This window comes from Atractosteus spatula, chromosome 4 (assembly GCF_055471065.1).
Source record: "Atractosteus spatula isolate fAtrSpa1 chromosome 4, fAtrSpa1.hap1, whole genome shotgun sequence".
Classification (NCBI taxonomy): Eukaryota; Metazoa; Chordata; class Actinopteri; order Semionotiformes; family Lepisosteidae; genus Atractosteus; species Atractosteus spatula.
In genome coordinates this window covers 53,338,975-53,627,332 of record NC_142709.1, presented here as the reverse complement: position 1 = coordinate 53,627,332, position 288,358 = coordinate 53,338,975, and the positions used below count along the sequence as shown (strand labels likewise).

At 38.4% G+C, this 288,358-nt stretch overlaps 6 protein-coding genes across 11 annotated transcripts; 2 read left to right on the top strand and 4 right to left on the bottom strand.

Annotated features, from left to right (window-relative positions):
• Positions 1-601: 601 nt before the first annotated feature.
• LOC148836566 (somatostatin-1A-like) lies at positions 602-2,606 on the bottom strand. The gene is made up of 2 exons (XM_088912741.1): positions 2,384-2,606; positions 602-1,130 (listed from the first exon to the last, which is right to left on the bottom strand). Exons 1-2 carry the CDS (start codon positions 2,519-2,521, stop codon positions 924-926), a joined length of 345 nt encoding a protein of 114 aa, XP_088768867.1. The 5' UTR covers positions 2,522-2,606; the 3' UTR covers positions 602-923.
• Positions 2,607-39,520: 36,914 nt separating this feature from the next.
• On the bottom strand, positions 39,521-40,743 carry LOC148836565 (somatostatin-1A-like). The gene is made up of 2 exons (XM_088914300.1): positions 40,603-40,743; positions 39,521-39,730 (listed from the first exon to the last, which is right to left on the bottom strand). Exons 1-2 carry the CDS (start codon positions 40,741-40,743, stop codon positions 39,521-39,523), a joined length of 351 nt encoding a protein of 116 aa, XP_088770426.1.
• A 12,481-nt stretch (positions 40,744-53,224) lies between these two features.
• On the bottom strand, positions 53,225-121,485 carry LOC148836564 (uncharacterized). Its single transcript, XM_088912740.1, has 53 exons — positions 121,335-121,485; positions 107,750-107,806; positions 101,050-101,139; positions 98,890-98,934; positions 98,347-98,391; positions 97,346-97,408; positions 96,650-96,703; positions 95,413-95,430; positions 94,793-94,816; positions 92,925-92,987; positions 92,648-92,710; positions 92,511-92,546; positions 91,825-91,866; positions 91,312-91,386; positions 88,803-88,847; positions 88,566-88,628; positions 88,069-88,113; positions 87,247-87,300; positions 87,108-87,149; positions 85,930-86,011; positions 85,485-85,520; positions 85,199-85,375; positions 83,965-84,078; positions 83,384-83,467; positions 82,650-82,720; positions 81,358-81,546; positions 80,802-80,970; positions 80,100-80,192; positions 78,492-78,596; positions 78,052-78,146; positions 77,409-77,559; positions 76,728-76,841; positions 76,414-76,581; positions 74,801-74,890; positions 74,526-74,660; positions 73,983-74,081; positions 70,416-70,505; positions 69,548-69,687; positions 68,839-68,965; positions 68,425-68,505; positions 66,393-66,491; positions 66,202-66,249; positions 65,480-65,665; positions 63,505-63,635; positions 61,346-61,418; positions 60,919-60,990; positions 60,311-60,430; positions 59,387-59,485; positions 59,080-59,292; positions 57,456-57,633; positions 56,752-56,866; positions 54,863-55,035; positions 53,225-54,061 (listed from the first exon to the last, which is right to left on the bottom strand). Exons 1-53 carry the CDS (start codon positions 121,431-121,433, stop codon positions 53,974-53,976), a joined length of 5,028 nt encoding a protein of 1,675 aa, XP_088768866.1. The 5' UTR covers positions 121,434-121,485; the 3' UTR covers positions 53,225-53,973.
• Positions 121,486-122,115: 630 nt separating this feature from the next.
• LOC148836563 (uncharacterized) lies at positions 122,116-195,082 on the top strand. Of its 5 annotated transcripts, none has more exons than XM_088912734.1 (48): positions 122,116-122,187; positions 122,706-122,829; positions 123,754-123,924; positions 124,813-124,855; positions 138,320-138,397; positions 150,119-150,253; positions 152,426-152,470; positions 155,463-155,579; positions 156,622-156,690; positions 157,124-157,159; positions 157,570-157,632; positions 158,408-158,443; positions 158,601-158,642; positions 159,636-159,719; positions 160,543-160,587; positions 160,869-160,934; positions 161,104-161,148; positions 162,398-162,451; positions 162,653-162,710; positions 162,996-163,100; positions 163,433-163,582; positions 164,675-164,764; positions 165,223-165,374; positions 165,496-165,565; positions 166,445-166,551; positions 167,115-167,298; positions 169,720-169,782; positions 169,902-170,009; positions 170,269-170,487; positions 170,766-170,927; positions 171,718-171,888; positions 173,979-174,122; positions 175,598-175,705; positions 175,921-176,102; positions 176,311-176,374; positions 177,402-177,476; positions 178,766-178,873; positions 179,480-179,587; positions 180,680-180,751; positions 181,343-181,477; positions 182,446-182,553; positions 183,255-183,410; positions 183,958-184,065; positions 185,977-186,111; positions 188,774-188,890; positions 189,932-190,120; positions 190,632-190,915; positions 191,613-195,082. In XM_088912734.1, exons 3-48 carry the CDS (start codon positions 123,878-123,880, stop codon positions 191,892-191,894), a joined length of 5,019 nt encoding a protein of 1,672 aa, XP_088768860.1. In that variant the 5' UTR covers positions 122,116-122,187; positions 122,706-122,829; positions 123,754-123,877; the 3' UTR covers positions 191,895-195,082. The 5 variants fall into 5 exon arrangements, with proteins under 5 accessions (XP_088768860.1, XP_088768865.1, XP_088768862.1 ...); XM_088912735.1 differs by lacking the exon at positions 122,116-122,187 and adding an exon at positions 122,380-122,445; XM_088912739.1 differs by lacking the exon at positions 183,958-184,065.
• A 2,102-nt stretch (positions 195,083-197,184) lies between these two features.
• rhbdd1 (rhomboid domain containing 1) lies at positions 197,185-237,565 on the bottom strand. Of its 2 annotated transcripts, none has more exons than XM_088912732.1 (8): positions 237,477-237,565; positions 237,084-237,224; positions 224,898-225,386; positions 223,459-223,591; positions 214,801-214,889; positions 212,590-212,646; positions 204,585-204,743; positions 197,185-198,474 (listed from the first exon to the last, which is right to left on the bottom strand). In XM_088912732.1, the coding sequence occupies exons 3-8, from the start codon at positions 225,328-225,330 to the stop codon at positions 198,371-198,373; spliced, it is 975 nt and encodes a 324-aa protein (XP_088768858.1). In that variant the 5' UTR covers positions 225,331-225,386; positions 237,084-237,224; positions 237,477-237,565; the 3' UTR covers positions 197,185-198,370. The 2 variants fall into 2 exon arrangements, with proteins under 2 accessions (XP_088768858.1, XP_088768859.1); XM_088912733.1 differs by having other exon boundaries at positions 237,308-237,514.
• A 7,704-nt stretch (positions 237,566-245,269) lies between these two features.
• irs1 (insulin receptor substrate 1) lies at positions 245,270-272,931 on the top strand. The gene is made up of 2 exons (XM_088912731.1): positions 245,270-249,162; positions 270,705-272,931. Exons 1-2 carry the CDS (start codon positions 245,892-245,894, stop codon positions 270,707-270,709), a joined length of 3,276 nt encoding a protein of 1,091 aa, XP_088768857.1. The 5' UTR covers positions 245,270-245,891; the 3' UTR covers positions 270,710-272,931.
• The last annotated feature ends 15,427 nt before the right edge of the window (positions 272,932-288,358 follow it).

Sequence of the window (288,358 nt, the reverse complement as noted above, 5' to 3'; positions counted from 1 at the left end):
TTATTTATCATTTCAGTATCACTTTCAGAACTAGTTAAGGTAGTAGTGGAATCTAATGTCAAAATTCGACAAGTCAGGCACTTGTGCTGTGAAAGTAGGTGCTGTATTTTTATTATATTAGAAGCGAGTACATTTGAATTACTCCAGCCTCTGTATCAGCATTCAACAATACATTACTACAATTTATTTTGATATGTTCTTACATGTGTCTCTACTAGTGTGTCTGTTCTTTGACTACTTGTGAGGCGTCTAACAGAAAAGAAGGTGCTTTGAAGTCTTTTACTGAATATATTGTGGCAAATTACCGCAGAAAGAGCGACACGTAAAATGAATCCATTCTGGCTATTATACTTACAGTACTGTACACACAAATGTGAGATATACTCTATCACCCCTAACTGTACCTAATCTTAATGAGGATAACTTGGGGGGGGGGGGGGGGTAATCTGGATGCATTTTTATAGTTAGAGTATCTGTAGTACTTTCCAGGCTGTAATGTAGCTCTTATTCCAGATATCCTTTTTGATATGAATCATATTTTATTAACTGGGTTCTGTAAATATATACAATATGAGCTTCATAACAAGGAGCCATCAGCACATTGGAGTCTGAAACATATATTTTATTGAAACAATTAAAAATAGTATATCTGCCAGAATCAGATAGCGCTTATCAGGACCTATACATGAACCACAAAGCAGATTTCATACATTCGTAAAACTTCAGAAGACCCTTCTGTTAATTTTAAATTAAATGATTATTAGAATTATTTCAAATCACCATAATAACACTTTATATAGTATTTTATTTACAGTCTGCGGCTCTGAAGAGAGGAGTGGTCACTGGAGGCTGGTCAAAGGAGAAAAGGAAAAATCGTGGTGTTGAAAATGTAGTGAGGGAAGTCGCGGTAGCTTGGATCCAGGTTAGCACGATGTGAAAGTTTTCCAGAAGAAATTCTTGCAGCCCGCTTTGCGTTCTCTGGGGGCTAGAGCCGGGTTGGCAGATCTCTCCAGCTCGAGCCTGACTTCATCTTGCTCGGCTGCCCGGGATAAATCGTCGGATTCCAGCGCCTCGTTCTCCGACTGGGCGAGCTCCGACAACAGCTCTGCAAGAGTGTATCTCGCAAGCTCCTGAAAAAAAAAAATTACAAAAATAACCCGTGTTATAATTCTGATCATTGTGATTTCAGAAAACAATAAATGCTTCGCTCTTATTTAGATTTAACGTGGATTTTCTGAATAAAGCAGAGAAAAAAGTGCAATTATCCACTCGATCCATGGGTTATCAGAATGTTCTGTACCAAGACTTATTTAAAGATTTTTTGGTTAAATTGGGAATTCGCAGTCTGATGTTTTTGGCGCTAAAACCGTTACTAGTATGGGTTATCTGTTGTCTGAAGAATAGAATCATTTATACAATTATGTTTATTATGCTCTAAAGCACTTCCGTTCAAATGTGTTACCTGATGTGGTGGTTTATTAGGTTTATTATAAGGGTAATAAATCAATTTGAATAATTTACTGCGAGCTTTTTTGTAAACTAAACTTTTTAGCATGGTGCCGTTATTCAAATTGCTCCTTGCTGTTATCTTGTATAAATTATATATATATAAAGCATGAGATTTTAATCTTATCCAAAATAGCAAAAACTGCATGGCTCTATATTTTTTTATTTATAATTTAAAAGAGAATGTTTCAAATTTATTTTTTTAATATAGGTTGAATTTTATTTAAAATGTAATTTTAACAGTAAGACTGTGTGCGAATAGCACAGTTTACTTTAATTGAAAATACCAGCTGCCGAAGAATGCGTCGTTATTCTGTTACAAATAAAGTATTATACAGTAGTATCAACTAGAATACACAAATCACACAGCTGCCAATTCCGTCGCCACACTCAATTCAACAGACGTGTGCACATTATTTTGCCGGTGAACTGGACTTAGCACAAACCGGTACACTTAGATAATGACTTTTAAATTTGAATATTTAAAAATAATAGACCTACACCGGTTGTTAGTGTTATAGTTTCAGCACCATGGAGAGTACGATGAGCTAAACGAACAGCGGTGACGCTGTACGACCCCATAGACAGTTACACGAGCTTCTTTATTTTGCTTACTGTTTGACATTTACAACTGTGATTTTCTAAACTACAGTATATAACGTCTTGATGCGCAAATACGAAAATCCAACGAAAAAACTAGGTATAACGACTTTCTGCTAAGGAAAGAACGCCTGTATGGGTGCATGTGTTCCCGTTTTTCTTTTATTCGTTTTTGGTTTTTGTTCTTTTATTCGCGAAAAAGAACGACAATGCACTCAACCCTTTACGCACACTATGTCAATATTTTGCCAATAAAATAAATGGTCTCTAGTCTCACCTGCTTTCCTGCGGACGCAGCCAGCGATCTCTGGAGAAGTTGCCGGAGTCTCAAGTCTGAAGGTGCGGCGGAGACGCTGCTAACAGCCAAGGCAAGACACAGGAGAGCCAGCGCGCATTGGACGCGAGAGGACAGCATCTTTCCAAGCGAGGGAGAACACGACAGACTGTTGAAATGAGCTCTGTTGGATTGTCTCGGTGCTCAACAAATCGTTTCTTCTTCTGGAGAGAATCGCCAAACCTGCTTTTAAACAATTTGTTTGACGTCAAGCAGAGAGGGGGGTTCCACTCGTCAGTATTGCGCGTGGTCTCTCTTCCTGTCTAATAATGACAAAGTTTTCACAAACGAAGACTTTTTTTTCCTTTAGGACCTTTCGGGACACGTGCATGTCTGCACTACACCGTAAATCGTGTAAAACGTGTTATACGTGTTCATACAATATAAAACAATTATAATACGAGAAAAATACACCTTTGCCGTGTGTAATACCTATATATCGTTCGTAAATTTAAATATCTGTGATATTTTTCATATTAGCCGTATTAATAAGCATTGAATGACGACAAACTGACCTCTATGCTTCGTAATTTCACCATCTATTGGTTTTACAGCAAAAAGCTAATTATTCATCATGCAATGTCTGTGTTTTTGGAATCCATGACTGTCAAGTACAAAGCTGAAAATGACTAAATCAAAGATCTTTAAAGACAATGACAACCTCTAAAAACGATGTGATGTTTAGAGTCTAATTATTTTACTTCAATTTATTTGTTGGGAATGTTAAACGTATGAATGAAAAATCAGATTTCATACAGATTGACCTTGTTTTAATTTTTTCTCTAAGCAAATTTAAAGATAAAACTTCTAATATAAATATTTCAATACAGTACAGACATTTTTCACTTGGTGCTGAGTATTTTTGTATTGTATACATATTTAACGTGAATTGTATAACTGCGGAAAAGGTGAAATGTACAGTATACAGTTTATGCATTCAAATTCCAAAACCGAGTTTTATTCCTTGCATTGACTTGAAGTCAAACCATAAAAAATGTTTAATAAGATTGTAAAACAAGTGTTGGAGAAAGAGGATAAGTAAAGCTTTTTTATCTTTATAAATTGTATGTTTTTAATTGTTTCATTTTCAAATGTCAGCAGTTTTTAGGCTTACAGTATGTTGTGGCATTGACTTTTCAGTTAATTCACATGCTCGTAATACAAATACTAATACATCAATAATAATAACAACAACATCTAATACTTCAATAAAAATAACAACAACATTGAGAGATAATCCAGCTATTTCTAGTAAGTTGGATAAAATAAGAAATAGTGTTGCAGATAAACTGTATCTAAACTGTAGCTCAATTAATTAAAACTGCATGGGAACAGTTGAACAGGGGGGATTTTATTGAATTCAAATGAGTGTGTCTTTCCACGATGGTGACGTGGGAACTCCAGACAAGCTTCTGTGTCAGGTAGGAAACCAACAACAGTTCAATGCATAAGAGTTGCTTCAAAGTAAATACATGCATGTATATAAGAAACAGGAAAACATCACTTAAGACTAAAATTACAGTAATAGCATGTTTGTCTACCTGTCGTGAAACACACCTGAAATAAATAAATTGTCTTGACTTGTATAGATCAGTCATTGTCATCTATTAGGACTGTGTGGCACAGATTGTAACCTGAAGTGTGATTCCCTCACTCTGAAAAGAAGAGCCCACTCAGGCAATTTGACTGTGAGAAAATATCATCTCTGGTGACCTAATGTTTCCTCAGCTGTCTGCATGAACCCTTTCAAGAGCACAGAAGCTTTTTACTCTTTTAACTCCATGAATAACTACAATAATGAATTGAAATCTTTTATATCTTTACAATACAACTTTTAATGGTGAGCTAGTTGCCCATTGTACTGCTGTACTGAAAGTTACCATGCAAAAATCTTCCTGGTAAGATTATTATTACTTATTGTCATACATTGTTTATTTAGTATTTTTTCTTTCAGTGGGGTCTAATGACCTACATTACCATATGTTGGATCTAAAATATGGGAATGCATACTGTAGTAACATGCTAATCCTGGGTATTTTTTTGTGCAATATAATCTATATATTGAAGCATCCCGTAGATAGCTGAAAAGTCACAAATATGTGCCGTTTAAAATTTGGAAAGAGCTTTTTCTCTTTGTCCATGTAAAAAAACAAAGAAAGAGTTGTTTTCCTTTAGAAATAAAAGTCAAGAAGGGATAATTTATGTGAAGTCAAGTTAATATTCTTTCAAATAAGAAAGTATATATCCTTGTAGTTACTTTTCCACATTTCTACTAATGCTTAAAGCTTAGTTTGAACAATAGCTTGTTAATGATTTTTTGACAAGGTTTTTACCGTTGTAAGAGGAAAATACACTGGGAAAAATAAAAGAACTACAGTACAAGCCAAATTTAAAATAAAAACAAGGGTGAGATTGTCCCCAGTGAATCATCCAGTTTAATGTCCAGAGACTCCAGAGATATACTGAGAGGCAATAAGATGCAATAAATGGAAGTTGTTAACTGAAGTTTGGGAGGGATAACAACGACAAGTCAATCTCACCCAGCTCTTCCTTATCACCATCATTACAGACATTTACTGTATACTGTCCACTGTATATCGAACGCAAACATCTCCCTTCACATCTGTGTCAAGCATCCCTCCTCCACCTCATGTCCAGCTTGCAGCGCTCCATTGGTTAACTCCTTCTGAATGGGGTTCGAGTCTCCTCATCCTGTGGTCTGGAAAAACTATCCTACCTCCAGTAAAATCCTCAGATATTCATAAAGATGATTTTGTCCCTTGCGAAATAAATAGTGGGATCAATAGTACAGTATTTAATGACTCCCAGTACAGTTTGAGCCTGACCTGCTCTACAGTATGTCATTAAATGATTGTGACTAGGATTCTCAAAGCAACAGTGTACAGACAGCTAAACATTTGGAATTACTGTAGCTGGTCTTAAATCTGGCACAGCATCCTCACCTTGGTGGCCTTTGTTCTTGTAGTATTGTTAGTGATGGCTGTATGGGTCTAAGCTAATGGTAATCTCTTTTCAGCCCATAGTAAAAAATGTCAGACATTCTGTTTCTTTGAGAACTTCATGTGCTGTAGCCACTCTAGTCTGAAAACAATACAGATGTATGTGATAGCCCTGGGCAGGAGTGGTAACCAATGCCTTCCAGAACGTGACCTGTTCCTTACAGCACTTAATATCGTGTCTTTGTGGCCTGGAATGATGGTTGTTGAAGCAGAACATTTCATTCTCTAGAGACAGCTTTTCTTACAAACAGACTGCCTTCAGTCAAACCAGTAGAAACCAGACAATTATCATTACTCAGGGCATAGCTGTATCTTTCACTGTTCTTGCTAATATTAAAATCATGTGTTTTTGAATGATTGTACATCTATACTGTATGCAGATTCTTCCAAACTGAATTTTGGTAATTTTACTTATCAGATACCAAACACTGAGCGTAATATATTTTGTGAAATCACATGACTTGAGCTCAGTATTTTGTTATTCCAAAGAACAATACTACTCAAACTATCAAACATTTCTACTTAGAATTTAGCATAAACAAAATGTTAGGTAACAGTATGTGCTATTCTGTAACAGTACGAACTATTGATGTACTGTATAACATATTGTGATGCATTTTCATGGTGCATCACTATTTAAACTTTTGTTATCCTTGCACCTGTTTTGCAAATGTGTGAAAGCAAATAGCAATTTCCTAAAGCATAAGAATTACATAGAATTTTGCGAAATATCCATCTTATCAGTTTCATTCAAAGTCTTGCTTTATCCCGAATTGATAATTAGCCTGAGGGGTTAAACTATAGGTTCATTAGTATTTAAACAATTTATTGACATATAACATTGATCTTATTAACAGTTAGAAATACTGTATTGCATACCACTTACCTCAGGGATATGGTTCAGGCTATGGTCAGCATTAGGGTCGTGTTGCTGGCATCCAATTTATCTACAGTGGAGGAGGTTATTATCACATTTATGTCACTCTATTAATACTTAATACAGAAAGCCTCTCATCCTGGTGAGGGTCATGGCACCATCCAAACTATATATATAAAACATTCTTGTTCAGTGCAAAGAAGCACGAGACTATGTAGACTCCATTTGTTTTCCTCTGATACGTTTCATCTGAGGGAAACATGGTGCAAATTGAAAATGGGGATATTAATAAACAAAACACAGAAGAAAAGCAAGAGGACATAACCCACAGGGGCTGATAATTGAAGGCTTTGTGTTATATTTTGTTAAGGCATATGGTAAATAGCTTTTCTTTATTTAATCCATTTGCATTAGTTTAAAATGTGCCCAAAACAGAACAGAACAAGAGTGAAACAATGCAATATCCAAAGACAGAGCAGACATGTATGTAAGGGAAGTGGTAACAGAGCGCAACTGTTGCTCTGAGTATTTTTCTATTGTTGTTTTAGTCATCTGGAGGGCATCTTTAATGTAAAGGTTTGAGAGGATTATAGTTAAATTGGTGCTTGCCTACTGAGTGAAGTTATTTGGACAAGGATGCAGTGGAGCGGTCCATCAGGGATTTCTTTAAATGGGTAAAAGACCTCCTACAGGAATCCACTCAACTACCCTAGAACCCTGTAAATGTACAGCACCCCACAATTACACTAAGCCCATATAATTACACATCACCCCTTCACTTTTACATAGAATCCAATTATTGCAGTCGTCCATAAACCATTACTCCTTTATTGTAAATATGACCATTGATTGAGTAGTTTGAACATGGGATAAAATAATTCTTCCTTTGTCATGTCTGCATTGAGGGATTCTAAAATGTCTGTCTGTAAGCTTGAGTTGAAGCAGAACAAGTGAGAGGTCAGAGAAGATACTAACAGCTAGTCTCAACATACTCTTAGTGTAAGTTGTTGGAAATCTCTGCTTGAGTGGCTTCTCAAATGTTTTAGAACACATCCTTAAGAGTCTGGACTTTTGTTGCAAAGAAACATTGTTAATCGAAAGATGTGAGTTGGTAAAGAAGGGAGTTCTGAAATGGTCTCACCTTTCGGTTTAGAAATTGCAAGTTTCAGTTGTGGGTTATTGCAAAAAGGAAAAACTGAGTGGGGAGAAGGCCAGTTATCCACTAGTAAGGCAGCTATACTATTTTCCCAGAGGTTGGAAGAAACAGGGTTTTAGACACTATTGGCAGAGCATTAGATGTGTGAAGGAAGAAGCATGGTTAGCTCTCCCTACTGTTACATCCAGTGCCCTCCTGGAGATCACTTTCAGAGGATTCAATCTGCACTACTGTAGGAAGGGAAAACTGGTTTGGGAGGAGCTCTCCCTGATTTATATTCCACTGCTTAAGGAGTAACTTTTCATTCAAGAGGATTGAAAGGAAGTGGAAGTTCTTGGGTTGGAGAAGTTTCTGCATGTACCAGGCTAGGCTAAAGGAATCCTGTCACGGTTAGACAAACAGGGAAGTTGAGTAGTCAGTGTCTTCAGGTTTGAAAAGAAAGGGAAGAAGATTGTTATCAAGAGGTGTTTCAGGCCAAACAGGATCAGTCGGGCCAGTTAAGGTTGCAATGGATTATATTATGGGTTAAATAAGAATGAGGGAGTGAAGAGGCCAGGGCAGAGTTTTCTTTCCCACAGAAGATGAATTTTATGGTTTTACAACTTCCAGAGTGGTTTGGGGGTTTCGTTTTGGCACAAGGGAAGGAGAATGCACCTGTGAGGCATAAATACACTGCTTATGAAAGCAGTGTATCTCTCTGGTTCGTAAATACACTGGTTGAAAAGGAGATGGCAGTCAGGGATCCCAGGAACAAGAGCTGTTTAAGAGGGAACTACTGGAAGGAAGCCTGGGAAAGGAACCTTTAATTGTTCCTTTGCAGCCATCCCACACTGAGGCAGCTCTCCACATACCTGTCTGGAGAAAGGAAGCCCTATCACAGTATGAGAACTGAGAAATTTCCACCAGAAGGTAAATACAGTTATCAATAATCCATACAGTGTGGATTTTGCTTGCTTTTACAGTGGAGAGAGAGATAGGAAAGGTATAGGAAGGAGAAAAAACTAAAATGTTAGAGAGAATAAAAACATCCCTAGCATCAGTGATGCACAGGCTATTACTGAAGACTTGTTTTCTGGTTGTGGAGGTAGCATGACTCTATGTTTTTGACAATGGGCACTTTGAGTTGTATAATCCCCTGCACCAGTACGTCTCAGGAAAGTGGAAATAAAATCCAGTCACAGGTCAGTTAATATACAGTATAATACAAAAATGTGTGTAGCTGAGGAACCATGAGCTGCTGGCAGTGGGAGACAGGTGGATGGTTACTATGGAGTTCACACCTGCAATGAGCAGGACCCCTCGTGCAAGGGCTAGAGGCAAGTTTCATTTGTCAGCAACTGTGTGGGGTGAATTACACTCTTTGAAGCAGATTAAAAAATGTTTTAAAGAATGGTGATTATTTTTTTTGGAAGCCAAACTTATTGATGAAATCCATCCTGAAATCTATCATATTACCAAGAGCCAGATAGTACATATTGAGATTACAAGTCCTAGAACAAACAGAGCTAACGAGAACAAACAACGAAAAAGGAAATTCACCTGCAAGCAGTTTTTGATTATGAAAAACAGGAATGAGGGGTTACCTCATTTTCGAGTCTTCTGTGATTACATTAATCTTTTAACCAAAAACATTAATATTAAATTAAAGGTGTTAAGTAGATAAATATATGGAAAGCATTTTAAGGTGTACTGTATAAGATGTCCTTTTAAAAACGTAATAGTCTTGGTCCCCTCCATACCTGCGTAGGAGAGATAAAGACAACATATAGTACAGTATCCTTCAAAATGTGCACTGTCACCTTGTCCCTTAATTTTCTCCCTCTGCTCAGCTGGGAGTCCTGTGGTACCAGTTGGCTATTAATTACCAATTCCCCTTTTTCAAGGTGTCCAAAATCTTTAGTCAGGCTCAGCATTTAGGAAGAGGTACTGTCGCAGAGTAAACTTTTTAAAACTCTTTAAGAAAGGAGAAAAATAAAAATAAAAAATAGACATTAAATGAAAGCAATGGAAAAATTAATAAACCTAAGGAAAAATTAATGTACTTACTACAAAATATAATTTTGTGATGTTTGGAAATGAATTTCATAAAATTGAAACATTATTAAATAAACATTTCAGAAACTATTACATAGAAAAGTGATTTGTCATTAGCTGTAATGATCCCCAACAGTAAAAATAATCACAGAACTAATAGAGCTAAAAAATAAAAAAATGAAGTCTAATTTGCTTAATGGAAGGTGTAAGATGAAAATGTAATAAAGGAGTTTAGTCTACAACCCTCTGGCAGGAAAAAAAAATCATCCATCAATATTTAATGATGAAGTTTAGTCCTCTTTATTTAGTTAGGCTGTTTTGACTGGTTCTTACCTGCTTGTGAATATATTTTACATTTTAGAACTGCGTTCTGACTTCATTGTGTTGAGAACAGTAGGAATTCAGTAATGTACTGATAATTTTTCATCGTGAATCAGCATTATGTTTTGCGTTGGTCACAGTTATGTAACAGTATCAATGTATTTTACATACAGAAACTGTAATTACATGGAACACAAGACACTTTGTTTGACTTTTTTGTAGGAATTAGTTTCAGAATTACTCAGCTGAACCTGTGTAAAATGTGGGCTGATAACTGTAGCAGCAATGCTTGTTAATAAGACAGAATTAAGCATTGGTATGCTGTCCTAAAGGAGGCCCCATCTCATCCTCCATCTCTGTGGTGCAGCCACAGAGAAAGTATTCATGCAGGCTGATTTAGGATGTTTTCTTTTGATAAGGAACAAGCTCCCAAAGGGGGATGCACTTAGCTAAGCCTGGCTATCATGATCAATGGTCATCCATTGGCGCCTATCTGTCTAGGGAGTGCCAGATGGACATCTGGGCTGCATTCCTAAGTGTCAGGAGTAAGTGACTCATATCTCACCTTGATCAACCAATCAGGGACTGGTTGGGCCGAGTAACCCACGTGGGACTCTGATGCCCATGGAACTTTCAGCTAATGAACGAGCTGAAGTTCCTCCAGGTAAAAACAGGCAACACAGAGATTCAGTAAGATTCAGACTATTCTGTGAACTTCTGAGACAATTCTAAAGGGAATTCTAAAGGAGAATTCCAGGGCAGGACGGCCCAGGAACAGAAGGCTCCCAAGGGCAGGACATTCTCGCAGCGCGCCTCCTGACCATCCTGAGACTCAGCCCGGACAACCACGGAACGGCCAGTGTGTCCGAGTGCCAGAATTTTCCTTTGTTCTAAGAATCTAGAGCGGAGGTTGCCAGAGAGTAACCAGAGGATCCACCCGAGGTTAGCACCAGCAGCAAGCCTCGTGAACAGGTCGGAACTGTGGACAGCTGAATCACTATTCAGAACTAGCGCTTCATCAGGAACGAACCGGTCCTCTTCCTGACTTGCTGGGACCCACAGTCATCTTTTCTCCTGTGCGCAAACTTTGCTAGTTAAAGCCAACACTAACTAGCCGGTCAGTGAACATCAGCAGCGCACCGTCGCAAGCCGCACATCACAGCCTGGCACCGAGCCAGAGAGCGTGGATTGGACAGCAACAGCCTGCAACTGTTTCTTTGTGCCCGCAGGAGATCTGAATCCCCAGAAATTGGATGAGTATTCAACTTCAATGCATTACAGCTCGAGAATTCAATTGTTATCCCAACCAGTTGATATCAATTTAATTCCTAAGAGTTATGTACTTGTTTCAAGTATCTAATGTAGAAGTTATAACCAAGTTCATTTATGAAACGGTCTAAATGAATGATATACCGAACGTATGTCCTCTTGATATATGTAACTGATTGAATATATATCTTTTGTATTCTGATAACCCTCTCGATAAGATCTGTTAGGTTTATATGCATATTCTATGTATTAATAAATGTATCCTCGTGTATTAGTACCTGTGTGTGTGCGTTGTTTGAGTTATGTCGCATGGTTGGATTCTAAAGCCATCGCAAGAATCAACTTTGTGATTTACTGCTACAATTAATAATTGTCTCAGTAAATGCCCAAACCCTACAGAACTGGTGCCTTCAGAGAGCCACTACATTTACATTTTGGCTATGGCAACGTTACATAACACAATTGTTCGATGCGTACTTGTAATGCACTGTGTCACTGCTCAACAAGGAGAGTCTCTTGTTGCTGAACATCTTCTGGTGGCAAACAATGTTACTGTACATTCGGTATTCAGGAATGTCATGAAATAGTGCTGCAAATGCTGACGCAGCTGGTGGAGGAGGTTCTGGGATGTTTTGACAGAGCAAGCTCTAAAAGCACATGTGTCACATGAAAATGTCCTTTTTTAAAATGCCTCTTTATTGCTGCATAAAGACTGTACATACTACTACCCAGCATTCCGTATGCACCATTTGTCTAGCGGAGCTGTTGTGAATGGGAGGCAAAGTGAAGTAGTTGCCAACTCTGCTGCCTTACATTTCTTGTATCTTGGGCTCCATTTTGATTGTTGTAGTTTTCATGTTCTCCCAGTGTTTGCATATGAACTTCTCTGGGTGCTCCAGTTTTCTCCTCGCTTGTAGTCATGTGCTCTCTGTATCGACTCACACCCTGTGCGTCCAGGTGCCAAGGCCTTCCCCAGGAACAGAGGCCTTCTAATGATGAATGGATAGCAGCTGCAAGCGAACCCTAGTGCTGTTAATACTGCACCTACAGTAGATATTGTCTGTTTGGTGGTAACATCAACCATCTGGTTCAGAAATGGTTTATTTAAAGACAATTGATAACACAAGTCATTACTGAAATAATTATTTTGTAGGCAGATAAAAAGACAAACAGACAGCATCAAGCCTTTGTTTCTCAATTAATGGCACCTGGTGTGAGTCATGGCACATTAGATACACACAGTAAAGTTTATGACATTGAGTACCATTGGTTTCTCAGTCAGCCGTTTAAAATATAAAAAAATAAAATGCCATTGCTGAAGTACTTAATGTAGATTTGGTGTGCACTATTGTTTTACAGTCATCCTCTATATCCTATATCTATATCCTCTACAGCCATCCATATATAAAAAAGACAATACCAGGTTTTGCATTATTTATTTTTTACGAAATACATAATTATCAAAATAAATGTGCATGTTTTAGAATTTCAATCATTGTCCACATTCTTCAGAAGATTCATTTGAAAATGCAAACACCCAAAAGAATAGCAAGAAATGTTTTGATTTATTTAAAATATGACAATATGTAATGTTTCATTTGTATATACTGCCCCTCCAAAGAAACCGTGAATGGCAAAGTGGTGTGCTAGTAAGATACATGGATGTTTGGCCATTATGCCTTCAGGCATGTAGGGGCAGCAACATCTTGTTGTTGTTTCTGTAACATTCGGTTTTTACAGGACAGGGTTGTCAGCCTTGTGCTCAACCTCCAACATGGAGGACCTGGTGCACGACATGGGACACCCACTACCCTGAGATTATGAGTCTCATGATCTACCAACAGAGCTAGTTGGGGCCCTGGTAAGATATATGATGTGCAACAAAATTAATCAATCAACAATAGATAAAGCCTAAATAAAACAGGGTTTACAACTCAATTGTCCAAGTCTCCACTCTACATCACAGTCACCATACCATCCCTCAAAGTGTGTAAATGACGATCACAATGCCAATCAGTGACGAGTGCCATGTACCCTGTTGAACCTGTATTCTGACTTTTGGCAGATGGAGCCTGTGGTTGCTAGGCAGATGATTACAGAGGCACATGACCCTGATTTAAACACAGCTCCAGTGAAGCTGTATGCCTAAATCGTAATTATTCTGATGTCATTTCCTCCGTTAGAAAAAAATATAAATACAATCTATAAACCCCTTCTCTCCTTCACGTTTGTCTTTTGCATCCCTCCTCAACTCCATCTCTACCTTTGCAACTCCTCTTTGATCTCTCCTCTCTGCATGGGAGTCCCACCATCCTCGTCTTGAGGCCAGCGGGCTGGCCCTCATCCAAGCAAGTTAAGCCAAATTTATTGTGACTTAATAAACGTCTTTTCAATATATTTAATTTCCCAAGTGTTGTTTTTCCCAGCAAAACAGAGTTGAACTACTTTTCATTTCCTCTTCAAATTCAGGGTGAACCAAATGACATCTTAATTGTAACATTTAAAAGGATATGTTATACATACAGTATTTGGTGAAAAAGCTATTTTCTGTATTGCAAAGTGATTAAAAATGGGATTTTTAATCACTTTGTGGGTACTTACCCATTGTTTGTGGGTAATCCCATGCATACTGTATATTTGACCATATCTCTACCAGGCTTCACAGATTAGGTGTTCTTTGTTCTGTAGTTGCTTTTGTTCTCCACACTTTCATATCGTCATTTTGGTGAAGGTTTATCTTGGTCTCCTCTGTGTGTTCAACTTGATTTGAAAACTCTGTGACGCAGTGTTGAGAAAACACGAGGACAAACTGTTGTTCAGTCTTGACATGTCCACTGAGGAAGACCAACCATGCAAATCAGTCTTGACAATTGTGAAAGGAGAGAAAATAAGACATTCGAAGAATATCAGCAGACGGTTAAAAAGAAAAATGCTTTAAAAGTAATTAATGTTCTGCTTTTATTAATGTAATCCAAATTTTAGTAACTAATTATTGACAAAGCCATTCTCTTTCACCTTTCAAATGAACAGAATCTGGGAACCAGCTCACTGTGTTATGCATTTTATTGAAAGGTTATTTTTTCCAGTTTGGTACTCCAATGAAGTCTCAAAACATCAAGGGTGAATTAATGGAAGTAAAAGTCATTAAAAGGGTAGGACTGCTTGAAGGACTGGATACTGATTGAAACATATGCAAATAATTTCTTTATTATATAATATAATGTTTATATAATGCTATAGAAAAATCTTTCTACCTTTTAGATTTTTTAGCAAAATCATGAAGTGTTAAATGCACAATTAATTATCTTTGTCAGTGGGGAAATTAACTTACTGAAGCACATATTGTAAATGTCTTGATATAAGCAATGCTACAGGTATATGCATTATATATACTGTATACTGTATATTACTATATACAGTATTTCTATACTTTATATATGTGTGTACTGTATATAAAGTACAGTATATACTGAAAGAAATGACAAAAAAACTGTTGAATCTAATTGTAGTATACTGTATGCCCTCTGATATTATTGCTAGGCTGGGAAAGCTTTGCAAGTTCTACTGAATGAATTCTTTAATAATCTTTCCAACTAATTGTAAAAATTACCATCACTAAGGCTTAAGTGGAAATTGTGTGAGTGATGATATCACTTATACATTTTTCAAACAGAAATCAATCTTTCCATTATTTTAATTATGTTAAAGGTCAAGCATCTGTTTCAATAATGAGGGTTTATTACCAGAGAAGACAAATAATAAGCACACTCCTTCACATCCTGAAGAAGTGGGTAGTTCTGTTTGAAAACTGTCCTAAGTATTGCAAAAGTTAAGTAACGGTATAACTGTAAAGTTTCTTCATACATTTTAAACTCTAACTTGTATGTCAAACGCATTAAGAGTATGTTTCCCAAGTGACATGAAGTGATTTATTTTATATTAACTTAAAATATACTATATTAACAAAAACTTGTTGCAAGGTTAACATAATTTCTGGAAGGGTACTGTTTGGTTAAGTACAGTAGCATTATAGAAGCAGAAGAGATTTACTCTGTGTGTACCTATTTATGTTTAGGAGTCTTCAGGGGGGCTAACAACTGATCATCAGCAATACTGTATTGATGTAATATTGTTGCTTGAACAACATTCTGACATCATCAGGTGGAGTCTATAAATGTGCATTGCCATAACATTGTTCTTTAAAATTGCAAGATTCTGGATGCTCAGATCTAGATATTCTGATGTGAAGATCTGTGGCGCAATGAATGATTCATAGGGGTTAGGGTCCTGGATGCATTATCAAATGGACACTGCTGTTGTAACCTTGAGTTTATTTGCCCCGATTGCTTCAGTACTCATAGATGCATTCCTGGGACCAGACCCTCAATGGACCACTGTCATATCCAGGGGAGGTGCTTTCAATGTGTTTAATGCTACCGAAAGTAAATCTGAACTCTTGAAGAGCCAGGAGGCTCATAAAAGACTTTCACCTTTTAACATCAAAGGTCATGTTGAACATATTCTCAAAGCTCTAGATTGGCTCGCTCTTTGTTCACTGCTGAAGCAGAAATGAGCAAAAATGAGAGGCAATGTCTGGTAAGTTATTAGAACACCATGGATTGCATGTGATTCTGTAATAGAGAGAATGGAATGCAGTACGATTTTCTGGTAGTGAAGAGTTTCAACAGACAGCTTGAAACCTTTCTTTTTAACTGTGTTATAGACTGAATGAATTGGTGTAAAAATAACAAATCTGAAGCTATGAACTCAGAGAGAGGGATTTTGATCATTTCTGAGCACAAGTGAGGTGATGAAAAAGTTAAAAGGTGAGTAGTTACAGATTTAAAAGATTTATCTAATTACCCTTCGTAGAGCGATGCGTAGGAGAAAAAATCAATGGCCATTGAATTTGAGCTCAGGCAAGCGTTAAAAAAACTATAAAAAGAGCACCTGCTTTTCAATTGTGGTGTTGCGTTTTCAAAATTACAGTCTATTGATGTTTAAACACTTCTCTTAAGCATGCAATTTATTTAGCCTTACAGGAATAATGATTTCTAATTGCTTTAAGTGATTGCTTAATGATGACATCTCAAGAGATCAGAGCCAGAATGGAAGAGTGGTTGCTGTTATTTTAAGGGTATGATGGCATATCCTAGGGTTGTGGGTGGGGGAATGAAAGCAAGCTACGTTGCTAGAAAGTGTTCAAAAACCCATAAAAATGTCAGATAAGTGGCAGGACGTTGGTCCCTAAACTACTCCCGTGTCATTTATGGAAAAAAAAATAGGAATCTCATTTGTTGTTGCTGAATGGAGGTGTGTGGGTCAGTATCCAATTTTAAAAGAAAACTTGTCCGACCAAAAAACGTGGTGTATAGATGTGAGAACTTCCAAAATACCAACAGGGTTCATACTTGACGGCAGTGCCCATTGCTTGATACACACCATGCCTACATGTTGTATTAGATTCTAGGAGTCCTGGTCTGTCAGAATACATCCCACTCCTGGTGCAGTATCAATTTGAAAGACTTAGTGGAAGTGGATGCAGTTGGGATGCTTTCACAAGAGTCATTCAGGGTCAGCCCAAATGTGCATGGTATGGGTCTCGGCAGGAGAATATTCAGACCTGTTATCAACACATAGCGTTTTCATTATGTAACCAAAATAATAGAATATATAAGGAACACATGAATAAGGAAAACATAGACAAAAACAGTGCCCTTGTTTTTGGCCAAAGAACAAAGATTTTTTTAAATGGTCTTTTGGTTTTCACTTTTTCTGTGTTTTGCAGAGTTGATCTCGAAAGGACTCAATCCTGAAAGTACATGTTTTGCCAGTTGATGTTCCTTGAGTAAGCTGGATGCAGTTCTCCCATTTTGGAAGCATATCTGAAGTTTTTAAAGGTTCCTAAACTATCTCTGAGCACTCTATCCTGTGGAATACAGCAAGTAAGGTGTGTAACAGAGCTCCCAAATTGACACTTACATTCTGCATTTTAGGAGTCAAGATTTTCAGAGTTTCCAAGCTTCCAGCCAGAGTGGGTGTTGACTCTGCTATGGTAGAATCTATGAGTATTAATGACATTTGGAAAGAAAGAAAAGTCCTTAGTCCTTACAGAGACATTTTGGGGATCTTGTGGGTAGCTTGAAAATCAATACCAGATCAATGGATTTCTCAGGGAAAGGGGAAATTGCCTTCACCCTACAAAGGGACTACATATTGTATAGTATACAGAAAATAATCAAGGACTATAATGAATGGTTAAAGGCAGAGTGTTCCCAAGAAGGGTTTGGTTTCCTTGGCTAGTATAATTCAGTCTATAAATAGTCCTAGTCCAGCCAAGAAATATAATACCTACAGCATGTCAAGGGTCTGCTATGGGGTCTCTTCCCAGTGGTAAAGCCTGATATACCTGATATACCTCCACTGGGAGGCACCTGAGGGACATCCTCACCAGATGTCCTAATCACCTCAACAGGCTCGATCCAGAGGAACGGCAAATCCAAGGTGCTCTTGGACCACTGAGCTCCTCACCATGTAAGTGTAAGTGAGTGTAAGACCAGCAACCATACTAAGAATTCTCATTTCTGCTGCTTGTACTTGCAATCGTATTCTTCTGGTCACACCTAAAGCACATGACCATAGCTGAGGGTGGTGACATAGATCAACTGGCAGACCAAAAGCTTCTTCTGAACTCAGCTCTCGCTTCATCACCACAGTTCGCTACAGGGTCTGCATTACTGCAACTGCTGCACCAATCCATTGGTCAGTCTCATGATCACCTCTACCCTTACTTGTGACCATGACCCTGAGGAACTCCTCCACTTGGGGCAGCTGTTCCTCCCTCACCTGAAGGGAGCAATCCATTCTTTTCCAGGAGAAAACCATGTTCTTAGATTTAGAGGGGCTGTACACCTCCAAGACCATTTCGCGAACTTCTCCAGTCTCCAGTAATCACAGTTAGATGTCAAAACAGTACAACAGCATCGGCAAACAAGAAAGATGCAACCCTCAGATCTTCAAACTGTATACACTCCAAACCTTGACTGCACCTTGATATCCTGTCCATGAAGATCACAAACAGGAGAGAAGACAAGACACACCCTTGATGGAGTCTGCCCTCCACCTTGAATGGACCTTGACTTAATGCATAGAATGCGGACAACAATTTTCACTCCGCAAATTCAAGGACCAGATGGCATGCTGCAAGCAGCCCACCACTCCATACTCCCACAGCACCTCCCCCAGGACAACCTGAGGTACATGGTTACAACCGTGTTTGGGCCTCTTGGGTCTGTTCTGCCAATGTCTCGTGTATACTTATGAGCAACCCTGTCTTCAAAGATGGTGTTCATTGTGGACAGTTTTTTGAATAGCACAGAAGTCCTATAACAACTCACCACTCAATTTCAGATCAGGGAGGCTGTTCCTCCCAGTCACACCCCTCCAGGTCTCTCCATCATTGCTTTGATATCTCCCAGCAGGACTCTGTAGCCCATACAGATAGGCAACACCCTATCGAGCATAGCATTCACTCTCTCTAAGAAGGCTGAATCCTCTGAGCAGTTATGAGGTGCATGAACACGAACATAAGTCAGAATTTTCCTTTCTGTAACTCAAAGTCGCATTGACGAGACCCTCTCGTCTTCTGGGACAAACTCTAACCATACAAACTGGTGAAAATCCCCAGATCCAACCAGGGCCCATCACACAGGGAACTCCAGGTTGTGATCAAGAGGTCTGGTTCCAGAGCCAATGCTTTGAGCAGAGGTAAGAACAATTATATATTTCTATAATATACTTATTACATACAAATATATACATTTCAGCCTCCTACACCAGTAAAAGGAGATGAATAATAATTCCAGATCTAGAGGGAATATCAAATGCAAAAAGGAACTGAATGTATTCAGTCTTTAGTACATTACATTATGAAGACATGGTAGAATTAATCAAAATACTAAACGGTATTCTCAGAGTGAACCCAGTGGAATATGTAATGCTCAGTAGTGTAATGAGAACATGAGATAACATTAGAGCACAAGTAAAACTGGGTTTAGGATCAACAATAGGAGACATTTTCTATACAGAAATTGTGAAAGTCTGGAATAAAGCATATTGTTAAGCCAATTCCCTGGGAAAAGGCTGGATAAGATCCTTAGGACGTGGATACTAGGAAGAAAATGTTTACCTTTTGTATGTATCCTTCATATAAAATTGAGCTTTAGTTTTCAGTCTGCTTTTCTGCATTTGTTTGTTGGAAAGATCCTACTACTGTATGTATTTACATACAGCATAAGCTATGACTATTTCATTTCTGTGTTTTGTTATTATAATTAAATTTTAATTAAAAACTGAGAGGCAAAGAATGTTAATCAAAATCAGATTTAGATTGGTATAAATGACAAATGTTGATTTGGAACAATTATACCTGAAAAACATTTTATCCCCCCAGACATATAAATAAAAACAAAGGCATAACATTATTGAGAATGCAAAACATTTATAAGCCTTTTATATGCTTTCAGAGTTAATTTATTTCATTAACTGTAAACCCTGACAAATAAACATATTATGATTGAACAATGTTACTAGTGTTACATTTTTTGTGGAATACACATATTTATGTGTTTTTAAAGTTATGGATTCATTTCTATGAACACATATAAACTACTTTCTTTCTTCTAATATTAAGCATCACTTCTAATATTAAGCATCACCTTTAAAAAAATTAAGAATAGTGACTAGTATTGCTGCCTCACAGTGCTGGTGTCCTGTCTTAAATTCCAGACCTGGGGTGCTCTCTGCATGTGGTACTGTATGTACAGTACTGTATGTTCTCCTTGTTTCTGCGTGGGTTTCCTCCAGGAGCTCCAGTTTCCTTCCATAGTCCAAAGACATACTGCACTGGCAGGTAAACTGGCTTCTGAAAAATTGGCCCTAGGTGTGAATGTGAGTACTGTATGAGTATCTGTGTCTGTCCCTGCTGTGTGTCTGTTGCTTGTTGATGTCACGATGGTGCTCCGATCCTTTCATATTTTAGTTCATTACGTGCACCTGCCCCCTGTTTTGTCTGCCATTATTTAAGCCTGGCGCTCTCGCTATTCTGGGCTCAGCATTGGGAGATGGACGCCCTGAAGCCCACCTACCAGTGGGTCCAGGAGTGACCCGACGGCATAGGCTACATCACGGTGTCCTGACCATCTGAGTCCGGGGCTCGGAGCACCTGGCCTCATTACCCTGATTTTATTTCCTGTCCCTGTTCCGGATCCCGTTCCGGATTTTAACCTTGTTTGTCTCGCCTCGGATGGATCTCCCGGTTCCTGGACCCTGGACTGTGCCCCGGATTCCCCCTTGGACTGTTTGGACTTGTTTGCCTTTGCCACGTCCCCGGAGCACTGAATCACTGCTGTCACGCCCTCCCGTCTATCAACCCGTCCCGATCTTCTACATCTCTTCCCTGTTGTCCTTCTCCACTTACTTTCAGATTATACCATCTGTATAAGGTCCTGAACTACGCTTCATGGGAGCCTGGACCTGCTCCCGTTACAGTTGGGATAGAGTTTGTCTCCCCTGCGACCATGAATTGGAAGAAGCAGTTACAAAATAGATGGATGTATATCAATATATTTTTACCTCAAAGCCTATTGTCAGTTTTGTATTGGAGTTTATAACCCCACATTTGAATAAAATAAATATAACACTGATTTTGGAATAAGTAAATATGTTCATTCCATTCAGATTGCCAGTGAGTATGAATTTACGTGTGTGAGTGCCTTTTTTGTTTGCTCAACAGAATATATAAAAGGCAAGAGCAGTCTTCTGTTCTTTCTACCATAATAATTCATTACTTCAGTGCTTGAGCCTTGTTGTCATAAAAGTGCATCCACAAATAATTGGTATGAAGATTCTACAAGATGTGTTAAGTCGATGCATATTACAAGCCTACATTTCTCCCTGCTTTCCATTAGCATTATGGCAGCCCTTATCTGCATGTAAGGGACAATCTTCCCACACAAGTGATTAGAAGACAATGGACAATAGAACACAATCTCTGAGATACACCCACTTACCATTCTGGAAACATATCTACTTTTCATTTCAGCGAAGATAAAGATAGTGTCAAATGCCAGCTCTGACCGGCCACTTCGTTGATGGCATATCATTGTTCTTAGTGTTCTTTGTGCTGATGCTCCCTCATTTTATTTCCCATGCTATTTAACAACTTAACAATAAAAAGGGCTCAGAGAGCACTCACTGGCCTGGTTTGTTTTTTTTTAAGTATTTTTTTCTCTGCAAATATACAGTAAATCCTATTTTTGGCCATTTAAATTGTGGTGTAATACAGTTTACTAATTGCTCTGTGCCTCTGAATCAACTTACTAAAAGCTTTTGGTTTTAAAGCAGTATATACAGTAAGAGATGGAAAAGGAAGCTTGATATGGTGGCCCTGGAAGAATTTTGCAATGCATAAAAGATTTTAGAGATTACTTGGTATCATACTCCACGACAGTGTGAAAGGCAATAACCAGCTTTTTTAAAGATAAAGTCTGATAAGTAAATTATATGATATATCATTCAAGAGAGAATGCTAGACAACACAAATTTATAGATGTTGCAGACAATTACATAAACAGAAAACCAAAAACTGCATTTTTGTGGGTTGGAGAGTACAATGTTATATCAAAATACTGTATGTGGCCTGACATTTTTGTAATATTTTATATATCAGATTTCAAAGATACAAGTCAGTACTGGTAATACACTTAAGTCTTATAAAGTATCATGATTTATATCATGTATCATGCTATAGCTGAACAGCTAGTCATGCTTGCAGATGACCATAAAGAAGGATTATGAGTAAATACTGAATAATCTGTCAAAGAAATACAAAAATCCATAAACAGCACCTAACAGATGTTTATTGTAGGCAAATGGAGTTTAAGACAATAGTTCAAAAAAAAGAATGAGGTAAAACCATAATCATGCCCACTTCTACCTACCTATGTATAAATAGCGGTCTTCTTTCTAATTCTCTTGCACCTTTCATTTTGAGGGTGTGTCTTTTTGGCATTTGTGGATTGCTCGCTCAAGAGACAGACTGTATTGTCCTGCTCACCATAGCTCCTGTTTTTCCACATGCTCTTGTGGGGATTGAAGGAACCCCTTAATGCCAGTTTTTCAATGAGAGAGCTTAGCTTTTGAATTGGTTCAGTCCAGATACACCTGTAAGCAAAGTGGGATTCAGAGCTAGGAAGAGTTAGAGACAAGGATTAGGAAGATGCTAGGACCAACCTAGGAGAAGCAACCTGAAAAGCGTCAGTGCTGAAGCTGGCTTCGGCTAGCCCCATGCTCGGCTGGCGGACACAGCACCTGGTTTGACGTCAGTGGAGGGTGGGAACGGAGATGGAAGCGGTTTTCGTCACCACTGTCTGTGCACTCGGGGCAGCAAGGGATGTGACTGAACTAAGGCTTAGCTCAAAACCTAGGCTTAAAGACAACTAACCAACTGGGCAGAATGAGCACCGGTGACTAGGAGGGCTCCTACCAGGACATCAAGATAAGAGGACTGGAGAAGAGAAACAAAACAGCCAAGACAGACTGAGCCCAAAAGACCAGCAGTGATTCCCCTGCCCGAAGATGGAACAGTTTGGAAGAGGGAGAGAATGGACGAAGCAGGGCGTGTGAAAAAGGGAGGAGAGGAGGGACAGGAAGGGGACCCAGGGGTGCAATTCTAGCAGAGCTACTGGGAGGGAGAAGAGGAGAGCAGACATCATGGCATGCATTTAAAATGAGTATAAATCAATTCTAAATCAAAATCAGAGGAAGAGGATGAATATTTTTGCAAGGTTCTGTACCTTATAAAGAACACCAGTTGTACTTGTAAGCAGCTCTTTTTCAGATATGTTTATAAAGAAAACATCAAATTATTGTAAATACAACAATACCAGTGTCAAAGTCATCACATTAGGAAATGTAGCTGAAGATTTTATATTACACCTCTTATTATTTACCTTTCTGCATGAAGTATCTGCCCAAATTAAAGAAATAAAAAACAATGTAAAAGTTAATATTTGTTCAAGGTCTTTTATTGCATCTCTTTTATCAGGGAGAATATATTCTACTTATTGTCATCAAGAATGTGTTATGGAATAAGTTATGGATTTATTAATATTGTTTAGACATATATTGTACAGTACAATAGTAAAAAATGTAAGGTTTCCCTCATTATGCTCAAATAATGTGGCCAATGGCCAACACTTGCAGGTATAAGGAACGTCTGCATTCCCACCATTCTTTAGTTCAATTGGATCCTTTCTATGTGCTGTTTTTTTTTGGTTCTGCATGGTGTGGGTTGGAGACATGAAACATACAGTAGATCCATAGATCTGGTTGTGTAAAAAAATAGAAGGGAGGGGATTTTGTGTTTGTTCTTAATGGATGATGTTAAAATAGAAAAAAAATCTTCAAATATTTGCTCACAAAAAAAGACTTAAGAACACCGCTGGTTCAAAAGACAAATAGTCTTTATTTTGTTCCATTTGTTTATGTATGGGTAACAATGAGTAATTCACAGAAACATTATTTTCCCTTGACATGTAACTTGTTTTTCCTCTTCTGAGCAATTTATTTTCTGAAAAGACCCACAAAAGGTCTGTTTAAAAAAAATTAAACTCTCTAGATAAATTATGTGATGATGTGAAGTGCCTTTTCTTTATCATTAATCAGTGTAGTTATTTCTCTGCTGTACTGTATAGTAAGTACAGTGACCCTGGTTTGGAAAAAGACTGCATGCTTGTGGTCTAACAGGTGGAAGTAGGTGCGATGGTCAGATGCTGACCTCTGGTGTCAGCTGAAAGGGCAGACAAGAAGATTCTACAGTAGGAACCTTCTTCAAATCACTTTTCTGCATTCAACCTGTTGTGGTTACTGCATTCAGCTTAGCAAACCTTTCATTTTCCAAAGGAATACTTTCTTCTTATATTTAAAAAAAGTGTTCAAATTAATAAAAAAGCACAAAAGTAACCAAAACGTACAGTAATAAAGAAATACAATTTTCTTTGTCTTCACAGTTTTTAATTTTTAAATAGTTTTTTTTTACTTTTTAAAGTAACGGATACTCTTGACTAATATTGATTAAAAAGGCATGAATTGCTTCTTGCTTACGCACAGTAAGTTCTGTTCAGAGATATGATTGGATACTGGACAACTTGGTTTCTGTGTTATCATCACTTCCACATTTTTCTTTTGATTCACATTCACATTGGACTGTCAGAACTGTTTATATCACAGGAAACACAACCTGACCGAATCATACCATGTTTATTTCATTTATTTTAAGCCATTTTAAAAATGTGCCTCTTTATCTGATGCTTTGCATCACTATTTGTTTTGTGATGCCTTTATGTCTGTGATTCATAGTGTGACGTACATTAAACAGCAGCAGGTCTCTTGACAATTGAAAAATTCTGTTTGATAAATGTGTAATCAACAGTTTGGCAGCTGTCTTGAAACACTTTTAGACAAGAACAATTAGATCCAATTTTATTTCATTCTCAATCAATGATTCTTTTTTGCACTCGGAAAGCAGGTAAAACTGCAAATATCTTGATTTAATAATCTAGTTATTTCACATAGCTTTTTACAAAATGGTTGTGGGAAATTTAATTTCCTGGTTTCATATTGCCTATCCCTAGAGAGACAGTCTATTTATGCTGCAGAATGGAGCTCATTAGTCCTCTTTTCTTTGGTAGTGTTTCTTTTTCAATCACCAGATAAATATAAATGAATATGCACATAAATAACTGTTATTTCTTCTTATTCACACTATCAATCATCAGACTCGGTCTTCTTCAGATTCAATGAACAGATGTTAGCCTTAGCAAGCAACAGAGCATCAAAAAAATTCAGATACTGTACATTGGAGCCATTATTTAGTCTATTAGGCATTATTTTGTCAAAATGATAGTATCTTGAAACACTTTCAGACAAGAGCAAATCTATCCAATTTTATTTAATACCTTATCAATTAAGGTATTAAGGTATTGGCAAGAGTCAGAGTAGTTAACCAAGAAATACACTTCACCTGTACTGTTTTTTCTAAACTTATAATCAGTATCATTGTATAAATAATTTGAAAACATCTGAAAATATCTGATTTAAAAAAATTCAAACATGGTTTCCCCACTATCAGGGAAAACAGAGTGCAATAGAATTTGAACAAGTTTTTAAAATAATTGTGTTAAAGGATATCAATGGTTTGAAGTGTGTGGGACATACTGCATACTGTATTCAGAACTGCCTCTAAAGTTCCATTGGCCCTGCAAAGAACATCTGGACACATACTGTACACAGAAGAAGGTTTAGTTTCCTGGTCCTTTGAGCATAATAGTTATAAATAAGGGGAGGCCTGTCTAACCTGTTTGGTATATTATAGCTAATTCATTTGAGGATCTTGTTTAACTGTTTATTCGAGGAATCCAGGGTGTCAATATCAACAGGGTGGCTGGGCAGCATGTTGTATACTCCCACAACCATTTGCCTAAAGAATTCCCAGTTTGCAAATGCCATTCCACTTGTGAACTCAGGTTCAAGTTTTGATGTTTATAACTTAGGTATTAATAGCTTTATTATTGAATGATACCACAATACTGCAATGAAAGAGGATGCTGCAAAGGTCTGTTTCCCTTTCCCTCTCTTTACTGTGTGAGAGTTTGTTTGTTTTTCCTGACACTGTATAGAATTCAGGCCTAAGACAATTCCCTGTGAAAGTCTGTCACAAATATTCTGTCTTCCACAGATCAATCTGTGAATGAATAATGAATGGAGATGAAGATAATGCCAAACTGGTCTGTAAAAAGAAGGCAAATAAAAATACAGGATGAAGATGAGCAACTGACAGGCATAAGTAGATGTAATGCATATATTTTAAAATTTGAATTGAGAGACAGCCAATTATAGTGAGGATGGTAAACTAATAAAGGGCAATTTTTTTTCAGCAGTTTTAAATCTTGAATCCCCTGTACCCTGGAAAATTCAGCTTTTCCACGGTACAGGGGGCAGTTTATACTGCTTTGTCCAAGGTCTTGGAGAGAGCTGGCAAAGTCAGAGTGAAACTAAGTCAAGCCATTAACTTTCTTTGTGCGATTGTTTCAGACATTTACAGTATATGGAAGAGGCATTATGGTTTCATCAATTCCTCACAGATCTCAAAATTTGAAGACTAAATTTAGAGAGGACAGATAGGCAATTTGAAATGTCTCACTCTATGACAGGAGAAAATAAAAAGTATTTTGATACACTGCCCATTGACATTTCTGTGTGTATTTAAAGGAAATATATAAAAATGTTTGGCTCATCATGTATAACACTTTTAAGTGGCTTTAAGTGACTTTACACATTATACCCTGCTTGAATCTTAGTATTGCAACTTGTATGAGCGTCCATTAAAAGCAAATGTAGCATTTTTAGAATATGTTACAGCTGTATTACATTAAAATAAATTAAAGTGTTAATTAAAGTGTTAAAATAAGGGTCAGACTGCTAGAAGTGCCGGAGGAAGAATCTAAAACGTTCTTCACGAGGTTGTTAGAGAAATCTGCTTCAGCTAGGTAAGCTGATTTCCCTCTATGTAAGACATCAACAGACTGCAGTGATTCTCTACTCCCAAGTTTGGAATAGTCTGAAGGTAACGTTTTGAGGTGAGACAACTGATCAGTTAAATTGTGCAATCTTGAGTGTAAGACTGAAAGTGGGCAGGATTATACTAACAAAGTACTTTCTGTTACTTAAATGTTGTCAGGGGCATTATATTTCACTGATTTGACATACAGTATGCCCCTGACCTGATGTATCAGTCAGCTAGTTTAGAGGAAATGGAATGGATAGAAGGATACGGACCAAGCTAGGAAATAGGAAGGTTAGAAACATCAGGCTTGGTCAAACCACAGCCCCAGCTGTCAGTAGTTCAGTGGTAGCAATAATATTGAAGATTACAGCAGAGAACATACTTTTACAGGGAGTTTATGTATTCAGGTCCTCCACGCCACACTACCCAAGTTGGTGAATCTGATGTACACTTTGTTGGCCCAGCTGTAGATTAGTGCTGTCACTGTCCCTCTCATTTGCAAGGAATGAACCATGGAGTCAGCTGTAAAGGAGCAGTTAGGATGGAGGGAAGGGTGATAGAAAAGATACGCACAGAGTCCAGCCAAATAGTAATCATACATACTGTAGGAGAACAGAAGTGCAAAATTACAATTTGACATCCTCCAAAATTTCTGTTAAATAATATCAAAAAGAAACATTTCTTCTGAATCTGATATAAACACCAGATCAATTTTAATCACAATTTCTTTGCTACAAAATATGCCACTTGGAGGTTTTTATATTTTGTTGTTTATTTTTAAGGTTGAAACCAGTCATTTGTGTCCACACTGCCACACACCAACACATCCAAATGCAAACTGACACTTAGGAAAAGGTAGACATTAAAGCTGTTAAATGATTGCATTTTGATTTGTACAGACTACTGAAGTTGGCCCGCTAATGCAGGCATGTTTGAATAAGTAGATGCAAATTAAATATTTATTTTAGATTAACTGACTTGAGCAATTCATGGAGGACAGCAGCTGCTACCTTCAAAATGACCAGTTTCAGCAAGAGAAAATCTTTTTTCTCTTGAAAACCAACAATTCACTAATGAATATAAGTAAAAAAAGACATTCCTGACAGTCACTGTATTATTCCTGTTCTCAGGAACACTGTGAAACAGTTAGCAGAGACAGACAAACATGCCACCTAATGTCTCTTTACCTTTCAGTTTAAGCAAGAACACTAAATAAACTGCTCATTACTCTGTCAATAATTACTTAAGCTACACAGAGGAGTTGTTTGCCACTAATATCTGTTTGCAGTAATGCACAGTACTGTTGAAGCTTTCAGCAGGGGGGGATTTTTGAGCTGCTTTAGTTAATAGCAGTTAAAAGCTGAATATTCAGCCTCTATTAGTCATTGTGTGTGCATCTGTGTATCTGCACGGCATTAATTTCCAGGGCTCCGGTAATGTAGAAATGATAGAACCTATGCTTGTGAAATAGGCAATTCTTTACCTAAGTACAATAAAAGGGCACACAATGATGGGACTACTTATTTCTATGAGGGGAAAATAGACAATTACGGGCAAAGTAGGTTGTGAATATTCCCCCAGACAAAACAAAATGTAAATTGGACATTATTATTAAAGACATTGCATTTATAAGTGTATGCTGAGTACAACAGCACATGAAAAAAAAAAATTGTTCATTAACTTTGCACAATATGGGATGGCATTACAATTCAGTTTGCACATTGGTTTGTGTTACCAGCCAAAAAGCTGGATGCTTTTAAGGTGCACAAAACAAAGTTTGTATTAACACACAATATTTGCGGCAACATTAATATGGAACTAACTTCTTTCATCTAACCAATAGATTACACTAAAAGTGAAAAAATAAAATGATGCTCTGTATAGGTTGTTTGTACACTTTTATTAAATATAAGGGTTAAAAAAATCTAAGAAAATAGAAAATATCAGAAACAGAAATAACACAACACATATATTCATAAGCATAAATCTACTATTTTCACTGCTGTCATTATTTTATTGATGAGAATTAATAAAACATGAACAAAACAATAATTTATAGAGCTATAACTGAATGTTTTACAACAATGTTTTCATTACCTTTCTTCTGAATGTTCCATTTGATTTTAGTGAGACTTCATAGGACATCACTAAAAGATAGGGACAGACTTTTTGCAGTGTTGTTTTCTTGTGTGGTTAGGCACCTGCGTTCTTCCATTTCTTTGTAAATGGTCTCATATGTTGGACTTTTGGAGCCTTGCTTTCATATTGTAATGGTGAAGAACTGTGTATCTGGTCTTTCTCTAAGTTTTATTTAGAATCATTTTAAGCTATTGGTCTATGAAAGGTAGGAAAAACTCAAGGAACAAAGATAACACTAACAGCAGTCATTGGAGAAAAAATACTTTTTTTTTCAAAAAAGTTAATTTTCTTAAGGCCATCAGGTGGTAATTTGAGTACTTAAGTCACTAAGCCAGAACTTTACACCCTATGGTGAGGAGGATAATTTGTTCTCCACCAGCTCATGTCGTACAAGCCTTTGCATAATTAAAACCTGTCAAAGGACAGAGAATAGAAAGTGGCTTTCTAAAAAGAATTTCCTATACACGTCATTCCTCGCTCTTTCTTGCCTGCAACGGAATAATTTCCATTAACATCCCAGCCTGATTCATTTGTGCTCCACTCCTTTCCTAGTTTACCCCCCTGCAGTTTTGTTAACAAATACCAGGAACTGTGGTTGTTCTAATTGTCATAAAATATGCATGCAAAGAAAGAATGATGATTGTTAGAATGTCTTTGTGAGATCATAATTTCAAGCTTTCATGGCCATATAGTACAATAAAAAATAAACATAAGATTTATGAAGCTGATATTTACCAAATGGTGAGTACTATCTAAAAACAGGCACGGAGAATGCAAAACGTCTAGTAGATAAAAGGTCTCGAAGGTGAGTCCTGCTAAATTTGAATGCTGGATGTTTTTAATGAATAAAATTCTGGCTTTCAAACCATCCCTCTATTTTATCATTATTTCATTTTTCAAGTGCCTTTCAATATTTAAGGTTCCAGCCAGAGTGGCTCAATCAGTTACAGTGTTCACCTTGTGTGCTTTTTGGTATAGACAATCACCAGATTGAGCCAAGTCGTGGTAACACCTGGCTGAGCACAACCAAGAGTTGGGTAGGCTTCGTAACTTAAGCCTCTCAACCATTTTTTTAATTTAAAACTCACCAAACCCAAGCTCCATGATCAGTCAGATACTTCCTTCTCCTCTCTCTTTGTGATGCACACAAACCAGAGGATCTGATCTTTTTTGCCCAGGCAGAATTTTTTTTAAATCACCGAAGACAGTAGCACATTCCCCAAAGTAGTAGGGGTAAAGTGATTAAGACAAGGATCTCCACCTTGTCTGAACCTACCTCCCTCTTATAACTTGATAATACAGGGAACAGAGAAGGTTTGAAGTGGAGAGAGATTGATGACAAGGCAAATTTCTCCAGGGAACAGAGAAAGTTTGAAGTGGAGAGAGATTGATGACAAGGCAAATTTCTCCAGGGAACAGCGAAGGTTTGAAGTGGAGAGAGATTGATGACAAGGCAAATTTCCGATACAAGACAAAGTTTGTGGGTGGCTATAGCTATAGGACTAATCCTGAATTGAGGAGAGGAATGCATGTAAAAAGGGGGCAGGGAAAGCTGGTATTCAGTGGCCAGGAGGGCTTGTACAGAGGTGGATGTGCATGATGATTTCATTGATACAAGCAGGTGAAGTCCTTAGCTGAACTGGAAGTGGACAGATGGGCCACTGAAGGGAGGCAAGCATCCAAAAGGAAGCAGAAGGAAGCAAAAAGCACTGGGCAAGATGATCAGGGCCCCAGGCGCTTGGACCACCAGCACTGAGAGTGGAAAAGATTGAGTGAGAAAGACAGGGGCCACTGCTGCACCTAGTTGGAGACTTAGGATGAACGAGTGGGGGGGGGGACACAGCTGAAGTGTTGGGCCAGGAGTAGTGAGAACAATGAAGAAGAAGTCTAGGCACTGTGTTCTCAGAACCGCGGAGGGTGCAGGGTGAACGTCAGCAGACAGGAATGCTACTATGAGGACAATGGAAGGGGAAGGGGAAGGGAAAGAGGAGGGAATAATGAAGATGTTGCTGGGCCCAAATGTATGCAGGTTGTATTTCCAATTATGAAATGGTGCAGAAAAAGAAGAAAGTAGAAGGGAGAAAGCCGATTTAGGGATGGCAGACTGCAGAGAGAATAAGAGGAGAGTTGAGATGGTATGGGCAGAGAGGGAGAAACAGAGTCATGGGGACACAGTTGCACTGGAGCTCCAAAAGAGAAATTACATCAGGAGTAGCTGGAAGTGGAGGACAGACATCAGGGCATCTCCATCAAGCTGGTTGTTTTTGTCACAGATGTCGAGAGGGACAAACCGTGGAGAGGCAGGAGAGCGGAAAAAGACCCATATGGATAGCGGTGGAACGGGGGATTAGCCCGGGCTCAGCCGTTCAGGAGTCGAATAGAAACCAAAGCCCTCAGGCAGCGGACGTGGGGTGACCTGGATGGTAGACTGGTCTCAGGACATCCGAACGTCAATGCTGAGCGAAGGAGAATAAGTGATCCGGAAATATATAGCCCCAGAGAAAGAGACACCGGAAGGAGAGCAAAGCACAGGAAACTAGGGACAGGACAGAGTAGGAGCACCCTCTGGCTGCAGAGGGCATGAACGTTTTCTTTGAAATGTGAAGAGGCAGAGATTGAAGAGGTGCTTCTTCAGGTTGGCACAAGAAAAGCAGACTGCACACTTCTTTAGCTGTCCTCTGCAGACTCGCCACTGTCCAGTCTCTGATATCAGGATATTCTCTTTGTTTTTCTTCTTATTCTTTTTAGACAGTGCAGCAACATAGCCTTGTATGCCAAGGTCTGTATTTGGGAGGGGCAAATGCAGACTGGTATAATGTGAAACTAAATCTGATTTTATTTTTGTTAGGATTTTCTTCTCTTCTCATGCCTAGTCAACAGCAGGAGGGGTGGGAGAAAGAAAAAGTGGGAACAGAGATCAGGGTGAAGGGCAGGGTAGCACAGTTGAACTAGAGCTTCATGGAGGAGTGTCAAAAGGATGTGAGGAAGAAGGGAAGACCACTCAGTGACTCCAAGGAGGTCAGACTGGAGAGGCTTCTGTGGAAAAATACAAACTTGCAGAAGAGAATGCGTTTAGCTTCTAGAAAGATGTGAGTTTACTGCTGTGGAAGGATAGGAAAAGATCGAGACTGACCACTGGGAGACTTGCGAGCTGGAAGACCTGCCAGTTTTTTCCCCACACAGAAAGAGGAGTGAACCAAGGGACAGGTGAAAAAGCAGAGGAGTGGAGGAGAGATACATGATACAAATGTTTGCATATGATAAATAGCTTTCAAGAAATTACATCAGGAATGGTTATGATTTACAACAGCTGGGGTGAAAGTTGCTTGGTTGTCATCATCCCTCCCAGAGCTCAAATCCTGGAAGAGGTGTTTCTGTTGAATCCTTGGGCACTCTTTTTCACTCATTATTCCAGTAAATGCTCTATTGTATAAATGGGTACCCTCTATATTAAAGGAGAATTTGCTCGCATTTGATTTCTATGGTTAAATAAATAGATAAATTTAAGTTATCGAACCATGAACTTGAAAAGTACCTCTTTCTTTAAGGAAGGAAAGACTCCATCAAAATGATAATCTTATCAGAACTTTTACAGTATATCTAATTGCCTCAGCCCTTTGAGTATCTCTTTATCTGTATTCCCATCATGGAGAGTGGTAACTATTCACTAAATATTTCCCTCCACTTTATCAGTTGTAATAAAGATCAGCTATCACATTCAGCCACTGTGCAGCGTGAACCGGCTAAATGGCATTTCAATTCAGTTTTCCTTTCCTTCAAATTAATCGAAAATTGCTCTCTCCTGGCACTTGGAGGAATTTTATTCACCCATGTTGCTTCATCGATCAAGTTTGTACAAATTCCAATTTAAAAAATAATGCTTCATTTCTTTTAACTAACCCAGTCTTTGGCATTTAAAATTCAGTGTCATGCAAGAAAATACTAAAGATAAATATTAAAAAGGTGAAAATAAGACAAATAGCTTTTGTAATTCTGTTTATGCAGAAAGTGATATTTATTCCTATTTTAAAATTCTGTAGTTTGAAAAATAATGCTGTCTGGCTGCAGAAATATACAGTAGTAGAAATATTTTCTAGAATAATTAGTATGAGCGTTTCTATTAATCAATGCATTTTTGTTTCTATTCAATATCTATTTTTCCTCTCTTACCAACTGAAGTTTATAGAATAAAGAAGAGTGTAGAATAAAAGAAACATGTCCACAGAACTCACATAAAATAGTTAGCAGGATTTTTAATCCTTTCATTCAGTGTAAGGGAACACATCAGATAATTATGCTGTCAAACTGTCAGTTTTGCACCATTCTCTGTGTGCACTGGGATAATCCCAGAGAAACAGACTTACAGTATACACACTCCGGCAGACAGAACTGGCACCCAAAAATGACATATCATTTAAATTATTATTAATGTTGGATAGACAGCATTACCATGAGCAGGCATTTTTATTTCCCTTATTATTTCGAGGAACATTTTGAAGCACAGTTTCTATGTGTTTTGTACCATTATTATGTTCTCTCCTGCTTTCTGTTTGAGTGATGTATGCATCCCATATTGTGCTATTCTGGAAGCTGTCTACATGACTGAATTCTTAAATGAGTCCTACAGACTGTGTCTTGGACCCTGTTCTTACAACCATACTCAAAGCTAACTTTTCTTACTTACCTCACCACAGAGTCCATGAAATACTTTTCTACCAGAAAGCTTAAACCTGCTATTACACCAAAGCCTGCTGTGTAATAAAGAAGCCTGGCCTGGACTCTCCTAGTACTTAACCTTGTTTCATAAATACCATTCTGTTTCCAATTTGCCTTTTCTCTTACAAATTCTGGAATAGGCAGAGGCAGCTCAATTACCATCTCATCTTACACGAAATGAGCTCTTTGAACCTTTTCAGTCAGGGTTTAGACAGAGACACGATACTGACACAGCCCTTGTTAAGGTAGTTAATGAATTGTTGATGGCTTCTGACTCTGGGTCATGTAATACCCTTCTCCTTCTGGACTTGCAAGGGCAGCCATTGATGTGAAGTATCCTGATGCTATGGCACAATACTGAATAATATGGAATGGATCACTAGAATCAATTCAAAAGTCTTGGCTGCTTTAAAACTGATGTTTTGTCAGTTATGATGTTGTATCCTAATGATTCTGTTATGGGACCTTTACTGTTTATTATTTGCTGTACATGTTGCTTCTTGGCCACCATCGGTTAATAATTTTCTTAAATTAAATTGCAAGACTGAGGTTATGCTTGTGAGTATTATTGAAAGAACTAAAACCTAAACCTTAAGTACTTATTGAATGATTATTATCAGACTCTTATTCTGAGACTTGCTAATTCAGGCTTTCTTTCTCTGATGAAAGCCAGGCTTCACAGCAGCCTTCTCTTGTGCTGCACTACATCGGCAGTAGAGTAAATGAGAAATCTGTGATTTTTGGAGGAACACTAATGAAGAATGATGTGACTGTGAAGCATGTACTGTATGATGCTGCTGCTATCCTGAGACTGGAAGTTTGTGCTGTGCAATGGAAAAAACTGCGGTGACCAGGAAGAGTAGTACAATTACAAGTAGGATGGCACAGGTGTGAGTTATCACTTGCTGAAGTTTTTTAGAAATGAATGGATAAGGACATATTCCAAATAGGAACCACAACAGAAGAAGAAATCTCAGCTATTTTCTGTGGTGCAAGCTGTAGGGGAGGAGGTTGAGGGTCAACACCATACCAGTTGTACACCAACCAAGGGGGATGATTGGGGGAGTTTAAAGGGAGGGGAAAAACCTGTCACCATAGCAACCAGGGCAATGTTCAATATTCACCAGGGACACTGAGGGCTGTGAACAAGGAGGTCCGGACCCAATGCAGCCTGACATGTGAGTTTGCACCCACTGGCAGACAGTCAGTAACCAAGGGTGGCTCTTATGGTAACAGAGAAATGGAGCACTGGATGGAAAATGAGGAGATGAAACAATGAATATAAGCTGGAACTATAAACACAATGAGCTGAATACTTAACCAGAAATGGAGAGAAAACGGTGGGGAGTGAGTGAAGTGGGCAAGTTTGGATAAGGGGAAAAAAGAAGACCAAAGAGCAATGACTTTTCAGAGATCCACAGAGGGTTGACAACATCAGGAGAACTGAAAGATAGGAACACACCGCATGACAGGGGCAGAGCTGGTTGAGGTTTGCTTGTTTCAAAAGGGGTGAGAAAGTGAATCCATTCCTGACTTGGAGGATGCAATACAGATAAGATAAGAGCTTAGTATCACTAAATGTTAAGTACAGTGTGTCTGCTTCAAATGAGACTACAAAATCTAGTACTAGAAAATATTGTGGGTAGCCAGGGAGTATTTACTGTATACTTAGGGCAGCAAAAGTGAAGAAATTGAATTAGAATTTGACCACCCAATCTTCTGTTAAACACACACCATGAATCGCTTTAAGACCTGTATTTTTGTCAAATTAATGGAGTTTACTCTGCATATAAGTGTCTTTCCAACTGTTATTTATTTTTGCTGTTGCCAGAGACAGACCTTACATAACAATTCTCCATCACTTTTGTTCTTCATTGTTTCTACATGTTCGTTTTCGCATCCAGCTGAGACTGACCTCAGTCAGCCCCTGCGATCCCCAGTCGACACCCTCTACGACAGAGCAGGCAGCAAGATTCAGCAACTGCAGTCGTGTCGAGTCATGTAGTGTGACACCGGTTTTACCTCAACCAGGCAAGTGTTAACATATACAGTACACTTTCAATGTGTTTAGTTTCTAGGTCACATCATTAGGATTTGACAATCTACAAAATTTGAGTTTTTAAATAGATGTTTAGGAAGAGGTCAATTTGTAATTTTGCACTCTGACCACTCTCACACTCCACCCTGTGTCATTGTAGCTGTAGACCAGCCAGGCAGGAGGACCCTATGCGTAGTGGCAGGAATGGAGCAAACACTAGGGTTCGGTTTGGGCTCAAGGTATCGGGCGGAGTCGGAACAAAACATTAGCCCTCAGGTAGCAGACGTGGGGCGACCTGGTCGGGTGAGTCTCTCAACAACTGATCCCAATGCCGAGCGAGAAGGATAGGGAGACCCAGAAATATAAAGCCCCAGACAACAAGACACACCAGAAGAACAAGTTAAAGCACAGGAAAACTAAGAACAGGACAGAGCAAGAGCGCCCTCTAGATGTAGAGGGCGTGACACCCTCAACCTTATCATCAGCCTGCTCCCTGGTTCATTCCTTGCGAACCAAAAGCCAGCCTCATCCTTACAATAAGATTGGTGCTCTTTAAACCAGTCAAATTATTACAAATAATCTTTAAGTATGTAGAATGGGTCTCTAAATCACATTGATTAGGATATGTTTGAACTATTAAAGTATTACTATAATCAAATAAGTAATCATACATACAGTTTCAATTACAAACTCTTTCATTTCTGCAGAACAAATATTATAAAGTCCCAAATAATAGTACCAACCTACCTAGCACTGCTGATTAAGCTGAATTGTTTCCAGTGCCCAGTTCTGCAGAGAATCAATTTGAAAAAGGGCATGTTCCAAAAAAGGTTTGAAGGAATTCAGTATTTCTTAGGTTGGAGAAAAAATCCTTTTGATGTTGTTAAGAATTGCTGAAAATATGACAGTTTCATTCTGATTGACATCATATAACCCATGGAGACCTTTAGTAACCCAGCGAGCATTTACATTTTTTTGTTTCTGCAAATAATTACCATTAACTTACAAAGCAAATATTTGCAAAGGACTTTGTATATTAAACTTCAGAAAAGAATAGGCTTAGGATCTGTGCCTGTGGCCAGAAGGTTCCTGGTTCAAATCCCACAGCCAGCAGAGGAATCCTACTCTGTTGGGACCCTGAGCAAGGCCCTTAGCCCTTACTGCTCCAGGGGTGCTGTACAATGCTCTGACCCCAGACTTCTCTCCCTGTCTGTGTGTCTCATGGAGAGCAAGTTGGGAATGTGAAAAGACGAATTCCTAATGCAAGAAATTGTACTGTATATGGCTAATAAAGTGATCTTAAAAACCCAGAGAGCATTTACATTTTTTTTGTTTCTGCAAATAATTATCATTAATTTACAAAGCAAATATTTGCAAAGGACTTTGTATATTAAACTTCAGATTAGAATAGAATATTATATATATTGAAGTGAATCTAGATACAATGGGTAACGCCTGGCCTTTGTCAACATTTCCAGCTTCAAAGCAAGGGAATATTTTCTGAGATATATTGTAGGGAAATATCCAGTGATAAAAACATGTGTAAAGATTACTTTGGTTTATCTTAGTTAATGAAGTTCTGGATAAATGATTAAGTGGCCATTGTTGATTAACAATCAGAAAGACTCCATAAATAAGGCAGGTACAGAAAAAGGGTGGAGAGAGTGAAGGGGAGGAGGACAAGAGGCAGAGAGAAGACAAGAGCTCCTTGTTCCAGTTCACTCAGGAAGACCAGATTGGAGTTAAGTATTTGAACCTTGCTAGAGAGCTTGCTATTCCGTGGTTTTTAGGGAACTCTGATTTCCTGTGTAAAGAATCCGTCAGTTAAAAATGTCCTCTCCTGGTTCATTGGAGCATTTGTAGAATAGGAGATAGATTTAACCACAGGTTGTATTCTTTTAAGTTTAGAAGGCAGCTTACAGCATATCTTCTTTTGGCCTTTGTAGGTCCCAATGAAGAGTTGAATACTTGATAGCAGTCTGGAATTTTTTATGAATGGTTAGAACATGTGCCTGCGGGATGTGTTGTTCTATGTTTATGTTGTGTGTAGTTTACTGTGTGTATTGTCATTTCAATAAATATTTGTAAGTAAAAGTAAAAGAATGTGCTGTAAGTAAAATAATTATTACTCTTTTCACCAAATCTGTACCAGAGAACAAAGCTCATGTGCCATTAATTAAAGCAACCGCCTAGGTATATTTTTGGCAAAAGTACAGTATTTACAAGTTGGGGTTATAATTATTTAATTTACTTATTGATTACTCTGTCGTTTCCCGAATTTCTCCATTTTTGTAACCCCCTATTTGTAACAAACCCCCTATTTGTTAATATATATGGAATATAGTATGTATTTCCATATTCTATAGCCCATAGTTATGATGGCATTTTATGCTGCATATTTTTTTAAAAATTTCAGTTAAGATCAGCTTTATTCCTCAAATTGAAAAAAATATTTTTTTCATTTTCATTTTTAAAGCTTGATTAAGTTATGTTTCAGCTGAAGTAATAAAGCTTGTAAAAAAGTATCCAAATATTTTCTCTCTTTCAAAAGCATAATTAAATAGCAATCACCACTGGCAAAATGCTTTTTTTTGCATTTATTATGTCAGTGAATGACTTCTAAAATAAATATAAAATGCTTTTTTTCTCCTTCTTTTCAAGAGGAGAAAAATGCTAATGAAAAATGCATCAAATGCCACATTAGACTTCACTTAGAAGAAAAACTTAATTAACCTAAATGTTATGAGCAGGATGTTCTTTTTAATGCCCGTTTGTTCTGATTTGCAACTCCATTAAAATGTTGAGTTTTTTTTTTCTTTTGCATGTTCCTATTATCACATTGAAATGTTTCATTAAGCAGTAAGCTTCCTTGGTGTAAAAAATTAACTACTAAAAGTGAGCCTTTGTTAAGGACAATTATTCTTAATCATGTAAATGTGACATAGAGAACTAATAGATTCTTAATGTACTGCTCCTTTCATGTCATGTTTGTTTCAACCCATCTCTGGTTCAGTAGAAGTTTACACCTAAAGCTCTTTAACAAGGAAATACTTTTCCTCTCCTTGATAGGTCCTTATTTCCCTTTACATTAGGGATCAGTTCTGAATTTTGATAATATTTTTTCATCTTCATTTTTGTAGTTTTCAATAAACCAGCTACACTGTACTACCTGACCTAGTAGTTGCTTTGGAGTCTTAGACTTTAAACCACAGGAGTGCAAGTAGACCACTGCCTGTTCTAATATACAGGTTAATATACTGTTATTATCAAAGTTATACATTTGCAGAAATCTGAAATTTAGAAATATGGTGAAAGAATCAAGACATTGCACCTTTTTCACAACAAGCCCAGTCAATGGACTTAACCTAATGGATAGCAAGTTAGAGTGACTCCTAATTGAATTATTGCTGTTAAAAGTCTAGTAAACCCAATTGCTGAAATCACTGAAAAAATTCGATGGCAGAAACGTCTGAACTCATCCACACAATTTCTAAACATTGGGAAAAGCCCCATAACACCCCACTCATTGTGTTTGTATTCTTATGTGTGTGGTTCTAAAATAGATATTGTTCCAAACTGGAAAAGGAAAAAGGAAAAGTCACAGAAGACCATTTAAATCTGTATCACTGTTTGAATTATAGTGTACTAATTGTACTAAAGAATGTATTACTGAATACTAAAATTCAAAAAAAGTTGCAGTAAATGGCAAAATGCATGGCAAAGCTTGAAAAAAAAGTATTGATACAAATAATGCAGTGTTTTGTTTAATGAAATTAAAAGATTTTTAATTTAATTAGTTCAGTACACATGTTATATTTCAGAATTTGCTGAAAGGCTGGAGCATCTCAGTAGAGAAAATGGGGTGCCAGGCCATGTAGTTGAGGATCAACATGATGTGAAGGTTTTCCAGTAGAAATTTCTGCATCCTGCTTTACGTTCTCTGGGAGGGATTTCCTTCCCTATCTCAGTAGATCTCTCCAGCTCAAGTCGGGCATCACTGTTCTCATCCAACACAGACATTTCATTCTCCAGGGCTTCACTGTCAGACTGAACAAGCTGGGAGATAAGGTCCTCTATTGCATATTTAGAGGAGTCCTGCAACAAAGAATCAAATGTTAACTGATATGAAATACAATTGCAGGGTTTTATGTTGGTTCCACAAAAAACTTTCACCAGAATTATACAAGAGGAGTTTGGGATGAGTATAAAATGCATCAGTAAACCCTTCAGGCTGTAGAGATTAAATAAATACATATTTCAGTGAAGGATTTTTATTTCAACTAACCTTCCTTTCGAAAGTGTGATTTCAAAGTTGTATTTTCTCTCCGAGAAAATATGTGATTCTTATTAATAGTACTTTAAAGATTAAGTGTTTGATCTATGGTGTAGGGCACCAAAGTAGAACTGTGGTTAGCATTGCTGCCTTACAGCACTGGTGCCCTGGATTCATTTCTGGACCTTGGGTGCTATCTGCATGGAGTTTGTATGTTCTCCCTGTGCTTGCCTGGGATTCCTTCCACAGTCCAAAGGCATAATGACAAAGATTAATTGGCTTCTGGGACAATTTGGCTCTGGTGTGAGCGTGTGTGTCTGTGTTTGTGTCTATGTACGCCCTGTGATGTCCCATCCAGGGTGTATCCTACCATGCGCCTGTTGCTTGCCCGAATAGGCTCCAGTTCCACCTGACCCTGCATTGGATAAAGTGTTAAGAAAATGGATGGATGGAACAGTGGGTCATCTTTAACATTACAACAACATGGAAGACAATATTTTACAATGTATTTTAACCCAACTTTTAGGATTTACTGTAACTGAAACACATCAGACTCAGAGTCAGCAAAGTGAGTCAGGCAGTCAGGTAGAGAGTCTTCTGTCAGGCTGCCATAACAGTTAAATTAGATGTGTGAAGCTCAGAGTGTCTTGAATTTACTGCTGTTTCTATTAACTGTAAAATTAATTTAACTTACCTGTGTATTTAGGCCTGCAGCTTTTGCCTTCTGTAGAAACCTCCTGAATCGAAGGTCTGAGTGCGATACAGCGCTGACACAGCAAAAAGCAAGAACCAACCCAAAGAGAGCCAAGGTGCAATGAACACGATAGGACAGCATCTTGCCTTGAAGGGAAGTAACGGTACAGGTGAAAACTGTGTCAGGAGTCCTTTCCTTGACTTACAAATGGGTCTGGCAAGCCTCTTTTTAAACTGTCAGAACGGTATGGTTTGCATGGCATTTGGCTTATAGAAGCATAATCTCCACCCACTGTATCCCAAGAGATGGTGGCATTTTGTGCTTTAAACATCTTAGAGGTTCCTCTTGTTTCTTTGTTTAGTCATTTACTCACAAAAGGAGTTTACAGCATTCAGATTGAGTTGAATGGAAGCTTACAATAAAACAATTAGCTTCAATGGGTCTAACTCTTTCTGTTATTCCAGAACAAACACAACCAAGCAATGCACTCATTATAAACTATTTGCTAAAGAATGACAAACTAGAATTTGTCAGAATAGTGATGTCAAATGGTAAACTGCAATCATTTAATGCATTTTAGTAATTTTTTCCTCTTGGTTATATTCACAACATTATTTAAAAGATGTTAAATAAACTGTTCTTTATCACTTCAAGTAAAGCAAAACAAAAAGAAATTAGTGAAGTGGACTAAAGGCAAAGAAAACCCAACTGTTTTTTTTCTTCAGTTAACATTTTTAACATAAGTTATTTATACCAAACAGAATAATTAAAATTCAGATTTCTAAAACTGAATTTGTCCTTCTTTCAGTAGAAATCAACTATTATTAATTAGTAATTTATGTATATTGTTTTCAAAGAACAAAATGCACCACAATATTTCTCACATTAATACATGAATAAATAAATTTAATATTTTTAATACAAATCTCCAAACATCTGTTATTGTTGTGTATAGAAATTTTATATTAGCGTAGGAATATATATACAGTATAAGAGATAACATCTAACGTAGGTAATAATAGGTAATGATTTAGGCTGATAAAAAAAACTGATTTTTCAGCTAAAAATGCTACATGGGAGCATGCTAATGCTGTCTTTAATTTTGCCAGCTGAAATATTTCCAAATTTTCCAAGAGGTTCTCTAAGCCATCATTGTCTTCTGCTTTTCTTTGTGTCACGACCACCAGCCAGCGGAGATCAACTCACAAAAGAACTAACCAGTACCAGCAGCAGGTTAATAATAACAAGCGCGGCCGCACGTGTTAATCCATCAGCACACGCTCTACCATGTGGCACGCATCACTATTTAAACCATCCTAACCCGCTTCCCGCTGCTCGGTGTTAAGTCTTCTCTTTGAGAGCTCTACTTTACATTAACTCTGAACCTCGCTTACTGGATACTGAACTCCCTTTTGCCTCTCGGCCTTGGACATCGCCTTCTGTTTCGGATTGTTTGCTTCTCTCTGTACTTCCTGGTTATTGATCTACCCTTCGCCTATCAACTACAATCTCGCCTGACGTTCTAGATTGTTAGCCTGTCTCAAAATCTACTTGCTCCTGCATCTGCACGGGATCTGCAAACCTTTTCATTGAGGATTGCTGACACTTTCCAGGAGAGCTCCTATTAATATCTGCTAAAACACAGCAAACTGCCAATTAAGTACCAGAGCTGATATGAATAAAAAATCAGATGACACAGTCTTCCAGATCACTATTGTTAATAAAAACATCAACATGAGAGCATGGATGGAGTGATTCACAGTACCTCAGAATACTGGACACACACAAGTTTCATGGGGCATGCCTCCATTGACAGAGACTTACGAAACATACAAATGTACATGAAATTTAAAATTTGGAGGAGCCCATGCACCTTCCTTCATTTCAGTAGCAGACATTACATAAATATAACATTTGATGGGCATAACTTAACATAAATTAGAAATATCAGCTTTTGTGTGCCAAGCATTTCTGATCACTTTGATCAAATGGATAGCAGGATAATAGTTATATAGAGGGCTTAATGTTAGGAACAACTGGTGGGGAGATACTAGGATCCTGTGCGGACGCAGGCACGGGTAGTAGATGAGGCAGGCGAACAATCCAAAACGATAAGCGAGTACGTGGTCTAAAGGAGAAGGGTGAACAGCAACCAGGAAGAGAGTAGAAAGCGTACAATCCGAAGCAAGAGGCAAGGCCGTGGTCAAAAGGCGTAAGGTAAGTCTTAATCCGGGGAGAACACAGGTGGCAAACAGTCCGAGGCGAGAGGCGAGGTCCAAAGTCGAAAAGGCCGAAGGGGAGTCCAATATCCAGAATAAACGAGGTGCGGGGAAAAACGCCAGGTAGAGCTCTCAAGGAGTAGACTCAATACCTAGCAGCGGGAAGCAGGTGAAGATGGTATAAATAGCACTGCGTACCGCACGGTGGAGCGTGTGCAGGTGGGTTAACTCGTGCAGCGGCGTTTGTTAATAATCACCCGCTGCTGGTGCTGATTAGATCGCTTAAGAGATGGTCTTAGTTGGCTGGCGGTCGTGACACTTAAGTTATTGATGGGGATTACAGTAAATTATTGATGTAGGACTGAGCAGTTATGAGGAGCTGAGAGATCAAGATGGCTATACCAAGAGGGTTAATATGGTATTGGGCAAAAGGGTGAATGGAGAATGGACCTATTGTGAAATACTGCTTAACTAAGTCCACAGTCACAGGATCATCGAGTGCTTCTGCATCCAGTGGAGTTGAAATTTTTGCTTACTTCTCTTCCTCTTGAGAAAGAAGATAATAATGTGGCACCTAGCATTTTCAATCTTGGGTAAAAGAATCGGAGATGGGTAAGGGATGATGGGTGAAGTTGGCGAGGCTGAAAGTAGGGGAGATTTAGAGTGAGTTCTGTAGGAATGAATGTGAATGAGAGCCACAAATGATGGTACACAACTAGTAAACAGGCAGCAGTAGAGCTTGGTATGGAGCCCTGATAGACAAGATGATTAAGATGTCTCAGACAAAGCTAACAGCAATTCAAGTCTTTGGACGGTTATCTGGATATCAATCACTGTTGAAATTAAGGCTATGGCTCCTGCTTCTGAAGCAATGAAAGAGACTCACTTTTCTAAAAGGACTACATTCTGTCTCCTGAAGACCTCTAAGGTGTCCCCAGTGTCATACTGTCCATAGAGTTTATTGTCTTCCAGACAAAAACAGTTGCTCACATTGTTCTGCAATTGAGTTCTACTTTGGTTTTATTCAGTCATGCTACTGTACATCCTCACTCTCACTCAAACATTACTCACCATAATTTGGAAATTTTAATTAAATATCTTTAAACCTTTTCTTTTCCATCCTATGTGTTCCACCTCCTAATTGTATCCTCAGTCATATTCTAACTAAATTCTCTTGTGCCCTGTTCTTCTCAGCCAAGAGACTCATTCCATTAAATCTCTATTTATATCACTCCGTCATGTAGTGTATAAGAGTCTCTACAAATCCTGTTTATGAAGTGCTGATGCCTTTGGGAATATCTTACCGTGTTCATGTGGGGAGCTGTGTCTGTGTGCTTTAAATGCAGAGGATTAAGTAATGGTCAGTTCAATTCTGAAAAATAGAAAGAAGGAAAACAATGTTTCAACTGTTGAGCCTCCTCAGATATGAGTGAGAGAGAGAGTAAAACAGTGGGAATATAAAGCTCAGGAGAACAAAGAACAGAGTACATAAGACTGATAATACAGGTGAGAAAGAGTGTTCATGTGAAGATGAATGAGAGGGATGTGTAAAAAGCTGAAATCTGTGAATGAATAGAGAGGGTGTAAAAAAGACATTAGTCTGTCGTTGGCAGAAGGGTACAACTGATCCAAGTTTTTGGATAATCTTGCCTTCGGATATTTTTCTGGAGTAAGTCTGGAAATCCCTGTGTTACTAGGCAGACAGCGGTGGAGGAGTACAGGCCGAAAGCAGAGATCAGGACTGTGAAGCGACTGTGTGCTGCGGGAAGCTGTGAAGCAAAAAGCTTCTGAGTGTCTAGAAGTGCTCCAAGGTGGTTTCCCAGGGCAACCGGGAGCTGTGAGCTACCGCCCCCCTGGGCTTAACACCCTGTAAAAGGACGCAGACAGAAAGGTCAGTGAAATCATGGCCAGGAGAGGTGAAATCGCTTAGAGAGATCCTTGATCCTCCCTGCTCTCACATGTTCCCAGAAACAGTCAGCCAGCCTTCTTGCTGTCTCATCAAAGTTAATAAGGCATTTTATACAAAATACCTTACCGGATACTCATGATATTCTCTGGGTGATTTTAAAATAGCCCAAGGGGCCATGTGTGTGCCTGATATTAGATGCATGCAGTATTTGCAGGTGATGCAGTGGCTTCTGTTAAAGGAAACGGTGCCTGGTGTAGTGTTTGCTGTGGGTTGTTTAAGGGAACTGTGGACAAGAATGTTGCACAGATTAGTTGGCAATATGAGATAAAAGGGGGCGCTGGGGAAAGGTTTCCAGTTGAGGAATCCTCCTGTAAAATGGAGGATGTTATTTTTGATGATCCTAGGAAGAGGAAGTATTTAGGAGCGATCATCACTGTAGACAATAAGATCAGCACGGAGGTGAGCGCCAGACTGGCTGCCAACAATAGGAGCTATGAGGCATTATACTGTATAACCAACTTAAGAGCCGTAGCCTATCGCGAGATCTCAAGAAGGTTCTGTACCAAACTGTTATTAGACCTGTGGTAACATATGGTGCAGAAACCCTAACTAAAGCTGACGAACGCTGTCTAAACACCTGGGAGAGCCAAGTTCTTAGAAAGATATATATATATATATTAGCCCGTGAGGATAAGAGAAACATGGAGAATAAGAACAAACAATGAACTGAGGAGACTGTACCAGGACCAAGATCTGGTTGTGACGATTAAGGCAGGCGACTACGATGGCCTGGGCATGTCCAAAGGATGGAGTGGTATAGAGGTCCCTGAAGAGTGGTGTAGAGGGACATCCAGGAGGAAGGAGGAGAAGAGAATGGCTGAGATTGAAATGAAGCGGAGGCCAAGGTCCTTCAAGGACCATAGAGCCATGGAGGAAGGAAGGAAGGAATAGAAAGGATTCTGGAGTGAATAAACGAATAGTGGAATACAATTCTTGGTCTGGAAGTTTCTTGCTGGATTGAAAAAAGAAAGCATTTTAAAGGCTTGTTTTGGTAGTCTGTGTCATCACAGCATAACTAATAAAGCAAATATGAGAAAGGGACAGTGTGTTTGTGGTGGAAGGAGATGTACAGGGGGTGTTGTACTGCACAGTACTTGACAGTCTCTGGTAGTTGACGAGGAGGCTTTCTGAAAAAGAAAAGAGGCGGAGTATACATGAAAGGTGAATTGTAAAGAAAGAGCCCTGTGACAGGACTAGCCCTCATCCAGAGTGTATCCTAACTTCTGTGACACCATCATCATGGTGTAAAGGGATGTGATGTCCATGGTGAAAATGAAACATTCTGGTCCCTAAATTTGAAAATTGTTAAAAAGCTAAAGAGCACGGATGTTGTCAATGATTTATGAAGGAGCATTTCAACCTGTGGTCTCAAAAGGCTGTCCAAAAATCTGAGATGTGTGTAGCGGGGCAGTTGCATAACAAGACAATTGGAGATCCTGAGGTATCAGCTTTGAGGATCTTTGGCCTGTGGTAGGATCCTGTGGAAGAAGGTGGTATGAAGAGATGTTATTTAGTTAACTTGCAGGGCCTCTTATGTATTAGGAACCAGTACAAAACATGCTGAGCAGGGATCTAATAATAAAGTAAATATATTGTAGAGCTGCTGGTCACAAACGTACTTTGTTTTTCTGATGTTATTGTTAGTGTGGGCAATGTCTTTTTTTAAGGGAATGATACTAGAAATCATTAGTTTTGTGAAAAATTGGTCAAGAAGTCTTTGAGTGTTGATCTGGATGATATCAGAAACAAACAAAAATATGTTGAATGGGAGGTGGTTGGAGAATATCTTATTATGGCAGGAATCATACTAAAGCGAAAAGCTCTGTTGCATGACCATATGCCATCTAAAGAGCAAGCTTAGGCCTGAAGGTAATGTGGTCGCTCACTGATAATGCTGTGTTAGAATTTGATCATCTGGAATTGTGGGGGGATTATGATCTGGTGTATTTATACTGTTGCATTCTACAGGTCATCAAGTACCACATCTATTTTAGATCCTGTTTCTCTTCTCTCTGTCCCATTATCCGCAATATTATAAATGAATCCTTGAGCACTGGCGTTGTACCAATGGTCCTCAAAACTGCTGTCAAAAAAGCCCAATACCATATTTTGCCCCATCTCCAACTTACCCTTTCTTGCAAAAATTCTAGACCGTGCTGTCACATTTCAGTTACATAACCACCTCATGGCAAGTAATATTTTTGAACCCCTCCAATCTGGCTTCTGTCAACTTTACAGCACAGAAACTGCTCTGGTCAAAGTCACTAACGATCTTCTAATAGCTTCTGATTCTGGTTCTCTTTCTATACTCATCCTTCTTGAGCTCAGTGCTGCTTTTGACACTGTTTACCATGATATCTTACTTTCTCATCTTGAGACTGTGTTTGGAGTTTCTGACACTGCTCTCTAATGGTTCAAGTCTCACCTCACTGATCGCTGTCACTTTGTCTCTTAATTGGTATACCTGTAGGTCTGAAATTGGTCTTAAGTTAAGTCTGGTGTTCCTCAGGGCTTAATACTGGGCTCCTTGCTTTTCAGCATTTACATGTTTCCACTTGGTCAGCTTTTAAGATCACATGGCCTCAGCTATCATTTCTATGTTGATGATACTCAAATATACATCCATACCAAACCTGACAGTGATGTGGCTGTCTCTATTCTATCTAATTGTATCTCTGACATAAAACTTGGATGACTCAAAATTTCCTTCATACTAACTGTGACAAGACTGAAGTCATGCTTATTGGCACTCTCCATCAACTTTGTAAAGCCAATCCTGTAACCCTTTCTGTAGATGGTTCTGTACTTGAGCTTCAGTCTAAATTGAAAAGCCTTGGAGTGACATTCGATTCTGGCTTCATTCAATCCACAAGTGCAGCATATTGTCAAACATCTTTTTTCACCTCAGAAATATTGCTAGACTACGCCCTATGTCATAATTAACTGTGGCTGAAAAGCTGATCAACACATTTGTGTTCTCCCGAATTGACTACTGTAATGCTCTACTCGCTGGGGTATCTAAATCTACATTGAACAAACTGCAGTACAGTATGTCCAAAATTCAGCAGCGAGAATCCTCACCAGGTCAAGAACAAGTGATCACATTACTCTTATCCTGGAGTCCTTGCACTGGCTTCCTATCAAATTCCGTGTGGACTTTAAAATTCTCATGCTCACCTAAAGATCCAGCCATTCAAAATGTGCAAGGTATGCTATTGTACAGCAATTGAGCTGTCACCAGAAAACGCCCGGTTTCTAATCCCGGTCACTGCTGAGGGACAATCTTTTTCCAATTAAGAATTGAAGTTGTAAACTCTTAAGACTTTTAATAATTTTAAACTGTGTATTACAGCTAATCATTAATTATTAGACATTAAAAAGTCAGTATATTTTCTAAAAGCAAGATTGCTCAGTTGGACAAAAGTACACAACCTTCCATCTTCATCATAAATATTTTAATCATGCATAAATATTTTATGCATCAAAGTCTTTAACTTGGTAACTTACAGTATGAAGCTCTGCATGGCTTGGCACCTCTGTACCTGTCCGAACTATTATCGCCCTACTACCCACCTCGCAACCTTCGCTCTTCTAATTTTGGTCTCTTAACTGTCCTCCAAGCCCATCTACATTCTATGGCTGACAGGGCCTTCTTTAGTTATGCCCCCAAGCTCTGGAACTCTCTCCCCAAGGATATCAGAGCGTCACCTTCTCTAAACTCCTTCAGATGCAGACTCAAAACCTTCTTTAGAAGAGCCTTTACTTAACTGGTTCCATTCTTTACCCCTCTGCTCCTACTATACTTACTGTAGTACCACTGTCCACGGTCTCCTCTGTGTATTGTAATTGTGTTTCATCTTGTGTAGTCTTCTTATTTATTGTTGTTTTCATTCTGTAAAGTTCTTTGAGAAGACACCTTTAAAGGCACTATATAAAATAAAGTGTATTATTATTATTGTAAGTAGCTTGTCCTTCAGGTAAGATCTGAATAGAAGAAGAGTTGTTCAACACATGCTCTGCTGAGATGGAAGATAAAGTTATTTCACCTACAGAAAACACTTTTGCTTTGAAGAAGTTATTAGTTTTCTGGCTTAGTTAGAATTACATTTAGATCAAGATATCAATAGAAATCTTGAAATAGGTGGGTATTTTGTAATATTTCTATTTTTTCCCTTTAAATTGTTTCTACACGGAGACAAGAAATTGGTAAATATCAACAGGATTAAGCTTCATTTCTTTCATACAATTTGCACATTGATTCTTATTTAGTGATCTAGCAACAGTCCTATCAACAATTCTGGCAATGTAACTACAGTATAGGGTTTTAAGCTCAATAGTATGCTGTATCCCCAGGGTAAATTTCAATAATACTTTTACACCTTAAAACAATTAATTTTAAGAAATATTATCCTATTATATCATAATAATATTATATCATCCTTTATACTTAAAATAGAAAATTAAATATGTTTTTTTCTGTTCTACATAACTATTAGTTTACTTCTTAATAGTTACTTGCACTTCCTATTAATATTTCTTGTGAAGAAAAAACACAAGAATGTTGAGGAACATATTAGAAGTCTACATTGTAGCATATTGGTTTTGCAATGTATAGTAAACTGATCTGACACAGTATCTATTTAGCTCATTTATCAAATGTGCTTCAGTGTACATTTTAATTAAACCAACTTTTATAAGAATGCACAAACATATTCATGCTTCACAATCTTAGGTATGCTTTCAAGATAGGCTACCCTATTTAATGTACTAAAACAGCAGCATTTGAAAAGACAGAGGAAGATTATAAAATTGGTTTCATAATTTAAGGAAATGGTTACAATCGCGTCTCTGATCTCAGATTATAGAAAATTGTCTGCAGCAATGCTCCCTCAATTGAAGTGCTGTAATCATGTTATTTGTGTGAAGGTTAGCACAGCTAGTTTCTTTATTAGCAGCACATAATTCTGAATTGGCTGCACTGGGGAAGTGTTTCAATTTCCTTTGATTGAAGGCATCATTCCATTTCATAGATACATCTGAAAATGATGGCAAGTTTCACTTTGCAGTGTGGATAAAACCAAAGGAAGATTCATTAAATTGCTAGGTATAATTCCCTCATTTAAAATAGGTATCGTGTTTTCATTTTAAATTCTTGTAAAACATTATGATTATGATTCCAGTCAAAGTTGGTTAAATGGATCGTCTAACTTAATCATGAAAGAAGGGAAACATTGATTATCGATTTCTATGAATATACTGTATATAGCATGAATAGAAAAAACTACAAACTTTTCCTGACTCAATGTGGTCATTATAAATCCCAGGGCATTTCTCAAAAAGACTAGGGGTGTTACCTGGCATCCTGGCCAAATTTCCCATTGGCCTTTACCAATCATGGGCTCCTAATAATCCCCATCTATGAACTGGCTTCATCACTCTGTTCTCCTCCCCACTGATAGCTGATGTGTGGTGAGTGTACTGGTGCAGTATGGCTGCCGTCGCATCATCCAGGTGAGTGCAGCATGTTGGTGGTGGTGGAGGGGAGTCTATAAAGTGCTTTGAGTGGAGTGTTCAGAAAAGTGTTACATAAGTGTAAAGAATTATTTATCTATCATCATCATCGGACTATGGAAGGAAACTCACATGAACATGAGGAGAACATGAAACTCATGGATTGCTGGTCAAGAATTGAACTCTTGACCCCAGAACTACAAGGCAACAATACTGACCACAGTGCCACTCGGCTGGCCTCAATGCAATACCTCTTTTGTAATATTATATTACAATATTATATATATATATATTATAGAATATGGGGAAAATAGCAAAATAAAGTTTACAGTTTTCAGAAAATAACAAACACATTCATTAAACACAAATGTCTATTATTTTCTTAATTTGCAATAAGAGAAAAGATTGAGGTTGTTACTTGTTTTTAAACCTAAAACTGCATGGTCATATTTCTAATGTACCATTTTACAAAAGTACCCGTGCTCGTTAGAGTACTCAAAGCAAATTGTGTAAACTGCTTTCTGAATGGCCTTTTTTTTGTTACTCCATAAAAAAAAACACTTGAATATGAAAATGGTCATTAAGGAGATGCTGCAGAAAGATTACACAGCATGGGATTTGGAAACAGCACGCGACTGCTGGAACATAAGAAATAATGGTAGGGGGTCTTTCAAGTGTGGATGTGCGTATATTCTGCCTCATTTGATCAAAACAAGGATTTTGTTTTTTAAATCCCAGATTCACTGACATCTGCCACTAATCTTGCACTCACAGGCCTGTGGCATTGTGGGATAGGGGACAGTGAACGATGTCTGTCCCTTGAGGTGAGGGTCATGCAGTCTGAGTTCCAAAGTCAAGCAAAAATGCGAAGCTTGACAACACATGGGTATGGGAACCCTTAAATGTTGCCTGGCCTTACCAAAGCAGATGTCAAAACTGAAGTGATTAGTAGACTACTGTATATCGTTAATACAGTATCACACATCTTGCTGGTTCATTAAAAGCAGGAGGTTACACTTTTAATAAGCTAAGCTAATGTCTGACAAGTGCAGGTCTGTCCCCACTAGGATTTGAAGAGGGAAACCTGTAGTTCCAGAGCCACTCAGCAACATACTGTACCCCAGACTGTGCACATTCAGGTTCCAATGGCAGATGAGACCTGTTACATATAGTACTATACAGTACATATTTGATGACATAGTTAATACACTATAATTTTTGGAAGATATAAATATATATATATATAAATCAAAAATATTATGTATTTTAATTTGAAAAATTCTGTGTAGTGCAAATTTAGGCAAACAAAAAAGTTATTGTGCATTGCATTTTTAATACTTTATCAAACATACTATTAAAAACCATGTTAAAGTGTACAGCTGTACTGTTTTGCCTCTTGGTAGGTTTTGGAAAAAAAAACTTTGCACTTTTTAATGCTATAGCCTCTGTCGGGATTTGTAAAGGCACTCATAACAAAATAATCATTTATCAGGAGGAATTTTTTATCATAAATGCAAAGTGCCAGAGATTCTGTTAAAGATCAATTAAGATCATCTGCACGTGAAGGCAAGCACGTTTTTTAAGAAAGTGGTTTAGAGCACTATTTGTATTTTTCACCCCAATTGACAGAGCTATGCTGCCACCATATGGTAGCTTCTGCATATTGTTATGCGTAGTGAAACCAAATGAGACTTGGAAATTAAATTTGTAATGAATCTGTAAATCTACTCAAATGCAGTTAGTGCTGTTGGTGTCACAAGATGGAATTTAACAATGATGTACCATAGGGAAGAAATTAGTGAAGTCTATTCATAAAACAAAACATAAAAAACATCATTTAGAGGTTGAATAGTTTTTTTGGCATATTTTTCTTTACCTAATGTTGAAATTCAAAATCACTTATCTCATTGTCTGACTTACCTCATTTTCTGATTATTTGAAAACAAACAACAGCCATACTTTCAACAAATTGCACATAATTTAACTTTATTGTAAGATTTCTAAGCATAAGTATGCTTCATTCTTACTGTATTTGAAATCTACAGAATGGGTCTCCTTCACTAAAGAAATAAGGTGTTAGTCCAATAATATGTGCCTTCTAAGCTAAAAGCTCCTTATTAGGATATGAGCAAAGTAGGACATCAGCAGCACTCTTGTGATAAATTGTGTCTTGCCAAACTTTGTACAAATATAGTAAGCATGTAATAATCTGATGTACAGTATGACTCAATAGCTCTTATGAATATCTCAATAGCTTTGTACTTGGAAATCAAATACTCTGTCTGGTTCTATGACAAATCAGTCCTTAGCCCAGATCTCTCATTTTACAGTGGGTTTGCTAGATTGTTTATTCTTTTATGTATTCTTGCTGTCTGGTTCTTCAGAAACATGTTTGCTAGACAGGTTTAAGTGAATATGGCCCAAAACACACATTTAAAGATATGTGTAAGGATGTTTTGATTTTCAAATGGACCATGTTGTCCGAAGATAGTTTTATAACATATTTAGTTGTCTTGCTGTCTGCTAGTTTGTAACTGGATGTTCTGGGAGGTTTTGTCAGGAATGAGCTACCCAGCCATGTGGTTAAAGATGATACTTGTTTTTTTTTTTTCAGGAAACACCTGGTTGTATTACTTGTACTAATTAGCTACTATTTATTAAAAACTCTAAATGGGCCAAATGGCTTCCTCTCATTTGTTATCCTTCTTATGGCCTTAACTGGAGCCTATTTATTACTGCTGTGTGGATATGTACAGTATGTGTGCTCTGTTAGCATCCCGTTATGGCCTAAACTCCTGTGATAAGATCATGCTTGCTGCCACCCTTTACATTACCTTTCTGATAATGATTTTTAATAATAATTTTAGTGATAATAGATTTTTTTACAATTAAATTAAATAGAAAGCACTCTGTGTACAAAAACAGAGAAGTATAAACTTGGCATGTTTAATATACAGGAATACATTCATAATATTTTCATACATGAAATTTGTACATAAAATATTTTGTGCAGTACATGTAGATTTCAAACTTTTTATCAGCAGTGAAAAGGCCTGTGGGATTAAGTTTCACTGATTAAAACTCAGTTGCCTTGATGGCGAAAGAAATTGTACACTAATACTGTCTCACATAAGTTCTGAGTACCAATGATATACTGTAGTAATAAATTAATATTGCAGAACCAATTCAGTAGTAACCAGTCAGTAGTTACATTATTTATATCAAGTGCAAAAACACAGTATGCTTGTACATCTGAAATATAATAAACTACATTTTCAAATGATATACATAAAATGAAGATTTCATGTTGGAGGAACCTTTTTTGATTTTCTTATTTAGTACAGCAGGTTGACAAGAAGGATGACTAATGTTATTTCAGCAACGAAAGTACTTTCCTTCATGTAAATACTTCCTGCTTAATTAAATATACACAAATGCAAACCTCCAGGACATCAAACAGTAGCACCGCCTTGTGTATTATATTTGATACAATAACCTGGTTGCCTATGTATATACAGTACATATTGTTGCAGATAAATATGAAACATAGAAATGCTTGAAGCATGTCAAGCAACTTGGAGAATCCTGAGTCTTCAGTGAGCTTATCCATTTTATTCCTCAGTGTATCCTTTTGGCATAAGTACCAACAGAATTTCACTGTGAACAGAACTTTTAACAACAGCTCTTCTTCATGCAGACTTGGCAACGACTGATGATACTTTTAAAGCGATCTGCTTTCAATGTTGAAGGCCTTGGCTTCCTGTGGAACAAAATGAAGTACACTTTTAGTTTTACATCACAGTGTGTTATGGCAAATTATACAAAATATCAAAATATTAGGTTAATTGGTTACCCTTACTGGTAATCATTTTAAGCAAATTAATTTGGCATGATTTGAGAATAAAACAATTTTTTTTATCATCATCAGGCACCAAATACTTCCAATACAAAAAAATCTGATTTAATTCCAGAGAGAAACACAATAAGAGTTACATTGACAGTTTGATCAAGCACATTTCCAGAGTTAGTTTTTTCAGCAAATTTACAATCACCTCTTTTTTACTTTTAGAAATTTAGAATCACCCACATTTATTTATACTCACCCACTTTAGACTAGACAGTTGTAGTGTGTCACTTTTTGGCTCATGATCCCATTAACCCCCCAACCTCACACAGGGGAGAAAGAGGAAGTGTAGGCAGGCTCCTCTGGCCTGCCCATCTTTGAGCCAATCATCTTTTGACACATCACAGGGAGCACAGCCTCATTCAGGAGGCTCAGCACCAATTGGAGAAGAAGCATGTCCTTTGGAGACTGCACCTCAGCCAATGGTGTGTCAGTACTTGTGGAATTCTGGCCCAGCTCCACGACTCAGGCTTGAATCTCACGATCTCCATGATCATAGAGCTAGGCCTGTGCTCGGGTGAGCATGTTTACCAGTTGAGCAAATTCAGAAGCCCCAAACATTTTATCACTTTGGATTGTACTTCAAATGAAATTCTACTGAAGAATGTCTTATCTAACCATGTTTCTAATACATTAAAAGGCATACTGTGGACTCACCTGAACATTTCATAGCGATTCAGAGTTGCCAGCCAGTAGCTGTAGGAGTCAGTGTAGTAGTTGCAGGTTCCTCTGCCATGGCACTCAATGAAGGGGACAGTGCGGAACTCCTCCAGACAGGAGCCGGGAGAAGACAATGCCTGTCCTGAGCCTTCAGCTCCTGCCCCTGTGTGCTACAGCACATTAGCACAAAAGGTAAGGAAAAGGTATGGTTGGTGGAAAGCTTGTCAATACTTTAGATTTTTCTTTCACCAATTTTGGAAATACCTGGGCATTATTCAAGGTGTGAAGATGTGGATTGTTTCTTCTATGAAGCAAAAACCTTTTGCAACAGCCTGCACTGAGACATCCATATAATGATCATGTCTGCAACAGCCCAAATGACTGAAGCCCATTCATTCCTTTAGCAGTTGCTACACAAATAATTAAGATGATGTAATGATGACTGCAACCTGGGTGCCAGTGGATTTGATTAGATTATTAGAGGTAATCTGAAGTTCAAGGAGGGATGATGACAGCCAAGACAATTTTCCTCAGCTGTTCCAAATCACTATTAATCCTGATTTCATTTCTCAATAGCTAATGTATATACAGTTTACTCTGAGTGAGCATCTCTTAGTTGCAAGCACCAGTTGTACAGTATGTATCATCAGTAAAGGGTGGTCAGCCCCCCAGATGTTCTTGAGATTCCCCCACTGTCTCAAATGACTATTACTAATCAATTTCTAATCATGGACAGTCACATCCCAGGATATCTCATAAAAAGAGCATTATCAAAATCTGGATTCTGCACAAAGCAATTCACTGGCCACTTATTTCAGAAAGGATCTCCTCCTCAGCAATCCATCCAGGCATTCCTAACTTCTTAATTAAGCAACTTGGTCACTGGTCATCAGAGGCGTACCATGTATACATCAGTGTCAATTGTAATATCTTGAAAATACAGTACGTTCTATCAGTTTTTTTTCCATTTTTCCAGTTCTTCTCATCTTTCCTTTTTTGCATTGGTGGAGTGGGGTTCCTCTTGGTTCAATTGGGGGTCCTAGCCCCCCTTTCCAATGGCCAGTGAGGTGTCCCTCAGCCAAGCAGATTAAATCAAATCACACAATACCAAAGCATTTTATAACCATCCCTTAACAAACACATGTAATTATTTGGGTTATCTTGGGTTATCAGGGTTACCTGAAAGGATGGGAATGGATTTTTGTTGTTATTCCTCATACTGTAATGGGGATTATGAGAGCACTCTGTGTATTTGGGAGTCCCTCATCCTGGACTGGCTGGAGGGGTAGAAAGTGTCAGAGGGACCTGAGAGATTCTCTTCTACAAGTCTGGTTCTTCCTTTTATGTTATGTCCTGCTAACTGCTAGAGCTGTGAGCATCCTAATAAAGAGCTTTATTTAAGATGGAAAGATGTCTCCCAGAGAACTCTTTATAAGACTGCTGCTTCCTTTCATGTAGTCAAATATACATGAATGACACTGAAGTAGGCCTTTACAAAAACAACAAAACAGCAGAAGTGTGTTTTAAGCAAATTGTAGATGTGCAGAAATATTTTTCCAATAATACACTGAGAGCAAAACTGCATATGACATAATTCTTGAATAAAGCAAAACAGTGAGCAAGCAGTGATAGAAAGTATTTAAACGTTTGAATATAAAAAGTTAACCATATATCATTTTTACTATACAAAAAACACATCACAGTACCATTCAAATAATACTGTATTTTAATGTATAGTCCATTACATTTTCAGAAACTACCAGCAATCTTTAGACTATAACATTAGTACAAGTAGATCAAATTCCTTTACAAATTTCACCACAAAGGGATTAAGCAATCATTTTGTGAAACTATTAAATAGTTTTTAAGATTTTATGATTTCTTACCATCACAAATGAGTATCCCATCCACACTGATTCCCAGCCATTTGGGCACTTTGGGATTTCAAATGTTTGACTGTGAACTGCTATTAGATTTGCTTGAGTTTCACATACTGTGCACCTGTTTAAAAAAACATTTACACAGCTGTCATCATGCACTGCTGTACAGTACCTTCATTTAAATAATAGAAATTCTGAAAAGAGAGCATCTCCCTCCTGGATGGGACACCAGTTCATCAAAGAGCCCAAACAGTGGTCCCCATTTATATACTGTGGCTGGGTGGACTGGACCAAATGGGGTTAGGTACATAACCTCCCTCAAGGTACAACAGCAGGGTCTGCATTAGGACTGAACCAACAACCAATCATGTCAGGAGACTTATCCATCCATGATACACCACCCTCTAGTGAAAGACTACTGGAAAATAATTCACATACAACAGAATTGCAGTTAAATAGTTCTGCTTATGAATTAACTACCCAATCTACAAAGTAGCAAACATGTCCACCTTGCACAAACAGCTCTGATGTACTGCATATTACTTGTACTGTATATCAAACCTTACAAGGATTAAGGAAATCTGTATTACTGTTTCCCCACCAATTATATAAAGATGCAAAGCACACAAGAGGTTTCACAATGCGCTCATCAAACATACTCTTGTCTTCCACAGCACTATGATCCACAATAGAACACTTTAAGGTCGTACCTGCTGATGAATTTTTCAGCTCCTTCAGCCATGATTGGAGCATTGTCTTCTGACATTTGCTCATCAGTGGAAAGCCAGTAGGAATAGTCATTCCTTGAGGCATAATTACATGTGTTATTGGTGCTGCAAAATAAAAAGGGCATTGTCGAGAACCGCTGCAGGCAGCTTCCAAGAGTACCTGCAAGACATGACATCTGCACTGAACTGAAGCAGTTACAAGTTAACTCCAGTAGTTAAGCAGGACAAGGCAGTGTGGAAAAGTCTTTTCAGTGATCCTTGGTTTGTTTTCTCCCTCAGTGAGATTCACTTTCCAACAGATGTTTTGCTGCTGGGGTTTCCACAGTTTAGAAAGTCTATTGTGATTCTTATTCTTCCTGATTATTAGTTTTGTAGCTTACTATATCATATTTGAATGCGCAGTACTGTACACAGGAAAACACAATGCACAATTAAATCAAATTAAGCATCAAAATAGTGCAAAAAAACATGTTTTTAATCTTGCTAGAACAATATGATATCCACAATCAAAGTGCTCAGTGTCACATCCCGCACTCGCCCTTGCAAACCCCACTTAATTCCCAAACCCACTGTTTCACGCTCTCATTCTTAACTGAACCCATCACATTCTCACAGGCACCGGATTCCACAGATTCTCACTCCTGAACCAATTATCCAACCACGTTCCTCTCCCTTCAGTATTTAAGGCTCCCTCACACACCCTACCCTGCTCACTATTGAGAAGTCTCCTGGTGTTTTCTAGTGTTTTCTAGTGTTTTCTAGTGTTTTCTAGTGTTTTCTAGTGTGTGTTCGTTCTTTCCTTGTTGACTTTCCTGGTTTTTGGACTTGACTTTTTCCCTTTTTGATCTCGTCTTTGGATTACGATTTTGGATTGTTTGCCTCTGCTTCCTGCAGAGTTCTCGGCTACGCACAGGATTCTCAGAGAACTATCTACCGGACTCCTGACACTCGGCAGTGGAAAGTGAAACAATTGAAGGGAGAATTGGAAAAGTCTGTAGATTCTAGATTATAGTGTGGATGCTGGTTGCAAGCACTTGAGAAATAAAGTTACCAGGCAATGTAAAGCTCTTGAAGTCAACAGAAATTGTTAAATGTACCAAGGTACTTTAGCTACTTTATAGAGAAATGATTGTCCAAGTGCACTACTTCCAGTTAAATCTGAGCCAATAATAGTGCTTTAGCCTTTGAAGGAGATTTGTGAAAACACCAGCAAGCTTTTATAGTAGCTTATTCTGGGCAAGATAAAGACTTATTATTATTCCTTGCATTTAATAATTGAATTAAGGTTGAAATTGAGGTCAGCCAGATTACACAATTTAAGCAGGGAAATCCCTCAGGACACTGGTGTTGTTTCAGACAAACAGAAAAGATATTTGCTAAGTGACAAGTTGTAAACAAAACAGAGGAGTTGTACTGAGAATTCCAACAGTAGCATTCAAAGCCTGGAGTGAATAAAACATTCTTGGCCTTCTCACAGCTGAGGTGCAGAACCAAGAAATATAAACTTTGCCTAATTAGATATGTACATGTAATTAAATTTGTTACAAGACAGAGACAGCAAAGCAAACATTGGCAAAATACAGGAAAATACAAATACAATATGTACCTAGATCCTGTCCATATGCTCTGCTGTTTCCATTCACAAAAAGGAGCGAGTAGCCCTCGTAGAGCCTCTCACTTCGCTCAGGGCAGGGAGGAATGTGTTTGCTCTGGCTGTGACGAGTGAATATAAAACTCTGACTATCTTCCTTACAGACTATTGCACCTTTGAGTCCTAAAGCCCCTTTACGACCTGGAGGACCTGGATTACCTCTTGACCCTGACAGGAAACAAAAAAAAATCTTGTCTGTAAAACAAATAAGAATTAAGATAAGCAGAGAATATCACCATAGGTGGCTATATGACATTCAAACCTCTGAGTCCGGGAAAACCTTGATCTCCTTTGTCACCAGCAGGCCCTGGGTTCCCTGGACAACCCATACGGCCTGGCAATCCTTCATCCCCTTTGAGTCCTGTCAGTTGGAGTACATACAGTTTAGAATGAAGTTAAATGGAGCAATAGAAACACCAAATCCAAAACGTTCTTCATGCAGAAGGCGAGTTTGTCAACTCCTATTCTCCAGGATCCTGGGTTTTCCGGTTTCCTTGACCAGACTGAACTGTTATACATGATGGACAGGGGGACTCTGCAGACCACAGCTGGGGACCTCCTGGTTTTTCCAATGTAGAGCGACTGCAGGGGCTGCCTGTCACATACAAACTGTAAAGCGCTAACAAGTCTAGAGTCTTAAATCAGTCTCCTGAACAATGTGTCAGATTACACACACATAACACAGCTGTTTTTGATTGCTTGATGGATCCAGGGGTTCTGAAGAAAGGAAAAGTTGATTAATTAATATAGTCAGGTGACCATTATCAATTGATGGACAACTTTTCAACCTACCACCGCTACCTCTTTGTTTTCGCTTCTCTCATCCCCTGAAAGATGGCACCTAAGTTTGAAAACTCGCCAGTGTTCAGAAGGTTGATGCAACAGCCTCAATCGACGGCCTCTGGCAGTACAGTAACATGCTGGTGGTGTAGTTGTTGGAATTTGAAGTGTTGAACAGGGGAAAATACAGAGCTGTGATATAGCCCAGTAAGTGGTACCAGGTGATTTACTTGGTTTAGGAATTACCTTTGCGTTTTGAAAAGTCTCTTGTTCAATATTGATTCTATACTGTATGTATCATATTTTTATATATATGTTCAATATTGGAAGAGTTGAACATATTTTTCAAAGTTGTATGAACTGTAGTTACTGTAGCTGTAGTTATAGCCAGGAGAAGTACTCTTACCTTGGAGGCCCTTGAGCCCTGGTTTCCCCTGTGAACCTTGCTTCCCGAAATTTCCGGGTGGGCCTCTATCTCCTTGGTCACCCAGCAACAGAACAAGTTCTCCAGGGAGACCGGGGTCGCCTTGAGTTACACGGAAAAAGCACCAGGTGATATTTTATCCCAGTTTATGTTTGCTTACTTGAATGTAACTTTTAAATGAAATTTGCAATTGAGGAAAATGAATGAAACTAAAGAAAAAGAAACTGATTTAAGCAACCTTTTCACTATTGAAAAAATATGAAAATGCCTCTGATGTCGTGGACATAAAGTGATGAATCCCATGTGATATTCTTTTGCATTTTTTCTTTTACTTTCTATTCGAATGACTACAAACAACAAAAATTCACTTGCAAGATATACTTTGCCCTCTGTAAATCAATCATTTACAGCTTTTTGCACACACCCAGATTACTACTAATATTGGAGCTGCCTAGCATGAAGAATTTAAGAAATATAACCTAGAACTAATGCAAACCAGCCCACAGTGTCACTTTATTAAAGGGATAAACAGAGCATAGTAGATGTTCACACCTTAAAACTTCTTTAAATATCAAAAAGACATTACACACCGGGCAGTCCAGGTGGCCCTTTCATTCCTTTGCATCCCTTTGGACCGGGCACAAGACAGACACCTTTCTCACCTAAAACAGTCCAGTTCACAGTATTAAGCTTTCATTTCTTTTCTGAGACAGAAATAACCTCTCATTACTTTCTCTTCGGGGATTAGATCAAAAGAGTACATATAGTATTCTTCTTGTTCCTTGTCTATCATTAATAGTGATGCTTTAATAGAACTTGTAAGGGTATGATGGTGATGCAGCTGATGATGATAATGCAAATTATAATTACATGAACAGTAGTAAGAGTGACAAAGAACTTATTAATAGCATTAATACTACTACAGATAACTTTAAAATAATACAGAATGTTCTTGTGGAAGTAGTTTCTAAATAATTCATAAAGATCACAAGAAAAATAAGGACCAGAATTTCTTACCATCTCTGCCCGGTGTCCCTGGAAGGCCAGGATTTCCTCTTGGACCTGGCCTTCCTGGGCTGCCTTGACCACCCTGTGAGAAAGCAGTGTTTCAACCTATCAGCCAAACCATCATCAGTCAAGAAAACAAAGTGTTTTAACCTTTAAATAATAATAATATCTTTATTTTTGTTGTTATTATTTTATATTGTGGTGGATATTTTGTTGTAACTATGCACAAATAACTTGGAACTTACACAAAGCTTTCAGATTTCTCTCATCTCCTCTACTATATATATAGGAAAACTGCAAAGTTCTGTCTGATGTAGAAAACTTTAAGAGCTGATATAACTATTAACTAATAGTTAAAAATAGTAACATAACATTATTAAATAACGAAAAGGATTTCCATTACAGAGGATACGTTGAAGGTTTGAGATTACTAGATGTAACAGAGCTGCTAGATCTGAAGCATTGACACTGGGTTGAGAGATGAAGCAGATTTCTCTCCTTGAAAGAGGTTAACTCACAACAGAGGTTGCATGTTATTCTATTCTGGTTGTTATTCTGATTTCGGGGTAGACATGTAAAGTCTGTGATGAGGCAATATGGAAAACTACAAGTTCAATCTTCAGGTGTGACTTTAGTAATAATATCAAACTGTCTGCTGTTGTGTCAGGAGCACAAGTTCGGCATGTTTGAGAAGTTTCCCTGGCCAAACAGGATCAGTTGGTTAACTTACAGCATGATTGACAAGGGGAAAAGTAAAGGCGAGAACGGTATGAATTTTACGACAGATGGGAAGATGAAAAACATCATGGTTGGTCCCAGGGCCGTCTCAAGGAGTGGGCGGGGCCCAGGGCTGGATTGGTGTTGTGGGGCCCAGGGTGGGGGGGGTTCTTGTGTGTAGTGGTGGCGGCAGGGAGAGGTGTTCAGGTGATGAAATAGCTACCTAACTGGCCTGCGCAAACAGACATACAGAACCGAACATAACTACTAATCGCCGCTGTTGCTAATGCTATCGGTACCTTCAGGTGTCTCAATCTAGCATCCCTGTCATCGTCGAGATCACCACCCGTGTCCGTTACTTCTTCACTCACGGTTTTTACAACAAACCTTTCCAAAGACGCTTTGGGTGCCACATTTACATTCTCCCTCTTCTGCTTCCTTTTTCTTTTCTCGCACCCACAGTAGTATTTTCGAAATTTGTCCCTATCTCTGCTTGTGCTCGCCATTTTTCCACCGGCTGACTTTTTTCCAAGCTAGTTCAGTTATGGCGCAATAGCTTTTAGCTTGCAACTGATGGCCATGACGCGTGGAGGCATGCCTCCAGTTCTGAATAAAGCATCTGCTCTCCCACTAACTTTAGATTTTATCTTGAGTTAAAATAAGAGTTTTGTGTGTCACTTTATTAAAATATTTAAACATGTATTTATATTTTTATGCATGTGTGAAGTTGGACTGGGGATTGGGGGGGGGGTTGGGCTGGCCAGCGGAGGGCCCCCCAAAGCACGGGGCCCTGGGCAGCCACCCCCTTCACCCCCCCCTAGAGACGGCCCTAGTTGGTCCGGCCCAAGCCCACTTCCACACTTCTCCAGCTTAACAAGGCGGTTTGTGCTCATACAGTAGCTCCTCCACACCATGCAATCTGATTAGGAGGACCTGCTACTCCTATGCAAATTCCAGGATTAATTTTTTTTCATTTTATGTTGAAGTAGTGGCTTTCTTTCCTGTTGTATCCTTGCTCTTCAAATTCTGCTCTCCTTACTGTCCTCCAAGCCCGTCTACATTGTATAGGTGACAGGGCCTTTTCCTGTTATGCCCCCAAGCTCTGGAACTCTCTCCCCAAGGATATCAGAGAGTCACCTTCTCTAAACTCCTTCAAATGCAGACTCAAAACCATCTTCTTCAGAAAAGCCTTTACTTAACTGGTTCCATTCTTCACCCCTCTGCTTTTCTTAGTACCACCATCCATGTATCCTCTGTATATTGTAATTGTGTTTTATCTTGTGTATTCTTTTTATTTATTGTTGTTGTCATCCTGTAAAGCGCTTTGAGAAGCTACCTTTAAAGGCGCTATATAAAATAAAGTTTATTATTATTATATAAATGAATGTTGGGTGAAAGATGGAGGGTATAGATGGAGCTACTACTGTAATTGCAGTGATGTTGTGACTCACTGGTAGGCCTAGAACTCCCTGATTTCCCTCCATTCCTCTACAGCCAGGAGGTCCAGGGTAGCCAGGGTCCCCCTTGTCTCCTTTAGGGCCATGTGTCATTGGCCCTGGAGGCCCCGGAAGTCCTTGAAATCCTACGCAAATGGCAAGACAATAAGGAGATTCATGTTCACCACAGTATTTGTAGTCACCTTTGAGCATCTTGTCATTAAGTTATATACATCTAGTGGTACAAACCCTCATTCTAGCCCAGCTCAATAAATGTCTACAGGCAGAAGGAGAGCCCTAAACTAACACTAATGTCCACTAATCATTGAGTGGACACAATGAATGGAAGTGTGTTACTGGTAGCAGGCACACTGGAACAGCACACAGAATCAGGATTTTACAGATGAGGGAGGACTCACCGCAGATCACTAGCACTGCTTTTATCGTTTCCACATGTAAAAGACAGACAATACATGTCCAAAATGAAATAAAAGAAACTATTTTGGAATTTCCCAGAAAAAGTATGTACATGTATAATGTGGAAACAGAGAGAGGAATAAGAAACTGTGTCCCAACGGCAAGGGTTCTTCTGCAGGTCCATGTGGATATCTTCATTACTCCTTGTGAAAGCCAGGTTATAAAGACACTCAGCCTAAAAAATTACATTGATTCCACCCCTTGCGTCCCTGTAACTGTGATACCACTCCTCGGTCTGTCTTCAACCAAGCATTTCATTATTTCTAAACAAACAAATTTTGAAACAATTCAAATTTTGACTAATTTCTGAGTTCTTCCAGGTTTGGTCATCCTGTCATTTTATCTCTGCTGCCATTTCCAGCCTTACATTTCGACACCATTCCAGAGCAAAGGTATGGAGATTGAAGAAAGATATAAGATGTGAAAAAAGGGTTAACTGATTTCTTTCTGCACAAAGACTTCTCTTTTGGTACAAAACATTCCATGCTTAAGCACTTTTGAGTTATGGCAGGGATGGGAGATAACTGATACGAGATTCCAAGTGTGAGATAGAGACTCCCTAACTATGGGAAGATAAGACTGGCCATTCAAAGTGTTCAAGATCTTGTCCGAACACAGGTGACCTCCCCCCATTACCATGGTAACAATTTGCGTCAGAAACAGCTGTTTGCTATATAAACTGGAGCTTTGTACCTATAATTTTTGAACAATTCCGATCGTTCCTTGTATGCAATAAAACTCACTTGTTCAGCTCATCTCGGGGTCCACTCTTAATGGTCAGTTTTAGGTTTCCTTCCTTGGGGGGGGGTTTCTAGCTGGCATCTGGAATACTTATCAGTTATCCCCTTTCCTGCCATAACTCTAAGCCTGGAATGTCTTGTGTCACAAGAAGTCCAGTCCTTGTGCAGAAAGGAATCAGTTAACCCCTTCTTCACTTCTTCTTCATCTTATATCTTTCTTCAATATAAAGCAGAAAAATGTCTGAATGAATATGCTGCATCAGGTAGTTAAAGCTTGAATTTTAGAAGAAAAACAGAGATCTGTGGCTGTGATTTATAAGATGGTAACGAGGCAAGTACAGTATAGTTTATCCTTTGATCACTGTTTTTCAGTTATCTACCAGCCTTAAGCTACAAAGTCCTCACTAACAATAGTGGATTCTGCTACACCAAATGCTGGCATCCCTCTGCAGAAGACCTGACCACTATTGAGAGTCCTAGAAATTAACACCCTCTCCTTCCAAACTGCGAGACCTGTTAACATTCTCTTCCTCTGGATTATCCAAGTCATGGCATTGTGACATATGCATCTTGTTCCCAGATATAATATGATTGCCATCGCTTGCCAGTCACCTGAGGCTTACTGCCACCACCAACAATAGTGAATCTGTTACAGTATATCAAAAGCCTTGCTTGTTGCTGCTGGGGATTTTGATGCACTTGGGCATGTGACCTGCTGTAGTAAGGAAAGGAATCCTATTCGCTGCATAGTCTAGCAGACCTTCTCTTCTTACCGTCTGGTCCTGGAGGCCCCTCAGGCCCCTTCTCTCCTTTTGTCCCATCAATGCACAGCCCAGGAGAACCAGGGGACCCAGGCATCCCAGGATTCCCAGGGGGCCCAGGCAGCCCTCTTTCTCCTATACTTCCAAATGGACCTGATGATCCAGCACAACCAGGAGGACCCACTTCCCCTTTCACACCTCAGGAGACAACAAAAGCAAGGGAACTCGAGAACAGTTCAAGGTTAAAAAACATAACTGAGGCCTTAGATTTCGACTACAATTCAAGATTTTTAAAATAGGATAAAATGATGAAAAACATGTTAGATTAATGCCCTTAAAATCAGCACATATTGTACAGTACTCTTAAAATACTTTATTACTTTTGAGGCTGGGGTTGACCTATCAATCTACACACTGTACGCAATTAAAGTAAAATAGCACAATGAGCTGTTTTATAAATATTTTGACTGGAGAGTGTTGTATGAATTATAATTGATTGTAATTGATTATAATTTTATGATCAATCTATGAATGGAAACTACCTGTTTTTCTTTGTTACAGTGGTGTAGACAATGGCCAGAAATCCTGGTTTCTTAACCATAGAGGCTGAAATGAATGACCTTCTATTGATCTTTGTGCTCTTTTGCAGTACCTCAGGGAGTTACAACCCACTGGGAAACAGAATATTATTGACTGATGTGGAAATATAGAGGGAATTACAATATTAAACTCACCTTTTTGGCCTTTTGAACCTCGGAGGCCTGGTTGGGCTTCTGCAACACCTATCCAGAAAACATGTAAAAGGTTAATTATTGCTTATGGTAATCCAATGATATTTGATTAAGAATTATATTTCTCACCACCAGAAGTTCATCACTTCAATATCATTGCTGTTAGTACAATTAAGACATTTAAAATTCCGAACCTGCTTCTCCTTTTTTTCCTGGTCGGCCAGGAATTCCATCAATCCCTTGGTTACCCTTGCATCCTGGTGGGCCTGGCTTCCCCGGTGGTCCTTGTTCACCTGTCACATCACAACATTTAAAGAGCACAGATCCAATCATGTCTGTGTGATCAGAACCTATTCAAGGAATTTGTACTGGAGCATGATTTTATTACATCTCAGCATTTAAGAGAGGCGGGACCTGGTCAGAACTGGGATGGGAGACCTCTAAGGAAAATCAGATTGGAGTAACTGGTGTAGATCAGTTCAGTTCAGATAGAACAGTAAACTGATTTTTTCCCTTTGAATAAGAAATTCCAAGATGAAACCCACACATGGTAACAGGTGCTCTCTGTTAGAGCAAATGTTAAACTGAGGTCCTGACTACCGGTGTGCATTAAAGATCCCATGTCAGCAGTATTATAGTCCTGTCATTGACAGTAGAGACTTCCATAATGACAGTAGTCACTGACAGTAGTAAGCTCTTCAAGAGGTTCTCCTTTTAGACAAATTCCTTTTAAAATAACAAGAGAAATACAAATGACACTACAATGAAGTTAAAGCTGCATTGTTTTCACTACAATTCCAGTGCTGACTGAAGTGGAAGAGTAACCTTAAAATGTGAGTCTCAGATGGTTTGATCATATTTGATCAGGTGGATGCTGCACATTGGTGGTGGTGGAGGGGAGTCCCCATTACCTGTAAAGCGCTTGAGTGGAGTGTCCAGAAAAGTGCTATATAAGTGTAAGCAATTAAAATTATTATTATATTTACAGTATATTGGTTCTATTACATGATGATTGTTTAAAAGTGTTTATCCAACAGTACATGCAATGTGTTTATACTGTGAATGTAAGTAAATTTAGTGTAGAAGAACTACATAGCCCACAGACATAAACAACAGCCAAACCAGTGTTGGCTATGCTGCAACATACAGTAATGAGATGACAAATTCATGTGGTTAGTAAATAAATGTGATTTAGTCAATTATATTCATTCATAATTCCGGCTCAAAGCTCAAAAACTGAAGCCATGAGTGGAACAAGTAATAGGCTTATTCCATGCTGAAAAGAAAGAAAACAAAACCTTTTGGCTGTGGCTGTGTCTTTGGGTGTAGCCGAAACGTTGTGTTTTCGTTCTTCTCTTTTCAGCATGGAATAAACCTATTACTAGTTTCTTTGCAGCCTACGCATGCTGACACAGCTACCCACCTGAACTACTGAAGCCTTGAGTGATGTCTTTAGGATTTTAATACAACTTCTTTTTAAATGCCCTTTTTTGAAATCACTTCAGAAATTGAAAGGAAGGGAAAGGCCATTAAAAAGCCATGTTTCATACACTTCACATACAGTATTTCCACTCCCTTTCCATTTACATGACAGGACACACACAGACAGGCACGTACACATTCACACCAGAGTCAATTATCCAACAAGCCAGCTAACCTACCACTATGTCTTTATACTGTGGGAGGATAGCAGAGCACTTAGAGGAATTTCACACAAACATGGGGAGATCATACAAACTCCATGCAGATTGCACCACAGGTCCAGAATTGAACCCAATGCTAACCACTGCCCCACTGTGCTGCCCGTTTCTAAGTTTCATTGTAAAAAAATGAAAGTAGTTGAATACAAAAACAACTTTGGTCATGTGTTTAACCAACTATATGGTTGAAAAAGAAGCCTAAAACATGCTACTCAATTAGAGTGCCTATTAAAGTATTTGATGATGGCTGGTTTGTCAGCAGGATTTCCTGGTCTCTTTAAAACATACTGTATGCACCTGAGGAACTTGGAGATACTAAACTAGTGCAATTAAACTCCTCATGAACTGATAGTGATTAAGTACCCAGCTGGACCAAAAACCCCAGGATACACTAACACTCATGGACCAGGACTAAGATCACCTCCAGTTCATGAGCTAAGTGAACTAGTGCCTCGAAAATGCACAGGAGAAAAGAGATAGTGTAATGTAAAGGTATCAGGATTAAACACTGTCACTCTCTGCTTACCTGTAGGGCCTTCTGTCCCTGCAGGACCTGGAGGACCAGGACATCCATCTGGTCCTGGTTCCCCAGGCAGGCCTTGAGGCCCTGAAACAGACAATAAAGAGGAGTTTGATAAAAAAGTGCATTCAGTGTAAATGAGAAAGAGCCAAAATACATCGGCAAAATAAAAGTAATTGTACTTAAGGATACAAAAGATCAGAATTTTGTTTATTGTAGACAAACTGAGCATTTCAGTTAATAAGCACCCTTTGTAGCACCAAGCGGGGCAGAGAGAAATACTAGAGGAATCCTCTAAGTGCACCCGTGGTGACACTAGTGCTGTCTTCTAATCTGCAAAAGAAGTGGTTCTAACCTATGACACCCACTTTATTCTTCATTAGCAAAACAAGAAGCCCAATGTGAATGAAAGAAGAAAACCTTGATGTCCTGGTAAACCACAGGTTCCTTTTGGTCCTGGCAAACCGTCATGTCCAATGGTTCCCTGGCATCCAGGCTGCCCTTTCTCCCCCTTCTCTCCCTTTATGCCTGGGAGACCATCACTTCCCTGTTCAAACACAGTGCAGAAAGAAACACTGCAAGATCAGAACTTTAATGAGATTCCCACTGCCTGAGTGTTGAATTTCAGTTAGCAGTAATTATTCCATATAACTTTATACACTGTAGGAAGCAAGATTATTTTCCTTTATCCACTGTTCTTGTAGAGCTTACAGTCTCTTCCTCCCCTTGGCTTTTAGAAAGTAAATATATTTCTTAGTGCTTTATAGACATGGTTTTTAATATTATTCTAATGAAGATGTATTATTCTTAACTAAAGATAATCACTGCAAACTGAATTTACTACTGTAAATAATATCTCAACAAAGAAGAAACAATGTAGAATTTCTACAGAACTGCAAACTTGGAATGAAAATATTCATCGGACAGCAAAAGGTTTGATCTATTCTGATGTCCAACAAACAATCCTTACAAACAATCAGATACTGTAATAAAAACATGGATGCCTTTTACACTGCAATGGAAAGAAGTGAAGACAAAAATATGTACTGTATTTCCACTGCTGGAAATGGAAATCTGGATCATTACTAGATTCTAAACAACAGAGCTAAAAAACAATGGTCTACAATACCTTTGGTCCACAGGGGCCTGGAAAGCCAAAACTTGGGAAACTGGGATCTCCTTTCTCTCCTTTTGACCCTTGCAAACCAGGATCCCCTGTTTGTCCCATAATACCGGGATTTCCCTTTTGTCCCTTCTCTCCTTTACATCCTGATGAGGGAAAACCAACAGGTATAATGACACCAATCCCATCATTGTAGCTCATATCATTACAGTTACAAGTTTAATCTTGTTTGATCTGCCACTACTGTACATATTGATGTCAATGACGTGTTTTAGTACCTAGAAAAAAACTGGAATTGAAATATTGCTGTGATGATTTTTCTTCTTAACTAAAAATAATCACTGCAAACTGAATTAACTTCTGTAAATAATATCTCAACAAAGAAGAAACAAGGTAGAAATACTACACAACTGCAAACTTGAAATGAAGATAGTCATCATACAGCAAAAGGTTTGGTCTATTTTGTAACAGACCAACAATTTCGGTGTCAATTTTCTCATTTGCCAATATTTATGACAAGGAGCATTTGAGTTTTCCATTCTGTTGCTCAAAGACTATGGATTTTTCAGCTCATATCAGATTTTGAAAGTCAGTCAGCACTTTATAATATTAAAATTTACTTTATATTGTAAATTAACTTTACAATAATGAACTCATACACTTTAATAACTGGCATTTCATTATGAATAAATAAGGACTCAAAAACACATGTTGCAATGGAAAAGTATTTCAATACATTAATACTGTTTTGCAATACTTGTTCTAATGGTTTCCATTTTTACACCTCATAACAATTCTGTTTTTATTTAAAGATGTAAGGGTAACTGGCTGAAAGGCTAGGTGATGTGTTTTGTAAACAACATGCATTATCAACCTGGTAACCCTGGAGGCCCAGGAATTCCTGGTGATCCTGGCATTCCTGGCATTCCTGGAATTCCATGTGAACCTTGATCTCCAGGAGGACCTAAGGATAGAAGCAATATTTTAAATTATTGATTCCTTTTCTCTGGTTTTAGTTCCTTATTTGTTTTCCTCAAGACTGAACGCCTGGCAGAAACTTTAGTGACACTGTTATTACACTGAATAGTATGTGTTTTTGAGCATCATTAGATGAGTCAGTGGTAGTCATTATGATTCTCATGATCTGTAAAATAAAGAATGATGTTATTTGTTATTTAATGATTCAGAAGTAATACTAGATTGCTTTTTTTAAAATAAATGCAACAGCAGAAATAAACATGGTTTGTTTTTACAAATGTTTGTCTTGTTTTCTTCTCATATAAACTAAATTAAGATTAGGTGTTAGTTTGTCATATTAGTTGTTTGTAACAGAGTTCTAAGAGGAATGGAGCTAGTACAGTACTTTTTGACCAAGGTCATCTAGAAGTCACATTTGGATAGCTAACTTAGAAGAATCTTAAAACAAGATTTTTGCCATATAAGGGATGATTGGTTTTCAATGTATGGAATTTTATATGGAATTTTACCACTGAAGGGAAATCTTAGTAGCTGAGCATAAAAAGAATAGGAGCATACTGTAATGCGTGTGAAGGCCATAAACGATATTAATTTTGGAACATAAACATACAGTATATGGCTGGTCTCGGTACTTTAAAGAAAACATACACACCAGTATTCCATTTCTCCCTAAACATTTTAAGCATCGAAGTCTTTAACTAACGTGATACCGGAGTCAACAAGCATACTTTTAGAATTTGATTAAAAGGGAATATAATATGGAATCGTGTATCTAAAGAAATTAATAACTATATAATTATATTCATGTACCGCAACACAAGAATAGTACACGCTGTACATTGTCTGTGTTGATAATGTTTCTGTAGGGCTTTTTCAGCACTCCTCATGTGACTTTTCCAGTGGCATTGTGGGTTAGCTTCCTGACTCACACATCACATGGTGGGTGTTCAAATCCAGCCGGAACCATGACTTTTTTTTTTTAAACAAACATTTCTTTGAAAAAATAAAACTTTTCCCTGAGATTAAATAAAACTTCACTCGCACCAAACAAATTTATATTTCTAAATATCACAACATGATCGAATTTAAGTCATGTTAATAACAATGAATAGTCACCTATACGTTACAATATAAACATTTATATTGATTTAAATCACGTTTTGATTTAAATCGCAAACGCGTGTTTAAATATATGTGTTTTTTGATTCACAATCAGACAAATGCAACATAAATTGATATCTTTGTCTTCTAAGTATCTTAATAAACTTTCAGCATAGCTTTCTCCCCATTTAGATTTATTTTTCTTGGGATCTTGGGATCAAACGTGGAAAGATTAGATTGTAATCGTTTTTATTTTTTAAATACATTTTAGAAAAGTGTAATCTATACTAAAAAGCTGTACACCACCTTCTATAAAGATACATATTGTAATACTTTCGGGTTCAGATAGGAAGGACACAAGAACTCAGACCTGCGGAGTTAAAGCAAGTTAAAGCCTTGATTTTATATATCACCTTTAAAAGTGGCATCTCAAAGCATCTCAAAGTAGATGTAAAAACAGTTAAAAGGAACACAGATTACAAAGTAAATACCCAACACTGATTGCACCCATCTGTCATGCTAATAAAGCACCTTGAATTGAATTGAATTGAGAGAGGGGGGGAGGGCGAGCGAGAGAGCACAGCCAGGACAGGCAAATAAGATACACTCCACAGACATTCACAACAGCGACATATCATAAAACTTTTGCACATATTGTTAAATTATTAATTGTTTTTCAGGAAGTTAAAAAAACACTTGAATTACTTATCCAGTCTCTCGAAATAAAATTATTTTTCAAGCAATGCAACTAACGTCGGGCAACGTGTTTTTTTTAATCCAACATTGACAGCCACATCTTAAATCTTGTCAGTCAGCTCTTTTTTCTCTATTTGAATTGTGGCGATTCAAACAACTTGGGATAACAAGTGGTCTCAAAGTCACCGAGCTCACAGAGCTTCAACAACAGATGACAATTTCCTTAGTCCTTCCTTAGTCTTCCTGAAATTGTCAGATTATGAGTGAATAAAAGCATTTTATTAAAAACACGTTTGCGTTTGTTTGGGAGCTATATTATGTATTTTTCATATGTAAGATATGGTCATAATATCTGGTATATGGAAAAGAAAGTGTTGATAAAAAAGCCTGGATTCTCATGTATCTGATACAAGTATCTTTTAATACAGTCTTTGATGTGCTCTTGAGGATCCTTGTGATATTTTGAGCTCTGGTTGAATGATAAGTGTCGCAGTTTAAATAATTTTCGTAGTTAGAAATTATGAAACGCTCTGTTAAAAGCAAGGGAGAGTTTTTATGTCTGTTGCAGTAAAAGAAAATGCCTGACAAAGTAGGGCTTGGACAGATTCCAAGTGCTTGTACAAATGTGCTAAAGAAATTAGCAAAAAAAGTCATTCCTTTATCGTATTGGCTAGCTAATGTCCTGTCCTCGTTAGTTAGATCAACGAAATGCTATGGTGTTTGTCAAAGAAAAAACTAAAAGTATTTTCGTTTAAAATGACGGTTAGAAAGAATGTGGACCAGCGTAATACTTTGAGTTTACAGCTTGTCCAAAGTCATTCATTATTAATACTATTAGTAATATCTTCGGTAAAGGCTTTGATGCATAAATATTTCTGATAAAGGTAGGTTGTGTACTTTTGTCCAACTGAGCAATCTTGCTTTCATAAAATATACCAACTTTTTAATGACTGATGAATACACAGATTAAATTTAAAAGCTCAAATGCTGTACATGAGAGGTTAAGCTTTATTGGCTCCTCCTGGCAGTTTTACAAGGTGATTCCGGATACTTTCCGGCATGACATCAAATGACGCGATATATCGCGTGATACTGCGTTTTGATGCAACGCCCACTGGGGTATACCGCGAAATACCCCACCCATTTTGAATGGCTGCATCTGTACCTGTTTAAAAACACATACAGCACTGACTGAAAATGGCTTCTTTAGACATCAAATAAACTTTTTCTTGACAATATTTTCACCTTGAGTTAAAGTTTGGTTATTTCTGCTCTTCAAAAGGAACCTTTTCCTTTATTCAAGCCTTCTGGGGAATCAATGTATGTAAAGTGATGCAGACCCATAAATGAAAACCCCTTTTAAATGACATTACAAATGGTCAAGTGATATTCACCTGATCATCGCATGACAAAGCATCAGGCCTCAGAAAAGACAAGAAATTAGTGCACAAAACCCAAATGATTGTCAATTCAAAGTCTGTCTAAAGGTCTTAGTTATGCTCCCTTCTCTACAGATACAATAGCAAGGAATTAGGAATTCCTTAGAAAATCTGTTTGAATTCATGCTCTGTTTGCAATCTGTTTGAAAGTTTGAATTCATGCTCTAAGGACACTGGTGTAGCTGTTGCCACTGTTGCTTTATAGTACAGTTCTGACATAAACCTACCTTGTCTGCCTCTGGATCCAGGCACTCCATTTTTTCCGGAGGGTCCCCTTGTCCCAGGTAATCCTGGATTACCCTTTTCTCCAGTTAGACCACAAGATCCTGTGAGGGATTTTTACATAAAGCATAATCATTACACCAATAATACTCTGGACAATCTGTCATTCATTATAGTAAGTAGGTTTCTCCATCAGTTCATTTTCTAACCGCTTCTTCCAATTCAGGGTTGCAGGGGAACCTCATCCTATCCCAGCAAGCAATGGGCACAAGGTGTCATGCATGCTGGACTGGATACACTCACAACAGGGTTAACTTTCCTAGAAGCCAATTAAGCTACCAGTATGTCTTTGAACTGTGAGAGGAAACACGAGGAGAATATACTATATAAACGCAGATAAAATTCATAGCAGGATAGCAGGATAGCAGCCCAGGTCCAGAATTGAAGCCTAGGCCCCAGTGCTGCCAGGCAGCAATGCTAATGCCAGCATACCACCCAAAAGCAGGTTTATGATACCAGAAAATGTTCATATCGAAACATCTACTCACCCGGTGTACCCATGTCTCCTTTTGGGCCAGCACTATCAAACACTACTGGAGGTCCTGGGGGCCCAGGGTCACCTTGATCACCCGCATCCCCTTGTTCACCTTGGCATCCTTTTGGTCCATCCTGCCCCTGGTCACCTGAGGAAAATTAAAGCAAGCAGCTGAACACAACATTCAAAATATAAAAAAGCAGGATCTCAATGGAACTGACAGCCCTGTGGTTGATATGACAATGCTTTAACAATAATTTACGGAATACAAACATTATGTTTCTTTACCATTGCAGCCTGGTTCGCCTGCAAGACCACAAGTTCCATTTGGGCCTACTTGCCCCATGGGGCCCTGGGCTCCGGGTTCTCCCTCTGGACCTAAAAATATGAGGGAAAAATTGCGTGAGACAGGTAAGAAATTGCTTTCTGCCAAAGGTGGCAATAAAATGTCAAATATGTTGATGTCATAACAAAGTTGATTTGTAGACGACGTTTGAAGAGCAGGATGAATAATTCAGGAATATATCACCACTAGAAGAACTAAGGTACAATAAAATGAAAACCAACAAGTACTGAATATAAGCTGTCTGTACTCTGTTAAAATTCCAGGTCTAATTCTGAGTTTTGAGATGGGTGTCATTTCATGCAGTGGATACCAGTAGAGTCAGGTCTGTCAAACAACTTTGTCCTATAGCAGATAAACATGAATTAAAGATTAAATACAATGAAGGAGGAGAATCTTCCTTAAAGGTGGCCAGGCTTATCAAAACAGCAGAAAAGAACTTCTTATGTGTCAATTCTTAATATAGCTCACGTCTAAAACTCCATACTAGTGGACAAGAAAAAAAAAGGCTTTTACAAGATTGCTAAATTTTTTAGGACATTTTCTATGTGTATTTTATGAGACTATAATATGTTAGATGGCCATGGTTACTTACTATAAACCTTTGGATTTCAGGGGGGATCTTCTAATTCGATGACATTCTAGTGTGTCTGTGTTTGAACTATCTGACATTAGTGTCACACAACATCAGAAGAAGGTACAGTATTAGCATTTCAGGAGATAAAGTGATGATGGCACAAGCATAACTCTTCATATTTTCCTGTACCAATGGCACAGTACCATGGTCTAGCAACACTAACACTTTGAAATGGTGCATGGGCAGTACAAGTAAGGTCTAATGAAGGGAGCATTCTTAAAGTCATATATAAATAATTAAGCAGGGTTACACGCTTTGTTACAATTTATTCAACTGAGATAGAAATAAAAAGATACCCACTAGCTACAATGTAGACCTACTTTATGGTTTGTTATATTCTATGATTCATGGGTGCTGAACTATAAAGATTAAGCCTGAAGTTCCACCCAAAGAAGCGCATGCATTGTGTCTTCTACTGGCACCCAGTTATTACAGTATGAAGGCACAGATTTTGTGATATGGGGTAACAAGTGGGGTAAACATGACTATCAAAGATCATCACAAAATGGTAGAACAGTAAAGAATATCAGAATAAAAATAAAACTTAAATAAAGCAGCTACAGTATATGCAACAAATTAAAGTAGATTATTTTTCGTATTTTCACTCCCTTTTAGACTTTAAAGAGAAAATAATGGGAAGGGAGATGACACAATGGAATGCTGTGTGTTGTTTGTTAGGCACTTCCACTGGTACCAGAAGTGTATAAAATCTGGTAAATGTCCTCTGCTTGTGAGAGGATAAGAAGTTGCATTCTGACATGTCTACTTAAACTAGAAGAGACAATGGTCTTTGTCCTCATATCCACATGTTAAAGGATATTTGTACTAAAGGAAATGCACCTCGCTGTTCCAGCTTAAATGTTTTAGCTTTAATGTGACTAACAATGTTTCTTGGTCCAGCAATTAAATATTGTGAATTACCTCTCATCCCTGGAAAACCATCCAGACCTTTAAACCCTCTGTGCCCAGGCAGTCCTGGGCAACCTGGAAGCCCTCTGGGCCCTGGAAGTCCATTGAGTCCAGGCAATCCCAGGAGCCTGACTCCTGGCCTGCCTTTCTCCCCTGTAATTCCTGTCTGTCCTTGAACACCTGGAATAGCAACAGTAACATGTCACAAATGACCCGAAAGCTTGATATAAATATAAAGATATATGATAGCTTGATATAAAAACAGTCAGTGAAATTCTGAAGGGGTGCTGCCACATGTCAGAAGCACATGAGTGCTGTTTACACACCTGGGAAGCCAGGGGCCCCATCTGGCCCAGGAGAGCCTGGATTGCCTGGAGATCCAGCACGGCATACCCCCATGGGCCCCTCTTCACCAGGTCTTCCTCCACAACCTTTGTTCCCTAAAAAGGAGAGACATCATAATGGGTAGTGTATAGTGTATGTGTGAATATATTTTTATTATTCGTTCAAATAATACTGTATATTTCTAAGACGCCTTGAGTATAACACATAGAGTAAGCAGCCAGATAGCAGGAACAAGTGTTCTTGAGTATCAAGACATTAGTCATAGAACCAAGGTCAGAGAAGAAGGAGCATTACTGAATATGTGCCTCATCCTCTTATCTACCTGAGAAACATAACATTACTTATACTGTTATACTTATTACTTATATGTAAGACTCAGATGATTTGTATTCTGCATCAGTCTCCTGTTCTTGCTCCAACACCTTCTAAAAGTTTTAGGTTTGAAGACAATTCAACTGGGTGATACACTTTTAAATTCAAGCCAGGAAGGTGAAAGTTAATTGTGCTCACAATGTAGTTGAGCTGCAGTTCATCAATCCCAACATACATTTTTGTTTTTTATCCCTCTCAGGAGGTTCACACACCACTGAAGAGCCTTCAGCATCACATCTTGTTCTTAAGGACCAATGTAGACCATTTGCAAGCGTCACAGAAAGATCTACCTTTCTCTCCTAGAGAGCCAGCCTGCCCTGGGTATCCACGAGATCCAGGTTCTCCAGGCAGTCCAGCATCACCTGCAGGACCTGGAGGCCCACTGTCCCCTGGATGTCCTGGTCTGCCTTCTCGCCCTGGAGGACCATAGGCTGGATCACCCTGAACATGCACAGTATAAATAAAAACCCTAATGTCACCTCGTTTAGCTACTTTTTGGATGCCAGCAGCTGAGGGACCTCAATCCTACAGTAGGTACTATATCCAACAGTGAAAGCAGACAAAACATTTAAGTGTTTGTAATTGAAGGGGAACTCCAGTCCCAATTTCTCCGGACACACATAGACACTCACAGCAGAGCCAATTTTCCCAGAAGCCACTGCTATGTTTTTAGACTGTGAGAGGAAACTAAAAGGGGCAGAAATACTAACCCCTGCACCACTGTGCTGCCTTCATTAGTTCAATTCTAAAGTGTAAATGCCTGTGCAATAAATTCTCAGACATTAAAAACACAAGAAATGAGTAATGGAACCAGCAGTACTTGATGGTTACTCTATGTTAGTATAGGCAGGAAGACTTATATCTGCAGGTGCCTCTGTCTTTACGGTCCAGCTTGCATCACTGAGAAGGACAATCCTATTGGTTTTGTCTGACCTTTGGCCCTGGTGTGCCGGGGATTCCCGGAGTCCCTTGTCTTCCTGGAGGACCTGTTGTTGGAGAGCCTTTGCTTCCAGGCTGTCCTTTCAATCCTAGTAAAATCAGACCAGTTTTTGAATTACATACAGTACAGTATTACAAACCTGTGCAGAATCGTCTTCTGCTACAACACCACAGGGTGTGGCCTTTGTAATAGTTGTTACTTGAGTAAAAAAAAGGTCTCTTTACTGACTGGTTACATTCATTGTGACAAAATGCAGGAGCAAGAAAAAGATTGGTGCTTTGGGCATCGAGTACCCTGTCTGATGAGGAGCAGCAAGAATCTTAAAAGATCTGATCAAAAGACTGACTACTATTTGACTTGAACTTTATAAGATTGTAGAAAAAAACAGCTCCCTTTCAATGTATTAATTTTAATACAGTATTTTCATTATTACCTTTAATACCCTGAAGGCCAGAGGTTCCCATTGATGCTTCACCTTTTTTGCCTTTAGGGCCAGATTTACCAGGTTCACCTTTAAGACCCATTGATCCAGGATCTCCTGTAATTTCAAATACCAAATGCATTTAATAAGTACCCACGGGCATACATTTGTCTGTGTTAAATTTTACCTACATACAATTTAATCCTAATAATATAAACTGAGGGTAAATTTTCTCTTTATATTTCCTGATATGATATGCATAAAATAATGCTTAAAGAGAAACATAATTCAGTCTTGATAAAGTGTTCTTACAGAGCATACTTTCTTGTTTTCACTCTGAACATTCTTTTTATTTCATTACAATGATAGGATTAAAATTTAGAGTACTTGCTAAAATAAGCAGATGGATACATACTGTATAGTCACAGTGGACCAACGTATCTGGGGAGCATCTGATTAATTACCGTGTCTCAAGATTTATTCATAACTCCATTGAAACATATGTTCCATAGGAATATAAAACATTGTATGGCAGAATGAGTTATGGATTGGATCGTTTGTCTTGCTTCAAAAGGTCTAATAAGGTTATACTGTAATCATAATAGCCTTGCACAGATCTATGTAATTTATAGTCAATTATTGAATTCTAGAAAACAAAAGGGTCACGTTTCGCTTAGTATCCCATTAAATAAGGTCAGAGAGCCAGTTCAAGCTTGGCTATAATGGACATTCTAGCATGACAGCAATACAAAGCACACTTCCAAATCAAAAAACGAATGGTTAACTCCACACAAAATAAACATTCTTTAAGGGCCATCTCATTCTTTAAACCTCAATCTAATTGATTTTAGAATTTAGGCACAAACTATTTTGTACATACTGTATAAATCTTTCCGTTATATATTTGTTACTTCTGTTATGTCAGGATATGAATACATTTGGAAGGCACTGTAAAAAATTGGGCTGGGCATTTTGACAGCTTGTTTAGTAACATTGTAATTGAGCTTAGAACTTCTATTTTTCTGTACAGTTTCACTTATCTAAATAAAAATAAACTTTACAATAGTACTTGCATTGTTCACATCGTAAAGGTCAATATTGTTTAAAATTCATAAACGTATGCTGCACACTGATTTGTGATGTCCATACAATAAATTGATTATAGTGAATAGTTCAAAAAATGTTAACAAACTAAACACAACCTTTCAAAATCTTTCCCCAACAGAAAATAAACCTAAAGGATATTACAACACACCCATTTATGGATGTCTAAGTCAGTTCTCTTCTCCCACAGTACATTTGACCAAATTCACCTTCATGACTCCTGGGTGTTGATATAGAAGGATTCAATAATTACTGATATTATACAGTACCATTTTTAGTAGTACCTACAAAATATTTGTTAATTCCCTCCCTGTCTCTTTCATGCCTTACAATCTCTAGGTAAAATGTATGGCTATTTTTAAACCTTGACTTTAAGGCATCACGTCCTTCGCCTGTACGAAGCTAAGTTACACTGATGAACTCTTGAAAAGCTCCAGTGCCAGAACAGATCCACAGGCTGTTTTGTATGATTTCAAGGCCTCAGGTTCAGGAAAGCGGAATTCTACATTGACTTACCACGCAGACCTGGAAACCCGCTTTCTCCAGGAACACCCCTTTCCCCAGGATCCCCCGGGTTCAATCCGGGACCTGCTGGATCCCCTTTCTCTCCTGGGAATAAAAGATATTACCAGACATTCAAGGTGTGTAACAATGCACAGTGTAGCTTCATATTCTGTATCTTCATATTCTTGTATCTGATCCTGTACCTAATTATAGATATAACAGGATGAAATCTCAGTGGCCAAAACATTAAAAACACCCAGCCCTTAACGTTCAGAAGCTGCAGGGACACCTTTAGTAGGATGTGATATACATTTCACAAGGTTTTGAAATGCACATTTACAGGTTACGTTCTTCTAGTATAATAACTTCCAATCGAGGCTCTGATGAGGATATTGGTGTGAGGGAGTGAACTGCACATTCCAACAGTTTTAAATAGGATTGAAATCTGGGATTTTTTTTTTCCCGGCAAAGGAAGGTGATGGATTCCTGCCTCATGGTTTATAAGCCAACCATGAATTGCCTGTTCTGGAGTCCGTCCAATAAACAGGGGAGCTTCAGGTTTGGTCAGTGTGCAGCACCGCCATTCAACACATTCAACATCTTTTAATGACACTATTCTGGATCAAACCTTTACCTTTCCAATCACTGATGATCAGAAGTGTCTAAATGTCCCTTGCGTTCCTCAGTGAGGACCAGCCACATTCAGTGACTTACCTGGATCTCCAGGACTCCCTATCGGACCGGGCTCTCCAAGGCTGCCTTTGGGTCCCACTGCTCCTGGTAGTCCAATAGTCATTTCGCCACTCTCCCCTGGCCGTCCAGGGGAACCCCGGAGCCCACTGATTCCAGGGGGACCATGTTCACCTTTCGGGCCATAAGGCCCCTGCAAACAACAAAGAGGTAAAGAAGCTAAATAATGATGAAAAATACATTAAACACAGTCTGATTTGTGAACTTATGAAGTATTGATAAATGTCTTTCAGCTTCTGGAAAAAAAAACAAACAAACTTCCAAATATTACATTAAAAAACCATCACTCATGCCGTGTAACATAACACTAACCTGCCCAGGGACAGCTGTGTCAATCTAATAACAGGTCTTTTAACAGGAGTCTCTCTAAACCCACTCTTTCAGGAGCTAGCTTTTAAAACCATTCCAGGAAAATACATTTGTCTGTCCTCTTCTGTGTGTAAAATCCTAGACCTTGGAAATGGTCGCTACAGTAATCCACACTGGGAATGAAGGAGAATGCGACAGTGGAAGAACTGACTGGATCTCCTATCGGACCCGGGTCACCAGGGAGTCCAGGGTATCCGGATCTTCCCTGGATTCCTTCCTCTCCAGGGTCACCAGGAAGCCCACAGTCTCCCGTATCCCCCCTTTCGCAGGTCTCTTCAGAGTGGCCCTGGTCTCCTTTAGGTCCTTGCAGTCCCTTTTCTCCTGTTGGTCCTACAGGACCCTGGAAAAAGGATAGAATGAGTCACAGCAGCAGATAGGCAGTGGCATGAGCAAAGGTTACACCTGTGAGGTTGCAGGTTCAAATCCTGGATGTGACCCTACCCTTATATCCCAATGCAAGGTATGCAGAACAAAATTTGTTTAAAAAATCACAAAACAGTGCATCTTTTCATCATTCTTTAGTTAACTTCAAGTAGGTAGCTGGGTCATCATGCATACGCTACATAGGAAAAGGTAAAGGTTTGTTCCATGATGAAAGAAAAAAAAAGGAGGGACTTCTTCGGGTGTCATGTGGAGAAGCTCACCTGAAGAAGGTTCCACAGCTGTAACATTGTGTCTCGTTTCTTTTCCTTTCAGCATGGAATAAACCTGTACCTGATCATTCTTACATCTGAGAAAAACATACAGTATTCACACTGCCGGCCTACTATAGCCAAAGGGTTAACAGATCAAAATAGCTTAATTTGGCTAGACAACAGAAATTTGAAACAACAGGTCAGATCCAAACATGTCTTTTTTAACACTGTCATGCACCAGTTTAAAAGAATCAATTAAATTAATAGATAGAGAGATCCAGGAGTGTTCAAATAATGTTTTTACTTCTGGGTAAACTTAATCAAGAGTGAAAGGGTAAGGGTTCAAAACGTCTAGCTTTAAAGCTTTGTATTGTATATGAACAATACAATATAACAATACAATTTTAAGCATAAAAACCTGAACTTTAATTCAGCGATCCTTATCTATTCTGTGACTGATCATTTATAAAGTATAAACACCAAAGTCATACTGACAAGTACAGTATACCACATAGCAATGCACTTTGAAACAGCTACAGTACCTGCAGACCTATGATAAGACATAATTAAAAAAGAGAAAAATTCAGAAAAACTTCTACATAGAAAATTTCTTACGAAGGGCTCAGCCTGTAAAGGCAGGCACAATAAATGAAGAATTATTGCTACTTGTAATATTTTAGAAGCCTATTACAAGGTTTTGAAATTTCTAATTTCCTTGTAAAACCCACGTGAAGCCATTGTGCTCTCAATGCTTTTAAACTTTTTTTTGTAAATTTAATTCAACAATTAGTACAATTAGTAACTTTACCTGGGGTCCTTGAGGGCCTGCTGTTCCTGGTAAACCCTTTGTCCCTTTAGGCCCTGGCTTGCCTTGTTTTCCTGGTATAAGAGGACAGCTCAGTTATGGCCTTTAATCATCTATAATCATTATAGAAATGCCATTTATAGCAGGTATACAAGGTAAAGTATAGTATATTTGTTGTCTTAAGCAACAGTGCTGGACAGCTACTGGACCACCAATATCATTTACAGCAGCTAGTTGGCTTTCTTAGGAAATCTCCATTTATAGTATTGAACAGGCCCAGCCCTGGTTTGCTTCTGAGACTTGACAACTCAGGGTTGAACCTTTAAAGATGTGGGTAATAATCATCGGGGAAGTTACAGTATGTAGTTTACAAAGGTAATCAGATGTGGTGCATTTTTATGATGAGATTTTAATTGAAAAGTCCTTAAATTGTAACATTTATTGAACTGCTAATGGCTTTGACTAGAGTTCTCACTCGAAGTGTGGCAAAATGTTTTTTTATTCAACAAGTGTCTTGCTTCTTTTGTATTAAAATTGTGTTCCCTCAATCACCTTTTCACCTTATCTTTTGAGTTTGTGGCCTGAGCTTTTATAGTACAGTACATCAGATTTTTTATGTAGGGTCCTTGTACAGTACATAACAAATTTGTATTCACATTTTGATTAGAATATGATCACATTTGAGCCTGAATATTCAAATTACAGTATAATCATAGATTTTAAAATCAGCCCTTCACCTTGAGGTCCAGGAAGTCCCCTTAGACCTGGAATTCCTGGGCTGGGTGAGATATCACAAAACATGCATGTGTTTCCCTTTTCACCTGAGGAAACAAAAATTGACAGTGATACAATTTCAGAAAACTGAAATCCACGAATATTTTTCTAAGACTATCAGGCATTTGACACAACATACTGTATTCTCATTTGGTTTGGTGTTGTTACAGATTAAATATCCATCCATTTTCTAACCGCTTCTTTCAATTTTCACTCGAAGCAGAATACACCCTGGACTGGACACAAACACAGACACAGCAGGGGCAACCTTCCCAGAAGCCAATCAACCTACCACTTTGTCTTTGAACAGTGGGAGAAAAACCTTGCAAACATGGGGAGAAGATACAAACTCCACACAGACAGCACCCCAGGTCTGGAATTGTTCCCAATTGATCCCATCCCCATTTGATGCTGTGAGGCAGTAAAGATAACCACTTTCCTGCCCACAAATTAAATGCCAATTATCCTTATTCTCTGTAAACCATATCATATGCGCCCCTACTTCTCTGTGTAGTAGGTAATTTACTATTAAAGCAAACCAAACCTGGGAGACCAGGTTCCCCTTCTGCTCCAGGATCTCCAATGATTCCGGGAATTCCTGGATGTCCTGTCTGACCTCGTGGCACCTGAAGTCCATCTGAACCCTGCCTAGCACTGACTGAAAGAGGAAGAATATCTTAAAACAGGACCCGGATTTAAGGAGAAATAAAAGGACATCTATCGTCGGAGCCAGTGTACAGCAAATGAATCATCCTTACCTATTATTGCTCCTTGAAAATCAGGGATCACACTCTGCCATGAACCCAGTTCTATTTCTGAGCCTTGTATCGGTTAAAGCCACGTGTGCAACATGTATCCAAGATGTCTTTTTTACATTCTGTTTTGTCAATGTATGCTGTGAAGAAACTGCTTTCGGTCCATCTGAATTCAACTACTGCAATCCCCCTACTTGCACATTGGGCACAAAATACCTTATAAAATCCCCAAATAAAAAACACTTGCTTGAGTACTGACTAGGTCTCGTTCTACCAACCAAACAAGCTCTGTTTTCAAATCCTTGTACTGGCTTGTTGAATTTACATATAGATTTCAAAATACCGCTCTTAATGAAAGGAAAGCTCTTTATCCTACGCTTCTGATATCCTGACATGCCTCTAGCTGCACTTTCTGGTACTCTAGTGATGCTCTCCTGCTGGTCCCATTCGCAGGCCTGTAAACTGTACTGTAGCCTTCTGTGTTCCAAGGCTGTGGACCACCCTTCCCTAACAGATTGACCTGTTTTTAATCTCCCCTTAAAACATAATTGGTTCATCTTGCATTTCTATAGGTTTTATTATGTTAACTGTTTATCGCATGTTGCATTTTTCTGATTTTTCTATGAGGTACTGTCCTACTGGTTACCCCCATAGGTTAGATTTAAAGAGAACTCTTAACTGAAACCAGCTGCATTGGATTCCTCCAACCTTATGCAAATGTCTGCACCTATTCTCTCTCCTAGGTTCTGATATCGCCCTCTAGTGGATGAAACCAACACAGACATTTCTGTAACAGCTTCTCTTTTACAGTACTTTACTAAAAATATTATCACTGCCACCACTATTTACTGGGTTGCAGATCAAACCTCTGCCAATTTAAGGTCACATCTATAACTTTACAGTCCTAAGTAATCATATGACATACTGCCTGCTGGACCATTTCCTCTACTTTGGACTGATCATTCCTATGATTGATTTATAATTATCTTGCTGTGTTTAAAATGAGTGTAGGTGAGCAATTACCTAGACACTTGTGATGATACGGTGGAGGTCCTGGGTCACCTGGAGGGCCTTCAGGTCCTTGGCGCCCATCAAGACCAGGAGGACCCAAGACCGGGGACCCTGCATCACCCTTGTCTCCTTTGGCACCTTTCAAGCCATGAGGTCCAGGTGGCCCTTGTAGACCTGGTTCTGAGGGCCCTGAAACAGCAGAAAAGGTCTGTGTCAGTCTGTCGATCTGTTTGTAACAGCTAAGCATTTGTGAAGGAAATGTGTGACTGTTGACATTTCAGTCAATGACAGCGGTTACCTTGTGGTCCTGGGGGCCCAGGAAACCCTACATGTCCTGCAAAACACAATATAATGTGTTTTTTTCATGTTGCATTTACAGTACATCTTTGCTTTTTTTGCTAAAAATAAAAAAAAAAAAAATGTAGGGCTAAAAAATAAGATCACAAATATAAGTCACAATGATAAGACAAAAGTTATTTCAGAAATCTCCAGAGCGAAACTAATTAACAGGCAGCATGATGGAATATCATTGCTACCGTACCTCCCAGCTCTGGAGTCCTGGGTTAGATGCCTTTGGAGTGAAATTTGCAGACGTCTGTGCAAGTCTCTATGTCAAAAGCTTTTTGCAAAACCTTTCCTGCTGCTTAAATTTGCTACTGGTCTTTTTTTTAAGTCATTGTTCCTTGTGTAAATCCATGCCCTTTTTGTACTTTTAATCTTGAGCATTTACAGTAGATCTTTACCTCTAGAGCCAGGATCCCCTTTCAGACCGGGGCGGCCTGGATCACCACGGTCACCTTGCTCAGGGAAGCCATTTTGGATGACCTTTTCAGTGAAAAGCAGAATCAGGTATATGGTTAAGAACTTCTTGCTTGCACATAAGGAGGACAGTGCCTTCATATGCCTAAATTCAGTGCCTAAATAGATGATTGATAAATTATATCATCTCCCCTGATCACTCCGATCGGTTCCGATCACTCAAAGTTTGTGCAAAAATGAAGTTTTTTGCTGTTGAAACTAACTAGTACCAATTCAATCTAGTCCTGAAGGACCAAATACAAGATGATCCTCAGTTAGTGCACTTCTTTTGTTTGTTGCCATGTAACTATTATAATGTATTTGCAAGGAAGAGAGGGCAGTGTTAGCTAACTCATTACAACATCGTTTCAATGCCTTTTATTGCAATACAAATGCACAATTGCTAATTATGAATTATGTGTTGCGGCAATAAAAAATTTAAGGAATGATTTTACACAAACTTAATTGAACTACCTTGACATAAAACATAATGTTGCAATAGCATATAAATCTGGCACTGTATTTATTTATTTGTGCTTAAGTTAAAATGTCTAGGTTTAAAATGTTCAGAAATGCAGTGCCAGTCCTTTCCACTATTCTCCGAACATAAATAAAATGATGACAGTTCTATAAAAAAATACAGTATAATACATGAGTGAAAGATGTTGTAGCACAGTGAGTCACGTACTGTAGACCAGAGGTTACTACAGATAACATAACAGCCAACAGACCTTTACTCTTTAACCCTTCAGTGCATCGAACAAACATTTACTACAGCATCTTTCAGTGTGTAAGAAAAATATAGCATGTTTTATACTGTATACTGTATATTGTGTTTTCAGGAGACCTCTGCTAGATGAAATATTTTATCCACACAGATGTGTTATAAGCTTCACAAACATAGACCTTCAAATAAGAATGCAGCTAAAATACAACCAGAAAGACAATACACACACCTTCAAAAACATAATGGATATTTAATACAAATTAATACTATATGACTATGTTAGCTACTGTTGGACAGCACTTACTGTACTTTCATTTTCCCCCTTTTTATACAGATGCTTGAAGTGCTGAATATATTCTGTATTTTTACACTGATGTTATAAAAAAGCCTACTCACTTTACCAGGCAGACCAGGAGGGCCATAATCACCTTTTTCACCCTAAAAGGAATTCAAGTTGGATTATAAAACCAAGTACAATTTGGGATTGAGCGATTAAAGCAATGACAATAAAAAAAAAATCAATAGAAAAATTTACTTTTTGGCCAGGATCCCCAGGAGGCCCTTCAAAACCAAAATCACCTTTTAACCCCTAGAAAAGACAAGAAATTATACTACTAAACAGCTTAATGAGCTTAATGGCCTTATCTGGCCAGAAGACATGCAATGTACCCACCTCTAGTAGGCAACAGTGTCGTACAGTAGCTATAGTAGATCAGAAAATGCCTTTTATGTTCTATACAACAAACCGAACAGTTCACAGCTGCTGGGCAAGAATCACAGGTAGGCAAACAAGCTATATGCCACACAGCCCCACACACACTTTCCAGACACACATAAGGATGTACAGTAATAAGCATAATTAAGTGGTTGATTATAATGACATTAAAAAGAGACAGGAGCGTGTCAGATCCAGGAGTTATACCTATCAATTCTATTTTTCTTCTATTTTTTTTAGCAATTTAGAAATGTTTTAGAAAGGCTGAAACTCTTATGGACAAATCAAAAACATACAGTCAGAGAGGAAAGAAAATAGGTGACATTTTCCATTGGTTTAGTTCCAGTTGGAACAACGACAGTAAGCATTATGCCTTTTATTATCATGATTGTGGGGGATGTTGGTTGTATTATTATAAAACGACTGAGTGCCACCTGCCAGTCAGCCTCCAGATGTGGCAGGTGGATCTGATGATATTAGAAACAGACCAGCGAGAAAAGGTTTCCTCAATGCCACTTAGCCAAGAACAAAGCCCTGGCCATGGCACAGCGGTGCACATTTCAAGAGATGAGTGCACAGGAAACTTGAACAAATACTGCAATGGTATTTTTCATTAAAAAAACTTGAAGGATATATGGTTACCATTTGGCCTGGGATACCAATGTCTCCCTCTTTTCCAAGCTTCCCCTGAAAAGAAAATATCCATCAACAAAAATCTCTTTATAGCATGGATCTACAGTATAACATGATTAAAAAAAAACTCTGCAATAGTTTCATTACAGTTCAGAGCAGAGCTTGACTAACAAATCAATTATTAATATCTATACATATCTGTGGTTTTATTTATTAGGGACTATTGAGTTCCTAGTGATCCTACAGATCAGAAGAGGCAATAATGCAACAACATTATAATGTTATAAAAAACGGGTAAGTTCATGCACCATGACTGATATGCAAAGTCAAAAACATACGTTCTCTTTTCTTGGGATATTTTAAAATATTTATGTTTAAGACATGACTGACTAAAAGTCTGTTCTGAGAACAAAACCATGAAGTACACACTGAGTATGGTATTTAAACAGGGACAGAGCTACTCATTGGGAGTGAGACTATGCTGAGCTGGGTACTATCAATTGTACCTCAGATCCAGGATTTCCTCGGTCTCCCTTCTCACCCCTGGGACCCACACACCCACGATCTCCCTATAAAAAGAAAGAAATCTAAAGTGCTTACAGACAAATTAGAAAACGTGAAATAATATGTTGATACTATTTTAGAAAGTATTAATTGATATCATTATAAGAACACCATTTATTCAGAAAATCCATGCAATGATATAATCAATGAGTAGCAACTCTAATGCGATATGTGCTTACAGGAGAACCTTGACATCCAGGATCGCCTCTGTCACCCGGCTCCCCCTGAGTAGGAAATCCAGAGGAATGATTGGACACCAACAGCACCAATAAGAACAAGAATAAACAGCATCCTATAATAATGACAACTTGAGGTACTAAATGAAAGGTTAACATTACAGAAAGTAGGACACATTACCTAAGCAAGTGCGAGACTCAATCACAGATTATCATCATCACTTTCTAACCACTTACTCCTGGTGAGGGTTGCAGCGGTAACAGGCTGAGCAGAGAAGACCAGACTTCCCTTTCCCCAGCAACAGTCTCCAGCTCCTCCTGAGGGACTCCCAGATGTCCCCAGACAATCTGAGAGATATAATCTCTCCAATGTTTCCTGGGTCTGCCCTGGGGTCTATTCCCAGTAACAGATGCTTCCATTAATTCCATGTGATTCTAAAGATTGATGGGCAATTTTCCACTAAGAGGGCTGCAGTGTCTGAGGGAATCTCCGTTCAGGTATTGCAATGCCTGTGATCTAATCATACACGGTCAGAAGAAGTCCAATCACCTATTTATGTTTCTTTTGATAAACTAATCCTGAGTAGCAGTGGCCAAAAAGGCAAACTTTTGTCAGCCACAGAACCTTTAGAAGATTTGTCTGCTAAAGATTCAGTGGTTGAACTGCATTTAGCAATTTATTTTGCACTCAGTCCTGCTGTATGGCTAACCTGCAAAGCCCAGTATCGTCCAGAGTACAGGCAATCCTACATTGTAACATGACTGTTGAAGATAAAATTCAACAATCAGTTTGAGCGCAGACACAGAAATCTGTTCTGTAATGGCTACTAATATACTGTATGCAGTAAGTGACAGGATTAAATAATGCAGTTATACCTCTATGTTCTATACTCAGAACATACAGTATACGGTGCTCAAATTAGATTAGGCAATCAAATGTGTTAGACTAATCATTTAAAATGATGCAAATTAGATGTAACTGGAAGTACCTACTGTACATAACTGTTATTTAGTTATGATTGTTTGAAGACTCTGCACCATCGTGTCACCCATACTCTATAATGTCAAAAAAACCAAAAGTCTACAGATCCTCCTAAAATAATTACAAATAGAAAACAGATAATAATTGACTGGATAGGTATTCACCACCCTTGAGTTAATATTTAGTAGAGGAACCTTTGGCAGAAATTACAGCCATGAGCCTTCTTGTATAAGTCTCTAACAGATTTGTGAGATTTGTGAGGCACTCAGGCATTTGTTGTCATTTGCACAGTTTCTCCCACCTCAGCCATGGAAGACTATAATTCCATCAGAGTTGCTATAGGTCTCTTTGTAGACTCAATGAGTAGTGCTCTTCTAGGCTAGATACTGTAGGTAGGTCCCTTTTCAGGCCATAAAGGCCCATTGTTAAGGATTCGGTAAGAGGGACCGAAACCAGTGAGTGAACCCACTTGCAGGAGCGAACTAAGCCAAGCCGCAATCCAAAAGCAATCCATAATCGAAGGAACGAGCCGAGAGTCCAGGGGAAGCCAGATATTCGAAAGGGAACGAGTACGGAAGCCGAAGCGTGATCCGAAGTCGTAGACGGTAGAGCAATCCGATAATCCAGGGGTAGCCAGTGATCCGAAACAGAGCGTAAGTAACCAAGCCAAGCCGAGATCCGAAAAGCCGAAGTCCAAAGGGAAAAACCGAAAACCGAGAGCCAAGACGAACACAGGGTAGAAGTAGGAGTAGCGCAACCAGGAAGCTCGAAAGGAAAAACCAATACTGAGCAAAGAGGTAGGGAAAGACAGGTGTTTAAGTAGGAAGAGACGGGGGTGTGGTGGTGAATAGGAAAACTGATAGGTGAACTGATGGATAGGGGCTACGCCTACTTCTGCCTCCTCCGTTGCCGGGAGGCAGGGATCGTAACACCCATGGGGAATGGGGGGCAAGGGCCACCATTTTTCTTGACCATCTAACACTGGAGGTGGAGATGATATGGTCAGCATCATCTAGGCTAGATACTCAATTTTATTCAGCCCTGCTCTGGCACAGTTGTGCGATATTTTCTCCATTTCTTTATAATAAATTATAAATAAGGCTTTGGGGGATATACAATGCCTTGGAATTTTTTTAAAACAATTCCTCTGATTGGTACTTCTGAATAACCCTGTCCTGGATTTGCTTTGAATATTCCTTTGTTTTCATGAGGTAAAGTTTTTGGGAGTTGTACTAATCAACTGTGGGACCTCCCAGAGATAGGTGTATCTATCTTGAACTCATGTCAAACACGCTAATTGCACACAGATGGACTTCAGGCAATTAATTACAATAAACAACTGTTTACAACAGAGCCTATTTAAGTATTTCATATCAAAGGGGGTGAATTGTTATTTTCTGTTTGACTTTCTATTTATAAGTATTTGCCAAGACTTAACTTGTTCTTTGATACATGATTTTTAAGTGTATGTGGAAAGTAATTGTAAGTGATTCAGTGAAAAATCAAAGAGAGCAGAGAAAAACTTTTAACCTTTAGGTTTTTAGGTCTTTCTGCAGGTAACAATATTCCTGTTTCTCCAGGAAGTCCAGGCAGACCATGAAGACCCTAGAAAAACACACAAGCAGGTAAGGTGATTTTCAAGAGGTTGTTGAATTGGTGCATAAACTAATACTGACAAAGAATCTAGTCATTTACTTTATGCCAGTAGGTGGCACTGCAATAAAACAGAAATGCTAACAGCAGCAGCAGATATATTGAACTGTATATTAAGGTATGTTCCAAACACAAAAGAACATGAGAATGTCTGTAAATTAAACAACACTATTTGGTCTATTTAATACAGTATATTAGTTTATTAGTAGATAAATGAAAAGAGTACTTCATTAAGCTGTTTCTTAAAAGACGTTGTGATATTGGCTGGCAGCTTCTTCCAGATCGGAGCTTTGTAAAGCAGGGATTAGAAGATTTGTGTGCCAGTTTCAGTTAGAAGTGGCTGAACACCATTGCAGGGAAAGTGTTATTGACAACTTCTATACAATTTACCTTCTGTCCTTTAGTCCCTTGTGTATTCACTCCTTGAACTCCCTGTTGGGGGAAAGTAGCAGCATTAATGAATGCTCTAAAAAATGACATGTTGTATAGAATACAGAAATACACTGACAAATAAAAATCCTTAATTTACTGAGTGCTTTTCATGCAATTCCAAAATTATAAAAACTATAAAATTTGGAAAACACAATACAAAAATAGGTTGTAAAAACAAGTAACAACACAAATCATGCACCCTTTTTTTCCACTTCATTCAATTCAATTCAAGGTTGCAGGGGAGCCGGTATCTTGGCAAGATACATCCTGGACAGGACACCACCAGTCCATCTCAGGGCAGACAGACACACACACTCAGATCAGGGCCAATGTACACACCAGGAAACCAGAGCAACAGGAGGAAACCCACATGAAAATGGGGAGAACATACAAACTCCACACAGATAGCACTCCAATGATTGAACCCAGGGACCCTGCACTATGAGACAGCACTACTAGCCACTGCATCAGTTACAGCAGTAAATATTCAGCTTATCTGCACAAGACAGGGAAAGGCACAAATGAATGCAACCAATGCAGCAGACAGAAGATGAAACAGACAGCTTAGTAACAGAATGAATATCGGCTTCAGAAGCCAAACTGGAACAAAAAATAGCCCAATAAATCTTAATTCAATACATTACCTTTGGACCTTCCAAACCCGGAGCTCCATATAATCCCTGGATGTTTACAAAAATAAATTATTACTTGGTTTTTTTTAATCATTCCATCTTGTTTTAATTAAACATCGTGGTATTTCCAAATCAATGAGTTTAATTACCAGAAAGCCTGTTGGCCCGGGTGGACCAGGAAACCCAAGAAGTCCTGGTGGCCCTGGACACCCCTGAAACACAGGGCCCGGTCTGTCAAATTCAGACAGCAAAGGTGTGACTCTGGTTCATTAGGGCTGCCTATTTTCAGTGTTGATTTCAGTAAAGGTTACCTGCACACGTGTGATAGGTGCTGCACTCTTAGACTGCATCCGCTTCTTATTCAAGCCACAGCAATATAAAATGAGAACATTGTCACAGACAGTACATATGCGTGATCACACTTACATCACCTCCTTTGGGCCCTGGTGGTCCTGGCTGACCCGGTTGACATTGGCAGGGATATTGACACTGAAAAATGAAACAAGAATACACTAACTAACATGCTCGCTACCAGAAAATTGAACCAAATCCTTTAAATCAGTGGTTCTCAAACTTTTTGGACCAAGTACCACCCCTAATCCAACCAAAGCATCCAAGTACCACCTACAAGTCATGATCTCATAGGAACCCCAGAAATTCTCAGTGACCAACATGAGCGCGCGTGCACACACACTCACACATACATATAATAAATATTATAATAATAAACTTTATTTCATATAGCGCCTTTAAAGGTGGCTTCTCAAAGTGTTTTACAGAAAAAAAAAACAGTAACAACAACTAATAAAAAAGCACCATTTCAGTGAGATAGGTGAGACTGTTTAGTCGAGCAAAGCAGAGGTGAATTAATTTTTCGAGCCTTGACACAATTCACAACAGAGTCTAACAGATATTAAATCGTCAGGCATTTTCTTGACGGCAAAGGTCTCGCGGTGGATGTTGTAATGCGTACATTAATTTCTGGAGCAACCTCTCTAATTCGTGCAACTACACCGTTATGTCGGCTTGTCATTGCTCTAGCACCGTCTGTACAAACTCAGACCCATTTTATCCAGTCGAGGCCATTCTCTTCGATAAATTCATTCAGAAGCTGAAATATGTGCTCTCCTGTAGTTCCTGTTGGTAGCGGTTTACAGAACAGAAAGTCTTCATGGGACATGCCCTCAAACTCGTATCTAACGTAAACGAGCAAATTGGCCAAATCGACTACAGACTCGTCTAATTGCAGTGAAAAACATCTGCTCATCTTAACGCGCTCTATCAGTGTACTTTTGATATAATCCTTCATTTCAATAATTCTATGAATGACTGTGTCTTTCAGGGGGAGGGGGGCAGCAGGTCGAGCTGTTTAGCAGCTTTTTCTCTACACATAATACGTGTCAGCTCTTTTGCCAAGGTAAATAAGGTTCTTCAAAAATAGTGTAGCTTACCTGCTTTAGCAATACGCAAGCTTGCATTTTTCTGCGTTTCCGTTTTTATTTCCGTATTTATTTAAAGTTTTTATTTCATGCGCATGGGAGCGAAACACAGAGACGCTCGGTGTATTTTTCTCAAATTAGAACAGTTCTTAAATATTTTTCTGTTATCACGCTTTCGTGTGCTCACAAGATTACCTGCGTTTGTAGCACGTATTTCTATGCATTCCTGTGTTTAGAACGTTGGCATAGTTCCAAAATCACGCACATTCTCCTTTCTCCCTATTTGCTGGAGATACAGTAGCTTTTTTAAATAAAATTGGTCACTTGCATCCGTAGCACGCATTCCTATAGAGTGGTATAGAATTACAGAGTATCTCTTGTGTCCACTGAAGTATTAGCGCGCACTGTATCGTAGTACGTAGGCTGCGTATTCGACACGTATTAAAATACAAAATATGAAAACCCGTCCCGATTTTTCAGCGCACACGACACAGTTCCAGGGTCATTTGGCGTACCACTTGGCGGCACTCCACGTACCACTGCCGGTACGCGTACCACAGTTTGAGAACCACTGCTTTAAATCATTTGATTCCTTGATTCCTGTTGATTTATTTTACAAGTTGAACTAAAAAAGAAAAACTGAGGTGTTTAAAAAACACTCATGGAATCTGATACAATATTTCCATAATACTCCAAATGTGTGTTTTAAAATTTAAGCCACAACAGGCCACTGATCACAGCACGTCTGGACAATGATGACAAAATAAAAAGGCATTATTGGAGAATGCATTAAAATGTTAACATTCAATAAGACACACATTTTATGCCTGTGACAACTGAAAAAAAAAAACTTACTTGTACTGAATCTCCTTTCATACCCTAAAGAAAATGAGGACAACAACACACAACATGAGATACAAATCTTGTACGATACGTTAATGATATGGTATTGGAAGCCCCCGAACAACAGTGCATCACAAAATAGGGAGATTTCATATGTGGTAAAAAATAGAAAAAGTTGAAAGACAATAGGAAAAAGGGAATACTGATAAAAACATTGGTCCTAATTGGATAAAGTGTTAATAGTCAATTCTTCCATGATTCTGAGAAAACACATTGTAAGCAGGATGCTTAACTGACAAAAGGATGTGGATTTTAACTTTAGTTTAAGCTTGTGCATTTTTGTTGTATATACTGTATTCAATCCAGTTGGTTTGTATGCACAATGTAATGTAAATAAACACAATACAAAAACAAAACAAGGGAAGAAGTATCCAGTATTTACTAAATGACCCCAATAAAGGACACTTTCAGTATTTTAGTGTCCCCTAGATGCTACTTAATGTACCTCCACATTCTGCAAAAAATAAAATGAAAGCACAAAATTCTGGAAATCTCACAAAAACCATCTCTGAAAAGCTGATGTATTGCTTTGTTTTGTTTTTGTTCATTTTAGAAAAAAAATAGAAACATACCTGCATACCAGGGGAACCCTTAAAGAAAAAAAAAAGTATGTTTTAAATTCTTGTAGGAAATATGAAAAGTTACCTTTTCAACAAAGAACTTAATAGCCTTAAAATAATTATTAGGACATGCTGATATACAGTAGATGTTGTATACTTCGATTTATAATTAGATATTGCCTTCATGCAGAATGTCACTGAAAAAGAAACTGATGTACTGTAGAGTACCTGTATGTTTACAGTAAATTACCTGCAGGATCAACAAGAAAAGAACTGCCCATTTTATTTTATGCTAGTCTCAGAGCATCTTATCCAGGTTTGGTGCTATTCTAACAGAACATTTAGGACTGTTTGTATTTTTGCACCAGCTTTGGTTGATCGCATAGACTCCAAATGATTAAGTGATTTCAAAGAGCTACACAGCACACTTTGTTTCAAAGCTGTGTGGCAGACATACTCTCCAAACCCGGGGGCTCCCTCAGGACAGTGTTCTGGAATAGCCCATAAACAACAGGATGATCTGAGAACTGAAAAATCAATATCGGAAACTTTGGAATAAGACTGACACAAGACCTTAAAGTGCATACATGCACTGTAGTTTATAGATCGATATTGCTGTTACAGTTTTCACATGAATATGATCAAGTTTAACATTGCCTTGCAAAGGTTTTTCATGTTTTGTTGCTTTAAAGGTTGCAGTCAAGACACATTGAAGTAGCAAATAATACAGTACATTTGCCCAACCTACTCACATGTTCACAGCAAAAGACAAAAACAAAGTACATAAATGGAAGTAAATAATATGAAAAAAATGGAAAAGTCATGATTGCATAAGTATTCAAACTTTTTGCTGCAGCAAACCTTAATTAATGTGTACAAAATTATCTTCATAATCCACACAATTTGTTGAGTAGCCTCTATGTACAATATTAGTGGTTCTCTTGATTTGGGAATAAAAACATTGGTTTCTGTGAGGTTCCTTGAAGTGGCAGGGAATTTTGAGCAAACCCTCAACCATGAAGACTAAGGAGCTTTGTCAGGGATAAATGCACCAATCAGAGTGGTATAAAAATATTGAAGCTCGTGAAGAGCTTGGAGAGCTGTGTCATTAAGAAATGGAAGATACATCATACCACCCAGACAGAGCCAAGATTAGGCTGTCTCTCCAAACTGAGCAGCCAGGAGGAAATTGGTGTTAACTGGTTTTCAGTGCTGTGTAAATAGCTGAAAAATGGAAAAAAGAACATACATGTTGGCCTTTGCATCCTGTCGTGCCTGGAAGTCCAGGGTATCCTCTATCGCCCTAAAGACAATAAAGAAAATGACACACAAAATGGATTGCAATGACTATATACTAGTTCAGCTTTACATGCATGAATATTCTGTCTCCAACATGTCATGAGATGTTGTCTGTAGTATATTCACAGCTTATTTTTCCTAGTGCATAGAGACGCTCAAATTGTATCATATTGACAAAGTTCTTAACTAGCATTCACTTATGCAGACTTTATTTGCAAAAGGAGGTCATTACCAACAACAGTGTCAACTGCCAAAAAACACTTGTTGAGTTTTGATGCAAATAAAAAACTAAAAAAATATTGAAAAGATATATTTCAGTTCCAAACAGGGACAAAGCTGCTACAGCACATATGACGCTCATATATCACTTAAAACCACTGTGGGTAGTGGAAGCCGATCTAGCGACTAGACTAAAACAGCGCTTTCAATGACTATAATGTGAGCATCATTTAGAAGGATAAGGCTACATTACCCCTTTGATAAATCACAATACCATAATAATCCTAATATTTCTTTAAAAATACATACTGTAATAATCATACTCATCAACAGCCTAATTTCCATGAGGTGTCAGTATAGTCCTGTTGATATAGAGATGTAGAGGACAACCTTGCATGTCTGGTGTTTGTCCACCACTGTACTGTACCTTAGGTCCGTTGCATCCTGGCCACCCGGGAGGACCCATTGCACCCTCAATGCCTGGGAGGCCCTGAAAGGAAAGACGTTGTTCTCAGCTGAATTAACTTTATAAACTATGTAGGACAAGCCATAACTACCGAGTGCACACCAACCAAAGTGCATGGATTCGATCATTTTATGTTTTAAAGACCAGAAGCAGGAGCTTCTCTTTACCCCCCTTCCTCAACCCCCCCCTGAAATGTGGACCTGCCAGTTCTTGAGCATGTTAAGGGTGGCTGGGACCCCTAGTGGTCAGCACAAGAACACAAGAGAGAAGAAGATAACTTACGCCATCCTCGTTTGTATTATCTGCAAGTGTCACTCACAACTCCTCAAGGCTCCAAAGAGCATTCAGACCTACTGTACCTTGCCAGGAAGAAGCCTTTTTACTGGCTTCTCCATGGCACTTAGAGTTTCTTGAGACACAGTGGATTTAATCACAGTGCAGTGACCCGTATCAGTGACTACTATTAACTAGTGCCTCCTCCACTTCAGAGACTTGAAGAGAACACTGGATGATGCATGAATAATCTCTCTCCTGGACCCCCAGAAGTCTTCAAACCTCTTGTACCAGGAGGCCAGCCTTTTGGAATCTTGGCTTGTCTAGGCTGTGCTGAGGAATAATATTTTTTATCTGCATAGAACCTACACTTTGAACACAACAACTTCACCTGGAGCTGAGAAACCATAAGAATTTGCTGCTGCAAAGGGAAACTGACTAAACCCAAAAGTGCTTCACCATTTGTACACTTCCTCTTCATTTCTGTAGTCAACTCTTGACATTGGGGAAGCCCGGATTTAAATCATGGATCTCTAGACTATAGGGCCAAATCCACACTGTAAGGCCATTCCATGAACTGGCCAGGAGCCTCCTGTAGATGTGAGTATCGCTATCTTGAATTCAAAGTATTCAATGTTAATGACCTTGTGTAATTACAGGAGCTGTAAAAAGAAAATACAAATACTTACAGGAAGGCCAGGGGTACTTGTAAAACCGTGTTCTCCAGGGAAGCCCTAAGATGAATACAAGATGAAAATCATTTTGCTACATATACGTCATTTACTACCTCATCTCTGTCAACATTCATTTTAAATGAGAAACTTTATCTTTGACTTTATGTCCCTTTCAGAATATTGTCTGAAGTGTGGTGGGCAGCAGCCTTCAGGAAAACAGGGGGGACACAATTTTGCAATTACACAAAAGGTATTTTTATTCTGTCCATAACAGAACACCTTAGAAGTATAAGAGAACAAGAGCCAACATGTAGGCTCAATGCTCAGGTTAAAAAATTAAATAAATATATTTTATAAAATCATATCAAATTGTACAATGAGTACAGTTTTCATAAATATTGACAAACCAATGTCTGTAAAGTTGCGGATGAAAATGCCAAAGCACAGAGTATTAATTAGCGGCAAATGGAAAAAAGCAATACAGTATGTCACGGTTTTACGGTCCATTGTTCAAATTTTAAAATTTGACATATTTGAAGAAAAGAACAAATTGGTCACCATTGAGCCTTTCATTCCTGGTGGCCCTAGAAATCCTTTATCTCCCTGTAAAATAATAAAAACATACTTTTAAGCATCATTAGCACAAAATGCATTTCCAACAAATCCCAAAGTATGATTACATAAACAAACACTAATACACGTACTGTAGATCAATAATAGTGATAGCAACAGATTAACTTCAGAAAAACACAGTAGGAATACATTCCATAAACATGTTCTAAGCCCATAAAAGACGTTTCCCATTAAAAATAAAGAATAAGTCATGGGACTTAGTGTTACAGATCATGCCTATGAATGCATTTGCTGCCTAGTTGAGATGTACAGTAGTAACATCTTAGATTAAGAAAAACTATCAATGAACGGTTAAATGTTTTACTCAAATCCATAAAATGGAGACACATAAAATAAAACATCAGCAAAATAAGGTCAGTTCTTTTCTGGATTTTGTTTGTTGACATACTATAACTGGTTTTGAAATTACTGTTTTACCTCAGATAGCAGTCCTGCCCACGGCAGATTTTAATTACCTGAAAACTGAAGCAGGAATTAACACATGGTTGTGCTTTAAGTAATGATTTCTCTAGCTAGTATAATCACTGCTTGTGACAAACATTCCTTTTTCAATGAATCTATATGTGAACAAATAAATTAACTGTGTTTGCCAGTTAAAGGAAGATCTGATTTATTCTGAAATGTATTACTGTTGTATTTTTCTGAAGGGAATAAAGCAAATAACAAACAAACTGTTGCCAAACTGATTGATGGTTGATGCCAGGTATCATTTCAAATTAAGTAACTGACTAACAAGAAAGGTTCACAGACATAAGTGATAAGTTGCCATGCCAGTTTCACACTAAAATTGGAAAAAAAAAACTTTTACAGACTTTTTAAAACAAATGACCCATTTGTACTGTGTAGACAGAGATTGAAACTAAGGTATTGTAAATATACCTGAGACCTGAGACAGTCACTACTCAGTGTGTAAATCTACTGCATTTTGGGGATAAGGTTACTCAATAACAAAAGTGAGATCCATAAAAATGGGACATAAAAATGTTCTTTCTTATACAGACATGGACATCTAGAGATGGGCAGCTGCTTCAAGCTTTTTAAAAAGCTACAAAGGTGTGTATAGATCTCTTCCATCCAACCAGCTCCTTTTTTAAACTTCTCCCATCATGGAGAAGGCTTCAAAGCACTAAATGTAGTCCTGCTCCGCTCCAAAACAGCACCTTTCTAGAGGCCACTAGGAACCTTAATGTACTACAGTACTGTACATAGATCTTGGATGTTGCATTGATTAAATAATATGAATTGTGTATGTGTAAGCATAATATATGTTTTTGTTGTTTTTGTATCTCTGGAGGAAGTGAAAGATTTCAAACCCTGAGTATAGCCTATCTAGGAATGTGGAGAGATAAGATAATGTAGATAAAGTCTCCAATTTCTGATAGCATGAAGGCTTGTTTCCATCATCTCTTGATGAGCCTGGACAAGCACGTGTCTGCTCTCCAGTTTCCAAGCTCTACATGCCACATGTCTTCACAATTGAAGGAAGACATTGTTACACAAGCAGCATTAGGACATGACATACGTTTGTGTCTCATGAAGACAAGAGGGGACTTCAGGACCATCTAGACATTTCTGCCAAGTCCATCACACTTGGATATCTCCAAAAACTGGTCTATTGTTCGCAACAGTAAGCACATCTTTCTGAACGTAAGCACCATCCTCACTATACATTATACAAAACTTTGATTCATCATGGAAGAGGACTTAGCTCCACTGCTTGCCAGTCCACCAAAAGTGACCTTAGTCCACCCTCCACAAAACTGATGACAGAAAGGCATTGCTGTGTTGAGAAGCGGCGCATATCAGTTCTTACTTGTGCTTGTCTTTTGTTACTTTCACCAGGCTTGACCTACAAGTGAATTTGCTTCCTTACCCGTGCCTCACTAATAAAGTGATTAAGTGTTTATGCAAGAGTCAAAAACATTTAATGAATATCCCAATTTCATATTCTTTATTCTACCAAAAGCTACAGGACACGCACTAAGTGGTATCTTTCTTGCTCATAACAAGTCTGGTATTGTATCAAGACACTGAGCTAAAGAGAAGATAGTAATGAAAAGAGTGAAGAATTAAAACAATCGGCACCTTTGGACCTGGAGGGCCATGGGGACCTTCATGACCCCGAAATCCTTTCAATCCAGGGAGCCCTGGCGGACCTGGAACACCTTGTGCACCCTGCAGTGAGACGCAGTAAACAGTGTTATTTCTCATTGTCCAAACAATTACACTTCCATTTCTTTTTCATGTAATACTTATTGAGTGTGTAAAATGTATGGTATACACCAGCATTTCTACATGATATACCTACTGTAAAGTACCCCCTAAAATACTGGAACAGAAATGCCCAAACAGTATTTTTGACTGTTATTTAGTCAAGCAATTTGTATTTGTATTTTTGAAATTTGTATTGAAAGTAACATGAATGTTATGTACAATATGAAACATGTTTATTTTGGGTAATTTCAGGCATACACTTGTTACTATTGGAACAAAATCATACTGTGTGTTCAATGCGGTAATTCAAAATGACCATAAGTACTGAGTCCAGTTCTATACACTTCAAAATTCCATCTCCTGCTATCTTTGGCAACATCATCAGTAATGACGACTGAAACAGTTTCATAGACTGTTCATAGCCATGCAAGCTCAGACCATGACATTACCTCCACCGGGCTTCAGAATCTTAGAATTAACAAGACATAAATATATCCTCCTGTTATATAATTGAAATAAACGTCCATGTAGTTTTCACTTGTGACAAGTGGTTCATGTTCCATTGTTGATACTGAAGAAGTTCACTGGATTGACTTCATTAATGACTTTGAGGATTTTAAACACTAGTTCTAGGTCTTCTCTTTTCTAGACTAAAAGCACTAGAGAAGGAAATATTTAAACCTGTCAATGTACAGAAGTCTTAGAATGTATCCGGTTGCTCTTTTGTGATCTGATTGCAAAGCAGTTAAAGAATGAAGGAGACCCAGATTCTTTGTTCATAACAGACCATAATTTTGACCTTCAACGAACCTCAGTCCAAACTGGAATGTATATATTATTGTACTATATACAGTATACTGTATTAAGAAGGGTTATTTCACACTAAATCACCACCAATCCAGGATTGTCAGCATGTAAATTTCCCCCAAAAAAATGAAAGATAAAGAACATTCTGGTTCCTAAAATTTTATTTTTATGCATTCTATCTGGATACTTATAAAACCAACATAGCTGACTTCGCACAGCCAGTTGCAAAGTAAGGCTACTGTACCTTCACTAGCTAAGTTATCTTTGTGAGTGCAATCACCACATAATGCCAATAGAGGGCACTCCATAATTGGAAAGGTCTTTTTCTTCGTAGGAAATACACTTGGAAAAAGTTAAATTTTGCAACTACCCTTCTTGTCTTAAGAAATCCCTTTGCTCAACTATTCAGTATTGTATAACCCTGTATTTTAATACTAAGAACAACAGAAGAAAATACCTGTATATAATGCCACATGAAAATAGAATTTTTCAAAAACATACTTGACACATCAAAACGTAAGAATATATACCATACACCATGTACCATTTGTTATCCATAATGCGACAAATCAAGAAAATATTTTTAAATTCATGACGTTTCTTGTTTGTGACGGATAAAGTCTTTTTTGAAGAGCGATCAATATTTTATTTTCTCTGACAGAGTGATCTACCTATTAAACTCAGTACGCCACTGTGTTTTTGGCACACTTTATTTTCAAGTTCACTTTGAAATGAAGCAATGCCGCAGCGTGACAGTATGATAACTGTATGACTCCTCTTAACCTAGATGCACATGCTGTGCAATTCATAGTAAGAGCCTGAGACGGTTTCAATCAGATTCTTGGAAATAATCAGATTTACATTTGTAGTGTGGGTACTCCTGGGAGGTCTACAAGAATTTGTGAAGAACTTTAAACATAAAGGCTCAATTTCATTCATTTCAATTACACCAGGCATTGCTTCACATGACTAGTTTTCTAAGGTTCTGACACGAAACCACAGCTACAGGTAGTAAAACATTGGGAAATCATGACCAAGTGTAAAGAAGTATGGGATACCATGATACCATCCAACTACCATTAGAAAGCTGCTTACACTATATCTGGTGAGGGTTATGCCCATTGCAGGGCAAACACATGTATTGGGACCAGTTAACCTGATCAATAGGACCAAGACACCAGCTGTGGGGAATCATGGAAAAGCGGTTTTAAGAATATGAGAAACATAAAGGAATACTGTCAAAAGTGATATATACTTTAGATTTGTTATCATGAACATTCAGTTATCTCATTTAGTTGGTAGTACTTGTCCAGCCAATTTATAAAAGAGGCCAGGGTATCAACGTCTAAAACATGCCTGAGTAGTGCCTATTCTCCTTGGTTTTAAATGAATTTTATACAATCATTTCTACTTGTGTCCTTTGGTTTATTTCACAGGTGATTCTGAAGAGGTCCATTGTATTGACATTTGAGAACTTTAAATCAGATCCCTATTCTCTTTTCAAGGTTGAGAAGATTTAGTTATTTTAGTCTGTCAATTAAGGACATTCCTGCCCTGGAATGCAGCTGTAGACTGTACTGGACTGATTGCAAAGCAGTGATAACATCTTTGAAAACAAATTTTTACAAAACTATTTCATTTTCAAACAGTCTAAACAAGGTTTGGCTAATGCGTTGTACAATTTAAACATGATATTCGCTGATTTAAATTTTTCACATTTTCTTAAATATCTTGACATCCTGTTTGCATTTTTTACAGCTTCCTCATTTTGTCCAGACAGTATACATAAACAAAATTATTGTTCATAGTTAGCCTCTACAAGCTTATTGTGTCCAATCTCCATATTTATAGTGTGCTATTGCTACCTGCATATAACATTCTGTATGCGTCTCCACTAAATATCATCTTCTAAGTCTTGTCCAGGCTTGAATTTTGTCTAGGTCTGTTAGCTAAGGTCTGTATTTCCTTAACTACTGCTACAGTGTTTCTTCCTAGTTTGGTAACATCTGCAAAGTTGATTAGATTATTAACTACATCAGACTCTATAACATCAACATAAATAAGGAAATAAGGAAGAGCAGTGGAACTCACATACTATAGATTGCTGTAGTAATTCATTAATTATATCATCCCAATTGGAGCATTTACCCTTTACCTGTGCTCATATAAATATAAGAAATGCTCCAAACTAGAGGAGGTCATTCAGCCCATCTGATACATTTGGTAACTACTGTAGAAGCTTTTACATCCAAAGATCTCATCCAGTCATTTCACGAAGGAAGCCGGAGTACTGGCTTCAACCACATGGCTGGGTAGCTTGTTCCAGGCTTCCACAAAACTTATGGGTAAAAAAGTGCCTCCTATTTTTCATTCTAAATCTAAATGCACTTCCATTGTCATATGCTGGCTTGGTCAGTACCATCGAGGATTTTGAATACATGTACTGTATCGAGTCCCCTTGATATGAAAATAAAGCTTTTCCATACACCTTTCATCTGTGTTTGCCTGCAAAGCTCATCCTTCATTTTGGCCACATATTCATCTTTTGTAAATGTAGAGATTCCTCCTCTACTGTACAGAGTGCCTAGTGCAGTAATGAACAATCCTGAGCCAATCCTATCAGCTGGTTCTCTAGGTCTCTTAAAAACACCAGCACTAGAAGAGCTGTTTAATTGGTCCCATTAAGCCAATTCTGAGCTGATTTAGGTCATTAAGAGCTGGGTTGGAATTAAGGACCATGTCTGGCCTAGCGCCTTTTTAAAAGTAAAAACAAAACTTTACCTTGTTTATTGTTTGGGGTGGAAAGCTTAAAGAACATCTGGGACAAAACTGTGACCATCCTTCAGTGCTCCAGGACCAGACATTATTTTATTGAATAATTGATCAAGAACGTACAGGTGCTCCTAATCTTTGGAAACAGGTGACCTATAAGATGGACTGGGAATCTCCAATGACCAGAACTGGAGACTCCCAACACTACGCTTTACCAGGAAGTACATCTTGCAAGGAGAAACTATGGAAAAAGCAAAACAGATTGTTTTGAATAAGCTAGGCTGTAAGTGTACCCCACATATTGTATAAAATGTATAGACTGAAGAAGTCATATGTCAGTTCTGCAATTTTTAAAGAATTATTATTCAAGGTTATTTCCACCAAATTTCTAACTGTTTCTTCCAATGCTGGGCTGCAGGAGAACCAGAGCTTATCCTTGCAAGCTACTGTATGTGCGCAAGGCAGGATGCACCCTGGATAAGACACCAGTTTTTAAAAGGCAAAAGACATTTTACAATGTTTTCCAAACAAATTTTAAATTGCTAAAAGATTTTATATTTCGGTTCAGTATATGGTATGATATATATATATATCATATTTGAAACAGAGCGTGCTAATACTTTAAATTACTTGTAAGCAAAAGTCTATATATGAATGTACTTTTCTCCACATTTATATGCTTGTTTTCTGTATCAGCTTTTACTTGTACTCTAAAAAACCCCTTGCACGTGTGAAACAAATTGTGATAAAAATATTCATTTGTGTAGTTGTCCCCAGGAAACTGGATTTGTTGGAACCTGTATGAGATGTGACATTTTCTAAGCACATGTACCTGTATAACTGCTGAACAGTGTTTTTTATGAGGATGGTGAAGAGAGGGAGATTTTAAACTACATCACACATGAACAGCTGCTGCTAACACAATGGAACTCAAATGATGTGTTACAGAAAATATCTTGTCAGGCCTGGGACCAACACCATACAAAATTGATGGCATTATCACAATAAAACACGAATTGAATGTACCTACTCAGGTTAAATGCCCTTGTACTTCGCATGCAAGTGAAAGTGTCCTCTGTCTAACAGATAATCAAAAGTAAGTTCCAAACAACTGCCTTCCAGAGAGATTTAGATCCTTTACGACAATGCCAAATAGTGTCTCATTCATTTACCAAAAATGAGAGTAAATCTAGCATTTGCTATGAAAGACCATTTCAATGAGCATTATGTCAGGAAAAATGTTTTATCAGCTTTTATCAGATGAAGGCATGACTGAAGTTGGTTGAGTATTAAAAACATGAATGCATGGGTATCAACAAGATAAGACGAATGTGTTTAAAGAAAGTGATGATTTACAAATCTAATCTAAAAGATCATTTCTGGTCATTTAAGGTGATGTTTTCCAAACTACAGTATATGCCATGGCACACTGGTGTGTGTAAAATGGTCTCAGGTGTATACCGCAATCGGAAGCGATTGAGTAAAATTGGTAAATTGTGTAAAATTGGGATATTGAACCAAATATTAAGCATTTTACTGAAACCCTGTTCAGACTGTGCTTGTTGCTCACAGTAGTGCAGCCCCTTGTTTGACAGGGGTTCCTTATATGCCGTCCACTGGGTATATACAAACCGCATTGCTGAAAGGCCAATGTTATCTACAGTACAGTATGTTAGGATGTTTAAAAAATCAGAATGCTTAACAACAGCTGTTATACTATTCAGGACATTGATCAAAATGTACTGTTACTACACTTCCTGCACACCTCATTTTTTAAAGTAGTTTATTGAGGACCTCACACTGTTAAAGAGTTTCTACAGAAGAAAGGTTTATTGTTTTGGAAGTTGAGAAATACTAAAAAACTCCCTCAGGTGATGAAAACAATTGCACGACATTCAAGAGACTGTTGTAAGCAGTCATTTTCAATTACCACCCAGGAAATGACTAAATGTGGCAGCTTGGTGATCTTTTGCATTGCATTCCATCTCATTATAGTTGCCACACGTTTTCTGGTGTGATTCAAAAAACAGAACTGGAATTGTTTTAAAAGTATCTTCATGGCTGAACTTTATCATTCTTATAGTAAATTATTGTTTCATTAATTAATTCACAATACCTGATGGGATCATTTTGGAATCAGCATAGTGTAGTGGATAAGTGTCTGTTCTCAAAACTAAGGAGTTGGGGATTCAAGTCCATGCTGCAGATACTCTCTCTGTGCCTTGAGTGAGGTACCATTTTAATAGCACTTTTTAATTGAATGAAACACAGACTCAAGAAGGCACGGTATGAAAGAGGATACATTTTCTAAAGGTTTTATGCATGGATTTGCATGTTTAAGGCCCATATTTTGTGGTTTGAGAGACATTTTCAAATCTTATAAATGGGGGCTTTCAGAGACAGATTACAGAATTACTCCGTTTAAACCCCAGCTAGGGTTAGGGTTAGGATTCGTAATACAATACTTTTGTAGATGCTTTTTAGCTTCACTGCTGTATTTTGGGACTGAAGTGAACTTTTCTGAACTTTTTTGAAGTTAATTTTTTTGTTCGGAAATATTTGACTGCTCGTATTGCACTGTGCATTTTGAGAATGGTATTCCAAAACTGAGTCAAATTAAATGTGTTAAGACAACCCATTCCATTGTGTAAACCCTCTCAATCTTGTCAATTCAAATGGAACCAGAAGGAAAAATGGAGTCAAAATTTGAAGGTTCTTGTAACTCTAACCCTAGCCTGGCCTGAAAGCAGCATGCTCATGTACGGTACCTTACATCTCAAATGCTCCAGCCCAACCAGCTGGATGAATGGGGACCATGCTGGTTGTGGGCTCTGTGATGGACTGGCGCAGAGTCACGTGCTCTCTGATTGTTTTCTGCCTAGAAACCAGAATGGACTCTGGCTCGATGAGCCTTGTGTGGGGCCCCAAAGGAAAAACCTACCTACTCTTCTTTAACCAGATACTCAATGCATTAAAACATTATTACTCTTACCTTGTCACCTTTCATTCCATCACAGTAACAATTTGATTTGCCAGTGCACAAACAACCCTGAAAAGCAAGGACAAGTCAGTCAGACAGCAATATTCTCAGCGCTTTTTGGCACAAACTTTCCCACAGTAACCTGTCTACAGAATAACATCACAATTGCCTATGAGAGTTGTTTCTGGGAGTGTGAGGACATCTGAGGCAGATATCAAAAGGAATGTCTCGCTTTTCTGGATAACAAGATTCCTTTCCCCAAAATCCAAGCCTTTTTCCTCACTTGTTCTTTCAGTGTTGTTGCATGTGGTCACCTCTTCAAACCAAATTAGGAATGCTAACAGATATCTGTATTATAGTTTCATTCCTAAATGTTTATTTTGAAATAATTTCCCTGATTCCCTGAAAAGTTTGATTATTTAAAACTGGTGTGAAGATAACAACTCTTTTGTAGACCTCGATCCAGACATTTTGTTTTAAGGAGGTTTGTGTATATACAGATATCTTGTGTATGGAAAAAGACCCTTTCAAACGTCCTTGAAGACATTTCTCACTAGAACACCACATCTTTATGTTCATTATCTTCCCAGGACAAAAGTGAATTCTTCTTCAACAAGAAGAAGTCTGCTTAATCTCTTTAACAGCTTGTTCTTGTAATTCTTACATCAACAATACCTTGTTTAGTATTTCAAACAGTGAGAAAGTTAAGATCAGTATGGCATTGTCACGTATTTTAATCATTAATTTAAATCGCTATTATAAAAGAGAGAAATGGCATTTTTCATAAGAACAGTTACAAATGAGAGAAGGCCACTGTATTTTTCTAGTCCGTTTGGTAGATAGTAGTTAGTTAAATGATCCAAGGATCTCATGCAACAGTTACTCGAAAGACGCCAGGGTATCAACTTCAACAACATGGCTGGGTAGCTCGTTCCACACTCCCACCACTCTGAGTAAAGAAGTACACCCTGTACCTTCATGCACTTCCACAGAGTTTCCACTCTTGTTCTCTGATTCACGTGTCACTGTTCAGTTATTTTCAAAGTGTGTGACTGGGGTCATTTAAGGTTATGTGTTATATATTATTTCTTGAAATAATCAAGTTTAAAAAAATAGTGAACTAGATGGCACAGTGGTGCAGTGGTTAGCATTGCTGCCTCACAAGACTGGGGCCCTAGGTGAAATTCCAGTTTGTATGTTCTCCCCCTGTTTGCATGGGTTTCCTCTGGGTGCCCTAGTTTCCTCCCACAGACCAAAACCCACATACTGGTAGGTGAATTGGCTTCTGGGAAAATTGGCCCTGATGTGAGTGTATGCATGTCTGTGTGTGTCTGTGCACTGGACTGGTGTCCCATCCAGGGTGTATCCCGCCTTGATCCTGTTGCTGCAGGCATAAGGCTCTGGCTCCTCTGCGACTCTCAATTGGATGTTAGAAAAGGAATGGATGGAAAAACACTAAACTATAAAACTGTTGATTGATTTTATTATTTGTCTTACATAAAGCATGTTCTACAATGTAATCAATGACATTAAGTAAAATCTAAATACCAGTGTTTACCACAGGTTGCCAGAATTAGGTCATTACCTAGTATTTTTTTTGTTTAATTGAGAATAAAAATAATTCAAATTCATCTGTTCGATTGCACTCACCCCTATCACATATGTATAGAAGGCAGCAAGGTAGACTGTACAAGAATACCAGATAATCTTATATCAAGTTTAAAGGTCTTCACCCCAGTTTTTTTTCTTTTTTTCAATGTAGTAGAATATTTCTTTGTTAAATGATTGTTATGACTTCTAATGAGAGATATCATCTGCATTGCACTGAGACTCAGGTGAGAGATACTGATACAGTTCCTGCGTTGTTTGGGTTTTTGAAGGCATGCAGCAGGGAACAAATAACTCAGGATCTACTGAGAAATCAGAGACAACAGAAAGCCTGGCAGACCAGGTGACTCTATCCACACCTTACACACAGTCACCTCAGGCAGACAGCAGTATGAGATGCCCCATCAGCACTTTCAAGACAGTCGAAGACAGTTTGCAGTCACAAATGAAAAGCTTTCTGATTCCTTTAGTAAAGATCTTTTCAGTGTAATCAAGCCAGTTTACTGTGTAAAAAACTAAAACACTGGGACAACATATTTTCTCTTACTCTATATACTGTATGTGGTGAACTCAGAATTTCTATTTGAAATAAAAGCGTTTTGGATAATTTTATTTTTTTAAACTACCAAAGCTGTTTTCTTTGATTTAAAATATGTAAAAAAGTAGATTTACTACCCCACAGGCAACAGACTTTCATAAGAAAACAAAATCCAAATTAAAGAGTAATCTGTCTTTTTTTTACAAAACATCACGTAGCTGTATCATGAAAAAAGGTCTAATGTCTATTGCTATTGCATAATGTTAATGTCAAATTTGGTCATTTTCACACATTTTGTACATAACCACAAATTTAAATTTAATAACATAACAATTATTTCATAATGCACATTTGTAGCATCCACTAATCACAGTACAGTCATGCCAAGAATTCTCTTGACTTCTGATCCAGAAGCCTACAACACAAAAACCCACAGAAGAAGACGTTTTAAATCTGGAGCAGTCGCCAGGTACAGCACTAAACACTACACAGCCCTTAATCAAAGTATTAAGCCTCATTCCTCCAGAGACTCATCCCTCCAGAGTACAGTATATGGGTCTGTTTGTTTTCTAGTTTTGCAGTTTAATTTTTCCTCACTCATACACTATATATATAATTATATCAATAAATTAAAGAATTAAACATTCATTATATTTCATGAAACCTAAAATTCACAGTAATTGAAGAATAAGTACCTATCCAACTAAAAAAGATGTTTCAATCTGAACACTTGAAATTCCTTACAGCCATCTGCAGTGAATTGCCTATTGAGGTGTACTTGTGAATGCAATGACAAGGGTGTTGCCATTAGAGGACGCCAAAAAGGCAGTTACAAGTGTAATGTGAATAGCTGACACCTACAATATGGTGAATAGTTGACTGGCAATTGGTTGGAATGTAGGAATTTTCACAATTAGATTGGTGACCTAATGTATATACATTCTGTCAGTCGATCATTTAGTGTCAGTATTAGTAACTATTTTATCATTTTTAAAATAGAAGCCATATCACCCTGCAGCTCACAACTGGCAACCCACTGAAGCTAAGCAGGTGTGAGCCTGGATAAAAGACCTCCTGGGAAATACTAAGGTTGCTGCTGGAAGAGGTGTTAGTGGGGCCAGCAGGGGGTGCTAACCCTGCAGTCTATGTGGGCCCTAATGCCCCAGTATAGTGATGGGGACTGTAAAAAAGCCTCCGTCCTTTGGATGAGATGTAAAAGTAAGGTCCTGACTCTCTGTGGTTGTCAAAAATCCCAGGGTGTTTCTCGAAAAGAATAGGGGTGTAACTTCAGTGTCCATTGGCCCTTACCAATCATGGCCTCCTAATAATCCCCATCTATGAATTGGCTTCATCACTCTGTTCTCCTCCCCATTATTGGTGGTGGTGGAGGGGAGTCCCCATTACCTGTAAAGCTCTTTGAGTGGAATGTCCAAAAAAACACCATATAAGTGTAAGCTATTATTATTAAAACCCATCATTATAAAGACATGAGCTGCTCCCTGAACGTTTTTTATTAACATGGGAGTTAGAGTATCTTCATTTCTCCATTCTGAGGTGAGAATCCAGTGTACCTCTATTGGCCATTATGCAAGCAAAAGCACAAAAAAACATGCTGCACTGTCACAACCAGAACAAAGTAAAGCTGTATTCTTACCTTGGGGTGTTCACACCCCCCTGGGAGTGCAAGATGCTGGAGTTTTTTAGAATTGTTTACATATTCTTAATCTTATTGCAAAATTAACATATACATTTATAAAAAGTGTGTAATTTCTCGTGTACTCTTAATTTTAAATTAAGATCATTTAAATTATTGCAAAATTAAAATATGTAATTCTCTTTCATTCTCTAGTTATGATGTATGTTAGGTTTAAAGTAAAAACCTACTTCAACAATTTTCAAGAAGCACAGTGAAAACAGATTTTGAGAACCAAAGGGGTGCAGGCTGCAGTAAAGACTGAAAACCACTGATCTAAAGCATTCCTAAAGGAAATGTGAAATATATATATATATGACCAATAAAAACAATCAATAAAGGACGTTGTGTGCCTAATAAAATATGAAAAAACAATCAAATCTATGCATTTTCCAAGAACACACCAAACATGGAAGGATTCTAAAAATAACTCTGCAGTCACACACACCTACAAGGAAGAGGTTAAATTGCCTTTTAAGTAAAGGAACCTGACTATGCTGTTACAGTTTCTGTGCCATGGAACTTGTACATCTTTCTACAGGAACGCGTTTTTCAAATTAAAAATCACAAAGTGTGACTTATGGGCATCCCCGTCTCCACAGAGACACCTAGAACTAAGATTCAGAAAATATTTTACCTGTAGCTGAACTGGCAGCAAAAGTCAATTAATTAATGCCTATTCACTTCGGTGAATTATTGCTTGGGAGAATTGTGAAGTCATAGTCACAGTCCATGATCTACTGGCTCCAGTACAAAAAAGCAACATACCAGACACGAAGATAATAATCTCACAATTCATCTGATCGTGATCTGGAACACATACAGTAGGTGAATGCATTAATTTCAGGGCAGTACCTGCTGTGTTTGGGGTACATTATTGTACATCAATCTTATTATTCTTAATAACTCTTGAAAGCTGTGCTGCAATAAAGTCACACTGCCATTTTATTGGAAATGAAATGTAAATTGTATAACTACAAAAATTCAAAGCATGAAAACACCTCCTCTAAATATGCATCTAAGGGGAACAATGGTCTTATTATATTATATTAAAAATGTCTGAGAAGCAGATCCTCAAAATAAATTTGGAGTTAAATAAATACAATGGCTAAACTACTCATATTAATATTTTTGTGCCAAAGATATTACACACAGTAACAATAAACATGAAAAAGATTCACCCTAGTTTCAAGGAGCAATCAGAATCCGGTATTTCAATAATTCAGTAGATCCATCCTATAATAACAGCATAAATGTTGTGAATTTGGTGTTCACCACACACTTGGGGGAACAAATCATGCTCCTATCTAAGAAAATCTGTGAGTAACCTAGAAAAACAGGTACAGATGTTTATTAGTTCATAGAGGGTTACTAAACCCGGTTGGTTCACACATTTGTTATTAATTGGGACTATTTGTTATTCAGTGATCTTTAATTCACCTTGATCAGAGTTTTTAAAACCTGAGTACCAAGATCCAAGGCAAACTGTACATAATTGCAAAGTCAAAGTGTTGTAGGAGCTAATGCATCTCATGGTCAGGTGTTCCTTATCTTTAACATACTTTGCTCCTTCCTGCACATGCGTAAAGGGTGTTTTTTTTACAGAATACAGGTGTAGGGGGATTAATAGATATCTGAAAACAAAATGGCCAACAAAATAGCTTTGATTTCAATTAAATATAGTGTAGATAGAATTGCATTTCTGCATAAGGAAGGAAAAACTGTGAGTGACGAGAGCTCTTGCGAAGCAGAACGTGCCCCTGTGAAGTCAACGTAAGTTATGACTACGTCTCAGACATTGCTGAGAACAAGATAACTTCGTGTACTTTGCCACTGGAAACAACATATTTAGCTCCTTATATCTGCAAGAGAAAATATGTGCTGGTTGAACGTCTCAATCAGATCAAAGTTTTATGGCAAAGCAAAAATAATATACAGCATTTTTTGTTATGGGAGGTTAACAGACCTGTATAAGGGTAACATGTTTAAAAAAAAGAAGCATTTTTGCTTTAAAAAAAGTCCTCTTTTGTTTTTATCATCAAGAGCTGGGAGACACGGGTAGGAAGAAACCTCTTTAATGTGCCTGTAGTGTTTTACCTGTGTTATGACATGCCATTATGCTTGCAAGTCAGTACATATTCTGTTAATTTCTTCCTGCAATACACACTATATTTAAACTATAAAACATCAACTAAAAATCATTTAGTATTTTAGACTCTAATTATTGTTCTACAATTAAAGTGTAATTGTGTATTATTGTTAACAGGAGCTACTTAAAATTCAGACTGAATTTCAAATTGGAATTCTCAATGCCAAATAGTGCATTAATTTCAGTAGTCATACTTAAACACAAAAATGAACATTATAATGCACAAAAGCAAGCATACATTTATTGCATACAAGATTATATATATATTGCTTACCCTTTTCTTTTTAAAAAAGAGTCAGAAAACTTTAGGTGAGCTTTTTTTCCTTCCTCTCTTTTAAATGTGTTATTTGTCACTGATGTAATCTAACATTATATCACCAGAAGCTTTTAAAATCCTGTAGTTTTTAATGCCATAGATGTAGCAATGGCAACAGAAGCTAATGTTGAAACAGGACTTAACAGAGTCGCCAAGAATGATCAATTCCCTTCATGAAGATTATATTTGTAAAGAATTTCTGTTTAGAGCTCTCCATGGTGCTGATTTATTTAATATACACTAAGTATTGACTTTTGGAATAAACTGACATACAGTACTGTAGAAAACATAACAATAATCTATTTTAATGTACAGTAAATCCACATTACATTTGTAATTATTTAAAAAATTAGTTTGAATGTATTACATCAGAAATAAATCTTGTGGAAATTAGAAAAAGGAGATACTTCCCACATGTTTGTGGAAGTAAGGCATTAGGATAACTGCATACCATGATTGTCTTTTTCCTAATCATGAAGATGCTAGCAGACTTAAACCCTTATATTTCACATGCTGGTGACAGCACATAACTTACAAAATATACAAAAAATACCAGTTCAGACACTTACTGAGTGTGTTGAATTTTTGAAGTTACAGATTCAAGCTGTGTTTTATCAGTTATGGGCATCACCAGAACATGTGCTGAAGAATGTTCAGTTTATTCACATTCAGGACTCCTTTAAGTCTCCTTAATTCACCTTACATGAATCAAATCTGTCTGCACGATCTGATGTGTGTCTTTTACTAGACTAAACATGTCTTGCGTCTCAAAAATTTTGTTTTCGTGGGGTGCATGATGTAAAACAAATAACATGTTTACAGTACACACATTCTGCTGACTATAGGATCCACAGTAAATTAATGTTTTTACTTTTTGTGATCTAGGCTTATTTGTCAATTACAAAAATACGTATAAGATTAAATCAATATCTAGAACAAAAGATTACTTTAGAAAAAATATTAGTCAAAGAACGCTGTCAGTCTCTGGAAATTCAAAGAAACAGTATAACTGGTAATGGTTTACCTTTTTAGACTACAAGGTGCCTTGATACAAATATACAAAGTCAAATAAACAGTAAAACACAAAACAGAGGGCACAACTGGAAACTACTTGGGAGAGCATTTAAAACCAAATCAGGTGGCACTTGTTCATCCAAAGGATTGTGAAAGTATGGACAAGCTAAATAGCCATGTGGTTGAAACCGATACGCTGGTTTCTTTCAGGGAATGGCTGAATGACATCCTTTGATCAATTAACTACTAATTACCAAGTGGGCTAGATGAGCCAAAAGACTTCCTCTTGTTTGTCATCACATTCAAGGTCACAGGGGAGCTGGAGCCTATCCTGACAAGCAAATAGTGCAAGGCGGGATATACCCTTGCACTGTTTCTGCACTGTGACTGCACTGTGGACAGAAACAGACAAACCCGCATACACTCACACAAGGACCAACTTAACTGGAGGCCAAGTAACCTACCAGTACAGTATATCTTTGGACTGGAGAAAGAAATTGGACAACCCAGAGGAAAGCCACGTGAACACGAGGAGAACATACAAACTCCACACAGACAGCACACCAAGTCCAGAATTGAACACAGGGCCCCAGCTCTGCAAGGCAGCAATGCAACTACTGTGACACCATGCCTCCCCCTCATGATTTTACAGTATGTAAAGATCAAATAACATGTCTACAAGGTTTGTTTTCAATACTCATTTGTTGAATTTTAAAGCCTCTTTATATAGGTTGCCAGATAATATATGTATATATAATTCCATTATATGATGTTTCCCATTGTAGTAAGATATCATAGTGGAACTGCCACATGACAAAGTCAGAGTTTCTTCAACACATTTTCTCTGCTTGTATGAGTCCCATCCTTGGAGAATTTGAATGACTTTCTCTGTAGAGCAAAACTATGCAGAAATCACGCTCCCCAGCTTAAAACATAATAAACCATGTGATCAATACCAGTATAACGAAATACTGGTTGTGAACACCAAGCAGGCAATTTGCCACTTGTGACTCCACTTGTAGTTACATCAAAAGGCATTTTCTTATTATAATCTTGTCTTTATACATCACGGTTCTGGACACAGTGTAGTGGAGAAAAAATAACAGACAAGATTGATTTGTGTGTATAGTTTACTAATTAGGGTAAAATTAAAAAGTGTCTGTGCAATTTATTGTACATTAATCACAATATTTTTATCTTTGAGTTTTGACTTGCATCCTTAATTGTAAGTTAGCAAAGGACTCTAAAAACAACCCAAGAGCATTTAAAAATAAACACTGGGCACCTACCACACAAGTTGTAGGTAAAACTTGTCATTGTCGGTGCAGTACCTACTGCTGCACCTACCTTCCTGCCATTGAAAAAGTCCAGATTATTAACAGAACATTAGCTAAAGATACAAACATGTTCCGATTCAGCCATGAAGATCGGCTGGTTTCAATTGGCATGGCTGAAGGTGGCATTTTTGTTCTGTGAGAGAACGTGCCAGGAGAAAAAGACGATGGCTTCAACAATCAGCAGACTGGTTCGGATAAACCAGCTTTGATCCTGGAAGCATTTTTGTGCTGTTTTGTGCTGCTCAAGCCAAACTACAGGGTAACAGGAGTATATTAATATGTGGAGAAATCTTTTTTTAATGCAAGAAAATATTGGTGGCACCAACTCTCCAATGCTATCAGACAAGACCACTGACATCAACGTTGCACAGGATAATATCAATGTTCAGGGAAGTCATACTCAGAACTGTACTTCTGTTCATATTCTCTAAGATTATATTTGAATTTTAAAAATAAATGTAATTTACTTGTTTAAAACTATTAGACTTGAGTATGGCATTTTGTTTCTGTATTTCATGACCTAATACTACTATTAAAAATCGCTATCATGTTTAGTAATTCACAAAATGCATTGTACGCTTGACATGGCATTTTTTCATATTTTGAAAACATTTTCATGGCTTTCTAAATGAATGCTAAAAAAAGCTGGCAGGTTGCCTTTGCCAATGCAATGTTTCACGTACCTGTATATTTATTATATTCTTTCCATGGAATATACAGTAGCTGAAACCACATCTGGAAAAATTAGATCATTCCAGTCAAGTATAAGCACGATCAATCTTAGTCTGAAGCTTGGCATTACATTTACTCTGTTTACAAATTTGAAAACAAGGTGATTAGAAAGTACATTTGCCATGCTCGTCACACAATTTAGGACCTTAAGGGTGTTATTGACCAGGAGGTGGCCGTCATAACTCATGATACGTGTAGAGCTCAATAAATACTTGATAATCAAGTGTAAAATGTAATAGTGGCAGTGTTTAGCATTGCTGCTTCAAAGGGGCTATCTTAGGTGCTATCTGTGCGGGGTTTGTATGTTCTGCCTGTGTTTATGTGGGTTTCCTGGTTCTCTGGTTTCCTCCCTTTAAGACATACTAGTAGGTTAATTGGCTTCAGGGAAAACTGGCACTGGTGTGAGTGTGTGCGTGTCGGTTTCTGCGTGTGCCCTGTGACAGGTGCCCTATCCAGGTCGTATCCTGCCTTGTGCCCATTTCTTGCCAAAATAGGCTGCAGCTCCCTGCAATCCTGAATTGAATAAAGTGGTTAGAAAATGGTTGAACGAACGGATGAGTGTCATAAGGACACCCCTATGTGACAAAAATTGAACAGTTATTAACTTTGGCATTTTCTTTCCCTTGGTTCCTTTCACTATCATGTGCAATTTCACCTTTCTGTGCCTTAGTCAGCAGGAGGGAGAAATGGCACATTGATATGGTAAACACATTTTTCAATCACCCGTACACTTCTATAATAGAACAATTTAAACAAAAGTTGACAGACTGGAACATGTTAAGCGGTAAAATCGTTCCCTCTGAATTCTGAAAGACTTATTTAAAAATCTTTTTTCCTCCCTTCAAACATTGCATAATTCTCTACTGACAAACTTACTTTCCATTCTTATATATTTTGATAAAATGTAATATAGTAAAACAAGGCGTTGCATGGTTTATAAGCTGGTATACAGTTCCTCATTGATAACCTCAGTGCATACTGTTAAAACACACCCTAAGCTTCATTTTTCATCTTCTCTGCTTTATAAAAGCTGTTAGCCAGCTGATTTTGCCTGCTCAATAAAAACCTCAGATGCTTTATTCATACTGTATTTGTAAAAGACAGATATGCATCATCAAGGCAGAGCATAATTTACTCTAAGCTTGGCCTTTTTAAAACAAAAGTGACAATCTAAAAGTTACACACCTTACAATAGGTACCACTCATTGCGCCTAAAAACTAATAAAATATTTTCTTGCTTCTATATTAGCACTTAAAACTAAGATTTGCTAACAGTGTCCAACAAACATGTTTTCGATGACTTTTCCAAGTGTAAAAACACCTAAAATGTTTCTTTCTACTGCATTATACAGTAAGTGTGTTTTTTTACATATTACATGAAAGGAAAAAAAAACAGATACACTGTATTCCAAGCAGGACTGAACATGTTATAACCAGATGTCTGCTGTAGATAGCAACTTTGTCAAAGAATCTCTGCATAGCAATCATACTGCAACTATCAGCCTATTCACATCAGGACATCTTTTTTTTTTTAAATGACATTGGCTTCTACCTCAAAGTTTCAGTCTAAGAAGAATGATGGAATGTGACTAAAGTCACAATGTAGAAAAATACAGATACTGTAGGTTTTATTTTCATTTGATTGGTTTTGAAATTGGAAAAAGTAAATATTGTAGCGCTCTCGGGTTCACGTGGGTATGAGCCCTGAGGTTGGCACCCCACCGCTGGGCGCGTCACTTACCAGGGACCCAGCCCGCTGAGCTACAGGGAGATTTCCCTTCAGCTCAACGGCTGCGGTCCCTGCTATTCACAGGGAAGGGCGGTGACGTCACCGCACCGGTAAGCCGGCTCGCACAACCTGTAATGTCGGCCGTATGCGTTACAATATTCGTACATCCGTTTTCTAACCACTTGAGCCAATCCAGGATTGCAGGGGAGATGAAGCCTGTCTTTACAAGTAATGGGCACTAAGTTAGGTACACAGTGGATGGAACACCAGTTCATTGCAGGCCAAGGTACACATAGTGACAAAAAATGACAATTTTTTGAGAATTCAATTAACCTGAAAGCACTGTAAGTCTTTTTCGACTGTGGGAGGAAACTACAGTTACTGGGGAAAACCTACACGAACAAGCGGAGAACGTACAAATTCCATGTAGATAGCGCCGAAGGTCTGGAAAGGTACAGTACCCTGAGACACAGCGCTACGAGCCAGCAATCCTAATCACTGCTCCAACGTGCAGCCCGCTTGTGAAAATGAATAAAGTTAATTTCCTTTAAAGTGATTAGAGATTCATACGATGCTTTGTAAATCTAAAACAAAGATACCTCGTAGTACTGTATGCACATTATCTATAGAAAGCACGACTCGACAAAATATACACAATATGAAGTGTCTGAACAGAACGGGTTTCCGCTTTGTTACATTTTCTTACTGGACAAAACTGCATATCTCAGCACTGCAGTAACTTGTGACAAAACAAGATATTTAAATTAGCCCATATTAGGATTTTAAAGTTTTCCACGAAATGGCAATTTAAATAATTTAAGTTGCTATAACTTAAAAGTGGTCGAGAGGTGACAGATAAACCAGAACCCAACCTTTATATAACCTAAAAACGTAATCCTCTTTCAAACTGAAATACGTCGTAAATGAAAACGACTAAGGAAACGATCCGGAAACGTCTGTATTCGGCAGAGAACATATGACCCACATTGCCCCGACTCTTAGTTAACAGTATCCTGATCCACCCACTGTGATATTTAAAGGTTTCCGGCTGAACATATCAAGGGTATATCACTTTTGAACACCTGGAAATCAATACCAATGAAAATAGCCAACCGGATTTAAAATATTAATACTGACTAACGAAAACCACATTACTGCTCTGTGCGCCTAGCTAGTGATGTGACGGAACGTGATCTGGTTCTTCTGTAAAGGCAGCCAAAGAATTACTTCAAGTGGACCGATATTAGACTGATACACTGGGAAATTGCACCAACACTTCTCTTTAATCTGATACACTGTACTTGAGAAATCCGTGCACAAAGGAACATTTCCAACATCACCTACAGTATACTATACAACAGTGGTGGTAATAGTACATTAGTTATTAGCGGCTATAGGATATAGCCCTGATCCACCTGTTGTACCGCAGATAATACAAATACAGCACAACGTCGTCAGTCAAGACTTCCTAATTTTACGAGTTATTTTTTGTTTATTTGTGCTTTATTTATGAACTGCTCCATCGATTACAAGTTTGATCCGCACAAAGTTTTAAAATATAATTTTTAAAAATGAAAGGACATTTTTTATCAACATTTTCGCGTACAGTAAATAAAGTACAGCACACACATATACTGTATCAAAGCAGTCATTAAAGTTTGTCTTGCAGAATATATCCACCCATCAATTTTTTTTCATAGCTTTACCCAGTACAGGGTTTCAGGGGAGCAGCCTATCGAGGCAAGCAGCGGGCGCAAGGCGGGTGTACCCTGGACAAGACGACAGTCCATCACAGGGCAAACACAGACACCAGGGCCAATTTACCCAGAGCCCAATTAACCTAGCACTACAGTATGTCTCTGGATGGGGGAGGAAAACAGAGCACCGGGAGGAACCCCACGCGAACACGGGGAGGACATACAAACTCCACCCAGAGAGCGCCGCAGGTCTGCAATTGAACCCAGGGCCAAAGAGCTGCCAGGCAGCTACTGTATGCTCACCAGTGCGCCACTGTGCCTACCTTGCACAGTTTCTTGTCATGGCAAATATTTAATTATCCGAAAACGAATCAATTGCTAAAATTTGACATAGAGTAGTAAACCAAAGCTTTGTTAGGTACAGTACCACAATAATTTATAACATGCACTTTTTATCTAGCACAGGTGGGGAAGGGGAACATTAAGCATTCAGAGCGCCAAATGCCTAGACACCCAACACCCAGAAAAAAAAACGTATTTCTTTAGCTTTAAGCTTCGGTTAATAAAAAATGGAGAGTTTAATATATCTACTGTGTGTCACCCGCACCCCATGTGCTACAAGACTTGGGTACTCCTTGGAAATCCGGCTGTCAAGCGGGCAGCGCGTGTAGCCAGGCTTGTTGCGATCAAGCAGCAACATCACTGAAGAGGGTGAAGAGATGCAATCGCACTCCGTATCTCTGTGTTTGTGAAGAAAGACTTCAAATAAAAACCGAATACTTACTTCATTCGCCGTTATTCCTCGCAAGATCGCGCCCCACAAGGAAACCACTAGAAGGACAGTGTGAACCTGCTCAGATAGTGGTACATGAAAGCGGGCCATTTCAGCGTCACGCCGAGCATTCAACCTTTCTCGTGTCAGTCATCTCCTGCAACTTTTTCTGACCTCTGTAGCACCATGCAGAAAGGGAGTTCGAAACAGGTCAGTTGTAACTAGTACGTACTGTAGTAGAATTAGTGTTGCTATTATTATAGCCCTACTTTGCTGTACAGGAAAGTTGTTTTCTTGGAAAACACCTTTATTTTTCCTTCAGGTTTTAACATTCCCAGGTGAGCTTCAAAGTGCTCAGTCCATTGTCATCTCCAACAGCGGTTCATCTTTCAAAATCTAAAAAAATAACATTCACAGGGCGGTGAAGCTTGCCTTAACTGGTTGAAAATAAAAAAAAAATCTGCAAGGTTAAAGTAGTGTACAAAACTTGAGTCGCTTTTCATTATCCAATCAGAATTTATCTTTACCGTAAAATGACTAGAAGATCCTCATCTCGTTTGCTTACGAATTAGAGGCCACACCAAACTTGAAGTTGTACAATAATCTACAGAATAAAGTTCTTAAACATTTTTATTTAAATAAAATATTTGAAAATATAATAATAATTTGAAGAGACAGTTATAAGAAAATTAAGTATATTTTTCACAGAAAGAGAATGCCCTTGTTTTCTGGCTTGTACGGTAAAAGAAACTGCGTTCTTTGCGGTCATTTAAGAATCCTTCCAGCTTTAGTGGAAGTTATAGCCCGATTAGAGCTGATGCTATTTTAGAGTGTTGGAATTGGAAGAAAAGACAGATTCAATAAGGTAGGGTCATGTTCTTAATACAAATATTTGCAGAATTAAAACTCCTAAAACATCTATATAAATATATCACAAGGAATTAGCTGCTTGCTTAATTATTCTGTTTAACTGTTGCATTCACTAGATTCTGTAAAATAAAATGTGCTTAATTTTAAGTTTCTTTTATATTGCTAGTACAGTACTTGAGCTCGTTGCAGAAGAGGTGCGACAACACAGTGGACAGCAACTGGCTTTCAATGTGCGCGTTGTCTTTGGAGAGAGGTGTGTGCTCGCTCCTCGATTTCATTAATTGAGATCATTTCAGTAGTGTCAAAAATTGAAAGCCGATGTGCACTTTATAAATATAAAAACCAAAATACATGTATATACAGGTAGCTAAATGTATTTATGGTTCCCTAGAAATTATGAGAAATTTGGAGAAATTGGCCAATTTGAATGGTTTGCAGATGGTTGGGATTATTTCCTGACTGGGTTTCTAGAACAAGTGCAAAATGACAGAGACTTCATGTTATATTGTACAGAACACGCCTCTGCGCATAGCAGGGATCTTGGCCGCCCGCGCTGAGGAAGACTCAACCGGCAAGACACTTGTTGAGCGACGCCGGAGTCTCGGGTTCGCGCCCGTGAGGTGGAGAAACAAACTAGGTCGGTAGCGGAAAGGGCACAAGCCCTATAACCCGAATCCGTTACAATATATTACAAAATGCGGCCCTTGAAAGCGTTTTCTTGCTTTATAATGGGGTGTATTTGCTCTTCTAGCTGTGTTTTTCGCAATAATATCCTCTTCAATGTGTTTACACACCATGAGGCGATGATGAGCGATTAATTCGTGTGAACTACCTCGGTCACAATCGAACTTCAAACCGAGAGAACCGATACCGTAATAGGGAGAGAAAAGGCTATGTCTTCATGAAGACCGTTGATTCTGTTTTGCTGAAAATATTTTTAACTTTTTTTAATCATGTGCTCATATTGTCTTAGTGCAGTATGTTTGTTTTTATAAAATAAAAATACGATCTTGTCAGTTGATGCATATGGAATTCCGCATAGCACAGAAGGGTAAATAACACGCTCCTTCAAAACTATAGTCCTGGTAAATTATAATAATAAACACTGTCTTGAGCTTCCATCGGTACAGATTACGATTACAGTTTATAATACTTATAATTATACCGTTTGTGAATGCCATCATATTTTCTTAAACTTCAAAATCACAGTCTACCTTGTACCTAGGAACGTCTTCTGTGAATTGAAATTTTCTGTTATCACATTCCTCTGTTACTGTCCGAATTCGTGTATTTATACAATATTTTTCTAATGCCAGACTACCAGAAATGTTGATATGCAGTAAGGAAATTATTTGTGAAGACGTTTTATACAGTTAAATTAGTTTAAAGCACAATTCATTTGTTGTCATATGTATGCAGACTATCAAGCAATCAATAAGCAATACATATAAAGTTGGTGTATCCACCAATACATGTATCCAATAATTTAAAATCAGGCAGTACTGTGTTTCTTAGCAATCCTTTAATGAAACAGAGTGTAATTCCACATTACTGTCTACAGAAGCCGTGCTTTCACAGAGGACATTGAGACAACAGGATTCATGCAGCAGAGAAGAGAGACAACATTGAACTGGCACACAACGTGAACACATTTATGTGTCATTTGGAAACTTTACAGTGTGTGAATGGCGGTGCTAAAGTACTTTGCTGAATGGACTTCTGTTTTTCTTTGGTAAGTTGGCTTCATTTTACCATCTGAATTGTTAAAAACTTTCTGATGAGATTTCATTACTATTATCACATTATGGGTCAACCAAGTCAAGTTTGCCCTAATCCTTCCTTGTCACAGAAAGTGTGTGCATTATTAACAAATAAAATTATAATGTTTCCTTTCTTCCCAATCAGCTTTCTCTACATGGTGTTAATGGGAGCTTTTGTGCTATGTGTACCTGGATATAGCCCCTGAATATGAGTTTATATCATCTGGTTTTTCTTTTTATCTGTTGCAAACCTTTTGATTTGCGGCTGTGCTTTTTCTTCTTCTCATTTTTAGTAGTTGCAATGACTTTCATCAGTTTAATCAATGAATCACTGATCCATTCATCAGAACCAGTCTTGATGAGAGGAGAGTAACTAGGAGGCGTGTCCAGGTGTCCTGCTTCCTTCTTCTTGGAGTGAACAGTTTAAAAAAGCAACTTAATTAATTGATTTAATTAATTGTGCTTATGATTCAGTTCTAGAAAAATACCCATGGCTTCAGAATTCACCTGTTCTTCTATTTCTCCAAAATTTTAAGTATTATATTATTATTATTTCTAACAGTTGAAGACTTTTGCATCATGAAGGATCAAATTACATGTCTGTTTAGAGAGATTCACAGTATGCTTTAATTTCGAAAGAAGAACATAATAATTCTGTGCATTATGAATCTCTCAGTAAAATGTCAGAGTGCTTGTAAAAGTCAGGAAATAGAATAAAAAATGGTGTGCTTTTATCAATTTTTTAAAAATTATTTGTAAAATATAAAACAGGAAAAAAATCACAAAAAACATGCTCTGAGATTCATGTTAATTATATGAGAATATGTAAGATTAGTAATGTTTTTAAATTATTTTAACAGGTGGGCCTTGATCTTAATTATTGCAAGACAGAATGTGAATGGGGTGAGTATCTTGCTTGCTCTGTCATTTACTATACAGTTAGGTATGCCTGATGCACAACTTTCTAATTGAAGTGTCCAAATAATATGAACATTGATTGGAACAAACACATGATCGTTAGCATTTATTTAGTACTATGTAATTCTCCCAGGTACATTATAAGTGGCCCGAAAGGTCTTTTGATCACATGTGGAAATTAAAAGAAGAGACTCCACTTTGTTTGTCCTTTGACAAGCTTCTAGGCTAGGCAATTGTGTGACTTTTAACCAAAAATGAAGAGATTTCCTTGCAACAGCTTCCTTAGGATTAAAGGTTTCTCTAGTGTTTTCAGTAAAATGGGATATATTAATCCTGATTATTATTCAGAATACAATAAAATGATACAATAATAATAATACAATACATACAATACTCACTGTACTGATTGTATTGTATGTATTGTATTATAATTATTATTATTGTTGTATCATTCGTTACACTGTGGCTGTGTTGTCTGTGTAAACCTGCTGTTGCACTGCAGTTTCCCTCACGGGATCAATAAAGTATCTATCTATTCTCATTATATAATTGCTATCTGTAGCCAGTCTGAAATCAGTCTGTATTCCTTAAGTATTGTCTTTTCAGTTTTGTTGAATGCAGTCATTTCACAAAATTAGTCTGTTGCTCATCCTAAGCACCTAACTTAAATTGATTGCTTCAGAGAAGCAAGAGAGGAGAAGTAAGAAATTATGACTGTCTACGTCTTCTTAATAGAGGTGCTAATGAACAAACTATTATTCTGCATGTGCACAAAATCTTTTTAGAAGCATAGACAATGCATTCTAGGCTTTTCTACACTGGACAATGGGAATACCGAGGCTTATAGTATATTTGTAAAGTCTATTATAAATAGATTTATAATTAAAATGAATAATATTGTAATTACGTTAGTGGCGCAGTGGTTATCATTGCTGTCTAGTAACTAGGTTCAATTCCTGCTGTGCTATCTGTGCGGTGTTCATATGTTCTCCCTGTGCTTGTGTGAGTTTCCTCTGGGGGCTCCAGGTTCCTCCCACATTCCAAAGATATACTAGTAGTTAAATAGGCTTCTAGGAACATTGGCCCAGTGTGAATGCGAACATGTGTGTTTGTGTCTGCCTTGTGTCCCATCCAGTGTGTACCCTGCCTTGTGCCTTTTCCTAGAATAGGCTTTGGCTCCTCCACTACTCTGTATTGGGTAAAGTGTTTAGAAAATGGATGGCGGATATTATAAATGGAGTTTTTACTATCCTTGGGTACTTTTGATATTCCTCATGGCTTACTATGGTAAAGAACAGTGTAGACATAGAAAACTACAACAAAACTATTATAAAACTATACTAAATGCAGGAAAATCCTATTGAAGATTTACCTAGAGACTTCTATAAGGGGTAACATGATGCTCTGTGAAACATAATCATCAAGTAAGTGCTCCCATTCAATCACATAGTGAGATAACCATAATCTCTATACAGAGATGAAGATAGCAATTTTACACACTACAGAAACTCCAATAACTTGTAATTTATGGGGTGTAGATATGATGAGAACCCAATTTAGGAATCTAATAAAACATCAAATGCTCTGTTACTGTAATCAGCGTGGTTTACATCAGCACAGATAAGCACCTATCATTTTGAAATGAAAGAAGATTTTGTTCTTTGTTCCCTCACCCCAGTACTGCCCAGGCCCAGCCTTACTTAGCTTCTGAGAGCAGTCAGAAATCTTGACAAGATGACAAGATCAGTCTATGGGTGGGTAACACTGCTATCAGCAAATGCTAGGTGCATCTCTCAGGAATATTTTAGAATCAAATTCTTAATGGTAGTTCCTGGGATTTCCATGCGCTTGAAAAATCTCCTCCATAACAAGGGCTCAGTGCCACAGCCTACTGTATATCTCATATCTCATTCATATCTCTTACATTGCTCTCAGTAAGGGAATAGAACAGCATTTAGACAAGACAACTTAACAGGCAAGGTTAATCATGTTCTGCACTGTATATCCCCCCATATATTATAATATTGGACATCTCAGTTTCTAACACCAAAATAATTTTAAAATGTCATGTAAACCAGAACTGGACTTTTTTTACTCCATAACCCAGCAGCTGTATCAATGATAGTAGCATAATGGGACAGCATTCATTTTGTCATCAATTTTAACTACAGTATGTGTTGTGATAGTTTCTGGTGCCGAGTAACCCGGTGGCCAAAGTCTTTGGCATTAGATGAGAAACCAGCCCCCGAACAATTTCTTCCTAATGTTCCTAATGTAAAATTTCTGAAGACATTTTCCAGCACATGTCAGGTTCAAAAGCCTACTATTAAAACTTAACTACACCTGTGGAACCTGAGCTACACTTACATATTCTCAGGCTAATAGTTTGAATGATCGTCAGTTTTACACACCAGTAGAACTGGCCTTGTCACACTGTTATATCCTGAGAAGCATGGTAATCACTAACAGCCGAGGCTCATCACACAGGAAGTGAGCTAATCATCTTCCTCTTTGCCTTTCCTGAAATGTAGTTTCATCCTGGAAGCAGGACAGAAAAACTACAACTTTGGCAGGCAGAGTTATAGCTGCTACAGGCTTATCAAAACTCTTGGCCCAGAATATATTACCTCTATAACCCTGCCCACATTTTGTCAAGAGTATTACATAATGAGACTATGGCTTAATGAAAGACAAATGCATGTAAATTTGGAATGTAAGCTGACAACTACAGTACACTACCAGCATTGCTATGCATGAAGCATTTTTCAGAATATATAAAATCATTATTTTATAGTATCAGACACTAACATTTAAATATCTCCTCTCATATCTGATTTATTTAACATTAGTTACCTAAAGCAACCTAGTTTCCTAAAACAAAGTGAAACATTGAAAGATAGCAAGTAGTGACTTGGACAATCAAGTCTGCAGGATCTTTATTTTAGTGTCAATCCAATGCCAAACACATACTGCATGAGTGACACTGTACATACTGTATGACCATGTGAGTAGGGATTAAGGAAATACATTTTTCTGTTAATTTTACAGAAAATCTTCACTATTTAATGAAATAGTGTCTAAATTGTAACCAAATTAAAATTAACCAAATGAATAAATGGCAACATTAGTGAAAGTAGAACTGAACTTAGTGCTGAAGAAGAGGGATTTGGGTTAAAATCCCATGAGAAACACTCTTGTTTTACTACTGAGCACAATACTTCAATTGGATTGCTCCAGGTTTTGGGTACAAATGAGAATTTGTTCTCAATTTACTTCTCTGCATAAATAAAGTATCTAAATTAGTCATGCAGAAATAATCAAATTCTAATGTTGTGTGCAGTATTGAAGGGCTTATAAACTTCTATTTGTTTTTATGCCATAAACGTATAACAACGACCATTTAATGTTTCACCTTGCGAGTTGTGAATGCTAGAAATGCAGCAGGAGAATACACAGTTCTTCTGGTTAGTGTCCCACCAGAAAAGCAAATACAGTGAACCCTTGTTTCTCACTAGTTAAGAACCGCTCCCAGGTCTTTTTTATTTACACATTGTTTCTTTAATTATTAAGGATTTATTTTTAGAAAATGTCCACTGTTACTTTCATGGCAGAATAAACCAAAAACTGCACCGGATCAGCTATTAAAGTGAGTACACTATATCCTGATGGCTTAGGGCCTAAGGGAATGGGAAAACAGATCTGGGGTAGCAATGTAAACAATTCACTTTCACAAAACACTTTCCTGTGCATGCATGTGGTAGGCTGGCAATCTGAATGAGGCTGTAAGTTCAAATCCAAGATGTGAAGCTTTAAGAATAGGACAGTGGCAATTTTCCAGACCAAGTGCCTCAAGCAAGTCTGTCTGGGAGTATGTTGAGGGGCAGGGGGTGTCATTTTCTATGGCCATATAGTGAAATCGTTCCCTCTGGCAGCAAGAAGAAGATAAAAGTGAACACTGACCAGGTGTTTACAGTTTTGTTGGGATCTAAAAGACATCTCAAGCACGCATCCACACAAACCTGGTGAGGACCAGTATGCGTATACAGTATACAGCAGCAGCTGACAAAAGCCCCGACGCATTTGAAAGAAAAAGATGCACCGATTATTCACATTGTTAATATTATCATTTTGAAGTTTCTGGATTACAAATTCTTTCTTGGAGGTCGTCATAAAAGTTCTATATGAATTTCCTGAGGTAAGGCTGTCAGTGCCAATTCATACACAGTATCTGCAAAAGTCAAGATTTATTTAATCTTTACTGCTTTTGATAGTATGACTTTATAATATCAGAATATGTGCAACAACATTTTGTGCAGAATCAAAAATTAACAATAAAGTAAACTGCATTTATGCAGAATTCCCTGCCGCTATGTAAGTTCTCCTATGAATGGGTTTTATGTTCAAACAGATTCTCAACAAGACCTTAAACAGTTGTACTGCATTGCAGAGTACCTTAAACAAGAGTGAAAAGCTGTCATTCTCTGGTTCCCTGAATCCTGTTTACACATGACAGCAGTCTATGCTCTGTTCACTTTGTGGAACGACTGATTTTTGAGACATTAGTGCATTGGGTCCAAGTGCGAAATGGAGTAAAATACCACAAAATTATTGCCACAGATATTCTGTGTGTCTTCCATCTGACAAGGGCATATAGCTGGATTAATAATACTAAACTTAACTCCACCTGAGAAATTATTATAATCACGCCAAACAACTGTACTTTCTTGATATATTTTCTGCAGGAAGCTGGATTTCAGATTAAACCTTAATTCACCATAATTGTTTTTATGTAGAAAAGAAAGAAATCAACCAAAAAAATCCTGTGAGAAGCACAGATCCTATGTTTATGTGCATTAATCCCACAAAACATTATATTTATATAGCATTGAAAACACAATCAAAATAAAATATACACGTTGTTTCAATTACTTGTGGAGCAAAAAATCACTAAGGGTCATTTCATTACAATAGCCAAGATTGTGTTTAATAATAATAATTACTTACATTAATATAGCTCTTTTCTGGACACTCCACTCAAAGCACTTTACAGGTAATGGGGACTCCCCTCCACCACTGGGATGATGCTACAGCAGCTATCACACATCAGCTATCAGTGGGGAGGAGAACAGAGCAATGAAGCTAACTCATAGATGGGGATTATTAGGAGGTCATGATTGGTAAAAGCTCTGTGATTTTTAATGACAACAGAGCGTTTGTCCACAGAGAGGACCTCGGTTTTACATCTCATCTGAAGAACGGCGCCTTTTTATAGTATAGTGTCCCCATCACTATATTGGGGCATTAGGACCCAGATAGACTGCAGGGAGAGCACCCCCTACTGGCCCCACTAATACCTCTTCCAGCAGCAACCTTATATGGTCCAAATATACAGTATGAAGGAAGATAACTCAGAATGCAACCCTGCAAATCACTACAGTTTACAGTCTTTTACAGTAAAGCTTTTACCATGAACATAATGTGATGATGCTAGTAATTGAAGAAGTCTTCTCAAACTACTGTTTTTATTCAGCTAAGCTGATGATAATTGATGTTAGTGGTTTCAGTGTATCTTGAAATGCTGAGCTCAATGCTGTAATTTTATGAGTTAAATTATAGCAAAGTTGTACATGGTTAAATTCCAGCCTCACCTGCTCAGCAAGATCAGCCTGAAGGTGGTCTACTTTGGTTTCCTTCTGCACTATATTTTCACATCATATCTTGCACAAACCGGTGTTTAGAGTAACTCAGAATCTAATTGCTGCAACTTAAATAATAATGCATGGCTTGGCTCTGTTTATTTTTTCTCAAACAGACAATATATCAGAAAATTCACTTGGCAGTTATGTATTATTTAAACACTTACTGTATATTCTATGGCTTTAGCCATGAAATACAAATGTTATGGCTGTTATTGCTAAATTGTGGTTCAGAACAGTAGTTCTGATGCCTATCTTCACATACTGTAAGTGAGGACAATTACAAGGGGATTCTGCAGACTTTTATATCATTTTATATAATTCTCTGACTTCTTCAGCTGCCACATTAAGTTTTTAAAAGCAATTTTTCTTTCCTAGTAATGTAGTTTCATCAACTTGAAGTTAATTTATATTTACATGTTATCAAAAGACACTTATCTCTCTACTTATGGTATACATGTATGTGTTAGAAAAGGTATATGGAATTTGAATATTGATTAAATGCTTTTGGTGTCATTTGCACTAGTATTGGATAGTAAACATACATTAACCGCCTCTCTCAATATCTCTCAATGACCTCTTATTTGAGTCTCAACTGAGTTTTTCCATCTTGTAAATCTCAATAACAATAACAATCCAGTTTTCTTTGATTAGGGGATCTCTTTGGGGCCATTTACAGTATGTGTTTTAGGTTCATGCTTTCTGCCAAAAATACCTTAAGCCAGTATTTATCCCATCCCTCAACCTCAGGTAGAGTACTAATATACCGTACGCAAATGAACCTGATTTTGGATAAGAGACCACACTTCTTCCCAATAGGACTGAATTCTGGGAATATATACTGTACGGGAATCATCAGCTTCCCTTTACCACAATTTCTCCAGCATGGGTGTGGCAAACCAAGCTGAGATGATTTTATTTCAGGGATTGTAAAAAATCAAGTTATGTTTTTCCAGGAAAACTCCACTCCACACAACACAATTTTTTGAGTCTGAGGGACTGTGTTGTGTTTTGCATATATTCTTCCATTCCTCATTAGTGATGGCAATGTTCAGTTCCATTTCCCATTTTTTCTTAATATAGTCTGTCGTTTCTTTTCTACAGCTCATTATACCTTGATACAGTGCTGACACTGTGCTCTTATTGTATGCCAGGATAAAAATCTGTCTAATTTGATTCAGCTGGACATTTAGATCAGGTCCCTTGGTCTCTTTCTAAAAGTGCTGATACAATTGCAGATACTGAAAAAATAACCATTATGGTTTGGTCTGAAGGGTCTGAAGGCTTAATTAATTTATGTTTTCCATTATTGTACAGAATAAGGTAATTCCTTTGTGACACCATTGTTTAAATCTTTGGTCAAGTATGCCCAGCACAAATGTTGAGTCCTTACTACTTAATATCCTTAAGTACTTTGATCTATTTTTTTACATCCTTTATACTTTGATCTATTTTTTAACTTTATTTTTAACAAATTTTGAACCACATTTTTAATGTACGTTGTCATGGAAATATAACTATCAAGGAAGCCACAAGAGAGTAAGGTCTTTATTTCAATATTGGGAGCCCTGCTGCCACTTTACAAAGTGCAACCAGAGACTCAATTTGTTACAAGCAGTACAGGGTTTTTATAAGATGTTGCGCTGTCAGAGAAAGCTCAGCACTTTGTCCCTTCTAAACCTTCCCCTTTTTTTAAGACAAAACAGATTACATCATAAAACGAAAGAAGAAGCACCACTAGATTTGTTATTCAAAGCTCATCAGTTACTTTCGGCTAATCTAATGACCCAGACAGCATATATTGTTTTGGTACATTGTCTTCTAAAGTAACCTAAACAGTGTACTTTGTTGACGCACTGTTTTCTAAAAATCTGCACGTACTGTAGCACAGCAGTTACATCCTTGAAATATATTTTCTAAAAGCACCAATATATTTTTTGCATAGCTCTCTACATTTTAAGAATCAATTTACTTATTAGATTTCCATTTCAATGTGCAGCTAGTGAATTCAATTACTCATATTGACAGACTGTTCTATATATAACACAATCTGTGCAAATACTACATGCAGTGAAGTATATTACACTGTAGACCACTGTCGTTAATAAATTGCAATGCAGAGATCAAAGATCAGAAACACTACTCAGTTGCAGCTATACAACAGTTTGTTAGAATAGAGTACAGTACAGTATTGAGCACTATCAGTTTTGAATTACTGTAGATTTTCAGAACTCCTGAGTATTTCAGATCAGAATGTGTTATTTGTGTTGAAAGTCATACAAGCTGAACACCTACTGTACAATGCATGATTTGCACCAGATTGTAAAAACTATCTAGTAGTATTCTGTCCCCTTATAGAAAACATTTTCAATGGTATCTGAACCCTAGGTACCACATGATATCCTAGTTCATCCCACATATGTTCAGTGAAGCTCATGTTTCACAAGTAGGACATCCACAGCATACTGTATCTTTAATATTCTCATCCTGTTAGAATGAGCAGCATAAGCATGTTTGCTGTCCTGCTGAGATATTGTCACATCAGGTTGAGACCACAGGAAGTGCAGAAAGATAAATAATGTTCAATGTCATGTCCTGCAGTTGCCATCAAAGATGTCTTTAGATAATCAATACGAAGGAAAAAAATGGAAAGGTCATGGTTGCATAAGTATTTAAACTCATTCCTGTGACAAACTAAATTAATTTACGGCATGAGCACAGAATTACCTTAACAAGTGATGCAATTAGTTCAGTGGCCTCTGTCTGAGTACAATAATAGTGGTTCACATGATTTCATAACACAGCCATTTCTATGAGGTTCCTTGGTCATTTAAAGAATTTCAAGAAAAGAATCAACCATGAAGACTAAGCAGCTGTCAGAGCAAGTCAGGGATAAAGTTATTGAAAAGCACAGGTCAGGAAAAGGGCAAAATAACATACTGAAGTCTCTGAATATCTCTGTGAACACAGCAGCACAGACTCTTCAATCATCAAGAAAAAGAAGAGGCATCGTACCACTAAGACACTGCTTATATCAGGCTGTCCCTCCAAGCTGAGCAGCTGGGCAAGGAGGAAACTGGTGAGGGATACCAATAGTGACATTGAAATAATTCCAGTTCAATGGCTGATAACTCAAAAAAGGCCCATGGTTCAAAAATATCACATGTACTCCACACAGCTGACTTTTTTAACAGAGTTGAAAACACATCTCTAGTCAGCAGCAATATATTTACTTGATACTGCAATCATGTGGTACAAATAATTCTGATCAAAAAGGACAAGATTGTATTTTTTGGTGTAGCACTCTTCTCATTCCTACTGTCGTGCATGGCACCGGTAGCGTAATGGTTATGGGCTGCTTATCATCAGCAGGAACTTGTCAAGATTGAATTAGCCGAGAAAGTCGGAAATAAAAGAGCCAAACTTGTATGCAAGTTGGTGGAGACTTCTTGTACCCAAAAAGACTTTAATTCTGAAATTCTGAATCCCATGTCCTTTAAGATGATGGGCTGTTTGTTTGTTAACTAATTCTTGATCTATGTCCATACATTTCCTTAGATTCCTATGGCTTTTTTGGAGGACACTTTAATTTAAACCTTTTATGAGGGCCTGTCTTTTATGATTTGCCAATCTTGGAGAGCATGGTCTGTCATTGATTAACTGTGTTGGGCTATAATGTCTTACAGTTAGAAGTAAGTAGTTCAGAAGTTATAACTTACTATCTATTATCACCCCAGACAGCAAGTAACTGTGCACTACTTTAAATCAGCCTCCATTTTACTGATAACATGTAAATGCTGTTGTCTTGATAATATAGATTCCTTTCCATGTTAGTCTTTATTGATTTTCACCAGGCATGACCTTGAGCAAGTGAAATCACCTTGTCCCCTGTACCCAAACAACTCTCACTAATGAGGTCATTTACTGCTTAGACAACAGTCTATATCACTTACAGTAAGAGTCCTACAGTGATCAATTAACCAATCATCATAACTAACAATGGTGTTATAGTAACTAAAACGATGTCAAGAACATTTCATCAGTATCTCAAATCAGATGTTTATTTTTTTAATAAAGCCAAACTGTACATAAATGGAGTGTAAAGTTTTTTGTACATTTAACAGCTACGTTGTACTGTATTGCCATGTAAAGAACTCCTGACTTCATTAGGCATGTTTGAATACCTGTATAAATTATGAATAGGCGCAGCATGGGTAGAATAGGGTGGTGCAGTGGTTAGCATTGCTGCCTCATAGCACTGGGGCTTGGGTTGAATTCCAGACCAGGGGTGCTATCTATGTGGAGTTTGAAACACTTTTGCTAAATCAGTTGGTTTGTATGTAGACTTAGTATTAACTGTTTTTTTTTATTATTTGTGTAATTGTCTTAAGTGGTTTTTGCACTGCAGATTAGCCAAAACAAATTCCACAGTGATTTATGTGCTCAAATGAATTCCCCCAAAATAATGCAAATACAGTGATACATTAACATAACAGTGAACACAAGAGAAACATTCCTGTTCAAAGCGTGTTTTTATCTGTGGATAAAGAGAGTGTTATCAGCATTACTGTATAATTGTTGTTTGCAATCTGGCAGTTAGGTTTGGTTTTACTAGAATGTGCCTGAAGTGTTAGTTGGAAAAAAATATTTAGAAACAGTGAATAGATGAAGACACCTTTGAGGTACCACAGTTCATATAATTATTGTATCTATAGCTGTGAAGGGCTAAGTACCATGAATGTATATTTTAAGATGGTTTGAAATGGGAGGCAGGGAATCAGAGTTAATTGTAGTACACAACTACACATTCAGGTTCATAGGTAGTTAAATGGTATATAATAACAGCATCTTAAAGAATACAGCTACATTCCTGATTGTGTTGAAAGGATAATCACATGAACAGTGACTGGCGAGTGAGTGGAGACAGTTTGTCCAGACTTTCCATGGTTTGAACAGCATTATACTTATGTTGGCATGTCTGAAAATAAAAATTTGTCCGACTTGAAAATTACTTTTGACGTGCTTTGATTGCTATATGTATCTGGTGTACATCATAAGCATAATTAAATATAAAAAGATTACTAAATAATAATTGTGATTTGATTAATTGTTTGTGCTTACAGTTGGTAATAGTTTATTGCTTGATTATGTCAGTTCTATTGAACATCTCTTGTTTTTGACATCCTGCTGTTGTAGAAGTGCTTGGCTTTGGGTTACCCCAATGGCTTCCCCAGCAAAGGAGCCTGTACATTGCGCATATGGAGGTCTGTGGCCCTGATGCTCCAATTTGATCTGGATCAAATCAATCTGCACTTTGCAAAGGGTTTGGTAAATGCTCAGGGCTTCCTTGAAAAAAAATCGCATTGTTTTTTAATAGTGACATTCATTGTAAATAAAAGTTAATAATTAGGGCAATCCCTCATTAATTATTAATTAATGCTTATAAAACCATATCCTTGTGAAGGGTGAAGGAATGCCTGATCCCTGAAACAAGGTTTCTCAGTTAATGAGGTGTTCCCCCAGTGTGAACTGCTTCTCAAACCAAGTGATTTTGTTCAAGTAAACTTTGTGCATGGCCAATTCACTTTTACACCACGGATTCCAAAAGCAAGTATTCACTGACAGATGTGTGTGTGCACATTCAGTAGAATGTCCAGCTAAAGTATATCGTGGATTTGAAACAGACTGTAGATATAAATGACATACAGGTATAAACATTCTCGGTCTATGTTGTACAGGCAGGATTGCAGTTCCTGATCTGAGGGATTGTGGGTAATTTACCAGAACAGGATCAGTCAGAGAAAGTCCTAGGAAGTGGATCCCACTTGAGGAAAGCCCCCACACAGTGGGGTTAAAAAAAAGATGTAATGCTCCAGCTCTTGTTCTATCTCTGTGTTGCAGAAGCAAAGTGGATGAAACCGACAGTGAGAAGTCTCTCGGAAGGTGTCATGATTTAGAGTTGTCATGATTGTCTCTGATGTTTGATGTAATGTGGGCTTCTGGACAGTTAAAACAGGTGGTCCTGTAACTTCTGTTCATAAGACAAGCTGCTTACTGTTCTTTATATGTAACTCGTACTGACAAATCTTACACAAATATCTGAAAATGAACAGAGTGCCTCCACATATCAGATAAAATCATCTCATGATGAATTGTGGAATTGTGATTGAAGCTTCACCAGTTGTGTTGGTACAGTATTTTATGTATTATATGTTTTACACTTTATTAACTACCATTATGAAGTTTGTTTTACCTTTTATTACCTTTATATCACATTTTAAATCCTTTTATTAATTAATATCAGCGCTACATTGCTCCTTTAAAATGAACGTGTTATGGATAATTGCATCTATATGTGTCACTATGAGAAACTCCTGAGCCAAAAAATCATTTAGAAGACCAAGAGAAAACCCTTTAAAAATATGCACTTTCTTAAAAAAAAGTTACGATCTTTATCTTTCAAAAGCTCTCACCTTAAACCTCCCTGTGATCTGCATTCCAGTGCCAATATTTACATTCTTCTATCCTATGGAATGTAAAATCAAATGCTAAAAAGATATGTCTGTTGGTCTAACTGAAATCAGAGAATTAGAGGATTTCTAGAAAGCTTTGAAATGCAGTAAACCAATAGATGTATCACATGTTTTAATACAGAAGCAGATTAAAGTTAATAATGTAACATCATTAAATGAGGTATCTAGAGCCAAAACTGTGTATTTACAATATCAGTATATTTTAAGATGGGCACTCCTTCTTGTTTAACTGTATAAGAAAGTATTTGTCAGGCCAACAAATACTACAGTAGCCAAAGAGTGTTTTTTGTTGTACCTGTAAGTCACAATCAAATGGATAGTGTGCGCAAGCATTTTTCTTTTTTTTTTGCACGGGGCAATGGAGTTTGGAGTTTACAGTAGTTATTGTGAACTGGAATCCTATTTTCACCTCACATTGTTTTGAGTCGGCTTTTTCATTTCCTTTTTCCCTCAGGTGATGATAAGCGATTGCTGTTGTGGTAGGGTGTCCCGTGGAAGGGAAGAATTGGAAAAAAACACCATCACTCTATTCAATTTGAGTTTTCCAGTGTCTTGCGAAATTAGTTGTCTGTCAATATACCAGCATTATTCAGCAATATACCAATATTCCTCCTGATTGCTCTGAGAACTCTACTATGAGGAAATTTGATTTATACCATTTTACAGCTATATCACCTTCTGTTTTACACTCTCCCACTTCACTGCACAAGTATTCAGAGCCTTTTCTTTTATTCCTTTTGCTCACAGAACTTTGTGCAGTTTTTATACCAGTTTTTTACATCTCACCGTTAAAGTCTGCACCTATCGCAATGAGCTCACTGTTGCCATCTTGGCTTTTACAGGCTGCTACTGTTGCACTGCAGCAGGCCAATCACAACACTATAAAATCATGGAATAACAAACAAAATGAACTGAACTGTCTGTTGCCAACAGGACTCAGAGCATACCAGTCATGTGATCCCCCTGTTCCACATACAATATAAATAACTTGTATCAATAGGAATATACAAGGAAGAAGCTTCACTGTGATATATTTTTATAATTAATTACAACGAAGATGACCATGAACAGAAACGAGGTGACCTAAAGTACGTTGTATCATAATACGGTTTCCTTGAACTACAGTACACTCTGACAACATCCTTCTGAGTGGTATTCTTTATGGCAAAAACTCGTCTTATCTGTTTCAAATTAATGTTGCTTTGTCTTCTTACTTTCAGGGTAGTTTTGACCACGTTGGCCCCTGTGCTGGGAGAGACTGCTCTGTTTGCCAGTGCTTCCCAGAAAAAGGCTCTCGGGTAAGGAAACACTTGGCTCTGTCAATGATGCGTGTGATTTCAATTTAAAAGGCTCATCTTCTACAATATAATCATGATAAACACCCACTTACAACCTCACAAATGTGGCACTAATTATGCCAGACCTCTGTCAAGTTTGTGCTGTGCACAAGTGAGTGAGTAAAGTAATGCTGGCAGATTACAGATTTACTAGCCCAGGATGATAACAAAAATAAAGTTCAAAGTTTACAAAAGTTCTTATTTTTAAAAGAAGATGGTGTTGGGTAGTAGGTTATGAGATTAGTTAGATGTAATTTGGCATTTCTTGTTTTGCTTTGTTTTATCGTAACATTTACTGTAACTTAATTACTGCCACCACTCTTTCTTAGGCTTCTAAGTTAACCAATACAGATTGTAAGGAGTTTTTTCCACTTCTGAAACTACACATGTTCAAAGAGCAGGCAGCTAAGAAGATTTGTCATTACATATGAAACAATAATTGAGGTTGCAAGATAGTCTCCTAAACCCACATACGGTATTGGAAAATCTTTCAGACATCGTCTTCTTATCAGCTGCAGCATTGTTTGAATTGGCAAATTTAATTAACAAACAAAACTTTGCAAAACTTCTGTAAAGGTGTTACTATAATGTTTATACATACATGATGCAGGTTATAAACCAATTTCAGAAGCATGGAACTACTCCTGTTCAAAATTTGGTCTTTGGTCAAAACTTTATAAATGGGATTTTAGCGATAATAGGATATATGTGCGAATTCCAGTATGGATTCCAGTATGAGTTGATATGGTTGTCTGACCTCCATTTCTTTCTGATTTTGATATGTGGCCACAAAACTCTTGCTGTTTTAAAAAAGCATTTGGTGAATTAAGCCAAACAGTCCTATTGTAAACATATATAGTTTCTCAAACTCTGGGAAAACAGGAAGTTCGAGAAGCCAGTGCCATCACAGGAAAAAGTCCTTACTTAGCATTCATGGATAGTAAACATGGATATAGCTGTAAAGGGAAAATGTGCAGCTGCTTTGAAAATGTGCAACTGTACATTCTCTACAAGCAGTCTGCATTTGTTCTGAAAATTAAAGGAGAGGTCATTATTTACAGTAGAAAAGAAATGTGTATCAACGTGCTTCACTTTTGTCCATTGGTCATGCCTTTGCTTTTGCTGAAAGGAAAAGCTTTTCTTCATTGAAGTCTTAAACGATAACTCTATTGGAGTGGCTTTGCTGCCTCTTTGTTTGAAAATCATCGTATCAAGTACATAAAAATATTCACCCTTTAATTAGTGACGGCAACAGCCATCATCTGTATTTTTAAAGAATGCCACAGGATTTAGAAAAGTCTCTTGCTATTAATGAGAAAGACGCTCGTAAATCAATACCAATAATTTGCAGCTGTTATCTGGCTGCATTCTTATGTTTCCAGGCATGGTATTTATTATTTTTCTTAAACTTAAAGATCTTTTTGAATTATAGTTATAACTCTTAAGGTTCTTATTAGAGCTTCTGGTTTGGTTAATGTAAGCGAGGGTGGTTTTTCTATTTATTAATCAGGTCTCTGTGGGAAGCATTTGAACTGTTTGTGAAAAGTGAAATCTCCTGCAGTACTATGAAGCCACTGACTCATACTGTACTAATATGCTAAAACAATATTAATTTGCTTGCTATGACTAGACATTTTGGCGATCAGATAATTGAACTGCGCTATACATCTTGTATGTCATATTATAGCAAGACTTGCGTAATGCTTTTCCTCTTTTTTTGATTTTGACAGGAAGTCACACACCTGTGTTAGCTTCCTTCTGGATCACAGATCAGACAGAAAGACCTCATATTGAATACTCACAATGGATTTTTCAGGGATTGCATTTGGCAGTTTGCACATTGTATTGTACACTTTATATTTTCTTGCATGTCACTTGTTCTGTCAGACATGAGAGTCCTAGGGTCAGATAGTAAGTGCAACAATGTTTAAAAAAGAATTTTAAAGCTCTATGAAACCTTTTCACAGCTTAGACCATTTTCTTTAGTCAGATCTCATTAATTCCAATATTTCTCTATCGGTTATGCTGTTTGCCTTAATATAGAACCAGTTTACTGTTTGCATTCTATGATCTCGAGGTAATCAAATACAAGTCAGTTGGTGTTAATGAAAGGAGACGTTTCACATGACAAGCAATGGATTGGTCATCCACTGATAGGGAACATGAGCTGGATTTGGAACATTGTGAGACGGGTTAGTTTTACTCTGCTGATGATGTATTAAAGAAATAACAATTGATAACACTTACATAGCACCTTTCTGGACACTCCAATCAAAACACTTTGCAGGTAATGGGGACACCCCTCCATCACCAATGTGCAGCCCCACCTGGATGATGCGACAGCAGCCATAGTGCGCCAGTATGCTCACCACACATCAGCTCTTAGTGGGGAGGAGAACAGAGTGATGAAGCCAGTTCATAGATGGAGATTACTAGGTGGCCATGATTGGTAAAGGCCAATGAGAAATTTGGCCAGGACGCCCCCCAGGATGCCTTTTTACAGTATAGTGTTCCTGTCACTGTTCTTGCATTAGCAGTCATGCTCAGTACAAGAGGAACCGCAGATTCAGACATAGGGTGTCTGTGCTTGGCTTAGGAGCCAGTGGTGCGAAGCTGACATCTGTGGGATTATGGCTGAAGTCAGAATCATCCTTAAAAGATTCTCCCTACAACTGGAGAATACAGCAAGAGAGGAATCTGAATGGTTGGGTGATTTTCAGGCAGGCATACATTGATGCCAAAAGGTACAAGAAGGGGCTTGTGTCTAGTGAGGAGGAATTTGAAAAAATCTTCCTAACAATTCTGCAAACGTACCTTAACTATTCCTAAACAGAACTTCCAAAATTCTAGTACCTTAGGAACAAACATAATAATTATGTTAATAGAAGGCTAAGATTGACCTTTTAAACTTAGTTTAATAATGTTTTATAATACTTAGAGATGTAGTGAGATGTGCTATTTACTGACAAGAAAAATTTTTTTTTTTATATCCATAGAGCAGGGAGCATTGTTTTTATCTCTTTATCTGCTAGTTTCGTGTCTATATTCTGTATGGTACAGTACTTCGTAATTCAAAAAAGGCATGTCTCCCTCTGAAGCACGCCCATCTGAGATAAAACCCTTTTTTATTTGTTTCTTTTTGAAGATCTTACCTCACCTATGAAAAAAAACAAAACACACAATGGCTCACTTTGCACTCTTGATCTCAGAGAAACGATGCATGGACTTACAGGTACAACAAAAAACACTCTTTGGCTACTGTAGTATTTGTTGGCCTGACAATACAGTTCAACATATGCAATATTTGAATGATGACATACAGTATGTTTAACATTCCAATTAATTAAACCAAACACACTGTACTGTATGCATTGTGCATGAGATATTATGATATCACAAATCTCCTTTGATCCCAGACTTACTTAACTTATGTTGCCTTTGAATTCCAACAGGACTGAAGGTCAGAAGGCATCACAAAATCCTATATACAGTATTTACATAGATATTGAAGACTGCTAGGCATACCAGACTGTAGACATTTGATATGCAATTCAACAATATCCTCAGGCTAGATGAAAAACTTTTAAAAAATGCTCCATAATGCCATCATGTTATTTCACGCACTCTATGAGTCTGTTTTGCTCAGAGAGAGAAAAAATTCTTACAAAAAATGCCAATTCTGACTTTTATTAAAATGCCGTAAAAGAGACTAGCTTGATTCAGAAGGTCAGTACACCGGCAATTTTTAATTTGTTATTTGTACAAGTCCCAATTTGTAATTCCAATAATATTAATCATTAGTTCATACACTTTTTTAATTTTAATGCTTAAAAAGCTTAAATGGTACCTTCCTTAACAGTTGCCAGTAGGAGCATGTGTTCATGTACTGTATGTTTGAGGCAATAATTATGATTACAATTGTTTTCAAATCTAGGGCAATCCTAGGAGAGGTTAAAAGATGACCTCAGATCAACAGTATAAACAATATTTCCAAATATATGGCATATTCCTAGCTAAGGCTAAAGGAGGATTTTAGAATCAAGTAAAGACTAGAGTCTGAATTAAAGAAAGTTGAGTAAGTTATGACATTTGTCAGGGAATATTGAAATGTTTACAGATTTTCATAGAGGTGCTCATAATAAGAAACATGTAATTGATTTTTTGATCGTGGATGTATTGCCCGTGCATAAGATGCACTTGGATTTATGTTACTCAAAAATACCTTTGTCTGAGAGGGTGAATTGGAATTACCTGTAAAAATGGGCCATACTTAACTACTGTAGTCTCACTCTCAAGTGCACCTGGACAATAAACAGTAGACAGAATGGGTACCAGCTAGAGGCATTTCCTGTGAAAAAAAAACTAGAACTTCTTTGTTCTTGTATGAAACATTGTAGGAAATAGTGGTTATTGGTAGGTTCTGTGTATGCACCAAAACACAGATATTTCTTGAAAAACTGTTGAGCTTTCTCATATTTTATTTTCCATACATAGAATCTTGACAATAGACCTGCTAAGCTTTAGTGAAAGCTGGTACAGAATTTTGTTACAGGGCATACCAAACATTTTCTGGCTTTTAATGTCCCAACCTTTCTGTGACACACCAAATGACTTAAAAAAGAACCAGGACTGACATTTTTGTTCCCAACTGCAACATAGACTTCACCTTTATTGAGTAATATGTAACTTCACCTTGTTTACTTGAATTTCAGTTTGGAATCTGAGCTTGTTTCAATGAAGATAAATGAAAGTTATTAAACTAAAGTACAGGAGTGTTAACAGCACCTCAGTCTCACTCAGCTGTTCCTAAGCATAATCATAACTATGTAGAGTATAGATTTTGAACACCAACACCTCCCTTTACATTAATCTCAAGCATCCTTGGTGTACCCACCCCATCTCCAGCTTGCAGCTGGTTAGCTCTTCTCTCTGAAGAGTTCTACCCTCTTCGTCCTGTAGCCAGGAGGGTACCCCTTAACCAAGGGAGTAATACAACCGAGACAAAGAGAATACTGGGTCTTGTTTTATCCTGATATGATTTAAATGTAGGATTTGCCCATTGTCTCTAAAATCTGCCCTTTTGCAAGTTTTGTCATAGTCCCATGCTGTAAAAGCAAAGTACCATAACCTCGTAAACAAGTAAATACTCGCTTCTGCTGCCACAATATGAGCGCATTCTTCAGGTGAGACTCTTATCAGATCACTGTTATGACATGTTTGAAGTGTTTTGTGTGATTGCAGTGAAATGCGCTGTTGCAGAGAAAGGCTGAGTAGTAAACCTCCTTCATTCCTTGATATAAAGGAGCATTTCAGTCTCTTCTGTGTTGAGTAAATAGAATTGCAATTGGCAGGATATTTGTTTAATATGATTTCATTATACTAGAATGTGTCCCCTTTTTTAGTGGGGAGGTAGGGCAGCTACCGCTGACATTCTGGGTGGAGTTTGCTTGTCCTCTCTCTGTTTGCATGGGTTTTCTCTGGCCAGTGTGGTTTCCTCCCACTTCTAGGTTTCTACCGACCCAGTTACATTGACTTTTAGAAGATGGTCATTTTTACATAATCCCTCCAGACACTGTCAGCAGCCTAGGTGTTACAGGAGCCGGTCCAGGCTCCCACGAAGCGTAGTTCAGGACCCTATGCAGACGGTATAATCCGGAAGTACTGTAAGTGGAGAAGGACATCAGGGTTGGAGACGAAGAGGATCAGGACGGGTTGACAAAACAGGGGGGCATGACTATGGTGATCCAGTGCTCGGGGGGCATGGCGATGGCAAACAAGTTCAGGCAGTCAAAATCCGGGGGAATCTGGGGTGCAGTCCAAAGTCCAAAACCGGGGGATCCAACCAAGACGAAACAAAGTTAAAATAAGGAACAGGGACAGGGAACCAGGAAGATAAAAACAGGATAACGAGGCCAGGCGCTCCGAGCCCCGGATTTAGATGGTCAGGACGCCATGATGAAACCTATGCCGTTGGGTCGCACCTGGACCCGCTGGTAGGCGGGCTTCCGGGCGTCTATCTCCCAATGCTGAGCGAGAGGGCCAGGCTTAAATAGTTGGACAAAACAAGAGGCATGTGCACGCAATAAACAAAATACGAAAGGGCAGAGTGCCCTAGGTCAGACCTTGGTCTGATGTAGCCCTCAACAGGATAAGGAACGTAGTAAAAACAAATGGGTATACTTGTTACATTTGTATTACTGTATAAATAAACAAGAAATAGGATAAGAAATGAGAAAGTACTTTTTTACGAAGACCAAGCCCAATGGAAAAGATACAAGTGTTACAAAGGGTATCAACCTCTCTCATTTTTCATGTTTGTGTCTCTTTGGGTTTCAAACTTAATACAGGGTGTAGTTGGTCTGAGAAATAACTCAGTTGGCATGTGTTGTATGCTTTATATTTATGAGAGGAAGAGCTGACAGTCATTGGCAATGGCAGTTTGAATTCTAGGCTATTTTATTTTCTTTTTGTGATACTTTGAGGTGCCAGGTCACAGCCAAAGTGCTCTTTGAGTTTTATTCTCTACCATCAGGAATTAAGAGTGGACAGAGTTTTGTGTACTTTAGTTAAAAGAAGACAAGCACATTTGTAAAGCTGAGAACCATTTACATTTTTTCAAATGGTTTTCATGTTCACCATAAATATTTCTCAGAATGTTAACTGTCTTCACCTTGTCACATTCCAGAAGTTCCTCTCGTCAGGAACGTTCTAATGTGTCAACTACTCTAGTGGTGTGGCATCAGTGGTGTGAGTGTGGTAAGCGTTCAGAAACTTTGGGGCTCACTGTGTACTGTATGTGCTGCACAACCTGACCCCGCCCTTTATTTCCAGCAGTGATCACATCACATCACTGCTGTTTGCTTAGCATTTTGTTGGCATTCTTCTCCTCCTGCCTTAAAAAGGGACATGATCTGACAAAAAAAACCCAGCCCTTTTGTTTGAAGCTTAATTGGTACAATTCAGTTTTCCTCTTTCTTATCGCACAGCCCTTGAGATACACATCAGACTTTTCAAACCAAGAAACAAAAGCAAATACATTTCCACTTGCTGTTTGCACTCTAGAAATAGCATTACTGTATACTTACATGCCTTTAGAGTTAAATCTCTCTTAGCACCCTGCGATAAAAGATTGAAAGTATCAGAGTAGTGTGTCTAGAAGTCTCGTTCTCCTTCCAAGACGGAGCTTGTCGTCAGAGTGTTGTATCTTAAAAGCAACTGGGGATTCCAGATTAGGTGGGTGTAGAATTAAAAGGCATAATTTCCTGATTTAGCTGAATGCATTGTTGATAGTGAGCTGTACATATTGGGTAGGAAGGCATCTAATGTAGTTTTTCAAAAACAGAAAGTGAATGAACAGAGTAGATTTACATACAACCTTTTTGTCAGTGGATCTTGGCTACCCTAAGATTATTTCTGTATAACTCTAACTTTATTCTCAATTCAGATGCAACACATTGTGTGCTGCAAACAACTTGCAACCTGTCTTAAAATTGCAGTTTTCAGTTCAGCTGAGAATATTGGCAAGACTGCATCTCTGCACAAACAATGAAGCTGGCGCACAAACAGGCTCATCTGAAGAAAAAAAGTAAAAAAATTTTACTTTTGAATTTAAAAGTCATCACCAAACCACACAGTCACTTGAATGAAGGCATGGAAAGCCGTTGCACATGATATAAATGTGAGGTACAACAAGATATGGTGCCCTACAGATTTATCCATGGCCTGACGCCAGTCGATATGGAGTTGTCATGCTCTCCTAGTGTCCCTGTGGATTCATGCCAGGAGTTCCCATTTATTTCCACTTCACATGCAAGCTAGGTTTGATTGAATGCTGTAACCTGTCCCTTTCTGGTGCATGAGGGCCACTTGAGGGGGATTAATACTTGGGACTTTTTCCAAGTACAGCAAGTCTTGGCTGTGGGGCTGTATACTGTATAGAGAAATGGAAGTAAATGAGTCGAACAGGCCAAATAATGGCCTCCTCTCATTAATTTTCCTCCTGATGTTCTGTGAAGTTTGCTAAGGAACTTTGCTCAGATTGTATGTGCACTGTTAGCAACTTATGCTCGCCTCCTCCTTTCCTTAAGCATTTTAAAAACTGTAAATGTTGGAATGCCACATTTCTTTTTAACTGTTCTTAATAGTATTGGCTTTTTAAGTGAATATCATTAATGTTACTACATACGGTAGTTAAGATAATTGTGTAATTTAAATCAGTATATGTGTAAAGTAATTAGTCATGTTTAAAAGGAAAACAAATTTTAGTCAATAACTGTTCGAGATAACATTAATGACCTGAATTGGATTTTGCACTATTGTCAACAAATCTAAAATCATAGGTTAAAAGGTTGCTGTTCATCAGGCCATTTCTTTCAGAGAAGATCTACAATAAGACAGGAAGACACAGGTAGTTCTGCAGACAGACTGAAATGAAGATGCAGCTGGACCTGTCTCTCAGGGTGTATATGGATCTGGAAAAAAAACACACTTCACTGTCCCATCACTACTGAAAATTGGGCCCATATTTCGCATCACTTAGTATCAGCCCAGTCAATTAGTACAGCATTAGCATCAAATGGCCATGATACAGTATATTGTCCCTTTTAGGCTCTTTGACTTGCTCCCTTTCTCCCAGGTTTGACTTCGTTCGTTCCTCTTATCGGAACAGCTTGCTCTGTCGCTGCAATGTGCTACACTAATGACATCGGGCAGAGTACTGTAGATAATAACTGTTTTGACAGTATCGATAGGGTCTTTATGAGGCTCCAAATTACTTCAGGCATCCTAACTGAAAGAAAGACAGAGACGAAGTGGCATGCTACAGTTGGTTCTGTTAAATTCTTCTTCTCTTTGGTGTAATGGGTTTCTTTGCATCTCCTTGTATTTGCCAAAAAGGTAGAGATTTGGCAGAGAACTAAATAATGGGTCATAAAAAAGAGTGAAGAAAGCAGAATGAACTTTGATATGGCCTTTGTCTATTAAAAACAAAATTAGCAGACACAATAGTATCTATTTGCATGCATTGTTTCTTAAGTGCCAACTTCCACAAATGCACAAAATATTCTTTTCAGAATTTTAAAGAAATACAAGAGAATGTAATAGATATTTGTATTGGTTTGGTCCGATTGAGGTAAAGCCATGTAGACACTCTTCAAAGGCTGAAATTTTTAACAAAGGAAAAAAAAAACTACTGTCTATTGTACTCAAAGTCCACTCCCCATGAAGTCATATTACAGTATGTGTAGGACTATTTAGCCATTGTTAAGGATCAAAAGATAGAAACAGGAGTAACTTCCAAGTGTAAGCAAATATTGTTTTTTATATTAAGCTGTTTGCATTTGGGAAAAATAGCGTATTATGTACAATACAGTGCCTTACAGAAGTATTCAGTGATATCTCAGGCCCTATTGTGTTGAATTACAAATAGTGCATTCACATATTTTAAATCAAAACTGGATGGAAGAATTTAAATTTCAGCAACATCTGCAAAAGCTGGTTGCAAAAGTATTCACCCCCCGAGTCGATACTTGGTGAAACAGAGTGAATACTGTACTTTTTCAAGGCACTAATATATATGCATACAGTACTGTATGTTATATAGTATAACCATACATATTCATAGTATACAGTCATAGTAATTAATTTTCACATCCTCTGCATCTTGAACGGTAGGTGAATAGAATTCATCAGAATAATGTTTTAAGGCTAGCCAAGAGCAGTTGTACATTTCTTCAGAAGTTCATCCACTGTATTTCCTGCATGGTTTGGGTTTTTTCATGGTAGAATGTGCAATTCCAACCAGCCAGCTTAAGAATTTCAATAAAGCATCTCTAGAGCGAACGACTGTGAACCATTTTCGTTTCTGACAGTAAGCCCAGAAAAAGAAAGTTGTATGGATTTAGTCAAACCAAAGAATGAGTTCAAAAGGAGCTTTTGGTTTCCCAATATTTCTCTTGTGATTTTATGTTTTCAAGAAGGATTTTCTTGCAGTAAGGTTTTTAATGAGATCTGCAGTCACAGAATTGTTCAATATTGTTCAAGTATTGATTCTTGTGTGCCTCAGAATCACGCAGTTTATTCTTCCAGTTTATGCTGTCTTATCTGTTTTTCTGTTTGTTCTTCTGTTTTTTCAAAGAATTCTTTCAGCCTTTGGGGTATTCTACTTTGGTATTCTAATTTCCCTACATCGCATATGACCAAAGTGTTACGTCATTTTTCTGTAGCCTGTAGCTTGTATTCCTATAGAATGAGAGGAGGCTCTAATTCCTTTGTCTTCACAATAGGAACCCTTTTCTATGTTAACACTATATTAACAGCATTCCTTCATTCAGTGTGCTCTTCCTAGAAATTATTTCTTGTAGTCCTTTACAATTATTGAATGATTAAAAGTGCCAGTGTAATTTTTTAATTAATTCAAATCCTACTGAAGAATACAGTATGGATATTTTAATAAAAAATGTATAATTATAAAGTGATTTTGTGACATACTGTACAAGACCTTTGTTAAAATGACAAAATACCTGTGTTTGTAATAGCGTTAAAGTATTTTTGTTAAGCTCCAGTTGTTATGTAAGTTGTCTCTGTGTGTGAGCGATTATTTATTTCATGTTGAAAAAAAGAATTCTGGAACAAAGTGAAGAAGGAATGGAGATCACTGTCATCAGCATCTTTCCTGTGTCGGGCTGTTTTCATGGAAAAATGCATCTCCACAGTTTCTGCACCCCTAATTATATATTCACCTGTCATAGGTGTTAAGGTTAAGGAAAGCAACAGCTGAAAAAGAAAGAGACTGTGCAACCCAGACATCAGGTCAAATGGCAATAGCTCTTTTTTACAGTGAGTCTTGTTTGCTGAAATGATAAGCCCAGACTTGTTTAGGAAGCCACTGAAAACTGAGATATGATGCATTGCAATGTTATTGTCTTTCAGAAATGTGTTAAATCAGATGGGGGCAGCATGGTGCAGATGTGGGAGTGTAATTTTACTTTTGCTTGTTTTGGAAATGGAAATCTGCCACAAAAGAGCTGCACTTGATGTGACACTAAAATGGTTTTCATTCTCTTAATGTTTGGGGAAAGGTCTGTGGGCTCACATGTATTTTAAACTTTTCTTTCAATTAGATGCTTGAGTTGTTCTCTTTTCTATGAAGTGTGGTGAATAACATATTAACAGGAAAATATGTGGTTTGCATTGACCCATGCAGACATGTATGTGTACTGTATGTGTACAGTACATGCATTTGTAAGGAGAAAATGTTTACTTTTGGTAGTTCTGAGATATGTGTGATGTGATGCCCTCCTGTGGCCATAGTGAGGAATGATACTGTATAATTTAAGGTCATTCCAGATTAAGACTAATTTTGATTGGATTGTTTTCTTGAGGTCAGGCACTCAATACAGAGCCAGGCCTCCCACAGACCTTTTAAGCTGTAGAATAGAGAATTTAATACCTCATAGCTTCCCTTTCCATGTGAATTTCAAAACTCTAGAAGAGTATCTACCACAGGGTCCTAATTGATAGGAAATAAGAAAAAAAAACAGTAGATGAGCCCCGTTCAGCACGTTATTAAAATGTGACTAGAGTTCTGCACTACAATGAAGTGTGAAATAGAATTAATCTCAATACTGAGGCATCTAAAGTGCTTGAAATTATTCCTTGATAATTTTGTTGTTCTTCTCCTAGGGAAGACCAGGTGTGCTTGGGCCTCTGGGCCCTCTGGGACCCCCAGGTTTTCCAGGCCTCCCCGGACCCCCAGGGGAGAAGGGTCAGCGTGGCGACGAGGGGGAACCTGGCAAGGCAGGACCCAAAGGCGCCAAAGTGAGTATTGCATACTGTAGATAGCACTGCTTTGTCTCCCCGAAAGATCAAGCAAGACTGTACCAGGCAAGTACAGTAGTCTGGAACTTGGATAATGTGTAAAGAGTTTTGGAACAGGTTGAATAACGAAGAAGTCGAGAGCCGGATTGCTGGAGTCACAGCGCTTTAGCACCCTTCATTCTTTTAACAGTAAACTTGGTAGTTCTGAAGAAAAAAAAATCTTTAGTGTGAACCTTGTTAAGCTTCATAGCAGCCCCTTGTGGCTTATGGTCTGTTCTCCTCAGTTCTCCACAGTATCCCTGCCACTCTCTGACTCAACAGCTTGGACCTCCTGCTGGCTCAGGAGTTCTCAGGCTCTCTGGGGCTCTTCTTTAGAGCTCCCTGGCGTGCTGTATTCTCCCTGTCACAGGGCTACCTCACACATCTGAGGAGACGCCAGTATTAAACAAAGGAAAGCTCAGCTATCAAGGAGCATTAATGAGCTCTTCTTAGGCAGAAGGCATACTCACGCTTACTGTCTGTTACAACTATGGATAATAAAAATGGGTAAAGGTTAAAGAAATGTGCAAAGAAGAACTGTATTACCTGTCCAGATGCAAAACAGGATACATATTATAGATGTCTTCATACAAAGTTTGCAGGTAATTTACAGGTGTCATTGTGAATTCAAAATATTTTTCTTTGTTAGTACTGTATGTAGTCTAAGATTTATGCTGAACACATAGCCTACTCTCCCTGTACAAAGCAAGAAACAGTTCATTACATTTCCATGGGATCATTTTCAGTAAATTAATATACTGTACTGTCCCTGGATAGCTGTCTGGAAATTGAATTTCTGAAAAATGACACTTATGTGAATATGTGCAGTACATTAATTCCAAATAGACAAGCCCGTTATAGATCTGAGCAATTCAGAATGGATTTAATTTCTTTGACTGGTAAGAGAAAAGTATTTGTTTGGGGAGTAATGAGGAGGAAGGAAACACTCATAGCTCAAGCTGCTCTTCAGTAAAACCAAGGCCACAGTTTTCAGCTGCTGTTTGCCAAGGACCATCGCAATTATTTACACTGTGTTGAACAAACTGGTGTGCTGGATATCTCTCTTGCTATAATTCCACAAGATAATCAAGTTTTACAGTTTACGCTTGTTGCAGCCTTTGTGTTGGGTATTTATTTAGCTGAATTAATTTATTTCTCCGACAATGTGGGCCATTTCTAGGTGAACTCCTCCAACAATTCCACAGACAATGTTATAGACTGGAATGCCTGGTGTTTAGAGTGATCATGGGCATGTTCAGGTGTCTAGGATTCAATTCCTGACACGTCGAAATCAAGATCTGTGACCAGGATTCTCCAAGTGATGGTTCAGGACTGGCAGACCTCCATTGGAGTGCAGGGATTAGGATTAGCTGCCCAGTTTTATGAATCAGTGTCTCCTGGATCTTCCAGAATGGACCGTTGGCTTATAGTGATGTCGTGGTGAAAAGCACAGGTCCTACATTCAGCACTTGCTAACGTCTAAGAAACTATAGAACTTGCAGCATGTCCAAAGGAGAATTAAAGGAAACCCCGATGCTTTCTTGCTTGGAACTGGGGTTGATGGCTGTCTGTAACCAAACAGTATAGTTGGTAACTCTTTATTCCCACACTTAAAAAATAAGTAGCCAAGAAAATCCATTGAAAGTGGGTATTATGTAAAATGTGCTCAGTGTGCATTAGGTTTTCAGAAAAATGTATTTTTGACATGCATTGTGTTAATTCAGAATAATCAGAATAATATCAGTGACATTTCACAGAAACCCTCTTTCAGAAGTTTGAAACTGAATACAGAAAAACATATTTAGGTGATCCTTGATAACAGAAAGTCTATTACAAATAACACTATTTTTCCAAACAAAAATAATTGTGCTCTTCTGTTCACAAGTATGTATGTGTTCCATTGCTTTACAGTTACTCTCAAAGATTTCAGATGGAAATAATGTTACATTTATTTTTCAGCCAACACAAAGCTTAAAAATTGTAATGATAAATATTGATAAAATTATTAAAATGTTAATCAATACCCCCACTAAAACATGCTGGTATTTTCCTAAACTGAAAGCATAATCCAAATCTTTATAAATCTTTCACAAATAAGATTGTTTGTAGTGACATGATTCTGTATCATTGAAGGGTAGCATGGGATTCCGAGGATTTCCAGGATCAGATGGTGTCCCTGTAAGTATTTTTTATGTCTAATGTGCCAAATCTTTGTCTAATGTTGTTTGCTACTCGTTTTTTTTCTTTCTTTTTCTTTTTTTGCTTTCTTGAAAATTTGTATCTTTACTACGGAACCTAAAAATATATTAGGTGATGTATTGTATGAAAGATTATTCTCAGAATGTAAAGTGAAGCAGCCTTTTTAAAATGAAGGATATGTACATTCAGTGATGTTGTCAAAGTCTTTTGCAAACATGGAGAGATAAAGAAATGTGTAGATCTAACTCCCCCTGGTGGCCAGTCCTGAGAATGTTGCTCTACCTGGTTTCTTATTTCATGATTATCTGTGGGACTTCAGGTAATCTGGTAGAACACAGGTAATCTGTTTTGAATGCAGATGTTTTTTTTATTTATTATAATCCAAGAGGATTGATTAGATATAGATTATGGAAATGTTGTTGATACCAGGATGGTGGTTCTTATGCTTTTATTGTGTAGAAATCTGACCCTGGCTTGGGGTCATTCCTCCAGACCTGGTTTGAGTGCATTTTGACAGACACCTCTTGCATTGTGTTTCACATTTCAAAAATAACTGAGAGCTGAAGATAACATTATCAGGAGGAAGCACTATGCCATATGTGGACATTTTTTCTATAATTCCAATATGTAGGCAATGGTCACGTATGAACACCCATTTATGGTATAACATAGGTTGACCATAACTGTGCTCGCATTATACTCTTGTGTAACACTGATTGAAGGGAGGGCACATTGGGGGATACACCTTCATCACATATTAAAGCTCATCTCAAACGTTCAGTGAGCTGCACTGTGACTTCTTGCATCTCTATAATTGTTAAGCTATGAAGAATACTGTAAGTGATGACAAAGTGGCATGTGGAACTGAACAATTGTGGTGGCACTACATCTTCAGTCATGTCTCATCTAATACTTCAGTATCACCATAATACTGACACCTCAAAGCAAATCACACCCTGATGCAGTGCAATTATGCAGCTGATCTTCATACTACTAGTTGCAACCAGCTTGATCTCATCACCACCTCATCTTTTATAAACATTATTTTTTACTAACTTTAGAAGCACATGGGAATAGTTGCAAGCCAGAGAAGGCCATCTGTCCCATATAGGTCATTGGTGTAATAAGCTCTGCTGAGAGCAGAGTCCAAGGCAGTGAGGTGAACCCACGTGCAGGGTGGAACAGGCAGGCAAGCCAGCAGGCAGGTGTCAGTAATAAGTACTGTATAATCCAAGTGAGAAATCAAGCAGTTTGTCGCCAACAGCACTGCAAAAGAACACAGGAAAAATATAAGAGTGAAATAAGGGACCAGATGCAGAAACATAACAGAACAGAAACAGAAACAACTTAGTACAGCAGGGAAAATCCAAAGCAGGATCAAAAACACAAGCAAAGTCCAAAGCCGAGAAACACAAGAGTACAGTGGAAAATGAATGCTGAAACTGAAACAAAGACTCCCTAAAAACAGAGCAGAGAATACTGGGAAAACTGTGTCTTAAATATCCTGTGGAAACAAGGCAAGTGCTGTGTTAGTAGTGATCAGGGGTGACAGACTTCCTGCCATTTCACGTTGTCATGGTTACAGATTGATTGGCAGATGAAACAGCATGATTGTTGGTTGCTATGGTTGCCAGGACAGACCTTCTGGTAATCTGTCTAGAGTGAATATGAAAACTGGGTTTTACTATCTGGTTGTTCCAATGATCTCATCCAGTCTTTTCTTTTAAAAAAAGTCAGGGTTTCAGCTTCAACAATATGGCTGGGTAACCGGTTCCAAACTCCCTTTGCACAGAGACCTTTAAAAGAATGTCTTTTAAATGCAATCCCCCTTAGTTTCCAATTGTGTCCTCTGGTTCATTTTTCACTTTGATTCTGAAGAAGACCACTGAGTTGTCATTAACTTTTTTAATCTGATTTTGAATCGGGTCCCCTCGTTGTCTTTCTTGCTCAGGACTGAAAAGATTCTGTTTTTTTATCCCGTCATAAAAAGAATATTCCTGGCCTAGGAACTTATACAGTGCCTTGAAAAAGTATTCAGACCCTTTAGAAGTTTCAAATGTTGCTGGATTACAAATGATACACATCTTTTTCCAATATATTTCTTAGTATTTTTATTCAGACAGGAATTTGTTTAAGATTTAAAAGATCACCATGTATTTAAAAGTACATCAAAAACTGAAATATATGGCTTGCGTAACTATTCAGACCCTACACATTAATACATATGGTAGAGCCCCTTTGCCCCCTAAAAGTTTTCTGTTTGAGCTTGTGAGTTTATAATAAAAACACTGATTGGAAAAGAATGTGTATCAGTTGTAACCCAGCACCCTGTGAATACTTTAATAGGGTCAGAATACTTTGCAAGGCACTGTACATATATGTCTTTTTTGTATTGTAGCCAAAATGGTAGCCTAAATAAGGTCTTACAAGTGCATCATACAATTTTAACATAACATAACATCCCTTCATGTAATTTCTATGCTTCTACCTATATACAGTATATATGGTCAAAGATTCTTTCTTCAGTTATAACATTCTTTTTTTTTTCATTTCCTAATTCTTCTATTTTGATAACATCTGCGTACGTTTCTCTCTTCAGTCGGTGTCCACGGTCTTTGAACGTATTTTGAATGGAAAGTGTGATGCAGATGCCAGTGTCATTCGTTCTGAAACAAGGAACAACAGTTGGGCTCTCATCCACCTCAGCTGGGAGTCTGTCTGCCCCTCGGGTGGCACCAGCTATATAACAAACTGCTGTTGGCTCAGGGGTCACCTGCAACCACTGCTTGTCTTTTTCTTGTTTCTATTTTTACTACCATTCTTTGTTTACTATTTAAATGAGACAAATGGCATTATCACCTGACTGCCATATATCAGCCTTCAGGTTGCAGGTGAATGCCAAGCCTTTTACTACTATTAATTGCAGCTGTGTGTTTCTGTAACGTTGTCTGTGTCTGTAACATTCACACAGGGATTTCCAGGACCCACAGGTTCAAGAGGTCACCCGGGGGTAGATGGCTGTAATGGGTCAAGGGGTGACCCGGGGGAATTGGGAAGGCCTGGAAATTTCGGACCACCTGGGGATCAAGTAAGAGCAATAATACTTTCAAGTTTTATTTTATAAGACAAAACATAAGGCTCTGATGGATCAGTTCAAATGATCAAAAATGATACATACAGTACAGTGTTATCCACAATTTGTACAATTTATTTTTAATAAATGTTCATACACTTAAGATGTTTGCAGATGCTGACACATTAATATGCTAAAATAGTGACATTGGTCTAAACCTTGCAAACCCTCATGTTGTAAAGATTTATCATTTACTTGTGGGCTCTTTTAGTCATATAAACTCAGTTTGTTTCATACCTGGAAAACACAGAACTGATACTGTATGTACTACATTTTACTGAAATGCACAGTAAAGTTAAAACTGCTGTTTTAATTCTCACTGGCCATCCAGAGTATGTAATGTGTTTGTGTATGTACATACTGTATGTAATATGTAAATACAGTATGTGTAATTTACAATGTAAATATTGTAACAGTAATAACTATGTCACAGATAGTGTGGTAACTGAATGTACTTGAGACAACATGTGAATTTAAAGAAAATTATCCAAACAGAAATAATATTTTTGTCATGTGTTACAAAATGCTGTACTCATTGTGTTCCTTTAGTACCAAACCGTTTAAATGTGAAAAGTAATGATTAGGTTGGTTTTTATCATCTGTGTCTTCCTTCCTTAACACTTTTGACCTCACGCACTCTGTGTAACTTCACTCAAAGTGACCAGCAGCTGTCAGCAGAAGAGTCTCCAGTCAAATAGGAAGGTACAGGAAAAAAAGTATAAAGGAAAAAGAAACAAAGCCTTTTCTTTGTTTTAGATTTAAAGCACATAAGGAAGGTACATTTAAATAGTACAAAGTTAACAACAAAAATCATTTTAGGGTAAAAAAAGTATTTAACATAATAAAGTATACAAAGACTGGTTTGATACCTTTTTATGGTATATCAGAGGTACTGTATCTCTGACGTGCTTCATCTTTCAACTTTAATCACTTCTAAACTTGTAGTTTTTCCTTTACTTTATTCACAATATGCAGTAATGCTTCTTTGCATCCTCAGGGTTCTCCAGGGATAAATGGAGAGAAGGGAGACCCTTGTTTTCAAACCATTTGTATTCCAGGCAAACCTGTAAGCTTTTATTTTTCAGTTAACTTTGTCTCAGATTTAATAATGTATCAAGTTTAAACAAAATACAGTGCGGTTATACAATCATATCTACCATTTAGAATTAAGGTTCCAGAACACTTTATTTAATTTTTCTATGTGTGTGTTATCAGAAGTGTAGGGTCTTCACAATGAAGAAATTGTGGGTTCGTTGTGGATAGCAATTTTTCAAAATGTCAAAATTCATTCTTTCAAAGTTTCATGTACCATATCTTTCTTTATTGTTGAACATTTTAAAAGACATTGGACGATCAGGTGCAACTCTTAAATTATTGCTAGCTCCACACTGAAAGTAACTGTCTTCTCAGCACATTGCATCCAAAAGAAAAACAAATCTTCTGAACAAAATAAAATTAAATATTTAATTTGAGATTTTCTTTCTTTGGATTTATTTTAGGGTGATCCAGGTCTCCCAGGAATAGAAGGGTCTCCTGTAAGTCACATTCATTATAAAATATAAAACAAATATCTGATCATTTTCCCCACAGTATCCTATTCGCTAGGATGAATCCATGCTCAAGAAAACTAACAACTGATAAAAAACAAGAGCACTGTTATGCTTGCTTAATAAATTGGGTTGAACTAAATTAGTCAATTGCATCGTTTTGAATGAAGGATGCCAATACTTTTGTTTGAATCCTTAGGTAACTGCATGTGTGTGTTGCAAATTACATCCTTAGGAAAGTTTTGTTTTTGTGCACATGAATGCGATTTTAACATTCTTCCTGAAACTCAACAATAACCCCAGCAAGGTTTTGGCATTGACACGTTCTTTTGCACATCTTCCTGGAAAAGGCTCCCTGCCTTCAGAGGTTTGCAGTGTTTATATGTGTACATTTGCAGGGACCCAGGGGGAATATTGGTCCAAAGGGGCAGATGGGCCCAAGAGGGAAAGATGGAGTGAATGTAAGTGTTGTCTTGCGTTTGAGGTGCACTTCTGTTGTTACACACAAAGACTTTTCACCAACCTTTCAAGCTTCGTAAGTGTATTTCCAGTCACGTGCTGACTGCTTTGCTCTGTACAGTGTTATGTGCATTCTCAATGCATATTCTGATCCGGGCATAAAAAAGCCAGGTCAGCTTGCAAACTTCACACATAGTTTGACTGAAGTACTCATCTCTACATGCATGAGGGCAAGAAGAAACAGCCAGGTTTTAATCTGTGCAGATTGAACAGTCAGAAAGGGGAATGCCAGAGATTTGCTCTTACACTGAAAAAAAGCAGGTGTTCACAAAAACTGGTGACTTATAGAGGAAATAATGTCTGATTTAACAACCATTTTTGCACCATTAACCATTTAATTAGTAATTGGGGTGAGAAAACACTCTCTGTACACTCTTGAACTATAGTACTCTCAAATATAGGGTAAACTCTAAGCTTTGAAGCATATTAACTAACAGAACTCTTATTTCTAATTAATAGTGATTTCTAAGAAATGTTCTTTATATCTTTAGCATTTAACATTAATTTCATAACATTCATTTCAAATACTATTTTGATACAGCCTCACAATGTTTTATGATTTCAAACACTATGTTGTAGGCTGAGCTGAGGAAGGGTTTTAGCTTTGTATGCAGAGCACTTGTTGGTGTATTATTTTGCCTTGAATCTTTTCCCTATTTCCTTTATATTGTTATCATCTTATTTTTTTATTGTTATCATCATCCTTGTGACGTCTAGGGTCTATGTGGTTCTCCTGGTCTGAGAGGGCCTCCCGTAAGTAAACAGCCCTTTTATTTCTTTAAAACTATTCATTCCATCCATTGGCATGTGTATAGAATAGATATTTAGCTCTTATGTCACTAGCACTTTTTTATACTCAGTAGAAGTCATTGCTGTAAGTCTATGACTAACAGTTATCGTTTCCTTTAAGGGTGATAAAGGCAGAGAAGTGCAAGGAGAACATGGAGAAACTGTAAGTAATGAACAGCTTTCTGTGACAAGCATGGCAGATAATTGTGTCCTTATTCACCAAACAGCAGACATGTACATTGTTTGCATTGAAAACATTCAGTAATAAGTTTTGCTTTATATAGACATCTCATACAGCGTTGCATCAGAAAATGATTACACTAAACATTATAAAACAATAACAATGCAACTGATTGTCAATAAATTTACTCAGTAATCAACTGAGGTCCTCTGTGACCTGCCAAACATCTGTAGGAGTACAGGGACATCAGTGATGTGCTACCCTGTGGCAGGCACTGTGTAGTTTGCCACAAGTCAAGGGAGAAATGGCTCTGGCACATGACAAGGTTTGGTGGTGTCGTCTGCCTGTCCTTTTTATCGATTGGCAATTAGAAATAATAATAAATAAAATGCAAGGAATAATTTAAATGTTCTGATTCAGAGCCCCCTGCAGTTCATGCTCATTAGAATAACAGCAATGCTGAGCCCTAAGCATCATACTAAGCACAAGTTCAGCTGGTCTCCAGCTTTGTTCCACATGTTCTTTTCATTGCAGCTTATGGAGCTCAGAGCTGGAGATGATCTCCAGAAGTACCGTATTAACTACACCACTACTTAATACCCAGCTATGTGCTAAAATCGATTCAAACATAGACAATTCAATGCAATTGACCATCTGTAGTCCCTAAAATGAGTAATTAGATTAATTAGCAAACTCTGCCCTTGTTTTTTGGGTGGTAAGGATCTATTTTCTGTATCATTTTTGCATCTTTAGCTTTTGGTTTTTCTTTCAAAATATACACAGAATTTGGCCATAAAAATGATAAAATACACGGTCATTGTCGTTGTTCCTACTTTCTATTGGCTAAACATACTAGGCCCAGCAGGAAAGGGAAACAGCTTTAGATTCTCAGCAAGATGTGAAAGTGATAAAATGCAGAGATTATAATGCTCTTTCGATACCTTGTGTTCAGTGTTATATTTTCCTTTATCAAAGGGAGACCCGGGGCCAGTAGGTCCTCGCGGACCACCTACACCATTTAATGGAGATATTAGTGATTATTACATAAAAGGAGAGAAGGTAAGGATCTGTTCAATCTCTGCTCTTCACTGTATATTATGCTTTAGATTGGTGAGATTTCTCTACACAAACAATATTTCCTTTGTTCGGCATGTTCTTGTATATATTTAAATGCAAAAGAGAGAAATCGGTCATGTTTTATTAATAGAACCTCTCAAAACCCCAATTTCTGTATTGGTATTTTTTTTTATTCAGTTTGTTTCATTTCATCCATTAGAGTGTACTTTTAAATTTATATACTGTATGTATGTAAGTTTGGCATGGTGTTTTGTGAGAAACAGCAGTTATGATACATCCCACTTTGTCACTAAATATTAGAAATAGCACAGTTTTTAATGTAGAATCCTGGCGCCAATCTTAATATAACAAAAATTCAAGTCAATAACATTTCTAAACAGGTATTTTACAAAACATACACTGTAAGACACAAGAATGTTTATTTACAGTAATCACAAACTAAACATAAAGTTCTATGTAGACTTAATGTTACAATTTATTTACAAAGCCTTCCTAAGTCAGAGTCCTCAAAGATGGAACAAACATACTGCAAACAAAATGAGGCACAGTTGATCAGGAAAATATATATTTTTTTACATACTCTGGCTCTGAAAATGTCTCCTTTCATTTGAACCACACAGTCCTTGGGAGTGGTGCAATGTTTTTGGACAATTTTATCATTCTAAAAGACATGAAATTATTTGGGTATATATTGAATATTTCTGCAGGTCTTGTACACATCTTTTTTTAAGAAAAGAAATGAAGGGTTTAGTCCTGCACATTAAGGAAATGGCTGTGATTGTCCTATTTTTAAAATTATTTTTAGGGAGATAAAGGACAGCCGGGTTTAAATGGATTAAAGGGAGAGAACGTAAGTTATTTTTGTTCAAAGTTTGTAAAAGTATATTTTCTATAAACTGTATATAATACTAAGTCCCGAGAAAATCACCTTTACCAGTAAGTTTCACTTTTAATGCAGAGAAGAGCCGGTCTTTCTCTCAAAACAAAAATATTGTTCAGTATTTGGTGGTTTTGGCTTTTAAAACATTCCTCTTTGATATTATTTTCTTATTTTCATGACTTTTACAAAGTTCCACTGTAATAAATGCTAAAGTATAGCAGATGATCATAACTAAAGTAAGTATTTTGCAGGGCAAATGTGATCGCTACCCGGGTAAAAAGGGAGAGAAAGGCTTACCTGGATTCCCTGGACCACGAGTAAGACGAGTGTAATTTGTGTAATGAACTTTCTTTAAAGAATGTGGTTTGTCACATTAGAAGTTGACTGTAGACCTTTCTGTTCTGACAGTTTCAATGTGATTTTATAGCATACATTCTGTACCTTATGTAAATGCTAATTTAATTATATTTTTTTTATATATTTCAGGGTGAACCTGGGTATATAGGACCACCTGGCTTTCCTGGAGAAAAGGTTGGATTAGTTAACTCTGCAGCTAAGCTGGATTGAATTCATTTCTTACTGTATTTCATACTATGATTGCATCACAGATTCTATAGCAGCAGACTACACCCTATACCCTCTCTATCTGAGCCTTAAATGAACACAAAACTGGGAGAATAATGAAAAAAAAGTAGGTGTTAAGATAATAAGAGCTCTTTATCATCAGATGTTGCTTGTGAGCATTGGATAAATAACTTTAGAACTTTATCCTATAGTGGTTAGGGCCCTGGGATTAATTCCAGCCTGAACTGTTTCCCAATATACTGTATACCGATGGAAAAAAGAAACGCACACTCCTCCATACTCTGGATCTCTCGTCTGCGTGGAACAGGCTGAAGAGTGACTCATCTGTGAAGAGGACCTGATGCTACAGCTGATGAGTCCATCGCAGCCTCTCTCTGGCCCAAGCCAGTCGGGTGTGACGTCTAGGAGGTGTGAGCAGAGGGCCTCTGACAGGTCGCCTTGCTCTAAGGCCAGCAGCAGTAGGGGTGGCAAGTCTGAAACGATCTCTCAGTTTGACTAGTCTGATGTGTTGGTCCTGCTCTGGTGTGGTCTCTCGAGGGCAACCAGATCTTGTACGATCATCTATCCTGCTGGTCTGCTGAAACCTCCTCTGCAGTGGAATGGCTTACTCCATAGTATCTGGCAATTGCTGGCACATGACATGCCTGCCTGCAGCATGCCAATGCCCTCTCCCTTGCTTCTGGTGACATTAGAGGCATTATGGAATGCACAGAAAACTGACTAAGTGTGGCCTTTTTCTTGCAGTGACCTAAGCTTTGAATTAAGGCCTTTTTAAAGGTGACCTGATCAGGCATTGTTCCACCTGGACCTCGTTGGGTAAAAGTGCATCTAACGAGCTTTCGTGTGATTGGCAAGCTGCAATGCCTCACTGTACAAACTGTATTTCTGGTCAGGGGGCTTAAAACAAATTGACAACTTTTTGTGTAAGTAAGCTATAACTATAGTATCCTCATTCCAGAAAATGTTGTGTTTTTTTTCCATCAGTATATATTTACAAATATTATTAATCATGTACTATAAAATTATAACCTCGGTGCCAACATTTATTAGCTCCCATTGCCTCATTTCCCTATTTGCTAGTAATGTTTTGCGATTGTTTTCCTTCTTTTAGACAACATCTTTACTAGGGGACTGTGTTTTATCGAATTGAATACGTTGGTTATTCAAATACGTGTCTGTTTCTTGATTTCTATAGGGACCTAGAGGTAACCTTGGACTTCCTGGTTTGATTGGATATCCTGGACTCAAGGTGATTTGTGGAAGAGGCCACATTATGCTCTGTCCTGCAGACATCAAAAGAAATTTAATCCTAATATGTTTCTTAAATAATTGTCCCCCTGGGGATGAATAAAGTATTTTGAATTAAATTGAATTAAATCTCTCCTTAAATCTACAGTATATGTCCAGTTGTACTTAGGATTTAATTTGTTTTTCCTAAATCTTTTCAAAGGGGTTTACAGGTGATTCAGGCCTTCCAGGACAGCCAGTTTATTTTAATGGCATGAAAGGTAACTACTTCCATGTTCTGGTATTTTATTTTTATTTGTATATATGGTGTTGTTTTTCCTTTATTACATTATAGATTGCAATTCGTTGTTTACATACACTGGTGTAATGTGGATAGTAGAGAGCATATTTATTTTAAGTAGCCTTATCAGAGCTGTGCTCCATGTTTCAAGATGAGCCCAGGTCATATTGTTAGCTGACTCCTGCTGTGATTTCCCGAGTGGTTAGAAATTCAAGGTTAACAATATTAAGTGTAATTCCTCCTCTTTTTTGCCTTTTTGCTACAGGATGCAAAGGTGATCCTGGTTTCCCTGGCCTACAGGGTGCCATTGGAGATGATGGCCTCTTAGGGCTACCTGGTCATCCTGGTCTTAGAGGAAGTATTGTATTAGGTAAAAGACCACATTTAATGCAAAAGCATGCAGATGTCACACTTCAGTTTTATAGCACATTTTTTAATTAAATCATAGTCTTTTGAACCCATAATTACATTTTTAATAGTTAAAAGCTCTTCAAACTACAGCTCAATTTTGTGAATGGCCATCTTATTGATACATAAGTGACACGCTTCTGTTTTTACCTCATAGTAAGCCTATTGCTAGAATAACACAACAAACATTTCTGCACAATGCTAACACAACTTGGAAGTGCAAGTTGCAGAAATTGTATGGCACTGCTGTAGGTTCAGACACAGGAAACATTTGGGTACTGGATCTCCTTGTAGGTCCACCAGGTCCACCTGGAGAACCTGGAGTCCTCGGAGAGAAAGGCTTTAAGGGGAATGTTGGGGGACAAGGCTCTATGATTCCTGGAGAACCCGGCAAACCAGGATATTCAGGAAGAAAGGGATATCCTGGTCCCCGTGGGAAACCAGGTATGAGCATACTCCAAAAATCATGAAAAAAAAATGATATAGCCAGATAGCAAGATGATATATACTGTACAGATATTGAACATACAATGCTTCCATCTCTCCATTTTATATACAGTAACTGATTAGTCCAATAGATGGTCACAGTGAGCTCAAGCCCAGCCTGCCACACATTGGGTGCAAGGCAGAATAGTTTCGCCCAACCAGTCCATCACCGAACACATACTGTATGCACTTACACTGGAGACTAGAGCTTCTGATTAGCCTGGGCATGTTTTGCAGGATGACAATACACAGATCTCTGTTATCCATATGTCATGGCCTTCTATGTCATAAAATCTGAATCATATTGAGCATTTGTAAGATATTCTTGAACAAAAATGACACAGCGTTTTCCATCTCCATCAGCTAGGCATGAGTTGATTGATTATCTTGTGGAAGAATGGTGCTGCATCCTTCCTGCAGAATTCCAGACACTGGTAGACTCTCTGCCATATGTGCAGCCGTTCTGGCTGTACCTGGTGGCAAGGTGGCTTATTAAGTGACCTAACATTGGTACATAGTCCAAAGGAAATTCCAGAAACATAATCCAAGCACAAGCAAAGTTCAAAGTCAGGTAAACAAGGGAACAAAGTACCAGGAAATACCTCAAACAAGGTTGAAGAGACACGAGTGAGGTTGAAGCGAAACACAGTCTGAATAAAAGAGGTTGAAAGGGAACAAGGAACTCCAAGGCTTGAGATCAAACTCAGTGCACTAAACTCTTAAGACTGAACTCTCAATGACGTAGGTGAAGTAATTAACTATGCACAGGTGGATCAGATCTCCTGCTAAACTCCTGAACTACTGTAACTTCAGTTTATTAGAGAAGGCATAGGTATGATATCTTATGAAAACTTTTGTGTTCTTTCTTAACAATGGCCCATATGTCAATTCTCTGTATTTTCACTACTCAAGATCAGAGTTCTCTAGCTCTGAGTTTAAAGCGTCAACTGCAGAGACATAATATATGAGGACAATTCTTCTCCTGTGCTTCAACGAGGGATTTATTGGTATTTCATAAACTAAAGCTAAATATGTTGTCTTCTTTGGCAGCTTTGTGTTGTATTAAGGGAGAAAAGGGTCTACCAGGAAAAAATGGATCCTTGGGTCACCCTGGTTCCCCAGGAATTCGAGGAAGGAAAGGTCAGGTTTGATGGACAAGAAAACGTGTTCTGCATTGTACTGTATTTTAACACTTTAGAATTGTATTGGTGCAGCTGAAGTGATTGCTAAAAAAAATGTTTCAAAGTCCATGAAAGAAAAGCCCTTTTCACCTAGCGGGGTTCTTTTGGTAATAAAAGAAAAAGTGAAATTACCTAATTACACTTTCACAAGCTTTCTAAAGTAAAGCAAAATAACCAGATGGAATCAATTTGAAACGGACAGAACTGGCTCCCACAATCAAGAAGAATGTACCTTTAAGCTATTTTTGTTTCTATATGTGTTGATGCAAATTTGGGCTCACTGATCTATTTTTGTTGGCACATATCTGGGGGTTATTCTGGCTTCCCGTCTTTTGGCTGTATTGGAAAATAAAACAGGTTGGTAATCCATCTCCGCTAGTTTGATTGACCTACAGTTTGATGGGTTTTGTAATACAGGAGTTCCAGGTGATTGTTACTTGAATTGCACACCTGCGCACCCAGGACCTATGGGGTCTCAAGGGCCACCAGGGCAGACTGGCCCTCCTGGACGTATTGGTAAAATTGGGGACAATGGTGCACCTGGGGAAATGGGAAAATACGGATCATCTGTAAGTAATGCCTTAATTCAGCCTTGTCTCTATTGCAATTGTCAACCGTCTCCTTAACGTTTTATTATATATGTTGATCACTTAATATGTGTCCTATCTGCTCTTTCAAACACATACATAGGGAATTCCTGGGTTTCCTGGGATTCGAGGCGTGAAGGGGGAAAAAGGAGATGCCTACATGATGGAAAAAGGTAATGATGGTGTGATATCTGTGTTAGTGGAGTTTTGTACTCAAGAGCTCAGGGCTAACACCTTACCTTAACCAAATCAGTCACAAATATTCATTTTTCTTCTTGTATCCCTCTATCCCCCGATCACCTTTGCTTATTTCAGAGTAGATCAGACTATATACTGTAGATGACACGGTTCTGCATTGTTTCCCATATATTACTGTTATCAAAGCACATTGACAAGTCTTCTACTGAAAAGATGATAGATGATTACCATCAGTCTATCTACTCAATAATTAAACAACTGTTTCTTGACTCTAATAATAACAACCTATATTTTCTATAGTGCCCAGTCTGGTTGAATTCTGAGCGTGCAACACTAGAGTTTGGTATTCTTATGATGAACAATACTGATGAGTCTTCATGGGGAACTGCTAATTTGTTTCCCAAAAAGAAACAGCAGGTGGCTATACTGTTTCTGTTGATGTGGAAAAGTTTGTTGTGTATATTTCTCTGAGGAAGGTTCTTACATTCCAAAAATTCAGATTCTGCTTCTGAAATGTAGACTAAGTATATTTTAGTTTATTTTCATGAGAGAGGTTTTGCTTGTACAGAACGGTTCCCAAGGGGGTGGGGGTGGGGTTGGGGTTGGGATCTGCACCTTATTTTAATATTTGTTGGAAGAGCAACATTTACATCGTTTAGCAACCAATATTGTAGTCATCGCTGGGTAGACACTCCTAATATATCTTCTTTTCAAAAGTAAAAATATTTGATTGTAGCCATAATACGTACAGTATAACCTGTTCCATTTCCTATTGTCAGTCCTTGTAGGATGATTTCACAGTGACACAACTGGTATGTTTATGGTGCCTTTGGACACGGTCCTTGTTTTCAAAGGTATCAAAGGTAATAGAGGTTGTAGAGGATCTCCTGGACCTGAAGGCTCTCCTGGAAAACCTGGTGAAGACGGAAAACCTGGTGACTCTGGGGATCCTGGCTTTCCTGTTAGTAGTCAAATATTGTAGCTAGGTCCATGTAAGGGTTCTGAAATACTTCATCTGGTCCATTTCATGAATGCCTTGAACAACTCAACTGATGTTATTAGTGTTATATGATACTTATTGAGTTAGTTAATGCTAATAAAATATCTCATTTGTATTCAGTAATAACTGTCCTGAAATTTTTTTAGATGATTGTCAGTTCACCTGCCTGAAACATAATTGTGTTAGCTTTTGAGAAAATAAAAAGAAATTTCAGTTGTTTTCTGATCGTTCTGTTATTGACCGTCTGTATCGTGCTTACAGAAATAAGAATAACCAAGACTTTTATTGTGCAAGGCTCAAATCACATACACAGGCAAATACTAGAAATATCCAACAATCTAGTCTTTTACTGACATTTTAATGAGAAGGAATAATGAGTTCTAGTACTTTTAATGACATTATCTGGCATTATCTGTCGTTATGCTGACCAAATCATTGCTTAGCAAAGAACCTGCAGAGTTGAGTTGTGGAGTTTTTGAGAGAGGAGCTCTGCTGGTCTCATTTTTTTTACTTATTTCTTTCAGGGGGACAGTACGCCAGGACTCCGTGGTGACAAGGGCTTTCCTGGGCTGACAGGACCTCAGGGGCCTAAAGGTCATATGGGATCACCAGGATTAGGGATAATGGGTTCCAGAGGTCAACGTGGACCACCAGGAAGTGCGGGTCTCCCAGGAATTCAGGGCCTTCCTGGGCCCAGAGGCCAAGCGGGTAAATATTTAATTGTCATGGCAACATTTTATATAAATTGGTATTTCAACATATTACAATAAATAGTGCTTCAAGCCAGATATGATCCCCCCCCTTTTTATACTGTATATTGGTTAGTACAGGGGTTGGCAACCTATGGCATGCATGTCATTATTGGCACACAAAGGGATTTTTAATGTTACTTTCAATGGTACCGTAGAGATGCAAGTACAGTAATCATGCCTTAGCCAAGGGGTTTGAGATAAGTTTAATTAGTGATGAAGATGCCATTATTGGAGATTTTTGGGAGAAGACACACACAGCATGCATCCTGCACAATGTCTTGAATTACAGCCGTGTTATAGAGGGTTTTATAGTCAGTCTAGCTCTTGACACCCTACATTACTACTATAAATAGGGGTTTATGATTGACCATTCCAATTATGACCCAGTTGCTATTCCTGAGATGTCACCAAGAACAGCAAGTCTGTTTAAAATTCACTAAACCAGATTAGGAATAATGGCCCCAGGAGAATTTCTGTGGAAATCGACATTCTAGGATCTGTGAAACACACTTAAGGCTACTGAAAATGATCACAGTGTCTCAATCATGATCTGTTGGAAGTCCCTAACAGTGAAATCTGAAGAAAGTGGCATTTTCACTGCTCTCAGAATTTGGACCAACATACCTCTGTGAACAGGTATTTTCGCACATAAAGTTAGCTCTTTGTCCCTCCAGTTAACAAATGACCATTCAGAGGCATCATTTTATTTAAGGCAGCTTGGTGGATTTGAACACATAAAAAAGAAGCAATAATGACCCTGGACTGTCCAGTCTTTGTTTTAGAAATCTTCTGGCATATACAACAATAATCCAAATCAGTCTCCCAAGACTGCTATCAAACACTCAACCACAAACTAACACTATTATCCCCTTTATTTACCAAACACACCCTTCAAACCCATGTGAGAACAATCTAATTCATTATCACCCAGTGTGTCTATTTACAAATGATCATGGTCTTTTTGCAGCCTCTAGTGGCAGGTAGGCTGTCGTTACAGCCTCCTCCTATCCTGCCATATCATTGTAATTTAATCTTTAAGCTGTCTGTGAATGAGCTGGAGGTTTTAATAACACTTGCACAATCTAATGTTCCTTAGGCATTGTAGGAAATCATAAATTCCAAAGAAATTTCTTTCAAGGCTTGTAGGTCAAACACATACTTTATATTGGTAATGCACATTAAAATGCAAACTGGGAGATGCCAACAACTACTATTGCAGGGTCCTGAAAAAAGAACCAGAGCCACGAACAGACAGATTTAACAGTAGTTTTACTGCAGCTGGGTAAGAGGCTCCCAGTCATGTTTCTAATTTCCTCTTTGCATATTGTAAGAGGGCAGCAAGGACACAAAATACCCTTTCCTTTTTCATCCTAGGATTCACGTGCTTTTCCAACATTGCACTTTAAAAACGTGCATTCCAATTTTCTTAAAATATTGACATAATTGTGAGTGTCGGCAGCTTTAGAACAGGTTGTTTAAATGTCTGAAAAGCCCCATTTGCACAATCATCTCTCCATTGTTGCTGCTTCTCATGGGAAAACCCAGAATTACTTCTACAGCCCATTTTATAAACCCTCTCAAATGTAATTTTTAGTAATTAGGCTTGTTTAGTACACATCACTATAGCCTTGGTCTCAACGGGTTTATGGTTCATAAAAGGGATGTAATCTTTTATGATGTCTCTACTGTATTGCTTAATTGCTTACATAATAAAAGCTGCAGTTGATACAATGTGTGCCAACAACTAAACCAGCACTACACACAACAAATCCGTTTCACTCTATTGTTCATAGCACTATATCGAGATAATTATAGGTTAATACTACCTGTATTACTGTATATTTTGTGGAATAAAAAACATTAATGGTAAATAACATTGTACATTTCTTACTTTTTAGTTCCATTTTTTACATATGAACTAGGCTTTAACAACTGTTAACGATTTGCTAAATCATTGTCACTTATTTATCATATTAACAAAGAGAATCATGCTGTCTCCATCAATTCCTGCAGGTTTTTCTTTGTAATGATCTAATTGACTAATTACTAAGCAAAGCAGTTTACCAGACTGTCAGATTACCAGATTTAAAATGAACTTTGAAACATACAGGAGAGCATCTCTGGAACATAGGATTTGGGAACCCCTACAGACATAGTCCATAGTATGTTATAAAACTATGATTTATATAGAGCTGTTCTATGATTCCATATATATTGTTTTCAACTAATAATTGAATTTAAAAACTCATGGCTCTAACCCACCCAAAATGATGATGCCAGTTTAATTTATAACAAGTTCACATTTGTTTCTGTGTTTTCAATCATTAACAAAGTCTGAGCACTGCTTATCTGACTTACTGAACCTCCTTTTCTTAAGGTGACGGTTGTCTGCCCAGTCTGCCTGGCCTGCCTGGACCAAAAGGATTTCCTGGTCCAGAAGGTAAATCTACAGAAAATCACTAAAGCCATGATTTCTGATTTTTTATTTTGACCCTGCTGTCGCACTCTGTTTCAACATATTATTCTACTGGCAAAAAATATCCTTCTCATTGCATCTAGGATTGAAGGGGATGCCTGGAAATCAAGGTATTCCTGGTCCGTATGGTGCTGATGGTCCAAAAGGAAAGACAGGTGATCCAGCAGACCAGGGAACCGTTGGACCTGAAGGTATGCAGACAAGACTGCGCTATTTAGAAATCATCACCCTACACAGCAGTGCAGAGTGTTTCAATACCTAATACCCTTAATAGAGTGTGTAGATAGGCAAGAGAACATTAAACAAGCTGTTAAAATAATGGAAGGCCTTCACAGAGAGAAAAAGAAGGCAAGTCAAAGGAAGCAGCTTCTTTCTCTAGATCATAGACCCTTACTTTGTTTTTAAAAACAAGCATTGAGTTTTCATTTGTTCTCCACCTGTTTTATCCAGGCAGTAGAGGACAACTTGGAGATCCAGGAGACCCTGGCGAGCCTGGGCTTAGTATTGACGGTGGCCCTGGTCTTCCGGGTTTTCCAGCTCTGCCGGGAAACAGCGGTCCAAGAGGCGATTCCTTGTCCGGTGAGCCTGGTTTCCCAGGAGCTAGAGGACAGCAGGGGCTTCCAGGGACGAAAGGAATCCCTGGATCACGTGGTCCACCTGGGATGAAAGGTAACTTTTGTTTGGCAACTAAGTTTTACATAACAGCTACAGTGGTTGATATTCTACAAAATTGATATTTCAGTAGCAAAATTTACTGTATATCCCTCATTGCTTTTGTCTGATTTCCTTTGTTGGCTGAAGCATGCAATACAGAAAACACAGTACTGTAACACATTTCAAGAGATATTATATTGAGTGTCGTGCTTCATCCTAAAGTATGTATCATGGTCTGGGTGAGATACCTATCTATTTTACCTGAAGATCTTTACTGTTTACTGCTTTTTAAGGCTGCATAGGGTTCAATGGGACCTCAGGTCTAAAAGGAGAGCGAGGAGAGCCTGGTAGTCCTGGGCAACCTGGATCAATAGGCATTTATCCCAGGAAATGTAACCCAGGGCCAATTGGACAACCTGGTCCTCTGGGACCTCAAGGCTGTGTTGGCCGTTCAGGTAAGCGACAGTGTTAATGACCCTTTGAACATCATAATTCAAAAGCTGCCATTGATAGCAGGGAACTCCTTTATAATTCCACTAAATTGTTGCAGGATTAAGTTCAGTTACAGAAATTGCTTGGGTATTTCTTAGTCATAAAAAATAAAGATTCTGGTTGAACTACCAGTTAAAAAAACAAATCAAAGTCCCAAAGTTCATGCACGTGGATGCATGACAATCTAAAACTATGGTTTTCAATCATGGCTGATGCAGGAGCTAATCCCCTTAGTGCAGAGAAAGCACTGAAACAGAAGACAAAACCTAGCTGTCACGGAACATGAATTTAACTCCTTAGTCTCTCAAGAGAAGTGGATTAGCGCACCTAAGGTGCTTACAGGCACTATCAAATAAAGTTTCTTCCAAAACGCCGTTTGGTTTTTAACCCACAGATTAAAATCTGAGTAAATTGTTTCCTTCTCTTACTGGAGCACCACAGGCCAGCAGACCTGCTCTCTGACTCCAGCGTGAAGCACTGGAATCCTGTTTTTCCTGGCTTTTACCCAACCAAATGTGTTCCTCCGTGATCTTCATGAACAATCAGTCTACCTGAAGAATTGGAACACATTACTTGTCCATGAGACAGTACTAGACGATTTAAGAATTTTGGTCATGATGGGCAAGACCATGTTAATATTTGTGTGGTGTTTACCCTGTCAGTCTCTTGTATGTTCAGATAAACAAATGAAACAAAATACAGCACAGAAAGTACCATCCTCTTCTGAGACATGGCCATGTGTTTTGTTTTAAGGTCTTTCTGGTGAGAAAGGAGGAAAAGGTGAGCAAGGTTGCCCAGGTGAGCCCGGTATTAAGGGAATCACTGGAGAGCCTGGACCATGTGGACTACCAGGACCCCCTGGTTTTGATGGTGCATGTGGAGAACCAGGAGACGTTGGAGAAAATGGACCTCCAGGGGAAATAGGTAGGAGACAGCAGTGAGACTAATCTCTAATTGTGTCTGATCATCACAAGAAATAAAAAAAACTCAGTTCTATGTGCACTACAAGCAGAAAGTCAGAAGCTCTTGAAAAAAGATTGTTAATGCCAGACAGTTTTTTTTCAGTTCACGCACTACGTGGTCTTAATTTTAAAGAGCAATCAACCACGATGGCTACTGACATTTGCAGTTCTTTAACTGAGCTAAAACACCTTCCTGATTCAACAGTGATTCGGAGCAGAAGTAGTGAGAATTTACCCTTTTCAAGAAATAAGGTAGAAAGCATTCACTTTGTTGTGTAATTATTTGTACAAAGCTACAATTATAACCAACAACAAAGCTAAGAATACACATCACTGTTCCAAACAGTCTCCAAATGTGTTCAGGCATGTGTGCCACCTTGACCTGGGTCAAGCACATCCAAGAAAATCCAAGATGAGCATCTAGCTGTGTGTGAGTTACTTGCTGCACTGCATTTGCTGGAAGTCAAAGTGCTCCAGCATGTGATGTTAGGGTTCAGTATTTGACAAGGTTTGCTCAAGGACATCACATCTTTAAGATGATACTCAGTGTTATCACAGACTGGTTGCACATTCCTGTGGGCTCAGTCTGTGTATTCTATATTCAAATCCACTAGAGTAATGTCCTTTTGACTCTTAGAAGTTCTGTTGCTTTATGTATTGAATTACCTTTGTGCATTGTTGTAGGAAAGACATAATGTTAAATTGCAATGATTTTTTTTTGTATTTTGCCGACACTTTTATCCACAGAGACCTATCCAAAATAATCAAGGTTTGTTGAATGAAGCATCATGATTTCACAAATGACTAACATATTTACAGTGCAAAAAAGTAAAGTAATGTAATTAAACTAGTTGCCAGTGTTTTCTAGAAATTGATTAAATTAACTTTTTTTTTAATTAATGATGTGTAATATTGAAAATTGTTTTGTATTTCTTTTATAAATTGGAAATTATTTACTCTTCTCTAACTGGTGATGATAACTATAGCCATCCATCTATAGCCAAGCTTCGATCGCTTATTTTTAGGCTTATGATTGCTGGGGTCTTTCAATACTGTGTGGGAGTGGGATTGAAAAATTACTGCCACCCAGAGTTCTAATGCATACTATTATTTTTACTTATACATGTTGAATGTAGTTTCGATATTTGTCATCTGTAATGTTAACTCTGCATGGATGACAACATACAAAAAGCAGTGGGAATTAAACGAGTATATCACAGCATGCAATTTCTCTCTTCTCTGATAATACAGTAACAGATAGGTGACAAACATAATAAGGCAGGAAGTAGTTTATTTTTAGAATCAGACACAACATGAAAACACAGAATTTTTCACACCTGTTATTTGCAGAAATGTGCAAATACATGAGCTCCAAAGCCCTGCTTTCTACAGACATAGGAAAATACAGAATTATTTACCTTAAAAGGTAAATAGAGAACCTGCATCCTATTAAACAAAAGAGTTCTGCCAAGAACTACTGTAAATTTCTCTGAATGGATGCTTACAAATGAATAAGAAACAAATTTAAAATGACACAGCATACCAATAACCAAGGAGCAAGGGCTTTAGCTTTTCAGCCCCGTTTCCTATGTACAGAATGTCCCATCCCCCTGAAGGCTAGCTTAAAGACCTCACTAAGACTTGTCACTTTTAAAAAAATCATTTTCTGATATAACTGACATAATGATTTAACCACACCTAAAAATTAGTACTCTTTTTATTATTATTATTTAGGTCTTTCAGCATTATGACTGCCTCAAACACTAAGGTGCATAAACCCTTCAGACAATATCAATTTTTTGATCTTACAGAACAGGACAATTCTGATGTGAGGTACATTTGTGTGCCTAACTCTTAAAGATTCAACAATACATACTGTACCCTAGAAAGTGTCAGGAAAGAAGTACGCTGCAGTAAAGGCGCACAGTTATTGCTGGAATATTTTCCTAGGTTTGTGACCCGCAGTAATCAGGAGGAAGAACGCATTTACTGATTTTGTCTGATGTCCCAAGCGCCAGTTCAGTCTCCAGTGATGCAGTGTTACCTGTGTAGGCATCAGAGGCCTCCCTGGCATCGATGGATTCCCAGGGCCCTCAGGACTGCCGGGTGCGTGTGGCCCTGTAGGTGCGAACGGGGAGAAGGGCTCCGATGGACACCCAGGAGCCACTGGGGACAGAGGCTTGAAAGGGGAGAAGGGTAAGTTCCCCAATGGTGACATGCCACGCACAAAAAAGAAGAATGGTATGGGAATTGCTTTGCCAAATGTCAAGCAAGTGGCAAAAGCTATAAGACTAAATGTTTTTCAGAGTGCTTATTACGCCAAAAATGGAAAAAATAATACAGACTAGGTATACAAATGTGCTGAGCATAAAAAGAGACAAAAAACTGCAATAAATCTAGGAAAACTGCAAAATCATTTAACAATCATTATTAATCATTGGGCATTTTATTGAACTGACATGAGATAAGTAGTGTAAATGCATTATGCTGACTAACATTGGTCGAATTGATTAACACGGTGGTTTCAGTGAGACTTGTACTCACAAATAAGTAGCACCATTGAAAGCAAAACAGGCTATTCATCTGTGAGTTGTGCCTTGTGGGCTTCTGTCCTATTGCTCTTAGAGAGCCTGGACCAGCATGTGTCTGATCACTGGTCTCTGAGCCCTAGATGCCACAGGTGTGCCCAGATGTTAAATGGGGTTCAAATTTGCACGTAGCAGGGACCTCAGCTGCCTGCAGCTCCCCTAGATGAACCGGCAGGGTTGAGCAGCAAGGGTACGAGCCCGCGCGGAACCGTGACGGTCACGTTGGTGCCGTGACCTGGACAGGAGTGTCCTTCGCCGAGTTGAAGTCAGCAGGGGAGGGTGTAACGGAGCTAGTTCGGACACAGTGACGTTTTCGCCCTCCCTGCGCATAGCAGGGACCTCAGCAGCCTGGGCTGAGGGAGGTCTCCTTTAGCTCATGCGGCAGGTTCCCTGTTGCGTTACACCGGAGACCCGGTTTCGCCCCACAGGTGTTGTGGGACAAACCGGCGGGGTGGAGCGACAAGGGCACAAGCCCGGGCGGAACAGCGACGGTCACACAGTCACATTTCCATCAGTCATAACAAATGGATTTCTGTAAAGTCTAGACAGTCTTGTCCCATCAATTAGTATGCTAAGCACAACAAGAAAGTGTATCATTCTTCGTCCCAAGTGTAGGAAGTTGGGTTTTTCTTAATTTGCTGTAACAATCAGAAACAGTCAGAACAGTAAATTGCAAGAGTATTTGACTTTTAGGAATCAATCAAACATAATTATTTACAGTCTCACATGCATACTGTATAATGTACTTATAGCCCATTCGAAATAGCCCATTGAGCAAAATGACCTCAATATCCAACACTTGTCAAGTATCCAAAATCTGTGGGTATTGCTGTTTTCTTTTTTGTATTCTATTTTATCGTGTTTGGGAGAATAAAAAAAAATTGTAAAAGAAATATGCTAAATCTGTGCACAGTGCTTTAATGTTTGGAAAATGTGTGCGCAGGGTGATAAGAGTGTGATGTCCAGTATATATGGTGTTATTTTGTTTGTGTTATTTCAGTCTGAGATGTAATACCATTACTCTTCTTGAAGAAATTGGTAAAAAACAGTTGTTTATTTTTTTCCAATGATTTGTTTCTTTAGGTAGTAGAGGTCCACTAGGCTGCCTAGGTAAAGTCATTGTAAACCCAGTGAAAGGATCCCCTGGGGACCTTGGACCACCAGGATTGCCAGGATTTCCAGGGCCCCGGGGTGAGTGTTACACCACACCTGTACATACTGTATGACAAGCACCAGGTCTGGGCCAGAAGTCACCCTTGTTCCTTTAGTAGACTTTCTTGTCATTTCATTATCTTACTTAAGGAGCTGTCATCCTCCCATAATGGGCATTTCAAATGTGTTCAGGTCGAAAGAAACATGTTGCACTCTTTGTTGCACTAATCCTGTGTGCTGCACTTGCCCCACAGGAGAAAGGGGGGAGCTTGGTACTCAAGGGCTGCCTGGGATTGATGGAAAGCCTTGCACCCCAGGAACTGAGAAGGGACCTTGTGGATTTCCAGGGAAAGACGGACAAAATGGGATGCCTGGCATGCCGGGGACACCTGGTCTGGCGGGCGTCCCTGGATCCCGAGGAGAAACTGGTGCTAAAGTATGTGCGATTAAAGAAGAGAGCAAAGACCTGACTGTGTGTCGTGCTGCTCATAGCATAAAAGATTAGTTTAGCTCATACTGTTCTTTAAATATTCATATTTTCTTTTTCAGTGTGGTGGATTTTATCTGTTGAGTTTAGTCTTGAACTGTGTGTATTATTCTGTCAGCTAAGTGTCTTTGTGTCTCTGGTTGGTATTTGTGTATAGGGGGACTATGGAAATAAAGGCATTCCAGGTCCCAATGGGAGCTGTGGGCCTAAGGGCATAAAAGGTAAGACTGACTAGCAATATTCATTCTTGAATTTTTAGAGTTTGGGGTCATTTGTTTACTATGGAAATTATTTTTAATTTAGAATTTCCAGCTATTTTTTCAATTTATACCCACCCAATTTAGAATCATCAATTGTGACTGTACATCTGTGCTCAAAGTGACATCCCCATACCCCCAAGGGGAGAATGAGGAAGTGCAGGCAGGCTCCTCTGACTAGTCTACCCATCAAGCCATTTAGCAGCCTGCTACTCCTATACCTGCCCGTAGTGAGGTTGAAGGGCTCTGCTCTGGCTGACTAATTCCAGTGCAACCCACAGTGGAACTGAACCAATTGTGCTCTATGACCTGGAGATTCGTCAGCACAATTGTTAGGGATTCCTGTTAGCACTGTGTAGTTTTCACAGTGGCTTAGAACCCAGCAGTAAGGTTAAAATAACAAAACTTCATTTCTTTTACAATTACATTTCTGCATCAGGCCCCCTGGTTTCTTGTTCACTGTTGTTAACACCAGTCAGACTCTACAATTATTCTTTTGTCTTTGTCTTCTGATATTTTTGCTACAAAAATGCATCCCATGGTTCCATTTGCCCCTTCTTCCTTCTCTCTAATTACTCTACAAATAGAGAGTTCCTATTTCCATTTTTGTCCAGCCTTGGTCCTTAAGCCAGCTGCAGAAATATTCTCACGTGTACAGTAGCAGGGCATCCTATTTGTGTCTGAATTTTGGATTTGCACTGAAGGAACAACTAGATTTTTGGAATTCTTCTTTGGGATTCACTAATGTAAACATCGGCCAGAGACCACAGTTCTTCATTTTTCAACCCATTTTATTAAGCTTTCACCACTTATTCCCAGAAGGCATCTAGTGTCATTTCTGTGTATTGAAAGTATTGAAACAGTAATTGAGGCTTTTTTAAGCCAAAGAAAGATAGGGAAGGACTGATTTAAGAAAGGCTGACCTTTGAATGCTTGTTATGATAATAAATGGACTCATGAAAGAGGTAACAAAGTGTTTTTGAATGAACAGGTGAAATTGGAATTACAATTGTTTTACCTGGATTGCCCGGGGTAAAGGGACAAGCAGGAACACCAGCTCCTCTCGGTAAGATGTATATCTTCCATCTCACACAAGAGAAGAGAAATCAAAGGTAGCTCTTAAACCTGATCGGCTCTACAAAAACCTGGCCGTTTAAAAAGATAATGAAGATAAAAATGTTTTCTGTGGCCCATATAAAAGCTTGCCAGAGGATGTAAATGTAAGTCAATCAATAATATAAATGGGTGAATTTTCCACCAGTTAAATTTCACAGGGTTGAAATTTGTTATTTTCCAGCATACAGCACAGTCAGACTCTGCCCTTGCTCACATAGTTATGGTCAGCTCTCTGAGGTCAGAACTTCAGTGATGAGAATGATATGCAGGTGGCAGTACAGGAATAGCTCCCAGTCCAGCAACATCAGTTTATTAGAAGGGCACCCAAAACCTTGTGAAGCAGTAACAAAAGTGTGGGGATGTGTATGGAAGTTGTTTTTGATTAATAAAGAAGTTTTCCCACCTGTGAGGTGTATTTGACAAACAAAACACAAATTCACCTTAATGTCCTTTGTAATAAAGCAGCATGGTTTTAAAATGAAAGAAAGAGACATGGCTAACCCATTACTCTTGTACTTTTGCCAAATGTCATATGAATTACTACAAAAACAAAGACTGTACAAAACATCATCATCAGCACGGGTTCTGATTATCAATATGCTTTCTGCTTCAGTCTAAAATCAATGTCACACACTAACAAATTCTGTTGCTAACCTGCCTCTTGGGTTGCAAACTGAATGGACAAACACCCCTGCAGTTTGTGTGTCATCCTGGCCGTTTTGAGCATCACCGTTTGCATTCTTGTGTGAGTGTGACATCGTTTGATCTCTTTTACAGAGCTCCTGAATTGAATGCCCCATGTGACTTCTGAGCTCTTCTTCAGAAGTTTGTTTACACATGACAAAATTAAATGTCAAAATCACAGATTAGAATTAGAATAAACTGAACTTTTTGTCCTCTAATATTTTCCTAATTTTAGGATTGTATTTCTCAGATTTGCCATTCCGTATGGTTATATACTGTACTCTACTCCATCATAAATTATTATATGTAATAATGTCTTCTATACTATAAATATTTGGCAGTGTTATATGCTATACCTGTGACTTCAGTCTTCAATTGAAGATTTCAATAGGCATAAAGTTTGTTTCACTGATGTAAATATGAGACTGATATACAGTGAATATACTGAGTGCTCTGTGATACAGTTTTTATTGGTACAAATGTTTGACATGCTGTATGTATTTTGGGTGCTGTTTTGTACATTTCTCTCACAGTCCTGTATTTTTCCTGCTGTAGCTCCCAACGGTGTGCCGGGACATAAGGGCGATCCAGGATTTGCAGGGCATCCCGGAAATCGGGGAAAACCAGGCCTAAAAGGACAGCCAGGGAATCCTGGCGCTCCAGGTACAGAAGCTTCACTGGATTTATGCTTTGTGCAGTATGTGACAAAATAAGGAGTAAGGTTAGAGAGGATATCTGTTATGGGCCCAGTCTCTACCCTGTGTGACTACCCTCTGTGGAGCAGTCTCTACCCTACTCTATTATTTACTGATTAAATAATCAGTATCTTTTAATATGATATTAATAATTCTGATTAAAACTACCTTTTAATATTGATTCAAATTGTTTTTTATCTAAGAATAAAGGTCTGAAGACCTCCCAATGAATGGAGCTACAACAGCTTTTATATTTTAGTTTTAAAACAGTTCACAAAGAACAGAATTGAACTGTGTTAGGCAATTAAAATATTTTTGTATATGTTCATCATGAACTAGTGTTGAAATCAGAGCCATTACTAAGAGCAAATACAATCAGGTGAGATATGCAATTATTTTATGATCTAAGCCTTTTTCTTCTGACCTTGGCATATTACAGTACAGTATCATCTTGCTGTTTCTTCATGTGTTATGCAAAATTAGTTCAGCTAGCCATACAGTGAAGAAGTGTTGCATTCACACTCTTTAAATGCTCATCCTGGCTAATGGGAGTTTATGTTCTTCTTCCTTCAAGGTCCTGAAGGTCTGAAAGGTCTACAGGGTCAGCAGGGCCTGAATGGCTCTCCAGGTCTCCCTGGAGCCCCAGGCCCACAGGGATGCCCTGGACCACCAGGATTCAGAGGTAGAGCCAAGTCTGATCCATCCATTCTATCTATAGTATCTCTACAATATAGTTTTTATACTTAACCTCTCATTAAATGTACCCATTTAGCCCTGATGAGTCCTTGAGGAGGATTTTTGCTGTTGATTGAATTTAGAATTCTGTTGAGACCTTACATACAGTGAGTCAAGTACATGAATTCAAAGGTTAATGATATTTACTACCTACTGTTTTATTTGGCTGATGCTTTTATACAGAGCGACTTACATTTGCTCACATTTATACAGTTGGGTATTTTACAGGAGCGGTTCACGTGAAGGTTACAAAAAACCCAGTCTCTGACCTGGGATTTGAACCCACAACCTTCAAGTCCACTTATTATCCTAAATTAATAGGATTGAATCGCAATTGTATATGTCTCAAGTCTCCTTGGGATCAATGCAAATGTATATAGAATCTTCCGGTTTCAGTTTTTCAGTACGAGCTACTTCAGCAGTTCAGAAGAAATACTAGCAATGCAAAGCTGGTAATGTACTTCCCACTTTTTCATTACTTTGCGCATGCAAGGTAAACCATTTCTCTGATGACATCTACAACAAGAACAGTCACAGTTATTTATCCTGAAGGGAATGCCTTGTACACAAACAAGTTAAGGGCTTCGTACTTGAACAAACATGCAAGCAGACCGTTAATTGCAATCAAAAAATTGCAAGGTGAATTTATCATTAAAATGGTCAAAATCCTAAAGTGTTCTGACAATGTGAGTCCAGGCATGATCGGCCACAAACAAGGGTGTGATGCTGCAAGTGGAATCTAAGAGGACAGTGCCCAGGGTGCCAGTTAAAAAAACGACCAACTAATTTGTTGAAGCCAGCAGTGAAAAGGTGTGAATGTGATATAGAAAATTGAGAATCTTAATCTGTTGCAAGAGTTCATTTTTATTACTGGACTTTGATTACTTCAGTTTTTTTGTCCTGTTCATGGCAGGAAAGACCTCACTGTGTCTGCACTAGCTTCTAATCCACTTGATTTCCCCCTTCAACAGCATAGAAAGAGGTTGGGATTGATTGTCTACTGCCACACACTTTTTATTTCTATTCTTCCCACATTCAGGACCACCTGGTTCCCCGGGCTTGTACGGTCTTGATGGGCTGGATGGACAAAAGGGAGAAAAGGGTGCTCCAGGTCAGTCTTTAGGCCCACAGCAGGAGTCACTAACAGCACTGATAGCAATAGTTCAGGCCTCACAGGAACTGCAATTTGACAGAAGGCACCACATTTGCAAAGTACTGCAACCATCGTTCCACATTTTTAAAACAATTGGCCTATATGAAGTATTCCACTGATAATAGTTTTAAAAAACCCACCTTGGATAGTTCAGTTGTAGGTCATTCCAGACACATTTAGAATCTTTTGTTATTTAGAGAAAGGTTCCATTAAAATGTGTAAATGAATTCCTGACCATTAATAACCTGTTTGAAAAACATCAGTCAGGGTTCTGCTGCAATTATAGTTATTGCACTCGTTGGGTCATTGATAGGCCTAGGAAAGAGTCCTTCTGGTGTCCTTCACGGCTGTATTCATGTTCCAGTTTTTTTTTGTTTTGTGCAGGTTACATTTAATTGACATTATTGATAGACCTTCTTGGAAAATTCAAGTACCACTAATGTTTTGAGATGTGTACATGGAAATGGACTTAAAAGCACTTGATTATACTGTCTACAATCCATTGTTGTAAGTCATCAAATCTGATTTGGTTTTTTTTTCTGAACTCAGCTAAATGTGAAAATCAGATTGGTCCCCCTGGCCCCAGGGGGATTCCGGGCGATGAAGGTGATAACGGAGATCAAGGACATGAAGGGGTCTCTCTACCGGGCCCCAAAGGCCAGCAGGGGCCCGCTGGCCTCCCAGGTAGTATCTGAGACACCACACACTTCAAGATTTGTTCAGAGATATGTGCTGGCAGCCTTAATGGGCTGTCAACAATTGAGCAGGAAGAATAAAAAAAATACATTCACTGGACTAAATATTAAGAATCACACCAACAAGTGGATTTAATATTATGAATAATTACTTTCATTTACATAGCTCTTTTTTGGGCACCCAACTCTTTACAGGTAATGGGTTCTCTCTTCCACCACCACCAATGTGCAGCATCCACTTGGATGATGTGACAGCAGCCATAGTGCACCAGAACACTCACCACACATCAGCTATCAGTGGGGAGGAGAGCAGAGTAATGAAGCCAATTCATAGATGGGGATTATTAGGAGGCCAAGACTGGTAAAGACCAATGTGAAAATTGGCTAAGATGCCAGGGTAACACTCCTACTCTTTTTGAGAAAAGCCTTGGAATTTTTTTGTGATCACAAAGTGTCAGGACCTTGGTTTTACATCTCACCCGGAGGATGGCATCTTCACTATACTGGGACACTAGGACCCACACAGACCTCAGGGAGAGCACTCCCTACTGGTCCCACTAACACCTCTTTCAGGTACTGACCAGGCTCACACCTGCTTAGCTTCAGTGGGTTGCCAGTTGTGAGTAGCAGGGTGATATAGTTGCTGTCTGATTTCTTCTTTTGGATTTCTGTGAGCTGTAAGAAGAACAAATCATGGCATTTATCCCACAAGGATTTAATATTTGTAGATCATTTGTCTAGGATTTGCATCTGTATTTCCGGTTGTTATGAGGCAAAGTGGTATATTGCACTGAACTGCACCACTTCTTACAATTCTACTGATTTTCAGTAGCACAGAGATCTGGAGAGTTCAGTTGTGGAATGTAATTGAAGTCTGTCTTGTGCTCTTCATGCCAGCTTTGTCTCCTGTAAATCATCACATTGCTGATTTGTTTGTACTGACACTTATTTCCCCAGGTCTCCTGGGCCCACCTGGGCCTCCTGGCCGTCCAGGATCCTTCTGTGGGACATGTCCAAGTGGCCCCTGTGGTGAAATGGGGTGCCCTGGCAGAGATGGGTTACCAGGTAAGAATTATAACCTCCATTACCACCATGTTACAAACTTGAATACATTTTTTATTTCTGTGTTTATAGGGAATTTATATTTGCATTATGTGTTGTCTATTTTTCAGCAGCATGCCTCCTTCTTAAATGCAACTAGCCCCCTTGCATCCTCACTAGACCCCAATTTAGCAAAATGTATAACACTGAACGGCAGAAATAAATTTACAACCACATAAACACATACTGTATATGAGTAGATCACTGGCTGAAAATGTTTGCGAAATAGGCCCTGGGGTAAATGAGCAGAGTCACCTGCTGGAGGGATGTTAAATGAAAAGCAGCTGAACCTTTGGTTCATAATTAGAGGAGTTTTTGTGTTTTTAATTGAGAAACAGAATTGACCAGGCAGGTTAAATGGGATATCACATGATAACATTTTAACCACGTAATGGTGGAACATTAACTATATTGCCTGTCAGGTTCCTTCAGTATTGAACTCCTGCAATAGTGTGCAGTGTTCTTGTAATACTTGCAGCAACATATCATTTTTTGAGTGTTGCTTGTTTTGTGCTACCTGTATGCAATTTTGACTATTTGAAGTTTAGATGCTAGGTTTCACTTATAGCTTTATTTTGGGTTTAGCTGAGGAGAACATTATATGACATCAGACATCAGAAAGACTGTGCATCTACAGTATAAAAGGCTTTATCCTTAAATCTCAGGACCCCGAGGAATTCCTGGCTGCCCAGGACCATTATTACCAAATAATGGAGACGAAGGGGACAATGGTGGACTTGGACCACCTGGGGAACAAGGCCCTAGAGGCTATAAAGGCCCTCCTGGACCTCCAGGAAGTTGTGGTCCACCAGGGCTAAAAGGTAATATTAAGTCTTCAACTTGTTGTGATGAAGCACTCAGTGTCAAGCTAAGCAAGGGTTCAAAAACGCACTGTCTGATGTCAAAATTCTCAAAACAACTTTTGGCAAACCTAGGAGCGTAACCAGCTCCTGATTACTGTTCAGAAAAAGTTTTGTGTGGTCAAATGGTGAATATATGAAAGTATGAGGAGAAGAAGATATTACATTGAACATATCACAGGACCACAGCAAGGTCTCCTCTGGACTGTACACCTTTTTTACTTGGGTGGTGTGGTGGCTCTGTGGCTAAGGATCTGCACTTGTGGCTGGAAGGTTGCCGGTTTGTATCCTGGGACTGGCAGAGGAATCCTACTCCACTGGGCCCCTGAGCAAGGCCCTTAACCCCAACTGCTCCAGGGGCGCCATATAAATGGCTGACCCTGTACTCTGACCCCAAGCTTCTCTCCCTGTCTGTGTGTCTCATGGAGAGCAAGTTGTGATATGTGAAAAGACACATTCCTAATACAAGAGATTGTATATGGCCAAGAAAGTGATCTTATCTTATAAGGCGAAAGAGGACCAGATGGGTGTATGGGACGCAATGGCTCTGCTGGCCCTGCTGGCATCTGCGATATACCTGGACCTAAGGGAGACCCAGGATTCCCGGGAGACCCAGGTGTGTCTGCCCTCCCTCCTGCTGACACTGCTTTTTGATGGATATCAAGAAATTGATATCTGGTCAAATATATTTCTGTCTTATCAGCTGTTGAAACAATACAATATGACACAGCTGATGTGTTGCAAGAAAGCCCCTATGATGGATATTTAAATTGGCACCTGGAACAGTAACAGAATATATATGTATATATGTATTCTTTGCAGATTACATGCTGACACAGATCCCTGCTCTAACTTCTTTAGAAACCTTTTTTAAAGATAGCTTTGCTGGAAGCTACCATTGCTTCTACAAAAGCTTTCATCAGATCTCTTCACCATCCCTTCTCTTTCTCCCTGGTGTTTCTGTCCTCTTCCCTTTTTAAACTCTCACTTTGCCCTTTTATAAAAATGTGCTCCAAGACCATTTTATGACCTCTTCTTATTCTGCAGATGTCATCACCATAACATTATTCGAAAACTTTCTATTTGTAACATATTGTTACCAGGTTAGAAGTGTGAATAAAGGGAAGTTGGAAGTGGGAAAATGACACCAGCTTTTCTGTGCAAGCAGATTCTAAATTACAGTCCACCTTTTGTTAAGGAAAGCAGAGTGGAACACTAATAAGTACGTGTTGTGGTCCGGTACAGTGAGTCAACAACATAATAACCAGGCAGTAAACTTAAAAAAATAATATTTATTTATTTAGAGATTCAGAGCCCTTCTTTCTTAAAGTACCAAGAAAAACAGAACCCACTAACCCGTAACACCCTACAACAAAGGCACAAATACCATGTAGGAGAAAAGAGAACCTATTTCTTATCAATTAAAAAATGGCCCAGCTCAGGACTAAATTACTCCTTAAAATGAAAGCTAAATGAATGGTAACCTTTTTCACTATTCTAAACAGCCCATCATTAAACAAAAAAATATATATTTTAGCCTGATGGAAACCAGAGACAAACACAAACCACAGCATTTTGGAGGAACAGTGATTGAGAATAAAGTAAATGAGAATGTATGATGCAGATGATGGAACACAAGTCAGTGAACAAGTGGCAGCACTAGCAGCAACTAGCTTGAGAGTTGCGGGATGTCCCCACAGCAGTTGGACACCAACTGATGGAGGGGGGGTATATATAGGTAAGGAGAATCACCTGCTCCCAGGTTTCATGAGGGCACCAGGAATGGCAAGGCCTATAAATGAGGAGGCCCAGACCCAGTGCAGATTGATTCTGTCCACTTCCAGAGCAGAGTGAGTATAAGCGATGGGGGGAGGGGGGCACTCTTTCAGGGAAAGTGAAATAGAGAACTGTGGAAAGAGGAGAGATGAATCGATGAATAGAGACTAGGGACATAGGCGCAGTGGGTTGAATGTGCAACCAGAAATGGAAAGTGAAAATGAAATGATGAGGAAGGGCAGACTTTTTTGGCTGAAGAGGCGAAGAAGGGCCTTCAGTCCTGGCTTGTAAGAGATGACAAAGGTAAGGCCTCAGAAACTCAGAGTGGAAACTCACATTTGTTTCCATCAATATAAAAATTACATCTAAACATCTAGATTCATGCAGAATTGTCCCTATCATGGAGTTGAATCTTCTTATTGCATTCTGTCCCTCAGATTTCCATTCAACTATGTCCTTTTTTACTCACCCTTTAGCAACTATCACCTTGTATTCTTACTATCTCCATCTCTCCTATACTCACCTGAAGAGTCTCCACATCCATTAACATATATTGTACTCTTTCTTTCTAATTTTCAGTGTGGGATTAGTGTTTATTTGTTCCTTTGCAGATTGCATGAGAATGCAGCTCTCTGTTCTAAGCTGTGTCTACGGATTTATATACTGTATTTGGTCATAATTACACAATAGTTTCCTGCCTTCTTCATCTGATTGCACACATATATTTATAATTGTTAAACTTTTTCTAAAGGTCCCCCAGGTGCCTCAGCTCCTTCTTGTGACCCCAGGATCCCAGGGCCCCCTGGACCTCCTGGCCCCCCTGGTCCCTTTGGACCCCCTGGTCCCAAAGGACCCCCTGGCCTCTTAGGATCACTTGGAATGCAAGGTGAGGGCATCTGGCTTTCAAGAGATCAAAAGTGTACAAAAATAAAGAATGGCACCTAAAACTTCTATAAGTCAATATGGAAATAAATTTCTGAATTTTCTATCAATTATAATAATAATTACTTACACTTATATAGCCCTTTTCTGGACACTCCACTCAAAGCGGTTTACAGGTAATGGGGACTCCCCTCCACTACCACCAATGTGCAGCATCCACCTGGATGATGCGACGGCAGCCATAGTACGGCAGAACGCTCACCACACATCAGCTATCAGTGGGGAGGAGAGCAGAGTGATGAAGCCAATTCCTAGATGGAGATTATTAGGGGGCCGTGACTGGTAAGGGCCAATGGGAAATCTGGCCAGGACACCAGGATTACACCCAATTGTGCATCATCATGAAAAACATGTGAAAATCTAAACATCATCATTTGTAGCAGGAAAGTTCAAGGCATATCCAAGTCAAGAAAGTGATGATGACAATACTCTGGGACCAAAAGGCTTTACTTCCACCCACTTCAATGTGGAATGTGGAAAGAAGGGAACATAACCCAAACGTCTGAAAGTGGAATACACAGGAAGTGTTTCACAGGTTGTGTGTTTTGCGTTTTGTGCTTTGCTACATTCTGCAATCATGTACCACCACACATGCCCACATGAGACAAGAGTGTGGGAGCAGTGCATTATATTGAGGGGATTTCTTCCCATTCCTTTTCGAGTCCAGATCATAAACTGTGAATGAAATCTAAGTGCAGGGGCAGGAGACTGTAACAGGAGCCGGTCCTGACTCCCATGAAGTGTGTAATTTAGGACCCTGTGCAGACGGTAAAATCCGGAAGTGACTGGAGAAGGACTACGGGGAAAACGCGGTGAGGAATAGAAGGGATGGCGAACAGGGGGCAGTGCCGACAGTGATCCAGGTGCAAGGGGGGAGCACAGGCAAACATCCAAAATAGTCCAAAAGGGAAATCAGGGCGCAGTCCAAAATCCAAAATCCAGGTGATTAATCCAAGACAAGACATGAATAAAAACAGGAGGCACACGGTTTAAATAATAGATGGAACAAGGGGCAGGTGAAAGTGATAATAAAACTAAAATACAAAAAGTGTCGGAGCGCCCTCTAGTGGAGGGATGACAATCATGGCAGAGACCAGCCAGCATCATTTAGTTAAAAAGCCATCCAAAAACTCATGGAACAATTTCCAACTTCCTTGCATATTTCCTTGCAAAAGTATTCATCCCCTTCCACTGATGTCCCTTCCATTCATACATTCTTCCAATTCATGGTCATTGGAGAGCCGGAGCCTGTTCCAGTAAGCAACAGATACAAGGCAGGTTACACTCTGGATGGGACGCCAGTACCAATAATGCCCTATTTTGTTGTATTACAATTAATGTATAGATATTTTAAAGTGAGTATTTTAAATCAAATCTGAATGCTCAAACTGACCATTCTTACGTGTGAAAGAAGTTAAATATCAGCAAAAACTGCAAAGAAAAAACAAAAACTTGATTGCATAAGTACTCGCCTCCTTGAGCCAATGGCTGGGGGGGATGCACTTTTTGAAATGGATGTGCAAAGAGGCTATGTCAAAGATAACAACTTTTTCTACCTGTGAAGTGTATTTGGGGGATAATTCACAAATTTGCATGATGTATTGACTTACCATCATATTTTTTTTTGGACTCATGAACTGTGATCTCATAATTATGTTTTTTTTTTCAAATGCAGACTTTGCAGGCTCTCTTAATATAAGAAGGAGAAACAAAATATCAGATGTTACAGAAGAGACATACAGTAGCATACAAAGTGTGTAAGGTTGGGAGGATTTTTACATAAGGTTCTTCAGTATTTTATAAAGACTAATTATATTTTCAAACAATTTAATATTTTACTCTTAGTGTTCCATTGCATTGCTTAGAACATCCATTTTCATACCGCTTTATCCAATACAGGCTCAGGCAGGAGAACTAGAGCCTATCCCAGCAGGCAATGTGAGGAAGGCAGGCAGATGGAATGCCAGTCCATCATGGGGCACACACACAGACCAACACACTCACACCAAAGCCAATTTTCCCAGAAGCCAATTAACTTACCTGTATGTCTTTGGATTGTGGGAGGAAACCAGAGCACCTGGAGGAAACCCATGTGAACACAGGGAAAACATACAACTTCACACAGATAGCGCCTCAGGATTTGATCCCAGGACCCCAGCGCTACAAAGCTGCAATGCTGATTACTGCACCACCGTGTTGCTCTGGTTTACAACAGAGATTCCCGATCCTGATTCTGGAGGACCATACACCTGCTGAAGATTTTATTCAAGCTTTCAGTTACAGAGTCAGTTAAAACCTTATTTGATTTAATAATGGGATTATTTTGAACTGTTTGTCTGTTTTCAGCTCCTAAATATGTAAATGCTGCCTTTGAACTGCTGCATTCCATAAGTAACATGAAAACCCAAACATCTGAGTGAAAAAAAGTTGCATATATTACAATCAAGCAACTTGTTGGAGTAATTAAGGCTTCAGTTAAGATAAGCAATCCCAGTATATTTAGATGGAATGGAACCCTTCCCCCCACCCAAATAATGCAATTGTGCTGAATTTTTCTGTCACTTTCTTATCGTACAGGTCAAAGACTTTATTTTCTTGTGTTTCAGGACTGAAGGGTGACGTGGGCTTGCCTGGAGTTAGTGGAACAGTAGGAAAACCAGGACTTCCAGGACAAGAGGGAGACCCTGGCTTCCCTGGAGAACAAGGAGAGAAAGGTCGTCAAGGTACTAGGGGCGTTTTCCAGTCTTAGTTCAGAGTATGCCTAGAAATCTTCATTGATTTACATTCCTCACCTTAAAGCTTTACTAAATAATCTAGGAAAATTCTCAGTTACCACTGACACCTCATATAAAATCTTCATTGCACCTTGGGTTGCAGATGTGGATTTGTTGTTGGTTTTCATTTATGCAATTGATGTACTCCTGACATTGCAACTGGGAAAGAATTATCTTAAAAGATTGGTGTGAGATTTGCAGTAGAGTCATATATCCTAGGCCCTCTTGTGAGGGGATTGTGGCAGTGAGATGTAGTAATTCCTACTACATTGTTTATTTTTTCATTTAACCAGCAGATTTTCCCTCTTATGAGATGGGCTCTCGTAAAGCATTGCTGAGATTATTCTTCTTTCTCTTCAATTTCTCTGATGAGGAATTTATTATTTTAATTTTTTTATAATAAAGGATTGTGATTGTTCAATGCATATAATACTGTATAGTACCTAATGTTTATGCAGTTACTAATGACTGTAATGATATTATTACTGTTGTGTACTGTAAATGAGCATGAGTGTTACTGTTTTCCTACCCATAGTTTATGCATTGGCTAACGGCTTTAAGCATGTAACTGAATAATTAACTAGGAATGTTTTTGTTTTCATAATTCAGTACTGTTCTATATTGTATTAAGATGAAGTTCAGGTTGTTTGAGGCAACGTTTTTTAGTTCTGGAACCAAGCAGAGACTATGAAACGGGAAGTAATGGTAATGGTAATGGGAGTTTTTACTTTACGGGCAGTTTCCATGGATCGAATTAAGCTCATATAATGAGAGGATACTGTAGTTAGGTGGTTGCTGTTGACCTGCCTGGTTGAACAGCGTCTTGGCTGTAAAGACAAAGCAGTGGAAACCCACACTACCAGGTAGAATGAACCAAAGAACTGCTCAGCAGGTAGATACCGATATGATTATTTAAATGTATTACAGTTCTGCTTTGGCTGATGGATTGGAAGTATTGTGGTTCATTGTATTTAACACTTTTATTCATAGGTCCATCTGGAGAGCCAGGATCACCAGGAGAGCCAGGCTCTTTAAAAATGTGTAACCCTGGCTTCTTAATAGTTGTGCACAGTCAATCAGAAAAGACCCCTGAGTGTCCTATGGGTATGAACCAGATGTGGACTGGCTACAGTTTGGTGTACCTTGAAGGACAAGAGCAAGCACATAATCAAGACCTTGGTGAGTGTGATTTCCTAGTTTTAACAAGAAGGGAAGTTTGCAGTGAACATCTTACAGTTATTAAAATGTCTAGAAATCTGAAAGTAATGCAATTAGAATAAATAAGTTTATATAAGATCTGTGGGCATGTCCTAAGGTTTCTCAGAAAATGTAAGGAACCTTATAAACATCTTATTCTGACATGTGAACAGAAAGAATAGGCTTTAAAATTGGTCACTTACCAATTTTGAATATGGTCACCTAGAGGACAGTTCAAATGTTTACAACAACTTGGTGTTCTTCACCATGGAGGATTTTCTTTAAATCTGGAGGAACCTTCTCAAATATGAGACCTGATTTATTTGCAATTTTAAATGTAATGGCTTCCTGGACTGAATAAAGGGACAAGCTCATTTTGTCCAGGATTCAGGTTCACCAAAGGCAAATGTCCTTGCTTTTGGGATATTGTTTTTGGTCACACAGCTCGGTTGAAGAGCGGCTTGTTTGAAACTCATTTTGTTTTTCTCCTCAGGTCTGGCAGGGTCTTGCTTGAAGATATTTAACACCATGCCATTCGTTTATTGCGGCGATAAAGTCTGTCACTACTCCAGTCGGAATGACAAGTCTTACTGGTTGTCCACCACTGCTCCCATTCCGGCGAAGCCAGTGTCAGATCTGGAGATCCAGCAATATATAAGCAGATGTGCCGTGTGCGAGGCACCCTCTCTGGCTGCTGCCTTTCACAGCCAAACTAATAGCATCCCCCCTTGTCCTCAGGGGTGGCGCAGTCTGTGGACAGGCTACTCCTTTTTAATGGTAAATATCTGATATGTGAGCTGTTTCTGTGAAGCATTTTATTCATTTAAAACTCTTCAAAAACAATATAGTACAAAACCCCACCTCTGCAAAAATATAGAGCTTCATCTTAGCTTCATTCACAAAACCTCTTTACAATAAGAAACACCTGCAGTGTTTGTTTTCCTCTTTAATTATGGAAATAAATGAAAAATCAAGAGTAGTATGAAGAACTACTATAGAGGAGTTTAAAAAGCACCCAGAAAAGGAGAACAGGATCTCAAAACATTTTTGATAGTTTTTTGTATACCATAAACAATTACTATCTTGCAGTGCTGGAGCCCTGGGTTTAAGTCCTGGGGGTCTATCTGCGTGGAGTTTGTATGTTCTCTCCATGTTCACATGGGTTTCCTCTGGGTGCTCTGGTTTCCTCCCGCAGTCCAATGACATCATAGGTTAACTGGCTTCTGTTAAAACTGGACCTGGTCTGGGTATGTGTGTGACTGTGTCCGCGTCTGAGTGTGTTCTGCGATGGACTGGCGTCTTGTCCGGGGTGTATCCTGCCTTATTGCTTGCTGGGGTATGCTCCCACTTCCCCACAACACTACATTGGATAAAGCAGTTAGAAAATTGATGGATGGATACAAATACTGTTCACTTCTGGTCATCTAAAACTGTGCACACTCAGAGGTTTTAACACCTGCTGCCTCTTTCCCAGCAAACTGGAGCCGGAGACGAGGGAGGAGGACAGCCTTTGACTTCACCGGGAAGCTGTCTCAGGGACTTCCGCTCTACACCGTTCATCGAGTGCCAGGGAGCCCGAGGAACCTGCCATTACTTCAACACCAAGTACAGTTTCTGGATGACTAGGATCAACCCAGAGGAGGAGTTCGCCAGTAGCCCTAAGACTGAGGTTCTTAAAGAGGAAAAGGAGACCCGCGAAAGAACAAGCAAGTGTAATGTGTGCCTGAAGGAACAACAGCCGACCATCTCCTCCTAAGCGGCCAGTTCCCAGAAGCGACATACTGTAGTGTCCCCACTACAAGTGTGTAATGGAGCACTGAACAATTTTTTAAAAACCAAACAGCTCCTAACAGTTGTTGATGTGCAGTTTCATTTTATCTGAAACAAAAAATATTATTTGATCTTCACCTGGAAGACACAAGGATACAAAGAAGGTGTTTATTCGGTTTTCTGACCTGAAATCTACCCGTTATGTAAGTGATCGAAGATGCAGGTTGAATGAAAATGTTAAAGCACTGTTCCTTACTTCTACCCCTGGAGCACAGCATCATGGCCAGTTTCTAGGCGGGTGGTCTGCAGACCTAATCCCTAATACTCATTAAACCATGAGTTTCTAAAGACAATTCAATTCACAACTGATTTGCTCCAGGAAGTAACTGATCTTCACTCCTTGGCCTGCAGACCCACAAGAGCTCATATCCCTTTGCATATAAAGGCTGTAGTTTTGATCAATAACATAAGAATTAACAAGTCATTGAGACAATGCTGGCCCAACAATACCGCCTAAGGGGTCTGCCTCTGCTCTTCTGTACTTTTTCAGAACCCCTCTGGGACACTCACCGATCCACTCACTTCTCACACACCGATCCCCTCTTGAGATGGTATGAAAAGGTTCCCAAGCTGCTCTACAGTATCCATTCCCAACATCTTGGCATGATGCAACTTTGCCTCCTCGTTTTCTTTCCAAAGGAGTTCTCAATGACTTCATTAAATGCTTAAACTAAGCTATCTCCACCCGTTCAAGAGCGGAGATATTTGAAAAGTGCTAAATGAGCCAATGAAACCCAGAACACCTCCAGGTTATTAAAGCTATGTGGCTCTGCAGCAGTGACACACAGCTCCAGCCCCTGCAGGACTGCAGTGTCTCAGTTTCATTCATTCAGGGTTGGCACTCCATCTCAGCAGTTCATGGCCTAAATGAAGTTGTTGTTAGCTTATCAAATGCCTGCAAATGATTAAAAGAGACATGGGAAACTGTGTGTGGGAAGGCCTGCGATGCTTGAGGACTGGAGTTGTGCACCTGTATTCTATAGTCTGGGTCCCCACTTCTGGTTGCAGAGAGTCAGTTTGTCTGTGGGTTTGTGGGTTTTATAGTCTTTTCGGAGTACTAGCATATAAAGGGTGCTAATCAGTGCATTCATGTCAAAACCAAAAGATTTAAGTCATCTAGGAACTGACCTGGAATGAAAATCTGCAGGCGTACTGACCTTCAGGAGCTAAATTGGAGACACCTGCTTATAAAGACCCCACATATATGGCCTTGAAATTGCATGGGGTAAAAAGAGAGTGAAACTGTATAACAGAGTAGGTATTAATGGCTTTTGGTTACTGCTAAGCAATGGCCACCTAAGATTCAGATCTCTTAGAGGCTAAGCTCTGACAATGACAGCCTTCGTCTAGACCAAACACATTTAATGAAACTGCTGTCTGTGAATTAGTGTATTATTTTAGCTACAAACCTTACTACACATACTGTATTAAAGGAGTACAATATCACCTCTTTCCAAGCTCATTTAGTCTGGAAGGGCATATGCTCAAAGATGCAATCAAATTTGCTTATCTTGCTTCAGTTTGTTCCAGACTATTCGTCATGAAACCTAACAAAAATAGCGGTCATATAAACAAGCAGAATGCTGCAGAAGAGACATTCTGCACAGGTTCTTATGGTAGTTTATCAGTGCAGCAGAGAGCCAATATGGAGTTAATAATTGTGTATTTTCAAAACCTTGCTGCTTTATTACAAAGCAATACAGTGCTGTTTCACAATATTAATGAATTATTTCAAGGTAATGATGCCGTGGTTGTGAAACTCCTTAGACTGTACTTTTAGTAATGCACCCAGCAACGTTACAATGCAGATGCAATGTGGCTACAACACAAATGTAATATAAGAGAAACAGTTAATTCACAACTATATTGGGCCACCAGACTTTCAAAAAATGACTGGAGGATACCCCTTAATCAATTCACAACTAACAAGACTAAATGGACCAGAAGACAGCCTCCTCTCGTTTGTGACCTTGATAAATAATAAAATTCATGGCATGTTTGAGAAAGGTGCACATCCTTAATTTCTGTTCTAAAACATGTAAATAGACAACACAGAGAGATCAAGCTAGAAAAAAATGTTTTCTGTACAGATATAACATGAATCTATCCGTAAAAAGTAAGAAACCTAAACAGCTTCAACCCCCTAAAGCATACACTATTGTGTTTAAATACAGTATCACAAGCATTCAGGTTAGTACAGTAAAATGGAGTTTTACTGAGGTACTGAGAAACTCCCCAGTGCCAGCCAACAAAATGATGTTGTCAATAATCCAGTTTATGGTGGTGTTTTGGCAGCATTATCTTATAATGCAATTTTCATGCAAAATAGCACAATCATTATTGCAAAACAAGGTGATATTATCAGGCACTAATGCAGTGTCTCATACTAATGCCATATTTTCCTCTTAATAAGCTTACATATTTTTTAATGAGAGAAATTAAACTACTCACCCCTTATAGCTCCAAATGTTAATGTTTCAAAGGTAATGTCTCTGGCTTTCCTGCTTGTGTTTAAGATTATAATGATACTGTACCGTACATGACAATCTTCTTAGACTTATAATACCAGAAACCAAAAACAATTAGAATTTATATTTAAGCTTAACTCACCCAGACAGTTGTTTATACCCTTCAGAGTGGCCATTTTAACATTGTGGTTGTATTACGTGCATGGACATACTGTAAACACATAATTTTTAACTCGACTCTGAGGATAAAAGTAATCATTATACAGGTTAAACATTACGTACATGTACTGTACATTTAAAGACCACCAAAAGTCTTTTGTCCATTACCAAATGCAATATATTTTGTACTTGTATTTTGTGAATAAGTTTGCACTGGCTAAACCCAAGTAGTATTTTTATAATGCAAAGAATATTTATTTAGGTGGAGTTTATTTTAGGCTTCTTTGAAAAGGCAGTTGTACTTCATTTACCATATGGAAGAACACAACTAAAACATTATTTGTATAACCTGTGTGATTCTGAATCAGTGTATAGAATTTTGAGATGCTAGGCCTTAAACGTAAAATGATATAGGGATCGGTGTTCAAAAACTTTTGAAAGATATGTGGAGAAAACTCTTTAAAAAGTAAAATTGTAGACCTTATACTTATTTTGAGTATTAATGTCTTCTTTACATTTAAGCTTCTTGAATCCAACCTATACTGTTAATTAAAATTAACTCCCTATGCCATATATGCCCAAGGGACTTTATTGCAGAATCACTTGAGCTCCATTGGATATTTATGTGATGAGCTGGGATTGCATGGGGTATCCAGAGCCAGGAGACCAGGGAAAGGGCACATACTTGCCCAGGCTCTATAAGATAAACGGGACAGAATCCCAACATCTGGAACCTGGTGCATCTGAAGCCTGAGTACAGCTTGTATTGCTTCCAGCACTGGACATACATGCTAACAGCCTGTGACTTTAACAGTAATACCCTCTGTTGGTTGCAAGTCTTAACAAAAATAATGATTTCCTAGTTATGTCTGTTCAATAATATGTGTTACATAAAAAAGATTAATTTGTAATTTGTCGGATATTCCCATAATATGTGATAAGGCTGTTTTTGCATTCCTACCTACCATTTGTAGAACCTTAATCTTAATAAATAACTCAGTTTTTTCAGGTATTAATGATCCAAAAACAAAAGTGTTTAACATTGCAGAGATGGTGCAGGGAGGCACTAATGTGATGGTACGGACATGTGGAGAGGAAGGACAGAGGGGGTGTGGCAAGTTGGGCAGTGGCTTGGAGGTGAGAGATAAAAAACCATGAATGGAAGACAGAGGAGGCATAACTCCATCAACAAAGATCAAGGGCACCTGACCCTCACAACAGGCTGGCAGACTTGAAGAAGAGGGAAGGGGGAGAGGATCCTTATATAGGTCAACACTAAATGTATGTATGTACTAACCCAGTAACCCATCTTCAAGTCGTTTGCCTTCTTATGTCTCACAGGCGGCGCTATCCCCTACCACAGGTTTGGCTCTGATTGGACAAGAATAATTAATAATTCCTTCCACTTAGAGCTTTTCTGGACACTCCACTCAAAGCGCTTTACAGGTAACGGGGACTCCCCTCCACCACTACCAATGTGCAGCATCCACCTGGATGATGCGAGGGCAGCCATAGAGCGCTAGAACACTCACCACACATCAGCTATCAGTGGGGAGGAGAACAGAGTGATGAAGCCAGTTCATAGATGGGGATTAGTAGGAGGCCATTACTGGTGAATGTCAATGGGAAATTTGGCCAAAATGCCGGGGTTACACCCCTTCTCTTTTCCAGAAACATCCTGGGATTCTTAGTGACCACAGAGAGTCAGGACCTCAGTTTCACATCTCATCCGAAGGACAGCGCCATTTTACAGTATAGTGTCCCCATCACAATACTGGGGAATTAGGACCCACACAGACTGCAAGGTGAGCACTCTCAGCTGGCCCCTCTAATGCCTCTTCCAGCAGCAACCTTAGCTTTTCCCAGGAGGTCTCCCATCCAGGTATTGACCAGGCTCATAGCTGCTTAGCTTCAGTTGACTGCCAGCTGCGAGCTGCAGGGTGATAAAGCTGATGGCAAAGAAGCAGAAAAAGCACGTTCCTCACCGACCACAGGACCACTGAAAGAGCCCTGGCCGATAATCCACCCTAACCCCAGCGACATTCAACCATTTGTGTGTTACTGCTTCAGGGATCCCAGGTCACAGTCAGCTACTAACATGAACCAGGCTCTAAACTGGGATAATGAAGCTCAAACTGTGCTCATTTGAGTGCTAATATTGGTTGAGAAACTCAAGGGAAGCCCCAAAATATTCATAATCAGCATACTGGTAATTGCTTGAACTTTCAATAACCATCTAAACTGTTGAGCATACATAAACAAAAATTAAGCAGACAGCATTGAAGCATACATCAAGTGGATAATGTCAGGAAATTTTCCTGAGTTATTTCTCTGCAGAAAAGTTGAGAATATAGTGTAAATGCTACCATTGTATACTGTATTCATTATCATCATTATTGTACATGAAAAATAAACAAATGGCATTATCCAAACCCTTTCATCACTGATTGTTATAATGCAACACACTGTAAATGATATTATGCGTTTTCTTTAACAAGAAACATTCCTTCATCCACAAAGAACCGTTGTACATCTCACCACTTGGTCATGGATTTTAGGTCAGAAAATGTATTAAACCAACTCTTTATGTAAAATTAAAAAAATGTACATTTATTTTTTTTTACATTTTTAGTTACAAAGAATACCAAACTAGAATGGTTGACTGAAAACCCTATTATTAACTACTATTCTACATTTTAGTTTATGAACAGATTTTGACAGCATAAACAGTTTTTAGTAATACTTTTTGAGGTGGTGCAAATTCATGTATAAAGCCCTTATAACCCATAAGGCACAATAAGAAAACATTAATACAGTGTCTATATGTACACTATACAGTGTCCTTGCCAATTCGTTGTATGGTTATCGATTGGTGATGGAAATGTAATGGCTACTTCTGTGTTAACAATTCTTCCTACAGTATGTACTTAGAAAGTGTAAACTGCATGACCTCACACCCCAAAATAGTCTCCCATCTTTTAAAGAAAGAACTAACTACTTATAATGTAGTTATAAGTAGCAATTAACAGGTTTAGAAATCTGCCAATGTAAGCTATTTTCATAAATGTTGTAAAATTATACAACTCTGTCATGATCTATGTAGAGCGAACAACTTGATGATATATGTTTCCACTTTAGAATATGCGTTGTCTTCACCTTTTTGCACTAAGACCTGAAAGTAAAGGAGAGGCTCCTGGCTTTTTTAGAAAATTTAGTTTTTTTTTTTAACAGTGCTACTAAATAAAATTGAATTATTCATGCTGATTTGTTCTTCACACTTATCCAGTCACTACTGTTAAAAAACATGTACACTCAGGTTTAAACTGATGGCAGGCTTTGAACTTGTCTCTTTGAAATTCCACAGTTATCTGTACATCGCTGGCATGTTACAGGTCACACATACTGTACAATATACAGATATGTCCACAAACATCTTATTACTTGGTTGACTGGCATGAGCTCCAATAGAGTGCCGCCCACCTCCATCCACTGCCCAAATCGCAGCTACGTCTATTTATTGCAACTATCCCATATATCCCTCTCTCGCATAATAACATGCAAACTATTAGTTGGTATAGGCAGGCAACAGAGATCTGCAGAGATAAGTGTTTTTTTTTTGGTTCAATGCTTGGAAACACACTGTAATAACTGAAAGAAATACTCGAGCACACTTTTTACTCAACATTGTCAAGCAAACAAATTTGTCAGCTTGTAATTTATATAAAAAACACACACAACCCATTTATTGTTCATAGACACTTAAATGTCCTCTTCTTCACCTTGCAAATCTGTTCAGTCTTCTGTGTCTTATCTCTTCTGCAGTGGATGACTGTGGTGGGATATTAAAGCCATATGGAAGCCTTCCCTCTTGGTAGCCACCTAAACAAAAAGTAGAGAAAGACTTGTTATCCAGCTAAAGGTAGGAAAGAGAAAACATTACCCCTTGTCATAAAACAAAACATAACTTACAGAACAGTAACCAGACACAGACATTTTGAAACACACAATACTATTTCTAAAGCTACCACATGCAAATTGGTCAAAGAAAAACACTCTTAACACATAGCTTCAGAGAAGCTGATTTCAGCATCCATAATAAACAATACTGCAAATTTCATTCTGGATGATCTACAGCTGTCTTCCAACTGTGGCCAGTCAGACCTTCCAGAAGAGCCTGAATTCTAGTCCAAAACAAAAGGCATAACATTAACTTTAAGCACCTCATCCCCCTAAAATAACAACCTGTCAGAGTTATAATTAACATTACAAACACATTGAAAGGGAGCTAGTATAAATATTGGATTACCACAAGGAAAGATCCTAAGTGGCAATTTTTATTTTTTATGGCAGAACACGGAGAACGGGCACTGGAATTCAAAATAAGCATCAACATTACCAGATTTTTATTTAAAGAAAAAGTGTAAAGTTTTATTAAAATCAAGACTTCCTGACTTGATCTTGGAATTAAATTTCACATTTTATCCAAGTTAAATTCCAATTTTGAGCAAAATACTTTGAACTAAATAAGGGAGGACACTGCAATGGAAAAGTGGGGAATAAATCCAGCAGATGGCACCAACTCCAAATACAAACTCCAGCACAACTGGAGAAAAATATAGCCCAATTTTTCCAAACGCATCTGTCCAGTAAGCAGATTTTTGTTGTTATGAAACACATGTAAACTCAGCAGAAGCAGGCACACTGTGGAATATGTACTTTGGTATTGTCTGACTGGATTTGCAGTCAGGCAAGGGATTAGTTCCTAACTCTGGCAGTTTCTGTGTGACACTTTAGTCAGTATAAAATAGGCAGCAGAGTGAAAAAAGCCTTTGGAATGGTGTTAATCCATGGATGAAAACAGAAGCTCAACCTGATTTTGTTCAGCGTCCTGCATAACAATGAGGTACCACTCTCCCTGTTCGAGAGCTTGGTCTCATGTACCCAAAGCACTCTCACTGAACCTTCATTGTTTTCCAAAACTCTGATATGTATTGCATCACAAATGAAACACGTCCACTTTCAAAGCACTGTATGGTGATCCAAAAATGGATTAAAAATGTTCAATTACATACCCTCATGGAAAAATCTTACCACTTATGGTTACACAACATGTGTGCTGTGTGTTTGAATTGGCAATTTAAAAAGAATAAAACAAGTATATGGTATATATCACCTCAGCTGTGGCCTGCTCTGTCAGTGACCCATGGTGTACTTCTATGATAACACTCACTGGGACATTGCAAACCACAGTTGAACTGATAAACAGTCTTCAGCTGAAATGCAGTGGCAGAATCATTTCTATATTACAGTACTTCTTACACAGAATTTAAAAACACATGTTAACAAGTATATATTTACCAGCAGGATAATTTGACTGATCAATTAGAAATACCGTTTCTAGAGTGATGTGACCAAATATGACACTAGGTTTGAACTGAGGTATGGGGAAGACACAATTATTAATTAATTTGTTAATACGTGTATGGGTTGTACCCTCAGTTAAGTAGTATTGAGCCCAAGACTAACAAGTATAATAATGAAATCAATTCAAACTGAACCCAATGGAAGGACAATCTATAATTAGGGATAATAATGGATAGATTCTTGATTTTTATGGGGGGAAGGGATTAAATGTGTGGTCCAGCAAAAAAAAACTATTTTGTTACATACTTCACATGTTTACCAAATTGTCAAGCACAGCTTTTAAACAGAAGACTATCTCATGTACAGCAGTACTGAAATATAATAAGAGCCTTTTCTGTTAATTTAATTTTCCTGCTCATCAATAAAGCTGATGATGAAACACCTTTCCGCAATTAGATGGATTGGAAGGGTCCAACAGTGCCTGCAGAGGGAAGCATATCATCTTCTTTCTTAAATAATTGTGTGGTCACCACTGCCTTTGGAACAAATTACGATATTAAGTATTTGAGCTTAAAGAAAATGATAAGCTTTCTTCCCTTTGTTTCTGCACCAAACTCCCCATATGAACAGAATTTCCACTATGCAAGGGCTGAACAGAAAATACTCCCCATGTTAGTTTTTATTTATGTTCATTTTCTTTTGTATTCATTATTCTTGACAAAACATTTAAAAAAGCTCTATACTTTTTATTTGTATATATCATACGGTCAGTTTACCATTTCATTCCTAATGATGACAGATTTTGTTATTAAAATGTTTTCAGCCTACAGTACCGACTCAGACCTCGGCTTCTATCTTGATATAGCTACTGATATGGCTGTCAACTCCTAAATGAAGTGATAACATGTCAGTGATGGTACTGTAAGTGATCCTTCATGAAGGTAACAACACTTACAGTGGCTCTACTGTGCAATGGCTTCCTGTCAAGTTTTGTGTCGACTTCAAAATTCTCATGCTCACCTACTGTATAAGGCTCTGCAGGCCATGGCACTTCAACACCTTTCTGAGTCTCTATCATCCTACTCCTCACTTTGCAACCTTTGCTCCTCTAATTCAGGTCTCCTGTCTGTCCCCATAAGCCCGTCCACACTCTTTGGGTGACAGGGCCTACTCCTGCTATGCCCCAAAGCTCAGAAACTCTATCCCTAATGATATCAGAGAGTCACCTTCCCTGAGCTCTTTCAATTTAAGACTCAAAACCTTCTTTTTTAAAAAGGGCTTTTATTTAACTGGCTCTATGTGCCCCTCATTGTTCTGTTAAGCACACAGAAAAACACTTTTAAAGGTACTATACAAAGTAAGTTTATTTTATTACAGTGCATTCTGCTTATGTGACATCAATGCATTGCTCGATAATTACAGAATATTAATAAATTCTCTTTGGAATTCCTTATCCTCTATATTAAAATTAAACATTACAGATGGCAAAACAATACAGATGCTAAATCTGTCTCATCATCAGGAATCCACTAATTTGGTGTTCATAATTACAATTAATTGATGCACTACAAACTAATTGCCTCTACTGTTAATTCTTGATTCTTCCCTTTGTCTTCAGACATACTGTACAACATGTTATTGTCAAATAACTGGCCTGTGGATTATAAAGGAAACCACTGAGCTCCCTTGACCAAAAATTATTTTGAAAGCAGCATTACCACAATAAAATTGTTCACTATTGGAAAAAAAGACTTCAACATTGAGATTAAATAAAGGACTTTTCCTCATCAACAATAACCATATGCAAGCTTTTAATCAACAGACATCCCCAGAAATGGCTGTAGTTCATTTATCTCATTATGCAAGCTAAATGATTAGGAAGAACCAGCTAATTGCTTATTAGCACCGGAATCACCCCCAGTCATGTAGCTAGAAAAGACAAGCAGCTGCCCTGTGCCTTGAAGACTGTTTCTCTTGTGAAACAAAGGTGGGTAATAAATGCCATGTCTTTGGGTCCAGCTTTTAATGAAACTTTAAATATAGAGTTGGGTCCAAAGATGAGGGATCAAAACAAAGATTCTGAATAACACTTAATAAATAAATTTCTTTTCCGGAATCTTACCACATGTGCAGACTGCAGACAAAAGTGACTGACCAAAAAAAAGATTGTCTTTAAATATTCATTTTTACAGTGCCACAGTGATTATTTTCCCTTTATCTAGTTACTTTGCAAGGCACAGGAGTTAGCAAGGAAAAAAACTGCAAAAGAGTTTAGTCTAAAAGTAAACACTATATTAGATTGTGTCACAATATTCATTTTTATACAAGTTCCAAATTTTTTTTCATGTTGCAGCTGACGCCCCCCCAAATGAACAGGAGTCAGAATTAGAGCATATTTAGTAACAACTCAAAAACCTATTATCTGTTTAATTGCCATTACTTAATAATTAAATAGCACTTCTTAATAAGTTTCATATATGTTTAAGTATGCTAGGAAACAACAGAATGAAGACAATAGGCAATTAAAATAGCATGTTTAATGACCATATTCAGCACTGCAAAACAGCACTAAAAAGAAGGTCATATGGACTTTAAAACACAAGATCATGATATGTCCACTGGCTCCAATGGGACAGGCTCGCAGAAGGTAGGCTGGGCCCAGCAGAGCAGAGAGTACTGGTTCCAATATGGGCCATGTCAACAGCCAACAATGGCTGAGATTCTCCAACTGAGGGTGCAAAACTGGCCAAGTGCCACTAGGGCATCCCTCAGAACCAGGGTCTGAGATACAACCAGGTCCTGCAACACAACCAGGTTATCCCTCAGAACCAGGATCTGAGATACAACTTGGTCCTGCTACACAACCAGGTCATCCCTCACAACCAGGTCCTGTAACACAACCAGGGTCTGTGATACAACCAGGTCCTGCTACACAACCAGGTCCTGCAACACAACCAGGTTATCCCTCAGAACCAGGGTCTGAGATACAACCAGGTCCTGCAACACAACCAGGTTATCCCTCAGAACCAGGGTCTGAGATACAACCAGGTCCTGCAACACAACCAGGTTATCCCTCAGAACCAGGATCTGAGATACAACCAGGTCCTGCTACACAACCAGGTCATCCCTCACAACCAGGTCCTGCAACACAACCAGGTCCTGCTACACAACCACAGTATATATGTCAACACTTAGGCTTGCTGCACACATCTTTTATAAGCAAAAACTATCGAAAAATGTAACACCAACATTTGGTCTCTCTCTTTATCAGATTCCAGACCAGCATTATGATGGATATTTTGGAAAGTCAAGGTGTAATAGAATTGTGAATTATATGATATGTTTGCTGGTGCCAAAGCTGCCTGGGAGCCATACAGATAATCTTTGCCCTGACCTGGAGCACAGACCTTCTGCTTAGCCTAAATGTAATTTACTGTTAAAATTGAATTTGATGAGAACGCTGTAGTGCTGATACTTCAAAAGGCAGACAATGCACAAATTCTGGTGAGGTATTTGATTTATCAGCTGTGAAAGAAGTCCTTCAACATGAACTCTAACAGATCTGCTTCTACAGTAGCGTGGAGGATCAGGAACTGACACTATGCTTACAACTGCATAAACAACTTACACTGTATTGCTAAACACAGTCTTATTTAGTCAGTTACAATTGTCTGAAAATGAGTTGATCTGTGATTGCTTTGCTTTGTTCAATACCCTAATGTATTCTAATCTACATACCATAAATTTAGACATTGTAGACTAGAGTTTCGTTTCATTAATATGATCTTTTATACCAAAAATCTGACCGGGGCAGAAGGCAGGTGAAGAAATTTTAGGATTTTGAAGGATTAATATTTTTAATGGGTTTTCTTGTTTTGAGGGTTAAGTATTTGCAGATAATAACAATCTTCTCTCTTTGGCTTAATACAAGTATAAGGCCCTTACTACAAATTAACCTAATGTGTGGATTAACCTATTACAGCAGCACCAGTAGTCGAACTAGATTTGACTAAGTCAGCAATACATATTTTAAAAAAAGTTAAAAAAAACTTCCATGGGAAACAAAATCTAATAAATTCCATTGTTCTGCACAAAAAGGAAGCAATCAAAGGACCATAGGAAATGAACTTGGTAGCAAATATAAACAAAATGAGGCAGTTTCTGCCCTGAAGCACTGCTACTTTACAACAGGTCTGCTGTGAAACAAAGCCAAAACACTATTAAAGTCAACGAGCAGGCAGACTTATTAACTTTTCCTACAATTTTTAAACCAAAAGACAGGCGTAAGTGTGCCTGAGCCAAAAATCAGTCTCAGTAATTTAAGCCTGGGACTCATCGGACTATGATTTTGACTTTATCGAATTTTATTATTTCAGAAGGAGCCTTGCCCACCCATCTCCTTCATTTCCCCTTTACTTTACTGACTCTTACTTGTGAAAAGCACAGATGGGGCCAAACTGGAAAAGCACAGCTTCCGCATGAAGCTGATTAATTACAGTCCATGTCCCCAGGACTGTAAAATACTTTGAGAAGAATCGGTGGTTATTTAAAGCACCTAAAGGAGAGATGCAATTTCGTCGTGTTCCAATTTCTTGCCTTTGTGCTAGATTAAAGGAGACACTTACCCCTGTCGTGCACGCTTGCTCGGAGAGCGGCTTCATACTGCTCCTCTTCGCTCAGTCCTCCTGTATATGTGTCATACCATGAAGGATGGCCATAGGCCTGGGCAGAATTGTTGTTTCCGTAAGGCCTGGATTGATTCTGACCTCGGTAACCACTGTAACCTATAGGACAGAAGGAAAATAAAATGTTTTCCTGTTCATTTCTTTTTGGTAAATCAGAGACATTTCTCCTTCTGAAATATTTTAAGATACATGATCTCCACACTGTCCTGCAAGCAGTCTCGCCAAATCAACCCAATAATCCATGGTGCAGGTAGCAAAAACATAAACTAAACGAGAAACACTGCATTATTAAATGCTACTTTAGATCTATGTGTTTACGTTGACACATAATTTACATATTCTAGACAATCTGTCTTCACTCTTCCCCACTTTGCACTTCCTGAATGGGCTCTCTGGACCTCTTGCCTCCTCCCCTCTCCCAGCTTTTGTTCTTCTGTGCTCTTTAATCTTTGCTGCCTGCCCCGTCTTTCTCACACTTGAAGAAGGCTTCACACCCGAAACGTTGTGTTATCTCTCTTCTCTTTTCAGCATGGAATAAACCTATTACTTGTTCCTTTGCAGACTACGCATGCTGACGCAGCTAACCACCTGAACTATTCTAGACAATGTTGGGAAACAATAAAAATAAAAAATAATTGTAAAATATAGATTTAAAGTAAATTCCAAATCAAGGAATGCACAATTTTTGTAACCCGTTAAATATATATATATATTTTTCTTTAGAACCAATCTAAATGAGGAAAACCTACATTAGACTTAAGATACACAATTAGACTTAAACGAATGTCCTACACTGACAGACAAAAGGAACAAGACTAACAGAACAAGTTAACCAGCTGTTGTTGAAACCGATATAGTGGCTTCTTTGAATAAATGGCTGGATGAGCTCTTAGGATCAATTAACCACTAACAATTAGATACTTACTACTAAATGGGCAAAATGGGCTGATTGGCCTCCTCTGGTTTGTCACTTTTCTTGAGTTCATAACAAGCAGAATATTTCAAAACCTTCAGAAATATACTTTCCTGTATCCATCAGTCTAATGCAAAGTCATAAGGTGTCAGAGCTTAACAAACAACAAAAACCTTTTCTATGCACATTTAAATACAGATTTTTAATTTGCTTCTGAATTAATTGTTAAAAAAGCTCAGCTTTAAAACCCTGTGGAAGGTTGCACACAGCACAGAACTATAAAGCCCTGTGTGACAGACCAGGGCAGGAGCAAGGTACTGCTTTCACAAAATCTCACAATGGCAACAGGAAATACAGTCCAAGAGTCTGTCTTACAGGCCCAAAAATAAAACACCTACAGTAACACAATCATCAATATTTTTATACCAAATAAAAGCTTACTTGCACACAAGGGAAAATTCCTAAACATTTTACCAATCAACTAATAATTGCCAAATTAACCCCCCGCTATTTACAATAATTTAGAGGCTATACAGAGACCTCCAGTGGCAGGTCAGTTTGCATTACTTCCCTCTCTTTAACAAACCTGCCACATAAGTAATTAAAACCAAATACTGTTAATCACTAAGATTAATTTATATAAGATGAATAACTGACTGAAACTAAAGAGGCTGATCTGCATTGCTGTTTGAAACATAAGGTACAGTACATATAAATCCTACAAAACCCTATAAAACACAATCATACTGAACTGCAGTTGACTCTGTTTTTAGGATATATTATTATCAGATTAGTTCAAATATTAAGAATTCGCCAGTAGATGTTTTCACCCTGTGTGAAGTATTTTCCGCCCTTCAAATGAACTATACTTATGCTACAGTCTTGTCATTGATCAAGTCTTTCCTTATCACTTTAGCAACAGCAATTTTGACAAATGTTTATACCTGTGACATGCAACATTAGATGACCTTTTCATTAAAAACACTTCAAGATATATGTTTATGTGTATATATGTTTAACATACTGTATATGTATGTTTCGAATCATGAGGTCTTCGACAAATGCATCAATAAAAATTGTAAATTGTTAATATCAGTTATTGCACAGTAGAATGGTTATCATTACTGTCAGGAGAAGCACAAGCGCTTACAGAGTACTCAGTTTACACAAAGGAAAAAGGAAGTGGAACACTTTAAAGACTATGGACACAGAAAAACAAAACAGCCACATGTTATTTTTGTTAAACTTCTGGGTTCCATTAACAAATAAAACAGGGAGCAGTTTCCTGACTGAGGTTCATCACTTTTTATTGCTGAAATATTTTTCAAGCAGTAAAAGTCTTTTTACTGTCTTATCTACTGTGTTTGACCCTCACAACATTTTTACAGTACGTGTGAAGTATCTCTTTTTTCTGCGGGAAGGCTCGGGCTCAAGTGGATTTATGCAAACTGCTAAGAGTCTGTTTAATTAGAGCATAACATACAGATATTTATAAAGGATCAAGTTTCTTCAAGACATCGCCTTGTAACAGGTGTGAAAACAGTTTATTTTAGCTCATCAAATTCAAAGGCACAGACAAAGTCAACGCAGTGGACCTCTTCTGAATCAACAGTGAGAGACAAACCAGCGGACACCAGTAAAAACTAAGGGAGAGGTACATTTCATATTGAGAAAAAAGAGGCACTGCTCTACACAAAGGGTTGTAAGAGACTAGAAAAAGCTAACCAGCCATGTTTTTCAAGGCTGATACCATTGCTTCTTTCAAGAAATAGTCAGATGTATTATTGATGAATAATCAAGTATTCAAAATCTTCAAATGCATCAAGAAAGTCAATTTGTCATGTGCAAGCCTTCAGTTGTAAAGCATTACTTTTCCTTTTATCTATTCCCCGTATCCTTTTTCTAAACTCTTTAGCCTCATTGGCCACCTAATTATTTTTGTTAAACCCACTTTTTATTTATTTTAATTTTGCTCCATACACCGAACAAAAGACTACCACATTTTCCCACCACCTCCAAAAGTCACCCTCCATCAAGAGTGGTACCCTCCTTCGAGGTTCTACTGAAAGACCCCAAAAATGAAAGCAAGAAGCCTTGAGCACATCAAGAGTGCAGTAGCACTCTAATACTCCACTGCCCCACAACAGGATATGTGACAGTGAGGATCCTGACGCCAGGAGACATACATACTATTATCTGGAGTCATATCAGCCAATAATATCTGGAGCAAATTAACCAGATTAAATTATTTGGCTGAGGGGTTAAATACAGATCATATGCCGTGCCTTACAAAATTATTTGCCCGCTTACAACACCAGGAACATCTGTACCTGTGGTGCCCATAGCGTGTGGAACAGGAGCTCACGTGGCTATCCTGCCAATGACCACCCTTATACCAAGTGGCGGATAAAAATAATTAATAATTTCTTACACTTACATAGCACTTTTCTGGACACTCCACTCAAAGTGCTTTATAGGTAATGGGGATTCCCCTCCACCAATGTGCACCCCCCACTTGGATGATGCGACAGCAGCCATAGTGCACCAGTATGCTCAACACACATCAGCTATCAGTCGGGAAGAGAACAGAGTGATGAATTAGGGGGCCATGACTGGTAAAGGCCCATGGGAATTTTGGCCAGGATACCAGGGTAACACCCCTACTCTTTTTGAGAAACGCCCTGGGATTTTTAATGACCACAGAAAGTCAGGACCTCAGTTTTATAGTATGTCTCATCTCAAGGACAGCACCTTTTTGAAGTATAGTGTCCCATCACTATACTGGGGTATTGGGACCTACACAGACCACAGGCCGAGTGCTCCCTACTGGCCCCTCTAACACTTCTTGCAGCAACCTTAGCTTTCCCAGGAGGTCTTCCAGGTATTGCCCAGGCTCATTCCTGCTAAGCTTCAGTGGGTTGCAAGTTGTGGGTTGTAGGGTGATATAGCTGCTGGCATTTAAATGAATGTGGCTGTATGCTAAAATTGTCCTGTGCCACTGAGGGATGATGGCATTACTCAGGAGTAACAGAGCACATGGGCCCCATGTGCTGTGTTACTCCTGCGACCATGAGCGTCCAAGCCTGGATTGGATAAAGAAATTGTGAAGCACCTCCTCCTGTGCCTTTTCAGACCCCACCTTTAATTCTCCTGCCCAAGCAAAGAGCAGCTTCTTGTCACTGGCTGAAAAATGATGTTCCTTTTTGTTGAATTTCAAATAATTAAAAAATGATTTTTTTACTTAACTCTTTTTGCAAAAACTTTACTTTGACAAGCCACACCATTAATTGAGCAGCCTCTACATGTGTGCAATAATGGTGGATTACATGATTCAGAAAACATATGCCTGTCATTTTACAGGTCCCTCATTCAGTGAATTTCAAGCAAAGACTCAACGATTCAACCATGAAGACCAAGTAGCTTTCAAAATTCAGGGCTAATTTTAAGAAGAAGGGTCTTAAAATTACTGACACAGAATATTAATGTGATTTCATTTGAAGTCAATCATTAACAAGTGAAAGGTGTATTGTACCACCCAGACACTGCTTAGATCAGACTATTCATCCAAACTGAGCATCCAGGCAAGGAAGAAACTCGACAGGGATATCACCGTGAGGCTAGCAATGACTCTGTACTGTTATTCTCTACTGGAACGACTGCATTAAGTGTTTTCTAGAAGTTCTGCTGTTTGTTAAATATTACTGTATAGGATGTAAGAATAATTAAACTGAAATACTCTTCTAGTCATCCTCTACGGAGACATAAGCATTAGTACACTGAATTTTAGATTAGTCAATTCCCTGGAATATCTTGTTGTTAACTACTGCAGCTCTTGCTAAGATAAATGGGAATTTGAGAAGTGTAGAAGAGGTTTAATTGACAGATAAGTTTGGTTTGACAGTATGTATTACATTTAATAAAAATTACTGAAAACCCTCGGTTCAGGATGAAGCCATAAAAGTTGGAGTGCAATTCTATAAAATGATGCACTGAAAGGTTACAGTCATGACTAACAGGCCACAGAAGCTTTTCAAGGTACCAGCAGAGCCCAGTGACTCAAGCCTCCCAATGTGCCATTCATTTCATGTGGTTTGTGCGTATCAAAAAAAGAAGAATCAATCAAGGAAAGCTTAAAATAAGATTTGTTTTGTTTACCCACCGTGACCTAAGAAAGAAATGAAAAAAAGATTTTCTTTCTCTTTTATGTAATTCTTAACATCTGTCACTATCTGCTCTTAGCAACAGATTTAGATGCATTGGAAAAATGTGCATTTGTAAATGCTATTGTGTTGCCCCATCAGTTTCAATCCAAAGAATAGGGTGAGAATGAGTCCAGGCTCTCTCTCTCTCTTGCTGAATAATCCTGCTCTGTGACTGCTAGCTCTGCACTCTAATATGCTCAAGCTGTGACCTTCCAGTGTCCAAGATTAAACCTGGCTTCCAGTGTAGCTGGGCTGGTTGAAATCCAGAAATTCGGGAATGACATCACAGCTTTCAGACTTGATTAAGGCAAGTAAGGGTCACACCGCAGCACAGTAGAGCCAGAACTAACCCCCAGTGGAAACAGCATTTGCACCCTCCAGTTTTCATGATGACATCTTTGCAAACATTTATACAATACCTACTGCTACTAAGGTCTTAATGAAAAATATTCGCCAACATCTTGAATTTCTTCCTGCATATACTGGAATCGCCAGTGATATTTTTTTTAATCCTATACCATCTTAATTTGGAACGGACCGATTTTATGAAAGACTTTAAGGCCATAACTGCCGAGCTGTATGTAGAGAAAGAACACGCACGGACTTGCTGCAGAGCCTAACAGGAGAGTTGGCACCAACCACACGAGCCAGCATCTCTCATGTCAACTACTTTACAGGCTCCCAGAAAGTCTCGGAGATAACCCTTTTAGCAAAGTGCCCCTGTTTGTCGCACATCCGCTTTTCCCCCTGGAGGCAGTCTGTCGATTGTCCACTACTGTCTGGGACATCCCAGCTCTGAGCCGGTGGGGCTGCTCGGGAGTCCTGTAACTTTCCTCTCATCTTTAAGATCAGCGCTTTGGTTGGGTTTTTACTCCCAGAACGTCTTTTCCTTCACTTTCACATTTGTTGTGCAATGTTATCACCTGCTGCTGCTGTCAGGGCTGCCAGACCCTCAGTGTGATAGGAATGACTTTATAATTATTATTTCTAGGTTCAACAAGCTGTGCAGTCATTCTTTCTATTCACTTGCACACTGCACTATATAGGCAGGACTGCATTTTATCACCCCAAGTGATCCAAATGGCCATTCATTCGGATCCAAGGTTAAGTAAAAGCCAAAGATCAGGTCGGGGACATGGAAGAGTGATTTGAGCTGAAATAAAGGGAGGCAATCTGACAAGACTACAAGCTTGTGTTGCAAATTTCAAATTTTAGCCCTCCAGCACCTACGACCCTAAAGGTTTCAATTAAATTCCAAGTGACAAGATTTAATCCGCTCCGAATAAAAACATATTAAACAGAAGTCCCAATGCTAGAGCTTTCCCAGTTGTGCTGCACAGTTATGTGGGCACTTCGCCACGGAAAGTTCATGAGTCTTGTAAATGTACAGCCAGTTTTTTTTTTAACAGTGTATAATAAAAAAGTATTACATTAAAATGAATATGAACAAATAAAATGTAAGGCTCTGATAACTCAAAACCCTACTATTTTTGCTTGAGTTAACCATCACTGATTCCTTCTGCTGACTGGAAGCAAGACCCAGGCTTTAGTTGTACAAACTATATTTTGTTTTCGGTGCATCTTTATTTCATCTGTGTCTGTAACACCCTGATTCAATAATCTTTTATATTCATATGCGCAAAATCAATCAGTTTAATTTACTCTCATTTTTCACCAGTGTGACCGATTTGGGTATATTGGGTCCTCGATTTAGCCATATTTTGGAATTGTTTGAACCTCTTTCTGAAATTTCTATAGTCCCCAAATATCAGTATTGGGCATGACAGCTCCAGAGTCCTGGGTTCCCATTGTGGTCTTGGGTATCCAACTGTAGGGAGTCTAAAGGTTTTCCTTATGTTCACATGGGTTTGCTTCCAGACATTGCAGTGTCCTCCTGGCTTTCAGAGACACGTGTGACCAGTTTGACTCACTTCTTTAAATGGAAAGGTGATGGGAACAGCTCCTCATTAGTCGACCATGTCAGTCTGTTTAAAGTGGCATAAACAGATTGACCTCTTTCAGCAAAATCTGGCACAGTACCTGACGACAATTTCTCAGTCAAGCTCTATAGATTTTGAATTGGTTTTACCCTGTTGTCATCCCTTGGTAAATTGGAAGCAAGCTGAGAATCTATTCTGCCATTTTCCCCAGCATCCCACAGTCAATAAATTAGTCATCATTGTGGACCTAACACATTAGAAAACCAAGTGCACTCTTAGTGAGCCTATTGGTGTCAACTCTTTCCTCTTCTGCCAAATTGATTCACCATGCCTTTTTTGGATTTTTTTTTGCCTGCTACACTTAATTAAAACTCTTTGCATTCACCCAGCTCCTCCACCATCCCTTTTTTCAACTGTATATACCTGTACATGGGGGGGGGGGGTGTATAAAATCATACAGGATGTATATCCGCTTACCCAATTCAGGGTCACGATGGCCCAGAGCCTATCCTGGGAAGCACTGGGTGCAAGGCAGGGTACACCCTGGGTGGGACGCCAGTCCATCACAGGGTACACACAGACACAAACACAGACATGCACACTCACACCAGTATGCCTTTGGACTGTGGAAAGAAACTAGAGCACCCAGAGGAAACCCACTTGAACATGTAAAATCCATGCAGATAGCTCCCCACATAAAATCCATGCTCCCCAGGACCACAGCTCTGCAAGGCAGCAATGCATACCAGTAGTATCCACTTACAGTATATAGTGTTGAAAATATTATTTTTTAGTTTTCTTTGCTATTGTTGTAATTATGCATCTACTCATTAAAAAATAAATTACAAAGAAATTATACAGATATATATATAATATACAAAAACTATTACCTGAGGAGTTGTAGTAGTATCTTTGACCACCACTATATCCATTAGGTGAAAATAATCCTACAAAATAAAGCAAAAAAACATTTTAAAATGATTTTTTAAACTTTTTGAGTGGTATTATATATTTTAAAAAATGCTACCCAAATCAATCTCTTCCTGACACTACAGATTACTATCGAAACTGGTGCTGATGGCCTAGTAGGTGCAAAAGCCTCAGGAAATGTCAGGTATTGTGACAGGGGACACTGTGATATAGAAAAATACTGTCCCTCATATGAGATATTACTTCGGGGTCCTCATCACTTCCAGTTATTAAAGATACCAAGAAACTCTTCCAGAGAAGGGGTGATAATGCCCAATGTCCTGGCTAAATTCCAGATCAGTCTATACCAGTCAATACCAAAATTTCCCCATCACTTTAATTGGTGCAGTAACTTCCTTCTTCTTCATTCAATCTGCTGTGTAACTGACAAAATGGTGCAAAATGGCACAAAATGGAAGAGACATCTGTGCTTCATGTGCAAGTAAATGAAAAGTGCAATAGGAAAACCAAGAACTATCACCCTGCAACCCACTGAAGCTCAGCAGGTGTGAGCCTGGTCAGTTACCGGAATGGGAGACCTCCTGGGGAAAACTAAGGTTGCTGCTGGAAGAGGTGTTAGTGGGACTAGCAGGGGGCGCTCCCCCTGCAGTCTATGTGGATCCTAATGCCCCAGTATAGTGACAGGGACACTATACCAAAAAAAGGCGCCATCCTTCGAATGAGACATTAAACCGAGGTCCTGACTCTCTGTGGTCATTAAAAATCTCAGGGTGTTTTTCGAAAAGAGTAGGGGTGAAACCCTGGTGTCCTGGCCAGATTTCCTGTTGGCCTTCACCAATCATAGCTTCCTAATAATCCCTATCTGTGAATTGGCTTCATCACTCTGTTCTCCTCCCCACTGACAGCTGATGTGTGGTGAGCGGAGTTCCCATTACCTGTAAAGCGCTTTGAGTGTAGTGTCCAGAAAAGTGCTATGTAAGTGTAAGGAATCATTAAGTATTTTTTCTGATTTCTTTGAAAACCTTAGATGCTGGAAAGTGTTGAGGTGAATTCTGCTTGAGTGGACCTGGACCAGAGAGGACAACTCAGTCATATCTAAAAGATACCTACAGGTAGGAAAAGAGGAGTTGGCAACTGTGATATTTTCAAGTGTGCATTCAAAACTAAAAAAAAGGCAACAGGATAGGATAAAGACCAGCTCCCCACACAAATTATCATGCTTTTTAAGGCTACATAAACATTCATAAAACAGAACAAATTATTTTAACTGAAAGACAAATTTGTATTGTCCTCTTATGCCAAAACACATTGAATTTGTTAAGATGAGTTCAAAAGTGCAATTGAAAAAAGGATCACCCATGTCTTTTGCTGGCTGTGTACTCACACACTGATGTATTTAATTTCTCTAGACAGATTTTTTTTTATGTGAAGATAAATTAAGAGCTGGAATTATTTCCCAGTCCTGGATATGATCTGATTCTGTTAACAATTAAATGAGGTTTATTGTTTCTAATCAGAGAAATCAAATTGAGAAATGCAGCTCTAAAATTAGGAAAGGCAATCACTTGCAGTGCAGCACTAAAAGAGCTAATTTAATTTCAGTTTAAATCTAGAAATCCCTGCCATTGTTAGCAGGGTTTGTTGCTGACTTACGTGCAGAACTAATTTTGTTCTTTTGATAGCCCTTTGTCTGTCTACAAGCTTTACGTGGTTATAAATACAGTAGAAGACAATGGGCCATCTGGAAACAAATACTGCACTTTTAATATCCTTTCATAAAAAATACTCTTCTGTATTGGTCAGAAAGCATTGAATATACCAGTGTGATAATATCCAGATGCAGAACTGTGTAAATTAGATGATTTGTCTGGTTAAAAAAATATTAAAAAGTGCATTAACCAAAGGTTAATCACTTTTAAAGCTAAAACACAAGGCAGTTGTTTTCCAAAAGATCCAACAGAAGGGTGGATACTGTGCTCTGCAGGTTTTGTCTCAAACACAATCAAGTCTTTTTTTTAAGCTTTGCTGCCTACACATAAAAGAGCATTAAAAAGCATCAGATAAACTAGATCAACATAATATTATTGAATTATAATTGGTTTTACAAACAAAATAAACAAATAAAACACCTCTGTTTTCCAAATCCAACAAAAAGAAGACATTGAGAATACCTGCACATATTTTCATTACTCTCTTCAGCGGCCCCTTGGTGTACATCAGTCCAACAAGAATTCCTGCCAGATGTCCGACAAAGGAAGTCCTGGGAAGAGATGAGCTCTGCTTTGAGTGCTTGAATTCAGTTGATTTCATACCAACAAGACACTTAGTTTTGTTTAATTGAATTTCAATCAAACTTAAATTTCACTCCACTCTCATACTCTTCCATTTTGTTCCATGGGACACAGCTGTTGATCTTGGCTTACTCATCGAAGGACTTCGAAGTAAACTTGATTTAGAAGATGGAAAAAAAACAGCCATTCAAGAATATATTCTGAGGCACAATGCAAATGCAATAGCCTATGTTCTGCTTCAATATCTTACTGGGCACATGCATGTTACTTACATTTTAAATTGTCAGGATATGTTAATTGTCTGAAGAGTACTGTTCACTGTGATAACAAAATACCAATCTCAAGTCACGTGACTTCATAGAACTGCATGTGCTCTGTGTTTGGAACTAAAAGCATTTGATTAAAAAAATAGTCAAAATGAACAAAGAAGTATAAAAACATGTGGAAATATACATAATTTAAATAAATGTGATTAATCAAGATTGCCTGGCTGTGATCAGCATGACAGAAAGCAACAGAGAATCAGATATTCTGCATCAACCGCCTGCAGACGACTGTAGAGAAACCGGGAAACCTCAGGTCTGAGGATACATCTTCTGTGAAGGTCGTCTAAGGCTCAGGACTATCACACCTGTCTGGTCTGGCGCAACTTCTGAGGAGGGAGTAGAGAATGGTTGAGTGTTTTGTTGAGAGATTAATATTGTCTCGCCCATGACAGTCCTGACAGAAGTCAATAAGATCTCATGGCTTTCAGCTGCTTATGCCAAGAAGTGGGATGGTGAAAGAGGGACTGACTATTTGTCAAAACATCTGTCACAAGAACATCTTTGGTGAAGTCTGAGGGCAGTTTTAGTGCTCAAAGCTCCACTGACGACGTCCTGGAGCTAACACATTTTCCGATCCTGCGAGCTGATCTGGAAATGTTGATTATCCAGCAGGATAATGCAAGACCACACAACGCTGGAATTACGATGGCACGATTTCAAGAAAACAATGTTAAGGTCATGCCATGGCCAGTTTTTTCTTCTGACCTAATTCCAACAGAACATCCATGAGAGCAACTCGCCAATACCATCAACTGAAGAAAACTGATTGGCCAGACATCACCAGCTGGATGCAGCTGCACAGAAGGAGTGGAAGAACATCCCACAGCTGTCTGTCCAGAAGCTGAGCAGATTTATAATGATATACATCAGGATTCTTTGATTTTATCTGTTGCTCACATTTTCTGTGATGTAATTAAATGCATTAGCTCTATGTGTTGCCATTTCTTTTGTGCATTAATATAACTATTTTCTTGCCATAAATAAAATAGGCAAAGGCAAAGTTCTGATTGACAACATTATATGACATACATTCTAAAATAAAACATAAAACAAACAACTGCAGTAAAATGCTGAGAAAACTGGGAAGTACAAATGACCAGATCCTACAGAGAAGGAAAGAAAATAACTCCAATATACTTTTGTTTGACAAATGTACTCTCAATCTCAATTTGCAATTCCAAAAGGTTTACACACTCACTAGATGGAGCTAAATATCAAGTCAGAACCATCCCTTACTGGAGTATAGCAGCTCAGAAAGTCTGACAAACTATGAATGAAATGAAAGCTAAACTCAAATGTTTTTTTAATCATTTTCTTTACACAGGTTACTCAGAATGTTAAAGAAAACCAAAGAAAAAACACAATGGTTTCTTCTCTTGAAAATGTAGGTGAAAGAGAATTGGTTGAAATGATAGTTTCATGAAAATACCCATCTTCTTTATTTAACATATTCCACCTGAACACGTCTGCTACAGTGTCTTCCAACACTACCATGTTTAATATCTATTTATAAGAGCAGCTGGACATATCTGGACAGGTCTATAATCTGAGACATGATTGGCAGAGCTGCTCAATAATGTGAACAAATCTAAATCCAGCTGAAGCACTTAGCAGAACTCTTAGAAATGGAAGACAAATTCATCTAGGAGTATTTTTTTCTTTAAACATGAGTGAAATAAACACTTTGCTTTGTAAGCCAGAATAAGAGGTAGGATACCATGCATAACAAAGTTTCGTTTTCTCAACCAAGAACAACATGGCAATCTGTGGCTTCTCATTCAGAAGATCATTGCCATGGAAAGAAGGGCTCCCATTACAAATACTTACAGTAGTTAAATCAGTTTTTTTAGTATGACCGCAGTGCCAATCCAGTTATGCCCCTGCTTAATGCTACAAGTCAGCATGTCATCAGCAAAATTACACATTTTCTACACTGATTTACTACACTACTAAAAGCACTAATAAGATTCTTCCTTCTCCTCATTCACCCTAGCCATTGGCCATCTTCCCAAGATTTAAACTAGGAAAGTCTGCTTCATGTTTATGACTAAAATGCACCAATGAGAAAGTTAAACTGCATCAGAGAAAAGGTTTCAATTTAAAGATTCCATTTGCAGGAGTAATTAGCAACATCTCCTCAGGATGATTCATTGAAAAAGCCGCAAGATTAGAAAGGTCAGATGGCTTCCACATTGCATGGCAGTGAAATAAATGTGACTTGGCACGGGAGCAACCCTTTGCCATCTGCAACCACCACATGCAATCAGAGGGGCTTTTTGTAGATCACTTGTACGGCTTACAGCATGGTAACACCACAGATTCGACTGGAAATGGAATCACATCTGCCACACACAGACAAAAGGAGACCCTTAAATGAACGAACTCCATAAAAAAAACATTATGATGATGTCTTAGGTGTTTTTGTAGGAAAGAAAATAATGTTGTTTTTTTTTTACAAAAGCTGACCAGTTCAAATACGGAAACAACTTGTGTTTGTAGCTCTTTCTCTTTATTTAGGCTCCTTAAATCTGTGATATTTGCTCTTATACACACTCTGATTAAGAGACAGTGAGGTTAGATACTGTAGTTATTCAGGTGGGTAGAGTCGGATTCTAGAAGGAACACTGGCAAAATGTTTTTTTTTCTCACTCTGTCTAATTAAAAAAGCAGATTTCTGGTCTCTACATCGGCACTGTACTCTTCGAAGGTCGACAAAGTCTTCCATTGCCAGTTCTAATAAGCTGTCCTTTCCCCATCCAGCGCGTGAGCTGGGTTATTTAATGCATGCAAACACAAACCCCTGGTGGGCAGTGTATTGTGCATTAAGGGGGACATGGCAGCTGGCAGAGCACTCCACTAAATTACTAGATACTGTTGGTTTTCCCCATCGTGATGCTAAATGGGACAGTGCTCAATGGGTACTGCACTTATTCTGTGCATATGCGTATGGACCTTCTGTAGGAGCATGCCTCCTTACACACATTCCCTGCATTTCTTTGTGTTCCTGTACTAGGAGGCCTTCCTTTCCCAGATGATTAAGATTTATCAGCTTTTAAAAAACGTATCACTGCAGCTATAAAAAGAGTGTGTGCCATTGAAGGTGCTGGATTCTGTTAAAGGGTCATTTCTCCAAATTCAAAAACTTTCTTTCTTCTCCAAACAAAAAGCACTGCGTTATTAAAAGCTGAAGCATCCAAATAAAATGCAGAAATAATCCAAATCCAGCAAACAATGGATTAAGCTAAAATATTTTAAGCATATTAAAATCATGTACAGTATGAACATATACAATACCTAAAAATCTACTGTATTCATGGTAGAAAGGATTCATTTTTATTTTTTTCGAATGATGCACTTTCATCTGTGGACAGCACTCATTCCACCACAAACAATTTAAAAAAATCTTATTTACATTCTTTCCAATAACTTTGACTCATGGTGATTGAGAGACTTAAAATGAGACTGCATTCACTGCTTCTCAGGGCTATACCCCCACCTACTTGATTTCTGACTGTTCTCTGCACTAATTTCTAGGCTAAACTAAGCTATAAAAATACCATGCAGTTCAGCCAGTTCAGACCTAGATGTGGTTTCTGTTTTCTAAGTTTACACATGAAAACAAAGCATAAAATTATTGTAGAAATCTTTGCTTTACAGAAATCTATAAAACTGTGTCTTAAATGTAAATGCAAATGTATATAATTTTCTAAACATGACTGTATTTTTATAACCCAGGTATAAACTTTTTATATTTTTATATAGTTTATAAGCACAAATGAAAATAATGTTGATCACAGAAGGGTGAAGAGTTTTAAGATAAGGAGTTTGTGCTCAACAAAGCAATAAAGGGCTAACACACAACACTTCTCTGTAATTTCTCTAGAAAATCTGTAGTCCTATGCAGTATCGCCTGCAGTGGAGCTAGCAAATTCTAAATACACAGTTGGTTTAAATTACTACTGTCGAAAAGAATTCATTGTTCTTTCCCTGGAATGGTATAATTACATAAAATGGAACCTTTTGTGTGTGAATGCTTTTCTATTTAAATACGATAGGGATATGCTCCCACATTTTATATAACATTGTGTTAAGTGTATAATTAATCATAAATTCACTTCCAAAGATAAAAAAAAACATCTCACAATAGCAACATTCAGAAAATTTCAAACTTTGATTGTATACATCTACTCTACTTTTCAGTTTTATTATTTCTCCGGTGTTAGAACTGCTGTAATTATATTTCATCTACAATACCATCACTCTACAAACACCAGATGTCTAGTTTCCAACAGATAGCATGAATGCACCTTATTCTTTCAGAAATATGCACATATCAATTTTCTTTAATTCCTTTTAAGTCAATTTAAGACAATCAGTACAACATGATTGTTGTGCCCCAGCCAGTCAAAGTTAATGGCAGAATTGCATTTGGGGGGACAGAATGGCAGCAAGGCAGTTAGTGCCTGACATCTATCTGTGTGGAGTATGTATGTTCCCCCCCCAGCTCCATGTTCTCTAGAATTTTCTTCAGGTGCTCAAGTTTTACTCCTACCTTTCAAAGACCTGCTGGCTCGGTTTTGGTTGGCTAGGCTGAAACAAACTGGCAGCCACCCCAGAGGAAGTAACTGTGATCTTAATACTTCCCTACTAACGAGGGGCTCCAGTCTACCACAAACCTCACAGGGAAGGGCGGTGTTCTGAAAAAGGATCATGATTGAGAGTACTCCAATTGAAAAAGGAAGATAGAAGGAATTTATGTATTGTTCAATTAAAAATCATTTCTGAGAGAAAGAGAAGCCACGTCAGCCCAAGGTTTGAAAGACTTCAGATCGATCAACAATGAAAAAATTACTAAGAGAAAAAATAAAACCCAGAGCAATAAAATGGTTTGTGGAATGTTTACTTTCAATTAAAATATCCACCGTCAATACTGCCACTGCAACCCTCGCCAGAATAAGACGACCCAAAATGAATAGATGAATGGAACATTGAATATGTTAATGTATTGTTCAGTAATGTAATTTGACAGTGCTGAAAGAGAAGGAGAGTGCTTTTATATGACCATCCATCACCCAGTGCTACATATTTCCACAATTACAGTGCATGGCACAAATCAGAAATATTAAATGTCTAATAATTCATCACTGCCTTTCCTGAACTTCAAGCCTTGAGGCTAATCAAGGATTTTAGATTTTTGAAGATCTAGTACAGTTCAAACAAAGATCTGGGTAAAAAAATATGCGTCATGCCTGCCCTCGTTCCAATTAGCACCAATTTAGCAATCCAAGCCACACAGAGCCCCTGTATTGAAATCCTGGAGAATAGCAGGGCTTCAATGGAAGCAGCAGGGAGCATTCTAACAAGGTTAAGGTTGAGGGGCTTTGGAAGTACAACAGAAAAGGAAGGCCCCATTGTCAAGATCAAGTCTATACCAGATGCTAGAAAAGCTTATTAATGGCTTCATCTTGAAGAATTTCAACATCCTCGTTTTTCCCAGCATTGTCATTCTTTATCACACAGTTCTTGCAAAATAATTTCAAATAAATGAATAATCAAAAAATCATCTTTTCTTTGAATATTCTGAGTTGATGCCTTTGAATGCAAACAATAAAAAAACTTCCAAACAGCATTGTAGATTACTGTTTAAAGGACTCAAATCAGGGCCTGAGGAGCATTTTGCATATTTGTTTTTTTTTAGATCTGAGTGCGTGGGATGAGGGTTATGGGAGGACCTTTAAGATTTTTTTCTGGTAGGAAACTTGGGTTTGGCCACACGCATGTAACACAAAAAGTGTGCAAGAAAATATTCACTTGTGCAAAGAGTTTAAAATACAAAAAGAGAGCAACTCTTCGTGATATATCTGCCAGCGGTAGTCCTGAATTCCTACAGGGTTTCATTTTCCCTCTTGTCCTGTACCGATAAGATGTAAAAACTATTTTCAAAAAGGGAAAGAATAAAAAAAAATAAATGTCCTGTCACTCAGTTCCTCTTCCTCTAACATACTGCTGCCAAGACAGATTTTTTTATCTACAAAGACTGAATTTAAGTACTAGGTTTCATGTTCAAACCACTCACAGGACACACTGTAGCTTTATTAGAGCATTTGCTTCTGCTGATGCACCACAGTGTGTGGCAGGTCAAATATTCTTCGTGTTGTTCTGAACTGTAGCCTCAGGGTATCGTTATACGGGCTGGGATGTGAGAACAATGCAGGGGATGTCGTACAATAGCCCTCTATTAAAGCAAGGATGGCTGAGAAAATGAGACAGAAAGAGGATCATTGGTCCAACTTGGTTACAAGCTGTTCTCCATGGTAACTTCAGAGCTAAGCCTGAATTATGCTCACACTTTCACAGTCTCACCGAGATACTCCAGGGGCCTACCTGCAGGGTAAGAACTGGATGTCTGTGCCACCAGTAATAGAGGGATAAAAACAGGTGTCAGTTTGTTTCGCTCTGTGCGTGCCAGGATACCGCAAGAGGTAAAACAAGCACTAAACAGACGTTTAGCAAGTAGGGAGAGAGAGAGAGTCCTGAGGCTAAAATTTACACCAGTGTGGGCCTGAAATCTTTCTCAGGCTGCTATTTCCAATTCCAATCCAAGTGGAACCCTGCTAGCGCTTAGCAATTACAAAAATAAAACGTCTGTCTAACGCGAGACAGAAATCAAAGGCAGGATGGAGGGCTCACGAAGCCGTGGGGGCCGTTTTCGATGGCCAGACGCAGAGTGACGGCACTGTGACATATGCAGAATCAACCACGTCAGACTGCAAAACAGAAAGCAGTGTTGAATGTGTTCTTGATGATACCCCACTGGGTAAGATGCAGACTTGAAACAGTCTGTCTACAAACAATACTTGTTTCTGTGTTTTTGCTCAAACAAGATTCCTTAAAAAACATACCAGTTCATCTTTTTAATGATGTAGCTTTTTGCTTCACTGGAAAATTCCGTAGGGTTTGCAAGTCTCCATGTCCACTAAAAACTGGAAAGTCATGGCTGTAATGCCCCAAAACTCTTCAACTGTATTGTTCTCCAACAGTAGTGGTCTGTAAGCTCGTGCCAGTCTGCTCTAGTTTTGTAGCACAGTGTCAAACCACTAATGTGAAGAGGAAAAAAAACTTCTCCTGTTTTTTCTTCCAGAATCATACTTTTAGCCAGCACTGTGACTCATTAAGCTGGCCAATTCCAGAGCCTGCTCTTTCCAAAACACATGAGCCCCTTGTAATTGAAGGACAAGACATTGATGAGCTCCTGCCTACTGAAGCGCACAATCATCTTGTTCTAATGTGCCCACATTCTGTTTTTTATGGCTTCCTTTTTCATCATAGTTTGGATGATTGACAGTAAAAAAGCAGTCCAGACATGATCTCAGGGCCTCCTTAAAAACATCTGCCATACCATCACTGAATGACTACTTCTGATGCAAGCTTTCATGACTTATGCTTGAACCCAGAGTTATTTCTACAAGTAATATATCACTGACAGGCCAGTACATTTCTCATGTTGTGTAATTTGTCTTACGTTAATCAACATTAAATATTTTGAATTCCAAAAGCTTACAAAGCTAAAACCAGTCACATGCATGGTACAAACCATTAGGTTGTTTAAAATTATATTAGTACATGTGTTAAAAAAACAGCTAAGGATTTAATAAAGCTACCGTAGGGTCTCTTGGTTCTTAAATCAAAGTCTATAGAACATGTTCATTTTTTCAAAATTCAGCTAGTATTTGACTCCATTGAATAACTCAGACTGTAATAAATTCCCAAAACCTCATAGTCCTTCAGGATAAGAGATGAATAAAGAGCTTGGAATTCATAAAAAAAATTGTTCTGCTGCATTCTGTCACTTTAAAAGTAAGTTAAATGATGAATGATTGAATGATTTCCCCCTCAGTGCTGTATTTTTGTTTCTGTGTGTGTATTTTACGTCCTTCTCTGCAGTCTCGCTCAAGGATTCTTCATTGTAATAACAGAATTCACAGCAATCACAGCCTCCATCAGACAGTCAAGATGTTCCTGAGCAAATCAGGCCTGTAATTACTTTATTTGCATGTCTTGCTTCTTCAGCAATGTAATATGAGTGCTGATGAAACTCGAAGACTTTAATATGCTCCTGTCTGGCTAATGTTTGCTCACGTACATTCTAATGGCCCCTGCTGAAATAATTAGATCTTTCCACTACACGTTCTCAGAGGAAGTCTGCACTTACCCAGGTGACAGCACATGGATGAGCACAAGCTCAGCCCAACAGGCATATTTATTGGCAACTGGAAACCCCATCAGATTAGTCACACCTCCAGGAAAGTAATGGTTGTTTACCACTTTCAAAGCAAACAAAACTCCTGAAAAACAACCAAATAAACATCAGACTGTGGTTATGCCCTCCTGCAGGTCATCTAAAAAGTAATTTGCAAGGAACTGAATGCCCAAATTTAAAATAAACTAACAGAGTTTGCTCTAATATTATTACTTTGAAAAAACTTTTATTTTATCTTTTAAAGCACAGAAACAGAGCCAAGGTTAAATGGTAGCAAAACTGGCATGGGTAAAAGAAAATATATTCTTGCATTTTATCATGTAGCACAAATTCATTGAAACTGACAGTTTTCCCTCAAAAAAGCAACTGTGAGCAGGCTTGCCTTTCGCTGGAAATTCGGTCACCGCATAATATCACATCACCAAAGAACTGGAATCTATGTCAAAAATCCAGAAAAAAAACTGCTCTGTGCATTACAATTACCCAGAGGACATCTGCGAGACACTGAAATAACTTGATCAAGACACAGTATGTGCGGTTTCCATAGGAATAAAACTACTTTTGTGTTCTCTCAAATTGACTACTGTAATGCTCTACTCGCTAGGGTATCTAAATCTACTTTGAACAAACTGCAGTATGTCCAAAATTCATCAGCCGAAATCCTGACCAGGTCTAGCGCAAGTGATCACATTATTACTATCCTGGAGTCTTTGCACTGGCTTCCTGTCAAATTCCGTGTTGACTTTAAAATCCTCACCTACAGTATAAGGCTCTGCATGGCTTGGCACCTCAATACCTGTCTGAACTATTATCGCCCTACTCTCCACCTCGCAACCTTTGCTCTTCAAATTCTGATCTCCTTACTGTCTCCCAAGCCCGTCTACATTGTATGGGTGACAGGGCCTTCTCCTGTTATGCCCCCAAGCTCTGGAACTCTTTGCCCAAGGATATCAGAGAGTCACCTTCTCTAAACTCCTTCAAATCCAGACTCAAAACCTTCTTCTTTAGAAAAGCCTTTACTTAACTGTTCCATTCTTCACCCTTCTGCTTTTCTTAGTACCACCATCCTTAGTCTCCTCTGTATATTGTAATTGTTTTATCTTATGTATTCTTTTTATTTATTGTTGTTGACATTCTGTAAAGCGATTTGAGAAGCCACCTTTAAAGGCACTATATAAAATAAAGTTTATTATTATTACTTGAGAAAAATAGAATACTGCTACAAAAGAAAGGTATCACTAAAGAATGTGAAGCTTTCATTAATTTGGACAGGAATGCTACCAGCAACTGCCCTAGCAGATCACAGCAATCAATTAATTGGCAACGGATTACAGTTCATAGAGAATTAATTCATAGACAATATCCATCATTCACTGTGTGACACAACTTACCTGAGAAACCAACAGCACACTGCATCTTGTAGGATTGGTCTTCAGTTAATTCAGCTAGGGCTATTTCCAAAAGGATGTAGACAACACCAGTCAACAGGGAGAAAACAGCAATAACATAGCCAAACCACAGGCTGCCTAGTCTTTTCTCCAGACGCAGCCCTTTCCACAGCATGGACACCATGTTGAAATAAAGGTGCCAATCATCAGCATGGTGAAAGGGTGACAAGAGGAGCCGCTGCCAGTCTTTGTGAACGTAGGCATTCTGCACACTTATGCACACGTTCAGCAGCTTCTTTTGGGGCACCAGGAAAAGGTAGATGTTAAGCCCTAAAACAGCCAGTGTTACAGGGGGGATATTGTTGATCCCCACCTGAAAGATCTGGGAGGCGAGCATCAGCAGCCCCAGACTGACTCCCCTTTGGCCCGGTCTCATTTCTTAAGCTCCAATTCCAAGGCTGAACCTTGGGGGGCAATCGGGAAACGTTGAAGCTGAAAAAAACAAAACGATAAGTCATTTACAGTAGATACGAGTTCTCAGGCCAGAAGGGGCAGCAAGGTGATGCAGTTGTTAGCACTTCTGTCCCGCAGCGCTGGGGCCCTGGGTTCACTGTTGGACCTGGAGTGCTATCTGCCTTTGTTCGTGTAGGATTTCTCCGGGTGCTCTGATTTCCTCTTACAATCCAAAGACATACTGGTAGGTTAACTGGCTTCAGGGATAACTGGCCCTGGTGTGAGTGTGTGCAAGTCTGCGTTTGCGTCTGTGTGTGTCCTGCAATGGACTTGTATCCAGTTCAGAGTGTACCTTGTCTTGCACCAATTGCTAGCCAGGATAGGCTCCAGCACCCCCACAGCCCTGAATTGGACGAAGTGGTCAGAGAATGGATGGATGGTACCGGGCACCCCACCAGGAAGAGGATGCAAATGTATTTTAGCACCATGGGCTGGGAAGCAAGTGGATCAGCAGGTAATGGTACAGGACAACTAAAAAAACTACTAGATAAAGAGGCACAGACATTCCAAATAAACAGATGTTGTAAATCAGGGAAACAAGTAGCGCTCCTTTCATAATAGTCTATACCATTTCAGGTTTTTACCAGCTGCAGGCTCATGAATAAATAGGGTTTCTATAGTTTTAAGTCTAATTGTTGATTACAATTATATGGATGATACAATGTAAAAATGTTAAAAAAATTAATAAAACTTAAACATATATAGCTAGGCAAAATTACTTTTGAAATATCCCTGGAATAGGTAAAGGTACATTCTATGCTGAAAGGTAAGGAAAAAAAACTATGTTTTGTCTTCAGGTGTGAGGGAGAGTGGGAAGGGAGCAAATAAATGAGTTATTTTCTACTTTCTCTCTCTCCCCCTTTTTGTCCCTTTATCTTTCAGCATGGAATGAGCCTTTACCTGTTCCTTTGCTGCCAACACATGCTGACGCAGGTCCCTACTCGAACGCATGAAACATCCGTGATCCAATGGTGGTGACAAGCAGCTCCTAAAACCTGAAATTAAACTTCCTTGCACATTCAAGTCTCATTTTAAATACAGTAGCCAAACAATTGCTACTTTCATATTATATTTCTTAGTTCTGTTTTATGCAACGCTTAAGTTACATTGACTAAATATGGGCTTTTCATTCTTTGCAATTATCATTTTTTATGCAAGTTAACTATACAGAAGCCAACTTTAAGTGGAATAATGATGGCTATTACGCACTAAAATACAGATATTTACAATGTTTATACTGTACAGTACACGCATGTACTGTATATGCACATAGTCTGTTGCTCGAAGCTCGAAAAACATAAATTTGGGGAACAGTCCATTAATCAACACATCACCTGCATCTCAGGTGGTCTTTCTCCCACTACAAGTGAGGTACTGTGAGAAAATTGACCAAAATCCACAGCATGTCATGGCTTCCATCTGCAATTAAATGTCGGGTTGCTATTAAAAGAACGTTCAATTTCTAATTTTAATAGCATTCACTGCTGATGTTTATGCATTGCGCGTGTATTTTAGCTTGTAATGTCCTCATAATGTGGTTACATTAAATAAACCCCTGGGAAAACACCATACCTTTCTCCAAGAACCAGACATAAATAAGTAGCAAAAAAAGCTTCTGTTGTCCATACCCAGAACTGCACAAAGCTGCATTCTGGATTCTGCTTGGATGCACAAGCTGAGAATAAAATTATTTTGCAGCACATAAATGCAAGTACTGTAAGCAAACACCTCTTCAGACAATACTGCACTATTGCTACATTCTCCGTGGACCCTGAAAGCAATCAATCATGGTTTTCCAGACACATCTGGTAACACATTCCAACATACACAAGCACTGCAGGTGGGTTGTCCCAAATACTGTATATTCACGGGCATTTCCAAAGTGGCTAACTGGTGCTTCTGACATTAGCTTTACGGCAGCGGTTTCTCTCGCATTTCTCTCGCATTTTAAAACAATTAAAGGTTGTAGGAAACCTCTCTAAGCTTAAGATATTCAAGAGCAAAATACATGCAAATACATGCAAAAGATTAAGACATGATCATAAAAAAACCTTCAGACTTGGAAAAATTACAAGATTAGCAAAGCTTCTAAAAACACAAAATATTTTGTAGGAGTGGCCTACTTCATTCTAAATCTAACCCACACCTTTTAAGCTTGTTGTGAGTTACAGTATTTGGTGAACTATAAATAAATAACACTTACAGGTTGTAACAGGGCCATCAGCCATTGGTTGAAACAATTTTAAAAGTTTGAACAATTTTAAAATTGAAATTGTAAGGTCTTTTTAATGAAGTCACTAGTTATTCTCCTGCGATGAATAAAAATTAATTTGGATGTCTTATTCATTATTCATTGGTTGTCTCAAAAAGTAACTAAAATATTCAATTTATGACGTCAAAAGGAATCAATTGATATTAATGGTATAGAGATATTTTCATGCTTTTATATTACGTAATTTTCCATTTTAAGCCAACTACTTTTCTGCAAATTAAATGACTTACATTTCAAAACATACTGTATACAAAAGAAAAATTCCTATGTGCATAAAATGTCATTGTTACTCTTTTATAACACATCCTGTGTTTCATTTAACAATGTACCATATGTTTTGCGTTCTATATCATAAAAGATAGAAACAACTATATGAATGCACGTTGGGAAATATAATTCATATGTTTTGTTGAACTGTTTGGTGTTATAATATTAACTTTCACTCAAGCCATGCCATAGTAATAAACCTTTTCGAAATGATTAAATAAGGACCTTAAGTTTTAAAAAAAAATCTATAATGGAAGGTGTGGAATAATTATTAAAAACAGAGTTCTGCTAGGAATTATAAAATATTTTTCTATTTTAAAACAGTAGTTTTAAAGTAGTTCAGTTGGGTAGCTGCGTCATCATGCGTAGGCTGCAAAGGAACAAGTAATAGGTTTATTCCTTGCTGAAAAGAGAAGAAAGAAAACACAACGTTTCAGCCGTGGAGCCTTCTTCAGCTGTGAAGAACCTTGTGTTTTCTTTCTTCTCTTTTGAGCGTGGAATAAGCCTAGTAGTTTTAAAGTAGTTATACTTATCGCAAGAGATATGACCTTTTTTATATAGAATGTTAAAAAGTATCTTTTCTTTCTTGGGATACCCTGAAACATTTCCAAGGATCCCTAAGGTTCCAAGACTCCTGGTTGAAAAGAACTGCTACAGTATATCCCTGGTTTCCTTGGAACCCCTGGTAGAATGTCTGAACTGAAGACTGTACAGGATCCTACAACACGACCTTGCACAAACTTCTCTAAGACCTTGAATGATCTTACAAAGGATCTGGAATTCACATAGGAACCTACAGGATTACTTCATCAAAGAGCCAAAGAGACAACAGAGAGGGGGCAGCTTGTGTGGCATGGCGAAAAATGCTATTGTCTTGTTCTCTTATTAGATTTCGTTTCAAAACAAAAAAAAAAATCCAACAAGATATTATATGATCATGCATCTCTTCATCGTCTTAAAAGATCCTAGAACAGCTCTGACAGGATTCTGTCAGTGGATTTAATTTACATTTGGATGATATTTTGGGGGGAAAATGCTTTATAAAAAAGCATTACTATCACCTGTTAGTTTGTTTATTTTGGTACCTATTAATACTGTTGATCTTGCTGGAGCAACCCAGACCAACCAACAGCAATGAACTTTACCTCCCAAAAAACAGCAATTTGAACCCACAACTCTCTGGTCAGTAACCAGAGTCCAAACTATTAATCTACACCACTACTGCCAAATAAGTCAGTAAGGTCCTACAGATGGATCCTAAAGTCTCCTACAGTATATGAGATTCTGCAGCACAACTGGTAGGAATTTTGCACCAAATCCTGTAAGGGAAACCGTGCATGATCCTGTAGGATCTTCAATAATTATACAGGATCCTACCTTCTTGATTCTGCTCAGGATTGAGCAGAGAAACCTTAACTGAATTTAGTACAAATCCCCACACATTAATCTCTAGATCATACAGGACTCTGGGGTCACTGGAGTCCACAACATTTTCAGGATCTTGCAGGATATGGCAATTCTTGAACAGGTCCTTGCATATAATCTTGTAAGATACTACTGAACACTGTTCCAAGTCTGACAAGCTCTCATGAAAGAGTTAACAGTAGCCTGGAAAATGAGAGAATAATGTTCATGTACAGCAACAAAGGAAAATTTGATCAAATATTTGCCTGAAAACAAACAAAATAATTTACCAGTAGAAAGCACCATATTATTCAAACACAATTGTTTATCCTGAAAATGCAGCACTGGAAGTTGTGCCCATTTGAGTCTCTATGGCGACCAGTTTTGCTTTTGGATGACAAGAAACAATTTCAGTGGCCTGCAGGTGGCCATTTATTGTTATAATGTACTTTTTCACAATAATTTGCAACAACACTGTTATTACCAGCAATACTTTTAAATGCTGTTGTATCCATGGTAAAAAAAAAACTACATGGTTTTTGCTGCCTGGCTTCATCACAGGCACATCATCTATATTGATTATACCTACTGTATGTGGCAGCTGTGCAAAATCTTTGCACACAATCCATTAAGTGACAAGCTGCAGTACACTGTTGTTTCTGAATAGGAAAAGCGTGCAAGGCCTAAAAAAGGCATCAAGCAGACAGAAATAAAATTGAAATTTTACAAACATTGCCCAGTGCTGGAGCAAAAATGTCTACGCTACGTAAGCCAATGATAAAAAGGTGCTCAAATGACAAATGCAATTGCTAGATACAAAAATAAACCATTGCGCTTAACATATTACTTGTTTAAGACTGTATGCTGTCCTACACTTCTCCTAACTAAATACATACTGTAATGTTTAGCTTTCCAAATTACTTTTGTTAATTCTTTATCTTAATTAGGTAGATCTTAATATTGCTAATTTTGTCCACTTACAAATCATTTCCTAAAATACTCAAGATTACTAACAAGCATTTAATATTACTATAGGAATGCCAGTAGGATCCTGTTCTGGTAATGGATAGTGAACAGGATATGAGGATCTTACAGGATCTTTTAGGATAATGTTTTGTTTCTTCTTACAAAAAGTCTGAAATGGTAATGGTCTCCCTTCCTCTGTTTACAATGGAAATGAATGAGGCAACACCAAATAGGGGAGTGCTTAAGGGACAAATCAATTTTTCATTTAGAAAGCAGTTTATTTCTGCTGGAATGTGCCTTGAAAAGTTCACTGCATTCATCTTAAAATTCTTCCTCTGACCTTTTCAGCAACAGCTCAGAATCAGGGGAAACTAGAGACAAGAACCACGTTGTTGAATTTCTCTATTGACTTCCAAAACATGCCGTCGCCTCCAAAATGTACAAATTTTCAAAGCTGGTCTGAAGACCGCTTTTGTCCGCGGCCTTTACTGCCACGCGCCAGCATTTTTTTGACGCCAACTTAAAATAAATGGAAAATTGGAGATGCGTGTTAATGGACTGCAAATCTGTTGCATAGCTAGACTGCAGCATAGATAGAATGACCACTTGTATTCAGTCATTCAGCAATTTCAAGAATGTACTTGGAGAGCATTTATGCTACAGCTACAGTGAAGAAGCTATTCAGTTACTAAGATCATTGTAAAAGATTCAACCAATGATAAGGGAAAATGAAAGACTGCATTCAGCTTGTGGTTTTTAGAATATTATTAACAAATAAAAGGGATTCAATGCAGACAACGCAATCTGCATCAATAAAAAAAACAAACAAAACATCAGTTTAAAATGTTACTTTCTTACATGCCATTTCTTATTCTGATGCCGCTGACAGATATCAGCTGGGTCCATTCTCAAATGTCTTTATGTTAGGAAAATAAAAATAGAAATGTTTGCCTAAGTTTAGACATCACAATGTATCTGAGAGCCTCTGTTATCTGCTGAAAAATGAATGAAACAGCCTGAACTCTTTACAAAATGAATTTTACATTTGGGTATAATGTGTAAATTCAGAAAGATGGTGTGACAAGATCAAGCTCTGCTAGTTTCAGTTGTTTCAACTTGTTTAATCATTTCATGAGGAAAAATAATGTCTTCGATATGAGTGAAAGCCAATTACACACATTGAAATTATAGCAACGCACCACCCAAAGAAGCAATTTCAGATTGCAAATAATGCTTAAACAAATGACCCCTTCAGTCATCCCTTTATATGGCTAAACAACTACAGTAAACCCTCAGTTTAACAGACTAGGAGGGAAAGGGGTCTGTTATTAAATCACAAATTACATTTTCTCATCCCAAAAAAAACACAATACTTTCTGGATTTTTAAAATTATTTTTTACAATTGTAACCAACACAATGAAAATTGTTCCTGTGCCTTTCTCTATCATAAATATACAAGTTCTTTATTTTATTCTGAAATACACTGTATACAATTCTCTTCCTTATTTTATTCTGAAATACACTGTATACAATTCTCTGAAGCAACCAAAAAACAAAACATGGGAAGCTACTGCCCTTCCCCTGTAGGACAACATTGATATTCATGCCTTTTACATCTATTTTGCCATTATTGTGGGGAAAGTCTGGTATTTCTGATTTTACAGACAAAATTACCCCTTAGCAGAGTTTGTCAGTTAGAGCCGAAAGCCTTAAGGCGAAGTCCGTTAAATGGAGGGTTAGTGGATTTTGATGGACAATATGGTGTCTACAACACTGAATGTAGCTGTCTTCATGCTGAATTATAATAAGCATCTCGTTTGCACTGTTGGTGGCACCTACTTCTGCAGCTTTCACAGCTCATGCAATTATTCTTTCGCTGTCCTGTCAACCTCAACTCATTTGATATTTAATTGTCTTTGGACACTGTGAAACACATCTAGGGCTTTGGATAACATTTGACCACCTTCTTTTATTTTTGATTATAACATAGTTTATACTTTCTGAAAAGGCGTGAAATAATAGCAAATTACTGAAATTGTGAATTCTCTGCTTTTCCATTTGATAATCCCTGAATAAAATAAAACAATAAAAAAATGTTTTGATCTTTGTATATTGTTATAAATGATTTTTTTTGCTCCAGGACTGACAAGTTCCACTTAATTTCAAAGAAACAGTTACCTTTTAGATCGTATTCTACCTATCTTGTAAAAGCTTTACTTTAACGTCTTAGGATACAGATGGATTGACATAAAGATTTAAGGATAATGTGCAAGGCTGGGAACATGTTTCTGTTTTTTATTATTAATTTAATGTGTATCAGCATTTATGGTATTTCTATGCCCTCTCCATTGGAACAAATCAATTTAATAGTACAGGTATTCAATACCTTATAAAAGCACATGTAGATCTTTTCAGACATCTTCTGATTGCCCCTGTCAATAGCAATTATGTAGCAGATATAGTCTTGCTTACCACTGCAAATGCACTGCCTTGTCTGTATGATCCAAGGGCAGACTTTAAAAAGATCTACTATAGCAGAGAAGCAAAGAAATTGTGCCACATTAATGTTATATTAGTATTAGATTCTACTACAGCATTACACTACTATAATACTACTAATTATTGTAACATTAATACTGTCAACAAACCTGCATGCCTACAGTATCTTCTCCTGATTGATCCTAAAATTTCAAGGCTCCAACATAAACTTAAACAGTGATACTGAGAATACAGTCATTCCAAAGCATCACTGAAATAATATGAATAAAAGTCAATGCCTTTAACATATGAACATATGATGAGTTCTTCTTTACTAATTGGTTTTATTAATTGAGATTTCAGAAACCCCCCACACAGGTGATGGTACCTGAGGTGTGGAAGTGGGCACTGAAGCCTCACAGCCCAGGATACCTGGGCTTCAGCTGGCTGGGGGACCTTCTGTATGGAGTTTGCATGGTCCCCCACATTCATATGTGGGTTCTCGTCATGTGCCATAATTACACGTTTGTTGTTGGTGTCTCTAAATTGTGCCATTGTACTTGTGTGTGTCTGTGCCCTGTGACAGACTGACATCCCACCCAGGGTGCCTGCCATGCCACTGTGCACCCTGTGCTGGTGGGAAATGCTCCAGGTTGCCACAAACCTTACCAAGAACAGGCAGCTTTTTTAAAATAATGAATGGATATCCCATACGCAATACATTAGTCAAATATTCTCAGGCATGCCATTCAGATTTGCTTAATGTTATGGCCCAGACTCAAACAAGTAACATCAGAGGCACAAGGATTAACCATTTTAGGCAGACTGCAGGTTGCTCCCTGCACCAGCTTTGTTATTATATGATGTTAATATAACCATAGAAAAACTGACCGCATTCCCATTACTTTGAAGCCCCTGAGAGTTAGTTGTGGTACTTATAATACATTCTTCACCCACCTTGAAGGGAGACATACTACCTCTTGCCAGGAGTCCCTGCTTCAATCAGGAGTCACAGCAAGAATTTAATTTCATTTATTTTGTGCAACTCATAGGGAAGCGGTAATAATTCTCATTAGTAGCAAGACAAATGTGAAGAGTACCGAGTCCAGAAAATCATTCTAGCATGGGTAAAATTTTGGTTTTCAAGTCTGGTGCAGTTCAAAGTCACTGAAAAATCATATTTCTCGGCACATATCAGGACCATGGAACACCATATTTTACACTGTACATATATATATTAAAGAGCCCACCGAAGAAATTAATTTGTACAAATTGCTCATTTAAATTCAGAGTACATGCCTCTGATCCTTTGAACTCACAAGGCTGGGTCACACAACTGTCAGAAGCAATAAGCTTCGAGATGTCTAATTACCTGGATAACCACAAAGGACAAGACCATAGTGTATTTAAACAAGCAATTAATTTTCATGTACCACATCCTGTTAAATTACTTATGCAGATGTAAAACATAGGCAAAAGGCCATCAATCTTGAGACAACTTGAGGAATTCATGATGTTAATGATGAATTCTTCAAGGTGACCTTAGCCCCTAAAAGGAGTACAAGAGAATTACTCATATTGTAATTATTGTGTCTCTGTACCTCTTGCTTCAAGGTGTATTTTAATTTACTTTTAGTAGATGAAATTCTAAGCGATTAGCCCAGTGGCTTTATATTTGGTTTCTACAAATAAAACTAGAAGAATGAAAGAGATATACCACTATACAGCCTAATAACAGAATTTCTAAGGAACTCATAATGACGAATAAGACAACCCCTGGTCTTAAAGAATATCATACACACATTAAAGGACTGGGATATCCTTAGGCTTGACTGGAGGCGATTGCGAGCGTACTACGCAAACCTTTAGACTGTTTTGGACAACACTCAAGTCACCCTACAACACTAGTACAGGAATAGCAGTCAACAGTGAAACCAAGAACCATACAAATGAAAAGGCTGTATTCATGTAGAATTGAATAGAGCAGTATATAAAGGGTGGCAGGTGCCTGGAATACATTTTCTCCTCTAACCTCTTTCCAGAAGCAGCTTGATCCACTTATGCATTTTATAACTGCTTTATCCAATACAGCATCACGGGGCAGTCATAGTCTACCCTGGCAAGCAATGGGTGCAAGGCAGGATGGGCTGCCAGTTCACTGCAGGGCACACACAGACACACACAAACGTACATCGGGGTCAGGTTTCCCAGAAACCAATGAATCTACCCATATTCCTTTGGACCATGGGAGGAAACCAGAGCACCTGAAGGAAACCCATGCAAACACAAGGAAAACATACTGTACACGCAGGTAGCACCCCGGGAATTTAACCTTGGGCCCCAGTGATGTGAGGTAGCAATGCTCATCACTGCACCACCATGCTGCCCCACGGCTTGATCCACAGAGCAAAAAACAAACTACCAGGACAAGATTTTTTTTATATTCTTATGTACAGTATAATTCTGATACTAACGATCAAAGAAACACAACACTTTCAACTGCAACAAATTCACAAACCTATCATCAGGAAATTCCTTTATAGAAGATGCACTGTTTTTTTTGAACAGACATGGAATAGGTAGATTCATTATGCAGACTAATATGTGTCATCAACAGGGGTGATCAACAAGTTATCTACTGGGACACATGCTAGGTATTCAAGTTATCTAAGCCACATGCTAGTATAACACTGCTGCTGCTGGAAGTAATACAAGCCGTACATCTGTGAGGCATGACTTGCACCAGATTGCAGATGCAATTTGTCCAATTCCTCTCTTACAAGCTGGGCAAGCATTTACAGTATCTTTTCACTGGTCTCTGAGCCCCACGTGCCACGTCACTCCAATACGATCAATGGCGTTCAGGTCTGGCAGTAGCAGAGTGCCCACTCCATGCCTTTGATGGTTTTGTCTTGCAAGAAAGTCATTTTCATGAGTGTTGTCTTCCTGGAAAGCTGTCCTCTCAGGGTGAACCCACAGGAAGGGTAAAGTGAGGTCCCAGGACCTGATCAATGTAGCAACGTGGCACCATGCAGTCCTGCTGCCATCATCACTACAAATGGAGCTGTCTAATAAAGACAGTCCTAGCCCAGATATCATAGTTTGACGTCCCCTTTGTTGCCTTATGGTCACCGACTGTAATCCTTGCCTGGTTAGATGTTGCAGTCTTATTAACACACCAGACAGCAACCGACAGTGCACTTAGTCCTCACTGCACCATATCAATGACATAAAGGAGATGCTCTCTTGATAGGTGGGGAATATTAGTTCCTTTCTGCTTTCCAGTCTTCATTTTCACCAGACTTGACATTCAGCAGGTTAAATTACCCCATCACTTGTGCTCAATTAACTCAATATTAATTTAAGCAATATTACTAATTTAGTGCTTCTGAAATAGCCATGTCTGTCGGGTATATCATGGTCAGTAATACATGATTCATTATTCATAAAGCCAACACATGTCTTCAGTCTACAAAATCTATATATTTCTTTAAAAAATAACATACATGGACAAATAGACTGGTAAATTTCTTTTGATGTGCTCTATAGGTGTTAACCAGGACGACAGGTAATGTGCATTCACAGCCATCATGCAAATAGGCACACTGAATAAAAAATCACCTGGATTATCTGTAGTAAGGTGTCGCTGGGTGAGAACACCAACCACACCCTAACCACATTACCTTCAGACAGTGGAACTGTACAGTACTATTTAACAACAATAATTTAGAAAAGGGGACGATACACAACTAATTCTAGATCACTTCATAACGTAGTCTGTTTTAAATCGAATTCAGATGTGGTAACAAAATAGTCAGTGTTATTTTCAAATCAAGAGTAGTTTTAATTTTAAGTTATGAGCCTGCTGTTAGTTGTTGATAAGTTATCACGACACCTCGATTCTGGGAATCTAATTTACATTTTAAAAATGTAGAAGCAGCCTGTCTTAAAAGCTAATTTGCACAGCACACCAAAAGACTGAACAGGAAGCGTGTGAACAGAGACCCACAGTCATACTTTACCGCCGTCGCACGCTTCAGTACGTCTTTTAACTGCGTCAGACGTACGAAATTGCTGCGTATTTGCAGTTTAACTAGTGTTTTTTTTACTAGCCTACTGTGATTTGCCCCTTTTAGAGCGACAGTGCAGTGCTACAGTATTCATTTTAAAATTAAACAGTAAAACTAGTATTTTTTCCTATTCTGACTGAAAAACATGTAGCTTTTTGAATGAAAGGTGGCGATATAAATATATTTTACAGAACACCTCGGTGTAACATTTTACTTACCTACTAGAAAGGAAAATTCAGGTGAAAAGCTTGAAACTGCAGTAAAATCTTCCAGTCTTTGTCTGATCTGAACATGTATGAACTTTAGTAGCCTTGACTGTTGATAAGGCTGCAGAAGTTTTTGTTTGTGCCCCAGGTAATCTAAAAAAAAACAAAAAAATAAATGATGTATGTTTTCATCTCGTTGGCTGTTATATTAGATAAGGATAACATAACGAATGTACATGTAAACTTGTTACAAAATGTACACGCTGGTTTCTTCCTGTGTCTCAGTCCCAACGTCCCAGACTTCTTACGGAAGTATCTTTTCGAAATATAAGGCTGTAATAATAGCTTTAATACGTCCTGAGGGTGTTCAACGGGTTTGTGCTATTAAGATGCCAAAAAACTAACCTGCGTTTTTATGTGCGACATTTTAAAGCGTAAATTTCACAGAGTTTCGTCATTTCCACGTGTGAAAACGAAACAGAAACTGACGTGTAGCGTGAGCAGGGCTGCTCGACTGCATGAGGTTTGAGCTCTGTTACGGCTGCTGAGTGTGAGACTCAGCAGATATTTTTCCTGAAGTTACTGTAGCAGGAGACAGGGTGCTTCCCATGAAACTGACGCTTTAGCAATTAAGGAAAACGCTGTCTGGAAAGACTTCAGTGGGTTACAGTTTAAGCAACAACGACGATGAAACATAGTATTACAAAAATATTGACATGAAAGCAAAAGGCAATAAAAGATGTGCAATAGGTCTTCAGAAGAGTTACCACTGTGATTTAGTTTCGTATTCATGCTGTATTAGATATTTTTCTTATATGAAATGAAAACGAGACTTCAGGTGTGTGCCATTTCTGCAGAGATAACGGTCAAATACCCATTAAAACACGTGTGAAATTAAGAAAATAAATCATATAAACGATCAACGTTAATAGCCAAAGAGGTCCACATAACCTTTTACATTGAAAATGTAGAATATTTCATGTAGGCCCCTAAATTGTAAAAAATGGCATGCCACTTGATAGAAAATGGTTCCTAAAATGTTTTTTTTTAAAACGAGGAAGAAAATAACATTCTTATCATATACAACGAATGTGAAAGTAAAGAAAAAATGGTGAATTACACTTGATTTTGTAAAATCACAAATTATTTAAGCTTTATTTGTAAAACTGTGATATAAAATCAATCTAGCAGCATGACTCAATGAAATATTGAAGAGTTCCCTTTGAAGAAACATGTGGACTGGTCCAAAGTGATATCCATCTTGCAATGCTGTAATCTACAAGTCAGAAATGCACAATTAATTAAATTTACAGTTTCAATGGTACACCACAGTGTTATAGGAAGAGCACAGGGTTTGGGGTATAGCTAGGCTGTCTTCCAAGCATGCTCAGCCACACATTGCATTTGTCATTGCATCAATTGCAGCACATCCTCTGAATGACTGACCTATACGGTTCTCTGGGGACCAGGTCAAGGAAAGGGTAACTGCAGACTTTAAATCAGGTGCCAGAAGCGCTGACCCTTAGTCACAGGCTTTGGTAGACTGCAACTCAGCATAACATTATTGAATTTACTGTTCAAAATGAGACCTTTCAGTCTGACACACACAACTCACCCTGCAAGTTAATAACTTTCATTTCTTTATGTTCTCAGGCAGCATCAGATCTTCAGGAGGCACCATATACTGAATTTTCCACGCTAGGGTGTGAAAAGCCTGCAGGAGGCTGAGTTCTGCTAAAGTTTAGATTGTATTTCTAGTACTACAGTATGTGTTCTCTGTTTGGTTTAATTCTAACTCTCCTGCACTCTCCTTTCAGAAGAAAACACCTGGGTGGCATGGTGTCATAGCGGTTAGCTTGCTCCCGCACAGTGCTGGGGCCATGGGTTCAATTCTAGACTTGGGGTGCTGTCTGTTTGGAGTTTGTATGTTCTCCTGTGTTTTTGTGGGTTTCCTCCCACAGTCCAAAGACATACTGCTAGGTTAATTGACTTCAGGGAAACTTGGCCCTAGTCTGATTGTGTGAATGTCTGTGTCTTTGTGCACTCTGTGAAGCTCTGCTTTGCCCCCATTTCTTGCTGAGGTAGGCTCCAACTGCCCCACAAACCTGTATTAAATGAAGCTGTTAGAAACTGGAGGGATGGATGACTGTCTGTTGGGTTCATTGGTCTGGTAGTAAATTTCAAGAAAAGACTCAACCATGAAGATCATGGAGCTTTTTTAAAAAAAAAGTTGTATGAGGTAAGTGAGGTATGAGATAATTATGTGAGGTAACTCATACATCTTTATGAGTTTAATATTAAGATAAAACCAGTGATAAAGAGAAGGGCACAAAAACATTTTAAAGGCCCTTAACATTTCTTTGATCATCAGGAAGTTGATCATTAAGATGTGGAAGTCACCCAGACCCTGCCTATATCAGGCTGTCCCTTCAAACTGAGCAGTGAGGCCAACACTCATTTTGAGAGACTTATAGAATTCAATGGATCAGATAGGATAAAGTGTCAGTGGGACAACAATATCCTAGTCATTCCACAAAGGTGGCTTGTATTAGAAATCAAAAAAGCATCTCAGATTCCATGGGGAGTTTGCAACAAAATACCCGAGTGATTGTAAAAACTTGGCAAACATGGTTTTGTGGTCAGATGACAAACTTGGAACTTTTTGATCTAAATGCAAAACTTTACATCTTACACAAATCCAACATAGTGCATCACTCAGTCAACACCATCCCTACTGTCAAGCTTCTCTTGACAAGCTTCTCATCTGCAGGGACTGAGAAGCTCATCAAGACTCATGGGAACATAGATAGAGCAAAATACTGGCAAATCATAGAGGAAAACCTGCTTCAGAACTAAAACTGGGACAATAAATCATCTCTTAGAACAGGACAATTATCTAAATCACAAGGTCAAAGCTACACTGCTGTGATATACTGTAAGAGTAAGAAATTTAATGTCCTTGACTGGCTCAAAGTCCTGACTTGAAACCCACTGTCCATCAGTCCAAGCAAGTTGAGAGAGTTTGAGCAAATCTGCCAGGATGAATGGACAAAAATTGCACTAAAGTGGTGTGAAACATTGATAGAGACCCCAAAAGACTTGCAGCTGTAATTGCAGCCAAAGGTGCTTTTACTAAGTATTGAGGTCGCAGTTCTGAATACTTATAGAATCGATATATTTCACTTTTTTTCTCCTTAGATTTTGCTGACATTTACCATAACTTATCTCACCTTATCTCACACATTTTCAATTTGATCATTCAGGTACTGATTAAAAATGTTCATACAAAACAAATTGTAATTGCACAAAATGGGACACCATAGGAAAGGTCTGAATACTTTTTCAAGGCACTGTATCTTGGATTGGCATACTTGTCAGCATTTCATTTTTAAGACAATTTTCTTTCTTTAATCACGTAGGAAAAATGCAGACTTGCAGCTTCAAAGCACTACTTGCATCAAAGTAATACTTGATGCTCTGAAGTTAAATATTCATTTCAAATGTGACATCTTTTTCATTTTAAAACGTTTTTTTTTGCATTTTAAACAATACTTAGTAATGCAGGAATATGTTATCTTCACATTTTAGATCTGGATAAAACGGAGTGCTATACTTTTTATTGAAATAAGTATAACACAGTTTTAAGTAAATTATAGCGGACCAAAAATTATTGCTTATTGTGTAAATTAAGCATACACCCGATAAAGAACACCATAATCTATTAAATATCTGTACTGCAAAGGCACAGCCTCTTTTTAATTAGTGCTCCAGAAGAAAGAAAGACATTTGGAGTTTCTACTGCCCCTCAGGATCTGCAGCTGATGTGAATATTTGTGACAGTTCTTGCTATGTTTGGTAAAATCACTGATAAAATCATTTCTGAGTCTGGTTTGCTAAGCATTAGCTCTGCTGTAGTTTTCCCTAGTTTCCTTTCTAAAAAGACAATTCTTTATCTTTTTACTGATGTGTTTATAAACATGCAAAAACAAAACAAGTTATATGTAGACACAGAAATCTGGGATGTACTGATAGCTGTACTGACTTGTTCAATTAAACAGACCAGATATTTTCAGTGTTCTAGCTTTCAGTCCAGTGTCGTTCTATATCAGAGTCAAACATTGTATCTCTCTCCTCAACATTATTTTAACACTATTGTACCATAATGCTCCACAGACACAAGTCAAATTTCAATTAATGTGTACTTTAAAAGTCAATTAAATATCAATAAAGGTTAACAATCTTTAATATTGATTTTAAATGTTGCTTTTTTCAGTGAGAATAAATACATAAGAAATGACATTAGAGATCCCAACTGCGCTGAAACAGCAAATGTTATTGTATGGATGGATATTGTCCCTAGCTTACAAAATTTTGGATTTGACACATGTAGTATCATTTGATTAAAGATTTTCCCTACAAATGCACAATATAGATATTCATGTGTGGAATACATAAAACCTCTTATTGCCATAACTAACAATATCTTGAAATTAAAATAAATCAAAATCAATAAATCATAAGGAATTCCATTTCAAATGTTTTTTTTATGTAGGATTAATGTACTTCATAAAGTTCTAAACACAGATGTTTTTTTTCATTATAAATTAAATTTAGTTCCAATAAATATATTTTTAAATATTTTGTATTTTAGCCATATGCTGTAACATTTTATATAAATCCAGACAATTGTCATTGCTGGGCACACAAATGGTCAAGAAAAGCAGAACAAGATTCTGTTTTCATTTGCAATAACGTCATAAGTATTGTTTGTTTTATTATGTTTAAGGAGACAATCCTGTGAAAATGGCTTGTACATTAGATTGGATGTAAATGATTAATTCAAAGTGTTGTTGATGTACCTGTAGACATTGCACAATACTGTGCTTGCTGTTTAAAATGTAACATCCTCAGAATTGTGTTCACCACCTGTTAAGTTTATGAAGTAGATCACTGCTTATATGAGCTAAGATCTATGATGAGCTATTTACAATTTTGGCATGAATCTCATCAAACAAACCGAGGGTACTTCATGCACAATATACTCACAAAATCTTAAAATGTTCCAATTAAATAATGATGTAACAATAATCTTACCCTATTAATTTACTATGAAGTGGCCACAGTTTGCACAAAGGAAAAAATGATCTGAATATCATTTGAAATGTCATGGTCTATGTCAGTCCTGACAAACAGTAATACAGAACACATCCTGGACTTTACTGAACTCTTGCCTTAATTGATTTATCTTTGACTTTAAGAAACAAAACTCAGTTACCTGCAAATATACATCCATTCTTTTTTTTTTACTGCTTCCTCTGATTCAGGGCTCCAGGGGAGCAGCGAACACAGACACAAACACACAAACACACAAACTCTCAAACCAGGGCAAAATATCTCAGAAGCCAGTTACCCTACCAGTATGTCTTTGGACTGTGGGAAAAAAACTGCAGAACTCGGATTCGAACACAAGGATAACATACTGTTGAACAACATCCTCTGTCAGCCTAAACAGTAAATTAATTTTCTTCTATAAATGAGCACAGGATGGAGGGCTGCTGTATTACAAGCTACACATAGATGTTCACACATAGAGCTACTTTTACCAGGTGCCTTTTCATGACAGAGAGCAAAAATGCTGGTTTCATTTCATTCACAGCCTCTTGGTGAATGCTGTACTTATTAACTTGAACTGGACCAGATTAGCCCAGATAAGCTTTGCAGGAAGCCATATGGTCGGCTGCTTCTGATATTATCACATCCTGTGCCAACAAGATGCTGCATTTACAGTGTTTTGGCATCTGATGGTCTCTTGTCCACCAGCAATGCAAGTCCCAGCATCTGATGTGTCCCTCAGACTGCTGGAAATCATAAAACCCTTTATGCTGCGCCTTTCTTTTCTTTGCTACACAACAACCACATGCCAGCCAACACTTTAATCACCGGCCCTCATAAAAAAAAATCAATATGAATCGGTTAGTCCTCTTCCAGCGTGCTGTCACTGGGGTACCTGGATTCTTGCCCTCTACTGTCCAAGCAGGTCGGGGCAGCCCGGCATCATACTCTGATAATGAATCACACTCAGACCTAGCCAAGACACTGGGAGCAGGCTTTTTCAAGCTGCTCCATCACGCCCTCCCTGTCCCCGAGTAACACTCTATTCTGTCATCTTTGGCAGCGTGTCTTTCTCTGTGTGCAGCTGTCATGGTCTCTTAGACCCCAAACGAGCAGACATCAGTGAGAGATTAGAAGTCATGTTCTCTTTGACAGCGTTAAAAGGGCAGTGGCCTTCCCACCAATTTTAAATTTGATTAGAGACTCTACATTCTCAGTGTGATTTCTGTTAGTTGTCTTTGTTTAGGTAGCCTTTTGATTCTCTGGGTACCCCTACACACTGTTTAAATGCCTTATTACATCTAGTATACTGATCAGCAAAAACAGTGAACTGAGTGTGGGTAACTAATTCAATGAAATTTCATTAATCCAATTTCAGAACTAAATTTTGTCATGTTAAAAGGGTATGCTACTGTTGTCCATTTGAACCCAATATTTTTATGCAGCATTTTATTTTAAGGAGCTATTAATGTTTAAATGTGCTAATTTTATTTTTTTCTTCATTCAGTACCAGTCATTTATTATAGGAATTTAATGTTCTTGCTATGTAACACCTGACAGTTATTCACTTTGTTTAATTTACCAGGTGTCTGCAGTCCTATTTATTGCAGTCTTTATATATATATATTTCATATCTGACACGTTTACTTGCTATACCAGAATATACAGTAGGTCACTCATAGAACTATGTATATTTTAATAGATAATAAGCAAATGCTAAAGACAAGTGCTTTAAAACAATTTTTAAAATCGAAAATACACAGTATCAATTGTGTATTGAATATACAGTTTTAGACTGTAACATATCTCTACGCATACTTTCAAACACTAAAAAATAAAATAGATACGCGATTTCAAATTGAGGTAAGCATATCACATGGTAAACGTAAAATCCAAACGTTACTCTTATTTTAAAAGTTCGTTTGTCGTTGGGACTAAATGAATAACATCAGTAGGCGGCAGCCTTGAGTAAGAAAACCGTTTTCAATGGCTTGTCCTACTTCCATGGTTCAAATAAAAACAGCAAGTTTCTACGGTAAATATTCAGTTGTTCGTATCTGAACTTCAAAAGCGTTTTGCAGTTGATTATTGAAACGAGGATAGAGCAGAGAGAACGTACGCCGCTGGGAATGCGATGTACCTCAGGTAAATTCGTACCTGACACGACACTACTGCTCTAGGTGACAGATTCAGTCGTGCGGTTCGGAAAATGTATACATCTGCTTTAAAAACAATCAAAACGTTTAAAATACGACACCAGAATTGTGCAAATTACAAAGAAACCAACCGCCTGTAAGAATCGGACGTACAACACACCGAAACATTTCTGGCACAGGAAGACAAACATTAATGAAATTTTGGGATTCCGCAGGAGTCCGCAGTTGTCTGGAGTCCCTGTGAAAATACTCCGTACTGGGCAGCGAGAACCAGCACCACTTTGTAAAATAATGTTTTTTTTTAGTCTAATAATTGTTTTATTGTTTTTTAGACCGCGAAACACGAGACATCACCATATTTTGCTACATACTACAATATGAAACCCTAAAGAAAAACATTGTCTTAATACTGACAGGGAGCTTTTTATCAGACAACACATCTAGATTACAGCAGTAAAACCAGAACAACTAGCATGCAGATAGAGTTAATTGTAACAGATTATATAAGGGAAAGCCTAATCACCGTCAGTTAAGCATCTGTGCTGAGAGGCCACACCCCTTAAATGTAAAAACTGCAGAGATTTACAACCACCGGTTTATAAATAACGCACTGGCGTAGGTGAATGGCGTCTACGCCTTTTACTATGCTTCGACTCCACCTAACTTCCAAAGAGGATTCCTTTTTGGGGGGGGTTCCAAATGATTGACGTTGGGGCGGCCCAATCAGAGCGCCAGAGGGATCCAAACAAAGCTCTGGCAGGGCGCTGTGATAATTGGGGGTTCCTGCCAAATTCCGAGCCAATCATAATCCAGGGGCGGGTCGGCCGGGAGTGTTGTGGCAAGGTAGGTTGTATCCCCTGTTTGAACTGTCCACGCATCGAGTCGTCACGTGTTCTTCTCCTTTAGAGCGAGATTGAATCGACTGGAGGGGGTTGTACTCACACAAACACAGACACGGCGGCTTGTTTTGGTACTGTATTTAAGAAACTGAGCAGATAAGGGAAAAATAGACCATACGGACTGCACAAGCATCATATTCTGCAGAAATCCTAATTTTGGACTGGCTGTTTTTTTAAGTAGAATATATCTATTTTATTTTATTGTTTTTTTTATTTGCAATTTTACATTAACAGCGGTATTGACTGGAGTATCTAAATGGGGTCGTACGAGAAGTGTGCTTGTTTTGATAGTGCATTTGGAACTCCTGACTGAAGTAAGAAGAAATTACATGTATTTAATATTTTTTTCTCCTTACTGACCTTCACTTTGATCTGAAGGAATGCAATTTGTGTACTATTTTTGTTTTTCTTTTAAAACTGCTTTAAGGATGTAAAAACGCTGCTGAAGAAACTGGATTGAAGGAGGTCTCGACATAGTCTAGCGCTTATTTTGGCAGAGCGCTGTTGATTGTTTTTCTTAATACTTTAAGAAAAGCGCTTGTTTCGCTTTAAGTATTAATTTTTTCCCGTCATTTTCCCCCATGCATATGTCGGGAATTAAAATCTAATCGTTTGCTTTCTTTTTAAAAAATAAATCAACTGTTTTTTCCAATATGGCAAGCCCGACCACAGACCACGATTGTTTTTCGGACGTGAAGAAGGTGGGTTACTTGAGGAAACCTAAAAGCATGCATAAGAGATTTTTTGTTTTGCGGACTGCGAGTGTTTCAGGACCCGCGAGGCTGGAGTACTACGAAAATGAGAAAAAATGGAGACACAAGTCCGGGGCTCCCAAAAGGTCTATTCCGCTGGAAAGCTGCTTCAACATTAACAAGAGAGCGGACTCCAAAAATAAGTACCTAGTGGCTTTATATACTAAGGACGAGTATTTTGCCATTGCGGCCGAGAGTGAGCCGGAGCAGGATTTGTGGTACCAATCTTTAGTGGAGCTTCACAACAGAGGTAAGATTCACGATTCTGCCGGGGGCAGCGGATTTGGGGAAGACACCTACGGAGAGTCCAGGCCAGGACCAGCTTTTAAAGAAGTCTGGCAAGTTATTTTAAAACCAAAAGGCCTCGGGCAAACGAAGAATTTAATTGGGATTTACAGATTGTGCCTGACTAATAAAACTATCAGCTTTGTGAAACTGAACTCCGACGCAGCCGCCGTAGTTTTGCAGTTGATGAACATAAGGAGATGTGGACACTCTGAAAATTTCTTCTTCATCGAGGTTGGTAGATCTGCAGTTACGGGACCCGGGGAGTTCTGGATGCAGGTGGACGATTCGGTTGTAGCGCAAAATATGCATGAAACCATTTTGGAAGCGATGAAAGCAATGAGCGAGGAATTTCGCCCCAGGAGTAAAAGTCAATCTTCCTCCAACTGCTCCAACCCTATCTCTGTGCCCCTGAGAAGGCACCATCACAACAACCCTCCTCCTAGCCAAGTGGGACTCAGCAGGAGGTCGAGGACTGAAAGCATTACTGCAACTTCACCTGCAGGTCCAGGGAAACACGGTAACTCTTTCAGAGTGAGAGCGTCCAGCGACGGAGAGGGAACCATGTCCAGGCCCGCATCGGTTGATGGGAGCCCTGTTAGTCCCAGTACCACTAGAACACATTCTCACAGGCACAGGGGCAGCTCCAGACTTCACCCGCCCTTAAACCACAGCAGATCTATTCCCATGCCCTCCTCGCGCTGCTCGCCATCAGCCACCAGCCCGGTCAGCTTGTCCTCGAGCAGCACAAGCGGCCACGGCTCCACCTCTGACTGCCTTTACCCCCGGCGCTCCAGTGCCTCCGTCTCGGGCTCTCCGAGCGACGGCGGCTTCATCTCCTCGGATGAGTACGGGTCCAGCCCCTGCGACTTCAGGAATTCTTTCAGGAGCGTCACTCCCGACTCTCTCGGGCACACCCCCCCTGCAAGGGAAGAGGAGCTCAATAATTACATTAGCATGGCGAAACCCAACCTCTTGCCCAACGGACATCATAATAGAAGTCACCAGCGATGCACCCCATCGAAAGTGGAAGAGGCCGAACTGGAAAAGGGATTCAGGAAGCGGACCCATTCTTCTGGAACCTCATCCCCAACTATATCCCATCAGAAGACCCCTTCCCAGTCATCCACAGCTTCCTTGGAAGAATACACGGAGATGATGCCAACGTACCAGTGTCGACTGTATAGGCATTCAGCCTTTGTGCCAACTCACTCTTACCCAGAGGAGTGCTTGGATCTTCATATTGAGGGCAGCAGAACGAACCACACAGATGATGGCTACATGCCCATGTCCCCGGGGGTAGCTCCTGTGCCTGCTAAAACTGATGACTACATGCCAATGAGCCCCAAAAGTGTGTCTGCGCCACAGCAAATAATTAACCCAAGGCAGCATCCAAGAGTGGACTCGAATGGCTACATGATGATGTCCCCCAGTGGCAGCTGCTCTCCAGACAACACAAACTATGGCAAAATATGGACCAATGGAGCAAATCCCAAGCTTTCAGTGGAGAGTAACGAAGGCAAAGTTTCATGCGGTGACTACATTAATATGTCCCCAGCAAGTGGCTCAACGACCAGCACTCCCCCGGACTGCTACTTCAACCCAGTCGAGGAGCCGCCCAAACCCCTCTATTCCTACTTCTCTTTACCTCGCTCTTTTAAGCACGCGCACAGGAAAACCGCCGAGAGCCAGCTGCGCATCTCCGTGAGCTCGGGCCGCCTCGTCTACGGTGAGGACTCGTCCTCGTCGACGAGCAGCGACAGCCTGGGGGGGCAGGAGAACGGGCAGCAGGCGGTCAAGCCCAAGAAAGCGGATGAGTACGCGCAGGCCAAGGGGAGGCTGGCGCGGCCGACCCGCCTCTCCCTGGACAACAACAACAAGGCCAGCACGCTCCCCCGCGCGCGCGAGCACCCCTTCCCACCGGAGCCCAAGAGCCCGGGGGAGTACGTCAACATAGAGTTCAATGACAAGTCCTTCTCGGCAAGCCTGGCTTCCTTGTTCTCCCCCGTGTGTGCAGGGAGTTCCTCCGCGAGGCCGGAGCAGAATTCCTCGGAGTATATGAACATGGACCTTGGTGCTCATGGTAGCAAGCCAAGCTACCCATCGAAACCCACAGCGGACTCTACAGGCTGTACTGCGGACTATGCAGTTACCGCTGCCGCCGCCGCCGCCGCTGCTGCTGCAGCTGTCCCCGCTGCTGCTGCATGCAGAGCAAGCAGAGGACAGCAGAGCTGCGACTACGTGAGCATGCAGCTGAGCGCCCCCTGCGCAGGGTGCGCCGAAGCACCCATGTTGAGCTACTCCGAAATGGGGACTGGAGCTGCTAAGACACCGACCCAGTCCCTCTCACCTCGCCAAGAAATGGCCCCATTGAGTAGTGTCTCCAGTGCCGCGTGCTCCAGTTTAATGAGCCAGATGTCGGGGACAAGCGCTTTTACCAGAGTCAACTCGAGCCCCAACAGGATTCAAGGTGCCAAAGTGATCCGTGCTGATCCCCAGGGAAGGAGGCGGCACAGTTCAGAGACCTTTTCCTCCACACCTGCTGCTAGTGGTGGTGTGGCGTTACTCTGCGGGGATGATGTTAAAAGACACAGCTCGGCATCATTTGAAAATGTCTGGCTTAAGCAGGGGGAATCGTATGTCTGTTTAAGAGAGGAGCAGCAGCCTGGTGTCAGTTCACTGAACAGTGCGACTCCATTTGAGAATGGTCTCAATTACATTGATCTGGACTTAGTCAAGGATTTTAACAATCAAGAGTGGACCTCCCTCCAGCCTAAATCCTCAAATCAGCCTTGTGGAAGTACCTCTGGTGATGATTTAAGTGCATATGCAAGCATCAGCTTTCAAAAACCAGATGAGATAAGGACTAATCCAGCAAAAAGAGAAGGTAAGCCTTTCAGTGGGTTATGCAGTAGTTACTTTAGCGCTTGCACGCTTGATACAATGTTTTAGCCCAACAAGAAAAGGCAATGAAGACTTGTTTTTCAGGGCAAAACGTAGCCTGTACAAACTGTGTTTTGCACTTTCTTGTAATTTGGAAGTTTGTAATAGAAGACGTGTCAATAAAAATCATGGTACATCCTCGTAAATTTAAAATGGATATTAAGTCTTCAGTCATGTTGTTCAAAATATTACACATTGCAAGCTAATGAAAGGCGGAAACGTGCGGCTTTTAGGTTTTCAGTAGAGATGTTATCTTAAGATTTCTGGCCAACGCGCATTTTCTGCTGCAGATGTTTTTAGATCAGAAACAAAATGATGTAGGTCTGGCACGTTGGTAGCAGTACCTGCCTCTTAGTTACGGAAGCCAGGAGTCACAGCTGTGTTTTCTTCCTGTGTAACGTGCTCTTCCAGCTGATGCCAGTAGGAAATCATAAAAGTCTTTAGTGCTCGGCTTACAAACCACGTTTGTGATCTACCTGGTTATTTATGGAGAAAATCGCCATTTCCATACAGTCTTTTACCCTTATATCCAGAAAGTAGGTGACCTGTGGATCTACGAGTGTCTGAATTACATTGTACTTTGGTTTCAGTTACATTTTAGGAAACTTGGAAGTAAAAGATGCCTTTTTAAAATATTGTTGCTTTTTTTAGTTGCATGTTGTTTTTCACTGTAGTTGTGTTAAAAGCAACCATTTACAGACATCTGCAATAGTAACAGCCTGGCTTGAAATGAACTGTAAAATGTTTTCCAAACAAAAAGGGAAAATGTAATGCCCAGTCTAGCCAATTCATAAAACAGATGTTTTATATTTTATAATATTCTCATTCTTAGAATTATATACATTCATCTGATACATAGGATAAAACTTATTTGAACTGCACAAGCAACGTTTGTGAAGCCTTCATGTATATCACTATATTTCCATCGCCATTAAAATGAACTATTTCATTGCGTCTCTCTGCAAAGGGTTAAATTATTATGCGATTCTCCTTAGCTTCGTTGATGATAACAGAAACACCCTCTGTCGAAGCTGCTCAGTCAGCAAATACGCAAAAGCAAAAAAAAGTAAACAAGAAGGGGTATTTAGAAGCCAAGGCACTTAAAAGGCAAAAAAAAATCAAGTTCTTTGCAGTTCCTGGCTGTTACAAGTATGTGTTCAGAGAATCCATTATGCAGCGCTAGCGGTTATGAAAACTGGGACTGCGGGGTTGGGTATCCTGAGTTTGGAGTGTGCCTAACGTTTTGAGAATCCTTTCATGTTACACATAAAGAGGTAGGAGAAGGGAACTAAATTTCTTCAGTGTATTCGTTTTTTAGTGTCCACACCAACAGCTTATAAAAGACTTTCTTTTTTAGCAGAAATTGCCAAAGGCTCTGGGAATTTCAAGGAGTCCTGTTTATATATTCTAGGCACTGGTAAATTGCACGTCTTCCAGGTGGTTTAGATTCTTTCTGACAGGCATGAGCGTTTTTGTTGTAATCAATAAACTAAAAGTCTTAATATTTTTATGGGCTTCAGGCATAGTAAAAAAAAATACCCTGTGTTTTTATCCAGCTACACTGTTTTTGCTCTTGTTGGTTTTTCTTCACTTTCAGTAAAACGGGCAATCTGTATATTTCGCATGTGTAGTAGCAGCATCAGTTTACCAGCTCTTGAGCTAGGTGGAGTGGCCTGTCGTTGAGAGAAACTGCAGGTTTAGAGTTTCTTCAGATGTTTTACTGTAGAATTAGACATGGTATGAAAAGTACAGTTATGACAAGGAGTGGTGTGAACAAAAGATTTCCCTCATGTAGAATGTGGGGTCCGCGTCCAGACAGGCGAGTAAACATTCATTTACCCGTTCTGACAAGGATGCGCTGTTTGAAGTAGTTGAATCCTGAGTCACAGTTAAACTAACTTTGGGTCAGTGATTTCTCTTCTAGACATGGTAGTATAGGTTTGCTCAGGCTAAATAGAATTATAGTCATTTGTAGCCTCCTCTAAATATATTTTAAAACCAGCCATTAAGAAAGAAGGAGGATTTTTGTTATATTACGCACTCAACTCTAGTACGCAAAAATTCTTAAACCCTATTCTTTACAAAAACCCTGAAGGTGCTGTTGTTTAAAATGACTGTGATTGAATGTTATCATACCCTTCATAGATGGTTCATTTTGAGGTCATTGCACCCTGGGTTTTCTGTACTTTTTTTTACACATTTTCCCTATAGTGTTTTTTTTGCTCATGCTGTCTCCCACCCCCTCTATGTCGTGGTTGAGATGCTCTGAACCAGTTAGAAAGCAAGTCAGGGCCTTTGTCATGTCAGAGCAAATTAAGAACCACAGCCCTGAGCAGATAATTCAAACGGAGAGCTGGGTGGTAATTGGGCCATCACCTACATGCTCCGGTCATCAAGACTGTGGGAAGTTAGAAGCAGCGAATTGATGGAACAAGGGGAGGGAGTGTTGAAATGAACTTGCTGTGTATCTGTGCTGTAAAAAAAAAAAAGGAAGAGGGAACCTACTGTGCAGCTGTGTAGTGAAGTTTGGCATATTTGGGTCACATGCACATCTTGCTTTTAGTCCCAAGTAGTTCACAAGTTGCTGTACTCTTTAAAATGTTTTTTTTTTTTAATTGTGTGATCTGTCCAGTTACCGTGAGGTTTTGTTTTGCTAAGTTAACCCTAAATCCACCGATGAGAAGCCATCATACCGTACTGCTACGTGTTAGAATTGATTAAAAGCATTTTTTTTTTGTTTGTTTCCTGCCTCAGACTGTGCAACTGCCTGCATTTTAAGCTTCAGAAGCTAAAACATGAAAGAGTTCATTTTACAAGGTGAGCACATTATGCTGAGGGAGACCCAAAGTGATCAGGTCTTTCAGGGAGTTTTGGAATGTGCTTGTGAATGGAGAAAATGAAAGGTTGCTGGCTGTTTGTAGCCCAGGGGCTGAAACTTGATGGGAGGAATTTTATTGTGGCCCTTTGTCTCTGTTCAACAGTGGTCTTTTAAAAAAGGAAGACTTCTTTTTAAGTTTCTTGATAACCTGGCGCTTTAGGAAACAAGAGAGCATTGATTTTTTTTTCTTAGATGTGGCAGGTTTGCCTTGTGCACATACTGTACCAGGGAATCAAATGTCAGTCACTTCTGTTAACAGTCTTGGTTTCAATTGTGTGGATGTGAAGAAAGCAGGTTGGAGCTATAAGTGCAAATGCATGTGAGAATAATCAATTCCCTGCATTTAGCAAGCAGTACTTTCCATTCCTAAAGTATATAGAGAATTCACGTAGGGGACAACCCTCTTCGCCACTGAAGTACAGCTCGTTCCTGGTATTATACTTCATTATACTGCAGCTGCCCCACCACACAGCCAATCGGGTAGAGAAGTGAGAAATCAAGGAGGAATTGTAGGGAGCCCAGCACACTGGGGTTAACACCCTGAAAGTTATGAACAGTGCCCTAGGATTTTTAATGACCAAGTAATCAGGACCTCTGGTTAGCATCTCATCTAAATGACAGCGCCTCCTATTGCACAGTGTCCCTAGTCTTTGCATTGGGGCTTTGTATTGTAAATTATGATCTGGAGAGAAGACCGCCCCCTACTGGTCGGTCTTCACTACTTACGGCTGCAACCGGGCTTTCGTCTGAGCTCTCCTTTCCCAGTACTGGCCAGGCCCAGCCTTGCTTAGCTTATGAGATCTGATCAAATCAGGCTACGGGGTGGTAAAGGTGCTGTGTTTGCTTTAAAATTGGGTTTAAAACAAAACTTTGGCCTTTGTTTTAGTGCACGCAGAAATAAAGTATATTACAGCTGCGTCAGGAAACAACAGTCAAACTGTGTTAATTATCTTTGGCACTTTTAGCTTGGTTACTGTACTCAGTATGCTAAGTTAAGGTAATTTTCTTATGAAAGATCTAATAATCCTATCTGAGCACCTCTCAGCAATATTCAGACCTTGTCCTGATGAAGTAAAAATGTAGTATCAGATCTGCTGCTATTGGATAAAGTGAGTACAGTGTTTGAGTAGCATGTAGCTAATTACTTATACTGTCCTGAGATTCTGCTGGAGAGCTTTATGAATGGGGATGTGTTTTAGCCTCTAGATTAGCGGGTGATTAAACTAGCTACATCAAAACAAGGCTGCATTTACTATGATTTTCTATACAGCTGGTTGTATGTTATCCCTTCCAAAAGGATTCCATGATTTTTCAGGCTTGTGCTTGGAATGACAAAATAAGAAATGAAAGACAATAATAATCTGTATTTTTTTTTTACATTATAACTTTGGAAAGGCCTTCAGTAAGGAAGGAACTGACCTGCTTATATGTGATCACTATTTCACTTTAACATAATTTGAACTTAAAAATGATTTTTTAGCCAGATTCCAAACATCAATGCTCCAATATATGTTTTCTTCTTCAGAAATGATCGGCAATTTGCAGATGGAGTTTTACAAGAGGTTTAGTCTGTGTATGAGCTATGGCCTGATTTCAGCTGGCAGCGGACCAGAAATGTTACGTTATTAATATGAGATAACGTGATGGTATTGTTCAAACAGTGCATCAAGCATTGTATTGGAACATGAAACCAACCCTAAAAAAGTATTAAATGATTTTTAACTGTTACATAGTGTTAGCATATTAATGAGTTTGAATTGAAGTTTATTGGGCTTCGAAATTCTAACCAAAAAACTCTGCTGACATTTGATCTGCAGAGCCTATTCAAAAAGCTAGGAGTGGTGTCCTTATTTCAACTTGACACTGAGGCCAACTTGGCACCCGTATAACCCTGGTTACAGGCCAGTTCAGACACACAAGGCTCACTAAACGTGGAAAAAATATTCTAATAAAATTAGCTGGATAGCAGTCGGAGAGTCTATTTTGCCAGTTCAGGAAACAAGAGTGCAGCATTGTAAGGCACAGCAGTTTAATGCAGACAATGTGTTACAAGTAGGGTATATTTTCCTTATGGTTTTCAGCCATTATATATACCCTTGAATGTAGGTTATGGTTTAAGAAGCATAAAGACCTCTTTGGCAAATGGCAGCCTGAGAAAGAATGAAGCACATGTACAGTTTCTTGAATCCTACATATGTCATAACTATTGAAAATATCCAATATTTGTTGCTTCAGGTTAAAATCACTAAAACTGTTCCCTAAAAAGGTTTAGAAAGCAGTGTGTTCACAATTAGTGGCTGATTAGGATAAAATCCAAGCTCCTGAGTTTGAGTGTAGCGGCTTATGGGAAGATGAAGGAGGCACTGAAATGCAGTGCTGACAAAAGGGCTTTCATGATTCTTATTAAGCTGTACCGACCTAGACATCCTGCCATTGGGCATATGTGCTTGCTGTGCTAACACGGAGGAGTAACTGTTTTGATATTTAAAGGAATAATGTTCCTTCTTTTTTTTGTAACAAAAGGGGAAAAAAATGTTGTTACTAATTTCTGGATGCTACCCAGAAGAAGCCACAATAAACTACAACAAACTTATTAAAACCTTACTGTGTTTGCATTTAAACTGTAAACAACCTTCTGGACTGCATATGTCTGGCTCCCTGTTGAAGCCACAGTGGCTATATGCCAAAAGCCATATAACATTATTTCCAGAAGTGCTTATGTCCTTATATTTGAGGTCACAAGATCGGCAGTGGAAAGTTTTGTGAAGTATGTTGTCTCTGGCATTTTGCTGCCTTAGGCTGGAAGTATTTTAGGTGTTTTTTGGCTTAATTTATAGGCAGATCATGCAATCAGGACCAGAAATGACATCAGATATGCATACATCTGCTAGTCATCTTTATGTACTGGGCTGCAACCTGATCCAAAGAAGAAACCATCAGTTTCTTGCTACCACAGTAATGTGCTGGTTGATTACTTGAGTGGTCAGTGTTTTTGCTGATGTCATTGGTATGCAGGAGTAAATTAATGTAGTTTTGTTCTGGAGTAGAGGGAAGTTCAATGGCAATACATGTTTTTTTGTTGGTCTTTGGACCATATTGTACTTAGTTGTTTCTTTTGTCATTATTGGGATATTAAAAAAATAATTATTTATACCCCCTTTGAGTTGGAAACGTTGAAGACATTTCTTTAATTATCTCATGCTTTGTAACGATTATTGCGCAATGGGTCAGTCTGTTATATTTTAGAACTGCCGTCGTTTACAACTGGAATGGTTTTCGAAAGGAAGAGGGGTTTTAAAATCGAGGAAAAAGGCATGTTAACTTGCTGAAGTAGGCAGAACATCTGGATTCTGAGACTGACGGAAGTTTTTGCTTTGGTCAAAGGAATGGAATTTGGCATTGATTGTTCTCCACATTAGACTGCTGTGTGATACAAAAGTATGTTTTCTCATGTGTGGAACAAGGTATTGTATTAAGCAAGTGGTCTCCATGTTCTGGCCTTTCAGTGCTTTAATTTACAGATTGTGTAATGATCTTTTCCTTCCTTTTAAAGATCTGAGTGGGGAAATTCTGTGCACGTGTATTATACAAAATAAGGCTAACGGTGCATCTGTGGGTTAGAAAGTTATTTTTGTGTGTGGGGGGGGGGTGGGGGGTGGAGTTCACTCTTGCTTCTGTATAAGATGCTTACTTTAAGTTTGTGTCTTCCTATGCATCAAAATCAATGACTAATCGATTTAAAAGTAAATGGAATCTGGTGGCCCCAGTGTGACTGGAGATAACATTAGCGTGGGAGAAAAAATCAGACGAGGCTAGGTGTGGAAACTTCCTAGTGTAGATTTTTTCCCCTTTCTTTTAACCACTTCAAAACCTTTCCTCATTTGTCTTTCTTCCAAACATACACTATGAGCTGAGTGGAGGCTTGATTCAGCAGTAATTGATTTTGAATGGTACATCTGGCGCAGGCAAGGGGAAACTTGCCTTTGCTGCTTTGTAACCCCCCCAACCCACTCCCCACCCCCCCCCCCCCTTTCGCTCACACCAAGCAAAAAGTTGCCCGGTATTCATTTGTAATGGAGCCTGCGGTTAGCATCTGCGACAATGGAGCTCATAAAAAAACCCGGCATTGGCTTGCAAACTGCAGCTCGCATTGATTCGCTTTCTGATGTCTTGCATTTGAAAGTTTTCTTCTTGTGAGTCACACCAGGTTATCCACTCTGATTTCTTTGTTCTCTTTCATGCTTTCATGTTCTACACAGTATTTAACAATTTAGGCATTTAGATATTAACCTTTTGACGGCATTTTAAATATCTGCGTCTTGCAATGCACAGTTAAAAAGCAGCAGGGCTTCCAATAGCAGGAATGTATTTCTGTGTGATGCATATTATTCCCCAACCTCGCCCTTCCCGAGATGTCAAGCTTCCAGTTAGTCTATAAAGCGGTTTTAAGTTCAGTTTTCAAGGGGCTTTGCTCTGTATTGCGTAGGCTGTTACAGCTGATTTGTGTGGGAAGTGGTTGTTGGACAGGTCTGTGGTGTAAAATGCAATAAATATGTGGGAGGTGCTCGGGAGAGGAAGTCCGTCAGTCGTTCAGTTGGCTGATCACTAATTCTGGCTTGATGGATGTTGAACCTTGAGAAGCCATTACTCTCGAATGTGTGCTGCTTAATTTGCGCTATGTCTAGGACTGCTTCACATTTTCATGGTTAGTCGGCTTTGTCTCCTTGTTCCTGATGAGCAGGGGCGATAATGCTCATGTTTGAAAACTATCAGGCTCTCAGTCCTAGGCTACAGTGCACTATGGTAAAAGATTTTAAAGACCTAAGAAGGTCTGCAGTTTTTGGAAGGATCTTTTTTTTGCAAAAGCCTACATCATGATTTTGGATAAAGATACCTCTGAGTATTCATTGCACACTCTTACATGTTTTTTTTAGTTGAGCAGATTTTCTCATGAATGTATGGTAAATGTCCTATGATAAATATATAGGCTTAGGATTTGAGCTGTAAATACCCAGGCCCCAGCCATCCAAGTCTTTCCACCCTGTAGTTAACTGCAGAGTGCAGATAAAAGAAAATGTTTAATTTAAGAAAATGGTTAAACGTCAAGTTTTTCTCCTCCTTTTTCCAGGAAGGCATAAATTCCAATTTACAGTAATTTGCATCCTGGTAAAGCATTCGGCGCATCACAGATGTAGGAGCCATGTACACAATTCTCCGAAATGTCTGGGTTCCTTGTTGCTGTGCTCTGCTATAAATTTTCGCAAAGGAAAAATTTGTCTGTTGGTGAGGACTTGCATTATGTTAACCGCTGATACATGACGTGTGGCATGAATAGATCAGTCAGTGGTTTTCTTTATAATATACAGTGCTTGGCATGGCGACTGGTTGGTAGTGCTAAAAAAAGAAGGGTAGGAAAAAGCACTGAGAGCCACAAACCGAAACTTAAATAACAAGACAACTATAAAAAGAGACATGAATTCAGTGAAGAGTAATTTTAAGTACAGGCTTTAAATAAAATAATTCTGTGGGCTATTGTGCTTGAATCATTTGGTTTTGTTATCCTATGATACCTTTCTTTATCTTTTTTTTATCCAATTAGTATAACATATCCAGTAACTTTCTTTACGGACACATTAGCTTATATATCCCCAAAATACTTTTTTTTTCCAAATGATATTTTGACTAATGTTTTTTTCTTTCCATATTTACAGCTCTCCATTATCATATTGAATATATTTTAAAAGCGAAATGGAAACATTAAGCTTGTAATGCCTGATTTTGGCCTTGTGTATATAGTTGTTTTGTCTCTGTACTTGTGCACTTCTTGGGAATAGAACTCCTTTTTAAAGGACTTTAACCCATGTTTTGCATCAGTGATATATTTTGGTCTGTGATTTATTTGCTGACAAACTGCATACAAAATAAAAGGCCTTCACTGTGCTTTCGTGCCCTCTGTATACAGGAGATGTAGGTAAATGTTATTTTTCTTCACTGTTGTGTAGTATAACTGGGATCTTGGGCTGTCAAGATCACTTCATCTACAGAATATCCACATTACCTGAGCCACTAAGTGTGCTGTGCATCTAATGTGTTTTTTTTTTCTCATTGAATTTCCTTGCACCTCTGTTGCCCTTGTTAGACTGATCAGTTTCTTCTCATGGGACCGAGAATGATGTTGCTGCTACAGAGGCAGGTTACTAGCGTCACAGCTCTGCTGTCATTTTGCGTCATCTCGAACGTATTACAGTCCATGCATATTTATACCAAGTAGGTACCGAATACAACCAGTCTTTTCATCAAGGAGAAAAAAACATGCTATGCAGTCAGTAACAACTCCCTGAGGAAATGAATCCTGTGTGTGTTCTTTCACTTTCTTCATCTCCGCATGCTCCCTAGGAAAATGAAATCTCAGCAGATCCATTCCTTTCTTTTTTTACTTCTGTCTGGTGTATATGTGCGTTTGTGTCTAATTGCATAGTAGTGAACTTCCTTTGCTTTCTGTACCATATGCTTACACCCTTTTCTGTCTGCAGCTTTACTCTGCTATTTTAAATCTAATTTGATTTTATGCTAATTTACTTTACACCCCACCCCCATTCCTACTGCATTATCTCTGGATTCTCGCTATTTACAGATATTTAAATGTCGATATACTTATCAGATTGAGTTTCTTTTTTACTGAAACGCATGGTAAGCTGCACTGCAGATGTGAAGCATGCTGTAGCAAAAGTTTCATTCCTTAGTGCTTTACAGATTTCCTTTCCAAACCATAGCTGGATTTTGGTGGACAGAAAGTTTTAGACTGGTAAACATGGGCAGTATTTACATCATGGGGCTTTGTTTAATTCTGATTGCAAATTTGATCAAAATTGTTTATTCTATATATTTTTTTGGTTGAATAATTGTATCATAAGGTTGAACTCTGCAAAGTATTTTTTGGCCTTCTGAAAGGGTTTAGATGAGTTTTGCATTAGCGTGTAGTACAGCATAGTGGCCATTACTGCTGATGCAAAGCAGATTTATAAATTAAATTAGGTCTCTTAAAATTTGGGGACTGTTATTTTCATTTCAAATGATCATTTCAATGTGTGTAAAAAAACATTAGCTTTATATTTTATTTAGTTTGTTGCTTTCAGGTTTGTTTAAACATGTCACCTGGACTCTTTCAGTAGGGAAAAAAATGCTTATCACAGTTGGAGCCAGGTGTCAAAGAACTGGGTAGCTTGACACATAAAATGTATGTTAGGTTGGCAAGGGCACTGGTAGCAAGTTACAAATTCAGACCGTGTTACAGAGAAGCTTAGTGAGTCTGTACAGATTACTGTGAAGACAATGTTAAGAACCTGATAATAAGAAATGTTCCAAATGACGGCAGTCCATTTAGCCCGATTGGTAATTAGACGATAATTGATCCCAGTACCTCATTCAGTCGCTTCTTGAAAGAAGCCAGGGTATCAGCTTTGACAGTGTAGCTGGATAACCTGTTCTGTACTCTCCCAACCCTTTGTGTAAAGAAGTGTCTCCTGTTTTAAATGCAGTACATGTTTAACATGTTTGTGCAGTATTGTTTGGCTTGGTACTACTCCTTCTAGCCTTAGTAGGAGAGAATGTTTCGTCCTATAGTGGCACTGAATCCTCTTAGTGTAGGACATACTTTTCCTTTTTTTTTCCTGGAGACACTTGTACAAGGTTCTGCTTACGAACATGACCTGAACACTGACGTAGGTTTGAGAGAAGTACTGTACTTCGTAGTCACATATCTTTCTATTTGGGTAATACTATATCTTTATACTGGGTACACAGGCTATATCTGGCCTTGTAGAAATGATCTGGCATTGCCTTTCGCTTCTCATGTGCTGTTCATTGAGCACAACAGTGAGCTAAAGGGCATCGGGTTACCCCACAGCTTTTTAATTTCAATGATCAGCCCTTAAAAGGTGCACATGACCCTCCTGCCTTTTGTGAAATGTTTTTTTTTGCGAGACAGAAATTACTGCTGCAGCTTTTTTCCTCATGTGAACAAGTGGTGTGAAAAAATGACTCGCTTAGAAAATGTTTGACATAAATAGCAAGTTTTTTAAAGAAAATGTGAAGGTTTTCAGTTGATTGTTTTTTCTCCAGAAATTGATATATTATTTAACATATAGTATTTATTCAATATTTTCTGCATGGAATGTTCTTTCCCATTTCTTTAAGATTCCCAACTAGCTGGATTAATTGATATGGTGGTGCAGGAATGTAGGACGTAGTATGGGTAGTGCAGGGAAAGGCAGAACAGTTCAGCTTGGGATCCGTAACGTGTAAAAGCTAAAATCCGACTGCAAATGTACTTTTTGGCGGTGCCTGAGAATAACAGGGTGCTATTGTCAGCATGTTGCTCTTGAATGTGTACTGCACTGTGCGATTTGAGTGTTTTTGCAGATCGCATAATGGAGAAGGAAGGTTTAATGCCATCAGTTTTCCCAGCCTGGCAGTCATCCCAAATTGTGCAGTGCCAGAGGAGCCTGTAAGCGCTCAGAGGAAGAGTTGCAGAAGGGGCCCTGCAGTGTAGCCTTACTCTGGGCGGAGACTGCTTTCTCTTGGAAAGAGAGGTCCTAATGAACAAACATTACGCCACTCCGCACTGCATAGGAACAGGATAACAGGGTAAAGCAAACACCACTGAACAGATTTGTGGTTCAGTGGTCATTTGTGTTCCTACTGCAGTTGATTAGATCTACGGATTTACTGATATAGACAACTGCGCCAGAAAAGACCCTGCACATTCAACCAGGCGTAAACTAATCTTTTAAAAATGATTAAATTGTTCATTTCTTAGCATTTCCGGCTGCCTCACGTAGATTTGTTTGGAGTATGGATAATGAATGCAACTGCGCAGTTGAGAATTTGGTAGTTTTGTACTTCTGAAAAGCATATCTGCTCCTTTAAGGTTTAAAGTAGTCATTGAGAACTTGTAGTTCGGTGTTTTGAAAGACACACGTTCCTAGATGACTTGTAAGAAATCTAATCCTTCGTGCAACATGACATGAAGTTTGTGCACAGGGAATGCAAAAACATGCACCTTAAATAATTCATGGCAGAGTGACAATATGTTGATCCTATTTGTGCTTGGTTATGGTTATAACTGAAAGGTGTTTACCTAATGTGAATAATTGAATTGAACTCTAGAGTGCAAGTATTTGAGGAAGACCGTTTTTGACTGTTGGAAGATAAATTATGGGATTTATTATATGCTCTTTTCATACTATATCAGAGAACATGGAATGTGCTGTAGATTTCTCCACGAGTCCGTGGGTCACAGGGGGAGGAGGACACCCTCGGCTCTGAAAGCCAATGTATCTGTCCCCAGAAGCAGTGAAAGTCTAGTGGGAGACTCATTGTGACAGTTTTTAAAGTCTAATACTCCAAAAAGAATTGCTGCCTGGGAGCGGCATCAGAAATATAGCAGTCATGGCAGCTGCAGAGACAGGAGCCCTGTGATGCTGAGAATTTGCAGTGCAAAATAACAAGAGCAGAGCAAGCTCAGCGTACCACCACTGGTGCAGTGACCCAGCGCTAGAAGTGGCATGTGTGACGCATAGGAAACATCCAGGGAAAAACTACACATTTACTATTGCTGTTGTTTTTTTTTTATTCATTAACTTGATCATTTTTAGAAAGTGCATGTAGGTGTGCTATGTGTGTTGCACATGGTGGTAAATTTGGAATGAAAAGACAAGTTTGCCTGGTGTATCTGGACCTGTGCTCATCTTAACTGACGCAGGCCGGTAGTATCTGTTTCAGCTGGCTTGGAGATACACCGATACTGTGTCACTATCTGCATTCTGAAAGCCGAAGTGCACATAATCATGTCATTATCTAAGTACGGTACTGAGCTTTTTTGTTTTTTACTTTTGCTCTGCCATGGTGTGAGGTTTAATCTATACTTGACAGACTGTAAACTCCTGTCCACATTAGAAGAAGCTGTTACAAATTACTGGAAAGGATTCGTTAGGTTTCCTCTTCTGCTTCTAACGGAAAAGTTTCCTTCCGTTGTTGAGGGTTATACAGAGCTCAGCCTTCTTTTGTACAGGTGATGACTTAAAAAATTATAAGCGCTGTGCTTATATTGCACAGTAGGTAAATATTCTCACGCAATCCCCTTGCTTTGTGATGTTCTGAATGTGTGAGTTTGTTTTCTTAGGGAGTGCTTTAGCTGATAACCAGCCACAGCTGTGGACTTTGGTTGAATCATTTTCACTTCCTATATGTAAATCACAATGTGGAAGAGGCATGTGGATCTCATCACAGAGTGGAGTTTGTAACACAGGACAGCAGTCTGGAGTAGTGGTCAGAGTTCAGGGCTCATTACTTGAAAGCTGTAGGTTCAAATCCCAGGTGAGACACTACAAAGTACTTCACCTGAATTGTTCCTGTGAAATGTGTGCAAATATAAGTTGCTTTGGATAAAGTCATAAGCCATGTAAATTGGTAATTGGTAAAAATGGCAATATGGATTGCATATTGGTGGGTGCAGTCTTCTCATGTGTCTTTTCACTATTGTTATACTAACGTCTTTCCCTGGCCTTTAGGTTCCTTTGTAACGTTCCTGTTCCTGTAGCATGGAAGATAGGGTGAGACACTAGAGCTAAGATATTGATTTAAATTAAATTCTGGTTGAGGATGTACACTTAAAATAAAGTAGTATTATTTTTAATGAGATATTGCCCTTCAAAGTTTTCCCTCACTAGGAATAAATAGAATTGGAAAGATATTTTGGCTGTATGGTCCTTGGAAAGCAAAAGGTTTCTGCCTAAGAGATGATAAGTGTATTTTTTATAACCCTTCACCTATGATGATGTTCACATTGCCCTGGCAGAATTTTTTTCTGGGATTCACCAGTGAATACCTCATGCAAAACTGTCAACAGGGATATAGAATAAAATCACATCATTTTATTTCCCCTTTCACTTTAAATTCTCCTAGCTGTGTTTAAATGTTGCCTTGAACTTAGACGTATTTGTTTACATCTGTGACTTATAATTTTACACACTGCAATTTATGATAACATTTTGGTTTTCTAAGTAAAGAGAGACGAGAGCTAAAAATTCAAGATCTATAAAAGTCTTGATGTCAGGCATTCCTTTTAAAGTCAATAAGGTTTTTAAGTTTCAGTGTTATACTGAAACTGGAAGAGGATTGGTTTTCTCTTTTACACAGTCAATAAATGTCAGTCCTTCTGCTTTATTTTTAGATGCTGTTTATATTTTTATGCCAGAGGTTTTCAAACAAGGTCCTCTGGTTTCTTGTTTTTACATACCAGTGGCATTTCACTTAATGGTTATAAAGACCAACCGGATTTCTAATCAGAATCAAACAACGGTGGAACCAAGGATTGTCTCTGTGTACAAATTTCAGTGGGGTGGTACTATATGCCTGGCTTTCTTGTGGGTGTTTGTGTTCCAGCTGGAATCACACATGACATTCTTGATACGTCTGATAACCGGCAAAACAGAAAAATTAAGTGACAAGCCCTGGGTGTCAGCTTTGCCTTAGAAATCCTAAATAGATTTGATCAAATCATTACTCATTGTGTTCAGGCAGCAATGATTGTGAGTAAAAGTAGTCTGTTTTCTCTGTTTCTTTTTATCTAAATAATGAAGTTAAAGTATATTATATTACATATTGGTACACTAATATCCTGTTACAAAAAGTTGTAATGAACCCACAATAGTTTGTTTTACACAGATTAAATCGGTTTACTAAATATATCAGCCTCTTCACAGTCTACACATTAGTTTGTCTTTTTCGGACCTTTTGAACATTTTGTTGCTGTGGTAGCAGTAATCTGACCACCGGGTTTGCTTTCATGATGTTGAATAGGAAGAGATGCTTTATTTCCAACAAGTGTTTACAGAATTAACATCATATGCTTCAGAAACTTTAAAGGTCTCAATTCATTGTTGAATCTCGTATGCTTTGTTTTTGAAATGCAAGATGCCTAAAAATGTTTTTTTTTTAATTCCTGAAATTCAGTTTCACTTACCATTCATTGGGATATTTTTTCTTAACATAAGAAATATCTCACACTATGAATTTACTTTTAAAAAAGGCAGCTTTTGGGTGTTAATTAAACGTTTTTGGCATCATTTTGATTAGTTGATCATTCATTACTGTCCCTGATGCACTTGAGCAACTTTAATGTGTATAAGCTCTAAATCACCTCATTAGAGAGAGTATATTAGGCACAGGCAGAGGAAAATGCAGAAAGGAACCAATATGTACCATTTATCAAGAGAACAACACCTTTGTGCCATCGGCTGCTCAGCAAGTTTTTGTAGATCTCCCCAGTGGAGTGAGGCGCAGACATACAGAATATTTTTATTGTTTTAAACTGTGAATGGAGAGGTTCAAGGATCATGGTGTAGGTAGGAGTGTTTTCAGAAGAGAAGTTCAGTAATGCCTTTCAGTCATTCATGGCAATCTGACTGGGCAGTGTGGAGCTACACCGGTTAAGCTCTGGGACTTCATTTTCTGCCCTTCCTGGGGCTCGTCCAGACATGACAACATTCCAGCAGGACGATGCGTGTGTCTCCCAGCTGCTCGTGTCACAGCGATTTCTTTAGAGATGAGGATGTGATGGTTATGCCATTGGATTTCTACTCACCAGACTTCAGCCCCATGGAACACTTGTGGAATGAGCTGGGATGACATGTGTCATCTAGGCCTCAGACCAGGGAAAAGGAATGTGCTTGTCCAGACTCTGAGAGGAATAGAACAGAATTCCACGAAACGGCATCCATAACCCGGTGCAAAACCTGTAACACAGCTTGTGTTGTAGCCAACAGTGGTCACACTACTAGCCTGTGACTTTCACAGTAGACCCCCTGTTGATCATCCTTTAACACTGCTAACCAATCTTAATCAGCATAACATGTTCACGTGTTCAATGAGCTGTTAGCACATCCGCTACAAGAAGATTCCCGTTAGAATTTGTGTTTCTGCTTTGCTTTTCAGTGTACGTTGGCAACACAAAAACGCATGTAGTGAGGGAAAGTTTAGCTCTCTGTAAATGAAAAAGAAAATCAAGGTGTTGCTGTGAATGTGCTGACAGTCCTCGTGTGATCCGGAAGGTAAGCTTACACGCTCAGCTGTTGTTCAGGACGGCTGGAGAGAACCTCGCCAAGAAAAACCAATCCAAGAAGAAACATTTTTATTCTGCCAAGGTTCTTGGTAATCGTCCTGGCGCGCTGAAAATTCTCCGAAATACTGGAACAATTTATAAAGACCTTCTGAGTAAAAACATTTGAGAAGGGGAGTTTAGTACTCAAGTGCCCTTTCTTATTTATTTAAAGTAGTACCTTTGGGTTTTCCAGGAGACCTACGCTTGCCTGAATTTACACAAGTAACCCTCACTGTCAGATGTATGGGCTTCTCATTTTATGAAAGATTCAGTCAAATTAAGGACAGTGAAGAGGGCTGCAGAGATGTCAAGATTACAGATCTTCCTCGCTTCACAAGACATGCCAAAGAAAAAACATTTAAATCTGTGTGCGTAAGGTGCTAGTACAAGGGTCAGTGTGGTACATTTAGAGTGATGTAACATTTGGCAGATCCATACTGAAGAATATATCTTTTGCAAGAAATAAATCTTTCCCAAACACAATAAACCAGCTTTATCAAATGTATTGTCATGTGAGAAAAAGCTTGGTAATACTTCAGTTTATGGATTGAGTAAAAACCTTTTATGTGCACAGTCTTGTTTTTCAAGGGGGTCCTGTTAGATTGCATATACAATACCTATGCCAAAAAATAGAAAATTCAACACTAATATCGCAACACATGGAAGAACAAAAAAGAAAAACAACAGTAAATTAAAATACAAACTAACTTCCATGAGGGCTGTCTAGAATAAATCATACTTTGAGAGGGTGTGTTCTGTATCATCACAGGAGTTTGAAAAATGTTTTTTATATTATTTTCTTTGAAAACACAAAGTATCTGGATCCCTTGAGGGTGTCATCGGAAAAAGCTCCATCAATATCTTCTAATGATGGCCTTGTGAATAGCAGATTCTGCTGATACAAGTTTGTACAAAGGAGTAGCAAGTCACCAAAGCATAACCACATTACTGAAGTATGTTAAGGAAAACATTTGGTGATGTATTGTTTCAGCCTGGAGCTGGTTGTGCCGCAGGCTGTGTCCATGTGCAGTATGTGTTTCGTAGCATGAAGATTAAGGTGGAAACGTGAACTACTAAACCATTACACAGTCACTGTCAGCACCTATCTGAAAATCTGTTTACATTGCTCTGCAGAGCCTTGTCTTAGGCTGCAGTGCCTAAAGTGAGCAGTAGCTCTGAAAACGTGTGGAATTCATTTGAGCTACCATATAAATTCCCCAGCTCTTGAGGAAGTGAATGCTTTCTCTCCATTTGGTCTTGAGTGCTTCAGACTCACCTCTTGGAGGGATGCCAGAAAGCACTCTCCTTTTTAGCCAGGGCAGTGTTTTGTTGTTGAGCGAGATAGAAAAGGTGTGTGGAAATAAGTTCTGCAAAAATGGACAAGTTGTTTTAACAAGAATGTGGAATAAAGGTTACAGAGGAAGGCCTATACTGTTACAGTCGAGGCAGTGTGCCATGCAGCCAGTCTGATACTAAAAGAGCTACTTGTGAAAAGAAGAGTGGGATTGCACTCCCTGAAAGCCCAGTCTAATTTTCTGTCAATCACAGCTTCGTACTCTCAGATGGAAAAACTTCATGAATCACAATTATAAGCACAGGTGGGTTTTTTATCTGCAAGTCAAAATATGTACTTTAGACTAAGCTGGAAGAACATCCTGTTCTACTGTGCTTTGTATGTCAAGAAACACAAGGATGTTGGTACATTACAGTTTACATGCCAACTTATTTGAGTGTAATTGCATGGCTTAAACTGCAAGGCAGTGACTTTCGCCTGCTATTGTTAACTTTGGCCTATTTCTCAGTTTAGACAGTACAGATGTAGTCCTGCAAGTAAGAGCCAGATAGGCGCAGAAATAGTGTAGCTCCTTTTTTTGGTTCAGAATTCCTTGGTGATAGGACACAACACACTGCGGATCACTCAGCTAATGACTCATGAAAGAATACAGGGGCTGCTCCAGCCAAACTCTAAGTCCAGACAGGGCCCTCATTTTATCACTTCCCACGAGGAGAGCAAAAGTGTTAGTTGTGATAAATCACTGGGGGTTTCTCAGCAGACTGCTTTGATCCTTCGAATTACACGCTGAAGGTCCAGAGTTGGATAACAGGGGGGGGGTTGGCAGTTTTCTAAAAGGGTAATCTCTGTTCAGGCAGGCATATTTACTTGGAGGGCTAAAGTGACACTCAGAAAGAGTATACACTCCTGAGTTTTGGTCGCATTTATCCTTTCAACGCACGTGAGCTGTTTGATGGTTACAGTTCCAGTACTGCCATGCCATTCTTCTCGTTCTCCTTACCTCTTCCATTCATGACCCTAAAAGCTGCATTATGGTTTTGAAGCTTTTTTTTTTCTTGATACTTACTACCTTAGCAGTTGGGCATATAACTTAGAAGTTCAGGGATTTTCTAACATCACTCAACAGTGATAAACTTGGCACGCTCCGTTATGATGCATTTGTTTGCATTACAAAAAATATGATGCGCAGGAAGTGTATGAGCCTTTTTATTCCACAATTTGATATACAAAAGGTGCTCTCACCAGCTCCTTACCTAATTAAATTATAAGCCTGCCTTTTTAAAATTCAAGACCTCAAGCCTTTAGTGTTAAGTTGTATTCAATTACCACTCTTGATGAGTATCGTTTTCAGTGTAGATTACTTAAGAGCAAACACAGAAGACTCCTAGGAAGTAAGTGGAAGAGAGGGCAGTATATGAGTCACTTGCTACAGAATGAATGATTTCAAAAGTAATGGAACAGTCAGATTCTTTGCAGTTGCCACGTAGATGCTGTATTTGTTATTCCAGGATATTTCAAAGGGCTGCAGTGACAGCAATCTTTGAGAAATAACGTAGATTGAGAATTCATTATTATAATGACTATTTTTACATGTTTAATCCACTTTAGCCTAGAGTGACCACGTGGTCTCGTCGTTTTAACATTGGAAAGGTAAGGATTATAGTAAGAAATTTGATTTTTTCCTCTATTGCTCATGATTGTTATTGTTTGAGGTTAATGTAGCTTTTAAGTGTGAACTTGTAAAACAAGTATTTATCCAAGATATTTAATGGCACACATTGTACCATGTTTAATGAGTAGTTGACCCTAATTTGAAAAACAGAGTGGGAGTTCAATATCGCCCACAGTATTCACTAGGTCTGAACCTGCTGAATAACAGATGTATTACTGATGTAATACACTGATTAGAGCAGAACAACACAGTTTTACTACATGTCAGGATGAGCGGTTGGATGAAATGTATTAAATTAAATAATTAAATTAAATAATTTTTAAATTATTAAATTTAAAAAAATATATGGCACAGTACAATCTGGTAGTAGACATTATCTGAACCCATTAATAGTTGTTTTAATGCTGCCAAGTCAAGATTTCCATAGATGTGCAAACTGACTTCTGGAGGGTTGTTTACTGCTGTCCCTGAACATTCGTGTCAAAACCTGTGAACTCAACCCACATAGAGCGCCGCGGAGTGCTTCTCTCATTTTCTAATCCTCTTCAGTGCATTTTTCTTACATCAACACATTTTCCTTGAAGTCTATCATATGTTTTATAATCAGGGATTCACATTAATCCTTGTGATAAGTAGAAAACGGAGTGCACACAGGTTTTCCCTTTGACTCTGTCTGCCAGAGAATGATGTCAGCTGTGTTAATAATCCTTACCTCAGCTTACCACAGCTACAGAGCTTCAAATTAGAGCACTTGTCTTGTATACCGTTTTATGGGTTGTTAGGGAAACACTGACACTTGTTTATTAGAAACAAGGCAGGCTTCTCTTGTAGTCTGGCTGCTTCACTCTGCTCTCTGCATAGCTGTTCAGTGACTAATAAAGAACCTTCTCCTTTGTTCTGCAGCACCATTTCTTTGACAATTAAGTGGTTAAAATTAGGGAAAGCATTGAGTCAGAGAATCACAGCAACTGTTTAGATGCTCCCCGGATAGTGTAGTTTTAAACTGAAATACACAGGGAGTTTATTAAGGGCAGATTAATGAATTTCAGCCTTTTCCTTTAAAAACAAATAATGAACATTAAAAAATCAAAACCTTCCTGTAAGTTTATAAACTATTAGTATCCTTAAACCCCAGAAAATGTTAATTTGTTGTAGTTTGAAATGTAATGCATTTAAAGACTTAGACTCAGATATAATATATGTAATCTAGAGTGTCCGACAGCTCTTAGGATCCTTCCAAATGTTTCCAGGGGCAGTGAGCAGGGTTCAGGAGATTTTCTGTAGCCAGAATGTTATAGGTAGATGATGAAAGGTTGCAGTCAAGTTATGCTGTCGACAGTTATTATTCCACACCTTCAGATGATGTGTTGGTCAAAATTCTTGTTTAATGCACTAGATGAAGAATTTCTGATAAGGTATAAGAATTAAGTTATGAAAGTAAAAACAAACACCCAAATACTGTATCTCCATCATCACTGATCTGATAAGCCAGCAAGCAGTTGTGGCAGTGCAGGTAGCAAGACGTCTTAGATATTTCAGAAAGTTTATTTTTGTGGCAATGGGGGCCAGTTTGTTTGCCAAGATGTTCAATTTGTGTTTTAAACTAGATAATTTAAATCTGAATGTCTAGTATTCCTGAACTACATTAGGAAACAACGCAGTCTTGTACAGTTTTTCCCTTGTCTGTGTTGTGCACATGTGGATTCCACACAACTCAAAGTGATATTAGAGCACTTATGTTCTCAAGCTAAGTTGATCGTTGTTTTATCTTTGAATGAGGCTAAAAACAGTTTTTTAACCATACCATGTACTTCTCATCTCTACATAAGCAAAGCTTTTTTATAATGTTCGTAATTATCTTTTTAATGTGATCTTGCCTTTTCATATTGATGTAGTGTGTGGCTGCATGTAGCTTTAATGCAAAATAACATCCAGCAGGTACAGTTACTGACTTGCTCTAGATCCTGTGGTGTAAAGGTAGTAACTGTTCTAAAGGGACCTGCTTCCCTCTTTGCTAGTGGGACAGTCTTGCCTTTCACCTCTGGGGCCACACAAAGCAAATTCTGTTCCTCCTGCAGCACTGAAGAGCTTTTCACATTCTCTTAACTGCAACTGGAAAGTCCAGTTCCATAGGAAAAATAACCTCTGTCTACCAGACCTTGGAGAATATATTGAACTGTAGAAAGCTTCAGCCAAATATTTAATGTAAAAACATGCATTTCGGGTACTGCTGAACAGCTACAGCAGTGAAGAAGCTTCTAATTAAGTCCCCAGTTTTGGTGTTTTCAAATGTGCCTTTGACAGCTTTAACTGGGAGCATCAAGATGTATTTATTTTTTTAATTCAAAAGTTAATATTTGGGATTTTAAAAGTTTGGTCTTAAGGTTTGTTTAGTATTAAAACAGTCACTTTATCTTTCACTGCCTTGTACCAGCCTTAGTTGTGATACTATACTAATGTATGTCGCTTTTCAATTTCAGAGTGAGGACTTCAGACTGCCCACCAAAAGCAAGTGACGGCTCCCCAGGCTGTAGATTTTCTTCTCTGCCATATCTAGGACCTCATACACTTCTTTCAGTTGATGGTACAATGCATTTGGGTTACCTTGTTTACCTAGTTTAACCTCAGGACTTAGTTGACTGAACTGCACAACACATTTTTGCCAAACAAAACAGCACTGTGACACCTAAAAAACCCATTTGCTCTTATTTCCACCTTGTTCTGTTGAGGATTTTTTTTAATTTAATTTTTATGATTGTTTTAGTTTTTTTTTCAGAAAATGTCTGCTGTATACCTAACACCAGATCACTATGCGATCAAGTATACTGCAATACAAAAAAAGACTGTTTTTCATTTGCTGCTGAAAACAATTACAAATCATCAGTGTAAATTATTGAATATAGAAATGTCATTAATGTTTGTCAAGGAGTTAAATATTTAACATTTCATGGTTTATATTGGTTATCTTTTTTTGGAAATATAACTTTGCTACACATCTTTTAGCGATGTGTCCGAGGTATTTCATGTTCTGTTCTAAACAGGAAATTTTGCTTAAATTTAGTATGGTAAGAATAGGTTATGGTACTATTCTCGGTTTAAAATGGTAGTAAATACATTGTATAATCTAAATGAATGGCTTGTGGGGCCTCTTTGTATATTCCTATTTACTGATATGGTTAATTATAAAATGAACCTGATTGGGGCTGTAATGGTACAAATGTTTTAATGACAAACAGCTGAAGTATTTGCATTAAAAATGTATTATATATTTAAACCCATTTGTTTTCACAGTTGGTAAAGTCTTGCCGTTTCTCCTGGCCTGTTGTCTTCTATAGTCTCTTCTTAAAGAATCAATGTGGAAATATTTTTAATGCTAGTAATAGTTGTACAGACCATAACTAGCAAAGTCTATGACTTGTTTACCTAAGTGAAAATTAGGTAGTCCAAGATGAGTGGTATTCAGAGCCTGTTAATTCATTGATTTATGTAAAGGGTTTGCTTAATCTGCAATAAATGTGAAATGTATATTTCTCACAATGATGATAATGTTTGGAAGTTTGATCTTTCCTGATATTTTTGTAGGCCCAGATCATGTATTAACGGGTCAGTTTATGGAGTGATGCTCAGGACTGTGGGGATGCAATGCTGAATCATCTGTGATTGAAATATCCACAGCGCTTAGGGGAAGGATTAGTGCTTGGGACTCAGGCCAGGATGACATTTTACTTCTGTTTCAGAATTCTGTGTTGCAAGAGTCCACAGCAGAGAGCTGATGACTTATTTATAACCTCTGTTTGCATTAGTTATGCATCTAAAAATTGTTTTGTAATGCATGTTGAGTTGTGGTGTCCATCTGTATTCCTCAGCACCTCCTCTGTGTCGTACTCCTAAGTACTATTTGCAAGGCTTGTTTTGAAAATAATTTGGCTTTCTCCTTCTAATCTGTGCTGGCAGCCCTGAAATGGGTCACTCCACTTTCTCTTCACTAAATCTGTTTTGAAACAATGTTTCCAAAAAGCATTATGCAGCCATAGGTACAAAAAGACCAGTTAGAAATAGCATTTTTGCATATATAAGAGTTCTATTTTTTTTAATTGCACTTGGTGCGCACAGCCTCAAAATTATACAAGTTAGTAAAGAAATCTTAGAAATATTTTGAATGGTTTCTTTCTGACCTACATTGTGCATCTGTAAATACAAATATCAAATAGCAAAGAAAGGTGAAAATATCACTTCATTTTGTTTTAAATACTTTAATTTAGTTCATTACCGATCTTTTTAAAAGGTAAATGACTGAACTGAAGTTGGGTTTAAACATATAGTCAATCAAATGTAAAATTACAGCCCTAATCCTGATGATAATGAGTCAAGACATTTCTCACCAGAAGTATGTGTTTTTGTATTTCTTGATAACTTGCTAGGTTGCGTTAACAAAACTCCAGCTGAATTTACTGTACATGGTACTTACAAGTATCAGCAACCTGAATCCATCCATCACACAAGCAAAGAAGAAATACTAACACTTCTTAACCCTGTCTTCCACTGTATATAATGAAAGAATGAGGAGAAGAAAAAGAAACAATAAATAAAATAATAATAATGGATGTCTGCAAGACAGAACCTGCCCTGGAATAAACAATGTGGTGTTTGTACATTCTGGAAATCTTTCTGTAAGTAATAAAGTAGAAAATGTTTATCTTTTTCTTGTACAGTTGTGTCAGTGTTATTCCTAACCAAAAACTGCATTTTAAAAACTAAGAATTCCATGCAACTAGAGGAAATTAATGAGTGATGGCAGTTTGCATTTTTTACTTGTATTATAAAGACCTGCTGGTGCTTCTTTTTAGTCTAAAGACAAGACACTGACGGCTATACGGTATTAATTTGTATCCACCTTTTGGCATCTGATGTTTTTCCTGAATCTACCAGATTGTATTTTCTTTAGATGACAAATCAAAAGCAAATATTTTTATTTAAAAATAGATTAATACAAATATATAAAACGCCTACCAATAAATACATTCCTTAGTTACTCGTTTCTTCTCTGCTCTGAGATTTTCTTTGTCCGAAACGTGCATTCATTTTTAATATCAGGGCACTAAAAGCAAAGCATTACCCATGAGTTGCTGCCTTAAGTGCAGTGCGAGTCATGACATACACTTTGGTGTGTATTGCTCCCATTGTTCAGAAGCCTGGTTATAAAGGGCTGAACATGCAAAAGAGTTCCTGTTATTACAATTTGATCTGACTTGTATTTCTAGCACGTGGGGAGTTCCAAGGGCTTGATATCTGTGTGCCATATTGGTGGGTTTAATTGCATCTAAGATTCTGCACAGAACAAAATGTAAATCATTTTATATACATAAGGATGCTTTGTGTTCACAGTATACTGTGTATATGCTGACCAGGCCTGGCATTAGGCAAAATGCTGTCCTGGTTGAACTAATATTTGCCCCTGTTACCACTACTGGGGCCTGAGCTGTGTGCTGCGTCTTCTCTTTGAGGATCCAAAAGGCATCAAGCTGAAATTGTATGGTTTGTGTGGGCAAGAAAACTCAACTAAGCATTTCTGCCTCCAAAGATTTTTTTTGTATTCCACTGTCCTTTCAGCCAGTCCTTTCAGTTGCTGTGTAAAACAAATTATTTAAGATGAAGTATTTCTAACCTTTACCTAGGTTTTTTTTTTCCATTTTATCCTCTCTTGAATAAGGCACCTTTCTTTTACTCCAGGTGGCCAGCCCTGTATATAGGAATAAACAGTATGCGTTTACATATGCATATGCTCTCGAAATATGTACATATGTTACATGCATTCAGTTCCCTCTAGATTGATTGCTACCCTGATAAAATAGGAATAAAAATATTAATATAAACAAATGTTATGGATTGGATTATCTTGCTTGAGAAAATTCTAAAAAATGTTATACTGTAAATATAATTGTTTATGATTAAAAAAATCATATTTGTCTTAATTCCAGAAAACACAAGGGTCTCATTTATTCACGCCTAAAAATATTTAAGTAAAATCCAACAAAAACAAATTGGGAAACAAAAGCTTCCTGTTTCTCTGGGGTATTTGAAGGAGGTGTAGCACAGAAGCCATTTGCTAGCACTATGTGACATGCTTAAGATCGAAGAGATCTCTGAAGACTGCAGGCAAGACTGATCATTGATCTCCACAAGTTGGGGAGTGCCTATTAAAGAATCTTCAAAAAAGCTGATTACCCCTTTTCTCCGTAGTGTCCATAATTAAGAATTTCTAAGGCTACTTGTATAGTGGCACGCAACACAGTAGTGCTGTGGTTAGCATTGCTACCTCACAGCACTGAAACCCTAGGTTCAAATCCAGTCCTGGAGTACTATCTCTGTGGAGTTTATTCTCCCCGTGTTTGTGTCGGTTTCCTCCCAAAGTCTAAAGATATTCTTTTTTCTATCTAGATATACTAGGAGGTTAATTGGCTTCTGGGAAAATTGGCCCTAGGCGTGAGTGTGTGCATGTCTGTGTGTGTCCTGCAATGGACTGGCATCCTGTCCACGGCATACCTTGCCTTGTGCCCATTGCTTGCCAGGATAGGATCTTGCCCTGGTTCACCTGTGACCCTGAAATGGATGAAGCGGTCAGAGAATGGATGGATGGTACTGGCCACCCCACTAGGAAGAGGATGCAAGTGTATCTTGCCACCATGGGCTGTGAAACAAGCGGTTCAGGAGGTAATAGCTAGAATGAAAAAAGTCATGTACATGAATATAAAATGTTACTGCCTGCCCTGAAATATATCAGTGTTTTTTATGTTGTGGGGTTCTTTTGCATCTGCGAAGTCCTTGTTAAGATATGGGAAATCGTGAACCCCGCAACCTACCAGGATGTCTTGGCCAAACTCTTGGTTTCATCTGCCAAGAAGCTCAAGCTTGGATGAAAATGCACATTCCAGCATGACAATGATCCAAAACATACAGATCGACAGAGGAATGGTTAATTCCTTACAGGATAAATGTTCTCCACTGGCCATCTCAATCTCCAGACCTCAAGCAAATCAAAGATTTGTGGTTCAAACTCAAGAAGACAGTTTATACACAGAAATCAAACAGTCCAATGGATTTAAGCAATTCTGCTTAAAGGAATGCTCACAAATGCCCCTTCAGAAGTGCCAGGACCCCATGGTACACTGAAGGAGGTGTCTGGTCAGTGTAAGCCCTGCCTGAGGATTTACAAAATACAGTCTAAATGGGTGTGAGTAACTGTGGCCCTTGTGTGTACTATTTATGCCAAATATTACTTATATGACTGCTCTGTGCAATGCTATTAAGATTACATTATAGCGTTTTTAGTTTTTTTAAGCAAGATTTATTCAATCGGTAAATCATGTTACTATTTCAACAAGGCTATGAAGAAATCTGAGGGGCACTGTATGCATGAACGGTTAATCCCTCTTAGCGTCACCTTTCCTCACTGACCGAATGTTTTCTTGGCCACGTACCTGCGTTTGGTTTTGCTCACAATGCTTTAGCTGTTTTCCAGAACCTTTTCTTCTGTTTCCACTCCTTGAAATGGCACAGAGGCAAAGACTGTAGCCAACACTAAACACTCCTGTGGCGTCTGTTTTTGTCAGTCAGTGATGAGCTCATGATATCTTTCTTTTCCCCCATGTAGCTCTTGGGAGGCCAATGAAAAAAAAAATTTCCAGGGATTCTTAAGTAACTTTCTGAAAGAGTTCCCTTCTTAAACCTTCCCAGTAGCAGTTCTGAGAAGGGGCTGCGGTGGTTTGCCAAGACATTGTTTGCAGGGTTTTGGGACTATCATTACCAATCAAGCGTATCCTGTGAAAGGGAAATTAAGGGCTTCATCCTTCAGGCAGTGATTTACAGTTGTTAAACAAGGTGCAGTTATACAACATAACTGCATTCTTGGAACCCAAACCAAGTGATTTTCACAGCAAACTTATCCTGTAGGCCTATTTGTTCAATTATCAAACTACAGAAAGCCCTTGTCAGAAATGCCTACTAACAGGTTGGAATGAGAGCTATGTGAACCACAGCATCAAGCCTTTACCTGGTACTACCAAATTTTATTTTAAATCATCAAGAGGTGGATTTGACATATTGCATTTCAGGATAATAAATAGAACAATGTATAATACAGATATTCATACAAACAAGTCATATCAGAATTTTAAAAAATGTGGTTCTCTTTAAGTAAATGAGAATGTTCATCGATTTGAGTCTAATTAAAGAATTGCAGCTGCAAAATGAGAAAATCCTGTCCGGGAGTATAAACTGAAATCACAGGCTTCTGGGACCCTTGCTAATTGGTTAGATAATTGGAAATCTGGCAAATATGTGAGTACTGTACTGTTACATATGAAGGCACAATTACCCTGCTACATGTCATTTCAAGTAACTACAGAAAAGTAGATCTCAGAGGTTTAATACAGAAAAATTAGTAAGCACTAGCATGTTTTTTCACTTAATGGGAATAACAATGCAAGTTGCAATACTAAATAGACGTTTTGGAATAATTAAAATAAAGGGGTAAAGAAAGTGCCCTAAATTAGACATGCTTTGTTGTTCTGTAATTTATACTATTTTTTAGCTAATATAGTAATGATCCATTGCATGGTTTTTGCTTAATGGTGAAATGATATTCATATCTGTATTGGTTTAAAAAGCCCTGTATTTTTGGTCCTTGTCGGCCATCCAAATTTAAAGTTGTCTTTATGTGAAAACCCAAACACAAAGTTCATGCTATGCTTAGACAGGCATATAAGGATTTTGGAAAAAAAATAATTTTGTTCACCTGAACATATTTGAAGAACTTCTGCACATGGTTAAAAATAACTGGGCACACAATTTCACTATGTACATCACTAAAAAATCAGCTTATCAGTGGTGAAAGATAAGTCAGTACATCAGTTTCTTACACCTGACACATGCCAAAGACAGAATATGCTTAAGGCTGCCAAAATGAGGGCACTTTATTCAATATTAAATACATATTAGTATTTAATCTTGGTATTTGCTGAGATGCAGTCTTTCTTTAGTCATGTACTGTAAAGACGCTTTAAGTGCTATTTCTGAGCAAAATATTTATCAATATTCATATTTTGTAATCTATGACATAGTTTCTTAGAAACGGAAATGGAATTGTGAATATTTAGTTTTTCTTCTTATCATTTCATTAAAAAGCTGTCCAAGCTGCCCTTTGCAGTGTATACTGTACATACAGTATATATTATCTGAGTTTGTCTTGAACTGCCGTGACATGGTCGATGTTAATTGGCACCTGTGTGCTGCACACATAGGGGTGAGCTCTTGTGAAATGTAGAAGCATGTCAGATTTTTCATTTTGGACAGCAAGTAAAGCCAATCTGACATTTTTACAGCACAAATTTACACATAGCTGCAAAATTAACAAGACTCACCCCCCCCGCCACATAAAACGAAGCCTGGAAGATAACATGCTTGAGGTGGCACCGGCCCAGTAGTGTCTGTTGTCTTCTGTAGGGTGGCTGCATCCTGCTGTGAACTGACAGGGCTGCTGCAGAATGATAAACAGATCCTCAGCCTTCCACATTTTGACATTCACCTGGTTTTCCAACAGCTGAAATGTCAAATGTTTCAGTAGAGTGTGCATTTCTGAAATGTCTGCCGTTCCAAACGAGGGGATAAGGCTAACCAGCTGTGTAAAGAGAAAATGAGGAGGTAGGTCAGTCCCCAAATTCTTTGGAAAGACGCCCACACACCAACTCCATAGCTCATCATGTGCCTAGGAGGGGGCAGGGGGGCTTGTGTGTTACAGTGATGTAATCCATTAGGAAGAAGGACTTCAGCTCTATCCAGGCAGTGTAGGCACTGGGATGTGGATACAGTAAAAGAGAGTTCAGGCTGTAACATTTATGAAGCATAAGCAAAGCTCAGCTAATTACAGTACCTGTTCTCAAAGTCTACTGCAAGAAAATGCACAGCTGTCTCGCAAGACTCATGCACAACCTTATGTGAATACTTGGCAGCTTATCAGCTCCTGACAGTTTCACATATTGCACTTCTTATTTATCAGAGAAGGAATGATAGTAGGTTAAAATGCACAACTGCCATTTTCAATGTTTTTAATTTTCAAGTAGTTTTATCAAGGTGTGCTTTTAAGTGCAAAATTTATTTTTATTGTTGATATCCACCATGTTAGTGATAAGAGTTATAAACAGTCAAATATCATCCAGACATCTAACCTCTTCATCCAATTCAGGGCCATGGGGGAGCCACAGCCTATCCTGGCCAGCAATGGGCACAAGGCGGTCTATCACAAGGCGCACACAGACACACACACCAGGGCCAGTTTTCCCAGAAGCCAATTAACCTAATGGCCATCTTTAGACTGTGGGCGGAAACCCCACATGAGCACAGGGAGAACCACCAAACTTCACTTAGACAGTACCCCGGGTCCAGAATTGAACCCAGGGCCCCAGCACTGTAAAGACTGCAAATGCACCACTATGCCACCCAACAAAACATCCACTGATTTAAATTCTAGATTTAAATGTTTATTGGCATGCAGTTTTGTCAATGCATTCTGAGGAATGCACATAGCAAAGGAGCTAACGAGTGTGTTTCCCTGATAATCAAACTACAAAACAAATCAATCAGAACAATTCTCTCAAGCATTGGAAAAGTCATTCAAATATGCATGCAGCAATTGATTTCTCACATTTGGCCAATAAAGTATCAAAAACATTCAAAGGTTTTCAATGAAGTCTCTTGAATAAACAGTATGTGGTAGTAAATAACAGTTCCCTCTGCCACAGTAACTACATATTTACATAAATGAATAATTCAAACTTAAAAACACAAAAATGTCTACTTAGCCCTTTAAAACTAGGCATTTTATTGATTTTTGAACAATTTCCTGAACTGTTTTTTGTGGAATTAGTTGTTACATATTTGGTGATTTTACATATCTGGCATGTTTTCTGAAATACTGTATACTGTACTGTATACAATTGTATATTGTACATGATGTTATTTTGTTCCCCAATGGGCAACCTATAGTGAATGAATTAGATAAACAGTTCGCCAAAGCAAAAATCAACCTATTATTTCATAAAATAATATTTAGTAATATAAGGTAAAAAAGTAAACCAGACCTTAACCTTCAGTCTGCTATAAAATAAGGGTTGTACAGACACTTGAATTACTTTCTTTCTCAGTGATCAGTGAAATGCATTTGGGAATGCTAGGAGGAGTTATTGTATCTAAGATTTCTGTTTCTCTTTTTAAGGCAAAGGCAGTGAATTTCTAGTAATTTCTAGTGAAAATCTAGTAACCATAGTAGGGACAGTATCTGCTGGGTACTACAGGAAGATACTGAAGGATACATTGGATGTACCCATTTGATGAGTTTTTAAATCATAAAGGCTTGCATTCTCTTAATACAATACTGTAACATATAAAGCACCATTTTATTACATTTTACTTTATAAAAGTTTATTGTTTAAATAACCTAGAAAGATATCTAAATCTATTCTACTTGATGATCCATTACTGTTTTATAATAAACAAAATTCAGATGACACAGAAATGACTTTCAGATCCATCTTGTACAGTGATAAGATAAAAAAAATTTTAAGCATTTGATATGCCATAAAATTATTATTACTAATGCAGCATGCACTCATTAAGAAGAAAACAGAAAAGAACACCCCTGTACAAAAAAGGCAACAGGGCAGTATGACAGAAAAGTAGAGGGTGTTTAATAATAATGATAATGCTTCAGAGACAGTGCCAGCTGGAGCATTCACTCCTGGCAGGGTCACCCACGCTGAGCAGAGGAGCCAGACAGAGGAAACCAAAAATGTGGCGTGTTTTTTCGATGTTCATATCCAGGCGTTTGTTTCCAGAAGAAAGCTCTGACCCTGAAGCATCTGTTTCTCAGACGGGCAGCTCCCAGAGCACTAATTTTCTTATTGGAAGCAATTTCTGGACACTAGAATGAAAAGGTCATAGCCCAGAATGTAAGGCCCCACAGCAAAGAGTCAGTGCAGTGACTACTGGGTCAGTGCAGTGACTACTGGGTCAGTGCAGGAGCTACTGGCTTGTGGCATGTGTACAGTACGTGCATTTGCTAGGCAACAACGGTGGAGTTTCTCCACAAGCAACCATAACAGTGAGCGCTCCAAATCCATCTGCAGCAACAATGGAAGAGCGCGAGCAATGAGGAGGACATACACTCTCCAACCCACAACACATCAAAGGCCCACAAACAAAATGGGCCAAATGAATTGCAATCTTGTGAGGTCAAATGACTCTGAAAGATTTCTGCTGTGTCCCACCCCCATCAAAAAGAAGGTTCAGATGACATCTGATGTGAAGAAACCAACATTTACAGAAAAGTGACTTGAATTACTGTGGCTGGAAACTAATTCTGAGAGTATGGAAATGTGACATGAATTGTGCCAGGCAGACAGAAGAAATTTTTCACTCCTTAAAAAACTTTAACCACCATGCAGTTGAAAAACAGGTTATACTGAAGTTGTACCGAACTTGCACAGCTTGGTTGCCATAGGAGATACCTTAGTTTGTATTTTGTGCACTGCACACATGCTGGAAAGCTGCACAAAAACAGCTGATCATGCTGTGTTGTTAAGTTGCTGAGCTTTTATCTTGACAAGAGTTTCTGTCAAAAACAGGAACCGCTAAAGAACTGTGAACAAAAGGGGGCTTTCTTTTACAAAGCTGGGGAACTTTCACAAGATCAGGTGGTCAGAATGGAGTCATGAAACATTGCTGAAGGTTGTGGAGGCATTTACCAGCATTTGTGCCCAGACATCCTCTATTGATAACAGGGTTTTGTGAGTGTGTTTTCACTTTTGTTTTGGCCCACATGCTTGTCAACACACCTCTCTCATCAGAATGAAAAAGGCACCATGGGAGAATGCAAAAATGGAGCCGATGGGAGTGGATGGACAGTTTATAGTTTCAGTTGGGTGTGATGGCAAGAACAAGAAAGAGGTAACTTCACACTGGGTTGCTGACTTTTATGACATTAATAACCATATATGAAAATTGTTTTTTGTTTTTTTTCTGATTTTTAATCCTTCAGCTTTGCCCCCCAAAAAGCAAGAGATACACACTTGTGGCCATGACAGGCTCACAAATATGAAGCCATTTTGTCATTTGAAACCGGCTCTTCTTTGAGGTTCTCAACAACAAGCAGGGTCTGACTGCCTCTTTTCTGTATGATCTAATTAATATTGTGAAACTCTCATTTCTCATTTGAGAACTTGATCTAAAAATAGTTGTGTACCCTGACTGTACAACTCTTGACACTTATAGAGTCTTATAGAGTTCTTTATTTACATTGTGCTTGACTTGGTTCTTCACTCTTGGCTTCACATCCCATGTTGTTGCACATAATGTTTTAAGAAAAGGAGAGTGAAGTTAAGAGCAGAGAATTAGATTGAAAAGACCAACAGCCTATGTGAAGAAGAAACTCCCCATTCCAAGTGTCACCCAGCAGACATACTCAATAACAATCTATCCAGATGAATATGAATGAGCCTAGATCCACAGACACAACCAATATACAACCAGGACATGAAGAACAAACTGGATGATTAATTGATATAGACCTTGTCTTTGAAGAGAACAACTCAAAAGACCTGAGCAGAGAGGATTTGACCAAATATCATTGAAATATTCTAAATGTGATTTTTCTAGTGCATTGGACAATTTTAATGTAACATCCCTGGATTTAAATTCTGTGCTTTAAACTATATATCCTAACATTTTCCTTTCATTTTGCTGTCCCTTTCTGTTTTGAATGTGTTTCCCCACATTGTCTAAAAAATTGAATGGAAAGTATTTTTATATAATAATGTGTAAGTTGCATCTTCAAACTCAGTCTTTCCATTTTAGCTTTATAGTATATTTTGCTGCTATCTGCATGTAACACTATGCACTTGTCTACATTAAATATCATCTGTCAGATGTTTTCTCAGTTTTCTCAGTACTGTGTTTGCTAATCCTGCTATATTGATATTTTTCTATTAACAACAACTGTAACTGTATTTAGATAATATAAATCAGTAAGAGGAATGGCACTAATATAGATCCCTGTGGCATTTCTATAAATCACCACCCAATTTGAGCATTTTCCCTTTATCTTTACTCTTTTCTATCCATTATCCAGGTGTTTCGCAGGTCATTTCCTTACTTGAATGAAGTTGTATTTTTAGAGCTAGAATATATTTTTTGCCTTTCTCAAAATGTTACAGGTTTGTGGATTGAAATCAGTTAACTTAAGAAATCTCACAATATGTTTTATTTTTTTTTCCAAGGATGAATGCATGAAATGCACATTTTGGGATTATTTTTGGTAAAAAGAAAATAAAGCTCGTCAAAGAGTTGCAGTCATTAAAATGAGGTATTCATGTCTTTTTTTTTGGTCCATAAGAATTTGCATCATCTATTTGCTTTAACGATAAATGTGCAAATTAAACTCTGTTTTTGACATCCAAGACCCATTATTTTTATTGTTTTTATGACCATAAGTAGTGCAAGTCTGAATATTAAAGGTTCTTTTAGGAACAGTTTTATTTCAAGTGCCCAACTACTAGTTTTCTGTGTCCAAGATTAACTCAGGTCATGTCACAGAAGGAGACCATATCCTCAACTGCCATGTGGCTTAATCTCTATGTAGCTGTGATGGATTTAATAAAATGAGAAATGTTTGGACGGAGCATACCTCTCAAGCTGTGATATGACAGATATAATTGTGACACACCCTGAGGCTGGTATCAACTGCAAGGTGTGAATTTTCCACAGGCTGTGCCTCCCACTCCCCCGCATCTTCACACACAAATTAATTCACATGCTGGGCACGCACTCCAGTAGCTGAGGATTCCCAGCTCCCCCGCAAAGACTAAAAGTTTACACAGACATCCCTTTTGCTGTGTAAAAGCCAGAAGCCCTTTCCTCAGCTGTTGACGAACAGCACTGAAGAGACTACAATTCCCCACTCCAGGTCTTTGATATAGTTGCTTGTATAATTTCTCACATCATGTCATAGAAGGATGTCATATAATTCAGTGCATGCACAATTCCTTCTAGTGGGAGGTGGAGGGGGGCTATTGACATTTTGTCGGGCCAAGAACAAAAAACCTCAATACCCATGACTGCAATTAGGCAGAGTTTAAAGATTAAATTCACAAAATCATCAACAGAACACGTAGCAGCTTTCAGGTTATAAAGAGTCAATAAATCACGTGGGCTTACATGTGAATTGTACTGTTTACTTCTTTTTGATAATTAACATGTTTTACTTTCCAGAGCACCTGTACAGTGCGAGCTAAATCCCACTGCTTTGTGGTACAAAATACAGCAATAAATGCATGCTATTAGAACAATGATCCTGACATTTAAAAACCTTTTGGAGTTACCCACCAATGTCATATGCATCTGAGTGAATTACGATTGTGCAAGATGATAGCTAAAGGGGTTTAACATCAACAAAACGTGTCTCGTTGCAGGAATAACCAGGATGTGAAGGTACAAATTCATACTTGTGAGCTGTACGTTGGTGTTCTGTGTGCCAATGGAAAGCTTTCTTGAATCAAATTTTATATTATTAGTTACTTTTTCAATTATTCCAAAATTACCATAGCTCAATAAAAAAGAACTGACATTTGAATGATTGTTTCAGACACATAGCTTCTAGCCCCAAGTCATATGTGCAGAGCCCTGCTTAAAATGGTGCTGTAGCAATGTGATGTGTCACTTGATAGGTGATCATGGAGCGAGTCACATTGTAATGCACAGCTGTGGTGACATCATGCCTTTCCGTTGAGCCGCATGTTTCTGTGGTCAGTCCACTAATACAGGAAATGCCTGACAAGTTTCAAGGAAGCCATGTTATACATGCAGAACTACTCAGCAATGAAGTAATGCAGGTTGAAATGTTTTTAGACAAAAACAATTGTAACTACAACATAGGAGGCAAGAATGAAAGTCTGTGTATTACTTAAAGGTGGCGAGGAACATATTCACACAGTAATGTACTGTAAATTAAAAATTAAAACTAATGAACAGATGCATTAACATTCAAAAATTCCTGTTAGTGGAAATGAACAGGCATTCCAAGTTTTCAGTTACAGATAGCTTAATGTTTTTCCCCCAAAATATTATTATTTTTCATTTCACGTACAAATACTCTTTTTCTGTTGCAGGGGCCACCTCTTATTTAAAAACACCTCATGCTTGGCTAACAAATGAACCAATAACCAAGACTAGAGGAACATCTTTAGGCAAAGGGTTGTGAGAGTCAGGAACAACTTGCCACAACCACGTTGCTGAAGCCAATACCCTGGTTTCCTTGGATCAGTTAGGTACTACTAACTACCAAACGGGATAGATGAACCAAATGACCCCCTCTCAGTTGAACTGTTCTAATGTTTATGAAAACACATCTAACAAATTCAGAATAAGAAAAATCATGAAAGAGATCGCCGAAGTGAAGAGAATCTGCAAGTGTTTTTCTGCACAAAATATACAGATTCTTTCTTTGGAAAATCATCAGACCTGCCACTTTCACTGATAAAAAAGAATGTCTCTTTTTTTGTCTTTTTGTATAAATTCAGGAACATCCCAGAAGTACTCCTATTATTTACACTTGAAGTAAAGTCCTGTCAAGGTGACATTGGGAAGCTCTGCTCACTGAAATATCAGTCCAAGAATATTCATCTGCATGCACTTTATTTATCTAGGCCATGACATCACCTGCAACATTTCATTGTCTGACATTAATTAGTGCTTCGTGTGGTAGAAGCCTGTGGTGGCTGTAAGGATTTTTGTTTGATCTAATTCTCACTTTTTAAACTTCTTTTATTCAGAGTCTGGGCAGCCAAGCCAGAGCAAATTTGTATCAGGCGGTCATCCCGGGACATTTTAGCCATTACACTTATGACAAAAATTGGGGTGTCAATAAAAAATGTCGCCTGACCCTGTATGACTACTTCAGTTTGCATAGGAAAGGTTTCTATGATTATTTAGAGGCATTCAGCCAGTCACATAAAATTATGGCCATTGATGATAAGCAGCAGTACTAAACAGTGAAAAGAAGATAAGAAAGTTACAATCAAATAGATGCCATTTGATCCATCCAGCCCGATTGGAAGTTAGTATCTTATTGATCCACAGATCCTCCTCCAATCAGTTCTTATAAGAAGCCAAGCTATCAGCTTCAACATCATGGCTGGGTGGCTTGTTCCTGTCATGATTGTAATCCCTCCCCCTTAAGGGCGCTCCAGCTCTTTCACATTTTAGTTGATTTTGTGCACTTGCCGCCTATCCAGCACACCTTAAAAGCCAGACGCTTACTCTATTCTTGGCTCTGCATTGGAAGACGGATGCCCAGAGGTCCGCCTACCACCAAGTCGCCCTACGTCCTTGGCTTGAGGGCATAGGCCTCGTATCGGCGTCCTGACCCAGCTGAGTCTGGGACTTGGAGCGCCCGGTCCCATTGCCCCCTTTTTATCTCCTCAACCCTTCACCGGATCCCGCTCCGGTTTTTAACTTTTGTCGTGTTGTCATTTGGATTTCCTGTTTTTTTGGATTATTGGACTTCGCCCTGGTTTTCCCCCTGGACTCCCTTGGACTCGATCACCTGGACCACGCCCCCCCGAGCACCAGTGCACCGTCGTCACGCCCTCCTGTTCGTCAGCCTGCCCAGTTCCTCATCGTCTACTCCCCGTGTCTGTTTCATTGCCTTCCAGATTCTCTGCATAGGGTCCTGAAAAACGCTTCGTGACAGTTCCATTCTCCCACAACCTTTTGTATAAAGTTAAAAAAAGGTTTAATTGCAAAAGATTTGTTTGCTTTTCATTTAAAAAATCTTCATTTAAAAAAATGATTGTCACTTTGGTTGCCCCAACACTTCCCTGTACTGAAATGTATAATTAAAGAAAGGAAAAGATTCCCATACCTCATTGAGTTTTGTCATAGTCAATTAATTGAAAAGGTTAGAAATTATTAAAGGTTTCTTTTCACATATGAAAAATAAAATATAATAAAGTACAAAAGCTAAATTAAAACACAACAATGAAACCAAAGCCTTTATATTTACTACACAGTAAATGCTGGCCTTTTTCATTATCCTATGACAAGTCAAACACAGCTCTTCAGACAGTGGATTTTGACCACAGACACACCAGCAAGTCTGAGTTTCCAATCAACAAAATGTGCAGCTGCATCATCTCCCCAGGGCCAAGAGCTTCAAATAAAACAGAGGTAGCATTCCTAAAATCACAGGAAAATATTTCACATTCACAAAGGCTGTTTGTTACTTGAGAAACTTCTAAAAAGTAACTGCCTGCAGGTGTTAATGATGAAGCAAGCAGAGATGAGCTGCTGCAGCACCAGATCAATCCTGAAGCAAAGGGGAATTATTCCTGTGACAACAGCCTTCTATTTCTAAGTAAGACTTGTTCAAAATTATTTTCCTGCAGCGTGGTTAACTCTTTTAGTATTGGCAGTTGAACTGGCTAGTTTGTGACTGCACTGGTAATGAGGAGTGTTTCTGTGTTGATTTTACCTTAGTCTGAGTGTGACATCTTCCTTTCCTCTATAGTGTTTCTAATATACGGTAAGTAAAACCATCAAAAACAATCCAAGTATTTTTGTATCATAACATCAACATATAAAACATAAAACTGGACTAAATAGACTATACCTTTCTATTTCTCATACTGTGATATCATATATTAATCCATTAAATGTGAAAGTCTATATGTTAACAAAGGGTATGTCGTAATTTGTAATTAAATACTTCTGATTCTACAGTCCCAGTGCTTTTGGGATGCCTGAAGAACACTGATCATCGTTTCCCTGCTCAGAAATGGAGAACCCTGAATGAATGCTGTAGCAATTTCATGCCACTTGTCAACATCCTTGTACTATACTTTCACTGTACTTTCTTCACTGGAAAGTATACTGTAGCTACAGGATGTTCCCTGAAACTCGGGTCCCTGCATCAGAAACTTCCCTGAAGCTCAGATTGCAAAGTCAGACATTTCCTGAAACTCAGGTCCCTGGGTCAGACACTTCCTGAAACTCAGGCTCCTGGGTCAGACACCTGCTGAAACTCAGGACCCTGGGTCAGACACCTCATGAAACTCAGGACCCTGCGTCAGACACCTCATGAAACTCAGGCTCCAGGGTCAGACACCTGCTGAAACTCAGGACCCTGGGTCAGACACCTAGGTCAGCCACAGCTACTGTATGTGTAGTATTGAGAGTGAAGAATCATCTGTCTGTCAGTTCCCTCCTTTTTTCTCAGATAAAAATGTTCAACCATACTTTATTACTTTGAGATCTGCAGTACTGCTCAGTAGAGTTCAGATTTTTTTAAATATAGTTTTTTTTTCCATAACAAGTATAACAAGTTTGGAAATCTTCTATAATTACTTACAATACATTGAATACAAACCAAAGAAAATAATTTTTCCAGTTGACTATCCTTATAGATAGAGGATGTTTTTTACACAAGCTAATAATGTCAAGGTACTCGGTGAAAAAATGAATGAATGAAGTTAATTGGTGATTATCTTTTTCCTTGCACACTGACTTTTAACTTGATAACTGACTTTTTGAAAGTAAAAAATTAAGAATAATCTTCAGATCATCCTAACACGTGCTTACCTCACGGCCAAGGCTACTGTCTTCTTTTCCTTTGCAGATTTTGAGGGTGGTACACTGTGCTGCTAAAAAGGAAAGAGCAGACTCCTGAAGCTGACCATGTACTGATTTGACATACATGGTACACCTGCTGATTCCAGTGTTAGGTGGGAAATTGTTTTTTGACTTTTTTGTTGCAAATGTTTTGTGGGAATATTAATATTGTGACATATTTGATATTTCAAACTTTTCAGGAATGTGAATTTCTTGATGTAGTTGCATTACCTGAATTTGGAGTTATTGTTCACTTACAGAGCTTGCAGTAATCTGCCTTATGGAAGCATGCCAAAACAAAGCTCTTTCTACACTTAAAATATAGGACGTTTTGTGCAATTTTCCTGCATCTTACAGTGGTGTAATTTTGTAAAACTGCCAGGTACCTCTTTGCTATATTGCTAGAAATATTATAACAAGA

Bases quoted from the DNA above. Each gene is read 5' to 3' on its own strand.
- LOC148836565 (XM_088914300.1), bottom strand. From the start codon at position 40,743: ATGCTGTCCTATCGTGTTCATTGCACCTTGGCTCTCTTTGGGTTGGTT. The intron at 39,731-40,602 runs GTAAGTTAAATT...TCTTTGTTGCAG, and splicing joins CTGCAGGCCTAAATACACAG to GACTCCTCTAAATATGCAAT.
- LOC148836563 (XM_088912734.1), top strand. From the start codon at position 123,878: ATGGCGGTGCTAAAGTACTTTGCTGAATGGACTTCTGTTTTTCTTTG. The intron at 178,874-179,479 runs GTACAGAAGCTT...TCTTCCTTCAAG, and splicing joins AGGGAATCCTGGCGCTCCAG to GTCCTGAAGGTCTGAAAGGT. The intron at 183,411-183,957 runs GTAATATTAAGT...TTATCTTATAAG, and splicing joins TGGTCCACCAGGGCTAAAAG to GCGAAAGAGGACCAGATGGG.
- irs1 (XM_088912731.1), top strand. From the start codon at position 245,892: ATGGCAAGCCCGACCACAGACCACGATTGTTTTTCGGACGTGAAGAAG.
- rhbdd1 (XM_088912732.1), bottom strand. From the start codon at position 225,330: ATGAGACCGGGCCAAAGGGGAGTCAGTCTGGGGCTGCTGATGCTCGCC. The intron at 223,592-224,897 runs GTAAGTTGTGTC...GTTGTTTTTCAG, and splicing joins GTGTGCTGTTGGTTTCTCAG to GAGTTTTGTTTGCTTTGAAA. The intron at 204,744-212,589 runs GTAATAGTTTTT...TCTGTCCTATAG, and splicing joins ATACTACTACAACTCCTCAG to GTTACAGTGGTTACCGAGGT.
- LOC148836566 (XM_088912741.1), bottom strand. From the start codon at position 2,521: ATGCTGTCCTCTCGCGTCCAATGCGCGCTGGCTCTCCTGTGTCTTGCC. The intron at 1,131-2,383 runs GTGAGACTAGAG...TTTTTTTTTCAG, and splicing joins CTGCGTCCGCAGGAAAGCAG to GAGCTTGCGAGATACACTCT.
- LOC148836564 (XM_088912740.1), bottom strand. From the start codon at position 121,433: ATGGCCCGCTTTCATGTACCACTATCTGAGCAGGTTCACACTGTCCTT. The intron at 107,807-121,334 runs GTAAGTATTCGG...CTTGCTTTTCAG, and splicing joins GAGGAATAACGGCGAATGAA to GGTTGTTTGTGCACTGGCAA. The intron at 61,419-63,504 runs GTGAGTCACAAC...GCTTTCTCACAG, and splicing joins AGGGAGTTCTAGGCCTACCA to GGTGGTCAAGGCAGCCCAGG.